The sequence below is a fragment of the Drosophila arizonae genome, chromosome 3 (assembly GCF_054131065.1).
Source record: "Drosophila arizonae isolate 15081-1271.41 chromosome 3, UAZ_ARI_1.0, whole genome shotgun sequence".
In the NCBI taxonomy this organism is placed as follows: domain Eukaryota; kingdom Metazoa; phylum Arthropoda; class Insecta; order Diptera; family Drosophilidae; genus Drosophila; species Drosophila arizonae.
In genome coordinates this window covers 11,651,337-11,908,010 of record NC_142923.1, presented here as the reverse complement: position 1 = coordinate 11,908,010, position 256,674 = coordinate 11,651,337, and the positions used below count along the sequence as shown (strand labels likewise).

General features: G+C 39.9%; 12 protein-coding genes and 3 long non-coding RNA genes across 26 annotated transcripts; 8 read left to right on the top strand and 7 right to left on the bottom strand.

Annotated features, from left to right (window-relative positions):
- Positions 1-30,900: 30,900 nt before the first annotated feature.
- Positions 30,901-32,155, bottom strand: LOC149269678 (uncharacterized). The gene is made up of 2 exons (XR_016269120.1): positions 31,544-32,155; positions 30,901-31,460 (listed from the first exon to the last, which is right to left on the bottom strand). It is a non-coding gene; the product is annotated as an uncharacterized LOC149269678 (long non-coding RNA).
- A 14,505-nt stretch (positions 32,156-46,660) lies between these two features.
- On the top strand, positions 46,661-97,086 carry LOC108609665 (uncharacterized). 8 transcript variants are annotated; one of them, XM_089464981.1, is made up of 7 exons: positions 46,661-48,573; positions 62,368-62,413; positions 86,926-88,734; positions 89,149-89,914; positions 90,051-90,811; positions 90,892-92,209; positions 93,918-97,086. In XM_089464981.1, exons 3-7 carry the CDS (start codon positions 87,044-87,046, stop codon positions 96,015-96,017), a joined length of 6,636 nt encoding a protein of 2,211 aa, XP_089321107.1. In that variant the 5' UTR covers positions 46,661-48,573; positions 62,368-62,413; positions 86,926-87,043; the 3' UTR covers positions 96,018-97,086. The 8 variants fall into 8 exon arrangements, with proteins under 8 accessions (XP_089321107.1, XP_089321108.1, XP_089321110.1 ...); XM_089464984.1 differs by having other exon boundaries at positions 46,665-47,884; positions 90,063-90,811; XM_089464980.1 differs by having other exon boundaries at positions 46,666-47,884.
- A 792-nt stretch (positions 97,087-97,878) lies between these two features.
- LOC108609793 (uncharacterized) lies at positions 97,879-98,565 on the top strand. The gene is made up of 2 exons (XM_018001542.2): positions 97,879-98,038; positions 98,101-98,565. The coding sequence occupies exon 2, from the start codon at positions 98,224-98,226 to the stop codon at positions 98,395-98,397; it is 174 nt and encodes a 57-aa protein (XP_017857031.1). The 5' UTR covers positions 97,879-98,038; positions 98,101-98,223; the 3' UTR covers positions 98,398-98,565.
- Positions 98,566-98,613: 48 nt separating this feature from the next.
- On the top strand, positions 98,614-100,289 carry LOC108612041 (uncharacterized). The gene is made up of 4 exons (XM_018004925.2): positions 98,614-98,756; positions 98,989-99,879; positions 99,940-100,068; positions 100,135-100,289. The coding sequence occupies exons 2-4, from the start codon at positions 99,010-99,012 to the stop codon at positions 100,186-100,188; spliced, it is 1,053 nt and encodes a 350-aa protein (XP_017860414.1). The 5' UTR covers positions 98,614-98,756; positions 98,989-99,009; the 3' UTR covers positions 100,189-100,289.
- A 257-nt stretch (positions 100,290-100,546) lies between these two features.
- Positions 100,547-106,906, top strand: Ube4B (Ubiquitination factor E4B). 4 transcript variants are annotated; one of them, XM_089464989.1, is made up of 9 exons: positions 100,547-100,769; positions 102,063-102,291; positions 102,360-103,835; positions 103,910-104,481; positions 104,562-104,958; positions 105,014-105,126; positions 105,189-105,513; positions 105,572-105,914; positions 105,988-106,906. In XM_089464989.1, the coding sequence occupies exons 2-9, from the start codon at positions 102,136-102,138 to the stop codon at positions 106,254-106,256; spliced, it is 3,651 nt and encodes a 1,216-aa protein (XP_089321115.1). In that variant the 5' UTR covers positions 100,547-100,769; positions 102,063-102,135; the 3' UTR covers positions 106,257-106,906. The 4 variants fall into 4 exon arrangements, with proteins under 4 accessions (XP_089321115.1, XP_089321114.1, XP_017859365.1 ...); XM_089464988.1 differs by having other exon boundaries at positions 100,547-100,872; XM_018003876.2 differs by having other exon boundaries at positions 100,547-100,974; positions 102,066-102,291.
- On the bottom strand, positions 106,539-115,131 carry mTor (serine/threonine-protein kinase Tor). The gene is made up of 5 exons (XM_018003874.2): positions 114,575-115,131; positions 114,282-114,499; positions 113,641-114,207; positions 112,749-113,485; positions 106,539-112,691 (listed from the first exon to the last, which is right to left on the bottom strand). The coding sequence occupies exons 1-5, from the start codon at positions 114,798-114,800 to the stop codon at positions 107,036-107,038; spliced, it is 7,404 nt and encodes a 2,467-aa protein (XP_017859363.1). The 5' UTR covers positions 114,801-115,131; the 3' UTR covers positions 106,539-107,035.
- Positions 115,132-115,532: 401 nt separating this feature from the next.
- Positions 115,533-118,935, top strand: LOC108611845 (V-type proton ATPase catalytic subunit A). Its single transcript, XM_018004660.2, has 5 exons — positions 115,533-115,653; positions 116,047-116,167; positions 116,256-116,953; positions 117,014-117,991; positions 118,061-118,935. The coding sequence occupies exons 2-5, from the start codon at positions 116,092-116,094 to the stop codon at positions 118,151-118,153; spliced, it is 1,845 nt and encodes a 614-aa protein (XP_017860149.1). The 5' UTR covers positions 115,533-115,653; positions 116,047-116,091; the 3' UTR covers positions 118,154-118,935.
- A 153-nt stretch (positions 118,936-119,088) lies between these two features.
- Yip1d1 (Yip1 domain-containing 1) lies at positions 119,089-127,583 on the top strand. Its single transcript, XM_018004786.2, has 6 exons — positions 119,089-119,277; positions 119,356-119,570; positions 119,627-119,661; positions 121,524-121,634; positions 121,712-121,896; positions 127,061-127,583. The coding sequence occupies exons 1-6, from the start codon at positions 119,183-119,185 to the stop codon at positions 127,221-127,223; spliced, it is 804 nt and encodes a 267-aa protein (XP_017860275.1). The 5' UTR covers positions 119,089-119,182; the 3' UTR covers positions 127,224-127,583.
- LOC149269677 (uncharacterized) lies at positions 121,548-125,444 on the bottom strand. Its single transcript, XR_016268943.1, has 2 exons — positions 125,305-125,444; positions 121,548-122,363 (listed from the first exon to the last, which is right to left on the bottom strand). It is a non-coding gene; the product is annotated as an uncharacterized LOC149269677 (long non-coding RNA).
- A 13,975-nt stretch (positions 127,584-141,558) lies between the features above and the next one.
- LOC108611578 (V-type proton ATPase catalytic subunit A-like) lies at positions 141,559-144,834 on the bottom strand. Its single transcript, XM_018004297.2, has 2 exons — positions 142,869-144,834; positions 141,559-142,808 (listed from the first exon to the last, which is right to left on the bottom strand). Exons 1-2 carry the CDS (start codon positions 143,811-143,813, stop codon positions 141,723-141,725), a joined length of 2,031 nt encoding a protein of 676 aa, XP_017859786.1. The 5' UTR covers positions 143,814-144,834; the 3' UTR covers positions 141,559-141,722.
- Positions 144,835-144,975: 141 nt separating this feature from the next.
- Positions 144,976-149,029, bottom strand: Vha68-2 (Vacuolar H[+] ATPase 68 kDa subunit 2). The gene is made up of 5 exons (XM_018004298.2): positions 148,870-149,029; positions 147,528-147,627; positions 146,749-147,446; positions 145,709-146,686; positions 144,976-145,640 (listed from the first exon to the last, which is right to left on the bottom strand). Exons 2-5 carry the CDS (start codon positions 147,601-147,603, stop codon positions 145,548-145,550), a joined length of 1,845 nt encoding a protein of 614 aa, XP_017859787.1. The 5' UTR covers positions 147,604-147,627; positions 148,870-149,029; the 3' UTR covers positions 144,976-145,547.
- A 7,313-nt stretch (positions 149,030-156,342) lies between these two features.
- LOC108609664 (uncharacterized) lies at positions 156,343-157,283 on the top strand. Its single transcript, XM_018001388.2, has one exon. The coding sequence runs from the start codon at positions 156,429-156,431 to the stop codon at positions 157,281-157,283; it is 855 nt and encodes a 284-aa protein (XP_017856877.1). The 5' UTR covers positions 156,343-156,428.
- Positions 157,284-171,979: 14,696 nt separating this feature from the next.
- Positions 171,980-173,570, top strand: LOC108609895 (granzyme F-like). Its single transcript, XM_018001671.2, has 4 exons — positions 171,980-172,166; positions 172,247-172,427; positions 172,482-172,743; positions 173,142-173,570. Exons 1-4 carry the CDS (start codon positions 172,103-172,105, stop codon positions 173,490-173,492), a joined length of 858 nt encoding a protein of 285 aa, XP_017857160.1. The 5' UTR covers positions 171,980-172,102; the 3' UTR covers positions 173,493-173,570.
- Positions 173,571-243,421: 69,851 nt separating this feature from the next.
- Positions 243,422-245,087, bottom strand: LOC108614768 (azurocidin-like). Of its 2 annotated transcripts, XM_089465069.1 has the most exons (5): positions 244,845-245,087; positions 244,428-244,587; positions 244,109-244,370; positions 243,658-244,023; positions 243,422-243,576 (listed from the first exon to the last, which is right to left on the bottom strand). In XM_089465069.1, exons 1-5 carry the CDS (start codon positions 244,909-244,911, stop codon positions 243,508-243,510), a joined length of 924 nt encoding a protein of 307 aa, XP_089321195.1. In that variant the 5' UTR covers positions 244,912-245,087; the 3' UTR covers positions 243,422-243,507. The 2 variants fall into 2 exon arrangements, with proteins under 2 accessions (XP_089321195.1, XP_017864505.2); XM_018009016.2 differs by lacking the exon at positions 243,422-243,576 and having other exon boundaries at positions 243,586-244,023; positions 244,845-245,085.
- Positions 245,088-247,679: 2,592 nt separating this feature from the next.
- On the bottom strand, positions 247,680-249,476 carry LOC149269676 (uncharacterized). Its single transcript, XR_016269054.1, has 2 exons — positions 248,170-249,476; positions 247,680-248,111 (listed from the first exon to the last, which is right to left on the bottom strand). It is a non-coding gene; the product is annotated as an uncharacterized LOC149269676 (long non-coding RNA).
- Positions 249,477-256,674: the final 7,198 nt, after the last annotated feature.

Below are 256,674 nucleotides of genomic sequence, written 5' to 3'. Positions count from 1 at the left end.
GTTCACAGAGTAAAGCCAAGCGATGGCATTATATTTCATTGGGCTTCCGTCGATTGTCCCTTGCCTCGTCCACTCAATGGTCAATAACTTTCTTTGTGTCGCCAGCTGGCACAGATGGCCAAATGAGGGCTTATCTCTTGCAGCTTTGGCTTAATAACAATTCAGAGAGCGAACGACGAATCACAAGAAAATTGGTAAGCCCACTGCTGTGTCATTTGTTTTGTTGCTAATGCCAACTTCTCGTATTTCATAAATTTCATTGATTACCATATCTCTACGCCTTCGCCTGCTCCTTGGCTTGTTAACAACATGGCAACTGTTGCGGCTTCTTCCTACACAGAAGATTGAAATATATACATATATATTTCAATAAGTGCCTTTGAATGTTTGTGTTCATTCAGCTGTAAGACCAAAGCACACTGTCTCTCTCTCCTTCTCTCTCTCTCACCCCCAATCTTTCTCTCTCTCTCACGCTGTCTATTGAGATTTTGGCTATAGCAATTTGTGCAATGATTTGATAATTATTAGAGCTCTAGTTGAAATTCGATTGGTTGGATGAATTTGATCAAATAAAGCAAATTACAGATAATTATGTTAAATAGATTTAGATTCGTCTTAAAGCAGAGCTTCTGCAAATAATTGGGTTTGAATTGCATAGAAAATGAAGAAAAGAAGCAAAAAAGAATATTTTGGATAAATATATATTAAATAAAACTTGTCAATATATAATTAGTTTAATTTTTTATTTTAAAAACTTAAAAAATATATAGTTCTTATTCATTTAAGAATACTATGAATAATACTATAAATTATTAAAATATGTATAAAATATTAAGAAATAAATATTAAATATTTATTTATTAAATTTAGTAGGTATTACTTCTCAGATATTTTTATTTTACATAAAAGATATAACAATTTTTAAAATATTTCAAAATGATCATAAAATATGTCAAATATTGATATGTTGTAAGATCCATATTATTAAGTCAATAAATAAATGTAAATTTAGAAATAAAATTCAAATTGCCATTGAACGGAGCCCCAACCCAAGATCTTCCATATAATAGGCAACAATTTCTTGAGTAATTAACAAATATTACCTTAAGAAAATCAGATTCTATGTGAATTGCATTCACTCTTTAGCCGCAAACAGATAAGCGAATGCAAAAGAAAAAGAAAACAAGTAAGAAAGCTCTAGTCGAGACTGCTCGACTACGAGATCCCCTGAACCCTTGGAGTGCTAGCTATTTCAATAATTTTTCGCGTCTTTCAGCTTACACAAGAAACACACACACATACACAAACACATACACACACAAGCACCCACGCATAAACACGCATGGGCTGCAGTGTGCGCTTACTATGAGAACTTAATTGTTTAATAACTTTTTTTGTGGACGTACGATCTTCATGAAACTTTCAGATTATGATTATAACATGAATATGCATGTAATTGCCAAAGCACAAGTCTCTAGTATTTGAAATACGCGTTTTACAAAAGTGAGGGTGAGGGGGTGAATTTAGAGGTGGGGGATAAATTTTAACAAAAACCGAAATTGTATAAATTGCATATAAGCATATATAAAAAATTTGGAGACTCTAGCAATAAAGGTGTAGAAGATATAATTTTATAACTGGTTTTCGATAAGGTTTTTCATCGATAAAAAAAGATCGGGATGAGTTATCGAATTTTAATGATAAACTCGATATCCGCGCTGTAATTACGAACATTTTACAAAAAATTTGAAGTCTCTAGCTCTTATATCTTCGGAAATCGACGCGTTCAAACATACGGACAGACGGACAGACGGACAGACGGACAGACAGACAGACGGACAGGGCCAAATCAACTCAGCTCGTCACCCTGATCAAGAATATATATACTTTGTGGGGTCTGCCACGCCTCCTTCTGCCTGTTACATACATTTCAACAAAACCATTATACCCTGATTTCCCATTTTCAATGGGTTCAGGGTATAAAAAAAAGAAAAAATTAGAAGTAATCATTCAATCGCTCAATTCACTTCCTAAGCCCCACGAAATCTCTCGTCTAATTGTAATTTTAGCTTAGACAATGGCTATGGAAAAATCCCCTTTCCCGCTCATTTGGCGAAAACAATTTCGCAACTGCGACTCAACGGACGGAGTCGGACAGCATCAGCGAAATGCATTGTTGGCGAACTTTGCTTAAATAACCAAATTTCGCATAACTCAAAACTGAAATCCACTTAGAAGTCCCAACGAAAAAAAAAAAAACAGAATTACAAAAAAGAAAAAAAAACTAAGGCTTAGTCTGTAGCGCGGCTTTAGAGTGAGATGATTGTGCTATGGTTGTGGAAGGGGAAGGGCGGTGCGACGCGGCTGTACGGTGACGGTTGGCGGAGACCACTAAAAAAGTCACATGATTTAGCTGCGGTCAAATGGGCAAAAGTGCGACGATGGGGGCAGCAAAAGTTTCCGCACAGCAAGAACAACAACAACAACAACAGCTACAGCAGCAATAGGCAATGGCAATAGCAACAGCAACAAAAAGTTATTGCAAAACAGAAACGAAACGAAACGAAACAGAAACTGAAATAAATGCTCGTACATTAGAAGCTGTTGTACATTAATAGACGACGAGCGGGCGACTATGGAAAATAAATCTTAACTGCGCCATAAGACGTCGACGACGCGACGGAGACGCGCCGCTGTAATGGAGAAGCAGCCGTCTTCGCTGCTGCTGCTGCTGCCGCCGCCGCCATCGCCAAAGCCATCATCGTCGTCGTCGTTGCTGCGTTAGCCTCGGCTTATCTGAACGACGCGGCGCTGTTCTGCCTTTGCTCTCCTCTCTCTTGGTCTCCCACTCTCTCTCTCTCTCTCTTCGCACCTTCATATGTATGCGTGCGTGTGTGTGTGTGTTCTGTTCTAATGAAGAGGATGATAATGAAATGTGCTTGTTGCTGGTGAATTGCTGCTGACCCTGCACCAAGTCCAGCCCACTGTGAAACGATGCCAACCAGCAAAATGTTCCAACAGTTCCACAGTCCGCAGTTCACAATTCTCAGTTCGCGTTCCCCGCAACCCTCTCCCATTTGCAAATTGTTCCGCTGCACTTGCAGAGCATCTTGTAGGCCAATGGCGCTGCTGCTGATACCCTACTTAGTGGGATCATAAATGCAATAAACATATTTTATTTTGAATTTTACAAATCAAAACATGTTGAGCAGATTAGAATTTATATCAATATATTTTGGCTTAAATTTTGAATTTAAATATTTATTTTGAATTTTCCTATAAATTATTTAATAATTATGCCCTTTTCACTGCAGTCCATAGATAAGTTAGTTAAGTTAAGAAAGTTGGGCAATTTATTCTGGGAAATTTTATTTAGAGGGAAATGTTCACATTACACTCAATGATGTCCTTGATATCGATATTCGTCTTTTCAGCTTGTATTGATTTCCTATTTTATTGTGACATAATCTGACATAATTTTATTTATTACTATATATTTATTATTTAACAGTATGCTGTTGTTGCTATAAGTAATAATTATTGTTGCTAGACGATCGTTTGCTGCTGTCAATTTCTTCTCTCTTTTTTTTTTTTTTCTCTTGTTACGTTTCGTCAATTTCAATCCCAAGTTTGCGTGTTGTTGTTCCAGGGTGATTTTGCATTCGCTATTCTCGCTTGTTCTTGTTGTTATTGTTGTTGTTGGTTTTTTCCAACCCAGCAGCATTTCAAGGTCTTTGCATTATTTGCTATTGCCAAGTTTTGCACTCGCCAATGTGCAGGCAGCAACAGTTGTTGTTGCTGATGTTGTTACTTTGTAATTTTGTTTTTTGTTTTTGTTACACTCGTTCGTTTTCTGCATCATCTCTCACAGCAATGAGAAGTTTTTACGAAAATTTCTTCGTCCATCGCCAGTTGTTGCTGCAGTTTTTGCTCTTTTCCACTTGACTGACAATTTGATTGGCAGTTTGCATTTGTTGTTGCTGTTGTTATTGCTATTCCTATTCCTATTGCTGTTGCTGTTGCTGTTGCTGCTTTTACAGCCCCGCAATTATATTTAATTTTATTATTGAAGATTGCAGCGAGATTTTCGCCTCAAGGTCAGGCGTGTAAATCTTTACCAGACAGCGCTGAGAATAGTCCGGGCCTCGATCACGTAAGCAAAAACTTTTTTTTTTATGTTAGACGCCATTGTTGTTGTTGCTGTGGCTGTTGCTATTGTTGTTGTTGTTGTTGTTGTTGTTGTTGTTGTTGTTGTTGTTGTTGTTATTTCCAGCTAGCAGTTTCTCAGTGAAAATCGTCGGCGATCATTTGCCATCAGCGGCGCTGTCGCTGTCGCTGTCCCCAGCCGCTGCCCGCGCCGTTGCCAATGTTCTCGATGTTTTCGATGTTTCATTGTCGAGGCTTTTAATGGGCCTAACAGTTCTCGTTGTTGTTGTTGTTGTGGTCAAAATTGTTGCGGCACTGCTGTAGTTGCTATTGTAATTGTTGTTGTTGCTGCTATTGTTGCTACTGAAACAATTTCAAGTGCATTTAGTAAATTTTGTTGGTATTTGCTGGCATTTCGTCTAGCGCAGCTGCGCCAAGATTTTTATAGCATTTCCTATTGGAAATGTTTTGTCATTAAATTTGTTGCTATTATTGTTGTTTGAATTGCCATGGCAAAGGACATACAATCGCACAAACACAAGCACACACACATACACATATGCATGTGCCACCCGGAAAAGAGGATGCAGTTGAAGGTTTCCCTTCATCTCCTGGGTATTGCATTGTGTCTGCGTAATTGAACAAATACAATAAATACGCATACGCAATGTTGACTTCCAATTGGAATTGTAAAGCGGAGTAGCGTGTTATGATCTATGACATTTTGATTACGTATACGCAATAATGCTTATAAATAAGATTATGTATACGCGCTGTTGGTAAATAATATTTATAATATTCAGTAGCATCTGCGTTGGCCAAGTTTCCAAATAGATATTCTTAAAACTAGTTTTACTATTATTATAGATTGCATTTGTGAAGCCATAATTTAGTTATACAGTGTTTTCCCAACCTTTTTTCTAGTACCCTCATAAATATTAATAAGTAATATACAATAAGATTCTTCTTCTTCTTCTTGTGCTTGGACTTATGCAATGCCTATGCCCTTGCCACTGGTAAACAGCCTAAGCTTACGCTATATACATATAAATAAATAAATATGTATATGTATGTACATATGTGATATTGTGCATTTGTGTGAGTGCTGATTACAATGCTGTGCCAATCTTTAGAGTCAGAACACATGGCGAGCACGCTATACTCTTAACTATCCGTAATTGTTATATTTTTCGAGCAAATTACGCTCAGATGCGTGTCACGCCGCACCGCTTCTCTTGATGTGGGGGGGTTACAGCACTCTGCACTATTGCTCTCCAGTTAGCGGGCAATATAAGACAAGCAAATATATATATATACACGTAGACATGTATAAATGTGTGTATACATCTGTCAAGGTTACGCATACGCCACGTATGCAATGCGAGCGCAATGTCTAAACAAATAGACGAGGCGCAAGGCAACGCAATGCAAACAGAGACGGACATGGACACTTGTGCTATGGCCTCTCAGCTAGATGCACGCCACACATATGCATTTAGATATTTATTTATGTGTCTGTGTGTGTGTGTATGGAATACAAATTGTGACTTAGACAGAGCGCGAGCGCGAGGCGTGAGCGGAAGCAGCTGCGTTTAAGCAAGTGTCAAAAGTCTCATAAGCCTCGGCCACATTGATGATCGACAGCTTGTTTATTAAATTCTCGCAACGTCCGCAGCGCTTGCTCTCTCGCTCTCGCTGCCTGCCTCCTTCTCCCTCTCTCTGTGCCACCCTCTCTCCTAGCTGTCTTTCAGTTTCCACTGCTTGGCATATGTCGCACTAATTGGCGCACTCGAGAGCGAAAAAAAAGCAACATTTTCACAAGAACTAATAATTGCAACAGAGTAGACCTCGCCCGACTAGACCCAGCCACATCTGAGGCATCGCTCGGCACTGGCTGCCTCAGCTCGACCACCCAACCACCTCCTGCTTTTTATGGAGTCTTTGTTTGCTTCGTTGGTGGTTACAAGGGTTGCCATACAGACCATCATTACACTCTGAAATGCCAAGAGTTGCCACAACTTTGTCTTAATGATTGCAGGGTATACTGAAAGGAGTACCGGAAATAATGATACAATGATCATGACTATGATATCTATGATATATGATAGTATCTAAATGTATCTGTATCTGTATCTGTATCTGTATCTGTATCTGTATCTGTATCTGTATCTGTATCTGTATCTGTATCTGTATCTGTATCTGTATCTGTATCTGTATCTGTATCTGTATCTGTATCTGTATCTGTATCTGTATCTGTATCTGTATCCGTATCTCTATCACTATTATATCTCTATCTCTATCTTTATCTTTATCTTTATCTTTATCTTTATCTTTATCTTTATCTTTATCTTTATCTTTATCTTTATCTTTATCTTTATCTTTATCTTTATCTTTATCTTTATCTCTATCTCTATCTCTATCTCTATCTCTATCTCTATCTCTATCTCTATCTCTATCTCTATCTCTATCTCTATCTCTATCTCTATCTCTATCTCTATCTCTATCTCTATCTCTATCTCTATCTCTATCTCTATCTCTATCTCTATCTCTATCTCTATCTCTATCTCTATCTCTATCTCTATCTCTATCTCTATCTCTATCTCTATCTCTATCTCTATCTCTATCTCTATCTCTATCTCTATCTCTATCTCTATCTCTATCTCTATCTCTATCTCTATCTCTATCTCTATCTCTATCTCTATCTCTATCTCTATCTCTATCTCTATCTCTATCTCTATCTCTATCTCTATCTCTATCTCTATCTCTATCTCTATCTCTATCTCTATCTCTATCTCTATCTCTATCTCTATCTCTATCTCTATCTCTATCTCTATCTCTATCTCCATCTTAAGTTGCATCTTTGCCTGTTTAGGAATCCCTCTCATAAACTTTTCATGCAGAGTATTTCCGCTTTGCCTTGGCTGGGTTCATTTTTCATTTTGCCACTTTGAAACTTTGTGGCCAAGTTGCGCTATTTGTTGGTCTGTGGCTTGCCAAGTTTTTTACAGCTCGTCTGAGAGGAATGGCTCGTGCTTCCGCAAAAACTGTGTAAGCTTCTTGCAAAAAATATATATTAAAAACTTATGGCTGCAGAGCTTCACTCGCTGCACTCCAGATTGAGTGGGGCGCTGCGGCAGCTTGTTTCCGTGCAGATTCTCAGTTGCTGGACAAGGTGATAAATTGTTATGATCCTTGTGCGAGGCGTTCAACTGATTTTAATTGCAGGCACTTCTCTTGTTTTGGGCAGCGACAAAGGTGAATGTTAATTAACCCGTTGGCCAAACCAAGAATTTGTTAGCAATGAAAGCGCAGCGCGTGTGTGCAATCAATCAGTCAGGACGCAGGCAACGGAGGGTGGTGAAGGCTCCAGCTCTGTTGGCCAGCTAATGTTCAGCTGGCAATTGGCAAAGTCCCAGTCGGAGTCTGGTTCGTTACTGCACAAGAATTTTAAATTGTTATGCAAATTCCACCTGCACTGCCTGTCGCCAGCTTCTGTCCGCAGTAGCGAATGTAGCCTGTGGCTTCACTGTGTGCGCGGGTGCGCTGGCGGGGTGGGCTGGGAGCGGGATAAGCCAATCAGTCGCCTGCACACGTTGGCGAGAACAAAAGCGCCAGCAAACGCCATAATTCAAGTGGCCGCAGCGATTTCATGCCTGATTTCAATTATCAATACGCGCCATCGACATTCGATTGCAGACTCGTCCAGCCAATCGAACAATGGGCACAAATCATTTCATATGCCGAGCGTGTGGTCCCTCATCCCAAAGTGCTGCACTCCTCCGCCCGGCCGCCGGCCTCGCCATTGGGTTTGGCTTGTGGTCTGACAGCAGTAAACCTGCTGAAAGTCTGTAAATTCGGCTTCAGAAATGCAATATTTTATTTTAGAGCAGACGTTGATATCGATTTATATTGTATGCCTTTTTTTTTAATATTTTTTGTTTTATATATATATATATATATATATATATATATTTTTTTTTTTTTGGCCAACAATCCGTTTGTTTTGTCAACTGTCAGCGCTTCTGAATTTAATAATTTAAAGCGCCAAAAAGAGCAGACAAGCAAACATCATCGGAATTATCATCCACATCATCGCCATCGCCATCATCATCGCAATCATCATCGTCATCATCATCATCATCATCATCATCGGCATCGGCATCCGCTATCGATGTTGAACATGACACAAAGCTGCAGTTCGCCGATGGGCTTTGAATAAAAAATGCGAGTACTTATATATAGCAAACGATTTGCAAACGATTTGATTGATCCAGCAACAGCAACAACAAGAGCAAGAACAAAAAACAAAAAACAAAAAAACAAAATCGTAGCGCGCGATTGCCACTACAGGGCGTGGCACTTGCAGATGCACTGAATGTTAAGCGATTTAAACGATTCCAATCAAATGGTTTGTCAAATTCTCGCTGCCAGTAGCAACAGCCATTTGACAAGCGACAATTGTTTTCGATATGCTATCTAAATATGTAGATATCGATATGTGTACATATTATATAAATATGATATATGTGTGTGTATTAACTCTCAAATGTGGCACATATGTATTTGATTGTGCTATAAATTATGGTCAAATCAATCAAATGCGATTTTTTATTGGATCTCTCTTTTGTCAGAGCTATCTAAAACAAGAAAATTTATGTGAAACTAAAATATGCATATGTATATTAAAATACATAATAAATGGATATTTTATAATATTAGAATTGTATATACATATTATAAACTTAAAAAATATAAAATAAATAATAATAAATATATAAAAATATAAAAGTTGTTTTTATTACATTCTTTAATTGAAATTGGATTTAATTGCCTTGATAAAGCACTTCAAAATCACATTAACACGATATGATTTACATGTACCTTAAGGGTATTTGCTATACCATCTAGTCGAGCTGTCTCGTCTAGAGCACTCCTACGTGTTTTATCGTTAACTTTGATCAACTGACATAAAAATTAGGTATGATTCACCCACCAATATTGACATTTCTAGCGCGCTGAATGTAAATAGAAAACAAAATTAAAATTCTTTGCGATTGAGAAGCGATTAGTAAACCATTTATTGCCCCCATGAGGTCAACAGAGAGGCAGAAAGAGAAGTACAGTGTGAGAGGGAGAGGGAGCGGTGGCCAGCGAGTCTGTGCTGACAAAAAACAAACCGAAAACAGAAAACCCGAAAACAATAATAAGTAATGCCAAACACATAACCGGGAACTACACAAACATTCGATTTCATTGCTGCTTCCTAGAAACAAAAAGAAGGAAAAAGAAACATGCCCGAGCCATCGCATCATTGGGGGAAATCGTCACCGGTTCTTGGTCAGCGAGCCCATAACAAGAAACGTTTCTTAGAACTTGAGTCTACATTGAAACCTGCCATAAATAAATAAATAACAGCGAAGGCAAAAGCCAAGAACTAGCTGCAAGCTGGCCGCATGGTCGTGACAGCGGGGCAGCGACGAGGGGCGTAGATCGAAAGAAATATGTAAATTATCGAACGTATTAATTCAAAGTTCAAGTCGCACGTTTTATGTGTGAAACAGGCGAACGTAAACAACGCATAGAATAAGCAACAACAACAACAACAATAACAACACAAATGACAACAACAACAACGTAAACAAATTGTCAAAAATGCGGCGGGGCGAAACCGGAGAATGAAACGTCAACTTTTGATTTCATTTCAGCGACAGCGAAACTGATTTTGATTTCGAGCATGAAAAAAAGTGAAAAAAAAAAAAACAAGTGTGATTAGATTGAGACGTGATCGACTCGAAGATGCTCTGTAAACGCGAACTAGCAGCTGTTTGAAGCACCTGATATGCAACCTTCGACATATCAAAGCTACCCGACTGCAAAATGGCTAGAAGATTAATGAGGAGCTTATATCGTCTATATACTCTAGTATATCATAGATATTTTATATTCTTTTTATTTATAGGCAGATTTATATTATTATATTCTAATTTCTAGTATATAATAACCATTGTTTAGTGTTCCAGCCTTTTTGAAATTGTATATTTATAGCCCATATAAGCTCCCAAATATGCTGGTAAAGGCGCATCGATATTTATCGATTCGATTATTTCAAAGCAATTTTAATGCTGATGAGGTATATGCGCACATTTATAATATGATATGTATAGACATAGATTTAGATCTAAATTGGACACTTGGATTAACCCACAAATTGATTTGTATTGATAATATGTATTAAATTTATTTACTTATTTATCAATATTTATCGATATTAATCGAATATGCAAACAAAGCATTGGAAGCCACATTAAACATGATATGCTATAAGCTTCACATGAACTTTTTAGAGATACACGCAGACCCATACACACATAAACATACTCTCTCTCTGTCTCACTAACTACAGGGTATTCGAAAATAAAAAAACATTCACTTTCTATGCGGCTATGATAGACCTGTGCTACGCAAGCCGACAATTGTTGCTATTTTTATAGCTTCAGGGCATTGCTAATTGCGTAGGCGCTGCCCGGCATGACCAAATAGACAGAGAGCAGAGTGAGCGAAGGGGGCTGGAAGCAATGGGGAGCTTGTCCAACACCGTCGCCCCTTCGGCGGTCTGTGGGGCAACAGATCTGGCCGGTTGTAGGTGAAGGTCGCAGCAATGTTTTTGTTCTGTTTGCTTTGGAAATGTTATTTTTTCAGCTTTGGCATTTGGAGCACAAATTCAGGCGAAAAGAGTTGGAGAAAATACGAAATTGAAATAGCTTAGAAACAGATGAACTGGCCGCAGGTAATCTTCGGATATTTTGAATGAAGCTATGGAGAAAATGGATGATATTTGATTTGTTGTATTTCATTTTTAATACGACTAATCACATAGTAGCAGATATTGTTATTATTTAGAAACTTAAATACACTTGTGCTATAATATAAAATTTATTATGTTTTCATAAAATGTCTAAAAGTTTAGATATATATGATTTACATTGACATTTATTTTCTAAAATACATTTCTTTTCTACGTTTATGCAAATTCAAATGAACCAGAGAAGACCCATAAGATGTCATCCAGAGAATCTCCCTAAAAAATTACGGTGTATTCCCTTCTCTTCTTGGTAGTTCTTTTTAGCCTCAATTTTTTACATTCATAACTCTTATTTGTAAATATTGCAAATAGTAATCTTTTTTATATTAGACGGAGTTTTTTTCATCAAACTAAGACATTTCAAACATTATTAAATACAGTAATAGAAACAATATTCTATGTATTATATACATATATATATGTTTATCATAATAAACATAATTTTCATGGGTTTATCATGAACTGTCTCTAGTATTAGGCAATCTCTTGCTCCCCATAATATATTTTGTTTGTCTTTGATGTTGCTATGCGTGTCTTTTGTTATAAAGATTCATATAAAAAATTAAAATTATAAATGTATATGTGCGTCTATAAGAAATAAAAGAGACTAGAAAGAAAACGCAAACTGCAAATTGTATAGTATTAAAACGTTGCTGCCATACCTAAGTGCTTTTAATGTTTATTAATTATGCAATTAAATGTTGCTGGTCATTTAATTGTTTAATATATATATATGTACGAAAAAAAAGAAGAGCTTTTGTTGCCGCATTTCGTTGATGCCTCGAGTACGCTGGCTGTCTGTTGTCTTTCAAATGACGCCTAATGCGCATTTAATTTGACACTTTTGGCCTGACTTTTGGCCGCGTTGGGTTTGAGTGAGGGGAGTGACTCGTGTCGAATGGTCGGGCCGGGTTCCAAGTCGATTGCCGCTCTTAGCCAGCCAAATTATGTCAGCTAATTATTTAGTTAACATCATCAAACAGCGGCCACAAAACGACAACAACAATAACAAAATGCTCCAAACGCCAAACGCCAAACAATTGTGCGCAATTTTTCTATTCATTGAGTGGAAATTGTTTTTGTTGAACGCTTTTTCAGCTGTCTATCTGTCTCTGTGTGTGAGTTTTCTGTGTGTTTGTATGTGTTTTTTTTTCTTCTCTCTCTCTAGGTGCTAGCCACAAACACACACACACACACATATATATATATATAACACATATGTATATATAATTTTCAAGACCCTGAGGCGTGCGCTGTACCAAGGTCAAAGTATTTAGCATTAGTTAGATGGCTCTCCAACTGCTCCGTTGTGCATTCGAAAAGCACGAAGCGGCACGGAAGACGTCACCAGCAATAGAAACAGTAACAGCAGCAGCAACAACAACAACAACAACAACAACGAGAGTACCAACAACAGCAGCAGCAGCAACAGCACAAAGAAGTTTAGATTCTGGCTTTGTATTTGTATCTGTATCTTTGTTTGGTGCGTTCTGGTTCTGAAGCTCATTTGGTTTCGTTTTATGATACCCTGCGTTGGGCGAGAGGTACTATAAATTTGTGATGAAATCTAAATGGGTAAGATCTTTGTTCTTTAATCAATCCCTTGATCAGCAGCGAGAGCAGAGGCTATTAAATTATTTGTTTTTGGTGCTTTGTATAATTTTGATCTAGAAGTATATTTTTTTGGCATGTATTGTAACTTGATGTAACTTAGATCGTATTCTATATATCTTATATAGCTGAACTGGTATTGTTCAAATATTAGATTAGACCAAGTATTTAATACACAATAATATATTAACTATAATAATATATAATATATAAAAATCTATAAAAGTGCCTTTTAGATATATTCTTGCAGATATGTAATATCTATTATATCACCCAATATAGCAAGGAGAGCTTAAAGATAGTGTGCTAGCAGCATGTTCTTATATAGTAATTAGTGCAGCAATTAAATGATTCAACTTTATTATGAATATGTATAACTTCTTAATACAATCTTTAGACTTTTGTCAGTAAAATGCAGTAAAGAAATTCTAGCATTATCAAGCAAAATTCAGCTAAAGTCCACATCTACATCTTTTTCCTAAAGAGCTCAAGCTTTGGTATACTATACTAGAAATCTTTTGAGGTAAAGCTAAAATACTAGTTAATTAAGATGCTGAGCAAAATGCGCTGTAGAGTCATCAAGAATGAATACAGAGATAAGAGAAAAACGTAAAATTCTGAAGATTCTCAAGTTACTTCAGTTTCTTCTCCAGCGTATACTCCCACAACTACATCCACTTACCACTAGTGTATTACATATTCGGCACCACATGAGTTCATTTTCTTTTTGGGCTCAGCCCAGGCAAATACGAATTCCAAAGTTGCTGCTAAGCTGTCGTACCCCAAGGCCATATAAATTATGATAATCATAAGAATTACTTGCCGCTGTCGCATACAATTTTACGTCGTGGTATCGCAGTCGCAGTTCCATCCCCATTGTCCACCCCCGTGCACGCACACACACATACACACGAGCACACAGACACTCGCTCAGAGACACATGCTTCAGCTGACTTTGTTACATAACAAATATGGCAAAAGCTTAATAAAATAGTATGTGAGAATTTTCAATAAAACACAATACCATCGTTCGGTCATGAGCTTCGAATACTTAACGTTCCCTTTACGTGCCCCACTCGAAATTTACATTTACGAGCCGACGTTGCCGCGATTTAATTTCGTCTCGATACTGTACGGCTTGCTTATTTATGCCCAGACGGCGCTTTCTTTCCTTGGCTTTAAAATTGATGAATGTGCTCCGATGGGCGGGCGGGGACTGTTGGGGGCTGGCGGTCGGTGTCAGTGGAGTCTGGGGCGTGCCAGCACCACATGATATATGCTTTGGCAAATATATCCTGAGCAAGCCAGCGAAATGCATTTTGATGAGCATTAACCTTTCAAATCGCGCTCCCGATAAGCCACATCGATACAATACGCACATTATTTATGGACTGCAAAGAAAGCAAAGTCACAATATTGGATTTGAAATCAATATGCAAGGACAAACACACATATATTACAGCTGAGCGCGTGAATGTGCACACATTGGCTTAGAGTTCAGCTTCTCCTGCTGTGGAGAGTTGTTTGCATTCTGTTAATAAATATTTGATATAGAACTCAATTTGAATCGGTTTGCTTGGAGTAATACTCGAATCTACTATATTTTCATATATAAGAATTGCATTTAGATTAGAAGAAAGCCAGCTAACAGCTTTTATTTACTTAATTAGTCTTTTCCTTAAACATTCTATGAATATTTATTTATTTAGACTGCTTTAGTTAGTTTAACTAGAATCTACTTTTCGTCTGGCTCAGTGCTGATATTACCATCATTCCTCTCTTCTTTTCTACATACCTAACTAATAAAACATGCACACAAACAAATACACACACAGATCTGTAGACAGAAGCTCTGATTACAGTGCAGCACACGCTGCGGCTGTCTTTAACAGTGAAAGCTTGAGCAGAGCTTAGGCTGCGCTTGGACAGAGTTTCGGATGCGCTTAAGCAGAGCTGAAGCTGCGATTCGGCTATGGTTGGGCTGTGCTTTTGCAGAGCTGAGGCTGCGGTTGGGCAGAGAACGGGCAGCGCTTGGGCTTCGCTTTGGTAGCACTTGGGCTGCGCTTGGGCTGCGCTTGGGCTGCGCTTGGGCTGCGCTTGGGCTGCGCTTAAGCTAGAGCTTTTGCTAGTTCTTATGCTTTCGGCTGTGAGTTTTTGTTCGAAAAGTTTTGGTAGGTGATAAAAATAGCCAAAGCCCGCTATATTACAAATTTTATTTCTTAACAAAAAAATGCTTTAAATAAATTATATATGATTAAATTAACTATTCACTATTTGATGAACAAAGTATCATTGATTTACATACACTCCACTCGCATACTGAGCGCGAGTATATATATTCAATTCCTAATATTTTTGTATACGAATATCTATACTTCCATAAGCCTATCTTTACTTTATATAAGTTTCTAGTTGTACTGCTAGCGCACTTTGGCATTCTGCGAAATTGCAACTGATTTGCTGCCTCGCATGTTTTCCCCCATTGTGGGACTCATCATCAGTGGACTATGCAGCTTTGCCCCTCTCTTATCATCTATGTAACTGCGCAGCCCACAAACAAAACAGTGAGGCAAAGTCTTGGATATGCATGAATCACTTCCCGTTTCCACATAGCTCCCACACACACACATACATGAAGCTCTTCAATTTTTGCTTAGCTATCTAAATGTTTCATTTATATACATTTCACTCAACTCTTTGTTTTCTATATAGTAAAAAAAAAAAAATGCCGTACATGCTCTATGCCTTGTTTATGCGTTTTTTAATATATACAGAGACAGATAGAGAGAGAAAGAGAGAGTGAGAGAGGGAGGGTGGGAGGTAGGGAGTCAGATATAGAAATGCATAAACAGTTGCAGATACAAATACATCCACACAAGACATACGTACCTTTGTCTTCTTCATTAACAATGCTCTTGGCCGCAGTCTGGGTCTGTGGCTTTGTTTGCACATTGACACAGGTGAAACTAATTAGGCCACAAAACCCAGCTCATTTCTGTTTTATTTGTTAAACAACAAAGCAAAAAAGAAAAAAAAAAAAGGCAACAGTAGCAACGGCAACAACAACAATGTACAACAATTAAAAGAAGAACAGGCTGCTGAACTCATTTTCGCAAACAAGCTCAGGCCTAGGCGCAAAAAGAAACAGGTTGCCAAAAAAAAAAAAAAAAAAAAAAATTTTAAAAACATGTTACAACCAACCGGCCAACAGCTGCTTCTTCTTCTCTTGTTAAATAAAATTATATATATATATATATATTTTTTTTTTATTTTATATTGCAAGCTTCAAGCCGTTGAACCTTTCATATGTGCAGGAAAGTAAGATATGCATAAGCCAAGAGCTAAACACTTCAGATTTTCACCAAAGTGGCAAAAAAATGGAAAAGTGTTTGAAATGACGATGTTTGAATGCCCTATGGTAACTCTATTTGATTCTGATCCTGATAAATGTTATATTAGCTATATTGACTATAACATAAGTATGATGTATAATTTCTGTATGATTTGTATGATATATTTTACAATGGTTTACATTTATTATTATTTATGTGCATTTGTTCTTATATATTAATATGAAGTAAACAATAAATAATAAGAAATAAAAAAAAAATTTTTTTTTAAAACTATTTTTATTAGAATTGTTTTCATCAATTTTATATGAGGGAGATTGCAAATAAAAAAGAAATTAAAAAAAAAAAAAATATTTATTTTATATGAATGCATAGAAACAAAAACAAATCTTCCACTACGCCATTACAAACCCCATCCCAATACAATTTATATGCACTCCAAGAGAGTATAAAAACTTCTTAGTTTTTAGGGTATGAATATCATATTTCTTAATTTTATTAACTGTGTGAATGTGTTTCATGCATAATAAAAGCAAGACAAAGTATTCATAAATGTAAGAGATATGTATATATTAAATTTATTTTATTAATATATAAACCCATAAATAAATAAGGGAATATTATATTTTATGTATTTTAAGAACTTCATAATAAAAACTCCGTTGATTCCTTACGCATTTTCCATTAAGCAAGGACAAACCCCATCAGAAAATTCACATACTCTCCAGGGCATAAAATGCTGCCTGAATTGACCCAAATTTTTTAGGGCGGGCTAACTGGGCGTATGCGTAATAACATTTTAGTTTCGCTAGTTTTCGCTTTCAAGCGCGCAAATCAGCCTAACAGCAGCAGCAACAACAACAACAACAGCTGCAAATGGGGAGTCCGTGAATCAACGGAACGCGCGAGACGCTGGAAAAACGTGCCTATGCGAAATGAGTTTCATTTGCAAAGGCGCGCGTGAAAAATTCATTAAAAAGCCGCCGTTCGCGCAAGTGCGACCCCCTTTTAATGTTTTTTCTTTTTTTTTTTTTTGTGTGCCTTTTGTGTTTTTAATTTCATTGCATCTTTTATTTATTTTTTGTTCTTTTTTTTTTTTTTTTTTTTTTTGTTTGGGTGTGAAAATGTAAGGAAAATTGTGAAAAGCGCACTGTGTTTTTTGTTGCTAAATGTTGCTTATGAAAATTGAGCGGAATTTAATAAGCGTCGCTTTATGCAGCCGAGAGCTTTTCATTTCGTTCAGTGTATGCGCGACTAGTTGGCCATTTTCTAGCCACAAAATGGCCAAGAGACTTTTATTTTTATTTTATTTTATTTTTTTTTCGCTGCGAATTATGAAATCCAAATGAGGGGGAGCTCTTATACAAGAGTCGCTCTGCCCTGCGCTTAGCAAAAAAATGCAGCAAAAGTCACGTTTCACAGTTGCAGTTGCAAATACACGCACATGTGTGTGTGTGCGTGTGTGGGTGTTGGGAATGCGGGTATGTGTGTGTGTAGCCAAATGTTGGCTATAAAGCTGTTGCCATTTGTAAATATGAATACCTTTTTATTTAGCTTTTGTTTTTGTTTTTGTTTTTTTTTTTTTGCTGTGTTTTTGTTTCCTTCTTAGCTGTTTAGCATGCAGCGCACCAAATGGCACATTTAAGAGCATAATTAAGCCGTAGATTAGCTGAGATAATGGGCTGTAAGTGTGAGCTGTTCTAAATATATATGAACCTTGGCCAGTTGAAGTCAATGAGGTGCTCAGGGGAAGTTGCTGAAGGGAGTGGAAAGACGGGTTAAGAAAATAAATCTAATGTTATTAATTTGATCAGCTTTCCATATAACAACACATACATCGATATGAAAGTTTGATTCCTATTGGGATTTAAATATAATTAATAAAATGAAAATTTTTAAATATATTTAAAAATGTTAAATGTGTGTTAATGTATGTATAAATTATTTAAAACGTATAATAATCTATAGAAATAAAATTTGTACATTATGTAAGTCTTTTAAAACTCTTTAAAGCTAAAGTTAAAGCTGAAATAAATTCCATAGCAATTTTTAATTTCTTTCGGCTCTGGTATATATTATTTGAAACGTATAAAAATCTCTAGATTTTTTTTAAAATTATTATTAAACTCTTTAAAGTCAAAGTTAAAGCTGAAATAAATCAATGGCAATTTTTCATTACTTTGTGCTCTTTAGACTAGGCAAATGCAAAAACTTTTGTACTTTATCTTTGTCAAATCATAGCAACAATAAATTAACATTTATTTTTATAGAATTTCAAATGCGACTGTTTAGGAAAATAAACTGTCTGCCGGCTAGACGGAAATCTATACATAAAACAACAACGAATTATATTTGCAAGTCTTCAATTTGGTCTATCTAATTTCTCTTTGCTTACTTTGTCAGCCAGAAATGGTTAAATATTAATTTCAAGCTACGTCACCTTTTGTCTACATAAACCGTAACAAAATTTACATTTCAATTATGCTTACCAAAATATATACAACTTAGAGCCCAAGACAAACACAGACGACAAGCTGCGTGTGTGTGAATGTATGTGTGTGAGTTGGAAAATTTCAGCAGAAACAAAATAAGCGTAACGTCTAGCCAGCTGTGTCTTAACTGGCGCGAGGAGGCCCGAAGCAGAAGAAGAAGACGCAGCAACAGCAGCAAATACGAATAGGAAGGACTACAGTCCTGGGCCTGTTTTAGCATTTTCATAACCTTGTCAGCTTGATATGCGCATAAATTTAAAGCTCTGCACATGGTTTATTTAAATGCCACCCGCAGCACGTAAAACTTCCAAAAACTCTGCCTCAGCTGCCCTGGTACCGTAGCCAGAGAGACAGCACAGCCTCGTCTGTGCCAGGGGTCCTTGGTTTATAGTCCTTGAGGAAGTAGGCATAGTAAATTTATCATGAAGTTGGCCATAAATTCATGTAGGCCATTGGACCTACTGCAACGAGTGCAAATATTAAGCCAGCCCTAATGCTTCAATATCTTCACATGACAGCAACAGCAGGAGCAGCAGAAGCAGCAGGAGCAGACTAGTTGTTGAACACTTCTTGTGCCTTTAATTTATGTCTAAGTAAATATTTTATAGTTGTACTGTGCCAACAAGGAGCTAAATATATTTGAAATTGAAGTTATTTAAAACATTTTAAAGAAATATTTGCTTATCTTTGTAAATTCGAAAACTAGCTATAAATAGCACTGTCGCCTCGATTGAATTTGCAGTTGATTTGTAACCAAACAAATAATTTAGGTATATTTTTACATATATGTTAACAATTTAAACTAAAACTAAATATAAAGATAGGCATAAAATTTATAATATTCATCGAGACACAAGAGGCCTAAAATATACTACCATTATTTCTTACGGTCTACTCATATTATATATTATTATGTTATAAATCCAAGCTAAACAAAAAAAAAAAAAAAATAATAATAATAATAATAATAAAAAAAAAAAAAAAAATTGGGAAGAAAATTAAAAGGAAAATAAATTAAAATTTTAATTAAACTAAAAAATATTAACTCAACTGAAAAGTTCAACAATTTTAATAAAATTTGTTAAAAGAAAAAAAAAAAGAAAATAAAAAATAAATAATAATAGAAATTTAAGCAAATAATGAATGCAAATTAAACGGATTCAAACCAAAGCATACAATTTAAAAAAATTATAAGTAAAAAGAAATTATTTCAACGTTGATTCAGAATCATTCAGCTATTACGGGAATCATATCAACAATTTAACAAACTTTCAAGCAAGCAATCGCATAAGGGAGCCACAACCTATTGATTTTGATCTCTGGCATCTTTAGCGGGCCTAATGTATGGACATAAAGCTATTAGACTTGGCTTTATTCAGTTTGCCTCTGCTCACTTTGATCTTCCGCATTCACGAAATATTTGCTCTACTTCTGGTCGGCCGGTGGCGCATGCCAGAGAAGTCGCGGCGCGGCGCGACTTGCGGTTGCTCTTTAGCTCTGACTGAAAAGCTGTCTCAATTATTTCAACAGCAGCTTTGCCTGCTTTGGCATTCTTCGGCTCGGTGTTCGTTCTGGTTGAGTTTTGACCTCAGGAGAGCTGGCAGCATAAATTACAAAGAACTGAAAGTGAATGCCATCCACTGCGACGGCGACAACATCAGCGGTAACAGCAGCAACAACAGCAGCAAAAGCAGCAGCAGCTGAAATGGCTCTAAATTTATGCTAAGCAAATGCAATCGGCCCACAAGTTGTGCCGTCAAGGCGTCGCAAACGCAAACGTAAACGCTGATAGTTAGACGGACGGACGGTCGTACGCTGAGCGGCGCGGCGAGGCGTGGATACAATTTTCCAAGAACTTACCGGGGCGACCGACACTGAAGATAAAAGCAACGACAACAGCAACAAGCGTGATTTCAAGTGTGATGCAACGAAGGGGATACCCTATGAGTGGGCTGTGATTGTAATTAAATCTTGTATGAGCTGTATGAGCCTACTTATGTATGTATATATTGATGAAGCTATAGTAGCATCGATATGGTTAATAATAATAACTTAAAGCTATGAGATAAAGAGGAGAGAATGAGATACATAGACTTAGACAGAGAAAGAAGAGAAAATGAAAATATAAAATATAGCGAGTGAGAATGGGCAAATAGAGAGAGAGAGAGATGAGATGAGATGGAGAGAGACAGAGAGAGAGAGAGAGAGAGAGAGAGAGAGAGACGTGGACAGCAAGAAAGGGAGAGCAAGAGAGAGAGAGATGGAAAGAGACAGATTGATATAGAAATGAAAGCTTAAAATATAGAGTATAATTGAGAAAGAGGGAGAGAGAGACAGAAATATAGGGAGAATGTTATAGCAAAACGATTGATTGAGATTGAAGGAAAGATAGAGACGGATAGAGAGGGAAAACAGAAAGACAGAGGGCAAAGAGAGCGAGAGAGAGAGAGAGAGAGAAACATATACGTGGAAAAGGAAGATTGCAAATATATAATGATTAATGTACAATGAGAGGGACAGACTGAGCGTGACACAAGACAAATTAGAGAAATATTTATGCAGAAAATTTGTAAAATTAGTTCGATATATCATGTCCACTTCCAATGGGTAAAGGGTATGCGAAGAGGAATAAAAATGAAATTGAAAGCAAAAGCAGAAGCAGAAGCCGCAACAGCAACAGCAACAACAAAAGTCAAAAGTTTAAAGGCATGCCTTAACATAGCTACCCTATACACATGTACAACCATCCATATATGTACATACATATGTATATTTGTGTTTGTGTGTGTGTGTGTGGCATGCCGTTGCGTATCTATCAGATACAAGTATCTGTGCGATCTGTCGGCTCGTCTGGCTGCGTCTGGGCCGCAGCACGCGCCCAATGATTTTATCAATGTCAACTGCAGTCGTCATCGCCTCGGTCTTGGTCCATCTGAGGCGATGCTTGTAATTGTCGCGGCACGCAAATTAAGAGCTGCAACTGGCAACAGGCGACTGGGCGTGAACAGCACGTACATCCCATGAACGAGCGGTGCACATCCAATAGATACTTGCGATTTCACCCAGTTGTCCTCAAAAACGTACGCAGGATGCGCGCGCCACGGTCGATGACAATGATAATGACTGATAATATAATATGAGATGATGATGATGATGCAAGAAGCGTGACACTTGAGCAAATATTTAAGTGTATCTCGAGATTGGGCGAACTCTCGGATGCCTCGCAATCCGTTATGTCGTAGGGCCAAAGAGAATTTGCGCAACTTTCTACTTTTCACTTTTCATTTATGAGTTATTGTCCAAGTCTGTCTGAGTTCGTCTGTGTGTGTGTGTGTGTGTGTGTGTGTGACATCATCATCATCGTCATTGCGCCTGCCATTTGAGGTCCGGTAGCTGACTTCTGGACCCTGCCGGCAGCCAAGTCAAGTGTCAGAAAAGTGAAAACTGTGTGTTTATTGTGGCTGCTGGCGTCGCGTTGCGACGCGTCGCCTGCTTTTTGTTTATTTTTCTTTTTTTGGCGATCCAATTTCAAGTGGCCTGGCTCTGTTTATTTATTATTGTGGCCCGCTGCAACTGCAGCTGTTGGCATAACAAACGCCGCCACTCCGCTTCAGCCACCCCTCCTCGTCGACCATCAGACCAATTGTTAACAACTGGGCGCGTCTCAAGCCGAAACATCAACAACAACACCAACAACAGCAACAATATTGGCAGTAACTGTTACAGCAACTGCCACAGCAACAGCAACCGAAAGTTAGCCAAGTACTTGCAGAAGAGCCTAAAAGAAAAAAATAAAATACAAATATAAAAACAAAAATATACAAAATAAGTGAATGAAGTCATTTGCTGTGCACTGAGGCCACACTCCAAGTACCTGCCACAGATTCGCGGTAAACCCATAAAATGATTTGACTTTGCGTTTGCCTGAGCTTATTTGAGTATGTCATTAAAGTAATTACAAAAATATTCATAAATATTTTAGCTGATACGGAGAGGGAGTGCCCTTAAGGGGCGGTTCTAAGGCAATGCAGGTCCGAGTCACTGACTGCTGCAACTTTAGTCTAAGCTATCTGAACTAAGGAATTTAATTTATTACCAACAAAAAATAAATAAACAAAGCAAATTTAATTTAATGAAGTCTGTTAATTTTAATTAGTCTTAATTATATTTTAATTAATTTATTTGAAAGCTAAAATAAAAAATAAAAATTATTTTAGAAATTTCGAAATAAATAAAAATTTAAGCAAATTAATTAATTAATTGACATCAATCATGATTGAAAGGCGGCACAGCATTTCAGTTAAAGCCTTCAATATATTTCTGCAGTTATTTAATTAATTTTAATTGATCGAAATAATTGAAGAACAAAAGCAGAATATTTTTTAAAGGCTTTCAATCCTGATTGATGCCAAGTATGTTTCCACATCGAACCTCAAGCAAGTTTCCTAGAACAAAGCCAAGCACAAAATCACATTTAAATCAGATTCCATAAAAATTTCCTATAAATTCTTCAAAATACATTTTACATTAGTATTTCCAGGATTTTCTTTTATATATGTGCTAATATTTTTACTATAACAGCTGAAGTAATCCACGTGTCCACTCGTAATTCCCATGAAAATTATTTCCATCGCTTGGCTATTCCCCCAGCCCCAGGGCTGGTCACTATGATTTACTTAAAAGAAAACACACACACAAATAAATAAATATAAAACCACAAAAACTCACATCAAGAAATTAAACTGAAATAAAAAAGTAAAATAAAAAAAAAAAACGAGAAAGAAATGCCCCAAGGCTAACTTCTGCCGCTCCCTCCCAGTCACACCCCCTCCCTCACCCACATCACCCAATCGAAACCTTTTCGCAACAGAAAATGTCTCAATTTTGCGCTTGGGATAGCAGCAAAGCCAGCGTCAAATAATAAACACATAAAAGTAAATAAAAAAAATATATATAAAAAAAAAAAAAAAAAAAAAAATTACGAATAAGGAATACCCCCAATTGGCAATAGCAAATAAAAAAGACGCATTTCTTTAGATTTCTGCCAGAACAGCAATAAAGTCGAAAAGCAGTTTATCAAATTTCCACGCACATAGGCCGGGCCAATTGAGTGCGGGCGGAGTTGCCAAAAGTCATTCGGAAAACCCACAAAACAACGAAAACAACAACATCTAGCGAAGATTTGTTGAAACGTGTGTCGCGAGCGTCTGGACAAACAAAGCTATACTTGCCACAAGCCGTGTCTTGGCCACAGTTGTGCCAAAAATGTGGCGCGACGGTAGAAGAGGGAGAGAGATGTAGAGTCAGAGAGTGGGCGAGTGGCAGAGGGGGGCTCGCCCATTGACAATAGCGTAATGAAAAAAGCGTTAAGTGTCTTAATTTTTCTTGCTGCTCGGGGGCAAACTTCTTTGGCCGCTCGTCGTTTTGTGCTTAGTGAAAATAAAACGCATGACAGGCAATTTTCACCAAAGTTTTCCCTACTTTTAAGAACTGTTAACGAGCCGGGGCCATGGCCAGCGGCGGGCCAACAAAGCCGACTCCAATGAGCCGCACAAATGCACAAAAGTGGTCAACGCGTTTGTGGTCACTCTGACCCAATACCCTACCGCCCCACGACGAACACACCCCTCTCCCTCCCGCCACCCTTGCCAGTTTGCTCCACTGTTGTTGACATTTGTGTCAGCCAAAAGCCATTTGCCACTCGAATTTCTGTGGCGGCCACGTTGGCGGCATCCATTTTTGTGGTGTCTGCCCAAATATGCCGCATGCGAGTTATCCGTATTACATTCCATCTGTGGAATTCATGCTATGCTCCAAGTGGACACACATCGAGCTCTAGCATTAGCGGCAGGTGGAGGGCAACATTAAGCTGCAAATGGATTCACTTATTATGGATTTAAGTTGAAGGAGATGGAGATGGAGAGGGGAAGAAGTTGCTACGTTTGGCTTAAGTTCGTTTCATAAGCAGATTTACGAGTATGCTACATTGATTATATATTAGTATGCCGGTATTAAATCACTCGATTCCATTTCCATTTCAAATATGCACTCATTTTATGATAGTCTCTAAATCTCTCTGTTTCTCTATATTTGTCTTTGTTTCTCTCTTTACCTTTGCTCTGCTTCTCTGCTTCTCTTCTTCCTCCTCTTTCTCTCTCTCTCTCTCTATCTCTCTCTTCCATTCTCAACCTCCCCCATCCCTCTCTGTGGATATCGCTTTGTCTCTCTCTATCCATTTATCTCTCTGTTTCTGTCCCTGTCTTCCTTATTATGTATTCTCTTATATATTTCTCTCTCACTCTCTCTCTCTCTCTCTGTATTCCTTTAATCTCCTTCTTTCTCTCCCCTTGCGTGCCTCTCTCTCTCGCTTTGTCACATTCTGTACTTTTTTCCCTCTCTCTCTTTCTCTATCTCCCACTCTCCTTCTTTTCCTATCTCCCTCACTGACGTTTTAAAGCTCTCACACTCTTTATCTTTCACTCATTCTCCCCCATACTTTCCGCCTCGCCCTTTATACATTTCCTGCCTCTGGTCAATAGCTGCAAGCCAAATTCATGAATTTTTAATCTAGCCCGAATTAATCTCTGGTCAAATCACTTGCCCCACTTGGGTTAGGTATACGCAGCTATTTGCGGTGGAAATTGTATTTGATCTTGGTGTATTGTAATTTGGCTGAGAGAAGTGACATTCGTATTGGCTGTCATTTGAGAGGCCATACAAACTGGACGTATTTACAGATAAATTGAGAACCATCTAGTGGGGTGAATGATGTCTGTCTAATAAACTGTGAATTACTTGTGGGAGCCAGATGCAACTTGGCTCTGGGTATGAACAACTCAAGGAAATTTTAACTAAGTCTGATCAAATTGTTCTTAGTCTGGCTGATTTATTATGTATAATGTATATTATACAAATGTACAGTAGCATACGGCTATAACGATTATGTGGAATGTCGAATTAATATCCTGTCTCTGTAAACTCTTTAAAGACTCTCTATATAAAATCCAATAATCCCATAAGACAACGCCAATAAAATTCGTATCATAATGAGAAAAGTATGAAACAGAGTGATGCAGTTAACGCTTTTCATATGGAAAACAGTTTGGGAGCAAATTTCATGTCTGCTTCGTACGCACTTGCAATTACATAACAGAACTCGATGCAGCTGCTGTTGCGTCTCATGCTGCTGCTGCTGCTGCTGTTGCTGATGTTGTTGCTGCTGCTGCTGCTGCTGATGTTGCTGCTGCATCTAATTATGCGAATTCATTTAAGCGCACAGTTTTGTGCACGCAAATTAGGTCAGATTTAACATATACATACATATACGTGTATATATGCATGTGTGTGTGTCTAAACATTAAAAGTCGATGGCAGGGGGCGAGCCAAGAAGGGGCTGCCAAGGGTGGCAAATGTGAATACGGTGCCAAGGGGCAGCAGTGCAACTCAAAGGAAGCTGCAAGCAGCTGAACTCTGAAGCGTTTTTAATGGTGATTACAAGTGCCACACACACACACACACATATATATATATATACAAGCACACAGACAAGCACACACACACACATATACAATGGCAAAAAATTATTAGAAAATTGCATTCGACGACGACGACGACCTCGTTTCGGCTGCTTCGCAGTTGCCCTCGCCACGATAAGCACTGAAAAAATATATATATGCACATGTATATTTATATATATATGTGTGTGTGTGTGTAGGCTAGGCGGCGTATGGCAATCGCTGGGCAGGCAGCAAAGCGCAGCAGCAGCAGCAGCAGCAGGCGTAGCAATTTGAAAGAATTTCAAATACTCTGATAACAGCGGGCGAAGGCGTCAAATGTCTCAATAGACAAACTGACACTCGAGCACGCAAAGCAAGCGAGCGTATGCAAGTGTGTGTGTGCACATACATATGTGTGTGCTTAGTACTTATGTAGTACATTCAATGAAGCATGGAACGAGCAGTCCATCGAGTTGCTGTTGTGGCTGCTGTTGTTGTTGTTGTTGTTGCTGTTGCTGCTTTTCTATGATGAGTTCTTCAATTACACAAGCACGCAAGCGTCGGCGCTGCCATCATTTAATGGAATTAGTACAATGACAATTGGCCAAAGCCCAAAGACGAAGACCGTCCAGGCAATAGAAATAAATTGAATAAATGCGCGCTGCACAGCAGCAGCAGCAGCAGCAGCAGCAGCAGCAGCAGCAGCAGCAGCAAAGATGAGACTAGTTGAATACGCTGAAGAAGCTGTGAAAAACGAGGTCGTCGCCGTTGCCGCTGATAATTTTGGTCAGATAGCATGAAACACGCAGCTCAGACAACTGGAGATCAGAAGCAACAGCAGCAACAGCAACAACAACAGCAACAGCTGCCCGTTCGACTCACTCATAGATATAGTCAACAATTCCAAGTGCCATTCCCATATTCCAGTTAACAACAAAGGCCCGTGTCGATGACAATTAGCGATTGGGAGCTACGCCAACAGTTTGACCCAAACGTTCAACAGGGGGCACACCTTCGACGATTGACGACACACACACACACACACACACACACGTAGCCAGAGCTATGGCAAAATATGTAGAGCATGCAGCGTTGCCATAAATTAAATTTAACACCAGATCGGCTGGCAACGATAGCAGCAGAACAGAGCAGCGCAACGCAGAGCAGCGCAGCGCTTCCTCTCCATGGCGACACATTTCTAATGGCAAGTGAAGCTCACACAAAACAGCAATCAACAATGCGAAACTTAACGCTTCACTGCAACCAGCCAGTCAGCCAGCCAACCAATCTATCTATGTATCTATCTACCCATCTAGCTACCTACCTATCCAATCCGCATCCCAATCCCAAACCCAATCCAATGCTGGCAGCTTTAATTAAATGTTGCTCTGCTCTACAGATGCGCACATTAAAAGCTTATTTCGCAATCTCTGCTGCAGACAATGATTCATTTGTTCACCTCGCCAGGTGAAAAACAATGCGCAACGGTAAAAGTATTGAGAATAGAAGTAAAAGTGATATAAGTGATCTAAAGGGGTGTGCACGACTATAAGATACGCTGATAGTAAGTTTTGACTTCTTAGTCGATCTATTATTTATTATTATTATTTTGGTATATTCTATTAATTTATGTTAAGTATACAATTATGCATAAATTTATTCAATGCAAATATATTTTACTTATTTAAAAATAAATACATTCATATATATGTATGTATAAAAATTTATTTAGCAAAAATATTTTTCAAAATTGTAAATCTAAAACCTTAAATTGATTGTCAATTAATTTATTATTAGTAAATATTTTGAAGTATCTAAATGTGAATAAATTTGATATAATTATATATATCGCATAATATACATCACTCTACATTTTTCTCTACATTTCTTTAATTATTTCACAATTTATCTTCTGCTCAAAATCATTGTAAATTAACAATTAGCGGCTACTCAAAGCCAGTAGCCAGTCGGGGAAGTAGTTAGTCTTGCGCTGTCACTCAGTCATTCTGTCAGCCAATCATTCCGTCTGTCTGTCCTATTCTATTCGCCTCTCTGTCTCTCAGTCAGTCAGTCAGCTAGTCAGCTAGTCAGCTAGTCAGCCAGGCAGCGCATGGCGTTGTTCTACGCTCAAGGAAAGTCCATCAAAAGTGCCCCCCAATCGAAATATCGTTTTGCGCTAAACGCGTTAAAAATAACAAATATGTTAATATATATAGAGAAATCAGCAGAAGGAAAATAAATAAATGAAGACGAGTTGCAAATGCACTGACAAAGCTTGAAATATTTTATAAAATATATAAATACATATATATGTACATCAAATTGAATATAGATTTTTAAAACAATTTTAAAAGTCAGGATTTATCTAGATAAATATATATTGGCAATGAAAATTAAGAAGAGAAAAAGTTAATGTATTTTAACTAAATTATCTCAAGCATTGCCCAAACTATGTGATAAAGATCTTTGGCGTAGGCATAGAGTATTACAAAAGTACTTCAAATAGTATATACATATATACAATATGTATGTATACCCTGCCTTTGACTCCGTCATAGATAGCATCGCAATGTATCGCTTTGCGCTTTGAATGACGCGTATCATTGGCAATTAAATTAAACATACACAGCCACAAATACAAAAAAAAAAAAAACAAACAAACAAGCACACAGAAGCTCTCACACACATACAGACACACACAGACACACACACACATTTTACAATGTCAAGCGCTGTGCGCTACATAAGTATCTCCAACTACTATGCGTATCTTGAAGTGTGCAAGCAAATGTATCTGTGTGTGTCTCCCTCTCTATCTCTCTCTCTCTCTCTCTCCCACTCTCTCACTCTGAGTTTGTATGTGTGCCTGTCTAGTGATTTTTCGCCAGTGACATTTTAATTGCTGTTATGTTTTATTGATATTCAAAAACTACAATTGCTAATTGTTTTATTGTTCATTTTTCAAATGCTATTTATTTGCCATCTGAGTGGCAGCTTAATAACCAATTTTTTAATACCCTCGCACAATTAACGCCATTATAGCCACTTCATTAGCGTGGCCGGTTGTAAATGCGATGCGAATATACTAGATTTGTAAATCTATTATATTTATGCTTTTAATTAAATTGCTTATTAAAATGATGTTTGAATGCATTTGAATTTGTCGAACATTTTGATGGGTTTCAATTGTTGATTAGTGGGCGAATTATATTTAGTGTTGTGGACAGTGTTGCATAAGTATTAAGTGTTGGCTAATCAGCATTTAGATAGAGTATGGGGTTGTTTAGTGGCTTTTGTTTATCATATTAATAAAGTCTGAACTACATTCATTTGATAGCTGAGTTTGATATGCCGTTGATAGTTATTCAAATTAAGAGTAATAAATGGCTAAGTATTGAATATTGTTGTACTATATATATACATATATGCATACTTATCTATTGATTCATTTACTTTCCTATTTATTTATCCTATTACTATAGCTATTCTCTTTCTATTTCTATTAACTTTTTATTATTCTCGCCTTATAATGTTGGTAAGGGACAGCTTAAGCTTAGTTATAAAGACATTCGTATTTCTAAACTCGTATTCTCTAAGTATCCTTCACAGAATTATAGAAAAGAAACTTGAACCTAAGTAACAACGATTTTTAGGGAACTTATACATACAAGTTATTTACAGATATCATCTTATCATATATACACAATACATTTTAGCTTATTGATTAAATAGCTTATTGACAACTCTTGTCACAATCAAAATTAACTTCATTAACTAATTGCTGTTCTCAATGTACTTGGAATTAATAGAATTTAATCAAATTCACTATAATTCTATTCAAGTTTGATTGAAAATTCCATTTTAATTGAGCTCTTGCGCTTATGAGCTAGTCAAACATTTTAAATAACTAAAATCCCAATTACGTAGTTTATTATTGAATTAAAATTGACTCGCAGCTGCGGCTGCTGCTGCTATTGCTGCTGGTAAACACTTGAACTGTCAACGCCAACTACTAACTGACGGACGGCTGGACAGACAGATAGACAGATAGACGTACGGACTGCGACTATTTCTTCTTGGGCCGCTCCACTTTGGACAGTTGCCGCCGTTGTTATTCTCGCTGCCGGAACGTGCACAACAACTAAAAAATGGACGTCATCAGCTCAATGGTTATGGCATTTCCGCACCTGACGTCCCCCCAATGGCCGACGACAGCCAGCAGCAGCAGCAGCAGCAGAGCCCGAAGCAACAGCAAAAGCAACGGCGTCGGCAGCAACAACAAAATGGTTTGTCCATCTGTCTATCGGTCCGTCCCGACTCTTCTTCGTCTGAAGTGCGTGCTTGAGTTTGGTTTTTTGCCTTTGCGCTTTGGCGTGCTCATACTTCTGCTTCTGCTTCTTCTTCGTCTTCGTTTTGCGCTGCCAATGTCTTTGCCGTCTTCGTTGGCTTCTTTGGCTGCCGATTTGCTTTGGTCTCTTGCATTTTGCGTTCCGTTCTTTCAGTTTTGCTTGTGCAATGCTCACGCACACCCTCACATATATATATATGAAGACATACATACGTACACATACATATATAGATATACAAACACACAGCCAGATATACAAACGTAATTTCTATGGCACTTGTCCATGCTGCCACTTGTCTTCCACTTTATGTGGTTGACGTTGCTGCCGCTGCTGTTGCTGACGCTGACGCTGGCTCTGCCGCTGCTGCTGCCGCTGCCTCTGCCACGCCGCTGGCGCCGCCCTTATTGACTGGTAACTAACCAAACACCTCAGTCACTCTTTCCTTTATACTCCCTTCCTCAACAAACGAACAGCCCGAAAAAAAGGCAAAAAAAGTTTTATTTTTCATTAACACACCGAAGCCTTAACTCTCTCTCTCTATCTCTCTCTCTCTCTCTCTCTCTCTCTCCCACACTTAAATAATAAATAATGATATACAAATTTCTATAAATAATTTTTTTTATTACTTTTAGATTTTAGCACATTAAATTATATAACACTCCCAGCATATTTATCAGCTCTTCTCCTATTTAACTCTCCATCGACTGTTACGAACTGCACGCCTTTGCTATGCTACCCGCTTCAATTATTAGTGCATAGCGTATAGAGAGACAGACACTTCAATTGATTATTGTCCGCCGTTGGTTTTTGCTGTTGGTGCTTTTGTGCAAATGATTTACATTTCGTGCTTCACATAGCTGTTCTTGTTAGTCTGCTTCTTGTCTTCGCCTCTTCATGAACTTCTTGTTCTGCCTCTCTCCCTCTCTCTCTCTCTTCAGTTGGGCTTTGGTATTCGGCAAACCTGAGCGCAGCTTTGGCTTTTGTTGTCATTTGCACTTTTGATTTCATTTGAAGTTGTTCGTTTCGCTTTTGCTTTTATTGCTGTTCCTCTTGCGTTGTTGTTGTTGCTGTTGTTGTTGTGGCTCATTTGTTATTTTCTTCACTTTTGTTTGACTTGTCGCTGCGCATTCTGCGAGCCACTCATTCGATGCTGTCTGTCAAAAAAATAAATAAAAAAGAATAAAAGAAGAAGAATAAGAAGCAAATCTGTATAAGAGAAGGTAGCATCAGTTATTACTAATCATTTGTATAAGAGAGTAGGGGGGCAGGATTTGTGTGTTTGGCCTTTTGTGTCGGGGGCACACACAATTCTCAGCCCACACAAAGACATGGCTGCTGCTGCCGCTGATGATGATGATGATGATCATCCAGCCATTATTGTTGGCGGTTCGCTATATTCCTCTCTCCTTCTCTCTCACTCACTCAATGGTTCTGCTGCTGCTGCTGCTGGTTCTATGACTATTCAAAGCACGTCAAAACCGCACAGCGTACACAGATTAATTACGGCAACAGCTTTGGGAGCGACTTGAATCTGCCGGGGAGGTCGCCAGCCAAGTCGCCATGAAGTGCATTTCATTTATTTTATAAATTATCGCCACGAATTGTTCATGTGAAACGGCAGCAGCAGCAGCAGCAGCAATAGTAACAACATGGCGAGCTTTTCCAGCGAGCGTCTAGGGGTAGATCTGACAATAACAACTGTATGAGACAATATGGCTCTGCGCACCGCAACAACTAGCCCCCCGCCCACACTCCCTGGCTACAACTATTGCCCCGCCTCAATGGCTAGTCGGCACCAAGCCGCCCACATTTAAGTCCGCCATCTTTTTGCTTCCGCCGTTTGCCTCGTGCATCTTAATTACTTTTGTTTTTTCTGCTATTTCTTCTTCTTGCTCGTCTTTCCGCTGATGCTCTCACTACTGCTGCTCTCACGCGCTCTCCGCCCACTCTCTTTCCCGCTCTCCCTCTCTCGCAATCTTCCATGCTGTTTGTGTGTTTGCGACTGCTGAAAATTTCCACAAGCCAACGAAATTCAATGAAAAATACTTATTCAAATGGCAGCAGCGACTACTGAGGCAGCAAAGAAGGCTGTAAACGAGCCAACACAAGCAGCAGATACAACAGCAGCAACAACAACAACAATTACAAATAACAATTTCACAGATACATTTGTGTTGGTTTTTGTCGAACGCTTCGCTGGCTGCTTTGCACTTGAGATTCTTATCGTTGGCTGGCCCAAGTTGATTTTGATCTTTACAATGCATTATGCAAACAGAGAGTGCGATAGACGAAACAGTGAATGTGAATGGGATGGGAAACGGGAGAGAGCGAGAGCAAGCACATGTACGTGCATACATACATACATACATATATATGACACTTGCTCTTTCTCTCATATTAGTTGAGATAGCATTTAACTTTCAGAGTCTGTGTTGTTGTTGTTGTTGCTGCTGCTGCTGCCTCGATGATTGTTTTTCAAGAACAGTTCTATTTGTGCCGCGTGCCGCCAGGGGGCGCATTAGATTTGGCCACATTTATAAATCGTGCAAAAAAGAAACAAACGAAATGAAATGAAAAGAAGTTCAGCTACAGAGGGTAGAGTCTGAAGTGCACAGTGCTTAAGTCTCATTAGAGATACTTTAGTGTCAAGCCGGTTCGACTCCAGAGTCCGAGTCCGCGTCCGAGTCGCAATGATGGCCTGACCTCGCTTTGACTTGGGCTTTATAAAAGACGCAGATTAGTAATGCCCTCAAGAGTCCCCATCTAAGTGTGTGCATTAGTGTCTCTCTGTTGCTCTCTATCTCTCCCTCTCTCTCTGTGTATGTGTGTGTGTGTGTGTGTGTGTGGACTGTAATGTGTGTGTAAGTAGCAGCATAAAAGTGTCAGCTTTGAGATTTAAGAAAGCAGCTCAGCGCAAAGAGGCGCAAGAAAAAACCAGCGTTAAATTAGTGGCAATTGTGCGCGACATGAAGTAGCCGCCGACAGCCACTGTAGAGAGTGCTTACACACACACACACACGTGCACACATGCACATGTAAGCTCGCACACTCACACAGAGAACGTACTCGTTACTATTTATTTAGTTGGCATACATATGTAACTCTGCTGCTGCCTCTGCCACTGCCACTGCCACTGCTGGCTGAGGCAGGGCAAGCAGCGCGCACAGGAATTGTGTAACTGCAACCATCAAGTGGTGGACGCCATTGTAAATGGCCAGCGATTTGTGTGGCCAAAAGGAAGTTGCACCATCGCCTCGACGGAGCACGAGCATGCGGACGACGCAACATAAGCACTCAAGCGACATTAGGCAGCTAACTAACTGCTCCCAGCCACTGTTGCTGGGGGCGCCAACAGCTCCAGCAGCTGGAATCAATAGCAATGGCCATAAAGCCATTGTTATTATGTAGTCTAGTTGAGTGTGTCTGTCTGTCTGGGTGTCCGCGCACTGCAGTTCTTAAGGCAAGTAAGCTTCATTTGGCAAATGTTAATAATAATTGTAATTGTCTGCAATAATAGTTTGTAATGTTGATTCGATGAGTTGCTAAAGAGCGAGCCAATCATTGAGTGGGTAGTGGCTTGGAATAACAAGCAATTGTTGGAATGTAGGATTACGTTCTTGAAGAGATAGAAAGTAGATAACTAGAAAATAAAATGCCTTATGAAGTCGAAAAAATGAAAGTTAACCAAAAGCAAGACAAGAGATGAAGGCTTCAAGCAATTAACATAAATCCAGAATCTCTTATCATACACCTGTACATATAATATAAAATAAACTGTATGAGCTTTATATAGATACTGAAGAAAGCTATTCTCCGTTTGTGAACCCTGATTGACCTGCAAAATTTTTTTCATTTTCATACTTTACATTATTAGCAATAGTGTGTTTTCGGAACTTTATGGATATATTTTTAAATCTAAGCTGTAGGTCCAATGTATCAGTGCTTACTTCTTAAGTAAGTTTTAATTTTTTTTTTTTTTTTTTTGTCATGAATCTATAATAAATAAATAATTAATTATTCCTAGATATTAAGTATGTGCATATTTTTTATAGACTTTGATATACTTGTGTATTACTTACTTCATTTACTTCATTCATCTTTAGTATTTATTCTTTTTATACCCTGAACCCATTGAAAATGGGAAATCAGGGTATAATGGTTTTGTTGAAATGTATGTAACAGGCAGAAGGAGGCGTGGCAGACCCCACAAAGTATATATATTCTTGATCAGGGTGACGAGCTGAGGTGATTTGGCCCTGTCCGTCTGTCTGTCTGTCCGTCTGTCCGTCTGTCCGTATGTTTGAACGCGTCGATTTCCGAAGATATAAGAGCTAGAGACTTCAAATTTTTTGTAAAATGTTCGTAATTACAGCGCGGATATCGAGTTTATCATTAAAATTCGATAACTCATTCCGATTTTTTTTATCGATGAAAAACCTTATCGAAAACCAGTTATAAAATTATATCTTCTACACCTTTATTGCTAGAGTCTCCAAATTTTTTATATATGCTTATATGCAGTTTATACAATTTCGGTTTTTGTTAAAATTTACCCCCCACCTCTAAATTCACCCCCTCACCCTCACTTTTGTTAAACGCGTATTTCAAATACTAGAGACTTGTGCTTTGGCAATTACATGCATATTCATGTTATAATCATAATCTGAAAGTTTCATGAAGATCGTACGTCCACAAAAAAAGTTATTAAACAATTAAGTTCTCATAGTAAGCGCACACTGCAGCCCATGCGTGTTTATGCGTGGGTGCTTGTGTGTGTATGTGTTTGTGTATGTGTGTGTGTTTCTTGTGTAAGCTGAAAGACGCGAAAAATTATTGAAATAGCTAGCACTCCAAGGGTTCAGGGGATCTCGTAGTCGAGCAGTCTCGACTAGAGCTTTCTTACTTGTTATTAATAATATTAATATATTTTTCATTCTATACCATTCCTCTCTATTCGTATATCTTAAAAATTATCATCGTAACAATTATATATCTATATATGCAACCACTATGCCGACTAGCTGATTAGCTGCCGCGCCTGCCTGCCTGCTTATCTGCTCTCCAGGTGCTCGTGATAGACAAGGTTCTGGTCTGTGTTTGAGGCAAGGCCTCTTGACAGTATTTGGACCACAAAGCAAATTTATGGCTAATAGCCGACGGCCCTTTTGCCTATGGACCTGCGAGTGCTTCGTGCAAGAGTGCCAAACGGCTGCTGCTATCTACGTTTGTTTTCTCGTCTTCTTCGTCTTCTTCCTCTTTATCGTCATCGTCTGTTGTTGTCTTTTTCGGGCTTTAGATTTGCAGCCGGCACCAGGGGCTTTGATAAGCTGATGGTCTGCACTGCTCTGCTCTGGCCTGGCCTGGCCTGGTCTGGTCTGGTAGCGTTTCTTATCGCTGAACAGCCTCACAGATACAAAATGCAAATATTGTATCAAATTGTAGCGCCTCGGCCGTTTATGAAACTGTCTAGAAAATCTTGACTATATATACATATATATATCTACATATATATGTATGTGTACACAGTATGCAGAGTGTATGCTGAAGAATGCCTTTTTGCATGACCCAAAAAGAAAACGAGCCAAAGTAGACAAATTAAACAAACGTTGGGCAGACATTAAACAAAGCCAACAAGTCAGACAGCGCCTTGAAGTGCTTCAGTCCCTGCTGCCCACATCGCTGGCCATAGTCGCAACTTCTATTTCTGTGGCATCATCATCATCATCATCGTCAGCATCATCGTCAGCATCATCATCATTATCTGGTGTTCTTCTGTAGTTTCTTGAGAGGCATCTTCTGATTGCCCATTGCTGCTGCGCCCGCCTATTGCCTCCCATTCGTGCCACTCTCTGTGGCAGCCTCTGCCACCGCGCACAAAAAGCAGGCCAACTAATAAAGCTGGTGCACTCTCTCGTAATGAACACACAATTGAGTGTGGCCAGGCGACCTGCGATCAGCTTGCTAAGAACTGAAAGTCGTCTGATATGTGACAAAGATATATTCAGATTATATAGCATGCACATGTATGTCTAAAGTATTGCAAAACTCATCAAGAATTTATTGAGTTATTATCTAATTTATATTCAAGCTGTGAGTCATTCAACATGTGAGCTAGAACCATATATAAATATAAATATTGTATATAAATATTGTATATTATTGTAACTAAAGCCATTGAAAAGGGAAAATCAGTGTATTAAGGTTTTAGTTCAATGCATGTAACAGGCAGAAGGAGGCGTGGCAGAACCCATAACGTATATATATTCTTGATCAGTGCGACGAGTTGAGGCAATTTAGCTGTCTGTCTGACTGCCTGCGATCCCGGAAGATATAAGAGCTACAGACTTCAAATTTTGTTTTGAAGTCTGATCGATGAATAATCGATTGTAGACCTGATCGAAAATCATTTATGAAATTATATAATTCACATCTTTAGAGCTGGCGTCTCAAAATTTTGCATATATGTTCTGGTTGTTTAAGTTCTATTTAATTTAACAAATCAAATGATTAATTATATATACATTTTTTCATTTTCCATTTATTTTCAATACATATCAATTTTATATTTATATTTTCTACTTATTTATTTTTAATTATTTTCTCCAGTAAATTACTTTATACAGAGTCGGTCCACAGAATCCGAAGCCATTTATTATGTAAAAGCTTTTCAATCAGAGAAACTTTAATTTAATTAAATTCTTTGCCATTTTGTTGTTGGTGTTTTCAGTTTTCTTTTGCTTCGCTCTCTCTCTGTTTTCTTTTCTTTTTTTAACATCCCAGCAGCCTGAGCCTGCGTCAAGCCATAATTGGAGCAACAACATGTTGCACGGGCATGGCGAGGGGGAGTGCGAGGCGAGGGCGAGAGCCTTAACCACGTCGTCAGTTTCAGGCCTGCCACCCGCAAATAAAAGCATTAAATGCTTTGTTAGTGGCTTCATGGCCGCATGGCCCCATGCCGCACACACACACACACACACACACACCCACACACAGAGACACCTTGCCATGGGGAAGCGTGCAGCGTGCTGGCCATTCATTTATTCACTCATTAAGCGGCAGCCATCGCAGCTGACGCCGCATGAGCTCCACTCGCGTGGCAAGAAGTCAGAGCGGGTGGTGCCTCACAGAATGAAGTGCCAGCTGTCTGGACATTTTGTGTGGCAGCAACATAATTTTTATTACATTGCCAGCGCTTTTATGATTATTATTTTTCGGCTCTAGTATTAATTTCGTATTTATGCAACATGCAACTAAAATGGAGCAGCTGCTGCTGCTGCTGTTGAGCCTAAAGCTCAATGTCTGGCTCGCTGTGTGCTTCACCTTGTGGCCGGCTAAGGCTTAGATGTGGCATTAATGTTGCGGAACAAATGAACTTTGCAGCGCATAAAATTCGACATGTCCATGCCCCGCCCCCGCCCCCGCCCCTTGCTCACTTTTTCCATTGAGAAAACCTTGAGCAAGTTGGCACTTCTTCAAAGCGTCAAAGCGTCTGTCGAATTAACCTTGAAATGCGAATAACATTTTATCGAAGACTCGCGACGCATTTTAATTGAATTTAATTAACTTTTTACTACGCCCGATACTTTGAATATGGGAAAGCGACAACGACAACGACAACGACAACAACAACAGCAACAGCAACAGCAACAGCAACAACAACCACAGCGACGTCGACGACAAAGCTGAAGTTGACAATGAAGCCAGCGACGCATGCGCGCAGACTAATTGCTGAACGAGCGACCGCAACGACAGCAGAAGACGCCAAAACAACAACAAACATAGCAACAACAACAACAACAGCAAAAGCTATTCTAACAATGGGAACCTGGACAATTGGTGGGCGGACAGATCTGAAACAATGGGCTCTGTCCATGGCTATTCCAGCCAAATCGTGCCTAATTAAATAAGTACTTTGATGGCCACAGCTGGAGAGCGATAGAGAGAGAAAGAGAGAGAATTGTGGATAAATGCCAAATGATTATTGCTAAACAACACAACAAACAATCAGCAACAAGTTGTTGCATTTAAGAAAAATTTTAAAATTATACAATAATTTTTTAAAATTTATTATTATTATTTTTTTTTTTTTAAGAAAGCAAGCTCTAATTTGTACCATTTTATTTATTTATTTTTTATATCCCCATTCAATTTTTGTTTCGACATTTTAGTTATAATTAAATATTAATTATCATTATCAGTATTATTATAATTATTGTTTTTTTTATACCCTGAACCCATTGAAAATGGGAAATCAGGGTATAATGGTTTTGTTGAAATGTATGTAACAGGCAGAAGGAGGCGTGGCAGACCCCACAAAGTATATATATTCTTGATCAGGGCGACGAGCTGAGTCGATTTAGCCCTGTCCGTCTGTCTGTCTGTCCGTCTGTCCGTCTGTCCGTCCGTCCGTCTGTCCGTCTGTCCGTCTGTCCGTATGTTTGAACGCGTCGATTTCCGAAGATATAAGAGCTAGAGACTTGAATTTTTTTTTAAAATGACCGTATATACAGCGCGGACGTCGAGTTTGCTTTTAAAATTCGATAAATAATCCCGTTATGTTTTTATCGAGTAAAAACATTCAAGTTCAAATCAGGTGCCTCTATAGCTAATTGTGAATGATTTTTCTTTTTTCAAATTTCTCAAATATTCAATATAATATGTAGATCACATGCTGAAAGTTTCATTAAATTCCGTTCAGTCAAAAATTAATAAAAAATAATCAAATATTTGGCTAATTAACAAACGCACGTGCAGCAGCTACAACAAATACATCACATCAGCTGTTAGTTTCGTTTAGTTTTGGTAGATGGCGCTGCAGCAGTGAATCTATTTGAGTTTTGCCAGCGCCACCAGCAGGAGTGGGGTGGCCTAGTGTGTTAGGTGCATGACGCTCGATCAAGAAGTCGCGGTTCGAATCCCGATCGGTGCAACACTGATGTTTTTTTTTTTTTAATTGTTTCAAAATATTTTTATATTTTCATAAATACGTTTTCTATTTAATTTATATTTTTAAATACACCGAAATTGAAATTTTAACTATACTTTATGTGCGTTTTTAATAGTTTGGTTATTCTAGCAGATTCTTAGAATCACATCAGCAGTTAGTTTCATTTAGTTTTGGTAGATGGCGCTGCAGCAGTGAATCTATTTGAGTTTTGCCAGCGCCACTAGCAGGAGTGAGGTGGCCTAGTGTGTTAGCAGCATGACGCTCGACCGAGGAGTCGCGGTTCGAATCCCGGTCGATGCAACTGATGTTAATTTTTTTTTAATTATTTCAAAATATTTTTATATTTTATTAAATGAGTTTGGTATTTTATTTATATTTTTAAATACATCGAAATTGAAATTTCAGTCATACTAAATGAGCATTTTTATTTGTTGGGTTCAGGGTAGTATCTAGTCGAGCACTCTCGACTAGAGTTTTCTTACTTGTTTCTTTATTATTTTATTTGTTTTTATTTCCACAGTTCATTAAATACATTAATTTACCTTCTTGAGCTTTAAATTTTTTTTAGATTATTGTGTGTCCTAATATTTTTACAATTTTAGAGTTTAGGACTTGTTGTATGCTATTTCTACTATGATTTTCAGGATATGTTACATTTCGTAAAAGTATGTATTAGGCAAAAATTTCAAATTCAATTTATTTTTTATTTGCATATAAAGTAAATTTATAAACTTAGTTTCAAATTCTAATTTTCTAGCATTTATTATGCTATACACGTATAGCGTATATAAAGTGTCAACCGCCGTACTTTTAGCTACTTGCATGGTCACACATAAACACCTATGAATATATGTCTTCAAAGCACACACACACATATGTTGCTCTGTTCTTTTTCCATTTTTCTACAATCTTCAGTCTATTGCAAATTCATTCTTGCATAACTTCCGCGTTCATTGTGTTATTATTTGAAAAGGTTCCCATCAAAAGAATCATTTTTAAATGTATGCAAATAACAAATATCGGACTAAGAATACTTAGTTTTGATTCTAAATTTAAAATTTCAAACAACCAGCTATTAGAGTTGCTCAATGAGCAGAACAAGAATCATAAGGCGAACAGCAAGAAATATTTCATATATATGTGTATAATTACATACATATAGTGCAGTAGCTAGTAGTACCCGGAAAAAAACACCCGTTATGAGATTTAGTAGTAAGTAACTTAAATTGTCATATTTTATTTCTAGGAATAAATCTTACATACATTCGATGAGAATCATATAGAGGAGCTCTGTTAGAAAAAAGCTCAAGTAAAAATCACAATTCAATGCACTTAATGCTGCTCCTCTCTTTGACTTCAGCCATCAACATCAAACATGTTATACTTTAATATTCTAACATCTAAGTACACTTAATCATATCTGCAGAATTTCTCTCCACAGTTTATTCAAACTTTGAAAACATTCTGTCAATACTAAATGCATTTTAATTGTGCACAAATTAGTTCCGAATTTGCTTTATAATCCTTGGCTTTTGGCAAACGCACAATTAGCCTAAAATGTTATCAAATAGCTCGAGTCGAGAATTTTGATAGTGGGAACCGGCTGATGCCCTCCCCTTCAGATACAGAACCCAACCCAGGCGTGCTGACAATCAGTGTGATTTATGGTTCGCCCCAAAACTGCAGTCGAGTCAATATTTTAGTCCACTGCAGTGTGCTTATTCAATTTCAATATGCCTGGAGAGCAGCCAGCCAACGATACCTCTATCTGATATAGAAGGGGTGAAGGGGGCCGAGGCGAGGGAGCATACACAAACAGACACACACACATAGAGAGAGCGAGTTGACCTTTGTGGCCGATGCAAACTGCTTGGGTGCGATAGTGGGGCGATGAACGTTCAGCCATGTGAAAGACAAACCAAATCCAAATGAATTAAGTTATGGTTATTGACATTTAATGCACACATTGGCTCCAGCTTAGAATCATATGTGGAATCCGAGTCCGAATCGGACGCTTCAGACTCGAAATGGAACGTTGCCGCTGACAGATGAGCGTTGACCGAAGTGGCTGTGCTTTGGGGCTGGGTTGGGTTGGGTTTTCTAGGGTGGAGCAGAAAGCACACACACATACTCATACATACGACACCTTGCATGCGCATGTGTGTGTCTGAGTGTGTCTGCTATCTACAGGTAATTGTATTCGTTTACGTATTTGTAGACGACTGCTGCTGTAATCCAACTCTTTCTCCCTGCATTTCAGCACAGCTGCATTTGAGTGCTGTCGAATGACAGAGGAGACTCGAGCACGGGGCTTGTGTTTTTGCCAGCACTTGGCATAGGTATTCAATTAAGGCAACCGAAGACTGGACGAACTATCAATCCAACAAATTCTTCAAGCGTGTGCAATAAATGCTACAACTTTTATTTGCATAGAATGTCTCTTTCGTTTCGTAGTGTTGAACTTTGAACGGCAAGAATAGCTAATGACATTAAAACATTGTACAAGCTATTTAAATATTGATTCATGATGTTCATAGAAGAGTATAGTATAGCATAGTCAGTGTAGCTAATAAAGTGAACAATAGATAACACAATATAGTATGGTCTTTCTCTTAAAAGTTGCCATAGGAACATTTTGCATCTATTTTAATAGATAAGTCGGAGATTATCTCAAATGTCTATCATCAACCAAAGGCTACAGTGCAAAAGTATACAGTAAGTTTGAAGACAGTTCTATCATATTTTTAGTCCTTGAGCGAAATTCTTGTACTAAAACTGTTGTACAAAAACACTTGCTCTAATAAAAATATTTTGTATCCTACTTTGAAACTGTAGTACTCTTCCACTAAAATTGTACCTTGCTCTAAAACTTAGTTCAAGCTTTACACATAATAAGAAAACATGTTCATAAACATCTGACTGCTATATCATATGCCTTAGTAGATATATGATAGTAGATAGGTATAGCTATCAATAAGTGGAAACTGTCAAAAGGTGTGGCGAGGCCAGAGTATTCAGGTATATTGATATCTTTCTGTTTACCAGATTTAATCATATATCAAATCCCAACATATGGCAAGTAGAGACACAAATGTTTGTGAACAAAGCAGAATTAAATCTAGAAGTTATATAACAAGTTTACACATTAAACAACTACATCAGAAAAGAAATATATATATACATATATAATAATAATAATAATAATAATAATAATAATAATAATAATAATAATAATAATAATAATAATAATAATAATAATAATAATAATAATTACTATAAAATGATAATCCATATATTAAAATATATATATTAAAAAACTTCATTAAAGAAAAAAAAATTGGTAATTTAAAGAAAATATAAAATTTTTTGCTATATTTTTCTATCAAGAAATAAGTGTATCAATATTTGTAGATGTAAAAAATATTAAAAATAATAAAAAAGTATATCTAGAAATATTATTATATATATATACATGTCTCATCATTTTTTTTTTTTTTTTAATTTAATTTCTTTTTTTTTTTTAATTTATTTTTTCCTATTTTATATATATTTTTTCTCCATCATAAAAAAGTTTTAGTTTTGTAAAGTTTTATTGAAATACTTTTTAAGTAATTCAATAAAGCTAGAGACATTTGGAAGATAAACTCGAATATTCTTCAGCATTATTAAGTGTTAAGGTTATCCTAATCCATCCACTAGTTTTGATGTTGTTTTAATATGCTTTTCAATTTTGTTTAATATATCAATTTTTCATTTATGTAATGCACTTGTGCAGAGTATGTAAATGCCACAAGTGGCAGTTGCAACAGGCGTAAAGGCAAGCGCTCCAAAGCAGCTTTGCAGCTCCAACAGGCTGCCCAATTTGCAAAGGGTAGACGAACTGAAGCGTGTAATAACTTTTAACGGGCGCCACAATCCTTTGGGGAGCTGCAGCTCAAGTTCAAAAACTATGCAGCGTATTGAATGGGTAAAAACGAGGCCGCAGAGACCCAATCGAAGCAATAAAAACGAGACCGGGCGACCAAAAATGAAATACCGCAGGTGACTGACGCATGCCACACACACAAACACACATACATACAAAAACACATAGTTGTGTGTTTTTTTTTTTTTTTTTGCAGCCATAATTTACATATTTTTTGCCCAACGACCTGAAAAGTAGCCTGAACAACGAACGAAAAAAAAAAAGATAAAAAAATTGAACAACAAAAAAGCAAACAGAACTTTTTTTGGCTTTTGTTTTGGGATGCACCTTTTTTGTTGTTGTTGCTTGGAGGAGGTTTGTTGAAATTGAAAACGGCGTTGATTATAATGTCAATACTCATAAAAAAATATAAATAAAAAAAAAAAACAGTTCGCGACACTCACACACACACACACACACACACTGGTAGACAGAGCGTGGAAGACTGACAGGCAAAAATATCTGCCTTATAGAGCTGGATCTCTCTCGGCTCTTGGGTGCGGTCAAAATTGGGCTTATTTTGTTTTGCTTGCTTGCGTTTTTTTTTCTTTGTCCGTTTTTTCCGTTTTTTGGTTCGTTTGAGATACAGATACAAATGCAAAGCAAATGTATGTTCCATGTTATTCATTGGCACTTTCATGGACATTACTAATGTTTTCTTTGCTTCACATTATTATTGTTGTTACTGTTGCTGTTGTTGCTTGTCGCTATTTTGGCGTGCTTGTTGTTGCCCTAACAAAGGGTATATTGATTTGGGGCAAGCTGATAAGGCAGCCAAGTCGTGTATGAGGCATCGCATTGAATCTAACGATGCCTAAACGACTTTCAATTTGTAATACATTTCTTTGGCTCGCGAGAGCAATCTTCTCTCTTTGTCTTTATAATTGTTTTTCATTTGAGGGGATCTTCAATACTGCGAGGGGGCTTTCTTAAACGTTTACTTCTTTCCGATAAGCAGTTGTTGGTTAAAAGAAAAAACCAGATCATGTATTTAGTTTATATATTATATACAGAGTATATGTGTATATTATAATGATAAATATGTCATATTTTGCTAAGATGATGTTGTCTGGCACTTATTGTCCGATTCATTTGTTATTATTGTAAAGAAAATTAATCAAGTTTAATATTGGCCGAACATTAGATATCTGTTTTTCCATATTATTTTTCTCTTGCTTCCTCTGTTTTTCTCTCTCACTCTCTTTATTTCACTTTCGCTTTTAAGATATATATTTTTCACAATATGCCTCTCCCTCTCTATCTTTGTCTATCTCACTGTTTTTCTGTTTTTGTCCCTCTCTCTCTCTCTCTCATTTTATGACTCCATCTCTTTGTCTCTATATCTCTTCCTTCCTTTCGCTCCCTCTATATATATATATATAGATATAGATATATCCCCCTTTCGCTCCCTCTATATCTCTCTCAGTCACTCTCTCCCTTCACTTACTCTTCTCTCTTTCTCTCTACCTGTCTTTCTCGTTATTTCGCCTTTTCTCGCCTAATTAAATAGAACATATCCAATAGCTTGAATTTTCTTTAACAAAAACTGAATGAATCTACCTAAAGCTTATTCTTCCACTAATAATTTATCCCCAAACCTTTGCAAGGGTATCAAATGTTCGGTCGCGTCAAAATGAGCTAGCAACAACTACCTGTTGTTGTTGTAGGTATTGTTGTCGCTGTTGTCCTGCGGTTGTCTGTCTCTGTTTGTCCGTCCGTCCGTCCATCCTTCAGTTTGTCTGTTTACCTGCTCGGGCAAGAACGAAGAGTCAAAAACTTAATGCGCTTTGGCATGCTTTTAGGCAATAATTCATGGATTAACGCCATTTGGCTTAAGCTGATTTCTTGGCCGCTTTTAGCGCATTTGATTTCTGGATGGAACCTCACCTTTTGGGTGCTGAGCATCTTTTATTTTCGGCATTCCTTGGACGTGACTAATCAACTTGCTTACCGTCCTGCTTATTTTTTGGGCAAAACACTCGCCCATCTTTGTCACTCCCCCTGTCTCTCTCTCGCTCTCTCTTGCTCTCACTTTGTCTGTCACTGATTCTCTAATGATCTCTCATTCGCGATTTGTATGGCGATTTGTTGACCACAACAAATTGCATTCTGAGGCGCCCATAAATAACATTTGTAGCCGCTGTTGCCTTTGCCGTTGCCGTTGCCTTCTACGTTGCTGATGTCCTTGTACCTGACTTTGGACCCGGCCAGCACGTGCTAAGTGCCAAGCTATGTGCAGTTGCTCATGGCTCATTAATCAATATGCCAAGTGACACTGCATGAAAGGGACGGCAAGTGTTTCTGAAGTAGATGGACATGCAGAGCTTTTGATTTATGCACTCCAACTTTTCCAACATTAGCCGAGAAAAAATATAAAATATTTTATATGAAAATCAGCTTGAACAATTCATAACTTTTCTCTGTGGGGGTGCGGGCGAGTCAAACTTGCAGCCAGTTGAAGACTGGGGAGAAATAACCAATCAGCCCTGTCGTCCGCCCCTTTCCACTATGCCATCCTTGCCCCAAATTCTGCTCTATAGCGCAACATTATACGCTCGCTTTGTTTTGTGCCGCGCCAGGCGAAATCCTTTGAGTGGGGCAAGGACGGGACCCAGCTGCTTTTTGTGGCCGACTGACGGGCTCCCAAGTGACGCTGCTGTTGCTGCAGCTTTTGCTGTTATTGTTGTTTTTGGCTTCCGCAGCGCGAATTTCCGGCCATTGTTTCTCGATGCTCCCAGATGCTCGTCCTTATGGTCCTCAGTCGCCATTTTCTATTTAGCTTAAAAGTTTTATTTGCATTCAGCGCATTTAATAAGCGCTTACTGTACTTCATCTGCCATTGTTGCCTGTCACTGGCTTCGGCTGGATTTCTGCTGTACGCTTATGCCCCTGCTGCAATAGTTGCCGCTCTCTCATCTCTCATGCCTCGCGTCTGGCGTCTAGTGTCTGGCTTTAATGAGCAAATTCGCTTGCGGCCGTCAAAGCCAGTGATAAAGTTGTCACAAAGTGCAACTAATTATAACTGCCAGCCCATTAGCTGTGACAATTCCAGCTAATTAAATGAGACATTAAAATCGATGTAGCTAATCAAATGCATGAACGCTTCATATGGTCATAACATAAGGTTAGGGCAAAGCAACAGAGGAGCTGTTAACAGTGCAGCGCTATCTAACAGACGCACAGCAGCCGAATCAGCTAAACATACAGTGTAGTCAGTTGTTATATGAAACTGGGCTTTAGCGACGGCGACGGTGACTGCGACGCCGGTTTAGCCTCTGGCTTTGTTACGCCGCTTCGTTTGGCTCGTGCGCTTCGCACACTGTTAACGCTGGTTTAGTTAGTCACTGCTTAAGTAATCATCATTTCGCTCTTTGGCAGCGCACGAAGCTGTCTCGACGTCGCTGTCGCACACGAACCGTCATTTGACTTCGGCTTCGGCTGCTGTTGCTGTGGTTCGGCTGGTTCGACTGGTCGGCCAGCCAGTGCTTCAGTTCTTCAGTAGCCAACAGCGCAGCACACGGATGCTACGCTTCGTTTTTTTCTTGTGGCCTGCGTTTACAAAAGCACAAGCAGCAACAACAGCAGTGCGCTCTCTTTAGCTTTTGGCTCTTTAACTTTAAATTACACTCTCTGACGCTCTCACAGAACACTCGCACACACACACACACACACACAGCCACACGTAAGCACAGCGACGACGACTGCTGCTGCTGCTGTTGTGCTGTTGGCTGCTTCTGCTGCTGTTGTGTGTTCTTGAGTTGGCGCTGTTATTGTCGTTGTTGTTGTTGTTGTTGTTGTGCGGTGGTCTCGGTCTCGGTCTCTGTTTCGGTTTCGGTTTCGTTTGTCTGCCTGCTGCTGCTGGTTTGATTTTTGTGTGCTCCGCAGCGTCGTCGTTGTCGTCGCCGTCGTCGGCGTCATTGTTGCTCTGCAGCTGCGTTCGTGCGCTTTTTGAAAATAGTTACAAGATGTTCATCGAAGTGAGCAGAACGCCGGAGCGGTGAATTGGACAAGAAACCAGAAAAAACAAATACTAAAGTCAGCCGCCGTCAAAGATATCGCATGTGGTTGAACTGTAACTGAAAACTGAAATACAATTTCAGACTGAAACAAGAAACAAAAAAGTGAACGCTGATAAAAGAATACAAATAAAATTATGCGAATACCAAGCACATGCTAAATCAGAACCAAGTTCCAAGTTTCAAAATAAACCAGAAATCCAAATAATACGTTTCAAAATTTGTGGCGCGAGTTTTCAAGAATTATCAACAGCATCAGCATCAGCTTTAAAGTCCATGTCCAAGTAAAGTGCAATCCATGCGGAGCTGCTGTTGTTATATTTAAATCGCTGACCGCAGAAAATTTAACGCTAAAAATAAAACAGACCTAACAAAAAATAAAAATAAAAATAAAATTATAAAAATAACAAACACAAAATAAAAGCAAACAAAATACAAGAAAAAAAAAATAATAGAAATAATATTGCAACGCGTCGAGTTTTCCTTTGGCCACTCGCTCTATCTCTCTGCCTCTCTCGCTCGCCCTACAAAAATACCCACAAATGCAAAGGGTAAAAACTCGAAAGTGACAAACAACAACAACTGCAACACCAACAAAAACAACATATCGGAAAATAAAATGAAAAGTGCGTGCAGCGGCATTTTCCACATGTGAGTGAAAATTTTTTGTTAGTTTCATTGCCCGACGCTAAAAATAACACAGCAAACATTTTTGCTAGAATTTTTTAAGAGACTCGACCAAAAATAAAAAAAAAGAATGTAAATAAATCAAATATTTTACACCAAAATTGAAAATAATCAACAAGATAAATTGTTGAATGTGTCCAAGTGAAGTGCAAAATGCAAATTGATCAACAATACAAAATTTGGCATAAATAAAAGAAATATACAAATTTTACTAACACAAATAAAAGAAACATAAACAAAAGAAATGCAAATTTCAAATTGCAAATTGAGTTGAAAAAAAAAACCCAAAACCAAAAAATTGCAATTGAAAATTTGTCTGCTGCAAGGCGAAAACATTCTTATTATTTGCATCTTCTACTTTCGTGCAACCTTTCGTCTTACGGCAACTCTTGGATAACACACACACAAACACACACGCACACAGAGGTATACATATATATGTATATCCAATTGCTGACAGTTTTCTGCATTAGTTTCACATTAAACTGCAGCGTGTGACAACTTCTCGGATTCTTTTGCATAGACGAACGAACGAACATAAAAAAGAAAAACTTTTCTGTTTCTGTGTCTCTTCTTCTGCTTCTTCCTCCACTATTTCTTTTTGTTGTAATGCGGAATATTTTGGATACATTTGCCATGGCAGTTCAAGAAGGGTAAGAACCTTTTGTTAGAGCTGCTTAAGAACGCACGTAATTTATGGTTCGCAGTGCCATTTATTTAAATTTTAAGTTCTGCGTGGCAGCAAAGGAATAAATTACGTATACGCAATTTTATCAATGGACTGTTTTTTCGATTGTCATTTGCAATAAATAGAAAATATACACGTTTATCTACAAAGTGCTTTATTTAAATTCTATTGTATTATTTTTATTATGAGCTCAGATTTTTCAACTAATTATTTAAAAATACATTTTTCTTTGAAATTCTTTAATAGAATTCTTAACATTATTATAAGTATGTTCATATTCTTATTAGCATAAATATATTCAATATTTCTTCAAAGTATCCTAAAATTCCTAGTTAAACATTTCTCGATAGCTATTGTAGTAAAATGAGTAAAATTCTAAATTTATTTATTAGAAATTGGACGTATGTACATATATATTTTTTAATTTGCTTTCAATTTGAATTGAATTTCAGATTTTATTTTGGCTAAAATTTTTTGTTCCCTAATTTAATTTTATTGTTTGCATTTTTAGTTAGTTTAGTTTAGTTTACTTTTTTTTAGCAGTAAAAAAATTGTTACCACTTTATATAACTTTTCTTTTTTAAGCCAAAACTTTGTTCTAGGTAACTGATATTTTGGCAAAAACGTAATTAAACGTAGCTAAATATTCTTTGATAATTATTTAGAAAAAAAGTAAGCTTAGATTTGCCAAATTGTATAGGAAACTAACTCATTGTGCTTATGCAATAGAAATATTAAGTATACGCAACATTAAAAAGTGAAATTTATCAAATAATTAAACTAATTGTATATATGTATATATGAATGGCTGTATATATGTATGTATATATAGATATATACTGTTTACACCAATTTGATTGAGCGCTATAAAAAAGCATTCAAGCCTAATTAATATTATTAGAAGTATTTCTTACCTTTCCACCGAAGAACTTGGAACAACAAAAGCTTGTAAAGCTAAATAAAAGAAAAGAAAAGAAAGGAAAAGAAAAGAAAAGAAAAGAAAGACGAGGCAAAGGCAGACCTGTGCATTTAACAAAGAAAGCTGCAAGAAACACGTATATGCATGCATGTGCGTGCATGAGTGTGCGTGTGATTGTGTGTGTGCTTAAATATAATGCTGCTTAGGAAAGTGCTTTGGCCATATCTCATTACAAGCCCAAGGATCATTGTAATCATCATCAAGACTTTTGTCTCGAATGCAGCACAAAGCAAAAAGAAGAAGAACGAAAAATGAACGAAATGAGAAATATATAAAAAGAACTTTTTCTCATTATCAAGAAGCAAGTGTTTTAAACTTTGTTGCCTTGAGAATGGATAGACGGCGCAGCAGTGGGTGAGAGTGGATGAGCTCACTCTCCCCCTCCCTCTCGCTCTCGCTCTCGCTTTCCGGCCATCTGACTGGGCTGTCATTCAGGCAGTCAGTCAGGGCCATGGATATGGCCAGCTGGTGGTCAGTCAACGGGGCGGGCGGCTCTTCAGACTTCAGTCAAGCGTCAAAAACGTGGGCCATAAAAAGCGCTGACAATTTTTACATCTGTCATAAATTGCGCGACACTCGTAAATCTATTTTCTGCATTTTATTTGTTTATTTGAAAACAACAGCAACAACAACAACAACAACAACAACAGTGAAACAAGCACAATGGCAGTCGGCAAGTGGGCGCCTGATTGATGTGACAATTCCTTAATTAATTTCGGTAGGAAAGATGCGCTCCAAACGCATTTAATAAGCAGATCAACAGCTGTACGAAAATTTTCTCGCTCTTAAGGGTAATACATCAAAGTGAATTTTATGGCAGTTTATTCACATTCATTTGGGGCATTCCCCTGCATAGACATATACCTATCTATATATATAGACAAATATATATTTAACATATATAATTTAGGTATTTTCCCACGGCAAATTAGCTAAAATATTTTGGCAATTATCAGTTGAAGCTACCAAAATATGCTGATAAGCATGTAAACAGTAAATCTCTCTTTCTCTCTGTGTGTGTGTGTGCGTGTGTGCTTGTGTTTGTGGAGAGTTCACTGACTTTACCTTTATCATTGCGCTCTACTGAGTGTTCAAACATTTGGCTCAACATTCTTTCGCCTTTTCAGGCTGCGCTCTTCGCTGAGCTTTTGATAAGCGCAAGACGAGAATAAGAAAGAAAACCTCTTACAAATCTGAAACATTTGCAATCTTTATTATGGCAGCTAGGTTGAGCGACAGGAATGTGAATGTGAAGACTACCTCCCTCTCTGTCCCTCTTTGTCTCTCTCTTTCACTCTTTCTGTCACTCCCGTTCGGTTTTTATTTGTTTCCCTCTCCATTTTGTCTGCCGTCAATCGGGCTAAGTAAATATTCAGCTCAATCCAGTTGCAGGTGGTTGTCGGGCGCTGAAAATAAGAAATTATGCCAGTGCAGTTGCACTCACAGATCAGAGATGTTGTAAGAAATGGAATGCGACTGCAGTTGATGGGATGTGAGAATCAGATGGAAGAATCGTCAGAAGCTGCAAATTTCGTCAGTGTCTTAAATTCTATAAAGTTATTTATTTGCATGAGATTTGCAATGCAGAAAAATCTATGTGTTTCATAATAAGATGTTATTTTTGTGTTATCGTTCGCAATCGATATTTATCGCAATTGCTTACGATTTACCTATTGATGTTTACAGTCTAGATGAGGCAGTATAAATATTCACTGCTTCATTCATGTAAGTTATCGATAAAACATTATATATATATTGGTATTAATTTTTGAAGAAAATGAGAGAATCGATATGCAATATATCGATACATATGTGTGCTGTATTTCAATTTCAGTTAAGTTTTCATTCAAATTACATGGCTTTCGACTTTCGATATTTATCGATATATCATATGCATATAACAGAAGTTCAACAACAATGCAGAATGCCATAACATATGTTAAGTCACATACTTATATAACTGTACTTCAATATAATTTGGTCTTTAATGTGGCCCAAATTGATGCCACAAAAGAATGAGGAAACGAAAGAGAGAGCGTGTGTAGGAGTCAGAGAGAGGGAGAGTGAGAGAGTAAATATAGCTTGTTAGCATAAAGAAATATTTTTATCTTAAATATGCAAAAAAAATATTGCATCTTTTGGCTGCTTCGACTGAGGTTGTTGTTGTTGCTGTTGTTGTTGCTGCTGCCGGCACTTGTGCCGCCCACCCAATTAGCTTTTTGGCTGCTCTTTTTGTGGACTGCAGTAAATAAGCAAAAACCAAAAATTGTGCGCCATATTTCGCAGCCAACGCACATAAATAAGCTTTAGTCCAAAGCCAACTTGGCCGAGGCTGTTGTAGATGGATACAACGTGATGTTGTTATTCTTTTGCTGCCGCTGCCGTTGCCGCTGCCGTTGCCGCTGCCGTTGCCGTTGTCGTTGCCGTTGCTGCTGCGGCTGCTTGTTCTTCTAGTGCTGTTGGGTGGCAGCCACCAAAAGTAGCTGGCAAATGGCCAAAAAGGCATGGCCAAATGTGCCGCTGCCGCTGCTGCTGCTGCTGCTGCTGCTGCCGCCGCTGCTGCCATCTTTGAATTTGTTTTCAGTCTTGGCTACTGTTGAGGCCAATTGCGCTGCCGCTGTACTTGAAGATGGGATCCTCGAGCAGCAGCAGCAGCAGCAGCAGCAGCAGCCGCACTAATAAATAATTTTAATTGTATACACATTTGTTGCTGTTGTTGTTGCTGCTCCACTTTATTGCACAAAAGGCGGTCAAGAATATGCCAAAGATACCGCCAGCAACAACAATTTCAACAAATTCTCATTGTTTTACTTTAACACACAAACACACACACACACATACTTATTTTAGCTGCAAATTGAAAAACGTGTTCAACGACCAATTGGGCCCCAAGCAATAAGTGTGTGTGTGTGTGTGTGTTATCGGTGTCTGACGTGGCTCAAGCCCTCCAGTTGCCAATTGGCAATTGCCATTTGGGGTTTCAGTTTCAGTTTCTCTTGGCTTTTGCCATTGCCTCTGCAGTTATGGTCATGTTTACAGGGCAAACTTTTCGGTGCGCTGATAAGCCAGCTATGATGAGTCTTCAATCCTATGTCTGTCGCTTTGTCGGACAGGTTGTTTGAGTCATCGAACACGTCTTGCATATAAAGTCCGCGCCTCTGTCTGTCTCTGCTCGGGTACCTGTTATGCTGTCATAGAGAGATATGAACGCGGTTACTGACCAATTGCTAGCATATTGCGCATACGCCTCGTTAAACGTCGCCTTCATTTCTGGTTTCTGCTGTCTTGGTCACGTCTTTAGCATGCACTTTACGCCTGCATTTGCCCCCCCATTTGCTGTTGCCTCAGCTATTGCTACTGCTGCTGCCGCTGCCGCTGCACACTGCATTGGGACGTGCGAATCGGAGACTAAAATTAAGCGAAACTATTCACTAAGAGCGGCGCTCTGATTTCAAATGTGCATTTAACACTAGAACACCAGAAATATATATATATACTATATATCTTCTTTCCAAAGTACCTGGAAATTCTATATTAGTCAATACATTTTTCAACCTTAGCTCGAGCTCAAAGTTCAGCCAGGTTACATAATAAGTTTTAATGGATTGTGAAATATATAACATACCAATAGTAACAAATAAATAATACAAATTATTGAAATATTTCATTTCTTGCTGCAGAAATATAAATGTTAATAAATATCACAGATAGTTTAAATCTAATAAATTTACCAAATGTATTCTTATAATAATAATAAATATTTTATAAATATGATATACAGAAAATGTATAATAAAAAAAAAAAAAAAAAAAAATTAATATAATAAAAAAAAGAACAAGTTATAATATTAATACTATTGAAATATAAATAAAATCAATATAAAGACATAAATAATCAAAATAAATCAAATGAAAAATTAAGAATAAATATATAATGAAATACAAAAATAACATCATATAATAATACAAAAAAAAAAAAAAAAATTTTAATAATGATGAAAAAATAATAAGAATATAATAAATTCATTGGCAACAATTTATTATAATAACCATAATCAAGAAACAATATTAATAACTAATTAAAATAATACAAGCAAAACAAAAATAGCTCCACATAAGGTTTTTGATTAATGCATATTTGATACATATATAACTTTTTCTGTATCAACAGCAAATGGAATTCTTATTTTTAGTTTGTCAATAAAAAACGATGTATTTTTAGTTTAACAATAATTAAATTAACAAAGCACTTAAATCGTGATCACTAAATAAAAAAAATAAATAAAAATAAAAAAAAAAATAAAAACAAAACAAAACAAAACTCTTTAGCATTAAAATAAAGTCATAATAATGCAAATTTATATTTAGTAAATTATAATATGTATTCAAGTTATTAATATTTTTCAATTTACATGCGATTTTTATACATAAAAAAGAAAAACATGTGTTTGCAAAATGCATTTTTGTACCAGAGTCCCCTATGTGGGCACTTGAAGGCGCTTTTCTCTTGCCCTTGCAACGCACAACGTCTTCTCTCTCCCTCGCCCTTGCTCGCTCTACTCTATCTCTCTCACTCTCTCCTCTGCAGCGACAACGTCGTCGGCATTTATTGTTGCTTGTTATTGCGGCTCTCATTGCTGCTGCTGCTGTCGCTGTTGTTGTTGTTGTTGTTGTATTTGCAGTGAGCTCAATGCGCTCGATATCTGCTGCCAATACACACACACACACACATACAGACAGATGGACACACCCACACACACAGACAGACAATGTAGGTGCGTTGTATTTATGCGCCTCAATTCTGGGCCAAGGTAGTTTTTATCTTTCTACTCTTTTCGCTGCTCATTGTTGTTTTTGTTGTTGTTGTTGCTGTCTTGCTTGCTTATTTGTTATTGTTGTTGTAATTGCAATCCTTGAAATTGTGTTTTCACACACACACACACATACGCGCGCAATTACAAACGCAAATAAGGCAATGTTTGACCGCCATTTATGCTGTCACGTCTTCATCCGCCTGCAACACACACGCACTAAGAGAGAACGAGAGAGAGAGAGAGTGAAGGAGTGGGGGAGGAAGATGGAAAACCTTGTATCCCTGCCTCTCGTGCTCTCCTGCCTGTGTGCCTTGCCTTCATTCCCTCAAGCATTTACAACTTTTATTTTGTTGCTGCTGTTGCTCTTTTTCACATTTATTTATTTAATTTTCGTTTTCATTTTTATTTGTTATTTTTGCTTTTATCTGCACGTTTCTTCTCTATTAGTCACATTTTTTTCGGCGCTTTCTGTTTACGAAAAAAAAAAAAAAAATCAGAAATGGGATGTGTATACAAATTGTATATAGTATATGTGAAGCGCGCACACACACACAGATTGTATATGTATGCATGTGTGTCTGTGCAATCTTTTGTGGGCTCAATAATATCTACTTATAAGATGTGTACTTTACAGCACATATGATATCATGCTCAACTGTTTATAGTTACTTTTCACTGTTGTATGATATTAGATAAACATACATACACGTGTGTACATACAGATGTGGATAATTCTTTGAGTATTCTCCAACAAGCCCATGATATGAGTTACTAATAAACAGTGATACATATATGTTTCTATGAATGTTTCCATGAAGCGAGTCTAATTTGATTCGAATTTTGAGCTGAATGAATATAATCTAATATTTGATATAATATATTTTCATATATATTTAAAATAATAATAATTAAATATAATAATTATTAATCAAAATAAATTAATAAAATCATTATTCCAAATGTATTTATTACAAAATAAAAATAACATTAAAAATTACAATAATAAATAATATAAAACAAATAAATATATAAATGTAAATAATGAATTTTCATTGAAAAATATTTTTGCTAAAGTTAAGCTTATCTTATTAGAGTTGCAAGGCACAATTTAAAAACTTTAATAAATAATTTTAAAAGAAAATTAAATAAAAAAGAACTTAACATAAATAAATATTTAAATATTTAAAATATATAAAAAATATGCAAAAATAAATAACAGAGAGCCAAGACTCTTTGTTAGCTGTCTATTTTTTGCAATAAATATAAAATGAGTGTGGATTTTAGCCGCCGCTCCTGCCATACTATTAGTTAGTCTTTGATGTCCAGATATGCATTTAAAATATTTACACATCGAATTTCAATTGCGCTTCAAGCATGCCAGACAATTTTCCAATTGAAAATTGAAAATGTTGCCCATTTAAATTTTTGATGGCGCTTGCTCTGGTTTTATTTGAAGATGCCTGCTGCGAATTTCCATTACAACAATTGCCACTTGCAACAATTGGTTGCCAAGTCAAATGAATACAATTGCCATGCTAGCGATGTGGCAGGGGCAGGGGCCAGCTTCACCCACCCCCACCGTCACCCACTCTTCGTTTTGGCCTGTCCTCACACCGATTTATGCCATTTGTTCTGCCACGCCCACCACCCTCCCTGCCATTGTTCCGTACCCCGCATTATACTTTGCCAGTCGACTGTCAATGCCATTGATTTGAGTGTGCGACTTATGTTTGCCAGCTGAACGCCTTTCAGCTTCGATTCCTCCTGCCCCACCTCCTTGCCGCTCACCCCGATAACAGTCTTATTTGTGCTGTTGCCTTTGCTGCATATCCTCTAGTCCTCTTAGTCCTTTGGGTCTGCTTTACACTCGATTCTCTTACATTTGCTGGGAAATCAATGGCTTCTCCTTGCTCCTCGTCTGTTCAGCCACAACGTTGCCTTTGTCTCTGCCACAGACGTCACTCACACACACACGCACACATACATGTGCTGCCTGCATCCTGGCTAAAAGTGCAAAGAAAAATGTTCACTGTGCAAACTTTGTTTCCAGCTTGTTTTACTTAAATTTGTATTTGCCACGTACGTGTTGCACTCAATTCGCCTCCATCGAAACTCCCGCTAGCCCCCCTCCACCGGAGCCAGCCCATCGTTCTTTATTTTGTAGAATTTTATAAGCCCAACTTACTTATCCAGCCTGCCAGCCCGTTAAAAGTCTAGTTATTTCTTAGTTTCATTGTGTTGGCCTTAACAAGTTGCCCGAACTTGTTCAAGAGCTATTTTTCCACTTCTTCGGCTATATATACATACATTTTGTATAGCTGCGGCATCCAAAGCTGTGCTTATGCAACATCCATGTGAAACGAATCTTGATGCTGATGCTCATGCATATACGCATAATCTATAGCTTCATCTCGTTCTCTTTCTCTCAATCTCTCCATCCCGCTCGCTTGCTCATTTCTCTTTATGCATCTAGACGTCGCTCAGTCCCATGTTTGTTTGTAGATCTGGCTGGAGTCCCTTGGGGCCTTGTTTAGATTTATTGCTTTTTCGTTTCATTCTCGGGGCTCTTTTCACTTGATAATTGATGAATGTTGTGAGTGCTGCATGCGCATTCACACACACACAGACTCACACATATATATAGCACACATACATGCATATAACAAAGAGGACTCCACATTTCATAGCCGTGTTCGAGTTTCGCTTTGGACATTTGTTTATTTGCATGACAAATGCTCAGAGATCAGCCAAAAAAAAAAAAAAACAATAATAAACAATGACAAGTCAATCAGGGATTCAATTAAGTCAAGTGCAGCCTACACGTGCGCCACATTTAATGTCAGTTGAGAAATCATTTGCTGCCTCAGCTTCAATTGCGTTTGTTTTGCAGCACCTGTCCTGCGGCACAGACCAGAGCACGCAATGCCGCAAGGACACGGCAGGGCAATAAAAAGTCTGGCAAATAAAAGTCTGCCAAAGACGTGCCAAAATGCCAGCTAAGTAGGCAACGGCAACGGCAACGGAAAATCAAAATCTCTGACAAAATAAATATCAACAAACAAACAATGTAAAACAACAATTAAAAATGCTCAAGTTGCCGAAAGGCAACCCAGAGATATCCTAGAAAATATTATAACAGAAAATTTATATTTAAGAGAAACAATATTCGAGTTGGATGATAAAACATTAAATAAAATTAATGAAATATGAAACACACACAATATAGAAAATAATAAATGGAAATAAAAATATGAAATATGAATAATTAAATATGAAATGAAATAAACTACAAAAAAAAAAAAAAAAAAAAAAAATGAAAATAAAAAATGTATAAAAAATATACAATTATGTAATATAATATAAAATTGGAAATATTAATATATAAATATAAAAAATAAATAAATAAATAAAAACTTATTAGCCGATGAAACTTGAAATATATGTATAAAAAATTAAAAAAAAGTGAAATAAAATAAAGATATTAAAAAAGAATAAATAAATAAATTAAATTTGCGTATGATATTTGGAATATAAATATATAAATAAATTAAAAATAAAAACTTAAACATTAAAAAAGAAAATCAAATATAGAAAATAAAAAATATATAAATAATGAAACTATTAATTCTATAATATAAGATAAAAAATATATATCTAAGCCATAAGCAAGGCTTAACCCAAAATCCAGGCTTTAATTCTATGCCAAAGCAGGTTTAAGTAAAGCTTCAGTCACAATGCAATACCCACTTCATTTCACTGTCAAATACGCAGCAATTTGGCCAAGCATACGCTGCCCCCCCTTTCACTTGCTGATTACAGGGTATTTCAAGTTTACAACAACAACTGTGGTATAATTTAATAAAAGCGGCAAGCAAATATCTCACGGGGCGACACAGCAGAGTGCAAACTCGTAGACAGCTGTTTATTGTTGTGTGTGCGCGTGTGTATGTGTGTGTGAGTGTGAGTATGTGTTACTGCGTAAATGATTGTCGGAGCCTGCTGATGACAAGTGTTGCGTGTTTTGAATATAGGACTAGGGTACTTGAGCCCACTTACACACTCATATACTCACTCACACACACACATACACACACGTACACAACAAACGCACTCAGATTGTCAGACAAGGCTTGTATGGAGCACACCCTTCTAATGACAGTGCGGGTGATTATGATGTGGGGCTTGATTATGATGTGATATAATGTAATACTTGGCGGGGTTATTTGTCAGCGCGAAGTGCCATTTCAGCTAAATATAATAAAAGGGGAAGAAGAAGATATAATGATGAGTCTCATGCCTTGAAGCGAAAGCAACAATTGCCACTGAATTGCATACAACTTTCACTGCACTAAGATTAGCTGTTTAAATAGTTCAGGCATTGCTTTAAATCAAGCTTTAAGCTTAAAGTTTGCATTTCATTCGCCCGTTATCCATATTCTTATTGCTCTCAATGAATAGGCATTCAATGCTCCACGCTTGCTTTCCATAGTATTTTCTTATTTTTTTCTCCGAAAAAAGAAAAAACACGCCTCATTTGTTGCGTATTCAAAAAGCAGAGCGAGAGTTTTATCAGCTCTCGAACGCTATTCAGTTGCTGCCATCAATCATCTGGCCAACATGCTGCACACCCACCGCCCACCGCCACCCACTCGCTTCGATGTTCCAATCAAAACAGCAAATGTCTCGAACAACAACATATGCAACAAGGACAGTCCAGTCTAAGGCTATAGCCGCCATATGCACACCGTGCGCCTAAAAGGCTGCAGCAATTTCGTTGATTAGTCCGGTGTCTGCGGGAATTTCGCTTCGTTTCGTTTCGTTTCGTTTCTTGCCAAACTCCTCTGGCTGCTCACCTCTCGGCCGTCCTCCCCCTCTCTCTAACTGTGTTGCTGCTGGCTATTGCCACACATAAAAACTAAACGCCCTACACATACTCGCGCACGCTCATACATATAATTGATACACAGACACACACACACACACACATACTCATGTGGCAGTTACAGCAAACGACGCTTAGGAAGTTCTTCTCGCTTTGCAAATCCCTTTCTTTATACACTGGAAAAAATGCCAAAGCTATTAAGCTTGTTTCGAGCCAAGTCTTGTTCTTTTAAAATTGTTCTTTAATATTTGTTATATCCTACATACAAACATTTTCTCAATTTATCACATTTAATATATTTATTTATAATATTTTATAACAAGCCGAAACTCACTGTCAAAATTACTTTGAGTGCATCAATGAAAAATCTATTAAAAACAAATAAAGCTTGCCAAAAAATTAATTTGACATGCATATTGAAAAAACGATTCAAATGCGATTAAGTAAAAGGCCTCAACTCATTTTGTGTGCGGAATATGCTAACAATTTATTAAAATTCATGTTTGTTAGCCTGAAACTGAGCCTGGCTTGTTGAATATGCTAGAGACAGCTTGTTCTTTATCAATCAATCAAGCATTTTATTTCGATATGAAGAGTTTTTCAATGCATGAAAAGTGTTATAACAGTTAAAAGGGGCGTGAGATGTGGCAGGGGCTAGAATATTGCTTAAAATAAAGAGCTGTATTTTAAATATACGGACAAAATAAATTGTTTAGATATGATTGCTATATATATGAAGAAATAAATAAATAAAATTAACATTAAAATAAAAACATATATAAATGTGCACATATATAAAATATATTCAATTTTGTTTTTGCCAATGTTAAAAGTTAAATTAATATTTTGCATATGCAGCTTCAACTTTTGTACACTTTTTTCATTCCTCTTAAAATGAAAATTAGAATACTTTTATATCTTGATTTTGTATATAAAAATAAAGTTCATAACTTTTATGCGCAAGTCATCAAAGTTAAAGCGCATTCATATTTCGCATATTTTTGACTGTATTCTGAGCGTGTGTGTGTGTGTGAGTGTGTATGTGTGGCTGACTGCTGGGTTTTATGATTACTAAACAGACCCTAATGTACACATATATATATATATATATATATATATATATATATATATATATATATATATATATATATATATATATATATATATATATATATATTTATTTGTATACTGGCAGCATCGCAACCTTCGTTCTTGGCTGCCCTTAGCCGTTTGGGCACCTTTTTTGGCACAGGTGCACACTGATATATGGCACGGGCCAAAGTCGTTTCGAGCCGGGTTCCTCTGATATATGTTGGCCACGTGGCAGGCCGTGCTGGCGATACCATCGCAGAGCAGACCACACACTGCCAAACCGGCACCACAGCACCACAGCCAGCGCTGTTAGCCACCTTGTTATTTTGGCAGGCGCGCATTTGAGTTTCTAATCAAGGTTATTTTATGCCTGCCAAGCGCGTTCTTAATGCCCAAATTACATTTTTAGTTATCGTTCTGGGCTGAGGTTCTTTCTCTCGCCCTCACTCGCTCTCTCTCGCTCTCTCTCTTTACTGCTGCTTGTTTGTGTTTGAGGCTTGTTTCCGCCTTTATGTGGGTGTCTTGCGGCTGCCATTTGGCATGCTGCTGCTTAACATTTTGTTGGGCAATCTAAGCGGCTTTTTGGCAACGCGTCGTATGCGTGATAAATTCAAGTCGCTTTCGCTTTATCCCTAATGCGGCATGTTTAGACATTTGCACACACACACACACACACAGAGATAGAAAGAGAGAGAGAGAGAGAGAGGCAGTTTTGTGGCCGCCAGCTAATTGGAACCGAGCACAGCGCTGAGCGCCCTGCATCCGCTGCTCTGCCGTACAATAACAAAAGCCAATGACAATTGTCTGCCAAGACAGGATCCATTATCGTTACAGTCAGACAAAGGGCGTGGCACTGCTGTTTGCCTTGACTTGTTGGCTGCGAAAGCACTTTACTTTGCTGCTCTGGCTGCATGTGCTGCCGCATCTATTGCTAGCCAAAAGAAAAAACATGAACCGACTATTGCGATGTTTGTTGTTATTGTTGTGTCACATGCAAATCGCTTGCCCAACCAATTAGTTTTCACAGTCACATTTAAAGTGCCATAAAACACTAGGCTCACATGTGTATACATTTGTGTGTGTGTCTGTTTGTGTCCTGTTTAATGGACTCGACTGGATGATGCTGTTCATCATCAATCAATACAACGATTGCGCCGTCGCTGTATTCGGGTCAAAAGAATTTGTCAAGCGAGCGACGCTGCATTGACTGTCTATAGACGCTATCTATGTGTGTGAGTGTATATATATAAATGAATATGTTTCTCTCTGTGTGTTTCTCTTGTGTATCTGTGCAGAGCACTTAATGCGGCAATAAGCAAGGATTCGAATTCATGACAACATGCATATCTGGGCCATTGGCTTTAAGTGCTTGTCAATTTGCATTGATTTGACACTCATTTTTTTGATTATTCAAAAGATGCATATAAAAACGCTTGAATATGCAAAAGAGCATATCCTAGTGTTATGGACTGAAAGATATACGCCAGATATTATATACGTAGGGCTGGACACTCGAAATATAGTATAGTAGCGGGCGGTAATTTTCAATTCATATATAATCAATATCATATATTAATATTTTTATTTGAGAATTCAAATGAAAGCCAAGAGTATTTTACTTAATGTATATGAAAATATATTGCTTTGTATTACATTTCTTAGCGCAAGAATAAAATATCAAAGTAGATCAAAGCTAAAAAGATTTGACTTTATCATTCAATAAACATAAAAAAAATAAAATTAAAATTAAAATTGAAATTAGCATAAATCTTAAAAAAAAAAAGAAATCCATATAATATATGGTCTCTGCCAATTTTAACTGTCAATTCATAATAAACATTAATAAAAATCAATTTTAATCAATATTAATATGCAAAAATATAAATAAAAAATTTGCCATAAATTCGTATCCAAAATTTTCACAAAATGAATTTTGCCTTTTCGGTAAACATTTCACTAAGTAAAAATTTGTATCTGCTTACTATCTTTACAGCTGACATGTTCAAGGCCAGCGCAGACGCGAACATTTTATGTTTTCGGTAAGTGCAGATAGATATCGAATAAATAAATAAACAACGAAAGTCGTTATAAGTGGAATGTGCCCAGACAATTTAAACTTTTGCGGCAGCCAAAAGACGCGACTCCGCCAGGCGGGCACTCGTAAATGTTTGCGGCTCTTTTGCCACACACACACACACACACACACACACACACACACATATGTATATACTCACTTATAAACTCTTAAATAGCTAATCAAAAATACATACACACCGACCAAGGCAGGGAAATGAGGAAAACTCATATGCACACACATACATAAAAGAGCTCGAAAGGTTTTGCCGCTGTCAAAGCAAATACAATTTGGCAAACGCTTTAGCAGCTAAATACGCATATATGTATGTGTATGTGTAGATGTGTGTGTGCATTAATTTGATAAAGTTTATTAGACACGGAAACCGAGCGTAAGCCAAGCTCTCAAATTAATCATACATATATGTATGTATATATTAAAATATATATGTATAAAGTAAATTTCGGGCCACATGGAAATTTCATTAAATTTGCGACCTTTTGAAGAACTTTAAGCTAGCTGCTGTTGTTGATCTTGTTAAGAGCAGAGACATACGCCTAAACTGCCATTAGCTCAAATCACATGTCATTGACAGTTCCAAATGACCCCAAACCCAAACAGGGTCTGTAATACTATACACAAAGGGTATAGGGAAATATACGAGCGAGTGCATATGGGCATCTAACAGTATTCATAAACAGAGAGTATTAAATTAGAATTAAAAGTTGAAAATGAAATGAAATTAATTATATGATAAGGTAATTTAAAATAAATAAATAAATATAAAAAACTGAAGAAAAAATAAATAAATGGACAATACGTTCTATAAAAAAATATATATATATGTATATATATGAATTTAAATAAAACCATATTGAAATTCAAATACAAACTTAAGTTAAATAATTGTTTTCAAATAATTTTTTGTTATTATTATTATGACATTTAACTTAAATTTATATAAACATTCATTTTGTATTTAAAATTCATTTAATGTTTGTGTGTATTTTATTAATAATTTATACTTTAATTTAATTTAATACCCTGAGGCCGCACAAGTTTGCTTAAAAGTATTTTCATTAATATTGTCTATAAAATGTACTTAAAAGTTCAACAAATTCTGTCGCTTTCAACACTCAATTAACTTTCAACCATATTTCTATGTTCCATATCTAACGAGAGATTCCTTGACTGTATGTTGGTCTTCATATAAATGTTTACATACATATGCATGTGTACACATTAGTGTATGTGTGTACGTTTATGTGTATATATATGTCAAGCGCTTTGTTCCAAGTGTGAACTATTGTTGTTTGTGTGCTTGTTTGTTCGTTGGGCGCTAAAATGTTTGCCTACGTGTCAGGCTGCTGTCAGTGGCAGTTGCCTCTTGTTGTCCACACGCCCCAATGCCATATGGTGGCGCCTGTTTTATGACAGTTCATTGATATTCATTCGAATACTTGTGTGTGTGCGTGTGTGTGTGTGTGTGTGTTTAACCCTTTTGTGCCTCACTTGACTGCCGCTTAAATTGCCTTCAATGTGGCTGCTAGACAACAAAAGTGTGCCTGCCAGGAAATTCAATTAAAAATCGCAAATGATACTGAGAGGTCTACCAATGCATGTGTATGAGGCTCCATGTGTGTGTGCGGGTATGCGGGTGTATGTGTGTGCTTGCCCACAAATCGGCTTACGTTCACTGTGTCCTCCGTTCATTGCAATGGCTGGCAAATGTGCTCAAGTGCCAGCAGCTGGCAAAGTCAATCACAAGTTTGATTTCCTCTGCCGTGCTCGCAGTCTTTTGCATACTTTTTATTGCATACTTTGCTGCGCTTTGCAGCGCTTCCTTTGGCCCCACAATCAATATGGCCAACAGATTCGTTATATTTTCATGTCCGGCATCAATACTTTCTTTCTTTCTTTATCTCTTTCTTTTTTTTTTTTGTGTATACCCAGAATCCATTTTTGTCTTCTTTTCTATTTTTGCCTGGCATATGCACTGGCTGTGTGCACTTTTTATATGCGCCTCTTCATCTTCTTCTGCCCCTGCTTCTTCTTTACTGTAAGTTTTTGTTGCGCCAGCTGTTTGGTATTTTCTATTCATTTGGTGTTTTTTTCGTTTTCTCCTCTGGCAGTTGGCAAACTCTTGACGGAAATAATGCTTTATATCTGTCTGCCTTGGCTCACTCAACTCGTTTGGCTTTAAAGTTCAAGTATTTGGGGCGCAAAGTCCTATGAAAACAGAAAACCCAAGCTCACAAAATCTCATCAATTTTTCAATACTCACCTGAGAACGCTAGAGCCAAACAACAGCAGCAGCAGTCGCAGTAGCAGCAACAGCAACAAAATTAGCCAAGTTTTCTGGCCAATTTCCAAGCGAAGCGTAAATTTCATCCAGCCTCCAAAATACATTGATATACATCTCTCTCTCTCTCTCTCTCTCTCTCTCTCACCCCCTCTCTCACTTTGGTCAGACAGCAAGACACTTAATCCGCACGTTTACACCTCAACGCACACACACAAAGTCCACAACGCAAGGGCAACGAAGGAGGCAGCCGGGTGAGCGGGGCGTGGGGCGTGCCTGCGGCTGAAGTCGCAATAAATTCGTGTATCTACTTAATAATTAACTGGCAAAAGTTTTTGGCACCACAACAAAAGAGCCCATAGGCAACCATATAACAATATGAGCCCAGACAGCACCCAGTGACGGAGGCTAGCACGTTTAAGCACAAAAGGGGGTTCCTTGGCGTGATAAACATATTCACAATAGTTTAGTTATCATGCAGGCAGATTCTGAAATGAGCAATATCAGAGAACAACTTTAATATGCAACTGAGTTGGCTTGGGAGAGGGGCTACCCTGTATATTAAGATCTATTTGGGTAATCGATAACAGTTTGTTAAATTAATCGATAGCACCTGATTGATTACTTTTCGAAGTGGCATTTGCGACATGTAAGTTTTTTTTTCCTTTAATCAACGGAAAACTGTTTTCGATCATCGATAGCCCAAGCAAGTATTATAAGAAAATGACTTTAAAACTTGGATTAGTCAAATGAATAGCCTTATGACTAAAGCATATAGATATCATATAATATTGAAATTTTTAAAGTCAATTAAAAATATTGAATTGAATTGAAATAAATTTACTTACTTTTAATTATAAGCTATTGATAGTAGCTGAGTTATCGATATCTACTTGCATTTTATTGGAGTAAAGTAAAGAGCAATGGACTTATAACATAAGAGAACTATAAAATTCATAATATTAGACTATCTTTATCGATCCTATGCTATCGATAGTTCAAATCCGTCTGACTGAGGATGAAATTGAGACGACAGAAGATGAAGCAGAGGTGACAAAAGAAGAAAAGAGATGACATCTCAGAGCTTGAATTAAATATGAGAATAGTCACTGGGAGCATGGGAAGAGTTGGAAAAGTCGAAAGAGCCTATATGCTTAGACGACGACATACTTTCAATGTTATACTACTTAACATATTATATTATTCGTATATATTTCGCTTTCTGTAAAGTTAAGCTCGTTCATGTCGACACAATCCGAACTTAAAGACTTCATAAAGACATCAACAGTGTAAGGTCCTCATGACAGCTGGCCACAAAATAAAATTTCCTAAATGAATTGAGGTTGGGATACGCAATAGCGAGAGGATTACAAGCAAAATGTTGCGCTGTTTTAATTGCACTTGAACTCCACCCGGAGTTGGACAATCAGCCTGCCCCGGCCATAGACCGAGGGAGCCCACTGCTCGACCCTAAGCAGTTCAGGTTAATTTGCGCAGCGATGTTGTTCCAGTTGCTCATTAATTATAGCTAAGTCGGTGCCCTAATGATTTACCTGCAGATGTTGTTGTTGTTGTTGTTATTGTTGTTGTTGGTGTTGCAAGTTTTGCGTTTTATTATTTCTTGATTTCATTGCGCTGAGTGTGTTGGCTCGACGGCGACCAGCCTGTTATCCTTGCCACTGTCCGCTGTCCGCCGTCCGCCGTCCGCTATCCTCGCCGCTTATAAATGCTTTGTAATCAAATACGCGCTGCAAAAACTTTTCTTTTATTTTAATTTTTCTTCGCTTCGTTCTGTTTTTTCGTCTTCTGCTTAGCGCACGCTATTTGACCGTTGAATTTTCTTCCATTTTTTTTTTGTATTACCTACCATGCCACGCCCACTTATTGCGCATTTAATTAAGCAAATAGCAGCGGCTGAGCTCGGCATTTTCTTTCACTTTTCTTTTCTTTTCGCCTGCTTCACTTATTTTTCATTTCATTTACATTTTATTTTATTTAATTTTTTTTTTTTACTTTTTCTGTTTGACTTTTTTACGCGCTGGCTCTTTGATGCCTATTCTTTGGGGTTTCGCACTTGTTGCCCCATTTCGTTGCCCATTTTGTGGCATATTTTCGTGGCGAGATGGGTGCCCTTCTTATTTTGCTTTGATGAAATAATTTTGCTCGCGCGCCAAGCAAAAGAAAATTTAAATGAAAAACTATTCGAAGTCTATGGGAATTTTAATTTTAAATGTGAAAATATTTGGTCTAAGTATTTGAATTTTAATTTTAAATGTGAAAATATTTTGTCTAAGTATTTCAGTCTCAATCAGGCAAAGGTTTTATTGTTTTTATTTTTCAATTTTTAGATATATTTTGTCAGTCTTGCCTAGTTAGTTCCCTTTGTATTAGCATAATTGAGCTATGATTAAGACAAAACCTCATTAATTTCACTCTATATTTATATTTCACGCTTTTCAGTGAAAATGAAGTGCCTAAAGCTTCTTCAAAGATCGAAGCCAACTTCAATTTGGTCAACAAACAAAAGTTGTCTATAAGCTTCGATATACTTTGCTCAGTTAAGCACCGACTTTTTTCTTTTTCTTGTTCTTGTTGTTGTTCTTGTAATCAATATGTTTTCTAAACAGCTTAACCTTGTTCAAGCCGCTTGGGTCCTTACGTATTTGGCCCAAGAGAGTTTTGATATTGTTTGCCTGACAATTTTCCAGTTTCATTTCAAAGCAACACACACAGCCACAAAGTCTGCAAGCTTCCACTTAGTTGCATGCCCCACTCACACACACACACACACACACAGAGACATTTATGCAGTTGACAACCCCTTATGCACACTCGCTGTTGCACATTGATTTCTTTTCTTTTGGCGCTACCTTCGGCAACTTGTCGCCTGTCGTCCGTCGCCTTTCCACATGGCACAGCACTCACTGCCAATTTGCAACTAAATTGCAAAGCTGTCATTCGTGCAACCAACAACAACAACAGCAACAACTGCTGCAAATAAACTGACTCACGTTGCCAGCAACAATTTAATACAGAATATGCTACGGTGCGACGTGACAACTGGGAATTGAGAATTGGCGAACTGAAGAGCTGCTGGAGAAGGACAAACCGCGCGAGCAATGGGAGCAGAGGCCGTAAGGAGTAACAGCGCCACACGGCAAGCGTTGCCACGTTCAGGCATTTCAGCTTAACCAAATGCCACGGTCGAGTGCAGGCTACATGGCTACAGTTACGTATAGCCTATGCACACCCCTGCACCTCCCTTGTTTGCACAGCCGAGAGCCGCAGTGTAATTGAATTTTAATAAAATTGTAAACCAATTAACTTGTGAGTGCGAGCGCTTGTCTTGCCGGCTGCAGCAGAGCTTGCATTCATTTGCAACAATTAATAAAGCATTAAGGCGGAGAGAGAGCGAGTGTGTGTGTGTGTGTGTGTGACAGGAGCGACTTGAGCCAAAATGTCAAGATTGCAGCAGCAGCAGCAGCAGCAGCGATTGCAGCGACTGCAGCGCAAAGCAAACGAGACAAGGCAACAAGGTCGCCATGCACGGCCAAAGACAACTTAATTAACCTCGACCTTCGCGGCCAGGCGGCCAGGCGGCCAGGCAGCCACTGCGCGCTGACGTCAGACCCCGTCACCGTCACCGTCAGCGTCAGCTTTTTGCCAAACAAGCCACGTTCAATGCCGTGAGCCGTGGCTGCCCGTCCGGGCCTGGTCAGCACTGGATGACCATCATTGCCGCACAGCCACATTAAGACATCAATAATAATAATAAAAAGCAACAACAACAACAAAAACAACAACAAATAGTTAATAATGCGTGTGCGTGCAATGTAAATATGAGCATAAAAAATGAATGCGCGCTGCGCTGCGCTAATTGCCAATTCACTAAAGCGACCAATTGGCCATGCAAGTGCAGCGGGGCAGGAGGGCGGTCGGGTGTGCGGTCATGAATCGTCACAGCGAATTGTAGATTTTGCGCATGCGCAGCGACGAGTCGCGTCGCATCGTGTCGAACGATCTGTCGCGCTCTCTGCCGGTCCTCACGCTCTTCGCCGGCTACGCTAAACCCGTTTGGCAGCCTCTCTCCCTCTCTCTCTCTCTCTCGCTCTCAATGTTGCACAAGTGACGGCAGCTGTTGTTGCTGCTGCTGCTGTTGCCATTGCAGTTTCAAGAACCGGGTCAAGGTTGCTGCAGCGATCACAGCTAGCGGCAAAGTCGAAGTCAGCTTCGACGTCGACGTCGCTTTCGCCTTGTTCGCTTTACATTGAAAGTCAAGTTCGTGCACATGTTTGATTGGCATTGGACATGATGCAGATTGAGGCTGGCACAGCTCTTGGCGGCAGTCTGGACAACTGTTGACTGCCAACATGTTCGATAGCCAGGCAACATGTTTGACCAGAAGACAATTTGGATCATTTGAAGAGCTGTACCCATAACCCATGGACCTGCACTCGTGTCTCTGCTGGCAGATCTGCTCGGCTCAGTCATTAATCAGGAAAATGAAATTAAAAGTTTAACTCGATTATCACTGATGGCTGCAATGTGCATATATATGTATCTATATATATCAACTGTATATAAACAATGCAATTTATATGCATTTATTATGATTTTCCATTAACTTGCATGTGCAACATACAAAAGCACTAACAGCTGCATCAAAAAACAATTTTCATTTAATTGAAATTCTTTATTTTTATTTTTTTTTTTTTTCTGACATTCAGCGGTGCAATTTATCATTCGATTGAGTCCGCCAGGTTCATAAAATATTATAAAATTACATTTATTATTCAAGCATAAAATTGTACAGCTAAATCAAAGTAGAGAGTGTAATAATGTTAAAGCAAAAAAATAAAGGAGTTTTTTTTTTTTAAATTTAAAAACAGCTCAAATTGAAAAGTGCTAAAAAAAATATTTTCCGAGAAATTCTTCAAAAAAAAACTTCAATAAATGAAAACTTTATTTAATAGGCTTTTTTTGTTTCATTTCTTTTGTCATATTAAATCAATAGGTTTAATTAACTTTTGAGTGAATAGCCTTTGGTTATTTCCATGCCAATATATTTTACCAATATTTATATATATTTTTTTACATATACATTTTTTATATATTTCAAGCTAAAGCTCTTACTTTAGGCAGTTAAAAATGTTATTATTCATATATTTATAGCAGGCAAACAAAGCGGCTGTCACTCAAAGCGTTTTTCAAAGTCAGCAGAGCACCCCATTTGGCCATGTGCACGGCATACTATACGCTATACTCTGTAAGCTATGTGTATGTGTGTATACCCTATACGCACAGCAGTCTGGTTTTTCTAGTATAGAACAAGCTGTCTAGCACACATCTGTTGATTTAGATGCAACACTCAGCGATTTGCCGCTGTGACGACCCTGAAAATGCAATGAATGAAAGAGCTGGCTATAAACATCGAGTAAATGAGAGAGTGAGAGAGAGAGTGAGATAGAGAGGGTGGGTGGGTGAGAGAGCGCAGCTTGACAGCCTCGCTGCGCATCGACAGCTCACTATTGTTGTTGTTGTCTTGTCCACGGGCCGTGGCTCTGACTGTGACTGCGCGGCACATTAACAGCCAAGTGCAACCACATTTCCAAAAACAATGCCAAGCAGCGACTCGAATGACTTAGATGCGGGGCAGTGGCAACAGTCGCGGATTACGCAGCCCTGATAAGCCGAACGGCTTGCAAGAACAGCGTATGACTAAGACGCACAGCAATTCACACACACTACACACACACACACACATACACACAATGTTACTTGCTGCGCTCGCCGAGCAGCAAAAATCAATTGTCGCAAGGTTAGCAATGGACAGAGAGAAATATCGCAGGCAAACCGTAAAGCCAAAAGCCAAAACGTTGCGTCGCTGATCTTGAACCAATTGCAATTTGTTAAATGTTGCCAGGGTCACTGCAGCAGCCAGCCAAAGATATAAATATATGTATATACATATATATAGATACATAGTTTATATAGATAGGCTGTATCCATGCCATGCCATGACATTGATCTGATCAACATTTGCCCTCAATTAATGTTGAGTATGTGTGCGTCTGTGTGTGTGCGTGTGCGTATGCGTAATGCACTTGAACTTGTGCCTCGCAGCTGCATTTGTCACTTGCAGTCGCAGTCGCAGTCTCTGTCGCTGGCCATGCGGCGTATGCGCAATTTTGCGCTCACACTTTACCTTATTTGCACATTGCGCATACGCAACGTTGCGCGCTGACCTTACAAGCGCGCCTAATTAGACCTGGCCAGTCTGTTCGTCCGTCCGTCTATCCGTCTGCTCGCTCAAGTACAGTCGACTTCTCGGCTTACTGTTTGATTATCAATTAGCTAACTGCCCGCTGACAAAACATCGCGAATGATGCGCGTTCTCAGCTGCCGCACGCTGCTGCCCCTCGTTGCTATCACACACACACACTGTGCGCCCGGATTGCGACAAATCAAGTCAATGTCAAACAAACACTAGCACACACACACACACACACACACGCTTGCTTTATGTCATGCGACATTCGTGACTTTTGCATCTGTTGAGCAACCAGCAAATTCTCTTGTTCTCTTTTTGTATACTCTTTCGCTCTCTCTCTCTCTCTCTCGCTTTGTTGTTCTCTTTCTGTGGATTTGTGGATTTTTATCGCTCTGCTTGCAGCGGCAAGTAGCGTGCCGAACGATCGCACATACACACACACATACACATACATACTATATATGCTTTATATGTAGCATATAGTATATATAATACTATATTTACTCTATATATAGTTGCTTTATGGGCAGCGCTTAGTCTTATAATATATATATAAATATTTCTGCACAGCTGGCACATTTTTGATCGTTATAAATTAATCGATGAATTAATCTCATTTAGTTGTTTATTAAATTTGTGTGTATATTTAATTATAGTTAAATGATAACATATTTATTAAAGTATTTGCTTGTTTCAAAACGACCTTAAAATAAATATATATAAATTTGATGTACATATACTTATGTTTTATGAGAACTAATCATACATACATATATTCCAAACATTTATATTTAAGTTCAAGATCAATCAATCAATCTATTGTGATCTCATTATCTCATAATGATCTAATAATATATTTATTTATTATTATAGGTATATATATACCTTCCTATAAGCCTTACTTCTTTTGTTATATTAAGCCCTTTTTATACCCTGAACCCATTTTCAATGGGAAATCAGGGTATAATGGTTTTGTTGAAATGTATGTAACAGGCAGAAGGAGGCGTGGCAGACCCCACAAAGTATATATATTCTTGATCAGGGCGACGAGCTGAGTTGATTTGGCCCTGTCCGTCTGTCTGTCCGTCTGTCCGTCTGTCCGTCTGTCCGTCCGTCCGTCTGTCCGTCTGTCCGTCTGTCCGTATGTATGAACGCGTCGATTTCAGAAGATATAAGAGCTAGAGGCTTCAAATTTTTTTTAGAATGTCCGTAATTACAGCGCGCATATCAAGTTTATCATTAAAAATCGATAACTCATCCCGATCTTTTTTTACCGATAAAAAACCTTATCGAAAACCAGTTATAAAATTATATCTTCTACACCTTTATTGCTAGAGTCTCCAAATTTTTAATGTATGCTTACATGCAATTTATACAATTTCGGTTTTTGTTAAAATTTACCCCCCACCCTTAAATTCACCCCCTCACCCTCACTTTTGTTAAAAGCGTATTTCAAATACTAGAGACTTGTGCTTTGGCACTTACATGCATATTCATGTTATAATCATAATCTGAAAGTTTCATGAAGATCGTACGTCCATAAAAAAGTTATTAAACTATTAAGTTCTCATAGTAAGCGCACACTGCAGCCCATGCGTGTTTATGCGTGGGTGCTTGTGTGGGTATGTGTTTGTGTATGTGTGTGTGTATGTGTGTGTGTATGCGTTTGTGTGTATGCGTGTGTGTGTGTGTATGTGTGTCTGTATGCGTGTGTGTGTATGTGTGCCTGTGTGTGCGTACGTGCCTGTGTGTGTGTGTGTGTGCGTGTTTCTTGTGTAAGCTGAAAGACGCGAAAAATTATTGAAATATCTATTGCTCCAAGGGTTCAGGGGATCTCGTAGTCGAGCAGTCTCGACTAGAGCTTTCTTACTTGTTCTGTCATATAAATTATCTTATTACACAAACTTGTATATTTTAAATTCCAATTATTCCCCCTTGATGATTCATTAGCTGACTGTGAATTTTCTCAGATGCAGCCAAGCGATGACGTATTCAAATATTTCAGAGTAAGAGTTTCCTATAATAATAACAAATGTAAATCTGTATTTCATCAGAGCTATGATGATGGTATGAAGAATATCACTTCTATAGAACTGAATGCTGCTGAAAAATACCAGAAATTCAATTTCTTCACTGATGAAAGGCAACTGCAGTGTTTGTATGTATATACGTATATATATATGTGTAAATATATATCTCAAAACCTGGTTCAAAGTGCAGCTTCCTTCTTTTCATATTGCCCTGGCTGTGCAACATGGAAAATAAATATTCAAAGGAGTCACTGCTCAAAGGACACACAATCAGTGGCAGGCACGTGCCACCCTATACATTTTTTAGCATATATATATATATATATATATATATATATATATATGTATTTATTTCTATTATATTTTTTCTGGTAGCTTCTTAGAAGAATGTCGTCTGACAGATTTTTGCTAACAGCCGTTTGCAGTTGTTGCATTTTCGCCATAAATTGGAGTCTGGCCAAAGGCGTTGGCCATAAAAAAAATTGGTTGAATATTTGGTTTATTGCGTTGCTGAAATAATTGCAATTTATGACGTTGAAGTTTGCCAGCTATAGCTATCGACGCGTGGCATCAGCACTCGTAAATAACAACAACAAGAACAACAACAGTCAGATTCAACCGCTGGAATATTTAATAAACAAAACTTGCGCTAATCATTAAATTATGATTAATGTGCCGACAATTTTGGCAGCCAGCCGACAAAAGCAAAAAAAAAAAAAAGAAACGAGCGTCGAACGTGCCCCGGACAAATGTCGGCATCGAGTTTTTGTTGCTGTTCTTGCTTTAGCTGCAGACAACAGCTGAGGCTGTGCTTGAGGCTGATTGGGCCTGAGCAGTCCTTGCAAAATGCTCACATCTTGTTCGAGTTCAGGCATTGGGCATCTTCTGACAATGAATCTTGCCAAATAGTTCAAGATGAATTGCACAAAACAAAAAGTGCTGAGCATATATGAATATATATTTGATATATGCATCTATCTATACATGTGTATATATATGTATGTGTACAGTGATGAATTTGTTGATAAGGAAAATATTTGTGCGCTCTTCAAGCTAGACCTTTTTGTCTGCATTCGAGCATTGCTTAAAGTGTTGAATTGTTTTGAGACGCCCATTTCTGCCCTTAAATGCTGTAAAGCACTTGAGCTAATATCGAAGACAAACATATTTGTAAAAGTTTAACTACGCCTGTTCAGAAAATATATAATGAAAAATTTTTTTTAATTATTTAAGAAGTTTCTCTTCCTAAAAAATCGTTTTTTAATTCACTTCAATCTGAATTTACGGTGGAATTATAAATACAAAATAAGCAGACTTATGCAGTATAAATTTTACTCTAGTGTTCTATGTATTATTGATGTATGTGAGCCAAGGTAGAGCGTTTAAATTTACTATTACTACTACATAATTTAAAAAAATAAAATAAATAAATTAGCTTCAATATAAGAAACTTGAGATATTTTAAAATTGAATAATTTTATCAATATATCTTATTTTTTTAAAATATAAAATAATGTTTTCTTAAAATACCACTACTCCCTAAATTTAAAAGCAGGTATCTGTTTATGTATATATATATATATATATATATATATATATATATATATACATATGTACATATATTCTCACACAGTTTAACCTCTAAATATTTCTTTAAATTCTAATTGTAAGACAACTGAAATTAGAATCTTTGTATACTCCCAGACATAGGAAGTGTGTAATTCTTGCTACCTAATACATTCCGACTTTGCACATATTTTTACACTTGTATCCCCATCTCAAAAACTATCTGAGCCTAGAGCTTATGTTAGATGCAGTAATTTTGTGTGTTAGTGTTGTTATAATTTGCTTCAGAGCTTTGGTAGTATTCATCATAATTGAGCACTTCAAAGAGCACAGTTTTTAGGTCAAAGCTGAGAAGTCCCGGCGCTTCAGTAAGTCTTTTGATAGAAAACCACACGGAATGGCCTCAGTATCCGTCTTAGTCGCCGTCTCAGTATCCATCCTAGTCTCCGTCCTAGTCGCCGTCCTAGTCTCCGTCTCAGTTTCCGTTTCACCATTTGCTGCCACATCTTCACTGAAAATCCTCAAGAAAGAGCCACAAACAGCACAGATTTGATAGACAAAAAGCATTTCTCTCCGTGATTAAGAGCTGTTCCTTTCGGTAGACCATGATTTTTGTTTCTTTTCTTGCTAATTGGATAAATTTGCAGTTTATAAGAAGCATAAATAAAATATAAGTTGGCTCTTTGCTATGCACAAGCTGATGCGGCTGCTGTCGTTGCCTCAGCAGGACTCGGCTGATAGACACATACAGCACACGACCATTCGTGTTTATGTATATGTACACATACATATATAGAATGCCGCTTCTAGCCAAGTTGAATGTCGCTGACGGTAGCCAGAGTCAGCTTATTAAATATTAAAGCACTATATGACTGGGGAGCGTTAAATCCTGTGGCTGTCAAGGCACGCAGCAAACTCAATTCAATAGACTGTCACACATCCTGTCAGCCCAGCTCGGCTCCTCAAGGTGCGGCTGCTGTTGCCGTTGCTGCTGCCACCTGCAGCTGAATTCAATTTTTGTGCTGCTTGCAACTTACTTACCAACTTTGCTTTAGCTTTGTGCGCGTCGCAAATGGAATCAAGCCAGCCGAAGGACGACAGGCAGCAAGCAGCAGAGCGAAAGTGCAAGATAGACAAGGCAGCTGAGAGAGCAAATGACAGAGAGAGAGAGAGTGCTAGAGAGGGAGCAAACACTACCAGAGGCATTATTGTTGTTGCTTGCACCTGCAGCTGGTTTACTTTACTTTGTCACGGATATGTTTTCTTTAGACTTTCCATGTCAGCGGCCGCACATGACATGGGCTTTCTAAGTGTGTGTTAGGCGCTTCCCCTCTCTCTCTCTCTCTCTCTCTCTCTCTCTCTCTCTCTCTCGTTCACTCTACATATGTGCGAGAAGGAGTGTGGGTGTCTGTGTCTGTGTGAAACATGCCGGAAGTTAAATAGGAAATTTTATATGCTTTTATAACTGTGAACGTGTTTACAAGGCCGCCACCGACGTCCCCTTTGAAATGTTCGAAGCAACCAAAGCTGAAACCAATATATATATTTACCTGTAGCTACACTCGTGTGGGTGTGCACCTGTGTAGCTGTGCAGGTCTACAGTTAGGGGTTACCTAGCAGCAGCAACTTGTTCACTCGCTTGCCTGATGAAGTGTCTTTTAGGGCTTTTGTGGCTTTGCCTGCGACGTATTTCAAACGTTGATTACCTGACAGCTTGCATGCCGAAATAAAGTAGAAGAAGAAGAAGAAGAAATAACAGCCAAAAAATTAATCAAATTTATCTAGTCAAGCCTGTTTTGCTCCTGCTGCCAGCAAAAGACAAAAGAGCATTTATTAAATTTGATTTATTTTTGCAAATCCATTCAATTTATGCGCATAATTTTTATGGAATTATTGTAGGGCTTTTAAAGTATTAAAAATAAAAGACAAGAAAGAGTTGTGTGAATTTCATGAGAAAATTGAGGCCTTAGCAGCTGAGCTTTCATTTAAAGTATTTGAAAAGATTTAGCTGGTTTAAGCTTAAAGCAAATGTTTACTTTTAGGTTTATTAGGATCAGTCAGTGATTTAGTCAAATTAGGTAGATTTGAGTTGAAAAAAAGACATTAGAATATTAATGTAAGACACTGTATAATATAAGATCTAAGTAGCTCTTTTAATGTATTTTAGTCATATCAATAGAGGTATTCGAGCAGCTTCGCCAGATCTTATATTCTAAACTATTTCCACTCTCTAGACCTACCTTATACAGCCTTGCTTTAAAATAAATCTTATACCACTTTAAAATTTCTCTGCTGTTATGTTCTACCTCTCTAACTAGCACAGTTCTAAGAATGAATGACGGAATTACTGTTCCCTAAAAGTTAGCAGGACACCAAACTGTAAATAATTCATCAGAAAACAAAAATAATATAAATATAAACATAAGCAAAGCAGAATTAGTTGTTTATATGTAATACATACTTCGGTCACTGAAGTCACGCCGCCCACGCTGCCATCTCAATTAAGCTCGCATAACTTAATTTAATTTTCATATCTGCCTCCCTCTTTGGCCCCTGCTCTCGCAGTCTGCCCAGAACTTAATGTGAACAGCATATATCAAACATTTCCGAGTTGTTTATGTTTGCGTAGCATATTTTGCGGGGCGAAAAGGCGGAGGCAGCGCAGCATATGTTGATTTGAAATTGTTTTAGCATAAATAAAGTGCGACGCACACACACTCAGGCGCTGAACAGATCAATAAAGTAGGTCACACACACCCATACCCACACATATATGCATATCTGTAATCATAAATGTATGCATCTCTGCAGGCACGCTGCGCTCTATACCCAATTAATTGCTTTTAAATTAATAATAATCTTATGCATCGCGCAATGAAGCGATTGCCACTTGGCACTTGACTATGAAACCAATACGGCTGTCTATATGGCCACTGGCCAGCCCAGTCCGGGTTGTGGCAATCACATCCGGTGCTAGTGCATCAAGTTTTACTGTGCATTTGTGCAGCTTCATTACGCTGCAATCATTTACATGTGCCGGCTAACAGCATTTCCCACACAGCATTGGCCAGCTCCTGTTGCTGTGTGAGTGTGAGTGGCCCGGCTCAGTTGCCTCACATGTTGCACTCGAGCAACTTTGCTGTGGCCAAATCGAGCGGCTTTATTTACCCCAGAGAGGGAAAGAGTGCAAGTGCAAGTGAAAGAGAAAGAGATAGAGAGAGAGAGAGAAGGCAGCTGCGACTGCTGCACAAACGACGCAACAAGCAAACAAACAAGTTGAGCTTTGGCAGTTGCTGGACATGCACACCGCACTCACACAAAACCACACACACACACATACAAGCACACACACACATATACACACTCACAGCTACCACACTTGAGTGTAGCATAGTTTTCAGCGCCATCAACTGGGCAAGTGTTTGATTAGAAAAGTTTTTGGTGCTCGGATTTACGCCAAAAGTTCCAGCCAAGATTTGGCTAAAAACTTGTCTTGCTTTTATAGCTAAATATTTGTACAAGCTACGTGTCTGGCCGACTCTCACGTGTGCCACCTAATTGCTATTAAAATCCAACTAGACTAACTACTGTAAATATATATGTATATGTATATCTATATCAATGACACGTTTTCGCACCCATTTAAATTGTCTGTATTTATTTGCGTGTTGATTTTCGATTTGTATATACATATAGATCTGCGAGGCAAGTAAATATATCAAATAGCTAAACACACACACACACACACATAGACACACAGTCTAAGCTTTCTCACCATCTCCGTGTGACAATTTTGTGAAAATTCTCGAGTCGAAGCATGTCAAGCGTCTGTATGGGAGGCCAACGTCGGCTTCTGTCTGCCACTCGCTGTGCTGCTTCTGCCTGCTTCCTGTGGCATGTCCGTGGTCCTGGGCCATGGCCCGACCCTGTGGCCCCGGCATCCATGCCCGCACATGTTTAGCTCCATGCTCCAGACTAAAACGTATAAAAATGCATGACCGCAACACATTTTTCAGCTGGCCATTCAGTAAACCCTTCCATCAGAGCACACTGATACACATGCGCGCGTATATATGTATATACACGCACACTCACACACACTTGCTTATTTCACAGCTCTGCCTCTAAAGTGTTAAAATGTTGATTGTCCTTTTTTTTTTTTGCCTCTATATGAATGTGCCTCTATGACAGTGCCCCATGTGTGCGTGTGTGTGCGTGTTTAGGCTGGCTAAGTGTTTGTGCTTTGTAACGCCTCAGTCTCGAATATACTCGGATATACGGGTATCTCTGACACTCTGAAGACCTACACCGCCCACACCGTACGCTGTGCTGGTCTCGTGCGTGTCGCAAATAAATTTTTAAGTAGCATTTGTGTTGATTGCGTTGAAAGAGGACACGAATTTAACTTTATACCCGCTTTCTTGCCGCGCTCTTCGATGCGGCTTTTTTTAAGGGTTCTTGAATTTAACATTTATCAAGTGGGTTTTCTTTTTTTGCTGCTTGGTTAAAAAATTAAGTACTATAAACGACTGCGGGATTTTCAACACTGAAACGCAATCGGATGAGTAAAGCATTATTGAAAATATATTAAAGTAGCAGAAAACCCATTTAGACCTAAATGACATTATATGAAATATGTATATTCAATTAAATACAAGCTGTTGGCTTAGCGAAAGGATTAAGCAAAATATTTGTCTAGTTGAAAAATTATGCCAAGAAACTGTAAGCAAAATCAGTTAAATTGCTTATATTTTTATTTCAATTTTAATATATTTTTGTTATATTTTTTTATTTTTATTTGTATTTTTTTAATTATACATTTTTCTAAATTTCTCATAGTTAAGAGTCCATAAATTTGCTTATTAACAACCTTAACAGCTGTTCTGAGCATCCAATGTTAATGAACAGTGCTGGTTAACAGCAGCACCAATCGCAGCAGCCGCAGCAACAGACTGTTGCATGGCGGCCGGTCGGTCACTCTCTTAAGAGAGCCTGCAGTGTTAACATAACAGGCGCCATCTGCAATTGAACACAACAGCAACGGCTGGCAAAGAGGTCCAACTAACAGCAGCACGATAAACAAACAGCAGAATCACCATGGCGGCCACTTCTTTGCGTCAGCTACGCTCAGTTGTTGTTGGACCGCAAGAGTGTTTCGTTGTGTGACGGCAGTAAGCACTCGTCGGCGAAAGCTATCAGCGATATAACAGAAAACCGAAAACCGAAACAGAACGGAAAGCGAGAGCAAAGAGAGCGTGCGTTAAAGAGAGACAGTGCGCAGTGCATAGCAGCGGCTAGAGCAGGCAAGCGTTAGCATGAGTTCATTTTTCTTTTAATTTAAACAAAGCAAATCTTGTGGATGTTAAAAGCGACGACAGTCAGCGCGAGTGCGCGCATGTGTGTGTATGTGTGTGAGTGAACTGCCGCAAGCTTTGTTAGCTGCCATATGCACTTACGTGTGTGAGTGCAGACAATGCATGAGCGGTGCATCAGTAGCTCTGCCCATGGGCAGTCTGTTAATATGCATGCGGGCGCAGAATGCTGCTGTTGCTACTGTTGTTGTTGTTATCGTTGTTGACTGCACCTTGTGGCCGTCAGCAACAACAATTGCTGCTGCCGCCGGACATGTGCAGACATTGTTGTTGCCGAGCTGTTGCTGGCGGTTGTATGTTGGTTTTCTACTTCTGCTGCTTCTTCTCCCCTTTTTTTTATTATGATTTAACCGTTAGTCAAAACGTTTTTTAACAGCTTCTAGACTGTCGAACTGCCCAGACAACAGACAACGTATGCTGACATGCTCGCAGCATGTTCGCATGTATGTGAGAGTGTGCGTGTGTGTATGTGTGGTAATTAAGTATGTGTGTGTGTGTGTAAGCTTGTCTCGTTTTTTTTTTTTTTTTTGTAGCTTCTGCCAACACGGCGTATGAGTAATGGCCACGACAACATTGGCAGCCATACACACACACATACACAGGCATACAAATACATTTGTGGGCTGGCAGGCTTTGAATTGTTATTCATGGACATGGCACAGCAGGTGGATGGAGCTGCGTTGGCAGCTCCTGGCCAAACATATGCCAACATATGTTAATGCTGACAGCCCGCCCTGCGTGTGCGAGACAGAAGGGAGCCAAAACGTTTGTAACGGAGATTTCGCAACTGTAGTCTCCTAATTGCAATGTGCGGGTACAAAGTCTGCCGTTATTTTTAGTAATTTTTTGGTTTTTTTGTTTTTTCGGCCAAGCAAAATTCAGAAGCGGAAGTTGCGTTCACAACTTCCGGCCAACTTTTAAGACATGCCAACAGCAACAAGAACAACTCGAGAAATTCTATTTAGCACAGACGTGATGCCATTCAGTTTGAGGGTGCGAGGCATAGATTAGAAACCAAATGCCAAAATGTTTTTCAGCTCAACGCAAAAATGTCAATTTCCCTGGTATGTTGCGAATGGGGAGAGAAGCGTCAACGAAAAAGAATGAAAATCAAAGTAGGCCAAAACCATTCCTGAATTTCTTAAAAATAGGTTGGTGTCAAGGGTGTTACCGTTCAAGAAAATACAGTTATCATATGGCTGAAAGGAAATAAGAGAAAAGCAACAGAGAACAAAAAAAACACACACTTTAAGTTTTTCGTTTGCCTCTTCGATGGGTACGTGACAAATCTTTATTTAATATCCAAAAAATGGGAAATAAACTTTGACATTTGTTGCGATTTATGTGCAGGCAATAGTCGAGCGCAGTGCCGCCTTACGCCTCCTGCTGCCCGCCTCCTCCGGACTTTTGCCTTCCACATAATTTGATAAACTCTGCCAGCGCCCAAGTTTTGCCCAAGTGTCGAAAAGTTGAAAAAGTGAAAAAGAGGGCAACTAAAATTTCATGAATTTGTATTGTTTTACGACTATGGCAAAACGAAAAGTTTCGACTGCCAAGCGATTTAGTTTTGTAAATCTTTGACTAATTTATGCCACAGCCTGAACATAAAATTTTCCTAAATTAGGCATCCCTCTGAAATGCTAAAGTCACAAAAATTTATGCCACTGGGCCACAGCAACTACAACGTCTATGGCATATTGTGCCAGCAGGCACTTGAATGTAATATGCACTGAAGCATATTAAGTAAACGCATGCGAGGGCGTATCTCTCTATGAGTTTTATTTTCATCTCATTTATTTAACTGTGGTTAATACTGCACAGAGTTTCACAGCTAAATTCATGGCCTAAACTGACTGGCCATATGGCCGTCTATTAAAGTTGCTCTTAAATTTTGCTCCAAAACGGCGTATATAAGATACAAAACTCCGCCTAAAGCCTAGCAAAATATATAATGTTTATAAATATGTAATTAAATTTATATATGAGCTTTCAATTTAAGCAAGATTACTAAGTGATCCTGTAACTTCAATTTATTGCTTTTGCTTAAACGAACTTATTATTGAAATCAAATATGCTGAAAATGTATGCAGAAATATATGAAATATTTATGAAATTTCAATAAAATATACGCCGCAGTCGGGCATTGTTGGTGGGTGGGCCAAGTTACTGGCGTATTACCTTCGGGCAACCCTTGATTTAAACCTTTCCCCACTCAAAGCATAACAAAGCAAAAGCTGCTCCTATGAAGCCAAAGTAAATTGTTTTTAAGCTTTTGTTTATTTTCACACATTCCTTGCCATGAAATAAAAAATAAATAAATAACAAAGAATTCATGAGTCTGGTGATAATATTTTTATATGAAAAAATATATAGTTAATATATAAATAAGTAAAATAACTTGTATATTAAAAAAAAAAACGTTGTTAAAAAAATAAATTAAATTTAAAAAAAAAAATACATATACAATATATAACGTAAAATTTAAACTTTTACCAAAATCCTTCTTCACCAAGTTTCATCTAATATAAAAGCGGACCAGCAGTAACTTAATGTAATGTATTTTTAGTATATTTATAAAAAACTAATTATTTATTTAAATATATAAGTATATATTTTTAAATAATATTCTATGCTGCCTCTCGTAACGTACTCAACTTGCTTATTCGTAAAAAGCATTTCTATAAAATAAATATGCTTTTAAAATATTTCAAATAAAACAAACCTAATCAAGTTTCAAATGCTATCCAGCTCCGCGAGTTAAGTATAAAATGCAATTTGCTTTGTTGCAGCGCATTAAATTTTCCAATTAACAACTGCTGCTGCTGCTGTTGCTGCTGTTGCTGTTGCTGTTGGTGCTGTTGCTGTTGGTGCTGACTGCTGCCGTTGGCTGTTTGGCAAAGTTATTTAACAACTTTTGCACACTAACTACTTACGGCACAAAGAGCAACAAACAAATTGATGATGAATAAAAACATTTTGTAGTAGCAGCATTGGCGCTGCTCAAACATTTCATTTCGCCGAGGGTCGACAACTGAATCGAAAAGAGTTTTCCAATTGCAGTTGCCACTGCCACTGCCATTGCCATTGCCATTTGCCATTTGCTGTAGCCATTGCTGTTAATTTGTAGCCAAAACATTTTTAATTTGGTGCCAACGGGCAAACGGGCCAACGGGCCAGCCGGATGCAAAGCCACAGAGCCACGCAGAGCAAACAAAAAACAATTGAGGATGCACGGAAATGGCGCACAGGACACACGACAGCAGTTTGTCCGTGTGCATCCTGCTTGCCCAATTTGGCTTAAAGGCCAAGAGTTTTCTTCTTTTTTTTTTAGTCAAGATAAATTAGCATAAATTTCATATTTATATATTTTGCACTTGGGCAGAAATTGAATTTTAATCAAATGCAAAAGTCACAAAGCGAAAGGCTGTTACGCCCATCAATCAAACGGGCGTTTTGCTAACACTAACAGCGACACGAAACGTTTTCTCACTCATTAAAAGCCAGGAGGCAACAGTCAACACGGCATCACGGCGAAAGAAAAATAAAAATCTAAAAAAAAAGGGAAAAGGGATAAATGGAACGTTAAAAAAGACGAAATTTAGCAAAAGATGAAGAAAAAGATGTGAAAGTAACACGAAACGGAACAGGACAACCAGGACGACGTGCTAAGCCCACGGCAAGATTAATTAAGTCTGCGCAGGCAGGAAAAAAGTCGTCAGAAGCAACAGCAAGACAACAATGCGAATTGACTGACTGACTATGAAATACCCTGTGCATGTAGAAAGCTAAGCAAATGATGTATTGAGACACTGCTAAATATTTTCTTGCTTTCTCTACTCTAGACTTTCTACTACATATCCCAGCAATTTACAAATTTACATTTCTTATAGTTATGTATTCTTACCAAGTATAAAGTCTATCCACTCTCTGAGTTATTTGAATCTCATTGAATCATACTCAAGAAACTTGAGCTGTAAATTAATTATTGATTTATTGACAGATTATATATGAAGCATACCCTACTTATACTTATATAAACATGCATATACCCTATCTATATTATACATTCTTCCATTGACACAGCGATTAAATCGTTTATGCAGACAAATGAGCCGAACAACGCATTTCTAATAGACTCAACGACTGTTGCCATCCACACACAGTATACCCTCTCGCATTTAATGCATTTCAAATATGTAAGGGGTACACGGAACAAACAAACAAACAAACAGTCACTGTGGCAGCGGATGCTGCGACGCGTTGCGACGTCCGCGTCCAAGTGCGTGTTAATGCTTCGTACTCTTTTCCTTCCATGCTTTTAGGCGTCGCGTGAAAAAATTAAAATTTCAAAGCGCCACAGAAACTGCGGCGACTACACCAACACGTGTACGTGCACATGAGTGTCGGTGTGTGTGTGTGTGTGTGTTAAGTATTTACTCGGGCAAGAAATACAAAAAGCAGCAACAACAAACAAAACATAAACAACGGCAAATAAGCAGGAAGCCTTGTCGTTGCCTACTCATAATAAGCATATTTTAAATGAGCCTAACGCAAGGCGTTAACAATGCTAAGGGATACGACACCCCTGCAGCACCCACCATCCCCATTCTCCAGCCGCCTCAAGCTCAGCAATTTTCACGCAATGCCGTAATGCTAAAGTGTGACTTGTGTGAACTTTAATTGTTTTTCAAATATATTTACTATTTAATTATCTGATATTATTTATTGAATCAACAATCAAATAGATTGTGTATAGTATTTTATAATATATTTTTGCTATCTCTTATTGAAAATTATTATTTGAAATTTGTTGGCTTAAATGAAACCTGAAAATTCTGAATCTCTTTCATTCATTTTTCATTCAATTTTATAATTATTTATTTTTATTTCTATTTCTATTTTTATTATTTTTCTTTTATTCCGTTTTTATTTTTATTTATTAATTAATTTTTTAAATTTATATATTCAAAATGTTTTTCATTGATTTTTTTATTGTATTTTTTAATATTATTTATTTAATAATTTCGTAAATTCATATTTTTAATAATTTATAATTATTTAAAAATAGTATTTAAAAAAAAAGAAAAAATATAAAAGAAAAAGAAAAAATAAAAACAATAAAAAAATAAGATTTACTCGTGAATTTTTTGACATCCCTGATGCTACCAGTCTGCCCCCACTAATGAGCTTCTCATCTTGACCATGAGCATAATCAGAGCCAACAGAAATACTAATCAAGTTTCGAGTCTTCGCTGTACAATTGATTCAATAAAAAGCACTTAAGCGTCTAGGTAAACGTCACGTTTAATATGCATATGAATATGGAAAATAAAAACAGAAAATAATATAAATATTATTTGAAAGGATGTTCAAAAAGGATAATGCGCACTTGACATGCGAGTGGCTTGTGGCTTGTGGCTTGCTGCCCGGCTGACTGTCAGCACATTTTGCCTAGCTGTGCGCTCATGCAGAATGAACCGGTGCGCTGACCTTCTTCAGCATAAACTTTAAAAGGCCACAACATCAATGGCCCAATCCGAATTTTATTCTGTTTTGTTGCCGTCTTTTTTCTGTATGTAGACATCGGCATTTCCGGCTGGCAGCCAAGCAGCTCCAATTAGCCCTTAAATGGATTTGTGTAACACATTTGGGACCCCGAACCCAACTACAATACATTTGCCCTGGAGATTTGTGGCTGTAACAGGACCTTCTTACGGCGCCCGCTTCGCTGGCTCTCAAATTTACATCGCTTGCTGAATTTATTGTGCCCACATTCCATTCAGTTACAGCTTCAGCAGCAGTAGATTCAGCTTTAGCTTCGGGTTTTCGGCCCATTGTCGCGTTGCCGCCGGCCTCACAGGCCGCCAGCGACACAAACATTTCATTTTAATATCCTTTATTCGCTGGAAACGAATGCGACATACACAGAGACAGAGAAATATTGAGAGAGAGAGAGAGAGAGGGAGAAACAGCAGAACCCACTGCTGCTGCTTCACTGCGTCGCCAAACGCTGATCATTCGGGCGGGTCGCTGTTTCTGTTGTTGCTTCTGTTATTCCAATGTGCCGGAACATTAAGCGTTGAAATATTTATGAGCTGTGCACACACACACACACACACTTACGCACACACAAGTCTCTATGTGTGTGTGCGTGTCCTTAATGAGTGTTTGCAGTGTACCGAAAATCTGCATTTAAGACGGCTTTAAGTCTTAATGGCACATTTCAAATGCACTCGGCACAGACGCCATTTTGTATGGAATACTTTCTCACATTTTTATAGCATACTTTTCAGGTGCGTGCTCAAAATATTTAACGATAAGTAAGCTCTTTGTGCTTGAGCTGTGTGGGCATTATTCACAGCTGTTAATGCCGAATAGTATAAATACCATAATTACTTAATAGGAGAGTTAATCAGGCATCAGAAATAGTATAGTATATGAATTTTATTTATAGTATTTTAATCATAAACATTATTTAAAAAATAAAATAAAATTCAAATATGTTTGATAGTTTTCGAGTTGAGTATCCTAACTGAAATTTGGTAATTAATGAGTATTCATTGTATAATTATATTTAATTATTAATTAATTATTAAAATTTGGTTATTAATCAATATTATTATAATTAACAATTAAATTAAATCTTTCTAATTATTAAATTATTTTATACATATAATTAATATTAGCTATACAATTATTAAATTGATTTAATTTAATTATACAGTTAGGTATAATTAATTTTTAAATTAAAATAAATTAAATATAAAATCTATTATTTCATAACTATAAAATTAAATTCTAAAAATATTATTTGTAATTTATATATTTTTTCTTGGCTGTTTTCTTTTAACAGAAAGAAACTTAACTTAATTTAACATCTGCCCCAATAATCGCAGTAAAAACTAATAAACATTTTCACTTGTTCTTTTCTTGCAGTTAAACATTAGTTAATTGACCAAGTTAAGGGACCTCAAAACAAACACCATAACACACACACGTATATAATACACACACGCACAAACAGTACACACCCGCTCAGACAGAGTGCAGCAGCATGGATCTGCCGTCGATGGTGCAGCGCTCTGGCGATACGCTAATCGTGCGCAGCGTCGTCAGCGGCAATCAGTTGTACATGGAGCAGGGCCACAAGGGCAGCGGCAACAGCGCCAATTCGCACAGCAGCAGCAATGCAACGCCGCCGCTGGACACAGTGACGAACACAGCGCCCGCAGAGGCGACTGCGCTGGAGCAGCAGCTGGACAGATATCGCTTGCAGCAACTATTGCAGCAGCAGCAACAGCAACAGCAGCAGCAGCAGCAGCAGCAGCAACAGCAGCAGCAGCAACAGGCAGCAGCTGCAGCGGCAGCGGCAGCGGCAGCTGTTGTTAACAGCGTGCAGCAACAGCAGCAACAACAGCAACAGCAGCAGCACGTCGTGCTCTCCATGGATGCCAAGGAGGAGGGTCTGCCCCAGTGCAAGATCAAGCGCAACTACAGCTGCAACCACTGCGCCTACTTCACGCAGAATCCGCGCTACCATCTGACGCATCTGCGCGACGTGCACGGCGAGAAGATTGTGATAAACAAGTGCAAGCTCTGCCTGTATGCCTCCCGCCACTTCCAGAAGCTGGTGCGCCACATGAAGATGGTGCACGGCTGCACCGACGGCATACCCAGCGGCCATGGGCAGGCGCGCGGCAAGCGCGGCATGAGCCGGGAGGCGCGCAAGCGCCGGCTGGAGGAGAGCGTCGGCGTGATGGGCGGCCAGTCGATGGCCATGTCGGTGCCGGACATGCCCACGCTGGAGCAGGTGAAGCGCGAGCTGCAGCTGCAGGAGCAGAAGCTGCAGCGCGACATCGAGGCATACAAGCAGCGACAGCGCGAGGAGCAGCAGCAGCGTGAGCAGCAGCTGGAGCTGGTGTCCAACTATGGGCGGCAGCTGCAGGCGACGCTGCGCGACCTGGACTTGCGCGAATCCTACGATCGTCAGTCATCGCCGGCGGAGCCGCCGACGCCCTCGCCCAGCGGCTCGGCCACGCCGCCGCCGGCGCTGTCCTCCGGCGGCGAGGAGCCACAGAATCGTCTGCTCAAGTGCAGCGCCTGCGAATTCACCACGCTCTATCGCACCCAGCTGCGCGCCCACGAGCTGGCCGAGCATGGCAAGACCAAGTTCTTCCGCTGCGACAAGTGCAGCTATGTGACGCACATCAAGGCGCGCTTCAGCAAGCACGTCAAATACCACTCGATGCCGATGATCAAGTGCGTCACGTGCGACTTCCGCACGCCGTACAAGTGGAACCTGGACAGGCACATGAAGAACCATGGCGGCGCTGGCGCCTTCAAGTGCGCCGCCTGCGATTTCACGGCCGACATCAAGCAGTCGCTGACCGTCCACGAGATGAATCACCATGTGCCGCCCGTGGGCAATGCGGGCTCCATTTGGCCACGACGCCAGAACAAGGTGGGCGCCAGCGAGATGTGCGACTATTTTCTCAGCGACTCCACCGAGCTGGAGGATCAATACAATAACAACAATCTGGACGATGATCTGGAGGATGTCGATGGCGGCGCCCTGAGCGGCGAGGAGCACTACGGCAAGCGCAGCAAATACGATGACGACGAAGAGCCCACCGATCTCTCCCAGAAGGGTGGCTGCTCCTCGGACACGTCCAGCGTCGGCACAGCCACGCCGCGTGCCCTGCGGCCGGTGCCCAATCTAATACCCATCACAAAGAGTCCCAAGGAGTAAGTCATATGCTTATAAAACCCATTTGATCTCAGAGTTGGATTGAGTTAGTTCCACAAATGATTCTGATTTATATACAGCTAGACGAAAGACTATCTGTGTAGATGCCTAGACCCTAGATCTTAGCCTCGTTAAGGATTTTCAATTATAGAGTCTGAGTAAAGAGCTTAACTGATGACCTTAGATCTTGCTTCACGCATTCTATAAATTATATTTGATAGATCTTAAGGGATCTTAAGAGCCTTGCATTCCACAACTTATTATATTTAATATATAGCAAGAAGATCTTAGATATATGCCGACTCTCGACTTACGATTTTGATTTAATCAATCATTTGTCTTCTACAAAAACTTCACCTGATAACCTTAGACTTGAAATCACCCATTAATAGCCCTACTCTCCCACTTTATAGCGTGCTTAACCTTTCCAAGGATACGAATGCCTCGCGCAGTTCGCTCACCGAGATCGCCTCAAAGTTCTTCAACGAGAAGGAAATCTCCGAGATGCTGGACAAGTCGGATGTGCCACAGCTGTCGCCCGCCACGACCATCGGCTCGATGGGCTCGTCGCGCAGTCTGCTGGCCAAGAAGGGCGGCGGCTCCTTCTTCGACAAGCTGAAGACGGGTGCTCAGCACGATAATCTGATCTGTCAGTGTGGCCATGTGGCCAAGTGCCTGTCCGAGTCGATCATACACGGCAAGAGCTGCCAGTCCTCGGCTGTGGTCATAGACGAGGACGATGTGGCGCTGCATGAGGACGATGCCGATGATCGCTTGGAGATCGACGAAGATGACGATGATCGTCAGTCGCATTCGGCGCTCAACTTGAGCGTCTCGGGCTCGACACGCTGCCAGCACTGTCGCCACCGCTGCAAGTCCTCCACCGATCTGCTGCACCACATGACCCAATGCGCCGAGGTCATACGCTGTGCGAACGAGATGTACGACTCGAATTCCGGCGAGAGCTGCGAGCGTCGCAACGATCCGCATGCCCTGCAGCAGCAGGCGGCGGTGCAGCAGCAGCGCGTCTGCATTTGGAACAAGGCGGCCAAGGAAATTGCCGCTGCGGTGGTGCAGCAGGACAAGGCCAATCTGTTGACCAAGTCGCCGGGCAGCCAGGCGGCCAGCAACGAGGAGAACAGCTATTATGGTGTGGAAACAGCGCCCGGTTATGGCGAGGTAAGTACTCTCCCATTCTCAACACACTCACACACACACAGCCAAACACCCACACACACACACAGAGAGAGAGACTTTGCAAACCCACGCACGACAAATGCGTCAAAATGAAATTTGACTCTCTCATGCACTGCAGGTAACCAAAAAGATGACGCCCGAGGAGGAGGCAGCCAACTCGTCACTGAAGAAGGTCTACAAGTGTCCGCACTGCAGCTTCTGGGCATCGACGGCGTCTCGTTTCCATGTCCACATCGTTGGGCACTTGAATAAGAAGCCGTTCGAGTGCTCGCTCTGCTCGTATCGCTCCAACTGGCGCTGGGACATCACCAAGCACATTCGGCTGAAGACGATCCGCGATCCCTCGCACAAGACGGCCAAGGTGCTGATGAACGATGAGACGGGCCGGCGCAACTACACCAAGTACAACAAGTACATCACCTTGATGAAGGTCACCGAGGAGGATGGCGATCCCAAGCTGATGAAGTCGGGCGAAATGACGCCCAACCAGGTGGCCTCGCTGGCCTTCCTCAAGGACTACCAGAAGGTGGGCGTGGGCACTGGCCATGACATCACACTGGAGCCGGTGACGGCCAATAAATCGAATGCCCTGGACGATGCAGCCCTGGCGGACAATCTAATACGCCTGCCCCTGCTGGCGACCATGATGAATGCGGCGATGGCCACGCAGCAGCACCATCAGCACCAGCAGCTCGAGCAGCAGCAGCAGCAGGAACAGCAACATCACTCGGCCATGATAACGCCCTCGGTGACCATATCGCCAGTGAAGCGCACACATCAAACGCCGCCCGGCAAGCCCACCGATGATCTCATCACCGAGGTGCATCAAGAGGGCAGCGAGAAGAAGACCTTCTACAGGTGTCGCAAGTGCAACTTTAGGTGAGACCCTCAAATTGTTTCGAATGGAGCCGAAGCTAATGCAAATTCCTTCCTGCTGTCCCTCCTTCCCTCCATTGCAGACATCACAATCGGGACGCTGTGCTGGCCCATGTCAAGATCCACTATCAGGAGTCCAGCTACCCCAAGTCCAATGCCGCTGTGAGCAGCACCTCGCCCCTGCAGGTGTCCGTCAGCTCCAATCAGCAGCTGTACATGAACAAAGTATTTGCTGCCATGTGCCTATCGCAGACGTCGCCCACGACGGGCAACGGCTCAGCCGGCAGTGGTTCGCAGCCGCAGTCGCAGTCGCAGCAGCAGCAGCAGCAGCAACATTCCCTCATTTCGGCTGGACTGCTGCAGCGTGCCATACAGAAGGCACAGCATTCGCCCACGCCCAGTGCGAATGCGCTCAGTGGTCTGGCCCTGGCGCTAGCCAGTGGCAAGACGAGCACACCCAAAGCCAATGCCGCCTCCATATTAGAGCACGGTGAGCAGAAAGCGAGTCAAAATGAGGCAAGTGCCGACAGTCTGACGTCGCCCACAATCACCAGTAGCAGTAGCACAGCGAGATCGCTGCAGGATCTGCTCACATCACCACGCACCCGACACGGTCTACACTATGGTGCGGGTGCTTCGCCAGCTGCTACGGCCACTAATCCTAATTCAGCTAACAGTAACTCAATTCTGGTTATGGGTAATGGCAGCATCGGATTCCGATTGGATGCGGCTGGCCACAAGAAATCATCGAGCGACGTTGCATCATCCAATACACCCACCACCACCACAACCAACTCAACCACCACGAACAATGCATCGCCTATGCCAGTAACTACCACTCCTACTCCTACTATGTCTTCTTCTTCTACTTCTACTTCAACTTCAACTTCAACTGCATTTCCAACTGGTGCCAAGTCCCTGGTTCATATGCTGAATAATACTAACCACAATAATAGCACCACATCCAATCTCATTGACCAACCTCATGCCCATAACCAAGCACTCATCGCTGGTGACGGTTACTACACAACACAGGCAACGGGTCTAACCCATGGCCAACATGGCCACCACATACACGCTACTAATCCCAAGTCCAACCCAGCCATGTCAATGTCGTCGTCGTCCTCGTCGTCGCTATCGGCATCGGCATCGGCATCGGCATCAGCATCGTCCTCATCAGCATCGCCGGCGTCTGTTGCGTCATCGCCGCACTCGTCGCCGCCGCCATCCTCAGCATCGGCGTACTTGCCACAGAGCATGCCCGGCCAGGGGACACGTTTCCATAGCCATAGTCCAGGTAGTCCCAGTCTGTTAACGATGAACGATACGGATCGACGCGATCCGTCGCCATATCGTTGTGGCCACTGCCATCAGGTGTCGAATTGGAAGCATGTGATCCAGGTATTTGTTTAAATGCATTTTACAGTTTGTGTTTTGTCCCAATCAAAACGAAACGAGTTCCCAACCGAACCGAACAAAAACCCAATAAACAAACGCTATTCGCCAACAAGAGAAAGAGAGGGAGTGTGAGAGAGATATAGAGAGAGGTAGAGGTTGTCCGCCAAATAATCGTATGTCTTCTGAAGCTTTTCAACACTAGACAGTAGCCCATTTATATAAAAACCAGTATTTGGTACTTTATCGTTGAAAGAAATGGGCAGCACTGGTCTGACGCATTAAAGTAAAAGAAAAAATATATAGATTTAACAGTCGAAAATATGGCAGGAAAAAGTATTACAGCTTAAATTAGATGTATATTTTTGTTTTTATTATTATTTATATATATATATATATATATATATTTTTTAAATCTTATGCAAATAGAATTAGAAATTCTAGAAAAATAGTTAAAACTTGTCCGTCACTTAAGCAGCCGCATTTAAAATTTAGCTAGCGACATCTGTACATCTGTTCCCCGCCCCCTGCTCAGCAGATCATCTTTGTCTGTAGTCCCTAAGTAACGCTGGTAAATATGCAAACAAAATTTCATTTTGTCTTTATTTTCCTGTATACAAAATTAAAAAAAAAAATCTTTAATGCTAAATGTTAAATGTGTGGTGTCTGGGTTTTGCTTCTACTATATTTTTCCATAATGTTTGTTTGGTTAACTTTTTGTATGTTTTTCTATACGATTTAGCTATACATTTACGTTTATTTATAAGAACTCATTGGTGATAGTTTTGCTTGCTCTCGAAACTAATGTAAATTACATTTACCAATTCAATTCAAACCATCTCCTAAAAAAATAAAATACAAATATCATACAACAAGCTAACCCCCCCAAAATGCAGGGGGCCTAGTTAAGAAATCATACGGTGCGCGTGTTTCGTTTGGGTTTCCCCATCCAAAGTACACATACATACATTACACACACACACACATATATATATATTTATATATATAAAATACATATTTAAAGGCATATTTGAATAGAGGGTATTTGGAAGTAAAGCAACTTTTATTTTAATTTTATTTGCTACCCTTAGAACTGGAAACTTGACAAAATTGTCTGAATATTCCCAATAATTTGCGACAGAAAGTCCCCAATCAAATTATTATATCTTTTTGTAATATTAAACATATATTTGAGAACTTTAAATACTTTGTAAAAGATCCCAGTATTTTTAAATATTCTGCTCCACGAAAAAGTTTTCAAAATAATTTCTCCAGTTGAATTATCAACTTCCGCAACTGTGCAACATTACACATAAAGTTGGTTATTTATTAGAGACCAAATTAATATTCCGATTATTTTCTGTTCAGCAGAAAGACTTTCAAATTAATTTCCTCAATGGAGTCTAATTAATTTCGTCAATTGAACGGTCTAAGCAGCCTTAAGAATGCACAAGGGAAATTTGAAAATTCCTATAAATATTCCCAGTATTATTGAATGCTAACTGGAAGGCGCTGTCAACTTAAAGAAAAGTTCCACAGTTTCACGGAGCTGTGGCACCTGTTGCTTCAACTGCTAAATACCCTCGCAAACACACACACACACACATACTCGCACACACATACATAGAAATACGCTGGCAACATCTTATTTGAATAGATCAACAATTTGCTAATTTATGCAATTTTTTCGCATTCTGCTTCTTCTCACTTACAGCGGCACTGTCGCTTAAAGCATTCCGGGGATATTCGGATCGAGACCCTTGAGCGCAGCAGCAACGGCGGCAGCGCTGCGCCCATTTACCGTCCGCAGGGCGCCGGCGCCAGCAACGAGTCTCAAGCACTCAACTACAACAGCAACAACAACAACAACAACAACAAGCCTAGCCAGAACAACAACAACAACAACAGCATCAGCGGCCTACTGAGCAGCAAGCAGCTGGAGCAGCTGCTCCACTCGCCCCTCTCCGCCAGCACCGCAGCCGTGGTGAATGCAGCCAACACGCAGCAGGATCTGGAGGTGGCGGCCGCCTGCTGGGCCGCTGCCTATAAGGCGGCCAATGCCATGGCCAGCGCTGGCAGCGCCGAGGAGCTCGTCCAGTTGCAGCAGAACGATCAAATCGAGATCACTCGGCTGCCCTCAGCAGCTGCCATCAACAGCGCCCAAGATATGTTGCCCAACAACAACAACAACACGAAGAGCAAGCAACAAAAGTGCCCCGTCTGTCCATACATCTCGGAGAGCAAGTCCCAGATGAACTACCACGTCTCGCTGCACAAGCCCACGCAGTACGAGTGCCAGCTGTGCACCTTTGTCTGCGCCAAGAAGCAGCATCTCAGCAGCCACATGCGCAGCGTGCACCAGCAGCAGCTGGGCGCCGCCGCCGTTGCCGCCGCTGCCGCCACCGGAGCTGGCCTGGACTTCAGTGTGGCGCTGCAGCTGGCGGCCGCCAAGCAGGTGCAGCAGCTGCCCGCCACAGCGCCGCTGGCCATCGATCTGAGCCAAATGCAGCTGGAGGAGAGCTCTGCCGGGGAGATGCAGACGCAGCAGCTGCCGCCGGAATATCAATATAAGCTCATCAGCTACTGTCCACGCTGTCCAGCTCGCTTCGCCCAGAAGCACAACGATGAGCACAACGCCAAGCTGGAGCTGGAGCAGCACTTGGCGGCGCATGCGCCCAGCGAGCAGGAGGCGGATGAGTTGTACGTCTGCACGTACTGTGAGTATCGTGCTGGCGCCGAGACCCTGCTGCAGCTGCATCGGGCGGTGCACATGTCGCACTACCAGGAGAAGTGTCAGCAACTCTATAGGAACTGCAAGGAGGATGTTGCCTATCCGGCTCCCAAGCTGCTGCAAATCAGCGGACCAGAGACCATTTGGGTGGTGGACAATGACCTGGGCGCCCAGCTGTTGCGTCAGAGTGCCTTCGGTGCGTCCAGCCCCATCGGCAGCAGCTACGACGGCCAAAACTCGCTGCTAAAGAAGCAACTGGAGTCGGGCGGTGGCGGCGGTGCGGTGGTGCGTGAGCTGACGCCGCCACCCAAGGTCAAGGAGGCCGAAGAGGATGCCGATGAGGAGCGGCACAGCAGCTCGACGCCCTCGACGAGCGCTTCGGTGGCCACCAGTGACCTGGCCGCTGATGCCAGCAGCGATGCTGGCTCCCTGGACATGCCGCAGTCGGCGCCAACGCCGCTGCGCTGCCAGCACTGTCCCTTCGAGACGCTGCAGCACGCGGAACTGCAGCAGCATCTGCAGAAGCATGCCTGCATCAATGAGCCCAGCGCGGAGGCGACGCAGTGCGCTCACTGTGACTACAATGCCGTGGAGGAGGCCGAGCTGGACGAGCACACGGCAGTGCATTTTAATGCCAGCGAGAAGCTGAAATCCGTGGACTTTTTCACTTGCTACGATAAGCTGGAGATCAGTGTGGAGCAGGACGCCCAACACTCCCAGGAGGCGGACAAAGAGCAGACGGAGCACAACAACAACCAGGACAATGTACTCAATGCCAATGTGCAGCAACAGCAGCAGGAGTCAGATGCCGAGCAGCCTGAGCAGCAGCAGCACGAGCCTGAAACAAAGCCCAGCACTAAGCTCATTCTCTACAAGAATGATGGCGAGCTGAGCGTGAAGCCACCCACCATGGAGGAGGATAAGCAGCGCGTGGAGAATATCAGTGATCGCCTGAGGCGACGCAGCTTACGTGGCAATGCAGCGACTGCCACGCCCACAACGGCGTCAGAGCCGTGCGCGGAGGGAGCGGATAAGATGATACTGGTCAATGCCAAGACGGGCAAAGTCCTGTACCGCAAGTAGGCGTGGCCGGGACCAAACTATAATTATTGTATTTGACGTATTGCATAAATGTTTATGTTATTATTATTATTATCATTATTATTATTATTATTATTATCATTATTATTATTATTATGATTATTATTATTATTATTACTATTTTTATGGTTATTATTATTATTTTGATTATTTGAATTCATTTTTTTGGGGCTTGTTAATGTTTTTTGTTTGTTTTTAATTGGTTTTTTAATTAGTTGTCGAATTTTGTTTTAAGCACCAATTATTGTTTAATTGTTACTAACAAAATCACACACACACACACACAGATGGACATGTTCCTGCACTTTTAAATGTAACTGTAAGTTGTTTCATAAAAAGTAAATTAAACAATTAATTTCAAAAGAAAAATTAATTTAACCAGTGGCTAAATATATTAGCTATTTATTGTATTTTTCCCAAAATTTAATTAAAATTTCCATTTCATATATGATCAAAAATTATATATAAATAAACCTAGCTCTAAGGCAAGATCCAAAAGCGTTTCAAAGAAATCCAAACTGGTTCATGACAAAATCAAAAATTAAGAAAACAAAAATCTAGAACTAAAACAACAACTAAAAACAAATTCAAAATTCGTCTTGCAAACAATTTGTTTTTGAATGGGAACTGTGATTATTAAATATTGTAAATTAAAAACAACAATAAAAAGGAGAAATTTAATTTAAATACAAAAATACTAAATATCATTCAATGAATATAGTACTATATAAAAATTATATATAGATAAATATATAAATATTTACAACAGCTGATAAAAGAAATGAGAAACAAAAATTAAAATTGATAAACTTTAAATAATTGCAATATTTGCAATTTACAATTTATTTTTGGCAGCAAACACACACACATACATATATATTCATATTCGATAAGTACTATAGCTATTAATTTATAGTTAAAATTAAAAGTTTCAAATGGTTTTGCTTAACTATATACAAACATTGTTCAAAAAAAGCAACAACAAAAAAAAAACAAAATAAAAAGTAAAAACTACACTTAAAAAAATAAAAAAAAAATTAAAAAAAAAAAACAGCAGCAGTTATCATAAAATCTAAGGAAATGAACACATGTGGAATAGCGGGGCCATATTTAAATAGTTTAAAAAAATGAAACACTTAGACAAAACAAAACAAAGAAAATATGAAAATATAAGAAAAACAAAACAGAATATGCAGATTATACAGAAACTTAATTGAATTAATAAATGCAACCGCCTTTGATATACATGCATATATACGTATGTATGTGTATATACATATATCTATATCTTTATGGAAATAGTCTTTAACATAAAATATTTCTAATTAGTTTAGTGTATATAACTTAGTTTTTGTTTACTATGCACAGACACACACACACACATTTATAAATTTAAACAAAGAAAATGTACAAAAAAAAAATTGTTAATAAATAAAAAAAATGAAATAATAAAAAAATTACACAAGTTGCATTTACAACGAATTCTACAGCTTTTATTTAGTTTTATTTACAAGAAATTCTTTGAACTGTTACCGATTTCCATACAAAATGTTGTCATAGAAACTTATGAACTGTATTCAAAGTAACTGTACATACGCATTGATCAAATATATTTTCAATTAAATACAATTATTAAATTAATATAAACGCATTTTAATAATAATCGTATTTGTTTTCGACTACATCAAAAAAATTTTACCAAGTGCTTTTGCCGTTTTGCAGTACTGGAAAGGCGCTTGCGTTAGCCAAAGAAATGGGCAGCACTGGCTATACCATCAATAGAAACAGCATGTCTAAATTATTTTAAATATAGAGTATTATTATTACATCTGCATAAATCATCTCAATCCCAGTTGGCTCTGAATAGTTAAAAATTTTAAAAACATTCTGGCTGCCTGCACAAATGTGAAATTTCTTCATTCCAGTTTTGTACTCCGTTGTGTGCACAGCAAAAATATTTTTACATCTTTTTGGATCTCGTTCAATGTTGGGTTGAGATTCAAGTAAATTTAACGCATTTAACTATTAATGTATAATATAATTGGCTTTTTTCATTTTAAAACAGATATCAATAACAAATTTTGGTTACCGACTCTGACGCTGGTACAACACTTCGGGCCACAAAGTTGGAAACATCAATAAGAAATTCTTTGGCAAATTTTCACACCTATTTCCGTAAGCTTTTAACATGTGCTGGCATCCGGGCGGCTGTTGCGGCATACCCGCTGGCATTCAGTGCACAAACTTTTGTTTTAACTATTGGACAGGTTGCCCCACGACGCCCTGCTGTCGCACCAGCTGCGTGCCTCCCTGTCCACCGTATCGTGGTTGCTGCGGTGGTCCGCGTTGCGGCTCTTGTTAGCAACAGGCTTAGAAAGAAATCAGGTCTGAAGCGCCATGGAAAAACAACAACAACAACAACAAAGAACATTTCTTCAAAATCAAGTCGTCTGTTACTCTAGTAAAAATATCCACAATTTGATGTTTATAACTTTATTTTGAGAATATATAATACAAAGAAAAAATTTTAGTTGATGTCATTTTTACTTGGTAAATGTATGTAGTTTGAAGGCCTTTTCTGAGTCAAAGATGACTTTATAAATTAAAATTATAAATTTTCCGCATCAAAACTAAGAGCTGTCGAAATCTAAAGAAAGTTACATATGCAAGTATTGCTGTAAAAATATATTGCAAATTGCAAATTTTTTAGAAACTCGGAAGGTATGCCATTATTTAAAATAAACCTATATACTCTGTTACATTATTTAAACACACTTATTAAGTTTATCAACTGATTTTTTTTGAATAATATCCCAACAAAATTTGAGCAAGTTGGCAGCGCCATATATTTATTTGCTTTCTAAAACAATTAATCGATATATATATATATATCGGAATGGCAATGCCAGATTTGCTCCACAACAGATTTGTTTGCAATAAAAAATTTTGTTAGGACGCGTTACACCTGCCACACATGGATACGAAGTCCAACGATGACTCTGGTGGCAGCGACTCCCTGGACAAATCAATGCAAAGGAAGTGTGTAATGGTCGAGACAAGCCCCACAACAACGGAGCCCGCAGCGGAGACAGACAACTGCAGCAGGGATTCCGCTGCACTAAGAGAGTCGCCACCTGGCGAACCAAAGACTGATGTGTCCAGCGCTGAATCGACCATTGGTGAAAATTCGACGGCGTTTAAAAGCAGCAGCAGCAGCAATAACAATACAACGGCAGCCAGTGCTGCATTTGAAACGAAAGTAAAACTCATTTCTCAGAACCTCAAAGAGACAACGCTGGCGGAATCAGAGGCCTCTGCCCCAACAACGAATACGTCGAACGACGTCGCTGATGGTCCACTGATAGATGATGTGGTGGACCAACATAGTAATACAGACAGCTGCGAGCAGCGCGTCAAAAAGGTCCGATTCCATCCAGACGTCAAAGCAAACGATGGCGGCAATCGTGTCAAAAAGAAAAGACGCTCGGCGCAAAACAGCGCCAATAAGGCGAATCTAAGCTGTGATGGCATGGATGTGGAGGACGATGACAATGAGTGCGGCGACGATGCGGATCACGATGAGGAGGAAGAGGAGGAATTTAACTTGGCCAAGACAATTGCCGAAGCGGATGACTACTTAAAGCAGCATCCGCTGACGTTTGTGCGGCGCGTCGATCAAAATGGTGAGCGACTCCGCGACGGCCTACTGAACATTGAGGATATGCCACAGCTTGTGGAACGCGAAGTGAGAGCTGAAAAGAACAACGAAGATGATTTCTATAAAAAATGCAAGCCGGAGAACGGCATAGAGCGAGTATTAGGCAAGGAGACAAAGGCGGGCAAGGCAAGTTCCCTTAGTAAGCAATATACTTTTACGGTTTTTAATTGTTAAATACATTTTTAGGTTGAGTATCTGTTGCGATATGAGAATCAAGGAGGTCTGTTTTGGGAATCAGAGGACTTTATACGACGCATGTGTCCAAATCTGTTAAAGGCCTATGAGAAGAACCGTGAAAGAAGGCAACAACGTCTAGTAAGTGCTTTAGACTAATTGAATGTTATTTACCAAAGTAAATTAATAATAAATTTAATATTTCAGATGCATAATGTTGCCAAGCGTCAGAGCCTGCGTCAGCGATATACGGATTTCTAGTAGCATAAAAACATATAGCTTTTAGGATTCGAATTAGGTTCCGCAAGTAACTGTAACATTTTTGTAATATGGAGTAAATGATTTTCTTTTGTTGAACAAAACTGTCGAATTAATTGTCATCGTGAATGTGCGAATATCGATATAAGATGTCATGCGCTATCGATTTCGTTTAAGGACAGCTATTTCTAAGCTTTTTATTCCTTTGGTTGATGACACATTGAATATTAAAATTAGCTATTCATTGTTGTGTCATGTGTTATATGGCTTTGACTTGTGTGAAAATAATTTCTCGTCTTGGGCCGTTGCCATTCGGCTGTTAACGTAAGCATATCGTATTAACTATCGATAGCTACTGTGTGTCATTAATAATTAAGTCTGGCGATACAATATCAACAATCCTAGTTCTAGTTTGACGGACGCAGTGTCTAAAAATTAAAAGTAGAATTGATCAAAGAAAAATCGTGTGCAAACGTGTGCAAATCTCAGCACGCGAGTTTCTAATAAAGCATTGTGATTGTTAAGCCATAAATAGGATAAATTCGACGGAAACGTGTAAATATTGGCATCGCGGGGCCAAAAAGGTATTGTCCGAGAACAAAAGAGAAATTTTTGTGCGTGTCACCGTCCATCATCCTCCACCTCTCAAAGGCGAAGCAGCGTTGCGATCAGCAACGGGCACAAACGGTAAACGTTGCCAGTGGCCCAACGAAATGCAATAGACTTTGCCCGCATTTTGCAATTTTCATGAATATCTCATTGTGACGGCAGGTGAAAGTGCCATTAGAGGTAAGCAGAAGCTAGTGCGTATATTCGGTATATTCTTTTGTGTTGTTCAGCGAGCTGGCCACAAAATGCGCAGATAGCATTTACTGCCAAAAATAAAATAATCGCACCAGGAATTAAAAACAAACAATCTGCAAGAAATCTGTTGGCTACGTGGGATATGTGTACATATATACAAATTAACAGAGTTATATATAACGTTACAGCACATCTGCTGAAACTTGTAACTGTTTTGACACCAAAAACTATTAGTCATCCTGTTTACGGAGTTCTGATAAACATTCGATGAGATTTATAAACAGTATGTTAGGTTATGGTATGCGTTAGGCGTTTATAAATCTTTTACTCTTATTTATTATTTGTTTTCAAATTGACACCTGAAGCTTACAGCAATAAAAACTAAAGATTTTGTATTAGCGTATTTTGTAATTAGGCATTTAAATAATTGCATATACTATAGACTTTTGTCTTGTCATTTTGTCAACAAAGCCCTTGTCAAAAAATCTACATACATACATATATATTCAGCTGCTTGGCCTTTTTAAAGAATAATTGCGCAACATGCCTGATATTAAACCAATTTCAATTACGTTCGGATATTATTAGCAATTAGTAAAAATCTATATGTTGCTGCATCCATCAATGTGTTATCGATATTCGCCTGTCACTTGTTTTGATATCGTGCACTGCACCTGCAGTAGCAGCACTCGCAGTTGTTGCTGCCGCTGCGCTGCCCGACAATCAGATAACGTTCGACTTAGCTCGGTGATTCTATAAATAGTCGCTGCATATTCAATATAGTTGTCTTCCTTTGGGGCTTTTGCCATAGGTCAGAAATGGACTAGTGCGTAGTTAATCTTAATATCACAAAGAACTCTTCTCTTTGGCAGTTGGATGCTGCGCAGACGAACGACAACGAATCATTGTCTTATCGTGAACTTGACGTTGACCGCTGGACTGTTGTTTATTTGTTAAATGCGCGTGGCAGTTCACTCAATCGCCAGTCACTCTCTCACGATCATTCTCTCTCTCTCACACATTCACTCTGTCTCTCTTTCTGGTTCGTTTCATTGTTTGGTTCGTTAACCCAGAAGAACTACGCAACAAGCAAACAGACGGGAACTGCCAGGTCACACAGCCAAAGTGCTCAACTGAACAAGCAACATGCCGGAAGAGGAGCCACCACAGAAACCAATGGATGAGCAGCAGGAGCCACCACAGTCCCCCAGCGCCAGCGATGGAAATGTTGACGAGCAGATGCCGGTGACGCAAAACGAATCGTCTACAGATTACGTTGTAACGGAGCTATCCGCCGAAGAGGCAAGTCGATCAAATCTCTTATAATCTCGTGTGTTTTGCTTAATGTTTGCCCTATTTTCCATTTGCAGATGCGTGCTCGACGGCTGCGCACTTTGGCGGCGCGTAGTAGCATCCTGAGTGCTGCTAATGTTGTCGCGCCGTTGGCAGCCGAGAAGCCATCACGGATTCAAGCAAACGTTCCGAGTGAATCACGTTTGGTGCGCGAGGTATCTGCCGGCTCGAGCAGCATGGATACAACAAATCCATTGGGTGACAAAGATTCCATAACCTGGTCCGACCTGGCCAACAAGCCGGACACGGATGTGGAAATGAAATCGGTAGCATCGACACCCATACATGACGTTGAGATGACCAGTGCACATTCCATCTGCGTGCCCAACGCTGTGCAACATAACTCGGAGCCCAAGCCGCAGAAAAAAGTGCCCAAAAATGATTCGTCATTACTTAAGAACGCTGATGAGCGCAACGAACAGATGCTATCGAGGCTATTGAATGCCACATGGAATGAATATGGCAGTGGCTCCATCATTTGTGTGCAAACTGCCAGCTTTCTGGAGCTATATCCTGAGCTACGTTTCGAATTTGAGCCGATTATAACCAGTGTGCTGCTAGAGACTGCATTTAAGTTCTACAACGATGAGGTGGATGATAGCATGAAGATGGATAGCGACACGCCGCTTGCCACTGGTGTGACAGACGCCAATGGCGACGATAAGGAGTTCTCCTCGGCCAAAAAGATCAAAAGCGACGACACCGAAGTCCAGGAAATACTGGCCAATGCCGTGGCCTCCAGCAGCGCCGCCGAAGAGGATCAAGGCGCCAGTTCCAGTGCGACGCCCAGCCAGACTGAGATAACGTCCAGCGATGCTGGAGTCACTTGTGTGGTGCCTCCTCCCCTTAATATAGTGACTACCTCCAAGCACAATGCCATGCTACATCTGTTGCGTTGCTATCAGAACTATCAAACCGAGCTAACTCGGTCCCGGGCCAACGATGTAGGCCAACCAATGGACGATAGCACGCACAAGGCCTTGACAATGGCATTTACAAATATTATGCGAGTATCGGTGCTAGTTTTAACGGATCGCATCCAGCAGAACCTCAACTATCAGCTGGACCAATCAACCTTGCTGGAGCTCATGTACATGGACCGTGTAAGCGAATCCTTCCTCATTGACCTGGTGGCCGAAACGTACCAGCAACGCGAGATTTTCGACGAAATATTCGGTCAACTGCTGCGCGGTCTATTCAGTGGCATGCAACGCAACATTTGCAGCTCGAAGATCAATACACAACAGATCGAATGGCTTTCCAAGTTGGTGGTCATCAAGGTGGGCAATGTCCGACCCATTGCCGATTTGGTAGCTCGCCAACCAAACTATATACCGCCCATATGCACAAAGATACCGGGACGTGAAATTGTGAAGTGCAGCTTCCTGGGCCCTTTCCTGTCCGTCTCCCTCTTTGCCGAGGAGAACGTCAAATTTGCTGAATACACGACCAAAAACAAACTTGAGGAAACCTCGATATCGCGCCTACGCTGGGTACGTCTTCTGTATTTATATTTATTTGTTCTCTCTTATAATATTCATCCCTGTCTGAATTTCTCTCCATGCAGGAACTGCACTCAATGCGCACTCACATGCATACAGTTTTCCACTCGCTGTGCGTCAATGCCAGCAGCCGCCCCAAGACTCTGGAGTACATTTCTCAAATTCTACGTCACAACGATCGTCGCGTGCAATTCGCCAGTGACGAAAAGTTGCTCGCCCGCGATGGTTTCGTCATCAATCTGATGAGCGTGCTGCAGCAGTTGTCGGTCAAGATTAAATTGGATCGCATTGATCCGAATTTCCACTACTACAGCAATTCGCTGGTCAACATCGAGCAGGATACGAAAATCCGTTACAGCGAGGAGGAGTATAAGAACTTTTTGGCAAAGAATTTCTCAACGCCAGCGGAGAATGTGAATTTCCAGACGCAATGCTGGTTCCTTACGCTGCAATCTCATCATCTTGGCTATCTGCCAGCGATTCAACGCTATCGCCAAAAGGTGCGCGCCATCAAAGAACTACAAAAACTAATTGACGAGCTGGATCGTACCAAGCCCCACTGGGTAAACTCACGTTATGCCAATCGCAACAATCAGTTCAAGGAGCGTTGGGAAAAGCAACTGCGCAAACTTAACCGGTATGGAATGCAAATATTATAATATGTAAAACACATTTCATGTTCATCTAATGAATGTTGAAACTCATTTTCTTGTACAGCTCCAAGACATGCAGTGAGATAACGCTCCTCGATCCTGCGCTCCTGCAGCGCTGCACTGAGTTCTATTCGACTGTGTGCGAGTTTATGCTTTATCAATTCGAGGGACGTCCCATCGAGGGTCCGTTCATCTCGAAGCTGCCGGTGCAGCAACTAAAACCGACTGACGCATTTTCCGCACTGCCCGAGTGGTACATCGATGACATTGCCGAGTTCATATTGTTTGCCATGCAGCATGCCAATGTGGACATCAGACAGGGCATCGATCATTCGATCATCACATGGCTGCTGACCTGCGTCTGCGCCTCACATCTCATCAAGAATCCCTATGTAACTGCCAAACTGGTTGAGGTGATGTTTGTGTTCTCCCTAAAGCCAGCCAATTCAGTTAATACAGCGGTAAGTAAATGAAAGATATATTTAAAGCAAATTCATAATCCTCATTTACTTATAGATGTGGAACCATGAACTGGCACAGAATGCGCTGGTCAGCGCGCTAATGCGATTTTATGTGGATGTGGAGACCACTGGCCAAAGCACTGAGTTTTACGATAAGTTTACTATAAGGTAAGCTGGAATAGATCTATAAAGAACTTTACTGGAAATGTGTCGTTCTTCCATTCTTTCAGATACCACATTAGCCATCTATTTAAATCCATGTGGGAGAATCCCATACATCGGCAGGCTGTCATCTGTGAGTCGCGTCAGGGCAATCAGTTTGTGAAGTTTGTAAACATGCTGATGAACGATACGACCTTCTTGCTGGACGAATGCCTCGAGAATCTTAAGCGCATACATCTAACACAGCAGCTAATGTCTGACGTAAAGAGCTGGAGCGGAATGAGTGCCGAGCAGCAGCAGAGTCGCCTCACCCAGCTGGCAACGGATGAGCGTCAATGCCGTTCCTATTTAACGTTAGCTCGCGAGACTGTTGATCTATTTCATTATTTGACCGTGAGTTGTTTGGGATGCTGCTATTGTAATTTTGTATTCATTTTGACTATTATTGTAGAGCGATATCAAGGAGCCGTTTATGCGCGCCGAGCTTGTTGATCGCCTGAGCTCCATGCTAAACTTTAACTTGAAACAACTGGCTGGGCCCAAGTGCAACGATCTGAAAGTGAAGAACCCAACCAAATATGGCTGGGAGCCGCGCAGTTTGTTGGCCCAAATCTTTGATATATATCTTCACTTGGACTGTGATAGATTCGCGCAGGCATTGGCTGCCGACGAACGCTCATTCGATCTGCAAATTTGCAATGAGGCAGCGTCACGCATCAAACGCCTTGGGATACGTTCCGTCGTGGAGGTAGAACGATTCAAAGCGCTCACCCAGCGGGCTCACGAAATATATGGTATGTGCTTTAAAATACGCTTTCCTTATCTAAGTTTATTATTTGGATTATCTTCGTCCATGTCTATTTACAGTTTCCAACCAACAGACTGAAGATGAGTGCGCCGATGCGCCCGATGAGTTTAAGGACCCACTGATGGACACATTAATGTCGGATCCAGTTGTGCTGCCCTCTGGCACTGTGATGGATCGTGCAATTATCACACGTCATCTGCTCAACAGTTGCACGGATCCGTTCAATAGGCAGTATCTCACTGAGGATATGCTGGTTCCGAATATTGAACTGAAGCAGCGCATCGATGCCTGGCGCAAGGAGCAGCGGGGCAAGCGAAACAATAGCTAAGGCAACCAGATCTTAATCGATAATCTACAATCATACATAGCTTAATGTTCAGTTTTAGTGTCTACCTATAACTCTATACAAATTTATATTATCTTATAATTATTATTATATGTATATGCGATTTATCAGCAGCTAGAATTCCCACTTATTTCAGTTTCCATTTGGGGTAGTCGCAGTCGTTTCTAAAGATTCTCAAAGTCCACCATATTAGAAAAAACGGTGTATTATTTTGTTGATTTCCAGATTTCTCAAAACTAATGTAAATGTTGAAAAATGCAATAATTTTAATTATTTAAGTACATACTGTATATTGCTTAATTGATTGTTTTTGTATAATTTCATTTAGAAAAGAATATTGTTTCTGTACAAATTCACGTTCACAAATACTTCAGTTATTATAATAAATATATATATATTTTTTTGTAATTTCAATTCAAACGTGGCGGATGTTTCATCATCGAACACCGAATTGGCTTGTTTTTTTTTTTTTTTTTTCTTTCTTATTTCTTCTTGTTACGGTACGAGCTGCGACTACCCCAAATGTTGATTAGGTGCCACAGCTTGGCTCGTGCTTAACAGAATTTGGAATTTAATTGCAACTGGAATTTACAATAAAGTTTTAATGAAGCGTATTTCTAATATAAATTATACATATACATAGTTTTATGTTCAATTGTGTGTTTGTGTTCGTATTATCGTAACTGCATATATTTGTTTTATTCGCTCAGTCTCAGATGGGTGCATGGCCTGGAGATTGATTGGATAGGACACATGGTCAATTACCAGAAGGGACACCAGCCAATATAGCACTGACAGAGGTTCTCATTGTTCGTCGCCTGCTGTATGAGCAGCTCCACCTGTTGCTGCTCGGTCATTTCGGACATTTGGAAATCTGTGCCGGTCAGCTTGCGATGGACCCGCTGTATGACCATGCTGGCCTTGCTGTTGGTCACATCGGCCACGTTAGTGTATCCACCGTGGAGTTGCTGTGCCTCGTACGTCTTGGATTTGGCCACTGGGTTGCCCTGCAGCAGCGACTCCTGCTCTATGGAGTTACTGGCACTACCGCCGCTGGCACCGCCGGCGGTTGTTGTGTCGTTGCCCTTCTTGTCCACATCGAGCAGACGCCAGTTGAGCAGCGGATCGTAGACGAACGCTTCCAGCACAGCCATCAGCGAGTCTTTGTTGCGACGCAGCACCAGCATGACACTCTCGCAGGTGCGTCGATAGGTGCCCTCAATGCCCGTCACTTCCATCGCCTTTATGAGCATCCGTGTCAGTCGGAAGGGTATCTTCTCGGGGAACTTCTCACGGGTCATGGCCACCTCGAAACAATCACCAAAATCTATATGCAATATTTTACCACTCATGCGATCCAACATCAAATTGGAGGGATGACGATCACCCAGACCGAGTATATAGCCCACCATGGACATGACGGCTAATGAGCGTGTGTAATTGTTGCGCCGCTCGAACCACAGCTCCGACGACGGCGACTTCAGCCACAGCAGCTTGGCGAGATCATCGCCCTGGGTCTGACTCAGGGCATACTCGAACACCTCGACCTTTTGCATCAGCGTCAGATGATCGTAATCGGGCGCGTAGTTCAGCATAGTGCGATGCTCCTGGTTGAGCGGAACCTTCTTCTTGTCGCGATAGTCGCGGATCAGCGTATGTAGCGTATCACAGTGCGGCACCCAGCCGATCAATCCAGAGTTTGTGCTTAGCGGGATGACGGCGTAGCGCTGGATGGCCAGGTTACGACGGAACGTGTCGGGATCGTCGAGTAGCAGCGTATTGACCAGCGAAAAGAGCTGCATTACACGCTCGTCCTGCCTCAGATCCTCGTGACCCTTCAGCAAATACATGTAGTCCTTGCCGTTGGACCCACGTATGCAGAGTTTGCGCGGCCGCTGCTTGGACGTGATCACCTGCAGATTGGTCTTGATGTGATTGATGCGTATCAGCTCCTGGCCGGGATTATAGGACCCAGGCACAGCCAGCTCCAGGTTCTTGCAGGTCATCAGCTTGGGCGACACATAAGGCAGTTCGAGCGATGTCAGCTGCGGCAGCTGACGTGAAATCTTCTGGAACACATGATAATAGATATCCCAGGCACGATCCAAGTCCATGAGTACGGCCGAGGTCTTATAGCGTTGTGTCCACTCATACGCCTCGGTCAGCTCACGGCCATAGGCCTGCGAGAAGGAGGTCTCCTTGAGTGTCTGTGGTCCGCGATCCAGCATCGCATGCAATGGCTCCAGAATCTCAAACATGCCCTTCACATTGCGGTCCCCAAAGTAGAGGCGACTGGCTTCCTCCAATCCTTCGTGCCACTGCTCGTGCCAGAGGATGGCCACCCGTATAAGCTCCTCGCTGCACATGACCGCCTGCTCGACGAGCGTCGGCGAATGCTTCCGCATCGAGTCGAGGATCTTGAAGGCGGCCGTCTTGCGCGCCAGCGAAGCGGACTTGGAGGCCACGGTCAGGGGATAGACAAGCGCCTGCGGGTGATTCTTGCCAATGTCCATGAGCAGCTGATGGATAAGCTGACCCACCAGCTTGCGATGCGTGTCGATGCGTGCAATTAGCTGTGGAATCACTTGCAGCCAGGTATTGATTTCAATCTGTTTCATGCCGGAGAAGAGAGCTTCATAGACCTCGGCATGATTGCCATAATCAAACCACAGCGTCAGCAGACGCAGCGTGTCCTGCAGCGAATTCCCGCGGATGAGGCTGATGGAGCGGAAGAATCCATGCACCGCCGGCACCGCATACTGCTGAATGATCAGACTTTCGCTGTCCAGGCCCAGGCCCATGGTCGCCGGCGATTGCTGGCGTGGATTTTCCAGCGCCTGCTTCTGGGACTGCACCACCTTGAAGTTCATGTAGGCCCACAGATGCCAGGCCTTGTACCAATTGGGATCGTAGTCTGTCGCCTTCTCGAAGCACTCCAAAGCACCTTGCACTGCCTCTTGATTGGGTCGGTTCTCGTGCAGTTTGTTCTGCCAGGTGGCGAGGCGCAGATAGCAGCGCGCCATTAGACGCTGGTCCTGCGGCTTCTGTGCCTCCGGCGGCACACAGTTCAACTGGGCGCTGTACGTGTTGACAAAATCGAGCAGCTTCTTGTACGCCAACTCTTTGGAGGAGGCAGCCAGATATTTGGTATAGGCATAGGTAACCTGCGGCTGATTGCACGGCAGTGGGTCATTGGGCGAGAGTGCCGGATCAGTGCCCAGCAGCATCACTAGCGTCTTGTGCGACAAATTCAAGGAGCCGCTCTTGCGACACAGGCTGGCATACTTGAGCCAGGTGTGTATATCCTCGTGGGGCTTCACAACCAGAGAGTGAACCTGGATGATGCGACGCCAGTCCTCAACCAAACGCTGTCCGCCCTGCAGACGCTTCCACCACATGGCCTTTAGCGGTTCCCGTCGTTCGGGTATCAGTTTGTATTGTATCACCTCCTCCAGCTCGGCCAGCATTTGCACACAGACCATTGCACCGTAGGCCCGCTCATAGGACTCCCCAGCCATGGAGGTTAGTTCGGTGTCCAGCAGATCGCGCGTCTCATCAATCAGACGCTGTGCCGTCTCGAAGTCATCGTGATGCACCGCAAGCACAGCACGATAGAAGCTACCGTCTTGAGTGTCCACGGGTATGCAGCGCACATATTCCTGCATGCCCTCCCAATCCTTCAGGCCCCAGGCGGCAACAGCGGCCAAGGGACTCGCACGTGCCTTGGCCTCCGCACTGAAGTTGGGCCATTCCTCTTTACAGCGATTGCTCAACTGTGACCAGTCGCCCAGGGCCTCCAGGCAGCGCATGTGACCAAGACGTGCCTCCAGATCGTTGGTATCCGCTCGCAGATTGAGCTGGTAATGATGTAATGCCTGCTCCCAGTTGTGCAGCTTCTCATACCAGCGACCATGAACGCTGGCCTCGTTGCCCGAGTTGCGATAGGTGGTCAGGAGGCCTTCGGCTGCTTCGCGCTGCTGCAGCTTGTTGTTGATATGGATCAGCGACTCGAACACATGCGGCTCCTGACGCGGCACAAACTCCTCCTCCTTGTAGCGCAAGGCCTTTGCGTACGCCCGACAGGCCATGGCATGGGTACCCAGCAATTGTGTCTCTATGGGAATGGGAGCACGATCACAGTGCTCCATAAACTCTGCCAGGTTGAGTATGGTCTGTGTAATCTCCGGCATGTCCGTGACCTGCAGCGCCTGTATGAGCGACTGGGTTAGCTCGTACCGATGCTCGGGCGACAGCTCTGTCCAGCAGGATATGAAAGCCGCATTAAACAAATCCCGCAGCAGTGTATCATAATCCTGGGCCAGCACACAGCAGGCGCGCAATGCATGCGAGGGCGACTCCTTGAGCAGACCTATGGACAATCGCTTGAGCCACTCCATCCAGTCGTCTTTGGAGACCCGACGCGTCACCTGCCAAGCGGTGCGTAACGCATTCGTCGAGACCTTTAGATTCTTGCTGCTGCTGTTGCTGTCCAGCACAAAGGGCTCATTGTATTTGGGCTTTGCCTGTCGCTGGCCAAAGTCGCCGCCGATGCCAGAGCCGATGCCCGAGGCGTCCGCCAAGGTGCTATTGGATTTAATGCGGCTGAGCAGATTGTTGTATTCGGTATCTTCAATGCGATGCTTAGTTATGGTGCGCTGCACCATAGGCACAAACACCAGATACTTCTTGCCCAGCTGCTTGACCAGGGAGCGCAGCGTTGTCATTGCCTGATCGCGCAGCTCCGGCTCTGTGTCCAGCACACGCACCAATGGATGTATGATGCGCGAGGAGAAGTCCGTGAAGTCCAGCTGGCTGGCCAAACTGTTGATCGTTTCCATCGCCACCAGAGACACCTGCTGAGGCACATACGGCGAGTCAAAGAACTTGACAATCGGCGGCACAATCAGCGGCAAGTAGTAGCCCAGCGTGCTGCCGAATTTCTGCAGCGCCTGCAGCAGTCGCCGCGTCACCATTCGATCCTTGGAGTTGTCATGCTGCAGCACACGCAAAATTTGCGGTATGAGCTGCGCCAAGTAGTCACGGAACTCGCAGCCCAGCGCTACGGCAATCTGTTCGATTAGGTTGATCAGCGTGGAGTGCAGCGGCGTATTGATTGTCCAGAATTCCTTGATCAGCTTAAAGATGTCGTCCATGTAGCTAATGATGTGCAGCTTGACAAAGGCAACCAGAATCGCCAGTTGCTGGAAGAGGAACTCGCGCAGATTGTTGTCCGCGGTGCGCACATTGTCCAGCAGATTGGGCAGCACCTGTGCCAAATACGGCACACACTTGATGCCCAGCGTGTGGAAGATGAAGGTGACGGCCTGGACGACGCTGGTGTGGCGTGTGCTCAGCGTGGGATCGCGCAGAATGCGCATTAGTGCGGCAATGGCCACCGCCGGATAATATTCATCAAGAGCATTGCCCATGTTCACAAGCAGCTCGGCCGTGGAAATGTCCTGGCTCTCGTCTGTCTTGCCGTCCGAGTAAGCAATCAGCACGTTATCCTTCTGGCTATCGATCAGGCCCTTGTTCATCTTGTGCTTGTACGGATCCATGGCACCAAGCAAGCCCAGCACACGTATTGTTTCGCGGCGTATGGAGCGACGCTGTTCGGTCTTCAGGAAGTTGATCAGGATATCAATCAACACCGGATATTTGTGATAGGGGGTGACCACACGGCCCGTGGCGCTTATCAGCTGCCCCAGCGTCCAGAGCGCAACGCCGCGCTTGTCCGGACTACCAGCATCGCCCAGCATCTCGAGCAGTATGGAAAGCAGATCATCCGCCCACAGCTCCATTTCATTGGAGCCGCCATTGACCTCGGCCAGATCTCCGATTGTGCGCAGTACATTCAGCACAACACCAGGATTCGATTCCGGTTCATGCAGCTTGGGCACTAGCGCCTTCAGAATCGGATTCATGTAGGATGATATAAGACGCGGCGTGCTAATGACTAGATGATCCAGCATACGTGCGCTTTGCTCCTTATTGCGACTCATGCCCGAGTACTTCAAGTCCGTGAGCAGCTCAATCATGGTGGTGCGCAGTTTGGGCATCACATAAGCCGGATTCATGGAGGACAGCCGCCCAATGGTGACCATGGCAAGTTCACGAATCTCAAAGATTTCATCGTGCAGTGTTATGAACAGAGCATTCAACGATTCCGGCTGGGCCAGCTTAGCATCGAAAGTCTCATCCAGCGAGCGAAGAATGCGTATGCGTACATTGTAATCCATGTCAGTGATGGCCACAGACAGCAGCCGTTCAATCACATGGGAAACCGTGTCACTTAACGTCTTCGAGTTCTCCATACTCTCCGATGACTGTACGGCGAGCTTGAGCAGGCGCGTGCACGTTTGCACCGCTTCGAGGCGAATTTCCTGCTGCTCATGCACTATGAAGTAATCCGCGCAGCTAAAACAGAGCGATATGAATTAATATATGCCATTAAGGATTCAATGATGCACTCACCGTTGCACAAAGTCCAGCATATTCTGCTCCTCGAAATTAAAGGTGCCCAGTGTACGGAGCGCCAGCACAATTGTGGCGGTATCGACGGTCTGCAGCATCAGCGAGGCGTCAATTGTAATCGGCGGCATTGTGGCATATGGTATGGTCGCCGACTTGTTCATCAGCACCTGGAAGAGCACAACGATCAGACCATTCGTGATGGCCGCCTTCAGCTGCGGCACATTTTCGGCCAATTCGCGCAGACAAACAGTCAGCGCTGGCGAGAGACCCGTGTGAAACATTTGCTCGAGGATTTCGCGTACATCGTCTGCGATCTGCGATTTCACCGCATGGGCCAGCAGCGTGATGCAAGCGAACACCGCCGCATCCACAGGCGATTTGCGTTTGCTGGCCAAATCCTTTGCGGGCAGCGCCTGTTTAATGCTAGCCATAATGTTCTTCAGATGCTTCTCTATATCGTTCTCGACAGCGACGGCGATGTAGCCAATCGTAATGTAGGCCACATTGCGATCCTTTTCCTTGCCACGCAATATGGCCATCAAGTGAGCTACGCAGGTCTCCAGGTACTGGGCCACGAACACTTCGCGATTGAAAGCAGCCAAACGTGGCAGGATCTGAAGCAGTCCCTGTTGCACATACAGCGACTTTGATGAACGCTGCTCCAACACATTGTCGCAGATGGTTTTGAAGTGCTTCTTAAGAATCTCGCTGGCGTAGGCTGAGTCCAGTACGTTGTGCTGCAAGCGAAAAAGGAATTAGTAACTAACTATGACAGAAATTAATTTTAGATAAAATAGATTCAGAACGACTGCATCAATGACTGGGACGAAAAAACACCTCTTCAATCGATTTCTTGCAACTTGATTAATATGAAATGGATTCTTCTTCTTACACTGGTCAATTTGTTGCCAATGCCATTGTGCTGCTCGCTATCCATTTGCATCTGGGTGCTGCCCAGCTTGTCGACGAAAGGCACCTTGAGGCGTGGCACAATGGTGGTCAGTTGGCTGCCAACTGATGAGGAGCTGCTGGTGTCCAGGAACTTATTGTGATGCGGCTTGGGAAACAGCTTCTTGAGCGTTGTATATCGACGTTCCCAGTTCGCATTAGCACAGCGAAATAACTCATTGAAGACAATGAGACCGCCGTGTATGCGATCGTCGCGAGTCATGCCCTTTTGCTCCTTGCCCGGCAGGACATCGGTGTTGAAGCTGCTGCTGGCCTCATCGTAGCAGATCTTATACCATTGCGGCTCACTCGATTGCTTTGTGCTCTCACGTTGCACAGTTACGATGAGTGCGGCGCGCAATGCCTCGCCTGCAGATTCACGTATCGCTGGCTTCGGGTCAAAGATGGCATTGAAAATGTGATCGAAAAACGTTAGAATTTGCTGATAAAAATACGTGGGCAACGCAATCGCCAGCTCACGTAAAATGAAGACGGCAGCGTGACGACGATACTGTCAGAATAAAACCAAAGGAACATTCCATTAAATCATTATTGCAATATCTATATATATGTATAGTTACGCACCTCCTGCCGATCGCCGCTAAGCATTTCAAATGCCTTCTTTATATCAAAATCGAATGATTCTGCGCCCTTTGACCCTGGCATATTGGCCAGCTTCACCAGTGAGCGAGCCGCAATTTCCATCACTGAGACATCGTTGATAAGCAACAGATCGCGTAAACGATTGAGGTATGGTGAGATGCCTTTGCGTGTTATCAAAGCGTCACCACTTATGAGGCACTCTGAAAAAAAAAAAAGAGAAAAGAGCATTAGCTGCGGCCATAGCTCATAATACTCCACAGGAATTATTTACTCACTCATGGCCAGGGCACCACCCTTCTTTTCATTGATATCCGCTGCATTGACCATGTTGAAGATGTGATGGTCGAAGTCATCAAAGAACTGAACCAACTCCTCCTGCGACATTTCGCGCAGCTCGGTTTTGACATACAGGAATAGATCCTGCGCCGCCTTGTTTTGGACATTGCGGTTGCGGGACTTTAGTCCGTTGACGAACTGCTGCACAATCGAAGATGTTGACATGTTTACGTTCAATAGTTTCTAGGGTCTGGGGAATTCCCCAAGCGCCTGCAATACTAAGCAGGTGCACCCACGTCCAGTCGAGACTTTGAGGTTATAATTTGTTTGCCCGGAGTCTGAATCTGTCTGGGCACGTCACGCAATATTGTATAGTTTGCGTTCGACACTTTCACATGTTTGTGTTATGCGTTGCAGTGCGACAATCTTAATGGATGTACTTTTAGAGATATATCTCGTTCTGAAATTCACTTGACCCCCTGTTTTCGCGAGAAGTTTGTTTTGCAGCCGAGAAGGTAGTAGAGATGTGAATGACTGTTCAACTAGCTCCAAATGCCCGATAATCCATATATCGATAGTTCGCAGCTTCGATAGCAGTTCATATTTAGGGTACTTCTGCACGTAATGAAAATGCGTAAGGCGCGCGATTCATTTGTAAAAATATTTAACTGAAAAAATATAAATATAGTTAATGTATCATATTTTAAAATACGTAATGAGCTTGATTTTACATATAATACCGCTTTAGTTTAATTGAGTTTACCTTCAAATTGTTATTTTACTCAATACTGTTAGATATTTAAATTAGTTAAATATGTATAGTTTTGCTCTTCAAATACTGAAGTTGATTATGCACAAAATAAGGTATTATAAATATATTTTAAATGCATACATTTTAATTTTAAGTGCTTCTAGCATTCTTTGCTAGTGCTGACCATGACATTCGACTATCGATTAAAATTTTTATGATATAATCGATCAGAACTTTCCTAATGTATTGGAAAACTTGAGGCGCTGCCAATCTAGATTAAAATAGAAACTCAGTCTGCTGAGAATTTTCATAAGAGCTAAAACAAATGTGAGTAAAAGCGATTTTCCAACTAGCAAAACTTATGAACTTCCGTTAAAAAAGGGAGTAAGGAATAGTTTAAAGTGCCTAGAAATATGCAAGGCTTTATGAAGTGATGATAGTTACAGTTAAATTATAAAATAAAAACTGTTCATGTTAACTGTGGGTGGCAAATGTGAAATTTTGTGTGGAAAAATCGATCGTTGGCTGCTGCTGCTGCTGCGGGGGTTTGAAGCTTTCACTGGGGGCTGCTTGGCAACTGCCCACAGCAGCGCCATCTAGTTTTTTTCCCTCATCATTTCTGTCACAAAAACAAGCGTGCAAAATGTGTGTTTGTTTATAATGAAAAAAGAAAATAAAGTAAAAATACATTTACTGTTGTTCTTTTGCATGCATGATTAGCAAACGAATTTCGACCGTTGCAGTTGAATCGAACTCACCTCAAACATGTCTAACCTGAGGAAATTCAAAGACGAGGACCGCGAGTCCGAATACGGTCGCGTGTACGCTGTCTCTGGTCCGGGTAAGACGTCACCTTTGTCCTTCACCTGCTGACCCGCCCATCTACATCTACATCTATATTATTTTCTCCTCCCCAACCACCCCTTTAGTCGTTACGGCAGAGTGCATGTCGGGCTCTGCTATGTACGAGCTGGTACGTGTGGGCTACTATGAGCTGGTAGGCGAAATCATTCGCCTGGAGGGCGACATGGCCACCATCCAGGTATACGAGGAAACCTCAGGTGTCACAGTCGGTGATCCGGTGCTGCGAACGGGTAAGCCCTTGTCCGTGGAGCTGGGCCCTGGCATTATGGGCAGTATCTTTGATGGTATTCAACGTCCACTGCGGGACATTGGTATCATGACTAGCTCTATATATATACCCAAGGGTGTGAACACGCCCGCCTTGTCGCGCAGCGAAATGTGGGAGTTCAATCCCTTGAATGTGCGCGTTGGCTCCCACATCACGGGCGGCGACTTGTACGGCGTTGTGCATGAGAACACATTGGTCAAGCAGCGCATGCTTGTGGCGCCGCGTGCCAAGGGCACAGTACGCTATATTGCACCAGCGGGTAACTACAATCTGGAGGACGTTGTGCTGGAGACGGAATTCGATGGCGAGATCACAAAACATACAATGCTGCAGGTGTGGCCTGTGCGCCAGCCGCGCCCCTGCACCGAGAAGCTGCCGGCCAATCATCCTCTCTTCACTGGTCAACGTGTACTTGATTCGCTGTTCCCTTGCGTCCAGGGTGGCACCACAGCCATTCCTGGTGCCTTCGGCTGTGGCAAGACTGTCATCTCGCAGGTATGTTAAAATTGATTGACTAGCTTTTAGAATCCCTGATCACTCTTATGCAATTCATAGGCCTTGTCCAAGTACTCCAACTCTGATGTCATCATTTACGTCGGCTGCGGCGAGCGAGGCAATGAGATGTCTGAGGTATTGCGTGACTTCCCGGAACTGACTTGCGAAATTGACGGCGTCACAGAGTCCATCATGAAGCGCACAGCTCTGGTGGCCAACACCTCCAACATGCCCGTGGCTGCTCGTGAGGCTTCCATCTACACAGGCATCACACTTTCCGAATATTTCCGTGATATGGGCTACAATGTGGCCATGATGGCAGACTCCACCTCCCGTTGGGCCGAGGCCTTGCGAGAAATATCTGGCCGTCTGGCTGAAATGCCTGCCGATTCGGGTTATCCGGCGTATTTGGGCGCTCGTTTGGCCACATTCTATGAACGCGCTGGACGCGTCAAGTGCTTGGGTAATCCCGAGCGTGAGGGCTCCGTGTCCATTGTCGGCGCTGTCTCGCCCCCTGGTGGTGATTTCTCCGATCCCGTGACCTCGGCTACCTTGGGTATTGTACAGGTGTTCTGGGGTCTCGACAAGAAGCTGGCCCAACGCAAACATTTCCCTTCCATCAACTGGCTCATTTCCTATTCCAAATATATGCGTGCTCTGGACGAATACTATGACAAAAACTTCCCCGAATTCGTGCCGTTGCGTACCAAAGTCAAGGAGATTTTGCAGGAGGAGGAAGATCTGTCCGAAATCGTGCAGTTGGTGGGCAAAGCATCGCTGGCCGAGACCGATAAGGTTACTCTGGAGGTGGCCAAGCTGCTGAAGGACGATTTCTTGCAACAGAACTCCTACTCGCCATATGACCGAGTGTGTCCCTTCTATAAAACTGTCGGCATGTTGAGAAATATTCTAGCTTTTTACGAGACGGCGCGTCACGCAGTTGAGTCCACCGCCCAGTCGGACAATAAGATTACATGGAACACGATCAGGGAGTCAATGGGCGGCATTATGTATCAGTTGTCTTCAATGAAATTCAAGGTGAGTATTTGAAATTGATTGAGACAGACGGGTCGAATCTAATGAATTTCTCTTTTTCGCTCTCATAAGGATCCTGTGAAGGATGGTGAGCAAAAGATTAAGGCAGACTACGATCAGCTGTATGAGGATCTGCAGCAGGCCTTCAGAAATTTGGAGGACTAAGGCGACTGTGTACTTGCAACAGAAACAAGGCAAAGAAAACAAAAGAAGAAAAGCAAAATACCAAAATGGAAAAATACCGAAAGAAAAACCAAACGAAATAAGCAACCAAAGTTTAGGTTTATTATTCGAATTCCCCCATCAAGCTAGTCATATATACATAATGCGTAATAAGATATTTGAATTCAATTTAATTATTAAGTTAAACAGTTTAGAAGAAAATGCGTCAGGTAGAGTAGAGTTTCACTTGATTCGCACACCCAAGAAACAATGAACAATGTACACGACGACGAAGATGACAAGAAAGAAGGAGTTAGGAAAGACGAACAATAATTAGCCGATAGCGCAAAAATAAAATATATAACTAAAAAAGGAAAACGGAAAGCATGTTGTCCACTTAAACCAGCCATATAAATAACATACACATACATATACATATATGTATATTTAAATAAATAATATATATATTTATTAAATTATCTATGTTGATATATGTATACCTACATAATTATAATTCATTGCTATTTATTGTTAGTAAAAACAAATTCGTAAAGTTATCTAACTGTGTTCTCTACGTAACTGTAACTACACACTACTAACAATTTATTTAATGTTTTTGCCATTGCGTGTTACAACAAGTTAAATACAAATACGAAATTATAATACTATCTAAATTATAGACCTTTACAAATGCAATAATTACCTAGCCGCAATTGAGGAATAACTTGTGTGCATGTTACAAATGGAACTATGCAAATAAAAATGTATTATGAATGTTAAAATTATTTAAAGTCTTTTTTATGAAAAGTTTTCTTTACATAAAATATTTACAATTCTTACACTTAAATCTTAACATTTACGCGCCACTCGATCGCTTTGCAGCACTGCCCGACATTTAACAGTAACAGTATTGGCGTTCCGTTAACAGAGATGTTAACGTTACCGGTGAATGGCAATCAGCCGTTCCCAGTGACGTGTTGCACTGTATTTCTAAATTAACTATAACTTTAAATATTGTTTAGTGTTTATAATATGGCACAGTTTGGTGGACCGAATGATTTTTACGCCTCCGGGCCATCAGCAGATGCCAGTTACAATTTTGATATGCCAGAATTTGGCCAAGAACTGTAAGTTTCATGTGACACGCCACCGCATTTAAAATTGCTTAAGAACTGTTTCTGATGATATTTTTCGGGTTATCACAGCAATTTCCAGACTTTCGACAACACACAGCCGACGGTGCCGCCAAACTATGATGCCGCCTACAACAATGCACCTACTCAAGGTCTTGGCGGCTTTTACGATCCAACCGCCTACACGGACTCCAGCTTTGCGCAGGATAAATCCTTCAAGCAGACCAGCGCAGCCGGCGGAGCGGCTTCTGGCAACGCATTCGAGGATGAGCCGCCACTCCTAGAGGGTAAGCTCTGTCAATATATAGTATTCCAAGTGATCTAAAGTTATTCTATATTTCAGAATTGGGCATCAATCCGAATCATATATTTCAAAAGGTAAGTTTAGTCGTTTACAATTATGAGCAATTCGAGGACAACTTCAAATCTTGGTAAATTGCATATTTAATGAGCGTCGTTCCTTTGGTGGTGCTGCTGCAGATTGCCTCATTTTATTTGCATGCGCAATTACTTCACCTACTGCTTTATTCTTCCTTTTGCTTTTACGCACTCCGCTTTTGTTTTCAGTTTTCTAATTTGTGCAGTTGAAATTGTGTGTGCCAGACAGAGCGAGAGTGAGAGCGCCCAGAGGAATGGCGCTTGAGATAGTTGAAGAGAGTGAGTGGTAGGATGGACGAGAGTGAGAGAGAGTGTGTGTCCACTTTAGGCCCAGCTTTTCTGCCGCCACCAACTTCGCGCTCTCCCGCGCTCAGTTTTAATTGAAATTTAAATGTTTTTGCATTTCGCTTTTGTATTTATTTATTGCACGCTGCTTTTTCATGATGCCGTTTTTTTTGCGCTTTGGTCGTTTGCATTGTTGTTGCCTTGCACTTGTTGGCTATTTTTTTTTTTTTTTTTTTTTTTTTTTTTTGTAATTTTATTTTTGTTTTGTCGTTAATGAAGACATATTTTTTCATTGCTCTGTTGCCGTTTTGTTGTGTGTTTTAAATAAATAAAACAACTTTTGTGTTTTTAATTAAACTTTTTCCTTCGTTTTGCTCTATGTAACTTTTCTCCACAATTTTGCCTTTTGTGGAAATTCGCGTCGTAGTTTTTTTCTTTTTTTTTTTTTGTAATTTTCTTTGGAATTTATTACGTTTGTGTTAATTGAAAAATGAAAATGTTAATGAGTGCGTTGCCATCATAAAAATTAAGTGAAATACTAATTAAATTGCATGAAAAAACAGCATTAAATAGCGACAACAAATCAGCACAGAACGAAGCCAAACAACAAATTAAAATAGAATTTAAAGCAATCTGTTGGATATTAAAGTAGATTTATTTCTAATGCTTGAAGCGGCTTTTAAATTTCAATGTAATTAAATGCGTGAGTTGTTTTTATGAATGTCTCCATTACTTATTTTTATTTACAAAACTTTTTGATTACTAATCTAAGAGTGAACCGATATAATTTGTGACCTGGTATATCTCAATGTGAAGCTACAATCAAATTTCGTCATATTTTTGGCTAATAAAACTGGTTGGTCTTTTCACACGGTCCAATAAACTAGGCAACATATTTTGAACAACGAATATCAGATTATATAAAACAACAAACTTTTGGTTTGCATAAAAATATATACATATGGATGTACCTGTATGTATATAAATTGTAAATTTCAAATTGTCGCCTATAAATTAGCTTTTAGCTAATAAAGGATATGAAAGAGGATTTGTTAAAGGATTTCATGTTAAAGTCAACTGACCTACCACAGGGTCACATGTGTCTCTCTCTCTCGCCCTGTGTGTGTGTGTGTTGTTTTTTGTCTCTAGTAGAAAACGATTGTTTTTGGTTTGCTGTTGTTTCATTTATTTCTGGGCTCGTGGTCTAAATTCTCGTGCGTCAAACATGTTGACAGGGTCGTTCGGTGCTCTGGTTCGCTGACTGGTCAGCAATATCATTTATCATCAATTTCCATTTTTCAAATTTCACTGTGCGAGTGCACACACCCAGATACAAATACAGACATACAAACATACATACGTGTACACAGAGCAACTGTTCAAAAAGCGGAACTTAGGCTCCATTTTATGGCTGTTGTGAGTGAGTGTGTGTGTGCGAACAAATGAATTGTGTCGTGTCCTGCCGTAGCTGATGAATGATGACGGCGCTGTTCAGTTGCGAAATCCTTCACTTGCTTTAATTTCAATAGTATTGCTTTGGAATCACACAATAACTCGCTCTCCTTATTTCATTTTAGACGCTCGCCGTTTTGAATCCGCTGCGCGGCACAGATCAACAAATTCTCCAGGACACGGACATGGCCGGGCCATTGGTATTCTGTTTGACACTCGGAGGCATTCTGCTGCTGGTGTGTAAATCCCAAAAGTTCTCTAATTGCATAGTTCGAATGATTCCTTTTCCATTTGCATTTCCATTTCGTTTCAGAGCGGAAAAGTCACCTTCTCCTATATATATGGCATCGGCGTCATGGGCTGCATATTCTTCTACTGCCTGCTCTCGCTGATGGTCACACGGTCGCAAGTGACCTTCGGGGCGGTTGCCTCCGTGCTGGGCTATTGTCTGCTGCCCATGGTCGTGCTGTCGGGCATCAACATTTTAATCACCATTCAGTAAGTAATTGTTGACACAACTGGCTGGCTTTCAGCCATACGGCCATCCATACCCATAGAATCCCAAACAATCACCCAACCACCCATCGGGCCATTCAGGCATATTGAGAAACCCGCCCCCATTTGGTCCTTCTCGATTTGTATTTATGTTTTTAATTGAAAAGTTGCCAATGCATTGTGTGCCCGGCCGTAATTACAAACTTTGGCTAAGTCAGCCCAGCTGCGACTGCAGCACGTTCAACTACTTAGCCTTGTTTGATTATTGAAACTTGAAATATTCCTAGTTTGATTGCGATTACTTTAACGATTGTTTGCCCACTGAATCCAACAGGGGTTCATCATGCCATTTAATATTGAGGATTAGAGACGAGCTTTTCCTTTTAGCATCTATTGGTGCAGCAAGAGTCACATATATGAAAGCCGAGGGGAAAAAAAGCTGTGGAACAAGTTAAAGCAACTGCAGTGGACTAAAAATGAGAGAGACAGAAAACAAAAAAAAGTTAATTAGTGTAATAGTTTTTAGCAGAGATAAAGTTAATTTAATTGCCACACAACTTTTGAATAAGTAAAGTAGTTCTAGTTAAAGCATTAACATCCTGTTGACCTTACTTGGAATGCATGAGAATCGCAGAGTAGGGCATTTAAACTGGCGTCCGTTTGTCTTGCCTTTAAGGTCAGAGGGACCATAGATAATTACATATATATGTACACAATTACATATATAACTGCATGCGTACGTAGTACGTAACGACTTAAATACATGCATGCCATGCGTACATGCTTATATGTATGCATTCTTGTTTTCATGCCTATATATATGTATATACTTTCATACATATTTATACATACATGTGTACATACATGGTTACCTATATACATACATGCATACGTATTGTATATGTTGAGACATGTATGTATGCATACGCACAAAGTATGTACATTTAGACTTATCTACATACATGAATACATGTTATGCATGCATATGCCTATGCTACATGCATATGCTACATACATACATTTACTTAAATTGATACACAAATACATGCATACACTGATTCAAAGACAGACACTCACATATATATACTCATGTATACACATGCATATGCATGTAGATAGTTAACTGAAGTTGCATGCATACACGCACATCCCTCCAGACACACGCATGCACACACACACACCATGCATACACCTGCAAATATGTACATGCACAACATGCATACTCACACTTAGGTACATACTATATATACATGTAATTACATCATAGTTTTTTATGCATTCACCTACCGGCTATTGCCCGCCCTCCACCGTCCCCTCTATTTTAGCTATCAAATGGATAATTTTGCATTACACATGTTAATAAACTTCAACATTTTATGGCCTTCAGTTACATGCATTGTTACATTCCTTGACTTTTCTTAATTATCCGCATGTCGTGGCGTATGTAGAACACAGGTTTTTAATTCTGTAGCTGCATGAAAAAAAAAAAAATTAAAAAAACTAGGCAACTTAATTTGCGCTTTTAGTGCACTTTGGGGGCCGAAAAAAAAAAAGAAATGAATGGAAAAATTGCTACCAAGCGCCCAGCTATGCGCCGTTTAATTTTCGCGCCACTTTTGCAACTGGAGAAGGCCACAAAAAACGTAGGAGAGAACCAAAGAGAGCTGACTGAGTGTGCATGCGTATGTGTGTGTGTGCGTGAAAGACACAGTAAGCGGGTGATATGCCGTGTCCGGATATCCAGAGCTGGCCACGTATTTTCCTTTTCAAATATGTGTTCAGCACTTGGTGTATGTGTAGTCGCTAGTTTGCCTTTTGATACCCTGTACTTAATGAAGAAGATGGGTAGTATTCTGTGTATGAAAAAGCTAGCGAAGAGATTTAGTTGTAGAATAGAGATTATTATGGTTTTTATGAACGGATTTCACAAAAGAGTTGGACTGGAAATTTTGTAGACTAAGATAAAACAAAAAATTAGTTTAATTAAATTTGATTTTATGATTTAATATTAGTTATCTTCAAGGGCAATGCGAAGATTATATAAAAATTTTATAATTTTGTTATACAATTTATATACAATTGTTATACAATTTATAAACTAATCTAAAATTCGATTTGTGTAGAACTCAGTGTTTAAGTCTCTAAGGACTTCAGATCTGAAGAATATTTTAAGACTTAGAAATCAGAGACTGTAATTCTTATACATAGAGTACAGTCATCTCTATATATTGAATTTGTAATTGAAATAAGACATTAGTTAGTAAAAAGTCTAGTTCGTGTAATTCTCGTTTCATTTCCTTACAGGGTATTTGCTAGTTAGCCACTTTTAAGACAAACACTGGTAGTCTGCTTTCTTTTTTCTCTCTTTTTTTTAAATTTTTTTTTGCCCCTGTGAAGAGCATCACGCAAATGTTGCGTGTGCTGTGCCAAAGCCCGTATGCAGCAGCGAAACCCTCGGCGCACCAACCTATCTGTACTCCTGCCCCGCCCCCCCAACCAACAGCCAACAATCCTATCGAGCCTTTGGCCAGAACTCTGGCACGTCATAATTTCAATTGGCGCTCGCACGAAAAACAACTATTGCCCAAGCTTACTCGACACCAGCAGCGTTTTGTCTGCCAGCTCCAGTCCCAGCTGCCCCTCCCGTCCCCTTCCACTTACGAAGTGGGCTTTAATTTTTTCTCTTTTGGCTTTTTTTTTTTTTTTTTTTTTTTGAGTCCTTTGCTGTAGCTGCCCAATTGCCATTTGGCTGGCCGTTTGCTTGCATTTTTTATTTGTTGGTTTTAAACGCCTGCACTTTGTGTGCATGTGTGTCTGCGTGTGGGGTGTGGGTGTGTGCGTGGTTGTTGATGTTCATATACTTCTACTCGCGCGCAACGTCCGGCAAGTTTACAGTAAATATTTTTGCGATTTTTTTAGACAGACTTTTTAATTGAGTTTGTTTGGTGATGCAAAAGTGCACAAAAATTACACAGACAGCAGTTGGACGTGTTTGCCAAGGGTGTGTGTATGTGTGTGCGTGTGTGTGGCTGCGCTTACAGCGCATTGGTTTGATTGGTTTTAGTTGCCAGGCCCTGCGTGCTATCCACTTAAGCTGAGCCAAAAATCACTTGGCACAATCGACAACAAGAGAGAGGACTACAAGAGTGAGAGAGTGAAGGGGGGAGGGAGAGGTGTAGAGGGAGGAGCTTAAAGAGAACAATATATAGGTCGAGGTTTAAGGTGACTAAGGTTATGTATATACACATGGTCAGATGAAAGCGAATTGCGACAGTTTTTTGGGACCAGCTGACCCCAGGCGACAAAGCGACCGCAAAAAAAAAGTATATAAAAAAAAAACTGAAAATAAAGCGAAAAAAAGGCAATCCATTAAATGGAACATTCAGACCTTTCCCACACACACACACTCACCCTTTTGACGCATGACAATTATTTATAGATTGTTATACGGATTGTACAGTTTGTTGGCCAGATTATGCTAAAAAATGAAATACAAAAATAAAAAAAAAGTTGTTTGCTGTTGAAAGCTAAATCAATTTTAACTTAGTTAAATGTCAAGCCAAAAGAAAAGTATTCAAAGTGATTAATTAATTCTGTTTATTCTTAGAAATTGCATTTAGCTCTAAATACATATATGCATATATAAATAAACTTTCTTAATGAAAAGCAGTCGATTGAAAGCTTTTTGAAGCGCTTTTCATGGAATGGAATTGTATTTACTGCTGATTTTTACAAGTATTGCTTGCTGCTTGACGTTTCAGCAAACTTCTCTTGCCGCAATCTCTGCTGAGACTCGGCTAACGAATATGAACTTTTTGTTGTTCAGCTTGGGCCGTGGGTTGCTTTCCTGCCTCAATATGCTTCTATTACCGCCATTTAAATCCATAGACTCGAAGACGAACTTTTATCAGAAACTGACGTCATTAGATCTGCTAACAAGAGTTGCTGACAAATTTAGAAATTTGTGCCTCTCAGTTAATATTTCTCAACTGTTTTGCCTGAATGAGCAAAAAATCATTATAAAATACTTGTTGAACAGACCTCGTATATCATATATGATTGATCTGTCTGTGATGATGCTTAAAAATCTCGAAAACATTATTAGTTATGTTAATCTCTAGATTCAGTAATTACTATTTCTGAAACGTAATACTACGAAGACCTGTATCAAATTGATAAGAATTTATACTCTTATGATTAGGAATTAGCTATCAATAGCGAAGTGTACTACAGGAGGTCAATACTTTTTATTTAATGATTAGAAATAATAAACAAACACATATATGTATTAATTTATAAATGAACTTAAACGTATTATTCTAAAATTATCAAAAGATCAGCTAGCTATAATAAGTTTTAAGCTGAGCTCATTGGAGATGGGAAATTAGCAAGTGGATTTGTTATTATTTTGTTTTTATGGTATGATTCTGCATGCATATATTTTATTCAAATTTGTGTTGTATATCTTAAGGTGACAATCACAGAGCAAAACTTTCAAGTAGTGCCATTATATAAGTATTAGTTAAAAGTATCCAGAACTTTAATCAACAATGATATGGAAGTTATCATAGCTAACTTTACAATAATCACTCCTTAATCATTTATTTAGCATCCTCAGAGTATTCAATTTAAAGATATAATTCACGTAATATGTTTACTAATGCCTCAATCTGATCTCCTTTAACTGTGATTAGGCTAGATGAACGCTCTAAGTCGCCTGCTCGAAGCTCTTGCGGGCTTAACTCGGATGTGAAGTGTATATAAATTTGCATTCTCTCTTTCTTCACGTAGGACTTTGTAGTTGGACTGTGTTTGCACATCCTTTGCACAGCGCCTGCTGTCTTTGTTTGCCCTGCTCATTCATTCACAAAATACACACACACACACACACACACACAGTTGCACACTCGCACACACACGCTCGTAGGCAGTGAATAATTTTTTCTTTTTCCTTTTTTGTATGGCAAACACTCAGTCAGCCGTACACTCTATCCCGCTGCTCATGCATATGCATTGTTTATTGATTTTACCGCCAATGTTTCTCTTTGCATTTCTCTCAATTTTCCAGCTCCTCTTGCCTTGCCCTGTTTTATACACCCTACCACTCACCCACTTACACTCACTGACTCACTCACTCACTCTATCTAAATCTCTTTGCGCTTTGCAGGGGCACACTCGGCCTAATTGTGAGCGGCATCGCCATATTCTGGTGCGCCATATCGGCCTCGAAACTATTCGCCACGGCATTCTCCATGGACCATCAACAGCTGCTGATTGCCTATCCGTGTGCGATGCTCTATGGAGGATTTGCGTTGATTACCATTTACTAGGCCGCCCCAAGGCAACCGTGTATAGCTGTGTGTGTGTGAGCGTCTGTCTGTGTGCCAGCTCTTGTCTGTGTGTGTGTATTGCAATATTGTGGCATGGTTTTAATTGTCCCACACAGACACAGACACACACACACACACATACTCACACTCGCATTCAGCCTATAGACATGATAATATTTTAAGAATATAAGCACCGATTGCAGATTTGTTTTTCCATATGCTTTTCATCTCGTTTCAATTTTTTACAATGTGCACGGAATCTCGTAATAAATTTGATTGAGAGAGAAAGAGCCAGAAGAGAGAAAGCGAGACAGAGAGAGAGAGAGATGGTGAAAAAGAAAAATTGTTAACAAATTGTAATTGGTTTTTTCCTTTTATTATTGACGGGGCTATCGGATCGGCTGGGCATCTTTTATACATATTAAAATTTTAATTTGCTGACATCCTGGCAAAAGGACACACGGACTGCTCAATGAAGTTTTACAAGTGTGCAGCAAAAATACGATAAAATAAAAAATATAAATAAAATAATTAAAAATGAAATAAAACAAAAGGTTTTGATAAATCCACATTAAATGTGAACCAATGAAAAATATATATATATCACAAATCGAGTTCCACAATTCGGGTATGAATATTATATGTGCATATATACATAATAACCATACATACATATATATTTATATATACACAGTATATGGCAATTGTGTATTTATTTTAAATAAAGTCTTACCATAAATATGCGAAATGCATTAATGGATTTTAATAATTCGCCTATCATTTTTCCGAATTCTTTTAAAAACTTTTCATTTATTTTAATCAACGTTAAGCTGTGCTTCAATTGATTCAATTTTTGCTGAAATAATTTAAAAAGAGATGCCATGCTTATTATAAGGTTAATTCAATTATACATATTTTATTGATCTTAAATATTTTTTACTTCTATAAGGGATTTATTTGTTTAAAATAAAATTTATTAAATTGCAGTTAAAGAAAATATTTAACGGAGTGTATTATAAAAGATTGATAGATATATATCAATGCAGATAAGAAGCTGAAGGGAATATTAAAGCTTTTCACTATATTTGTAATTATCGAAAGTCCTCCATATATTTATCGAATTGGTCTAAACTGAAGATTCTTCTTTAATATCTGCTATATTATAATTAGAAGTGAATGATGATCCTAAGATTCTAATTATCTGTTGCTACTTACAGGACTTATAAGACTTCTGGCAAAGTATTTTATACTGATGGATTCTAATAGTTCTATTTGCTAGAATAAATAAATATATATTGAATAATTTTCGTATACTCACTTACTTTCTTAAGCACTCACAGAGTTCCTATGAACATCACTTTTTTATATCAAACAAATATTAACTTCTCAGGGTAGGTATTTGCATAGAAGAAAACTTCATATTGCCCTAATTAAGATACGAGCATTTTGTTCCTTTCTATTTTTTTTGCTTTGTTGGATTTTCCGATTATAATCGGTATAATTTTGGACAGATGTGAATGCGCTTGAATAATGCAAAGTGTTAATTGAATTTGTTAATGGGCGAAGCAAGTAACAAGCGATGAAAAAGAATTAGGTAAGCATGCGCGACTACTTGATACCCTGCTGGAAGACAATAATGGGTATCTAAGAGTTAAGTATATATGTAAGCGATGTATATGGGCAAAAGTAAGTTATATATTTTAACTCATGCACCCAATTGGCTCCAATGGTAAGTCTGACTAAATTACAAACATCTTTATATATATATATTTATATTTTTTATACAATAATATACAGCCATAATCCTCCTTAGCTCTTTAGCTGTGTGGGCACAGGGTGTATTTCTGAAAAAAGGGTCCGACTTAGCTATGCGCCCGCTTTGCCTGTTTACCATATGCAAATAAATCGGCCTTATTCGCTTTCCCGGATTCATGTCCTTTTACTTGCTGCTGCCGTTGTTGTTGTTGCTGCTATTGTTGTTGCTGGCATTGTTGTTGCTGTTGTCGTCACATTTTCATATTACATAATTAGCGGCATTTGGGTTGGCTTCGCTTTTGCTTCTGCTTCTGCGTCTGCTTCTGCGTCTGCTTCTGCTTCATCTTCGGCTGCGGCACTTGCTTTGCTCCTTATGGCAGTCGCCTTGGCCGCCTCTGCATGAATAAATTGCAAAATGCGTAGCACACTTTGTGCTTTGCGCTTTTTGATTTCCGTTCGTTCCGTTCCGTTCCCATGCCATGCCACGGCACGGCACGCCCCGTCTGTCCCTGCCCAGCCCACTTGCCGCCTATGCAAATTGTTGTAATTACTACAATTCGGTTGAGCATTTTTATGGTCGCTTGGCAAAAAAATGGAAATGTGGGCGAGTGTATATATACGTAAATATAAGTGTGTGTCTGTGTCTGTGTACATGCGGAAATATTTGTGCGCTAATTGCGTGGCGCGCATTTTGAAAGCGACGCCGGGTCGGGCCAGTGTAAAGGACATGACCAGAATCGGAGTGTGCTTAAGCGGCGTTCATCAAAGGCGCAGCTCGCCATTAGCGCCATTAATAAACACTCGTTAGCATCCGTTGCAGCAGCAGCAGAGGCAGCAGCAGCAGCAGCGTCCAGAGCTCACCTCTCGAATGTGTTGCTGATAATTAGAATTAGCGCACAATTAGCACATCCATCAGGTGGGGGATTGGGTTTTTGGGCGCTGTATAAGTGGGACGGCTTGCTTTGCTTTAAGCTTATTAGCTGCGCTCAATTTTGAATTAATAAGCAGCTCGGACTTGCTCGCTCGCTGAAAATCCTTAGCTACGAAAAAACCAGCGCCACAATAGCGCGCGCCGGAACGTTCATCCTGAAGCGTTAAGCCAACAATAGCAACACCTGCGTTCAAAAGCAGCTTAACAAATGCGCAGCCAGCAAAGCCAGAGAGGAGACGAGCAGATGAGATGAGGCGAAGAGGCGAAGGCGGAAGCAGCACAAAGCGTAGCATCAACGGATTGGGCGTGGCCACAACAAGAGTTATTACATTTTAGCTCTTGACGCAGCAGCTTCTCCTAAAGCTGCATTTTAATAAATATGCAATATAAGAAAGAAAATGCAAAAAAAGATAAGAAGCAGAGGCAAGTATAAGTCTAAATATAAGTAAAGCGTAAAAGAAAAACGAATAACAACAAAAAAAAAAAAAGAAAAAGGAAAAAGTAAAAAGAAAAAAGCTCAACAACTCAAGCACAGTCAGCGACAAAGCCACCAAGCGTAAGTAACAGAGTGTGCGAGACAGAGAGAGTGTGAGCGTGGGCGTGAGCGTTAGAGTGAGCGGCGAGAAGTGGAATCCGTTAAGGCCTTGCCAGCTGCGTCTAAGTTGCAGCCAATGCCAAAAGTGATGGCGTTAATTACGCTGCCTCAACGCAGCGCAATAGAAAACGTGATGGCAACGCTATTATGTATAAATGACATGCAATGAGTGGGAGGAGAGATGAGAGAGTAACAGAGAGTGAGAGTGTGAAAGAGAGAGCGAGAGTCGGTGTGAGAGGACGTGTTGGTTAGTCTGGCAGCGTTCTTTCATCTGCAAGGCGAACCAAAGGCACATCGTGTGCAGTTGCCACATTTTTAATTAGCGTGCTTAAAAGCGCATTGACTATGCCAAAGGCTGTCAGCATGCCACACTCTGTATGTGTGTGTGTGTGTGCGGGTGTGTGTGTATGTGTCAAGGTGTATTTTAACTGCAAACTAACCAAACCACAACAGTTACAAAGGCGAAAGTACAGACTCATTCAGTTGGCTGTTAATTGAAATCAAATATAGGCGTCTTTAAGACTGCGTAAACTTGATTTTAACAAGTGTTTGAGTAAGGATTTATGTAAAAGTAAAATAACCAATATAGAGGTTTAAACTAAATATTGGTTTAAAGTAATATATGTTTAGCAAATTATCTATAATAATTTGATAATAATTATTAGATCTTTTATATCTTAGCAAATTTAAAGCTTGACAGTGATTTAACAATTCGTATAGCTTTTCTTAATATAAGTACGTCTCCTTAATATAATACGTTGAGTTTGATTAATTTCAGTTATATTATTAAGCAGAAATTTTACAGCGAGTTGACTACCTGTTAGCTAAAAATATGTTGGATTTAATTTATAATTTAAACATAAGTGCTAGAGCTCATTAGCACTGTAAACTTGATATTTATTGAACTTGTGGTTAAAATATATACCCGAATTCAGCATAGATAAAAAATGTTAAACAAAAACCCGTCAATTTTTAAAGTATTTATTGAAAGCTTTTATTATGCCATCCACAACAGCCTGATACCATAGCCCAACAATGCTTTGGCCTTTGGCATTTTCACAGCTTTTCCATACTTTTCCTAATGATTATTATTTTTGGTTACAGGGTATAGAAGAACACACTGGCACTTGCTCGCCCACGTATGTGTACACACACACGCGCTTGTGTGCGAATGTGGTTGGCGAGGTGGGCGAGGCACACTGCTTGCCATAAGTCGGCTGCGTAATCCCCACGGCGTTGACTTTTAGAAAAGCCAAACCAAATTGTTCGGTTCGCCTCATCCAAGGCAACCCAAAAACAGGTAACACAACCAGCCACCCAACCAGCACCCAACCAGCTAACCACCCAACCACCCAGCTATCCACATGCATCCGACGTTCGCTAAAAGCCAAATGTAACATTTATGGCTATGCTTCAAAATGGGCAGCCCACGAGGGGCAAAGTGTAGAGCAAGAGGGTGGGAGGGTGGTAGGGTAGGGTGTGTGCGAGGGGGCGTGGACAGCACGTTGATTGCTGCGGACACCGCTTATTGCATGCTTCCGGGCGCCGAGCCAAAGCCACAACCATAAGCGTATGGGAGAGGAAGGCGAGAAGCTAGGCGGGTGAGTGGGAGCAGCATTTGGTAGCAGGTAGCACTTGGGGGCCGGGCCAGGTGAATTGGCTGTAACGTTACTTGGGCCATGCAAAAACCAATTAGCCGGCTGCTCAAGAGACGCAGTCGACGCAGCCGACGCAGCGACAAGCAACTGGCTTGGGATAGCAAAAGCAAAGCTCTTGAATCGAAAGCCCAGCAGGAGGAAAAATGTGTGCTAAGCATGTTTATTGTTTTTCACTTTTCATGCACTTCATTGAACTTGGACTTTCGGCTCCCGCCGACGTCGGATAGCTCTGATTGCCCGACCAGCAGATGCTGTGAGGGAAGCAAGTCGATTTCAACTGAACTGTAGATAATCCCCTGACAACAGCAGTTAACAGGCAACGATTACTTGGCAACAAGTCAATTACGGACTCGCCGAGTCGACTCGAGTCCTGTGCCTGGCTGCAGCGATAAGCGTCTAACACTAACACAACTCGGCCGGCTAACACAATAAATTCCTTGGCCCGCTGCAGAGATCCCCAGTTTAATGCGCTAACTAATTGGGCAAGGGGCATGTTGCTCTAGCTGGAGCTGGAGCTGTTGCTCTTGCTGTTGCTTGTGCTTCTATTGAAGCTGAAGCTGAATGCGGGTTACGGATTCCTTGCTCAGCGCACCAACCTGCTCTGGCGACCTGACTTCAGCCCTCTGCCCTCTTATCGTCAGCTGGCAATCGCTTGTAATCTGCTGCTGCTCACTCACGAACTACTACTTGCCCACTCTCTCTCTCTCTCTCTCTCTCTTTCTCTGTCTATAGAGCATGATAACTTTGTCATGCGGCTTGCAACACACAACACACAACGGACAATGGACAGTGGATTGTAGGCTATGCACGCATCTAGCCTAATCCGCTTAAGGCTCCTTCTATACGATGGCTTTTGATTCATGTGCGATTCTGTTTGCCAGAGTTTGCAATTTTTAATTGAATATTCATATACGTTGAGCTTAATGAGTTTTATCCATAAATATGTATATGTAATTACCCCTACAGGCGGAACATGGCTGGAAAATATCTAGATGTATATAAATATTTAAGTTAGGCCAATCATTTCTTATCAAATTTAAGAGGGTTAAGAGGGAGTATTTTCAGTACTTTTTATTCAATATTTACTAATTTCCTTTTTGAGTTTTTATGAAGCCAGCTCACGATAGATTACTTATTATTTCCTAAGCTAGTTATAGGAAAACAAATTCATATATTGTTTCATAAATGCATTTAAAAAATATTTTTGTTAAATATATATTTCTGGAAATGTGGTCATATATATTTATAAATAAATATATAAACTATTATATATCTAGCGAGTTATTAGCTGCTTATATAAAATGTTATATAAATATACCTATATAGATATATATAGAAAAGAGTGTTCTACTAGATCTAACTAATGGAAGAAATTCAATGAATTTAAGCTCTAGGAAATACTTATCTTACTTACAGATCTTACTAATGGAAAAGTCTTAACCTTCGTCTCATCTTAACCTACAAAATTATAGAGTATCTAAGTTTCCGCTAGCCAGCAAACAATTTTTAGTAACTCGTTCAAATTACATTTCGACGATTTTTACAACATTTTTATTGGCTGTCGAATGGCAAATGGCAAATGGCGATTGTCTGCGGTCTGGATCTGAGTTTTGGTCAAGATTTGGCTGGCTTTGCGATTTCAGTTATGCGGTCTCCAGAATTCAATTAAAAGACAACATAACATTTCTCTTGTTAGTTGAGTGGAATGGGTGCAAAAACTTGGCACACACTTGGACAGTCAGTATGATGCTGAAAGTTAGTTGCCCGGACTGAGCCAGGCGAGATAAGGATGAAGCCAAGGATAAGGGTAAAATGAGTTTAGTTCAAAAAACCAGAGAGAGAGAGAGAGAGAGAGAGAGAGAGAGAGAGAGAGAGAAGGAAAAAAAAACAACTTTTAAGCACGTGCGGCAAATTTGGCTGGCAAATGCTCAGCTACGAATCATTCAGGCGGCAACAACAAACAGACAGAAAAACAATGCGGCAAATGGAAAGAGAGCTGACACACGCTCTCTGTATGTGTGTGTGAGACAGAGAGAGAGAGAGAGCCAGATAGATGAAGAGAAAGAGAGAGCAGAGTTTGGGGCTATAGCTCATACGCTTGGCTGCATTTGCATATTTTGTTGCGAATTGTTGCTCGACTGGCTGCTAATAGGAAAATGCGACACAGACAACGAGCAGACATTGCCAGAGCGAGACAGAGGCAGGGAAAGAGAGAGCGAGCTGGTGTTGGCACGAGTTGCTTTTGCATGTCTAATACGCTTTGAACTCTCAGGCGCTGTTAGGAAATATGTATGTCAAATGCTTAATCAGCCGCACACACTCAAACACACACACATACTCACAATGCATACACTCGCAACTGTGTGAGGCAAACAAAGCAAACGAGTGAACGAGCGATGCATAAATATTTCAATAGCATACTTTTCGGCTACGTGCACAGAGCTTGCTCTTGCTCTACCAGCCCCCGCCCCTCTCCAGCTCCTTCCTGTTTTTGTTGCTGCTGTGCATCGAAATACTCTGCTGCATTTTTATTTAATGTAAATAATTGAAACAATTTTGCAGGACACATAGGCCGTATTATTGGACTTGAAATGCAAAATCTGTCGCACAGTTGAGTTGGCTCCATAACACGGCAGCTGAGTGCAAAGGCAACCATCGAGCAGTGCTTAGCCTAAGATATATCTATTAACTGGGTGTCTGCTAGAAATTTAAGATATGTGCAAGCATATATCTATATACACATTGCTGTATGTATGTATACATATGTGAGCTTAGCTGACCAAGCGAATGTGATTTGAATAGCTTAAGTCTTAAGCTGAAACATTTTCCATAACATTTTATTTCTTATGTGTCTTCACTTTTAACTTTTCTTCTTCTATTTAAATTTTATATGGAATTTAATATTTCAATATTTCATCTCTTTTACTACCCAACTCTTCTTTCCTATTCAAACTTTGCGCGTTGGCGTCTTTAGAGTGTGCAAATGAGCTGCAAGATAGACGATTAGCTCGCAGTTCGATTTTGGTGCCATTCTTAATCTAGATAAAAGTTTTACAGCAATTCAGTCATTAAAATTGAAACTAATTGAGTTTTTAAGTGGGAAGAAATTTGAGAAAAAAATACATAAAATAGACAGAAAATGTATATTATAAATTTCTTATTCTTAGCCTAACTAAGTAATATATGGACACGGATTTAGTTTTTTTTATAATTTGAGCTAGTCAATTAGGAGTTTATTTCTTTAACAAGTTTATGATAAATTTTGCCCTTATCTGATTTTCTTATCTTTATCAGAAGTTTCTTGCTGATATAATTTGCTAATGCTTATCATAAAATTCCCTCTTAAGTAATATAAAAATGCCATTCAGTTTTTCTTTTCTCTTTTTTGTGCCTCATTATCATAAGTTTCTCTGTGCAGTAACTAGTTCAACATAAGTTTCTTCCGTCTTTGATTTGCTTATGTTTCTCACAAGTTCCTCTCTGATATAATTTGCTCATGCTTCTCTTAAGATTGTTTCTTTCGTAATATAAACATGTCATATGTATATATATATTTTTTTTCTTTATGCTCCTTTCCCTGTATACAACTAAATTTAATTTAAAGTCCTACGAAATGTCTCCACATGTATATTTTATTATTATTATTATTTATTTATTTTTTTGCTAATTGCTATCTTAACGAATTGTATCTGCTTCTCACAAGTTTCTCTCCTGAGCTCTTAGCAATTAAGTCGCCTGTGGGCGTATTTTAAAGTAGGTTGCTTATACATTAAAAATAGCTAGCATGAATTGAAATTTTTGTTTGCGCATTTGCATATGTTTATATACACCAAGTACATATATATATTCTCTGTGTGTATATATGTATATTTATGTATGTATTCGCTCTTATATATTGTGTTGATGTGCGTTCTCGAAACAACTTTGGCTTGTCTCAAAGTATTTCAAACTCATTTAGCTGGCAAGTCGCGTGGGCCGCTATTGTTGTTGTTGTTGTTGTTGTTGTTGCTGCTGCTGCTAATGCTGGTTGGCGTGGCGTGGCGTGGCTTTTGCTGTAATTTCGTTGTCATTAAGTTGGCATTATAACAAAATGCCTTTTCAATCACTTTTGACTAAATGCAATGGCTGTTGCTGCTGCTGCTGCTGCTGCCGCTTCGAGTTGCCTCTGCCACCCAGCAAAATCCGAGCCTCAAGTTTTCGGCAATTTTTCGACAGGGATAAGTAAACACAACAATGTCGGAGGGGGGGGGGGGGGGGGGCTGGGCGTCTGGGCGACACTGTAGTCGAGCAAGCAGCAAAGCCACAAAGTAAAAATACTACAACAAGCGACACAATGAAGCTCCAATACACTAGGGAATCCCTAAAAATAGAACTTCAAAGCGATTTGTGAGATATATGCACTTTAGAGGGATTCTGAGTGGAGGAGACGAAGAGCTTAAAGGAAAATCAAATTTATAATATATAAGAGTAAATAGTAACTACATAATAGAGTAGCTCATATATAAGTGAGCATATAAGAGTCATGTGATATTGGGAAACAGAATATGTGATCATAATAGTAGTTGTTATAGTAAGTAGTATAGTAGTATAAGATATAGCAACAAATGGTAATATAATAGTAACAGGTATGGTAAAATCTAATTACCGTAATATAGGAGTATTAGGGATAAGCATCGCTGATATAAGGTATGATATTGCAACCATATGATAGATGAATAGTAGTTGTAGTATAAGGGATCATGTGAGACTTATATGAGAGGAGAGAAGTATACAATAAATTAAGGAATAGAAAAGGATATTGTAACTACATGATAAGGTCGTCGTATGATATGTGAACTATTTCCGAATATTATAGAACCTTACAAAGTATTTGTATGATATAATGGCCAGACATATGATAAAGTAGCCTTAATAGTCATATATTATAGGGAAAAACAAAAAAAGGAAAAATATTTGTAAATAGATTGGGAGAAGGAAGAAACTTTAAATGAGAAAATGTTTGATGATTTTCCTAAAAACAAGCAATTGATGATTTGTCTAAAGGCTATACATAACCATAATAGATCAATGTTAATATACATTTATTTATGTAGTTGCAATACCCAGTCTGAAATAGTCATTTGGAGATAGTTTAAAAGTAAAATACTGAAAGCTCGTCATATCATAAACAAACCACATAATTGTTCTTATAAATATCTATAAATATAATAATCGATGATTTATACAACAGCTCTACTGTACAATGCAACTTCTTGCTTTCTGCGAATATTTCAGCTAATATCGATAAGGACTTTTTATATTCAATGTAATATCACACAATATAACTATATATTTTCAGTGTAAATCTTTTAAGTACACTTAAATTGATCAAAGATTAAAATTACTTCCGTCACACCGCCGCATACTTCATAAAAAAGTCATTATACTCTCCTTAAGGATGTTAAAAATTTAAGAAAAATCGTGAAGCATGGGCCAGGAGTCTCGCTTTGTCCTGGGTAAAGCGAAAATGGAACGCAGTAAATTTCAAGCGTTTCGTCAATGTCACTGCGGCTGGCGTAGACCAAGGATCGAGCGAGCCGTGGCAACGCTGGATGGAGGATATGCCGTCTGCCCACGCATATCCTTTTGTATTTAAAATGTTTGCCTTGCCTGATGAACAGAGCGAAACTTTTCGCTCTTCCGCTACGTGGCTGTTGTTGTTGCGGCTTTACTTTTTTTTTTTTTTTTTTGGTTTTTTATTCGCTTCGCACAACAATTTCATTATCTACGTGGCAAGGACTTTGTCAGCGAGAACTTGAGTGAATGAAGGAGCGATAGGCCAATTGTCTACGGCTGCTGCGAGCTGCCAGTTGGCAAATTTTTTATGGTTAAACTTTTGCATGACATATATGGAGAGGGCGTGGCAAGTTTTTGGGCACTCCAACAGCAGTAGGGAAGAAGAAGAGGGGGGGCGAGTGGAGCAAAGGAGGTGTGTGTGTGTGGCAAGTACTCGAAATAGGGTACACGCGCTGCAACAACAATACCAAAGGACAGCAGCTGAAAAACCGCCAGCGGCGCATTTGCATAGGCTTAATTTAAATTCCCTTAATCAGAAGCATATCAAACAACAACAACAGCCAAAAAGGACAATGAGCGACAGGACCCTTTTGGCACGCAGAGCTAAGCGGCAAAAGCAAAGCCCAAAACAAAACGAGAAAGAACACTGAAAAGAAAAAGAAACACAAAAAAAAAACAAAACAAAAAGGTTCGCTTAACTTTGGCAAATAACTGCAGGCGTTGTAAATCTGCGCAAAAGGACATATCGTCATCAAGCATAACAAAAGCAAAGGCAGCAGGCACAACAGCAACAGCAACAACAACAAACAACACATGGGACTCTCGCCAGTTTCAAAAAATAACAGAATCAAAAGGATTTTGCGTATAAGTTGCAAATTAAGTTGCCGTCACCAAAAACCCAGTCGCTAAAGACGCTAACACCCCGGTTAAAGGACTTGGCATCTGCTTATGATATTCTCCTTTTTGGCCATTTGACGACAACAACAACAACAATGGCAAGCTGAGGCCAAAGAGCGAATCGTTCGGCCAGGCAGTATAAAACATTTCATTTATATCATGCGTAAACTATGAATAACGGTAATAGTTATTATCGTTCTTTTTATCTAGATTATATCTTTTATATGTATGTATATGGGTATATAAAAGCCCAAGTTTACATAGGAAAAGGGTGAAGTACTTTGCTCATGTATTTATGAAAGAGTTTTGATGGTATTTGATTCGCAGTTTATTTTACATACTTAGTAGAACAGAAATTGAGCAAAGTTGCATTATAATATCTTATATTTTTAAATTTGACTTTTGACTTTTTTTTTTTTAAAGACAATTACAGAGTCTTGTAAACCGATATGCTTAGTTAGTGAAATACATATATAGCAGTTAACATAATTATGGCAACTTACATTACCTTAACAGTACTATGTTAGCTCACTGCTATCAGGCATTTGCTGTTCACTTTTTACTCTACTCTCTTAGATATCTTCCCTCTACGCTTCCCTCCTGGCGCAGTTCTCCGCTCTAATTGCTTAGTCAATACATTTAAAATTAAAATCACATATCATGTGGATCCACTCAGCAGACATCAGCTAGACTAAAGCATACAACTTGTTTTTGATTTGGTCCGTTTACTTTTTCATATTATGATGAAATTTCTTTACTCCCCCCCCCCCCTATTTTTTGCTTTGCTATTCGCTGATGTTTGCACATGTGCGTGTGTGTGTGTGTGTGTAAGGAAATCGTCGGGGGTTTGCACAGCTTTAGGTTTATCTAATAGCTAGCATCAACGGCCGTTAGCCTGCGCCCGAAAAATCCCTTAATTGAGTGCACACACACACAGACACATACATAGCCATTAACACACACATACAAACACAAATGCAAGCAGCACTAGGGTGCGCATCGGGTCCTTGGGACGACGATGTCTGAAGCTGGCTCGGCGCCTTTTTATGCGCTTTTAGCGCCATTATCCTTTTACGATTATCGACGCTAAAGCGAATTGACTGTTTGACGTTCAATTGAAATTTTGCATTAAAGCTCAATGGCTTAACCCCTTCAAATTATGCAATAACGTTCCGACAGCCGAGTGACGCAGCTTCCCAGCTGGAGTGGAGCGCGTGTTGAATTTGTTTGGGATCAATCCTAAAAATGTCTTTGTTTACTAAAATATTTATCTAAGATATGTTCTTCTTTTACAAGTAATTTTTCTTGCATTTAATAAAATACATATATTGAAAGTAAAATGGATAATATTTAATAATTAACATTAATCAATTTTTAAAAACAACAAAAATAAAAAATAAGTTAAAAATTACTTGTAATAATACAGTTTCGCCTTTAATATAATAAGATTAATTGAAAATAAAAATACTAATTTTAATTACTTTTCTTTATGAAATTTGGTCAAAAAACAAACTGGACGTTTCTCATTTTCAAATATATCGTTTAAGGTCGTGCGTGATTCGTGTCGGGAGTTCAAATAGTACACGCGTCCAGCTCTATGCTGCAGCTGCGTCCATTAGGGCTCAACTCAAGCGTACAGCTTAAACTCGAAATGGCAACGACGACGCCGACGACGTAAAAGAAGAAGATGGAGCAGGCGAAGAGGAGCAGCGGACTCACTAGTAGGTTGGCAGGAGGCGGACTAGTGTGCCACAGACTGTGGCAACGAACGGCGGCCAATTAGTGAGCATTGCTCATACGCCACGTTTGTCATGGCAGCCGAGCGGCTCGTCTCACACACAAATACACATACACATGCATGCTAGCATGCTCTCTCTCTCTCTCACTCTGTCCTTCGCCCGCTCTCAGTGCTCGCCTAGCGGAAACGGAAGTTGTAAGGGGATTTTCAATTTGCAATTGAACTGATTTTTGGCTTGCTTCGACTTTTTTTCTCTCTCTCTCTCTTCATCTTCTTCAGCTCTCTGCTGCGCTCATTTTATGGCTGAGTTGGTTACTTGGCTGTGGTGCCGAGCGTCGAATGCGGAAATGTAATCATCGCAATGCCTGCCACGCCTAACCGCCCAGCGCCCAATACCCACGCCTCCCCCCAGCACCAGAGGGGGTTTATCGGCAAAGTCAAACGTGCAAGCACACACACACACACACATGCATTCGCATATGTGTGGGTGCACACATATATACATATACATATATACTTACATTTAATTTCCACTAATTGAATCGAAATCGATCTCTCTTTGCAATTTTTGTGTGCTGACTTTTGGGTGACTGACAGAGGCAAGCGTTGGGCGGTAGGCGTGGCGTGGCGCGCATAGCCGCCATCGTTCGTTCTTGCAGCGCATTAATAAACTTTTCGTATAAATCAACGAATTTTGTCGACATTTGGATGCCGTTGCGCAAATTATCGAGCATTGCCAGCAAAAACGCCAAACAGGAACATGGCAAACGGGTAAAAGGATTAACGCTGATTCCGATTCTGAAGCTGACTTCTATGCGCCAAAAAGAAGAAGAAGGTGGCAGAAAAGCGAACAATAAAACTAAGAGCAATAACAGGATGCAAAAAGCTAAAGTGTGGCTTAAGCTGAAATTAGCTAAAGTGGGGTTTGGCGAATGTTTTGCGGGGCGCCAAGTGAAAATTATATAAAGCGTGAGCTCTCTAGGTGCTAAGTGTACTTTAAAAATATTATTAAATGCTTTTTAAATACAAATTTAATTTCGAAGAAATATGAAAAAAAAAAAAAAAAACGTGGACTATAGTATAAGCCTGTTGGTGAAGGTGAAGTTTTGTGAAAAATATGTAAAGTTTATATCTATGTAAGCATATTTAATAAATTGTATTACAATATTTTGAATATATACTTGTTTGTGTAGATAAATAAATAATTAAAATTAAAAAAAATTTTTTTTTATAGTAAATCATATACGGAAATGTTTTGAAACTTTCTAGAAAACAATAATTCATAAAATAAATATACATCATAAATTTCATAACCTTATAAAATTTTCAATTATTTCCTATAATTTTAATTCAGTTTTGGGAATTAATACTAGCCGAGTGACGCTACATTGATTTCCAAATCTTGCAAAGCCTTGATAGTATTCTCATAGATCTTCTCCAACTGCTCCTCGACGGCTTGCTGGCCTTCCTTGGGATCTATGAACTTCATGGTGCCCAATTCGTAGAGCAAGTCGCTGCACTGCTCCCGTATGTGACCCCAGGTGACATGCATCTCCTGTGCAGCCGTATTCTTCACCGCCTGGATGGCCTGATTGTAGAAGGTGATCATATTCTTGAGCATGCCCACCGTCTTGTAGAAGGGGCAGTAGCAGTCGTACGGGCTGTACGAGTTCTGCTGCAGGAAGTCATCCTTCAGCATCTTGGCCACCTCCAGCGTAATCTTGTCGGACTCGTTCAGCGACGTTTTGCCCACCAGCTGCACTATTTCGGACAGGTCATCCTCCTCCTGCAGTATTTGCTTGGCCGTATCACGCAACTCCACAAACTCGGGACTCTGCTCCTCATAGTACTGGTCGAGCGCTCGCGTGTATTTCGAGTACGACTGCAGCCAGTTGACGGAGGGGAAATGTTTGCGCTGGGCCAGCTTCTTGTCGAGACCCCAGAACACCTGCACAATGCTCAATGTTGCCGAGGTAACGGGATCGGAGAAGTCACCACCAGGTGGCGAAACAGCGCCGACAATCGACACGGAACCCTCACGCTCCGGACTGCCCAGGCACGTAGCGCGGCCCGCTCGCTCGTAGAAGGAGGCCAGACGTGCTCCCAGATACGCTGGGTAGCCCGCATCGGCAGGCATCTCAGCCAGACGACCTGAGATCTCACGCAGAGCCTCGGCCCAACGGGAGGTGGAGTCGGCCATCATGGCCACATTGTAGCCCATATCACGGAAGTACTCGGATATAGTGATGCCAGTGTAAATGGACGCTTCCCGGGCAGCCACGGGCATGTTGGAGGTGTTGGCCACCAGGGCAGTGCGCTTCATTATGGATTCGTTGACACCATTCACCTCGATCTTGAGCTCGGGAAAGTCTCGCAACACCTCGGACATTTCATTGCCACGTTCGCCGCAGCCGACGTAGATGATGACATCGGAGTTGGAGTACTTGGACAGTGCCTGTCGTTTAATATACTATGAGAGCAATGAGTCCATTAGCTGGATAATCTCTTCACCTACCTGAGAGATGACAGTCTTGCCGCAGCCGAAGGCGCCCGGAATGGCTGTGGTGCCGCCTTGGACGCAGGGAAAGAACGCGTCGAGGACACGCTGGCCGGTTAGGAGGGGATGGTTGCCCGGCAGCTTCTCGATAACCGGCCGACTGTTTCGCACTGGCCACACTTGGAGCATCGAGTGCTGGGTTTTCTGGCCATCGAACTCCGTTTCGATGACCGTCTCCTCGATATTATAGTTGCCAGCGGGAGCGATGTAGGTGACGTTGCCCAGTCTGCGTGGCGAGATCATTAGGCGATGCTCCACCATGCTGTTCTCCTGGACGGTGCCGTAGATGTCGCCGCTAACGATCGGCTCGCCTATGCGTATATTTTTCGACGGAATGAACTCGAATTCAGCGGAGCGCGAGAGGCAGTTGACATCGACACCTTTTGGCACGTAAATGGATTTCATCAATTCGCTAATGTCGCGCAACGGTCGCTGAATGCCATCGAAAATAGCGCCCATTATGCCGGGGCCCAGCTCGACAGAGAGCGGCTTGCCGGTCTGATAGACGGGATCGCCGACGCTGACGCCCGAGGTGTCCTCGTACACCTGTATGGTGGCCATGTCGCCCTCCAGTCGGATGATCTCGCCCACCAGGCGATAGTGGCCCACGCGGACCAGCTCGTACATGGCCGAGCCGGACATCTGTTCCGCGTTGACCACCGGACCGGAGACCCCAAATACGCATCCTTTTCGCGACACATGCTCATCATGCCTAGTCGCGGGTGTTGCGTCGTCATCAGAGTCTGCCGTGCGATAGGACTTCAATCCTTGTTCCGATGCGTCCTCATGGAGCGCAACAATCGGCGAAGAAGTCCGTTCGCTGATGAACGAGGTGTTTGTCGCCTCCTCTAGTGTCCTAACAATGGGGAATATCTTTTTACACTGACATTTACGAAGACTCATTTTGGTAGAGTATTCAGAAATAGACTAAACCAAACGAAATCGAACTGAGAATTTTATGCGAAAGACTGAAATTACAAGAATTTATACTATTTCTGCATGCAATCGATCAACGAAAGAGGAAGTGCTGAACAATTTTTGAATTGAATTGAAAACAACAAAACTATTTGACTGCTTGGTTAAATTCAACAACAACACAAAATAATAATAATTGATTGCAACTTTTTGCTTAACACGAACTGTAAATTTTAGTTCTATTCTCTAGTGAATGCATTTTAAAATCTTTTCTCTATGCTAATCTCATGAATTAAATTAGCATTTCAGGCAAATTTTTCGTTCATTTGTATTTAAATGTGATTATCTTTACAAAGAAACATAGATCAGGACACAATTCATATGAATTCATATGCCTTTCTAATACATTTGTTAATTAATTAATTATTTTTTATTTTTATTTTTTTAATTACTGAATTAATTTAATAATAATAAATATGAATCAAACTGTACGGATTGTAAACATATATTAAATTAAAATGCTTTACAAAATTCCTAAATTGGAATTTCTTGCTGGGTTTCTTAGATCTCAGTAAATATAATATAGAAAATTTAATATTTTCCCAAATTAGACTCATTAAATACCCAGTAATTTGCATATTAATAGGGACTTCATTGAAAATCGTATACAAAACTTAGAACATGTTCAATGAACCTAATCGAGGTCTACAAATATAAAAGTCGAAGATAAGTCTCCCAAATCATAAAGTAGTTTGAATGTTTTAGATATTTGTTCGTGTATCTACAACTATTATAGTTTATTATTTTGCTCAGAGACCTAGTTTAAATGGCATGAGTTGAACATTAATAACAATTAAGAAACAAGTTGCATAAGGTCAATGTTTAGACTATGGCTAGAAGCAAAGGCAAACCTTCGCCTATGACCTATATACCCCACATAGATATGTACAGGGTATAATATGCTACTTAACTTAAGCTGTGCCTTATTTAGCTAATACTAAATATTAACTATTCACTGAGTGCCACACCCACAGCTGCTTTGGTCGACATCGTTACGCAATCTGCGAGTCGGGCGAAAGTGAGAGAAAGCAACATTGAAACAGAGAGCCAGATTAAGAGTGAGAGAGAGAGAGAGAGAGAGAGATAGGTCTGCTTTCAATTACATTAAATGTATTTGTTGTTTGCACTTTATTCGTACATTTAATTTTTCATACTTTTAATATTTACATAAGTTTAACAAACAAAGAGAAAACATGACTTTTTCACAAATAAACAAAAGAATTTCCATTCATTAAACAATAATACTATGCATGCATTTGTATCTGCGTGTGTACGTGTGTGCGCGTGTGTGTGTGTATGGACTTGTGTGTATGCGTGTTTACATGTATTGGTAATGGAAGTACATAGAAGGACGTTAGTTAGTTGTTGTTGCTGTTGTTAAGGGCCGAGAGGCGGGGTAAGAAGAAGCAACCGCGGGCCGGAATGTTTTCATCTCGCTGGCTATATTTGTTTTTTTTGTTGTTCTTGGGGGTTTTTTTTGGAACAAAAAGGAATGTTAACAATAGTTGTTTTTTTTTTTTTGGACGTTTGGAATCTTTTGTTGTTGCACGGAATAGTTGTTTTTTGACGGTACTTCGGTACGGACTGTACGCAAATTGTTTTTTTAAAAGTTAACTACATAACAATATTAGATTAGATTTGTAAAAGCACGGACAACGCGCTTTAATCCTCCAGATTCCTGAAGGCCTGCTGCAAGTCCTCATGCAGCTGATCGAAGTCAGCCTTGATCTTGGCCTCACCATCCTTGACGGGATCCTGCAAAGCAATGATTTGATTGGCATATTAGTTTAGAGTCGAACATATCGAACTCATATTGTACGTACCTTGAATTTCATCGATGACAATTGGTACATAATGTTGCCCATAGCCTCGCGAATAACGTTCCAGGTGATCTTGTTCTCAGACTGGGCTGTCGACTCCACAGAGTGACGAGCCATATCGTAGAAGTCGATGATGTTCTTCAGCATGCCAACGGTCTTGTAGAAGGGACAGAAGCGATCGTATGACGAGTAGGAGTTCTGTTGCAAGAAATCGTCCTTCAGCAGCTTGGCCACTTCCAGGGTGATCTTGTCGGTCTCGGCCAGCGACGCTTTGCCGACCAGCTGCACGATTTCAGAGAGATCCTCCTCCTCTTGCAGAATCTCCTTGACCTTGGTACGCAGTGGCACGAATTCGGGGAAGTTTTTGTCATAGAAGTCATCCAGAGCGCGCATATATTTGGAATAGGAAATGAGCCAGTTGATGGAGGGGAAATGTTTGCGCTGGGCCAGCTTCTTGTCGAGACCCCAGAACACCTGTACGATACCCAGAGTGGCGGAGGTAACGGGATCGGAGAAATCACCACCAGGGGGTGAGACAGCGCCGACAATGGACACGGAGCCCTCACGCTCGGGATTACCCAAGCACTTAACACGACCGGCACGCTCGTAGAAGGAGGCGAGACGGGCACCCAAATAGGCGGGGTAGCCGGAATCGGCAGGCATTTCAGCCAGACGACCAGAGATCTCACGCAGAGCCTCAGCCCAACGAGAGGTGGAGTCAGCCATCATGGACACGTTGTAACCCATATCACGGAAGTATTCGGATAGAGTGATACCAGTATAGATAGAAGCTTCACGAGCAGCGACAGGCATGTTGGAGGTGTTGGCCACAAGAGCGGTACGCTTCATGATGGACTCGGTGACACCGTCGATTTCAACAGACAGCTCGGGGAAATCACGCAATACCTCAGACATCTCGTTACCACGCTCACCGCAACCGACGTAGATGATGACATCGGAGTTGGAGTACTTTGACAGAGCCTGTAAAGTGTATAAGAGTGAGTGAGCAATGATTACAACGCTTTGGCAATCTTTTCATTTACCTGTGAGATCACAGTCTTGCCGCAACCGAAAGCACCGGGAATGGCTGTGGTGCCGCCTTGGACGCAGGGGAAGAGCGAGTCGAGCACACGCTGGCCGGTCAACAGGGGATGGTTGGCGGGCAGCTTCTCGGTGACGGGACGGGGCTGACGCACGGGCCACACTTGCAACATAGTGTGCTTGGTGATCTCACCATCGAATTCGGTTTCCAGAACAACATCATCAACTTTGTAGTTGCCGGATGGGGCAATGTAGCGCACGGTACCCTTGGCGCGTGGGTTGACAATCATCTTGTGCTTGACCAGTGTGTTCTCGTGAACCAGACCATAGAGATCACCTCCGGTGATGTGGGAGCCGACCTTCACGTTCAAGGGGTTGAATTCCCAGCTAGCCACGCGGGACAAGCTAGGCACGTTCACACCCTTGGGTATATAGATGGATTCGGTGAGCTCGTTGATGTCCTTCAAAGGACGCTGGATACCGTCAAAAATGCTGCCCATAATACCGGGACCCAATTCAACGGAAAGAGGTTTGCCAGTGCGGAGCACGGGATCACCGACCGTGACACCGGATGTTTCTTCGTACACCTGAATGGTGGCCATGTCACCCTCCAGACGAATGATCTCACCCACCAGCTCATAGTAACCTACACGCACCAGCTCGTACATAGCAGAGCCAGACATGCACTCCGCCGTGACGACTGAAGTTCAGAGTAGAAAATAGATTTTAAATGATTTAATTTAATTTTTTTTTTTTTAAGAATTTTATTTGCAATACTTACCAGGTCCAGAGACAGCGAAGACGCGTCCATATTTGGACTCTTGCTCCTCGTCATCGAAACGCTTCAAGTTGGACATTTTGGTTTATTTTCGACTCTACAACTGAAACGAAGAGGAAAATTGAAATTTAAAAAAAAAGATATAAGATAAGGGGAATTGAAAATTTTCTTATCGCTGTCAGCTGACACATAGAGCGCATGTGAGGCGCACAACCAATAACATGCTTAAGGCCAACTCAAAATAAATTATTAAGATACTCTAAATGTATATAAATATCTCACTGTTATATTTTTAAGGGATTTTTCGAGTAAAAAATGGTTATATTTTTTTAAAGGTCTTTTAAGCACAACTTTTAGTAATGAAAAAATGCCTAATGAATAAAAGTTTGCAGAGCTTTCGTTTCACGTGACAAAGCTTTGCAGCAGTTCGAAAAACGACTTCCACGATATTGATAACTTAGTAACTTTCGAACAGCGCGAGTAACTGCTGAGACGACAAACCAATTAAAAGTTAATTCGAAAAATTAACAACACAGCTGTGGCTGATTTCTCAGCTGCTATTACGATATACGAGAACAGAAAAAAAACTGTATGCGGGTCAGATGTGTTATCTACCAGTTAGAGTTAGAGTTAGAGTTACACTGAGAGAGGGAGAGAGAGTGGAAGAGAGCGAGCGCCCGCGCTCACAACGTCGACTCTCGCATTCGAGTTCGAATTTTTGACAATTGTCTTTTGACGTTGATCACAAGACTACTGTCATGCTGTCAGCTGACAGCACAACTGGAAAAATGCAGACCGAGCTCTACAAGTGCGCTACAGTCGAGCCACCATATTGAATTTTGCCGTCTGCTTTTATTCGTTTTCTTTTTATGGGAGTTGCCTGCGTTCTTTGCGAAGAAGTGAAGCAACGCCGCGGCTGCAGCACAACTCCAATCGGAAGCCGCTTAGATCACAAGACCCCCGGGGCCGTTCTAGCACGGGCGTAAGGTCAGCTGACTTGACAAATATTTTTCCACTCCGCAAATAGAAATATTTTGCATTCAATTATTTTGTGCGCACTTTGGATGTTGCATTGTTTTTATGCAGTTTTGTTTCCAGTGTTTTCTGATATGGGTGGTATGGCCGCATTTATTATCTAATATGCATGCTAATTGCATGTTGGTATCTCTCAATTTTTTGTCACTTTTTTTGCCGCCTTCAATAATTAGTTGAGTTAAATATTATTGTACAGCCTTATTTGAATGATTTAATAATTGTTCAGAAGTACTGAGCTGAATTTAAATTAGATTTTTCTGTTTTCTTTTTTCTCTCATTTTTTTTCTCTACTTGTTTGCTTTGTGCTTACTTTTCTGTATCGACGTTCAACTTGCGAACGTTGCTGCTTTACTCCAACAGAACTAAAACCGACTGAGCAGCTGCGACAGCAAAGTTGTCGCTCGAAGTTCGAAAAGTTCCAATGTGTCGTTTGGAAGTCGATCCAATGATCAAGCACACGCGCTTGAGCTTTCGCCGAAAGCTTTCAAGCGTTGGCAGCTTCGCGAGTGAGTTGTGAGCTGCTGCTATCGATATTGTATGGGGAGAGCTTTCACAATGATCTTCAGCGCTGGTTTGGCAGAGTAAGAGTTGCCAGACAATGAGGCGGCGTTGCCATGCTGTTTGAGATAAGTTACTGATAGAGGGAGAGAGTGAGAGAGAAATGATCGAAATGCGGAGATAACGAATGAAGTATTTAATGGTCAAATTATGTATACACATAATAAAAAATGTTAATTAATAAATATGGAAAGAAATGAAATAAACTGAGATAACATATACAAAATTAATAATAATAAAAAAAAGAAAACTAAAATGAAATCAATGATAATAATATACATATTTAAACATCAACATTTGATTATTATTTAATTTTTAGAAAATTTATTATTTTACATTAATTTATGTAGTATTGCTTATAATTAAAATAAGTTTATTTAACTAAGTAATAACTAAGTAATAAATAAATATGATGTAAGAAAATTAAAGTATTAAAATCATAAAAATTAAACAAATACAAATATAAAACAGCCATAATAATAATTAGAAGAAATGTGCAAATTAATTTTAAAATTGTAGTAAAATAATTTAAGATCTATTTTCTGATTTCTTTTATTATTTATATCAATTTTATATTATTAGAGTTAATTAAATATAAAATAATTATTTATAAAATTTGTCATTTGGTTTTATTTTATCAAACATTCAGAAGTGTGGGATAATTTAACAAATTATTATCAAGAAATGCAAAATTAAATTAAGATATTAAATTACATTTTTTTTAAAGATATATAGTAAATAAACTCCAGATATTTATTAACTTAACATCTATGGTACAGAGTATCTCGAAGTCAAATACGCTTCTATTGTTAATTTCTATTTGTTTTCTTTTGAATTTGTTGTTAGTTTTTTATCTAACTGCGGCTGACGCGATAGCAAAAATTTTGATTAAAAATCGCATTGCAAAAAGATATGTACATATATATGTATCTATATGTACGGCTATTGTACAACAATGTTGTTATTCTTTTTGCCGTTTTATTATTGTTTTTGTTATATGCTTTTCGTTTGTTATAGTTTTGGCTCTTTTTGTTTGCGTGCAACCAATCAGCAGCAGCTGCAAGGGGCAACAAAAACAACAATGCAACACAGCACAAACCTGCATTCTAATTGGAAGCTGAGCGAGCCGGGGCCAAGAGATTGATTTTTGCTGGAAAAGAAAAAAAAACTAAAAACGAGGAAGAAGAAATATAAAAAAATTGCTGATTGCGGTGGGCGATGAGCTAGGGCGGTAGGTGTGGCAAGGGGATCCCTGTAACCCACAACAGCAGCTACAACAGTAAACCATTGCTTACAAAGTAGTCAACGGACAGATTCTTAGAGCGTGATTGTGGGTTCGGGTTCGGCGCTTGCATAACTTATAAATCGATGACGTTCGCATGCAGCTATATATATATATATAAATATATGTGTGTGTGTATATAGCATTGATATATATAGATAGATAGTGCATAGATAGATAGATAGAGCTGGCTGCTCAGTCGAGGCATTTGCATAATAAGGCAAGCTGAAAAGTTGGCTGCACTTGGCTGCCTCAGCACTGAGTTCCGCTCTCCCTCTCTCTGTCACTAACTCTCTGTGCAGCTGCCTCACTCACTCTGTATGAGTGCGCTGCGCCAATGAACACCAAGCACTTGTCCACATCCTTGTCCGCGCTCTGCTCATCCTGACTTGAGTGTCGGATTCTGTGTCAAAACGGCGCAGAGAAATTTTCTAGAGTGGCAACTGTTGGTAAAAGTTTCGAGTGTTCGAGTGCTGCAACTGACAGATAGACAAACAGACATTGCCCAGATATACATATATATGTATATATGGGGCTGACATATCAGGTATCTATGCATCTGCTCTGTCAAGTCCTCACTGTCCTTGGACGTTAAGTGTGACTTCAACTTCAACTTAAGCTTCTGCTTCTGCTTCTTCGTCTTCTTCTATTTTCTGCTCTATTTTAAGTAGAGATTATAAACAGCAAAGCAAGTTTTTTATTCATGAAGTATAAAACTCTCATATGTATTTAATATGCTTAGTTTTCGGGTAGTAGAACATTTTCAAACTGCTCTTATGATCTAAAATTTTGCTAAATGTTATGAGTTCTAAACTCTACTTCATGAACTGTAATTTATATATTTTCCCACAAACTGTTCTTTGGCTTGCGGCGCTGGATGGAATTGCCAATTGGAATTTAAAATAATATTAAAAATATTAAAAACTTATATTCTGTTGGTAATTCAACTGTATACATTATAATACTTTTACTTTTCTTTGTTAACATTTTTTTAACAGCTAAAATAAATATTATATTCTATATATACAAGAAGTTTTTCTTCAGTCTAATATTCTTAATTTAAATTTTTAAATTTGCACATAAATTTAAGTTCATTTGAAATTCAATTAATTCACTCATATTTTATCAAGCTCTTGCATATGTTTATGAGGCAGTGTGCTTATGTGCGCTCATCTAGTTAAGAACTTTTGTGTATGCACATGCATATGTATGTTCATATGTCACTCGTAGCACCCCGCTCGTACCCAGAGTTATGTGTGTGCCATATCTTGTGCTGTCCATAACTGAATACATTAAGTCATAACTTTGGGTGTGTGGGGTGCGGTCACTCGTTCATTCAGTTTACGCAGCGAGTGCTTCGCGAGGGCAAGCGTCAATAAATTCATTTTGGATATGTGTGCACAGATGCTGGGAATTTTGGCAGGATGGGGATTTGTACTCTGTCTGGGCTAATCTTGTTGCGCATTGCCATAATTTTCAATTTACATGCGCCGAGAGGAGCCCCGAGGAGCAGCGGCAGCAGCAGCAGCAGCAGCATCATTGTCTCTGTGCTCCTTGCACGGATACTGGGGCGTTATATTGGTCACAATAAATTAACTGCAATGGGCCAGCTCTCTCTCTCACTCTCTCTCTCTCTCTCTCTATCTCTGTGTGTGTGCGTCCATTGGCAGCCATTCGCCTGATTATAGCACAACAGGACTTCGGCTTAACCTCCGCCCCATTGTTGGCCACACATTGCAGTTGCATTAGCCTGTTATTGCTGGTCCATTGGGGGGCCGATGCAGCAGCAGCGGCAGCAGCAGGTCGTCTGCCTAAGTGCAATATTTACATTTGCGCTATCATTGGTCATTGTATATGTGCGCCCTGTGTGTGCGTCCACTATGCTAATCATTGACACATTCATTGATTCATTGAGGCGAGCGTATTGGCATATTTACGACCCCTCGACAATTTCCTATCAAATTTCCTGGCAAATGGCAGGCACAAGTTTTAAGCATTCATTATGCCAGCTAATTGCAAAAAGTGCTTCACATATTCAAAATTCAACTTTTATGCATAGAAGTGGGTGTGCCTTTTATCTTGGCAATCTACTAAAATGCACACACATAAATGGGCTTAAGCCTGGCCAAATGCTCTCAAGCCACAGCAAACAACAAACAACAGCAACAGACAACAGCAACAAACAACAGGGTAATGAAGTTAAGCTCCCTGGACTAACAGCTCCATGGGCAGACACCTGCCAAAATGAACTATTTTCTGTTTTCTATTCTCTATTTTCTCTGCTGTCTCTTTGTTGGAACTAGCTTTGAGACTAGTTCATTTATTTATTTTTCTTTTTTTTTAGAGAAAAACTAAATAAAATTAAAGTTAGGTTAGCAACGAAATATACGAAAATAAATTAAATTAGTTCATTTTTTTTTTTTTTAACAATTAACACAAATTTGTACTAATGTGTATAAAGCTAATAGCATCAACTATTAATTTAAACATACCAAAACTATCATACAAACTTAATTTGATTCTATTTTGTATGTTTATTTTATTTTTTATTAAATTTCAGTATTCCAAAATGTTGTGTTTTACATTTGTGTTATATACTGTTTTAAAATATATCATATTTTGTAACATTATGACATTTTGATAAGAAAATAAATATTATTATTATTATTATTATTTTAATAATTTTGTTTATCAATTGTCTTACAATTTATACAATGGAATTAACAATTTTAAAATATATTTAGTAATAAATTAGCTTTTTAAAAATTAAAGTTATAGTAAGCTTTAGATTCCATTTAAATTATAATATTATATAAGTTCTTATTCGAGGTCTTTCTTACCTTAAAGCCAATTTTATTTAAGTACATATTATCATTTTATATATCATTTTTAAGATTTTTTTTTTATTTAAATAAAAAATATAGCTTCATTATGAAATTATTTATATATTTATTCTTTATTAATTATAGTAAGCTTTCGAGGTCTTTCTTACCTTTTTTATAAATAATTTTTTTTTTTTTTTTTTTTTTTTTTTGAATAAAGCTTTATTATTAAATTATTTATATATTTATTCTTTATTAACTTCTTATATATTAATTTTCTTATGCTCCTAATGCTATTGACTAATTTGATTGGTTTCAGCAATTTGCCACTAGTTCCAGCTGGTTCCACAATGTAGTCTCAGCACAATAGCATTTAAGGGGTGGGTAATCAAATTATATGACCGTGTGTGTTAGAGTGTGTGTGTGTGAATGTATGAATATGTGTGTGCAGGAGCTGCTGCTGCGTCTGTATTGCGCATTTCAACTTAACTGAATTATTAGCCGAGCTATATGAATTATGATCTCTTAATGCTGATACCAGGCCACCAGGCAAACTCCATGCCACACGGAAGGCCAGGGCAGGACTCCTGCTGCTGCTGCTGCTGTTGCTGCTGCTGCACTTAGCCATCACCTTTGCCTCTGCGTCGTCTTTGCTTCCCCGGTTGCCCCTCAAGCACTTTCGTTAATGCATTTGCCCACTGGCCATGTGGGATTGTTGCTGGTTCTTGTTGTTGTTGTTGTCGAGGCAATTCCAAAACAATAACAAAAACAACCACAGCCAGATAGAAGTTGTGAAGGGCTTGAGCTGTTGACTGCTCACCTGGGCTGGCACACACACACACACACACACACACACACTCATATACACAAATACATACAGACATATGCCGTTGCCAGTTGCATGTTGAACAAAAACACTTTTCAATGCCTGACTGCAAGTTTTGGGTCTGAAGCTGAAGTTGAATCTGTTAGCTGGCTGCTGCTGCTACTGCTGCTGCTGCTAGGTGATGGCCGTTGTCTGCTTCTGTATGCTTTTGTTATATTCATGTCCTTGTTATTGCTTTGTTTTGGGGCAGAGGCGGCAGCATCAGCAGCCACCGCAAATCCCGGCAGATTGCAGCGCTGCTCAGCCGGCAATAATACAAAAGAGAAGCTTTTAGGCTGGGCAGAGCTCGTCGCCTTGATTCCTGATTGAGAAACTGTCTGCTCGTCCGTGTGTCTCTGTGTCGCATGGACAAGGATGATTTATGACGCAGCTCGAAGGATTAGCATATGAAACCAAACAAAGATGTTTGTCCTTTCAACCTGCTGTTCGGCTGGCCGACTGTCCGGCTGTCCGCTGTTTGCCTGCCCAAGCTAGCGAACGAGCGTTGAGCAATGGGTAAAATCGAACCGGAAATGGCTTAAGCAAACACCCACGCACACACACTCACACGCACGCATATGAGTGTGCGTTAAGCGATTTACGGACCAAGCCCAAGGACGATGCGAAGCGAGCAACAAAGGGCGAGTCGAGGCAAGGTAAGCGAGCGAGCTGCAACATGCGTAATTAACCTTTGACACGGCCCACTATGAGTGTGTATGGCTCTGTGTGTGCGTGTGTGTGTGTGTGTGTGTGTGTGTGTGTGTGTGTGAGCCTTAGCACACATTCATATTTCATTTGTCTGCCTAGCCCCTTTGGCAATTAGGACAATGCAGGTGGCAATGGCGGCTAGGCGACTGGGCGAATAGGCGGCTAGGAGCGGGCCTTTCAGCGGCAAAGGCCGCCAATTGAGCTCTGAACTTTTGAATATGGCTTAGCTTCCGTTTGCGCACAGCTTAGCTTGGAGGTTGCTGAGGCACAGAGAATATATAAGAAGAGATGGATACCCAGATTGAGCGGGGAAATTAAGGTAAGTTTTGGGATTTAACTAAGTCATAAATAGAGATATTCGCGTAAAATAGTTAAACACCTTTCTGTTCATGAATCAAATTATTTATTTACTTAAATTAATTTATTTATTTATGCAATTTTAATAATTCATGAATCAAATTATTTATTTATTTAAATTAATTAATTAATTAATGTAATTTTAATAAATCATGAATCAAATCATTTATATTCTTTAATTAATTAATTAATGTATGTACTATTAATAATTCATGAATCAAATTATTTATTTACTTAAATTAATTTATTCTTTTTATTTATTTATTTTTTTTTAGACTGATTTATTTATTTAACTATTTTTAAATGAAATTATGTTTTTATTTTATTTTTATTTATTTATTTATTTATACATATATATTCTTTACAATTGTTTTTTTTTTTAAATTATTTTAATTGATTTATTTATTTACTTATTTGATTTATTGATTCACCTATTTTAAAATTAAATTCATTTTTTTTAATATTTATATATTTATTTATGTATTTATTTACTCCTATATTTGTACAAGATTTAAGGTTTTATATTATTTTTATTTTCATTTAAGCTCTCAAGTACCGTCAACAAGTTTCACAAATACAATTATATACAATTTTAAAAAATATTCGAAAAGAATCCAATGACCTAGGCCTGATAATATAATATACATATAATTACAAAATATTTATTTACTTAGCAGACTCTCTTCAAATGAGCCAAAAGTAAGGCATTTGGTGCCTTAAATGTGTCCCTTGCATAATATTTTATATATATTCCATATTATATACACACTAAATTTACATAAGTATATTTGACTCAACTTCTACTGTTAGCTCTGTCCATCTCCGACCAGTCGATCTTTTGGTCATTTGTTGAAATGCCTTTGCAATGAGCGAACGTAACGAAAGTCGCTTGTTTTCTGGCCAAAACAAAAAGTGGCAAGAGTAAACCGCAAGAAGTTGGCCATTTGTTGTGCAAGGGTGTTTTTTGTGCTGCTGTTGCTGTTGCTGCTGCTTTGGGAACAGCGTTATGCACTTAGGCACGACGACTAAACTCGACTCGAGTGCGTTTCAAAGAAAATGTTGCCAAATCAGCCGCAGAGCCAGGCAGCCGGGTAGCCGGGCAGCTGGGCAAATGAGGCGTGGCCGTTGGCTGGGTGTCCGGTCACATAAAAAGCGAGCGTTGCTGGAGAGCTGCTCACCAGACAACGACAACAAGGCGTGGCAACAACAGCAGCAGCAGCAGCAGCAAGAGCAGCAGCAGCTCAAAGCCTTTAAGGACAACGAAAACGAGGCAAGAGATGGCGACAAAGCCAAGTCGAATATCCTGGCAACTGGCATGTCTGGCAACGCTTGCGGCTTTCGCGGCGACGACAAGCCTGCCCTATCCCTACAGGCAGGACAATGCCATGGTGATAGGCGAGCCGTTGACTGGCAGCGACTTGCTCGATTTTCACGCCCACTTCGATGACCTGCAGCCGGCCGAGTCGAAGAAGCACGAGGAGTATGGCGAGGAGGGTGAATCGGAGTCGGGCGAGAAAAAGCACAGTGAGCATTACAAGGAGCATGGCGAGAAGAGCAAAAAGGGTCACAAGCATGCCGAGCACCATGAGAAGGGCGAGAAGGGCCACCACGACAAGGAGGGCAAGAAGGGCGAGCACGGCGAGGAGGAGGGCCACGAAAAGAAGCACAAGCACTCGGAGAGCCACCACAAGAAGAAGAAGAAGGGCGAGAAGGGCGAAAAGGGCAGCGAGTTCGAGGATCACGGCAGCTACAAGAAGGGACACTCCATCAAGGGCAAGCACAACGTGCACAAATTGAACGAGGACAAAAAGGAAAAGAAATACTACGACGAGGATCATGTGGAGGGCGGCGAGGAGAAGCACGGCGGCTTCGAGGAGGGCAAAAAGCACAAAAAGGGCAGCAGCTATAAAAAGGGCGAGCACAAAAAGGGCGGCCACAACGAGCACTATGGCAAAAAGGGTCACAGCAAAAAGGGCCACAAGAAAAAGGGCCACCAGGGCCACAAGAAGAAGCACGAGGAGGCCAAGAAGTGGGGCCACAAAAAGGAGCACGGCAAAAAGGGCGGCGAGGAGCACAAAAAGAAGTGGCACAAGTCGCAAAAGAAGAGCAGCGAACACGATCACGGACACTAACGGAACGATGCTGCAACTTCCGAGTCTTCTCTAATTCTATTTCTTTCCCATTAGTCGCAATAAAACATACAAACACATCCAGTTAACAGTGCTTGAAAAGTTCTTAATTATCAACTGAAATTGGGTTTTTGTCAAGTGCGAACGGGATTCGAAGTGGACAGCAATGAGCGGAAAAACTTCAAAGTTTATATCGAATTGAACTTCATAATGAAGTTTAATTCATATTGAGTGGGTAATTGCGTGTATCAATCAGCAAAGCAGTCAATCAATCAAATAGCTGAACAGAAACGGGGTCAGAGTGTCAGTCAGTCAACTAAACAGTTCATAATCAGCACCTATGAGTCAGTCAAATAAATTTAGTGTTTCAGTCTTAGTCAATCACTTGGCAACGCATAAGTAAACCGGCTAGTCAATAAATCATGTCAATCAATCATGTAGGTGATTAGTTAGCCAATGAGTCAGTATATCAATCAGATTGTTAAAGCAGACAGCTAATACTCAAGCAGCAGGTCAGCCAGTGAATAATCATATAGTTCTTTAGTGAGGGACTTCAGAATCTAGTAAAGCAGTCAGTTAGTCAACTTGGTAAATGGTCAAGTAATTCTTCAAGTAATTCTGTCAATCGGCAGGCAATGGACCCATCAATCAGATAGAGTAGAGCCAATCAAACAGACATCATCAATCAGTTAGCACTACAATAGTCTCAATCAATCAATCATTTATAAGTTTGCAGTAAATATGGTTATCAAGCAAAATTTTAATCAATTGGCCAATCACAATCAAGCAGATAGTCATTGGGTCAGTGATTCACTCAGCCAGTCAGTCAGTCAATCAACCACTTTATCACTGTCGTAAGTAGTACGTTAGTCAGTCGTTCAATCAATCTATCAGTGTGCTAAGTAATAAATTATTGAGTTGATTAATTTGTCGATCAATCATTTACTAACTAGTTCATTTGCTTGAGAGTCAAAACTGCAGTTTCTCAGGCTTTCACTAAGTCATCTAGTCACTTTGGCTGGCAAGTTAGTTAATCAATCAGTGAGTTTATCAGTGACTCAGTGAAGCAGCCAGCGAAGAAGTCAGCAATTCAATTAATTATTCAATCAATCCATCAGTCAGTTAATGTATGTCGTATGTAGTCTAAAGATTTCGCAATCAGTCAAACATTCCGCCGCTTTGTCAGTCATTTAGCTAATTAGTATGTAATTCACTCAGCTAATCAGAACTTACATGCTCGTCAGCAGGCCGGCTAGCCGCTGTCAGGTTTTCAGTCAATCGATTGATTGATTCAGTCCGGTCTTTCAGCTCAGCGTGTACAAAGACATTTCTTGCTTTGTGATAGACTTTTTATGCTCGAACCGTATTTTCTCATAGTTTTTCCCAGCTAACGGATTAGAGGGACTAGGTGGTTTGTCCTTCTGTCAACATGTTTAGCTCTTGCATAAGCCAGGAATAGAAATCGTTGTCAAGTAGTCGTAGCTGCAGTCGCAAATGCCGTAGCAGGCTTTGACCATAACGAGATAGATAGCGGCTCAATAGGGCCAAAAGGTAAAAGCCGTGGCATGGCCTTGGTATTAGTCTAATTGCTGGCCAAGAGCAGCTGAAAAGATGTTGAATATGTAGATGGGGTCTGGAGTGGTCTCTGAACTGCCCTCCACTCAGTTGGCTGTCAGTGGCAAAGCCAAGTTTAATCAACGTTGGCCAATTCTTTTCTTCCTGTTTTCTACTCTCTGGTCTATTTCTTATTTTGATTTTTTATCTTTTCTTTTCTGTGTGTGTGTGTGTGTTTTTTTTTTTTGTCATCTGATGATGCTGCAGTCAAATTAATTCAGCAAATTCAATAAAAACAAGCATCAAAACATGGCAAACAACTTGGCAGGATGAAGCTGCGGCTCCTGCTGCCGCTGCTACTGCTGCCGCTGCTGCTGCTGCCGCTGCTGCTCTCGATGGCTCCGGCCATGCAATCAAAGAGCGCACAAATAAATCACCAAGCTAAAAACTAAAACCAAAAAGTGGGTGCTAAAGGGGGCGTCGCACAAGGCAAATGGCGTATGGCGAATGGCTTAGGGGGCGATGCTGCACGGACAAAATGTCAATGCAAATTTAATGGCTGACAATTTATATGCATGCCAAGTGACTTTTGGCCAACTACTGAACTTTTCGTGTTTGCGTTTCTGTGTGTGTGTGTGTGTGTGTGTGTGTAAGCCTTTTTATACAGCATACCCATTGAAATTCGCTATAGGACGATGTTATTCGTTTCGTACATTTCTATGTGACAGGAGGCAGTAAAATTACAATTTAATTAGTTTTTAAATTAGGCAACCGATTTGTTCGATTCAGAACAAGGATCTTCTTATGAGTGATCTGTTAATAAATATACAGTTATGTGTACTTTTACACTACTTAATAAGTGGGATTTTGTCCTTGAAATCAATCATATCGGGAAATATTGTGTGTACACCTATAGTTCGTCGAATAAAAAAATATGTTATCATAACATGATTAATGATAATATATACAGCGGAAATCTGAAATAATGATTTTTTGTAAAATTGAGAATGATATGTGAATAAGTCAGGTTACTTTTACCTCTCACTAGAATTACAAACAATGCATAATAGAGATCTCTAAGAAATATAGCCAGAAAATATCCAACTATATAATTTATATAATTGGATTTAGTTTTGATTGCAATCAAATATTTAAATTGAAGTCAACTTAAGCAGTTTGAGAACAAAAATACTAAATTTAGGCATTTTATTTTGAAGGTAAATACAAGTTGAATACTTGACTTATTCCTACATAAGTGTGCAATATTATTTCTTATAGCAAAACTCAGAGACTAGAGGTCAAGAGCTAAGTTCATAAATCTAGTATATAAATCGACTTTATGAAATATTGCTTTTCCCATTAGACATCGTTGGATAACATGAGGTATGTGAATTGAGATAGATATTTTAACTGATCTAAAATTCTAATATGTTCCACCAGTTAGGCACAAGCCCCGTGCACATGTCATCTAGTAGTCAGTCAGAATTCACTGAGCTCCACATCAACTGGTTGTATATGCAAAGGATATGCCAGGCTAGCAGTGGCTGGCTGTGGGTGGGGCCGCGGCATGGCAAAAAAGTTCCAAGGTGCCAAGTGGCTGTCAAACTTTTGCCAGTGCGCACTGAAAATCGAATCGAGTCGAATGAAATGAAATAGTTTTGGCCGTCGAAGCGTCCTTGTGTTGTCGCCATTGCCGTGACACATAAATTAAGGCAACGCATTGCCATGCCGCGACCCGAGCCCCGACCCAGACCCAGAACCAGACCCAGGCCAGGACCCGTTGTCGGAGCCGTTGCTGCAATTGCAGTTGGAGCTTTGGAGTTGGTGCCGTAGCCGTAGCCATTGCCGTGTGCATGTTAACATTAACGGGTTATTTACGCCGTGCTCGACATTTAAAATGCATTTCCTGCACTCCTGGCCTCGTCAAGGGTTGCTCCTGGTTAGGCCCGAGCGCAAGCTAAATTGCTTTAAAGCGTGTATTTATAACGGCCCGCAAGAGCTTTATGGCGCTACCAGAGGGTCGCATAAATACGAGAAACCGCTGACGACAGTCAAGAGAAGTGTAATGCTATATACACTATATATACATATATATATAGAGTATATCTATATGGAGGAAAAGTTACTTGCTTTTTGGTGTTGAAAAGTTGCGCCGCAAATCTTTGGCACGCGATGATCCATCAAGTTCGAAAAATTCTTTCAGGACATATATATAAATATATATATAAATACGTATAGATATATACTACTTATAAATAATAATACCAGTCAAATATATAATATATACAGTTAAGAACTTAATTAAAAGTTACTTAGTTCAGCCTTTAAGCTGTGGTCTGAATGCCACTCCATCTCTGTCTAGTTGAGGAATAGCAGCAGGCAGAATCAAAAGTGAGAGTTGAAACATGAAATTGATCATTCGTGCAATACTTATTGAACATGATCTATTTTCAATAATAATCCAAGAAAAGAACCTTTCTTTAATTAGTATTTATATTCCTCAATTGATCAGCTGCAGATTGAGATTGATCACAAGGAGAGTGACCTACCCACTCCTATAAAACTAGCTCTAAGTAAACCAACCCAAAATAAATGAAAACTAAACTACATATAAAACTGATTTAAAAACTAACTCAAAAATCGAATTAAAGTGAAACTATGCAAATGATTTAATAATTAATCATTAGCTGCAATGTTCAAATTTCTATTTATCTGTCCATCAATATATAGGTCTATTTATATGCTTATTTATCTATCTAGCTCTGCCTATGTAATTATATGGAGTCGAACAGTCAATCAATCTATGTATTTAACTATATGGCTATCTGTTTATCTTTCTATATATACCTACCGCAGATAGTGTTAACCATCTTCTATAGTATCTCATAGACCCATCTTTATGCATACATATATTTATCTACTATATCTGACTTTTGTATCTATTACTATCTATCGATTTATCTATGTATCCATCCATCCATTTATTTATCCATATATCTATAAATATTTCCATGTATATACATATTCATCCATCTGCCTATTTCTTTGACTATCTATCCATCTATACATTTATTTTTCGTCCTTTCCATTTCCAAAAAATATTTAAATTTGTTTACCTCTTTGATTTGTTTATTTATTTGTTTATATTTTTCTAAAAGACCATTTCAATTACAGCAGTAACTGAATTTGATATATATATGAATCTACATATACATAGCTAACATTTAGTAAAAGTTAATTTTGTAATTTTTATGTAGGGCAAATGTGTTAAATGTAACTAATATTTACACGCTTCGAGCTCTGCTTGAGGCTGAACAAACAGAGTCCGGCGCTCACATTTGTTAACGTTAACTGAAATGCTCTCCGACTAAATACATAAATGAAAATTGCATTTAAAATGTGTGCGAAAATGTGCTGGTGAAAATGTGCTAAGCTGCTTTAAAGGACATTCAAGGTGTTGCCGACTGGCAGCTCTCATGGCCCGTTATGACAGTTGAAAGACGTTTTATGGTGAATGGAACTCAAGTTGGGTAGCTGTCATTACTGTTAAGTGTTATTTACCAGCACTAGCTATAGCTGTTGTTGTTGTTGTTGCTGCTGCTGCTGTAAGTGTCAGCCATTCAGCTTGAGTCGTCATCGTCGCTGTCGTCGTGGTCGACGTCATCGTTCCACATAAAGCCGGCAGGGAATCCTGTCCCCAATAGTCATTGCCTCGTTTATTTATGGCCACGTTTGACAAGCTTTAAAATGTACGCGCCAAAATCCGCTAAACTTTGATCGCACTTGCGATGTGTCTGCAGCGCCAAATCCCCCACGCAGCACAGCCACAGACAAAGCATAAGCTGCACGTGCAGCAGCTGCCTGCGCACCTGGCTAAAGGTCTCTGCACCTACACTCCCTCTACCACTCTCACCCTTTGTCGCCCTTTGTCTCTCTCCTGTTTGTTTGGCAGCAAATGCAGCGTGACAGTCTTGGCTTTTCACTCAGCACACAACATGCGGCTAAAATGTGGGCGCATAGCGCAGGTGGGCGTGCCCGGCTGCTGTCTTGCCAGCAAACTTAATGCAACGCTTCAGAATTCAATAAAAAATCTTTTGTTTTCGCATTGAAAAACTTGTGAGCTCAGGCTGCTTCGTCTCTATCTCTCTCTCTCTCTCTCTCTCACTCTCGCACTGTTGTGGGCTAACAGGCCATATGAGTTACCGGCAGCACCTTATCGACTATGCCACGCCCACCATTCACTGCGGCGGCCGCCCGTACATGTCAGACTACTTGTGGTAAATTTACACGTACGCTGCACTTTTACGCTCTGCGTTTTTAGCAACATTTTCTTACGGTCTTTTCCACTTTTCAACCCACTTACATGTGTGTGTGTGTGTGTGTGGCACGTATGCATTGTCTATACAATTTTAAATGATTTTATGTGTGTGCGTGTGTGTGTGTGCGTGTGCGCACGGCTTTTGATTAAGCTGATATTCGCTTGGCGTCTGCTCGCCGATTTCGAGAGAGCTTTAATAAATTGCAGGAGCTATGGCAGCATTCAAAATTATGCGATGAAATTTGTAAAATGAAAGCTGAGCGACACAGAGCAAAGAACAACATGAAATAAATAAAAAAATTAGCAGCTTTTGCTCTTAAAGCTAATTAATTCGCAATGCGTTAAAGTCACATCGACGTGGCTTTTGGATTAAAATAAAAAAGCAATCGACTCCCATTACATTAAAGGGAATTATATTCATACATATATACATGAATATATGTCTGCACATACATATGTATCTGTAAATCAATACACATAATTAAATGTAAAACAATATAATAGCGAATCAGATTGAATACCAGAATGGAGCCGTACAATTAAGTAATACGATATGCAAAGAATTCTAGATAGATAATAATGCAATTCTGCTCTCTGCTAGTTTATATACAATTCATATGTTAATATATATACAAATGATTTAATTTGTAAATTTCTTCATTATAAAAGTTTAAATTAAATAAATAAATTTTCGTATTTATAGGTTAAATAAATCTACTGCCATTTAATGATTGAAGCGCATATGATTTAATACAGGTAATCAAAAAAATTTTAAATCGACAAGCAGACAATTTTGAATAATTAAATTATTTGAAATTAATATAGAATAAATACAAATAAATAAATACAAATACAAATAAAATAAAATTGAGCAAATAATGAAGTATATTTTGGTAATATGAAAAGCTCTGTTTAGAAAACTAGAAGTAATGATTAAAAAATAATTATAACTAGGGCAAAACTCTTTTGATTTCTCTCATAGTCTCTGCTCTTAACAGAGTATTACGCAGTATTTACTATTCAGCTATGCAAACTGCTCAAGTTAGCTGTTATTTGCTAGTCTCAGCCACAGTCAACAGCTGTCGTCCGTCAGCCTCTGAGCTATTGCATAATATTTAACGAGATGAAGCGATCGACTGGGCTTAGCTCTAACAAATGCAATTGGCCCAGTTGCAGCATTGACGAGCGGCGCGAAATTGTTTTGCGCGGATACACACACACACACACACACACACACCTGCAAACAATCGCACAGTTTTGTAGCTTTATTCTTTATGTGTATTGATTTGAAATAAATCTCCTTGTAAGCTGTCCAAGCGCAGCTCTCTAGCTCCTCCCACTCGAGCTCCACTCGCCCCCACCAATCTTTGCTCTTCATTTCAGATTTCCCATATTTTTACCTTGTTCCACTACAAATTGCAATGTTTGTTTGTCTGGTTTTGCTTTTTTTCGATTTTTTTATTTTTGGTTTCTCGTTGTTCGCTTTTCCTTTTCCATTTCTTTGTTTGGGGGGCTTAGCATATAACTTACTGTCATATTTTCATCTAGCGTGGCTTTGCTTTTCGTAGAGCCTCCCTCGCCTCCTTCCACTCCACGCCCACCTATGCTGGCTGCTATCTGCTCCACGCTTCGGCTTTTGTTATTATTGTGCATGCTTTCTATTCAATGAAGATTTTTCTCTCGTTTTTCCCCATATTTTCATTTTGTTTTGCTAAAGTTTTTTTGGTTGTTGTAATTCTTTTTTTTTTTTTTTTTTTGTTCTTGTTCGCTGAATGTCGGGTTCTTTGGGTACTTTTGCTTCTGGATTTTGTTAACTTTGTTATTTTTGCTTTACAGTTCTCTATCGCGCTCTCGCTCTAGCTCTCTCCCGCTCCCGCTCCCTATCCCCCTCTTTCTTTTATTGTGTAGCATTGTAATGCTGGCTTCTTCTGTTGCTATTCAATTTTCAATAAAATATGTAAATTTATACCGCAGTTCGTTCTGCTGTCTGCTTTGGCTTTCGACTGACTCTGGCTCGGCCTCTGCGGCTGCCTTTTATCTCGCTCTGCCGCCGCTCATCGACAACATTTGATAGCTACAAGTTATGGGCCACCCACTCGCGGTTCGCTTATGCTCTCCTTTCGCCTTTCGCCTCTCTCCCCTCGCCGTCTCTCAAGCTGCGTCTTCCTACTAAGCAGCAAAGTATGTTATTAATTTCTAATTTGTTTATGGTTATTTGTGCACAAATCAAAGGGCAAAAGATTGAAACTTTGACTACGTTCGACTTCCTTGCAGTGCACAACATTTCATGCTACTTTTTGCTATTCTTTTACTGTTTTCTTTTTTTTAAGGTCAGGATTTTGCTGGCTTACTCGAATGTCATCCTTTGCAATTTTCAACAATTTTCCCTTGTAATTTGAGCAACATTAGAGACTTCTCTTGTTGCTGTATCAAATGACTCTGTTTTAATTAAAAACTGTTTACATTTTGGGCTCAAAGCGTATACTGAGAGTTTATATTGAAAATGGAGCTGCTGCATGCTGCCATGTTTAGCTTTCGAAGTGCCCTATAAAAGACACTTTTGCAGTTGAATTCTGGGAATTCATCATCTTAGTTTGTATATTTCCGGGAAATTGAATTTCTAGTTGTGCCATTCTAATTAATTCTAATTAATAAAAATTAACTTCCTTTCAATGAGCAAATAACAAAATTCAATTAAATTTTCAGGCTTCGGTGCTTGAAGTATTACCAACTTCAGGCGAATCCAATGGATTATTCCGTCCTACTGAAAAAGGTTCGAGATAAAAATAATTTCCCAAGACAAATGAGCAGCTTAATGCACAAGCTAAACTTCGAGTGCCGAGGCCTGTATAAATAATCTTACCAAAGTACTTAGAACTGATTCACATAATTATTATTTGTTGTATGTATATAATTTCTCTTTTCAGAAAACCCCAAACTTACATATCTAGCCGTAAAACCAATAGATAAAAGTCTCTATTCAATGGAATTATGGTCTATTACTTTCCTTTCCATTTCCATGAACTTCTTGAAATTCTCTGGGCTGCACAGCCTGGGCGTGATAATAAGTTAAGGTGAGAGAAATGTAATTGAGTTTGGCCCAAGTGTGTTGGTATAGGCACGATTAATGGCATAGCGGAATGGGAAAATCAATCTGAAGTTTAACCTCAGGAGAGAAATTGTGAGTGTCAAGGCCAAGGAAATGCCAACAAGTGAAGGTCGTAAGACAGTTGTAGAAAAGGAATAAAGTCCTTAATGATACAGCCGATTCGTTGACATATAATAATAGCAATAATAATAATATTAAATATTTAGTGTATGGATTTGATTATTTTTTTTTTTATACTTATTAGATGATAACATGAATGATAAATTAAATATTTAATAAGTAACTATTGATGTATATTTACATAAATTTTCTTGTGATATATATTATTCAATGAATATCTTCAAATAAATTCCGATCTAAACTATTTTCTACTGTAGTAATAAAAAATAATTGTCGTCTTTGAAGTGTTCTAACTATTGTAGCTGCTTTTGCAGCTAGTCAAGTGAGAATCAAAATAATTAATGATTTAACTTCAATAGTCACAAGGCACAAGTCAAACAATCAAATCAAATCAAATCGAATGGAAATAGCAATGGAGATGGAGCTGGAGCTGGAGCTGCAGACGGAGGCGGAAGTTGGCAACGGGAATGTCATGACCATTTGTACGTCGGTCTGTACGTCCGTTTGTCGGCTAGTCCGCTTTGTGTTTGGCTTGTGTACTTGTATTTGACTTTTGCATTTGCCAAACAACGCATTCAACATTCACTCATTCATTCATTGTCATTCGCTTGCTGCGTATTTATTCATGCATTTGTTTGCCTTCTGACGCATGTTTCCGAAAAATTATGTGCAAACAAAGTTGAATTAAAACAAAAAAAAAAAAAAAAAACAAAAAAAAAATATATATATAAGTATTTATGTACATATATACATCTAAAAATATATACATATGTATGTCTGTATGTGTGTATGAATATGAATAAGAAAATAAAATAAAAATGTCAAATAAGCGCAAACTCAAACAAAAGCGAGAGCATCGAGGGAGTCAAAAAACCAAAACAACAAAAATCAAGTTAGCATGTGGCTATGGAGTGTTACAGACTGTGTAATACGCGCTCGGTACAGTATATAGTGAATATGATCTTTAAGCTGAGAGATAAATAATATGCGGTTAAGATAGAGAAAATGAAAATATGAAAAGAGAAAACAATATATTTATAATATTTTATTATAATTAATATATTTATTTGACTAATATAATATATTTATTTGACTTTTTTTGTTTACTTCACTATTTTTAATGGAATATAATTAACTATATATATTGTAGATAAATTTACAATAGTGAAAAGAGAATAATGTTTTTCCAACCACAACATGTTATTTCATAAAACTTAAATATATATTGCCACAGCTGCCATTTGAAGTACTCTATACTTTAATATGCACAAAACGTGGATGTTGTAAACAGAACTTTATTTCCCACAAAGAAGCCAAAAAATGTAGTTGAGAAACAAACGAACAATTTGCGCAGAGCAAAGTTTATAGCGAACTTTGCACAAGACCTTTAATGAAATAAAATATTCCAAATGCTCTACCTCAAATTTTAGTAGTCTAGTCTATAGATATGTACCTTAAATCCTGAACTTCAAATAAATATTTTGAAGATGTTCTATATAAGTCTTCATGTGCCTAGGCTTATAAGACTTTAGAGAGGCTCAACTCACATAATTAACAGGTCATAAAACAAATCCAATATACTTTATTCACCTTATGAACGGGTATGAATACTCATAAACACACACACACACCCATGCAAAGGCAATTTAATTGCGCGACCAACAACAAAGGGACTTCTTTTTGTTTAGCCTGCTAATATTGTTGTTGTTGTTCCTTTTGTTGTTGTTGTTGTTGTTGTCAATGTTAATTTTGCTGGCACAAGGCACAAGTTCATAAATAAGTATATGCATATAATTTTTCTTTTATTCTCTGCTAGACCCATTCAACAATAAATGCTGGGCGTGGCAGGCAAAAAAGGAGCAGCAACACCAGCCGTAACAGCAGCAAGAACAAAAATATACAAAAAAAAAAAAAAAAAAAAAAAAAGACTGCTCAAGTTGCTTTCCACTTACTAAAACAAAAGTTAATTAAAATGCCTCATCATAATGCGAGGCCAACGGGAACATACAGAACAGACAAAAGTTGCAGGCAGTAAATTAGATTAGCAACAACAACAACAACAGGGAAAACAACAGCAACAAAGACAATCGCAACAACAATAAAGGCAACAAAAACAACGTTGACAAACAATAACAAACGCAACAAGCAATTAAAAATGTAAAATTATTTCTTTCCTCTGTCCGGTGCTTAAAATCTCTTCATATTGGGCTACTGAAATAAAGCGTTGCATACTTTTGAGCGACTGCAAAGCAGTGCATTGCCAAGCAGTGCGGAAGCTTAGAAGATCAGCGTATGAGCGTCAGTGTATAAGAGAGAAAAAGAAAAGTGTTGCCTACCTTTCAGAGTTATCAAATTGCATTTTAGTTTATCTAATATTATGCTGCAAGACAATTTTAAATTGAAAGAAACATTTTCAATTGAATTTTTGATTATCTAATTTATTTATTTATTTTTATAAATGAAAGACAACAAAATTGTTCTGTTCTAGCAGTTGGACTTAGAGCGTACCGAAATCAGTATGATAACAGAAATTTAAGTGTTTTTAACTGTTGAAACATATATATTACTGAGCTGGTTCTAGCCAAAAGCAACAGTAGCCAGTGCTTAATTTTAAGTTCTTTTTTTTTTTTTTTTGTTTTTCAATATTAACCCGAACATTTAATAATCTAGTAAATAATAACAGCCGATGGAGCTGATCCTAGGTTATTTCTTCTTAATTCCAATGAGCTTAAACTTGTGGCACTAAAGCTTAGCACATTTAATTGTACAATTAAGGAAATGTCTATAATATAATTATTAAGTTTCTATTTTATTTATGTATTTTTTTGCCAAACGAACACATTTACTTTCTTATTAAGTTTGCAACTTTTTTAATAATTATTACATTTTATTCGTTTAAATATTTAGAATTTAAATGAAAATTATTTTTGTATAATATTTATATATATATATATTTTTTTAGTGTGAATGGGCCTAAGAATGTATATTAATTAAATATTATATGTTATCGCATATGCCATATGTCATGTATGTAAATAAATAAAATCCTGTAGTTATAACAAAGATGGAAATAAATTGAAATTGAAAAATTAAATATTATTAATGCCTTGTGTTCAATGTAAACTGATACGGATTGATTGTCTGTAAATTTTTGTGACAAATTATAAATTTGTATATTGATAAAGAATGAAGAAGAATAAATGAAGAATGCTGTATGCAACAAATATATGATCTATGATCTGTTCTATGTTCATCAAGCTTTCTGTGTGCTATTTCAGTTGTTCTTTCTAGAATATCTTGGCGGTCATTTTTTTTTTTTTTTTTTTTTTTTTTTTTTTTTTAAGATGTTTTATCAACTTTTAACTAACCATAATTTATGAGACTACGACCAGTTTGTAGGACTTTTGTGGTTTTGGCCAAGCCAAGAGACAGTTGTGGCTGCTGCTGTTGCTATGGTTGTTGTTGTTGTGGTTGTTGTTGCTGTTGTTGTTCCGGCAGCGTGACCATGTCTTAAGCTATTTTTAAATGTGCTTGAGCGCAAAGTTTGTGACAAATTTTTGGCTAACATCATTTGCCTGTTAACTGTAAAACTGTGAAATAGTAAAATTGCCAAATTGTAAAAGTGTAAACTGTAAGCTGAATGCGACAGTTGACAAGGCGGGCTTGTAATGATAGCCAGAAAGTTGTAAGTGCCAATGGCTTTTTAATGAAGCAGCAGCAGCAGCAACAGCAGCAGCTTCTTCTTCTTCTTCTTCTATTTTTCTAGTGGTGCAAACAAATTTGTTGGCTGTGTTTGACTTTAAGTGGAGACGCAGCTTTAAACTAGACTCGTTTTGGTCATATTTTCAACACGGTTGCAAACATAAATAACAGGACAAACTTTTCAATAAATAAAATTAAAAACTTTTCGCTTTTTTTTTCGTCTTGTTTTGGTCAAAAGTTGGTCGCCAGGCGGTGCCAGTTGTGCAAGCAAACAAAGCGAGTGACAGAGACAGAGATAGATAGAGAGGAGAAGAGAGACTCGAGCACAGACGGACAGAGCTAGATGATTGGGTTGGGGTTAAGGGGAGCGGCAAACAAACGTCAATTGACCGTAAAAATGTATATGTATAAAGCAGTTAAGACCGTCGAGAAGCCGATGAGACTGAGACTGAGGCAGAAGACGAGGCTGAGGCTCAGGCAGAGACAGAGGCTGTAACTGAAGCGCTTGAGGTTGGCAAAACAATCACCTGTGCAGCAGCCGGCCGAAGTTGGTCAGTTTTTGGTACCAGGAATTTCATTTGCCGCAAATAGAAAGAAGCAGAAACAGAAGGAGAAGAACGAAAAAAAAAAAACAAACAAACTTTGCAGCCAATCAGTTGAGCAACTGCGTCAACTGAGCGCGGATCGATGGCCACTGGGACGATGTGAGGCGCGTCGCGGGGCGACTAAATCAACTGAAAGTTGGTGCGAAGAAAAACAAAATCAGATTGCTAAGTGAGCGCAGAGCTGGGGGCAGAGAGCAAAGCGAGCAGGAGGGGAACGCAGACGGAAGCGGTGAGGCGGCGGGCTATAGCTGTGTGAAGTGCGCAAAATGAATTGGTCAAGTGGAAAAAATTGGCAACGCGTGAGACGAAAAGACAGAAGGAGAAAAGGGAGAGAGAGAGAGAGAGAGACAAACAGAGAATCAGAGAGACAGAGAGAGAGAGAGCGAGGAAACTAGGATGGGGTGGGTTGGGGGGTGTCGAAAAGTATTGAAATACATTTAATGAAAAAGTTAGACGAGGTCGCGTCGATAGCAAGTATGTTGCAGGAGGAGGAGCGGACCGAGGAGCAGGAGAAGCAGAAGAAAACGTGGACGAAGCAATTGAGCAAACACAGCAAAGTTGATGTGATTTTGCTGTAAGCAACAACAACAACAACAACATCAACAACAACAAGTGAGCACTGCTAAACACTGATTGCGTTTTAATGCCAGTTATGGATGAATAGATGAGCACAAAGAACAGAAAATTGTATCAGTGTAAGTGCGTATGTCTGTGCCTGTGTGTGTGTGTGTGTGTGAGTGAACAACTTTTTTCCCTAAGCTTAAAAAGGAAACGAAATTTTATGAACGTACATCAAGTAGAAAAGTTGCATTTATTAAGAAAAATATATTCGGATCGAGTCTATAGATATATAAAAAATTGCAATATCATAAAAAATACGAAAAAATATTAACAAAATAAATTACCAAATCAAATGAGTGCTGAATCGACTGTGTTTGAGGAAGCTTTTGTAATGAAAGTCGTTATTGCGATCCGTAAGTCTCATAAAAAATGTATTTAAGAGTATACAAATATTCGTACAGCGACATGAAATGTATAACTATCCTTATGATCATTAAATCTCGATGGCTGAAGCACTTTTTTTTTTTTTTTATTCCAGCCCACATCTTTCTAGTCTCAATCTATGCCTTTTTAGATCTCAGTTGCTGATATTGATATTTTTGTCGTAAATGTCTATATAAAATGCGCTGATCGCATAATCGATTACTATTACAGTTCTAATGTTATCGATTAAATCACATCTCACATCTTTGGAGCTACAAACTTTGCATTTAGAGTCAAACAAATTTGATTGTGTCATAATCTGAAATCCGTAAGTAACTTTCGTTAGTGGGTTTTTACATTTTCAAATTATTATTATTTTTTTTTTAATTTTTCAAAATTTCTGTTTCCTTGTCTCTATAAAACAAATATCATGGCCGCGCTTGTGATTTTGTTAATTCGTGTCAGCTTATGCATATTTTTATTGCTGAATGGAGGTAAGCCATAAATGTGTGTATGTTAGGGCGTATTGTATCTATGTTTCTGTATTTACATTTTGATCTTTTATTTTTCAAAGTCGAAGCCGGCAGACAAGCTAGAATTTCTGGAGGGGAAGAAGTCAGCATTAAGGATGTTCCCTATATGGGCACGCTGCGTAAACTCCAAAATGAATCAATGTCAGCTGGCAGCGGATTTATTTGTGTTGCAACTGCTATTCAGAATCGTGTGCTCATCACAACAGCTTTTTGTATATATAGGTGGGTATAGCTGAGTGAATCTGTTTGCCGTTATTCTGAAACTATTTTCTGCAGGCAAACGCGAGAAAATATAGTGGCTGTAATAGGGAATACGTACATAAGAGGCTTAAGTCCAACGATGAAAGTGCTGAAAATCGCAGATTGGCGATGGCATGGCTTGTATAAATATAACGAATGGGCTTACGATATTGCATTGGTCTTTACTTCTCAAGATATAGTACCCGTTAAAGGAGTCATTGAATATCTACCTATTACCCAAGGAGTATTTCGACCGAATACCAGATGCATATTTTGCAGTTGGGGTGCAGATACTACTGTAAGTCAATCGATAATTGTATTCTATAGACATATGTATATTTGTATAGATAACTAACTATATATTAATTATTTTTGTATTAATAATTAATGATATATTAGTTGGGTATAAATAACTGACTATAAATCAGTTACTTAAGTATCGATAACAAACTTTATACCAATTTATTTCTGTACCGATAACTATTTATAAGTTACTCGTATATCGATAACGAACTATATATATGAGTTTTTACGTGTATCAATCAATATTAGTTAATGGTGTATCGATAACGTACTGAATATTAGTTACTTCAATATCGATTACTAACTATATAATAGTTACTTGAGTATCGATAACTAACTATATGTGAGTAACGTGTGTATCGATCATTAATCGATTGCCTTTTCCGACTTTAGGCTGCCGTCTTGCATAATGCTCCTTATATTGCACTAAGACGGACTACCAGCAAAATGGAGTGTTATAAGCGCTCTCTTGCAGCGGGTGTGATGTGCACCTACGACTTGGCGCGAGTCGTTGATATAAACAGATTTGACCTAGGTGGCCCATTGAAATGCAACAATACACTTGCGGGTGTCCTCCTCGGAAACACTAGCGACGAATATATGCTGTTCACCGATATATATATGTTTAGAAAATGGATAAACGCGGGCATTTACATGCATTTCAACGGAATTGTGGCACTACGAGCGAGTTGCTTTCAGTGGCACGTGGCTGTGGCCATTGCCGTTTACTTGATCATCAGCTGACAGTCTGGATGACATATACACGACTTTGATTTTAAATTTGTATTAAAATTTACCTGCTGTACTTCACTGTACCTGTAACTAAGCCCCTGAAAGTCCTTGCAGGGCAGCACTGAGAAGTGTTTCTCAGAAGTATTTAGGGAGCTGCACATAAATTTCATGCATTCAAGCCGATGTTGTTGGTGCAGCGTAATCTTCTCCTGCTTCAGCTGCTCCTCAGCTGGTTTTGTGGTTGCAATAGTTTTTGAGTTTTCAGATTTTCTTTTGGGGCACAATGCAAATGTTCGGGCGATTTATCGGCGGCGTTCAGAGCTCAGTTCGCAATCAGAAAGCGCAGCGCGAAAAAAAAAACATCAAGGGAAAACAAAAAAGTATAAAAAACAAAGTAAAAGTAAAAAAAAAAAATTACAATTGAAAAGTTTTGCAATACGCGACGCGGGCTGCGTTGCAGTTTCATATCAAACTTTGGCTATTGTATTTTCATGTGTCTTCGGGCCGACTCCCTCTTTGTCTTTTCGCTTTGCCGCTGATAACGCGGCCAGTGGCTCACAGCGAGAGGGGGCGGGATGCGCGGGGGCGTGGCTGGCAAAGAGGCGTCGACGCAGCGTCAGCCAAATGCACTTTTCGGAGTTATCAAAGAGTTTAAATTGCATTGCCAAGCACAATGTGAAGCTCAAATGGGGGCAGAGCGACAGAGAGAGACAGAGGGGGAGTGTGAGTGAGAGAGCACAATTTGAAGCGCATTATCCTATGGCTCAGACACCGGCGCGTTGCATACAAAAGACAAAAGTCAAAACTTGGGCTGCTCAGACGAGAAAAAACAAAAAGAGAAGCTAAATGCAGCGCAGCAACTGCGACGCGGCAGCGCTGCTGCTGGCAGCGTCTGTTTATCTTGTAAGGTAAATCATTCGAGACTGAAAGTCAAACAGCAGCCAAAGCAATAGCAGCCAGATTTAGGCAGCTGGGGAGGAGCAGCTCCAGATGGGAGTAAGGAGCAGCAGAGCCAGCAGAGCCAGCAGAGGCAGCAGGCACCAGGAGGCAGGAGTCACCTGGTTGCTCCTGCATGCCGGTGAAAGTTTTCAAAGTAGTTGAGACGACAAAGGCGGGAATTGAATTTAAACAATAGCCGTTGTCACGGGACTCAAAACTCGGAGCTGAAATGCCGCAGCGAAAGCTTTCGCAGTTGCATGCTCCGGCTTCGGCTGCGGCAGCGGCTGCGTCCTTGCCGCAATGCGTCGAATGTCCTGTCAGGCATCTAGCAGAGGCCTGCAAATTAGTCGCATATTAAAAATGTTTGGCCAAACAAAGATGAGCCAGGGTGAATCCCATGTGCTCTGGCCAGCATCTTATCTTTGGCCACACAATCGAGAGGGCGTCTGGGATGGGGCGTGGCGTGGTATAAAGTTTTGCTGCTGCTGCTGCGCTGCCAGCAAATGAGAAAAGTTTAAATGACGCGCTGCAGTTGGCAAATGGCAAGCAGTTAAAAATGAGAGTATCTACATGCCAAGAGCGCAAGGAGCTGCCACTCCAGCCACTCCTGCCACTCCTGCCACTCCCGCTGCAGCTGCCCCATTTATTATCAACAGAGAGCAGAGCAGAGAGCTTAACCAAAAGTCTGGTTCGGGCGAGCGGGTCAGCCAAGCGGTTACAAGCTGATAAGTAATGATACCCTATCACATGATACTCTATCAAAGATGGAGCTGGGGAGGGGAAATGCAAATGCAAATGAAAATGGAAATGCGAATGCGAATGAGAATGGAAATGGAAATAGAAATGGAGATTCATATGCTAACAGCTTCTTTAGCTGCATTTGTTGAACTCTGTCGAAGGGTGAAAACAATTATTAGCAAATTATCTTAAGGCCTGAGGGTTAACAGAATATTTCGGATGAGTTGGTTAGGGAGTCTGTCTGTGGTACTGCTTTTATATATTTATGAAATATTTGAGTGTATAATGAAGTTTACTTCGAATGAAATAAGAAGTTCCTTATGAGCAGTGGATTTACTAAAGATTTCTTGAATTTTCCACTTAGAGAGAGTTTTTTAATGTCTTATCAAATGTTACATAAGTACTTGAAATATAAAACTGTCTTTGTCTCTGACCTTATTTCTGTCCCTACTGCTCTTTTAATTTTCTTTCTCCGGCTTTCCTTTTCTATTTCTCTTTATCACTCAATTATTATATCGTTCTTTCTCTCTCTTTCTATATCTGTCACCCTCTGTCTCTCTTTGTTTCTGTCCCTTTCACACTCCTTCTCACCCTTTACCTGTTTCTTTTCCTCTTCTGTGTCTTTCTTTCTGCCTTTCTTACTTTTGGTCTCTCTGTCGCTCTTTGTCTGCCTATCTCTGACTTTTTGAATCTTTCTTCCCCTCTCTTTCTCCCCCTTTCCCACTCTCTCTCTCTCTCTCTCTCTTTCTACCCATCTTCCTCTACCTGCATCTCTGCCTCTGCGCTTTCGTTTTCTATATTTCTATCTGTCTCTTCCGTTATCTCTATTCCTCGCAGCCCTCTCTCTCTCTCTACCTTCCTTTCCTTGCTTAGCATATTTCTCCAATATTGCTTGCATACTATTCATAAACTATGAATCGAAGATGCTTATAAAGTGGGTTTCAAACAGTTGTTCTTCCTCGTCTCCATTCCCGTCCCCGACTCCGTTCAATATATGATCTATGTATTATTTAGTTTTGGACACTTTTCTACCGACCCTGTCAAATGTGAGCCACATGGCTGTCAACACAAACTCCAGACTTTACTCCGCTCTCTCCTGCGTCTTGTCAAGCTCTTCTGGCTCGAGTTCTGTTTACTTAAAGCCAAAAACCGTAGAAGGAAAATGGTCGCAGTTTTAAAATATGTCACGTGCTGTGCAATGTCCGTCGCCAAGTTGCCAATAAGTGAAGGGACACATGTTCCACAATTCGTATAGCCCGGGGATGTATTCTCCTCTGTCACTCTCTCTCTCTCTATCTGTCTCGTTCCTTCTCTGTCTCCTTTTCGTCGCCCACAAAACTTGTCACTTTTTACGCGCAGCTGCAGTTTATTTTAAGATTGGCCGCGCACTTTGTCGCCTTGTTTTGGCATCATTGACGCTTGGCTTACTTTGCAACCTCGCCCTGGCACGCCCCCGCACCTGCCTGTGTCCTTTTTCTGGGCAGAAAGTTTTTTGCACCGCGGCGGCGGGTCGCCCTATGCTTTCTCCCTTGACGTTCTTAACACTTGTCGCTACTTTTTAGCTATTTTGATTTTTGAGAAACAAAAACTGAAAACTTTTGTTGCTGATTTCTTTTGCAATTTGTCGCGCGTGTGAGCGAGACAGCCGGAGATAGAGTGAGACCGAGAGACAGAGAGGGAGAGCGAGAAGGAGAACAGTAGTTGGCATGGTTCCATCATGTGCGAAATAAGTTTCACACTTAACGACATAACAAGTTTTGAAGCAGGACGCTGACATCCTTGTCCTGGGCTGTCAACGCGTTTAGTTTCTGTGTCTTTTCTTTTTTCTTTTTTTTTTTTTTTAGGTCATTTCATCAAGTGTTATTAGCCAGGGCTGGCAAACTATTTGAACGAGTTTACAAATGTTGTTTAAAAATGTTTGCCAACAAACTCGTATTAATTTCACAGGAATTCGAGTATTTACTTCTTATTAAAAAGAACTAGTTCAATAGATCATGTCTTTGTTCAGTTGCCAGCCCTGGCCATCATAACTGTAAGTGTTTTTGGTCACATTGTGGGCGCGCATTCTGTCTAATGAATATGGCCGCCATTTCGTGCATTCAACAAGGGGTTGGGCCAAGGGTCGCTCGTTCGGTCATCAACGAGCGCGCGCAATATATAATTTAATTTCATGCATTGCCTGGCTAATGCGCTTTCGCGCTTAAAAGTACGCCATAAGTAAGGAAAGTGCGCAAATGTGCTTAAAAAAAAAGAATATATATACATATATATGTATATGTATTTTTATATAAAAGTTTGGCTGACACTGAGAGTGAGCTGGCTCTGCTGCTAGTGTCGCAAGGCAGCGGCCTGGAAACAATGCGCGACATTCAGGCGACATTGTTGCCAAAGCTTTTTACAACTCACATGAGTCCCTCTCCCTCTTGCTCCTATACAAAATCCACACTACGCGCCCCACTTCCCTTCTTCCCATCACTCATTTACAAAGTCTACACTACCCAGCCCACTGCGCTCCCGCACTCTTATACAAAATCTACGCTCTGCCCATTCCACTGCTCTCTTATTGTCATTTGTTTGCGCCGCAGCAGTTGTAGCATATTATCTAAATGTGTTGCATGCGTGTTGGTGTGCCAGGGTGTATGTGTGTGTGTGCGTTTGGTTCAGCTTTCTATGATTTGTTGTTGTAATGTGCTTTAATGTGAAAAGTTTTTAATGCTTAAGCAGCGCGTCGCTGTCTCTCTCCAGCTTAAGCCAAAAAAGCTAAAGAGCGGGCGGGGAGAGGTGACACAGATGAAGACGGCACTCATATAGCCACTCACACACACACACACACACACACACATACACACACACATACATACACTCGCAGTTATTTTCTTTGCTCAGTTCGCTTCTTGCTGCGTTAGTTGGCAACTTTTATTTGTGGTTTTTTTTATGTAAATGCGCCCAAGTGATAAGGCAACTTTTCGGCTACTGCAGCGAGCATTGCGGTGGGCGGGACTGGGGCAGGGGCAAGGGCACGGCTGACAACGGGCAGCGGGAGCAAAGGGAAAGAGAGCGACTGTTGCTGTCATGTATCTAAGAGCAGCAACATGAACATGTTGCCAAATGCCATTCCTGTTGCCGTTGTTGTCGCCCGCTGTCGTTGCTGCTGTTGCTGTTGTTGTTGTTATTGTTGCTTGGAAATTAAATTTCAGTGACTTTGTTGTTTATTTGCAGCATGGGAGTTGGCATAGAACCAGTGCACTCAAAGGGTATTCCGACTTTCCTATTGACTAGGCAACAAAATTGAACAAATTGCCAAAAATGCTTTGTATAAGACTTTGGACATCAATTCGCCTGTTTGTACTCTTATAAAAACTCTTAGAAATAGTCATGTTGGCTTGCTTTATTACTGCATTTTTATAATGACTATTATAATTCTAGCTTCACAGGAAAAAGTTTAATGAAGCGTAAGAGGATATAAAAAATGAAAATAATTATTAATGATGTATAGTAAAAAAGTTATTAAACTTAAAACTTTAAGCCGCCATTTAATAATTAAAATTTATAGGGCATTAAAACTTCGTTTTTCTCGACTCTCTGTCTCTTTCTTGCTTCTCCTTTTAGTTTTTTTTTTTTTTTTTTTTTTTTTTTTTTTTAATATTTTTGGTTTTTTATTTTTTTGCACTCTTGCGCTCGGTCAGGCATTTAGTGTGCCAGAGAGCACTCTCTGGGTCCGCATGTGTAAATTAGAGAAAATTTACGTTTATTATTATTTTTAGTGGCAGTCGCTCGTCATAGTCGCCACACCCCCCACGCCTCCTCTCACACAGTCGCTCTGTGTCTATCTCTCGCTCAGCTGGAGTCCATTGTGTCGAGCACTCATACCAGCTCATCCGCCTGGGCATCTGTGTTATATTTATGTATGTTTTCCAGCACTCACATCTCCTCTCCTCCTTCTCTCTTACTCTTTTAGTTCTCAGTTCGCCTTTTGTGTATGCGCCTCATGTGTAGAAGCAGATAACATGACTATGATGCGTTGGGGATGTCCCCAGGGAGTGGGGACAGTGGGACAGGAGGCGGGCATCCAGAGCGAGCGAGAGTGAGAGAGAGAGGGAGCGGGGCAGAGACAGCTTTGAATATGAAATGCGAGTGCAAGTTAGAACTGTGCATGATAATTATGGGCGCTGCAGGCGATAATTGCCCACTAAACGCGCTATAATCTCGTGTGTGTCTGTGTGTGTTTGTGCGTGTGTCCGAGAGAACAGCCGCAAAACCTAAAGCACAACCGAAGCGAAAAACCGCAGTCGAAAAGTTTGGTCAGGCCTATGAAATGGCAGGATAAAAACTCTTTTTGCAGCCTTTTGCGACTCTCGGACTCGGAAATTATTCATGAGTGATTTTACCGCCCAGGCACTTGAGGCGAACTTTTGCTCCATGTTTAATTGCCAAGCTCCACATTAACAAAAGCAACAACAGCACTCACACCGGGAACGGGAACGGGAACTGGAACAGATTCGGCAATAAGCAGCCAAAACCATATAAAAGATATTCCAAAAACGAACTTGGGCAACAGTTGAGTAACAAGAGTTTTTCATGTGAGTTGTAAAAGAGAAGGAGACAGGTGAAGGTAGTCGAAAATTTAATATTCTCATGGAGGAAAATATAAGAATGTGAGTATAAGAGTGAGAGCTAATCTCTGTGTTGCTGGGTTTGGCATAAGCTCGACTGTTGGATTATAAAAAAAGAGCTACTGAGCTTACGTATATTCATAGAGCATTAGAATCGCTGGCTATATCTATATCAATGTATCTGGCTAACGGTTTCCATATCAGACATTCAATTATTCCGTCTTCAATAGATTTAAAGTTAAAGCACTCGTTAAGGAGGTCTGTATCAGCTTAAAAACTTTGGTTACCCGATAAGTCTGCCTCTATCAGCTTAGTCACTGATCAGGACTATATAGTCGTATATATGCTTGTGTAAACTTTATTGCACACGAAATCCGTCCGCTTCAGGCTCACACAATTCGTGACGCAAACGAATTTAAATACCCCTACCGTAAAGGCATAAAAAGTTTTACTCACTTTTTTATTTTAATTCGTAAGTTTGTCCGGTGGGCGGGCTCTTTTATGCTTCCTTATAGCTGTCATTGTTGTGGCGGCCGCTTTGTCATTTTAAAGGCAACATTATTGGCTCCGGTGGATAAGTCCGGACCGTAAACTATTTTTCTTGCATTTACGTGACGAGTGGAGCTCGAAGGACGAGGGGTGAGTGCAGCACGCAGCCGTCGGCACAAATGCGAAAAATATTATGCCTTATCCTTTTTAATAGTCAATCGTTTTGCCATTTGCCTCGACTGCCGCAAAACAGAACGGTGGGAAAAAATAAAAATAAAAAAAAAAGGAAAGAAAATATCGTTACGAAAAGGGAATTAATTTTATTTTAATGCTCGTTGCGTTTTGTTGGGGATTTGCGAAGGGTTGCCAGAGATTGGATATCCGCTCGTCACTTTGCGCCCGGGCTCGAGCCTTATCAGCGATGCAGTAGCCTTCATGGGAGTACGGGGTAGGGGGACGTAGGTGTTGTCAGGTGTGTCGCCTGCGCATCTATCTTTTACCTTTTTTGTGCGTTATTTATTGCAGTTTAAGTGAGTTGTCAGCCAGTGGGCAGCTCGGCAGAAAGATGGAGAGAGAGAGAGAGAGAGTGTGGGAGGGAGAGAAAGGAAGGATGGTAGTGAAGAGCTGGAGGTAGAGTGAAGAGAGCTAAAACAAACACTTGACATGCGGGCAGGCTTAGTGTATACAGCACACACACACACACACACCAATACGCACACATATATATTTATATATGTTAGATAATGTATTTTTAATTGAAAGTTAAGGCAGTTGGATAAGCTTTGGTGGGGTAGGTTACTTTAGCTTAGATGTTAAAGTTGCACTTTAAAGATAATTGCTGCGCTGCTTCATTAACTAATTAAATTATTTGTATGAACCGCGTATAATTTGTTATTTATAATATTATAAGTAGCTAAAAAGTTCATATGCATTAAAATAGTAGAGCACGAAGGCAATGCCATGTACTCTTATATGCTGCATGCTCTCTCTTTCTGTCATTTGGTTTTGATCGGCGAACGCAAATGAGTGAAGCGACAGTTGTTGCAAATCAGTTCAGTTAGTTTGAGTGTATTCGCACACTTATACTCCTGTGCTCTAATGCTCTTATACAAGCATATTAAACTCAAAGTCAGCTCAGCGCTGAAGCTTTTTTGTTTTAGCGCGGTCGGCTTCATTGTGAATGAGTCTGCACTCATATATTTAGCAAGGAATGCAATGTGCGACATAAAGAATACGAAAAAAGAAGCTCAAAACGAAATAGTTAACAAATAGTTAAGCTTGTCTAAAAATGCTGCCACTTAATGAACTACTTTAAATAATTTTCCAACTGAAAATTATTTTCATTTACTAAACTTTGCCGTCGACCGAGTAGCAGTGTGCCTCGTCCTTGTCCCCTGGCCCCGCCACTCGCCGCTCGCTGCTCGCCGCCCTCCTCCATCTGCTTCTATCCCATTTCAGTGGCAACTTTCGCATCGTTAACAATTTGGCAAGATTTAAAAATGTCTGCTGCAGGACGGGCAGTGGAGGCTGGCAGGGCAACTGCAAGGGGAGAGGGTAAGGCTCCGAATAAAAATATCACTTTACTGTGTCGCCCAACGTCTCTGCCAAGGACGGGGTAATTTATCAAGACAAAAACCAGAGGCAGCAGTCGACAAAGAGCGGCTAGATGTCGGAATGAGTAGATGGAGTGCACATGGATACTGAGCAGAGAGATGGCAGCAGCAGATAAAGCAAAGCATTTCAGCAAGCTTTCGCGTATAGGTGCGTGCGAGGGGCACAGCAGCAGCTCTCTGCCACCCTCGCACTCGCACTCGCACTCGCACTCGCTCTCGCTCTCACTCTCTCTCACGCTCAGTCGTTCTTCTACGGTTACTTTCTTAATTTCATTTGCGGAGCAACAACGACGCCGACGCCGACGTCGACGCAGGCAGTCGACAACTTTGCTGTGCTGTTGCTGCCTTTGCTGCTTTGTTTTTCAATTTCGCCCGGCGAAACTTTACCAAATACATCTCAAAGGCAGCGACAACAACAACAAGAACAACGGTAAAAACTCAAGCAGCGGCAGCAACAAAGACGTGCAAAGTTTCTATTAAAACGGATTTAATTATGTAATGGAATCATGATAAATTTCGCGCAACGTGAAAAGTGTTGGCCAAGGCTAGCAGCCAAGTACCTGACACAAAGACCGACGCAACCAGAACCAAAACAAGGCCCACAAACACAACAACAACGCCAGCTCAAGTGGAAGCTCAAAGCACCCGAAAAAAGAACTTGAAGCAAGATGAGTAGATAGCTGAATAGGCAGACAGCAGGTAGACAAAAAACAACATAATAGATAGAGAAAGACGATTAAATACCCTGGAAGAGAAATTATAAGTAATTTATAATTACATATTAAGTGTTTCTATAAGGTAAAATTTAATTTATATTGATAATTATTAGTAGTATTTATATCAATATATTATATATAATATATTATAAAGTTTATTCTTCAATTTTGCCTCTAAATCAATGTACCCTATGGCGGGTGCCTAAAAAAGGGGCGTGCCAAAAATTTCTTGGAGTTTTAAGCGTTTTAATTTAGAGAGCTTATTATTAGCATAAGTGTACGCGCCCATGCGTGTGTGTGGGTATGAGCAGGTGTGTATTCTTTCTAGTGTGTGTGGGCTTCTGTTGTGAAAAGGTTTTTGTGTTTGAGGTCTTATTAGCGTTGCTGTTTAACTGCTTAGAGCAAATATTGTAATTCGTTTGTAAATAATGTTTGTTTTTTGTATATTGTACATATATGTATGTGTGTATTTATGTTAAGAAAACTGAGATATTGGACTTTAGGGCTCATTCAATCGTTTACAAATCAGCTTATTCTTAGCCAAGGTAGTGGTATATATTAGAAGTAGAGCTAAACATAACCTAAAAAAAAAATTAATAAAAAAAATTATAATAATAATAATAATATTCGTAATACTCGTATATAGAAACAATTAGTGAACTTTTATTATTTTATATTAGAGTTTTAATTAGCAAAGACTATCCAAGTGATTTCCTCATCTGGTATAATATATATGCATAGCTTATATTAAAAACTTTTTTTTTATACATTTTTGCTGAGCACAGCAAATTTTGAGTTAAAAAAAACTCTCTGTGTATTTTTGTATATTTACCGTAATTTATATAATATTTATTCCTTCTCTTTGTTTTGGCTTTTGTTATTTCTTTGTGGCAACTAAATGAGTCTAATTTGTGTGTCCAAGAAAAACAGAAATATTTCGCTATCTCACTCCCTCTCTCGTACTATCTCTTTTACGTTCTTTGTTAGCCCATTGTATGTTTTAATAGATGTTTTGTGTGTGTGTATTTTTTCTGGCATTATTAATCCATGCAGCACTTGTGTGTATTTATGCATATGCTTAGTTATTTGCTCTCAGCTCTCGTTCTCTCTCCCTTTGCGGGTTTTCCGTTTCCGCTGATCTTTTTGGCTGGCTGTACCGGATCTAACGTTAGTTTTTTAGCCATTGTCATTACGGGCTGGCTTTTATTGCATCCACGTATATACAACATTTGTCTGGTCCCTGGACGAGCGACTCATCCTGGCCGAAAGAGATGCTAGCTGGCATTTCTTTTTTTCTGTTTTTTGTTTTTAGCCAGCTCAGCAGCTTTCGCACATTGCATAATTTTGGCCGCTTAATAACATTTTAATTGTTGTTGTGGGCTTTGATGGGGTTAACGAGGAATGGGAATTGGAGCCAGTGTGTCGAGTGCTTAACAAAAAGAACAACAAAAATTGTCTGGAAAAAAGAAGAATTTCGTGCAGCTCTGCCCCCGCATTATTATTATCATAATGAGCGTGCGGTCGGGTTGGCTAGGCACGAATAGAAGGGTTGGGGGGTGTGGCTAGTGGATAGGGCTAAGGGGGCTTCAAACTTTGGGTGTGTGGGTGTGTGTGTGTGCTGAAAGGAATGTTGCATAATGTGGCTCTGCCGGCTGTCCGCAAAGCATTCGAAATTATGCATGCTGCGGTATTTCGTCGTTCCACCATTGTTTTCTGCGCTCCGTTTTTTTTTCTATATAATTTTTTTTTTTTACATTTTTATTTCAATTTTTAAACATTTTCAGTTTTGTTTTCATTGCGAATATAAAAATTCAACTTGGCTCAGCTCGAGTCTATTTAGATTTAAAATAGCAGCACGGCTCGCTGAGTTTATTACCGTAAGCAAGTTTAAAGCTATTTCAGGAGCCTCCGCTCTTTCCCACGCTGACTGTAGCGAGCTCTTCGGCTTATCAACTTCCTATTAAATCTTGTTTTATTTTTTGCCTTATTTTCAACTCTGCCTATGTCTATGTCCCGCCACGCCTCGCTGATAAGCAGCAACATTTTCAGCGCAAATTTATTTGATGTGTTTTATTGTGGTGCTAAATTTCGCGTTGCCCACCAAAAATGCCACAAAAAGTGGCAGCAACAGCAGCAGCAGCAGCAGCAGCGTGGCCTATGCGAATAACTCCTCTGAGACTACCTCCCTTGTCAGAGTATTCGGCTCGCTTAGCCCTATCAGCCAGGCCGTTTGTCATTTGCCAAGCTCTTGGCTTCCATTTTTCTTAGTTCTTAGATGGCTTTTGTAATTTACCTTGTTCACCTGCCCGACAACTGTCGCCAAAGTTCATTAATGCAAAATACCTAAACAAAGAACGACTCTTAGAATCTGCTCGATTAATATCTTGTCTAAGCAACAGCATTTCAGCGTATGCAACATCATTTTATAGGTTATATTGAAATGTGAATTTAAGGAATTTGGAATTTTTTCATGTGAATACATCTCAATTATGATCAAATACATTATACCCAAAATTGATCTAATATATTTTTAAAAAACGTACGCAAATTAGTTTTAAGTCTTTAGCAAATCTTTAGAAATATAGACCATTTTTTACTATTTATTTAGGACATTATAACAGATTGCAAATAAAACATAATTTAAAAATATATATGTTTTTTATATATTTAGGTTTTTATATGTCTAGTATCAAGCTATTAAAAGTCACCATACTAGAGATACTATTTAGGTTGAGATGTAACTTCTCAACGCACAATATTATTAATAGATGTCGCCGTTTTGACTTTAGGAATTTTTTACAAAAGAAAAAAAAAAAAAAAAAAAACAATAATTGATTTTATATAATTTATTTCGGTATTTTTTAAATCTCTTTGTTTTCCTTCCTAAATTAATAAACTATTTTTTCTTATTTTCTTTTGATTTTTGTTTTTATTTTATTTTATTAATTTTTTTTTATATTATTGTGCAATACAATACATATTAATCTTTTTCTTTTAGATGAGCTATTATTTAGTGCACAGTTTTGACATGAAAGTTTCGTAATTTAAGTGCAGAATAATATTTTTCTTCTTTCTTTACAACTAGAAATGAGAATGAAACTGCATTAAAGGATATCTGGGTAATCTTATAAAATTCTACCATTGAGCATCACAGCTAATAATAGCAACCGCATTGCCTGTCATTTCTAAAATATCATAGAATTTAAGCAAATATTGAATCATATCGGAAACTAATTCAATTATTCATATGTTAATAATGACACTGCCAGTGTATATATCAAAAAGCAGATGAGCATCTGCTCTTTGATATATACACTGGCAGTGTCTAAATAATTGAATAAGAGCTAGCATACATAATTCTTTATAAGTGGACTTCAGGCTCGAGTCGACTGTAAAGTGCTCTGTGCTTTGTTGTCTAATTCGATTCTTCACTTAATTTGCTTTTAAGTGATTATCAGCTTCATTTTTGCGACGAGCCTATTCTGCATGCCGCTGTGACAGCTAGTCTGCATCCCTCTCTCGCCTCTCTCCCTCGTGTGTCTCTCTTGCGTTCAAGCCTCTCTCTGCTGAGTGACATGCATTTCGGCCTCGAAATATAATTAATGATTTGCCACGCCTACCAATTATAAGTGTCAAAAGCAGCAGCAGCAGCAGCAGCAGCAGCAGTAGCTTCATCCCTAAATACAGAAGCAAACGTCCTGCGGACTGAGGACAGGATACGAAAACAGGATAATATGAAGCTTGCCTCTAAAATGCTTTTCACCCATTTTCCGACACAGATTTCGGCTCTTACCTTTTGGCTGTGGAGCAGGTTAATTGAATTAATCTTGGCTGCGTTTAAATTTCAACAGTTGAGCGAGGCAAATTGTCAGAAGGTGCGGCGCTGCCGGAGGTTGGTGGCGGGAGATGGGCGTGGTTAGAGTGCTGCCACATTTGATGCGAACCCTTTTTTACACGTGCAATTAAAAGCCATTTTTACGAGCAACTTGCGAAATATGATGACGACGATGACAGACAAGCTAAATGATGATAATGATGAACACAAATACAATGTATACAATTTATGATGATGATGATGATGATGTTGTTGGTAATGAATATGCGTGGCATTGTTGCTTTAATTGTTAAAAGCTTGCCCTCGCGCTGACAATTGAAACATCCAAAAACAAGCGTTAAATATACACACACATATACAAATGTATATATATGTATATATATAGCTGTAAAGTGTTCAGGTAGCAGACAAATAGCCAGACAGCGGTTAGGGCTGGCGGGAGCTGCAGGATGCGCTGGTTGGACGCGTAGCTGGCTGCGAAAATTCCTTTGACATGTAAAACGCCGCATGGAATACATATCGAAAAAAATGCAAAAAAAATTAAAACCAAATGGAAGAAAAGTGAGGGTATGCCAGTGGAAAAAGTGAAACGGAAACACGAAAAATACTCAACACGTTGTCAAAAATAAAATATAAAAAAAAGACCAGAAAAAAAAAAACAGTAAAAATGGGAAAACAAATTGAAATGCATGTAAAATTCAAATGAGAATTAAAATACGAAACTTATTTGCACTGAAAACAGGTGCGAAAATTAAATAAAAATCATTTTTCTCTACGAGGTTTTACCTTTCCTACCCCCTTCTCCAGCACCACTTCTTTCCTTTTTTTTTTTACATTCTATCTCAATTTTTCGGGAAAATGAGCGACAAAGCGAAAGCCCAGCACAGCGTAAAGTTGTTCATTTGTTGCTGCTGTTGGCATTTGTAAATTTATGTTGTTGTTATTCAGCTAATTGAATATTTGCACATGTGTCCATTCTCTGGGAAAGCTATGTACGTTGGCTCTCAGCTCTCATGTTGCGCAGTGTTAAGTGCTCCACGCTGAACGCTGTCAGATCGAGTCACTTATGTACATGATATTCCAATTTCCATTTCCATATAGAGCAGTCCAACAATAGAGCAGGGCGACAGTTAGAGCAGGGGATGTGTGTTCTAATAACTTGAGTGTTATTGTAAAATATAAATCAAGAATTTATTATATGTGACATGTGAAAATAAAGTAAAAGTAAAAATAGAGTAACGTATTTAAAATTAGCCTTAAGTCATCAAAACCTTTTTGTTTTTTTTTTTTTTTTTGTTTCATATAAAAATGATAAAAATTGTTTTTCAGCTATTCAAAGAATTTTTGCTTGATTTCTTAAGAGTTCTCACACGAAATCATAACTAATCATTTAAATAATAGTTTTACATTAGCATTGTGATAAATATTTCTTCATTAATATCATGACAGTTCCTTTTACATATTATATTATTACTATTATATTTAATTATATTATTATATTAAAAAATAGTAGAAAACCATTTCACCTCATATCACTAACATAAATCATGAACTCTTTGTTCAACTCAATCTCTAAGCAACATTGATAATAATACCTTCAATTGAGTACAAACAACTCTTTTGTTATTCAATGTATCCCTAAAAAAACTTCACTCTAACAAATTCTTAAAGAAAACAAAGCCTTACAATCTTTAGCCCATGCGTATAAATATTTCACATACAAATATTTTTCTTAAAAATTTAATTCAACTTCAAATAGCTCCACAATGAAGAATCTCAACAGAAATCTAACACAAAGTTTTATGTGAAGTTCCTGGTAAACTTAATCAGCTCTGAAGATAGATTACATATCGTTTTTTGTTTCCTAGAAAGCACTTGCCTAAGCCGCTTTAAATATACGCAGTGCCTTAAAGCTGGTTATAACAACACGCATAAAGAAAATGCATGTAAGGATAAAAAAAAAAAAAAACCAACAACAAAAATAGAAATCGAAATCGAATTTCAACCGAATGTCCTTTGGACAACTTTGAGTGACTTGGGCCCAAGCTGAAACTAACTAATCCTTTTTTGCGCATTTCGCTCTTTTTGTGTGAGTGTGCGTGTGTGTGTATTTTTTTTTTTCTGTCCAATGCCAATTCATGCGGCCAGAAACGAAAATGTCATCATCAGCAGCCAGAAGCAACTACACCATTCCACGATATTTCCTTACCACTAACTATTCGATCCATTGCAGCTCCTTGAATCTGTTCACAAACACAAAAACACATACACACATATAAATATAGAAAGAGAGAGCAAGAGATAGAGAGAGCGAGAGCGAGAGAGAGTCGCATAGTGCCACTCAACGTAACTTTTTATGTGCAACATAGCAGAATGATTGTGTTCCGTTCCAGAAATATCAGCACAACAAGCACAACGGCAACAATAACAACAGCAGCAGCCAGAACTATAACAACAGCAGCAGTAGCAGCAGCAACAACAACAACTATAACAACTACAACAACTGCAACAACATCTTAAGCCATTTCGCATAAAATTTCACACACCATTTTAGCCAAGTGCCATATTACCTGCACACAAGACGGGACTCAACTCAACAGGACTCAAAGCGGTTTGGTTCAGCAGCGGCAGCCCTTCGTAACCTCCAGCCACTACCGCTGCTCCCTCCCTCTCCCACATTGCCAAACCTAACTCTGCGGAAAACCATGCGAGCAAGCAAAGAAAGGAAAATAAAATGCTGAGAAAATGTTGAAAAACACGAAACTGAACATAAAAATACCTTTTGACACATGCAAGCAGCGGCAGCGGGGGCATTCTGGCAGCAGCGGGCGTGGTCAAGGGAATTCGCAGTGAAGGAACGAAGGAAGCAGAGAGTGAGAGAGAGAGAGAGAGAGAGGGGGGGGGAGAGGGAGCAAGTGGGCGCCAGTGAGTGCGAGCTAGCGGCAGCTTAAAATCAGCGTCAAAAGCAGCTACAACATCGAAGGCTGAAATTGCGCTGGGCAGAACGAGCCAACACAAACACGAACTAAAAAAGAAAATATCTTGAAAATTGCATTTTAAGAAGAAGTTCGTGTGGCTATAACGGAAAATCTATAAACACACACACACACACACACACACACAACATACAAATATATAGATGGCAATGGAATGGATACATGGAATTGAAGCTGAAGCGGTAGCCGGGTCACACAATGGCCCAAACAGTCAGCAAAGCATGTTGGCCCAATCCAATACAATTTTAACGATAATGCGAGCCAAGAGCGAGCCAACCAAAATTGATACGGCCATCAGAAGGGGCTATAATACAACTACCAGCAATATACGAGCACATGCATACACACACACACACACACACACACAAAGGCGATGGCCAAATGTCATTTTACTATTTGCAAACGGAATATCACGTATACGCAGTGCATTGTTGCTGCCGAAACAGAGTTGACTCTTACATGCGTTAATAGCATCTGATCTAAAGTGGAGAATGCTGGACTCGCTGAGTAGCCTGAAAGTAGCATAAATATATTTACAATTTACATGGTATTCACAGAGTCAAATCAATGAAATTATTTGTGCCCTTTGGCCGGTCAAGCCAAGTGAATAATTCCCGCACAAAAATGGCCGAGTACAATGGCTGAGCCCAACAATGTTGCCATAACGATTTGTAGTGCAAGTCCAATGCTGACACCCAAAAGCGAGACAACAGCAACAGCTGCAACAGCAACAACAGCAACGACAGTAACAACAGCAATGGCAGCAACAAATTATGACAACAAATTGCAAACAAACAAGCAACAAACAAGTGAATCACCTTTAATGCTTCCGGTTGGGCTCTGGCTCTGTCTCTACCTCTCTCTCTCCCTCTTCTACTCTCTCTCTCTCTCTCTCTAGACAAGAAAGTGCAGCGTCAGCAAGTGGCAAATGACGCCTCGCCGTTAGGCGTTACGCCTGCGGGCGTGGCAGTATGCTTCACGCTCCACTGTCATAACTTCAGCGAGGCGAGCGGCATTGACAAAAACTGCAGCTGGCGGCTAGGCAGACAGCTGAGAGACAGCTGAGTCTTTGGCTAAGCGGGCGGAAGAACTAGAGAGCGAGACATGCATGTCAAAGGACAGTGAGCTAGTGTGTGTGTTGCTTAACACTTAAAAGCGGAAGTGAGCGTCGTGTTGTTGCGGTTGAAAATGGAGAATCAGCTAAAGGAAAAACTAAGCAAAGACGGCAACAAAAGTTTGTTTTCCTGCGGCGCATGACTGGCGTTTGTGAGTGTGTGTGTGTGTGTGTGTGTGTGTGTATTGCTGCTGATGTTGTTACAGCAAAAACCAAGACAACAACAACAGCAACAATAGCAACAGCAACAGCAGCTCGACAGGTGCGCAGCACTAACCGACACAAAAATATCACTTTAAAGTTTTGTGCTCTGGCTGTCGCTATGTTAGTTTTTGACATGAAATTGCATTACATTTTGCACAGCCAGCGGCAAAAGACAGCAGCGGGCAACAACAACAACGACAGCAGCAATGGTGGGTGGGCAGGGTGGCATGTCAGCAGCAATGAGTTGCCAGTGCATTTGCAAGCATTGTCTTATTTTGGCAACTGTCGTTTGGTTTTTGGCCCTGCCCAAGATGAAGTGTACAAATTAGTTGGCCTTGTCACAAACAGCAACAGCAACAACAGTAGCAGCAGCAGCAGCAGCAGCAGCAGTAGCAATACTAACAGCAACATCATCAGCAGCAACCACTTTTAGAGTTGGAGCCATTCTCGACGGCATCTCAACATGGCTGAGAGACCTTTAAGCTACTTTTCATCGATCCGCTTGGCAATTACGTGCAACGCTCTGCGGAAACAATTTATCAGGCTGGCCAACATGACTAAACTAAGTATCTGCCCGACACTGCAGAAGCCCCAACGATTCAACTATCATACAACAACAACAACAACAACAAAAACTGCAAAACTCCACCCAGCCGCCCACGCCGCATTGAATCGTATGCCCAAAGTGCATGCCAAGCAAATTTTGCTTAACAGCAGCAACAAACAAGCAAAATACCAAACAGCCAAATGGTAAAGAACGAATTCTGAATGCACTTACCCCAGAGATTTGCAGCTTGAGTGTGTTACTTCCCCATTTAACTTAAATTAGGTGTAAAGCTATCTCTTTCACGACCTTAGGGCTAAGGTCTCCGAATATTAAATACAGATTCAAATGTATTTTAAACAGTTTCGTCTATACTTGAGGGTATCTCGTAGTCGAGCAATGTCAACTAGTGTTCTCTAACTTGTTTATATATTAATTTTTGTGGGCATATAATATATATATAAGTATTATAAATTGCACTCAACAAAAAATGTCTTTGTGACATTTACAAAAATTCTTTTTTAAATTAAAATTTTGTTTATGATTATTTTAGAAGTGGAAAATTTTCAACATATTTAATTAAATTAGTTTATATAATATTTATCATATATAAACACAACATTTGTTATTTATTTTTTTTATGATTATTTTAGAAGTGGAGAATTTGTGCATACAATCTTCTACTTTACAACATATTTAATTTAATTAATTTATTTAAGATTTATCATACATAAACACAACATTTGTTATATGCGTATTTTTTATTTTAGTAGACACATAATGTGTCATCAAGCATGCCATAGGCAATAGACTCTTCAGACTCCGAACTACTTTAAAAACAAACAAAAGAAGCCTTGAACTATGCAATACAATCTGACACTCGGTTAGTGCAATGAACTCAGTCCACTTGCACAAGTACAGCTATATATAGCTATATGCATGTACATATACAGATATGTATTTAGATAGGCAACGAGAACTGTGATGGTGCAGCTTGTCATGGTTTGAGTTGGGTTTTTGGAGCTTTTGGGCTGGTTGGCCACGCTATGAATGTTTCGGCATAGTGTTTAGTAGCCAGTTTAGCTTGTCGCTGGCTCGTTGGCTGCCAAATCGTCACATCATTACTTATACGCTGCAAAATATAGTGTTTTGGCGCTTTTTTGGGGCTGTAGCCTAAAAACAGAGACGGGCCAAATTGAAAACGACTCTGTAAAATGCACTTAATGGATCGTCGGGGCAAGCTAACCAGAAATACCGCCAGCCGCTGGCCTGACAGCCGCTAAATTTATAGACTGCGCCGCTGAAGAAGCTAACGGGCAATTTAACCAACAGCCAGAGGGGTGTGGGTGAGGGTGGGGCTGTGGCGTTGTGCAGCAGGGGTAGTACCACTAACTGTAGTGAACTCTCTCGTCTCTCTCCGTCTCGCTATCTCTCTCTGAAGCCAGTTGGCCGACTGACTGTCAGGGGCCTGTCTAATCGTTGAGCTAAATTAACACGTATACGCCATGTGGCGGGCAAGATTTGCAGCCAGTTTGAGGAATGGCCAGGCGCGGTGGTGGCGGCAGCTTTGTTGTTCCACTTGCTGCATACTTTGTGGCGCCTCCTGCTTTTGTAATGCGCACGTTTTATGGCCACAATTTTACAGTTAGCCTGGCAGCAAACACTCAGCCAGCCAACTAAGGTGCCAATATTGTTGTTAACTGCTGATAGTTGCTGCCGATTGCTGCTGCCGATTGCTGCTGCAGCTACTGTGACTCCTGCTGCTGCTGCTGTTGCTTGGCGGCAAATGCGATTGCCATTCGCTCTTTCAGCTCGTTGCATCGCCCTAGCCAAGCTACAAGCTACAGTTAGTTCGTGTAGCTGCCATTTTTATTGCAATTCGGTTTGTTCAGCAAACGGCAACAAAATGGAAAATGCGAAAAGCGAACAAAAAAGGAGAAACGAAATTCGAAATACGAAATGCGAAATGCATTATTTTTAGTCTCTAATCGACGCGCGTTCATCGCATAAAAATAATACAATAAGCGATAATACTCAAAGGCAGCTGCATTTTTGGCTTGTTTATGCTGTTTGTGTGAGTGTGTTAGCAATAGCTGTATGTGTGTGTGTGGGTGTGCGCAATTTAATTTTAACTGCTTGAATAGTGGAGTGGAATTTAAAGATTAAAGTGCAAGTATTTGCTTCTCCCAAAGTTATATGCACAGTTTAAATGGGATTACTATGAAAGTTAAAATATCTAGATAAATAATTTATAGTAATAAAGGTATGAAAATATAAAAAAAAAAAAATGATTATGTAATAAATTCATTTTTTATTTATTTATTTTTATAGGAGCCCTTAAGTGCCCACGACTGGCGTATGTAATCTATAAAATATTAACTCTTGTATGATACACGAGAAAGTGACATTTCTTCGAGACGATTTGAATCAGAGCAAGGGAATCCACAGTATTAATTTTAAAGTTGACATATATTCAAATGCTAGTATGCACTCTATTAATTGAGACAATGAAATTCATATATAGATACAGCTCAGCAAATCTTGACAAGAAAATAAAATCCTTTATGGCAAAGTTGCCATCAAATAATTAAATAAATTTGTTAGCTGTGACATACATATATCTAAATATACTCGATATATGTATATGACATGTATCTATATATGCATTTTGTATATAGTTCCTGTGCTGTTCTAAAAATGTCACCACATTTTGTACATTTTATTTGGCAACCACTTTAGCTCTGGCTCTAGCTTGAACTTTTCAATATGTCGAATAACCAAATATTGATTTGGCATATGTGTGTCGAGCACAATATACCACTAGTTCATCGTTCAACGTTCACTCCCCCGCAGCCAACTTTTACTCACTTCATTAACAAACCTCATGGCAGACAAATTTTGCAAAAAGCATTCGCAGCAGTTGACCAAAATAGAGCGAGCGAGCGAAATAGAGCGAGAGAGCGAGAGAGAGAGATAGAGAAAAAACGAGACACATTCAGTTTCAGAAATAACCGAAAGCCAAGTCAAAGATTCACTTGACCCTGGGTCCGCCGCTTGATGCTCTAAACCGCACGTAGCTCGTGGCTGCTATTGGCATTTGAGCTGGAACTGAAGCTGGAGCTGGAGCTGGAGCTGGAGCTGGAGCTGTCACAGTCACTGCGGCTCTGACTGGGCGTGTGTGGGAACAAAAGTGCTGCTGGCTATGCTTTTTGTCTTCTCTAGTGCTCCGTCCAGCTCATGCCACGAGCTGTTGCTGTTGCTGTTGCTGCTCGTCGCTGCCATTTGCTGTGTTGTGTTTTGCGGTTTTATTGGTTTGCATTTGCACATTCCATTTGCAAAATGATTGGAATTTATGCTTACAGATTAGATTCCCCAGCCCCTCACTGGCTGACTGGCTAGCCTGCTTGAGTGTCTGCCCCGTGGCAGTTGCCCACTTTCACTGCCATTTGGCTTGGCACTCTCGGCCCTTGCGGCTATCGCTCCCTCTACTCCGATGTAGAGCACGCGTTGTTATGCTGCCGGTTGCTACAGCTATTCCATGCCCCTGGTCACTTTGCTTTGTATGTGTGTGTGTGTGTGTGTGTGCTGATGCTTGGGCTTGTGCTTCTGTGTCTCCTGTTTGACCATTCGTGTCCACCTTTCTTTGCCCTCGGTTGGCTTTTTTGGCATTTCAGCAGCCGGACATTGTGCGCTGTGGCCTACGCTGGCAACGAAATGTTGCATTTTTGATTCGACATTTGGTCAGTTTTTGCGTGCCGCTCAACCGCTTTAAGCTGCCGGGCACTGCCATATGCTGAGCTGCATCGGCATCGGCATCGGAGCTGGCATCGGCTTTGGCCTGGGGAATCACAGTCAGAATCTGTATCGGCCACAGCCTTCCGTCACAGCGATTGCATGAGAGCCTTGGTCACACACAGCCCAAATGAAAGCCTTCGTGTTGCCATGTCAAAGTCGCGCCCTACGCCCAGATGCACAAATTAAATAATGGCAGCTGCCAGCGAGTGGCACAAAAAATACAAACAAAATCAAAAAGAGTGCGGATATCAACTTTATTTCACTCAAAGCCCCCCAAAAGCAATGCCAACACCAATACTAACACCAACTGGGCCACAATGAAACTGTAGCCAATTGCACTGCATTCTAGTGGTTGCCATACACACACACACACACACACACATACACACAGGCAAACACACATGCACATACATATTCACCTACGCTCACGTATGTGCACACATAGCCTATATGATGTTGTGCCTGGCAATTTTTTACGTTTATGCGGGCTCAATCTTGGTGAAATTAACGTAGCGTTTGCATACTATACTAGATTTATTATATGAAGATTTTAATTCACTTAATAAAGATAATTAAGTTTTCTTTAGTATGCAAAAAATATGAATTATATATTCTATATATATATTTTTTTTTTGTCTGAGTCTTTTTAGGTGAAATTAAGTATACGCAGCGCTAGCATTGATATAAAACTATTAAATAGGAATTTAGGTGAATATATCTTGATTATTTACGCTAGCTACAGAAAAATATTTGTAGATAAATTCGAATTCTAGATTTATAATTTTTCATCTTAGGAAATTTGTGATATTAATTTCCAGTTTCATGTTCTAAAATATCTTATTATAGTAATATTTCATTCATTATACATTAATAATTTTACTAACTGAGATATTATATTATAATAAAAATAAATTTAATATTTTATTTATTTTATATAATTTATCATATATGTAATTTGATAAATAAATTAGTTTTATAAATGTACTATGTAAATTATTAATTGTTTTATAATTAATATTATATTTTAAGCTCTACAATTAAATAGAAATTTATGTATACTTTATATGAAATTATAGCTCATTTATATTTATTCTGCTTTCATAATTATAATTTATTCATGATTATTTATGTATAATTTTGCTGTTTCTGTAGATCATAATTACTATTTATTTAATCTTTTCAATAGCATACAAATTGAAAGCTCTTAAATTGGAAAGCCCTATAAATGTGTCAGCCAAAAAGCATTTAAAATTTATTCATTACAATTCCTTATCAAATCCACAAAGTTGGCTTAAAAAGCTGAAAGTCCTTTTCATATAATTTATAAGCTATTTAAGTAATCACAAAGAAATTCGCGCATGAACCGCGCACCAAGAAACAAAAAAAAAGTAAAAAAAAAAGTAGCAGGAGAGAGAGAGAGAAAGTGAGAGAGTTGGGCAATAGCTGGTTTTCTCGCATAAGGTTACATATTTTTTAAGCCAATTTTACAGGCCACTGCCTAACAAGGACATTAATTGGTAGCTGCACCAGCTTCTGCCTCAGCTCCTGCGTCTGCTCCTGCTGCTGCTCACGAAAGCCTGGCTACAGCTCTGCTGGCGACCATGGCTGTGACGCCCCGGCACGCCCAGCTCCAACGTTTCAACGGCCAGTCGCCCATTTCACGCGACACGGCCAAAAGAGTAGTTAACTATATGTGTGTGCGTGCGTGTGTGTGTGTGTGTGTCTGTGTGAGTGCGCGTGTGTGCTCTGTTTTTTATGCATGCTCGCCAATGAATGAGAGTATATTTGTGAGGAATAATTCCTCATATATGTGAATGTATATGAATATTCTTTATGTATCGAGGTATCGACATTACATCCATATATCATATCTATTTGGATATCTTCTCTTTAAGTACGATCCACTAAATATTTTGCCCCTGCAGACAGAGATGGCCTCAAGCTCGATTTCCTATAGAGCCCAAGTGTTAATGTGAACATATTTTTGTATTATAACTGTTAGAGTGACCATATATTCAAAAAAATTGGAAATTATGAAAAGTTCGTCTCTCCCATTCAAAGTATTCAAAGTTGGGCGGGCAGCATGCAGTCCTCTACGCCCGTTTGTAGTCTCTACACTTGTATTTTTTTGCCATTTGGCTTCTTTTTCATGGTTTTTATTCACTTCAATATTTACTTAACCCTTTTTTTTGTGTGCGCCGTCGCTGTGAGTTTTAGTAGCAGAAGTTGCCGTTGGCCAAAGGAAGCAGCAACATCCACAGCAGCAGCAGCAACAACAATTTTAGTTGTTGTTTTTGCTCTTATGATTAAACATGCCTTTCGCTTTTGTTTAAGCCCTGGCCAACCTGGCTTAAATATTGTATGAATGTGTATTGTGGGGGACGGTGGCGAGCAGAGGCACTTTGTACCTGCGGCCTGTTAATTAGTTGGGGCTGCTGACTTTTGACGCTCGGTCGACATATTTCGTTTTAGGGTTCAAGTGTTTCGTTTTAGCCAACTACAAACTGGAGTCTGAGCTGAGTGCTCGACGGCGGCGGCGCCGGCTGCTGTTGTTGCCACTGCTGCTGCTGCTGTTGCTGGCATGTAAAAGTGCGATTATAGTCGCATAATTATCACGCTGACATGCCTGTACACACTAACACACACACATACTCGCACACTTTATAAAAGAGGCAACGAGACGTAGGTGGAGCTGGCTTTGGTTTGGTTAGAGAAAATGCCAAAATGTAATTACCCAGCAAACAAACCGCAATTTCTCGACACACACACACATACACACACGGGCCCAATCTGGAAGTGAAAGTGGACACGCAACAAGCTAAACTGGGAACGTAGCCAAATGCCTGCCACCTGGCCATCTGGCTCACCTGGTTCACCTGCTTCAGCTGCCCCTGTTTGTGTCAATGCACAGGGTTTGCGTGTTTGACATGCGGCTTGGCTTGGTTAAAGTTTCGGAGGGGGGAGCCGACAGGAGTCGGCTTTTGGTTTGGGTCGGGGTCTGGGGTCTGGGTCCCGGGTTTGGCCATTTCGAAGGCGATATCGTTAATGTAAGCCAACATTCGCCGCACTGCTGGCAATTGTCACCCCGACCCACTCCAAGTCCGGCTTTAGTTTTGAGGCTGTAAACTTCGTAATGTATTTGGCAATTGGCAGTCGTTTGGCGCCTCGGCAGGTGGTAACTGGCAGGTCCTTTAGACAACACAACACAACACAGCACACAAACAACAACAACAGCAACAACAACAACAACAGCAAACCAATGCAATTTTCTCGCTCACGCCTGCTAAGCGTTTATTGGGATTTTAAACATCAACATGGCTAACAACATAATTCCAGCAACAACCAAAAGCAAACAACAACAAACAACAGACACCAGCAGCTGTCGCTATTGCTGCTGCTGCTGCTGCTGCTGCTGCTGCTGCTGCTACGGCTCCTGCTGCTGTTGACCAACAGTGACAACAGCAGCTGCAGCCAAGGAGCAAACGACACCAGCTTCATGCTAATTCGGGCGTAATAATTATGTGATGCGGCTTGCCGTGCATATAGAATGGGTTCATAATGAATGGAAGCCCCACATTATAATCAGGCCCCCTCTGGCTAGACAGCTCTGTCGTCGCGTATGTTTCTCTTTCTCTCAGTGTGTGTGTGTGTGTGTGTGTGTGTGTGTGTGTATTATATGCTGCTGTTTGCGGTTGCCAAATGGTGATTATCGTTTATTGCCAGCACTAAATACACTAAGTACATCTATATAAAATTCAAATTTATTGGATTGTTTTATCAGTTAGATGCTTAGGAGTGGCCTATGCCTGACGGTTTGTGGCAGACAAGTGAGAGTACGACATACATACATATTTCAATATATATTACATATTATTTAATAAAAATAATTTACATATATTATTATATGCTAATGTATAGAAAGTATAAATTATGCATATTTAAAGTTGATTTAAGCCAGCAAACTATATATGTATTAAATGTAATAAATAAAAATTTACCAAATATATATATTCTTTAAATCATTTTTGTTTTGACAAAATTTAAAAATAAAGTTTTTTTTTATTTTATTATATATATTTGTATTTATATTTTTTATATTTTTATTTGATATAATTTTGTTTTTTATTTTTTAATTTTATATACAATTTATTTAAGGAGTTTTCTGCTACCATTACTGGCTGCTTAATTTAGTTTTCCATATAAGGAAAACAAAATATTTATGATGATTTGTACATACATTTAGTGCAGCTTATATATTATTATAATTTGTATAATTCTGATTATTGTTATTCTTATAAATATAAGTAATATTGTTATTACGAATATTATTATTTGTATTACTATTATTATTTTTATTATTAAAATTGTCTTCAAGGCATTACCTTTAATTGAACATATTGCAGCACTATTTAATAAATTTTGTTGTGTATTCAAACTATTCACTGTATATATTTTGAATATGTTAGAAATATTTTGAATAAATTTGGAAATACATTTCGGTATTTGAGCACACATTGAAGACAATTTAAACATCTGGCTTTGCGCTCAATGCCTATTATTTCTAGGGTATTAACAGCTGCTGTTTTTGTGCCTCGTCCATATTCCGATCCAGCTGCTTGTTATGCGAAATTTTTGCGCCTGTCGCGCAGCATTCGCTGCAGTTATTTTCGTGCTGGCCCGTTGGCTTTTATTGGCTGCATGTAGCAACTGACGCCTGCCTCTACCTCTCTCCCCTCTCTCTCTCTCTCTGTCTCGCTGTCTCTCTTGTCCTGCTCGCTTGGCAATTTTGCAGGCGCGGCTGTCACGGCTGCTATTTATGTAGTCGCCGTCACCGTGACTGAGTCGAGAGTCCATAACCGGCGCCAGGATCTGGCCCGAAGCGATGTCATTACCAGTCGCATTGGCGGCCCATTGCACGGCCTATGCCCGCCCGGACTCTGACCGGACTGTGCCCGGCTTCTGCCCGGCCTGTGAGCTGGCCGCGTAGTCAACGACAGCTTTTGGCTTCATTTCGATTGTTAACAATTTTGCGGTGCATGGCCGTTGTCCTTTATGATGTGTGGCTGTAAAAAGGATGGAGCGGGGGGTGCAAGGGCTATCACGATGGTCTTGCTGATGCTTCTCAGTGTGTGCCTGTGTGTGTCTGTGTGTGTGTTGCGTGTGCTATCATTAAGTGTCGAAAATTTCATCAAACACTTCAAAGCAGCGGTGCTACCACGTGCTGCTGCCCCCAGCCACGCCCCGTTTCAGTTTATGATTCTATTATTTTCACAGCAAATAAAAGAGAAACTGCGTATCATGGCCAAGTGCTAAATGGGCGCCAGGGAAAATTGCAAAAATTTTCCTTCTTGTTTTTGTTTTGCTTTCGTTTATTTTATTTATTTTTTTTTGCAAGAGCAGCCAAATTTAAAGGTGGTTGGGGTGAGGTGGGCGTGGCAGCTGAGCACGTAAAAAGCGTTGAGCCGGAACGTTGTGGGCAACAGCTGCAGGGAACTGCGTATGTGTGTGTGTGTGTGTATTGGTGTGTGTGTGTGGGTGCTTATATGTTGTTGGTGTGCGTAAGGCCAAGGAAAACGAATTTTCAAGCGCACGGAAACTTTGCGCCATGAATCAAAGTTTAGTGTAGCATACTTTTTAGGTGCGATTTATATATTTCAAAATAAAATAAATGAAGGGCGTTCTCGTTTGGTACTTTTGCTGCTGCTGCTGCTGCTGTTGGAGCTGTTGCTGGAGCTGGAGCTGCTTCCAGCCAGCAAGCCCAAAAGACAAAGCAGCTATGTGGTGATTGGGTTGGGCCAAATTGCTACATTAGAGCAGGAGCTGGAGCTGAAGCTGGAGCTGGAGCTGTGGGAGGTGGGAGGTGGACGGCAGGGCGAGTGGGGAGGGAACATGCCTGTTTGATTTAACTTTGGGTCTTTGGTGCAAATTCAAATTCTCTGTTTTATTTCAGCGCGCGCAAGGAAATGCAAAAATTTACACTTGGTTAGCTGATTGATGAATGCATAAATGAAGCGTACACATGCGTTTTAAACGGAGGGAGGACGCGAGAGAGAGTGAGAGAGAGGAGGAAGAGGGTTAGAGACTGCGAGATACAGTGCGGGCTTCGATATTGGATTGGTGACTGCAAGTTGAGCAATTTGGCAAAATGCCGAAGCAGCCATAAGCAGGTAGCCAAGAGCTCATATGTGATTTTCGCAGCAGCCAGAGCCAGAGCAGTTGGGGCTACCTTCGTGCCGATAACGTCACAATCCATTGGGTTTCTTATTGTTATGCAGGAAATATGCAAATGTGATTTTTAACTTGGTTTCGTTTTGGGTTTGCCATTTGGGGTTTTTCTGTTATTTAACGCCCGCTTTGGCCGATTTAACAAATTAACATTATTTATTTGACAATGATTTGGGGAGCGACTAACGCGTCGTATGAGTAATGCGAGAGTTTTGCCCTTTTTACCAGCAGCTCTAAGGGCGGCGAGCTTAATTAGATGAAGAGGGAAAAACGGGCAGGGCGAAGACTGGGTCGGAGTCTTATGATTTGCTAACACAATTTGGTTAGCCAGCCATGAACATAAAGTCAAATTTATTGCGACTGAGATTTCCAGTTGAATATGCGCCAGAAAAATGGCCAACAATAATAACGGCAACAGCAACAGCAACAGCAACAATAACAGCAACAACATCTACATTGAATTGCTGCATATTCTGCACGGGTTATGTCCTGCCGGAGCAGACAACGAAATATGCCAAAAATGAGGCGAAATTACTTTTAATATGCGAGAAGGGCCCCAAGGCCAACGGCCCGCCCCGTCACTGGCGCTCACAGATAAATGCGATCTATGGCCGAGCGCTGGCAGGGAGTAAACATCTATGGGGACGAGCGAGCCATGGCAAGCTGGGCCACATGCGTGCTCTTTACTTGGTTAGGCACCAGACGACAACATAATTTCGTAATTAATTTGCCAAAACACGAATGTAATTTAATAAAATTGCGCATACGCCGCGTAACTTGGCATGGCCGGGCAGCTCAACCAACTGGCTGGCTGGTTGGCTGACTGGTTCCATGGCGCAGCTCACAGCGTCTTCATTTCCTAAGAAAACATTTAAGTAATTTATGCAGGGCCTGAGACAATTTGCGGTGCTGCCGACGTTGTTCGACGACTCACTACATCTCCTCTTTCGCTTTCGTCTTTCGCTTTGCCTCCCTCACTCTTCTCTCCCTCTCCGTCGGTATGAAGGCGACGATTATTTATGGTCTATTTTTAAGCATGCCACTAATTATGCTGGCATTTGAGCCAGCGTCCCTGACAACGCTTCCAATTACTTGACGGAAATAAATCAGAGGCGCCAAATGGCGTTGCCCACAAATCCATTGCCCAAATCAGTTCGTGAAACCTGACCACCAATCGTTGCTGCCACAATATCGATTTCCCTCAAGGCTTACCAACAAAAAGAAAAAGAAAAGACAAAAAAAAAAAAAAAAAGCAAGAACTATTTTTGAATAATGCCCTGCAGGGGAAATTATTATATTGAGCCGAGTGGCCTTTAAGTGTGATTGAACTTTCCAAATGATTTGAATACAAATTATGTTCGATTAACTTTAAGTTCTATTTCTGTGTGGGCGTGGCTTAGGGAAACTTGTTCTTAAAGGATATCTGTCACTTCCAGAGTGATTAAATTTTATTAATTGCCATGACAAAGTCCATTGGGAGAGCTAGGAGCAAAACATTCGAATGAACTATTGAACCTGTCCCGTGATTGCTGTTCAATTTGGTGTTCTTACTCATGAGCTGATTTACTGTAATCGTAGCTTAATAATGAGCGTGACATAAGCTCACATAGGCGACATATTTCCCCAATGATCTATTTCCGTGCCTAGTGAACAATTTGTTGCTGTTATCAATGAACTAGTTCCTTTGAGGAAACTTTTAAAATGATTTACAAAACGTTATCTGTGCTTAGTGAACCAGTCAAGAACTAGTCTCAAGAACTAATTCATCATAGTCTGTACTCAGTGATTAGCACAGCAAAAGCGCAAAGTAAAAGGCAATTTGGTAAGTTTTTATATAAGAGAAAAGTTCGGCTCATTTTTGCACAGCTTATAAAAAATTACATATGGATAGTTTACCAAATGAACTAGTGAATTAAATGAACTACTCATAAACGAACTTCTAGTTCTACCTAGTTAAATCTCGTTCGATTAACAGCTCTACTACATGATTGCAGTTTAAGCTCAGACAAAGGCCAAAGTAGCTATAACTTTTTGAATAGTCATCGTGGATACTTATCTAAAACTTATCTATATACTCAAAGTTTTCATTTAGATATGTATATATGTATATTTGTATGCTTTGCTGCTTTCTTCTCTTCTAAACTGCTTTTATCATTTCAATCCATTCGCTCTTATCATCGCGCTGGAATTTTCGAAAAACAAACTTTACGCTAAGCCCCAATAGCTGCCACGCCCTGTTGGCATTACGCTGTCCGCTGTCCGCTGTCCGCTGCCCGCTGGCGGTTAAATCAATTGCCGCAATTTGATAATATTTCAGCTGGGAATTATTATGACTGGGTCGCAATCCCAACTGGGCACCCCTATTCTCCGTTGGCCATCATCCCCCTCCCTGGCCCGCTGGCCGTTTTGTTGACATTTCCGTTGCCGCTTCCGCAAAAAGTTTGTTTTTGCTGGCTATCCTCCATCATTCCTCAATCAGCGCCAGCAGCAACAAATGCCGCCCCTTTGCCCTATTCGCATCTATGGCCACTTCACGGCCCATATGGCGCTTGGTGCTTGGCGCTTCTCCTTGTGTCCTTGGCAGCCACGTAGAAAGGATTTGGGGCAACGCATTTCGCATGCCTAAATGCCAAAAGACGTCGCATAAACATGCCCAGCCACGCCCCCCGCTGCGCCCAATAGCGTCTTTGAATTACATTCCAGCTACACAACTTTATATATATATATATATATATATATATATATATATATATATATATATATATATATATATATACTTATATATATGTATATATAAAAACCGCGCAGGACAGCAAAAAAAAAAAAAAAATTATTTTTTTTTTTTTGGTTGTTTGCCGCTTTGCCGGTTTTCTCTGCGGTTTTCTTTTTCGCTTCGGGTTGTGTGCGCATTTGGCGGTTTTTATGAAAAATTACCATGTTTTCTTCGCACTCATTCGCAGCCCCTCCTCCCCCACCAGCAGCCTCGTGCCTTCACTCGGCATGGCATTTCTTCTGCCTTTTTTGCTTGCTTTTGCTGCCTGGCAATTTCGGCATTTGACTTTTTTACGTCAAGCACTTGAGACGAGCTGGGGGCGGGGCAGCCAGGCTGTGGGTGGGGTGGGCTGTAAGGGGGTGTCTGTGTAGGCTTGGCTGGCAGTCAAGCAGTGCGCCACACACTGCCTCTAATGATGCCACTTATGTCGTGACGAAATTATTTATATATATATGTGGAAATATGTGTGTATATATGGGACATACATATATGAATACCTTGGAAGTTAGGAGAGTGAAGTATGATATTTCTATGAGCATATGAAACAGTATCTTAGTAGTATCTTAATGTAGAGTCAGCTATGTTAAAAATCTTGGATAATACAAATGCGGGGTATCTCCTAGTCGCGCATGCTATCTTGATTTTTCTATGCGCTGTTGGTCTATTTTTTTTTTTTTTTGTCGACTGCCACGCCTGCTCGCTGCTCTCTTATAATTGGGCACATTTTCACATTTCTTTCCTCTCCCCCTCTCATTCACTCACTCTCTCTCTCTTTTTCTCGATTGCGTGCAGAAATTGGCAACTGCTAATTGGCAGCACATAATTTACGTGCTTATGTCAATTTTCATTTCCTCTTTTCAGTATTTTCTTCTTTTTTTTTCAGTTTTTTTTTTTTTTTTTTTTTTTTTTTTTTTTTTTTTTTTTTTTTTTTTTGAGTCTGCAGCCAGCAGCTCGAACTCTAAACGTAACGCAGCTCGAAGCTGTGAGCTGCCATGTGTGATGCAGTAAATGCAATTACGTGTATGGAGACTGCAGGGCCACTCGATTGGCCAGCGGGCACTTACAGATTTGATTAACTGCTTCCGTGCGTCATCGAGTTAAGGGGGAGGCGGAGATAGAGGCGCAGTCGGTGGTTTTTGCCAGCTAGAGGTGTACCAAGGGCCAAGCAGCGCCAAGGCAAAAGGCATATGGCGTCGCGCCCTGGGCGGGTGTCAAACTGCAGCAACTACTCAATAAAACTCATTAGTGGCGTTTTGTCCACAGTATGGGTGCAAGTGCGGCTACGGGTCCGTATCCTGGCCATGGCTGCTGCTGCTGCTGCTGGTGCTCCTGCTGCTGCTGCTGCTGCTGGTGCTCTCTATGGCCTGGCTGGCTGGCAATTATCACCGGCATGGTCCCCATTGACTTTGGCAATTGATTGCAGCCGTTGTCGCCGCGGGTCGAGTGCTGCCAGCGACAGCATCAAAAGTGCCGATAAAAATTTATAGCAAACTGATTTGAAAGTCAATTATCCTGTGCCAAGACCAAGCGGCAGCAGCTAGTCACCCAAGAGCCAGCCAAGAGCCAGCCAAGAGCCAACAGCCAACTATTTGGCGCAGACAACGCTCAACGGCGTACAAATGGGTTTTCCATGCAAACCAGGCCAGGCCAAGCCGGGGCAACTCCTACCTTTTTTATGTTTTAGGTATTTACGTTTAGTTTTTGCCCGAGTCTGAAGTAACACGAGTTGCTGCCACGCCAAAACTCTAGTCGGCTGCCTACGGCATGCTGGCAGGACTTCTCCTCCTGCTCCTGCGCCTGTTCCGCTTCCTCTTCAGCAGTTAATGAAGACAGTTCTTCATTTGGCGATCGTTGGCTGCAGTCATTACAGGTGAATGCCGCTCACCTGGCTTCTCTGCTATTTAGTGCGTCTCACCCACTCTACGGCAGTCTTAATGCTTATGTAGTTGTATTTTCCGTTTTTTTTTTTTTTTTTTTAGGAGTCTGGCCATGTCGATTGCTGTTATCTAGCAGCATCTCTAATGCCTCTGCATTTGTGTGCAGTTAATGAGTTTAATGGCGGACATCAAATTTGAATTGCTAATGCAGCGCAGCTCATGAAAACGGAAATGGAAATACGATTGGCAAAAGCAATAGACATACGAGCCAGTTGAACATTGGCTGCCAGACTTCTACTACTCTTACTACTACTGCTACTACCTTTTCGAGTACTTATGGCTTTTGTCATGTTACGTTGTTGTTGCTGTTGTTGTTGTTGTTGTTTTTTTGCGCCCATTTAAAGAGGAAATTAACAGCACATGAAAATGCTGCACACTAATTGCTGCTGAAGTGCAGCAGTGTGGGAGGGGCACGTATTTAAGAGCTTCAGTCTGGGTGAGTGTGTGTCTATCAGAGCTTTAATGCTAACAGGAAACAATGGAATGGAAATTTAATGCACATCAAGAAATAAATGCACTTCGAAAAGTATAGCTCGATGTTGGCCTGAGTGTTATGCATTTTTATGATTAGGGGATTCTAATCTAAATTCCTTGAAAATGTTATGCAGTTCTCTTAACTAAGATGCATCATTGAGCAGATTGAGTTAAACAATGAGAAGTCATTATCTTGGAAATTTTATTTTATTTGTACTTTATTTATTTATTTACTTTGTTTATTAACTTATTTATTTATATAGTTATTTACTTATTTAGCTATTTATTTATTTATTGACTTATTAATATATATTAATAAATGAATTAATTATTTTATTTATTTATCTAATTTTATTATTATTATTTTATTATCTTTGCAGTAGAAAATTGTTTAACATTTTTTTGGCTTAAAAATATTAATGTACACGAATCTTATTTTTCATGGTACTTCTGTACCGATTGTTAAATTAAATTAATAACAAATTATTTTTTTATTTTTTATTTTTATTATTATTATTTTTTTTTTTAAATATATAAAACACAGTAAATATTGTACAAACTCAACATAAAATATGAAGGTTGAGAATGTATATTGGAGTCTTGGCTCTCTGCGTTCGTCGGGAGATAATCATTTGCTTAGGCGTAACATATTTAAGCAGCTTTTATTTTTAACTGATTTTTGCAGGCTTCGCTTAATAATGCAAGTGCTAGATTTCTGTCTCACTTGCACTAATTATGATGGCACAGCACAGAGGGCTTTGTCTGGCTCCTAGAAGTGAAAGCGTGGCCCAAAATTCTACAGAAAAACGAAACGAAAAACTTATACTCATATACATATACACTTACATATATATTTAAGCTAATTAATTATAATTTTAGCATTTTTAAATGCCTTTTTGTGATAGGCTCTATTTTAATTGTACTTTAATTAATTACGAATTGAACTGGTAACTCTGCAAATCGTATTGGCTTATCACATTATGTTCTTATAATGATAAATAAATATTTACTAAGAAATCAGACCAAAATGCTAAGCGTAATGACGATGAACTGGCATTTTTCTCATAAGCCAACTAAAGCCCTCCAAAATATATTCGGTCACATAAATAGAAATAATTTAGCTATAAATAGCAACCTAAAAGCATTTGTACTTTTAATTATAATCCGAAGTTCAATGATTGTGACCGAAAATTCAATTGGAATTAAGGCTTCGACTTATTTAAAAGCAAAAAGTTAGCATTAAATAACTTTTCAAAGGACGAAAAACATGTATCAATAAATATATACATATGTCGGAGAATGACTGTAGATATCGATTGGTAATATCGATAGCTATATGCTGTGAGTGGCAATCAGGATTACTAAACTGTCCGATTGCTGAGTGTAGTCCGTGTCACGTAGTGTTATGAGGTGGCAACATATAGTATGGCCAGATTGTTAAGAGATGTCTCGGGGAGATGACTTGTATTTTGAAGATATGAACACACGTACACGGAATTCACGTAGCTCCAGCGTTAATAAGAAATAGTTCACTACGAACATGATAACGAAGACCCGACATCAGAAGTGGGATCGGCACCACCTCCTACGTTCTCGGAGGAGCAGTGGCGTACGAATTTTGGACCTACAAAACCGAAATTTGATGGAATTTCTCAAGGCTTCCAATACGTGAAGTGAGCAGCAGAAACGTGACGTCATTCTACGAAAATTTAACGCTGACGTGGCAGACGTTGATGCTGAAAATTGATGTCCGACTGTAGCTGAAATGTGTGTGGTAGATGAATCGAAGATAAGTATACTGATCCGAGGTGAGAGCTTTCCAATTATCTTTGATTCTGGTGTTTTAGATAGCTTTGCACAAAAGGCTATATGAAACAAGTGAGAGTGCTCGGTCGAGACTGCTCGACTGGTTGATGTCCTTGGGCTGTTGTTCTGGTTATTCTGCGCATTTTTGTGTACACATACGGTGGCGCATGCACCCGCTCTGCTGGCTGCGCTGCGTTGAGACCGGTGTTGTGGGAGTTTGTTTGTTGGATGGTTTCTCTTGTGGTGGGACTGTCTTTGTGGGACTTTCGGAGCGTGATCGTGGTGCTCAGATGTGTGTGTTCCGAGGTACGGATCTCTAGTACATTTTGTTGGTTTCAAAGTATGATGAAATATGTAAGGAAATGTGTATGGCATAGTATAACATGCAAATTTTCTAAGCCTTCGTCCGGAAAATACAAATGGAATGTATCACATTCCTAAAATTGAAATACCTTGGCATTATACATTAGGAGCAAGTTGAGTGGCAAAGGTGAGGTGAAGGAATAAGTCACTGTTCATCACACGTTGCGTTGAAGAAAAATCTGCTATAGCACTTTTTGGAGGACCCAATCGTACTATTGCAGATCAGGGCAGAAGCTTTGCAAGTAATGGCTTTAAAGATTTTTGCTCAAGTAATCAAATAGATTTTCATTTGGTAGCGACCGGTGCCAGTCAAGCTAATGGACAAGTTGAGCGCATCATGAGTGTACTAAAGAACATGCTTACAGCAGTGGAAACTAGTCAGCGTTCCTAGCAAGACGCTTTAGGAGAGATACAATTAGCTATAAATGGCACAAACAGTCGTGTCACTAAGTATAGCCCGTTAGAATTTTTGATTGGAAAGGTATCTCGACCGCTTGGTCTCTTGCCTATTGGCGATGAGGAGCATCGCGTAGATTTAGAGCCAGTCAGGGTACAAGCTAAAAATAATATGAGACGCAATGCTCAATATGATAAAACTAAATATGATAAAGATAAAGCTAAAATCGTAAAGTTTAAGATAGGAGATCATGTCCTACTTAAGGCCCAAGAAAAAAATAACTAAACTAAAACTAACTTGGACCCCAAGTACAAAGGTCCGTTTTTGATTGTTGATGTATTAGATGGAGACAGATATACACTTAAGTCACTAAGATGCAATAGGACTTATAAGTATTCGCATGATAGTTTGTTAGCCATGCCAACACAACAAGATCCTGCAGAATTAGACGATAATGAAAGCATCGAAAGAGATGTTATGAAAGTTGTTGCTGAGGCATCAGAGATGAGACTGCCATAAAAATGTGTTGCTGAGGCATCAGAGATGAGACTGCCATAGATATGTGTTGCTGAGGCATCAGAGATGAGACTGCCATAAAAATGTGTTGCTGAGGCATCAGAGATGAGACTGCCATAGATATGTGTTGCTGAGGCATCAGAGATGCGACTGCCAAAAAATTGTGTTGCTGTGGCATCAGAGAGGTGAATGCCAAAAAGTTGGATCTCTAGACTGTTGTGATATGTTGTGTTGGATGGCATGGGACCTGAATGTCTTCAGTAGTAGAATATTGTGAAATAAATTTGTTCTGAGTTAAGATATTTGAAAAGAAAATAACACGAGGACGTGTTGTTGTCAGTATGGCCGTGTCGGAGAATTATTTGAATGTTGATATCGATTGGTAATATCGATAGTTATATGCTGTGAGTGACAATCATGGTTACTGAGTGTAATATTGAAGGGAAAATAACACGAGGACGTGTTGTTGTCAGTATGGCCGTGTCGGAGAATGACTGTAGATATCGATTGGTAATATCGATAGCTATATGCTGTGAGTGGCAATCAGGATTACTAAACTGTCCGATTGCTGAGTGTAGTCCGTGTCACGTAGTGTTATGAGGTGGCAACATATAGTATGGCCAGATTGTTAAGAGATGTCTCGGGGAGATGACTTGTATTTTGAAGATATGAACACACGTACACGGAATTCACGTAGCTCCAGCGTTAATAAGAAATAGTTAACTACGAACATGATAACGAAGACCCGACACATACATATACGATTTGCTAAAATTTACTGTATATAAATTGAATACTAATATATAATATATATAATATATTTTTAAATAAGTATCGCTGGATTCTGGTCTGTAATTTTCTTCTTCTCACAAATCCTGTAAATTAATTCATTTATGCAATTATGCATTTCATTTTTTTTTTTGGTATTTCAGAGTCTATTTCATTTTCTTTAAGCATCAGAGTCAAATTCATTCCCAATATATATGTGCATATGTATATATGTACCCATTAAAATATATATTTCCACATCAATTCGACCTCAGTCAATTATCAGGCAATAGATAAAAGCTCCAACTAGTTTTACAGCAGTTTCCAACCAGTTATTTACATACCTTAACTGTCTGTCATTAGCTGAAAATTTTGTTGACCCAATACGAGAAACACGGCAATTGCATTTAACCTTGATGAGATTTGATTTTTATCTAAAGCGCAAACAGCCCATTTGCCGATGCCAGAGCCTGAGCTGCCCCGTCCCGCCCAAGCGCCGACTGCCCTGTGGCTAATGCTTTGACCACACTCACACACACATATGTTGCTGATGTTGTTATTGTTGTTACGCCTAATGGAGGACATTGGCCAAACATCGTAGGTAATTTTTGTTGTTTTTTTTTACTCTCTTGCGATACGCATCTTACAATTGTTGTCAACTGTGGAGGGTGGTCAGGGATGGTTGGGTTCTCGGACAAAATAATTTAAATTAAATTTGAAGTAATGTTATTGTTGGCATTACTGTTAATGGTATTGTTATTGTTATCTTTACTTTTTTTTGTATTATTTCCTTTTTTTTTTTGCCTCTTCCCTTTTGGTATTTGCTTTGTGCGAAAAGAAGCAGCAGAAGAAGAACGACCTCGACAAGTTTGGTTTATTGTTTTTCCATTTGCTGTCATTGGCCAGCCTGAGAATCTTAAGGCTCTTTTTGGCCTAGGGCTACCATCTCTCTATCTCGCTCTTTATCTCTATCTCTGTCTCTGTCGCCATCATTACTTGTAATTTATGCGCTTGATTTATGATCTGTTGCATAGTTTTAGGCGCATTCATCAAGCGAATGAAGCGTATTTTAAACGTTCGCCGCGAATGTTTTCATTGTTGTTGCCGTCTTTGGGGCATCATAAAATTAAATTAAACACACAAATTATTTTCATTTTAATTTTCATTAAATTTTTATGGTCTACACGCATTGTTGTTGTTGTTGTTGTTGCCGGCGCCGTTGTTGTCTCTGTGGGCTCTCCTTGTTGTTGTTGCCTCTCGTTCTTCCTCTCCCTCCCCTCATTTGTGCTGACGCAATTACGACATACAAATAAAAAGCAACAACAGCAATAATAATGTCACAGGTAAAATGGCTGGCTAAATTTATGGGTCCATTGCTTGCGACTTGGCAAAAAGTAAAAAAACAGCAGAAAAACAGAGAACAAAAAATTGTGAAACCTGCGCAAATATTTAACGATTTGTGTAATTTTCTTGTTGCTACAAATAGCTGGACATATGTTTTAAATACCGGCAACAGCAACACCAACACCAGCAGCAACACCAACAGCAACACCAATAGCAACAGCACACATAACAATTACAATTTTATGGGCTTAAACGAGTTAATCCAATGGGCCGCACTGCCAGCAGCCAGCCGAGCAAATGATATGCTGGCCAAATCTCGAGCTGCATTCCGAATGTTTTATATTTATATGCAATTGTTTCTGCTTAATTAAGCCCACTATCAAGCGCCCGGGTCATGTTCATGTCCGTGTCCATGTCCATGTCCGTGTCCATTTCCATTTGCCCAGTGAACATGTGTTGGCCATAATCGGCTCACACATACATAGCCGCACGCACACAGTTGTAGGCTTTGGATCGGTTCCGTGTGCCATGTTAAGTATTATTGCATTTTGTTTATGTTGCTGTTGCTGTTGCTGCTGCTGCTGCTGTTGCTGCTGCCACTTGTCATTGTGGTGCTGGTTGTTGCTGCACTTAACTGGCCGGGCTAATTGAGCGCCCAGCGGCGAATGGTAATAACCTGTGCCGCCATCAAGCCCGGCTAGTTGACCCACACACACACACACACACGCTCACTCTATATGAGAGTGCCGTAATATTTGCAATATCATTTGCCAAAAGACAATTAAGTCTTAATTATAATATATACATATGTACATATACTTTCTATTTTTTCGCCAAGAAAAGGGAGAGAGAGAGCGAGTGAGGAAGAAGCTTTGTCTAGCATATATCTACATCTTTTGGCATTCCGAAAGCAATGCCAAATTGCAAATGCCTTTTCATATAGACTGCTGGCAACACAAACTAACACACATACACATAAACACATATTATGTGTATGCATGTATGTGTTTGTGTGTGGCATTAGGTATAGGATTGCATTGCCAGTGCATGTGCTTGTGGCAGCCATGAAGTGGCAGAAAATTTGCACTGGCACTTAAGTTATACAACATTCAAAGATGTTCTTTGTCCGCGACAGACAACGGCCATAAATTCTGCGACCTACTGCCAACTGCTATATAGAAATGCCATAGGCTTTGTGGTGGGGGGTGCGGCTGGTGGTGCGAGTGGGGGACTTTAGATGTGGCTGAGTGCGCTGCTTCAGTTTGCTTGGCGGACGGCAACGTCTTCAGCAATATTTTTGGCACATGCTCAACTAATAATTTGCCGTGTGCCAGCTAGCTGTGTAGTGGGAGCACACGGAGAGGACAAAAACAGAACTGGGAGGAGCAGCAGGAGTAGCAGCAGCAATGGGAGCAATGGAAGCTGCTGCAGTAGCACTAGAGCAATTCAACTATAACAAGCGCTTTTTTATGCCCTCTTTGGCCATGTGAAATGGGTGAAATGAGCATATTAACTTGCTATAAATCTGAGATTTTTACAGGCAGTCAGAGGGAGTGGCAGAGAGGGAGAGGGAAAGAGAGAATGGACTGCCAACTCAGGAATTATAAAGTGAATATTAAGCATGCCATTGAGATGAAGATTAAACAATCACATAATATCAGGTCAGGTCATTGATATGTAAGAAGAATTTTTCGAGCGCGAGATTGCATTGAGAGCAATTTATTTAGATGGGACAATAAACTTGAGGGCAGAGAGACTTGAGGCTCATCTGATGGGGCATGTAAATCATTGCTGGCAATTCCGGTTAAAGTCTTGATGAACTGAAGAACAATTATATATTTATTTGAGTATGTCTAGCTCTTTTGAATGAAAGCAGCTATTTGCCTATGATTACCCAAGCTTGTGGGCATATACAGAATATGTATACCAAAATATACCGATGCATGTATACCCATGCATGTACTGTGTTCCCATAGTGGATAAACAACCTGAGTTGCTTAGTATTTGACTTCCATAATAATCTATTATAATAGTATATAAGATTATAATATTTTAATAGTATAGGTTAAAGTAAGCTATTATAAGAGACATCATTTAATACTAAGTTTATTTGCTTACAGTAAAGTAAAGTAAAGCAGTACATATAGAGAGTATATATATAAGGATGCTCTGATATTTTATGAAATGAATTTAAGCATAAAGACTACCTGAATCCTTATCCAGGCAACTATTGGTGCTTGCTTTGACCGGCATGCAACATGTTCGAAATTATTTTTATCTAGGACTCTTCACTCTTGACTGCAGCTGGCAGTTTTGTCCTGCTGACTGAGGCGCCAAAATTGTGGCTCCGAGCTCCTCATATCGCATACAGCTGAACAACTGATCCTGAGCTCCAGAGCAGGCATAAATATTATTCAAATGACAAATCATACAATTGTGAATTACTGTAAAGGAAGCCAACATATATGTTATATATAGCAAACGGAAATAATATCACTCTTGTTTGCTCAGCCTTCATAATCAATATAAGATAATATATAAATCTAAATAATGTAATCTTAAATAATGTAAGAGATTAGACAATGTGAAGTCAAATCACAGCAGCCTGCTCTACTTTTCAGTATTTTATGCTTAAGATACCCTTATGTGCTCATGTCAGTCCAATTACTGTAGGCCAGAGTAGAGGATATCTTCGACTCTGGTACACGCGCCAAGAGTTATTGTTAATTTTTTTTCCAATTTTATTGTTGTTTTTTTTTTTTTTTTCGTCTAGTTTCTGTACCCGGTATTTGGCGCTACATGTGGCCTCTGCGTGGCATTGCGAGCTAGCAAAACAACAATTGCATATTGGTTAGCGGCGACAGCTGCTGCCTTCAATGGGCATTTGGCTGACAGGCCGCAAAACATTTCACTTGCAAATGTAAAACGGCGTAGCTGGCAACAATGCCAGCCGCCCTCTGTTGCAAGTGTTGCTGTTGTTCAGTTGCGAATCAAATTCAATGAAAATGCCTGCAAAAAAGGGCATGTGGCAGAGGCAACCAAGGCGCAGCCACAACAACAACAACAGCAGCAGAAGAAAAAATTGAAGGAAAAACAACGCGAACGCAGTGGCCGTCAAGATTTATGGCCAGTTTTGCACGTTCCTCATGTGTGAAAATCATTCGGCGGCTGAGCAAGCGGCAGCAGCAGCCCCTCCTGGGCGGCGGGAGTAGGTGTGTTAGCTGAGGCAGAGAATTGGGCCAGCTGCCTTAGGCAGCAGCAGCAGCAGCAGCAGTAGCAGCAGCAACAGAGAGCGTCGAGTTTATTTGAAAATAATACTGCATTATTTATGGCTGAGGCGGTACGGCTCGACTCCAGGGCCAACAAAAGGAATCTCTCTCTCTCAGTGTGTGTGTGTGTGTGTGTGAAGAAGCTGCGAAATGGCCAGACAAAGATGCAGGCAAAATCCTGCTGCTGCTGCTGGTCCTGGGCCCGCTGCTGCCACATTGTGGTGGCAATGGTGGCAACGGCGGCTGGATATTCAATTTTTGTTTCGTGCATTTTCACATTTTCACAGTTTTGCGGTGCGGCAGCCGCACGAAAACAATCAACTGCAACAAACTGAGCCCGACACGGCGCGAGACAGACCGGAGTGCGCCATGGAGCCCCTCCATGAGACGTTGGATGCAATAAATGCAGGCCAGCCCAGAGCAGGCCAGACCAGACCAGGCCAGGGCACCGCATCGCATCGCCTCGCATCACAGCGTAGCGAAGGCAATGTTTGCTCTGCCAATGCATTGCGCCACGCCTACGACCACCCCATACGCCCACCATTATTGCATGCAAATGCGGCATGTGGCGCACTTGACGCCAACAACATTGTGGCAACAAGTCAACGAGACCAGCGAAGCTTTATATGCATCGGCATTGCCCAGTCCGATGCACTGAAAGAAATCGGTTGATTTTTGGGTGACGGAGAGCTTATTGGGAATTTAGTTATTCGAATAAGTTATTATAATGGATTAGTGTTAGTTACTATATAAATTTATTAGTTACTATAATACTTTTGTGAAAAATTATCTAAATAACAGAAGCTAAATTTATTCACAATATTATCGTCAAATATATTGTGCACTTATGTTTGCCTACATTTTGAGAATTCAACTTCTAGCAAAGTCTTTTCGCTGAGTGCATAGAATTTGCATTGCAATTGAATGCGAAGTCATCTAATGAGCAAAGAGTGGGCCGAGCAAATTGTACAGTTAAATCGAAACACAAAGCGGAGGCACACGCGGCGTATGAGTAACAACAGGAGCAGCCAAAGGCCAACAGCTGACGCGTCTGGCCTCCAGCTCAGTGCTACGCGTCGGGCTTATTAATGCGTGCCAGCAAAGCAACAACAACAACAGCAACAACAACAACAGCCAGATAAAGGACACAAGCAGCTGGCACTGACTCTGGCTTGGTAAACGGAAGTCGGAACCAGTAGCTGGAGTTATATTCGTAGCCAATGCGATTTCATTTCCGCCTATTGTTTAATTCGCATGCGTATATGTGTGTGCGTGAGAGAGTATAGCTGGGGCTTAGCAGAACAGCAGGTGTTTATGTTTGTGCTTTTAATTAAAAGCAATTTACAATTTTCTTTCATTTGCCTCATGCCACAGAAATCACAGCAACAACAAACAGAGCTCCAGCAACAGACAGTGCAAGAGAGAGAGAGAGAGAGAGAGAGAGGGAGAGAGAGAGAGGGAGAGGGAGAGGGAGAGTGTTAGAGCAAGTGAGAAGATCTGGGCTCTACACACATTTGCCAAGGAGCTGCCCGAGGCCAGCTGTCGTGGTCTATCGTTTTGTCTGCCTGGGTGCGTATCTGATGAATGCGCTGCAATTAGTGGGCCTCAGATTGCACATTTAGCATGCGAAATTGCTAGACTGTGTGTATATAAGTGTGTGGGTGTCTGTGTACGTGTGTGTGTGTGTGTGTGTGTGTGTATGTTTGCGCTTGTGCTTGGGGAGCTGTTACTGCCTGTAACTATTTCCAAGATATTGGCAAATGCGGTGGGCAGATGAGCTACCATTTGCTGTAATGACTAACGATAAAAAGATGGTGCTAGTAAGTGTCGGACTCCGATTGGCTAGCTGGCTAGCTGTCTGCCCTACCAATATAGAATCCCGCACACCGCAGCAATATGAACTCAATAAATGGCCTCGATAATGCGCAGTGAGCCATCCAAACAGCAGACCCTCGGTATAGCAATTAAATGCACTTTAATAATTAACTACGAATAAATGATGCAAATTTATGAAACAATAATTGAAGTATTTCCCTGATCTATCATTGTAGGAGCATATGCATGTGGGCCATAGTTATTGTAATTGTTACTTGGAAATCGTGAAAGTGGAAAGTATTAATAGCACAAATTTTAGTAGTAGTAGTAGTAATGATAGTAGCAAACTGAAGTAAATGGTCTAAGAATATAGTTGAGCAAGCGTCAGGAATTAATGGAAGAGAAACAAGTGAATGTAGTAGAATATGGGAAAAGTAGTTGAAGGTAGTAAGTTAAAGATAGGCATTAGTAAATGGACTAAATAGTGCTTAAATTAGATTAATAAAAAGTAGTAATAGTAGTAGAAGCTAGTAAAAATGTTAAAAGTATTAATAGCAATGAAGGTAATAAATTTAAAACGTTTTAATAGTACAATAGAGTTTTAATAGTAGTAGATAATAAAAGTAGTACACGAAGGTAGTTATTACTATATAACTGAATATACAACCGAAAGTATTTAAAGAGGGACGTAGCAATAGTAGTAAAAAGATTAAATAGTACTAGACTGCAGTAAAGTTATACAAAATTGTCATCTATTAGTACTAGTAGATATAGTAGTGGAAGTATTAATAATAGTTAAAAATATTTAAAAGCAGTAGCTGAAAATACAAAATGCTATCAATAGTAGATGAACATAATAAAAGTATTATAAATCATTAATAGTACTTGCTTGCAGTAATATCAGCAAAAGTAGTAAGCATTGGGTGTGGTAGTAGTAGTAAATATTCTGTTGGCTGTTGCCGCCCATTAGGGAATCTCTTTTAATTAATCATTTAATTTTTCTACTCACTTTTTGGCTGTATTATAAGTAATTTTGTGGTATATTCAGAATGCTAACTTCGGCTTTGAAGCTCTCTTGTTAGATCTCCAGCGGTAGCTCTGTTTATATCTGCTCCAAGAATTTGTATTCATCTATCACTTATGATTCTCTGATTTTGTATACTGTAGGTTGTTTTACTGTACTTTCGCAACCTTTAACGGACTATCAAGTATAATATTTTCTTATTTTAATTATTTATTTCCTTGCCCTCAAGCATGCAAGCTTCCAAAGGCATTTAAAAATATTTTCCAAAAATGTTTGTTAACATCTTTCTATATAACAGATTTATTATTTTTCTTTCTTCTTTTTTTTGTATTTTTGAATTTATAATAATCAACATAGCATGCAGATTTGGCAAATTTGATGGTTTCCGTTTATGCTTTGCATGCAGAACTTGCCTCGTGTGCCACAGAATTGGCTCTCATAAATCAAAATATATTGTTCGGCTTGCATATGAAAATGGTTTCTTTAAAGTAAAATTGCTTCAAGCTATTATATAAAATGTATAAAAACAATCAAACAAAATCAATAGCTGTCTTCAGTGTTTGGTATTTATGCGGCATTGTAAGCTCAGTTTTTGCTTGAGTAAAAATTTAGAATTCATGGGATTTTTACTCAGTTAATGGAAATGAAAGTGATGAAAAACAAAAAAATAAAGAAAGAAAATACTTTTTTCTCTCTTCTCTCTGTGTTTTTTTTTTTTTTTTTTTTTTTTTTTTTTTTTTTTTTTTTTTGCTTTATTGGCGAAATACAAATTTCACAATTGCTCGTTCCCCATTCTGAAATGAAAACAGAATGGAATATGAACATCGGAGCCCTATTATAAATGAGCACGTATGCAATTATTGGCTGTCAATAGGGTTTCGGTTCAGTTTTCAGTTTTCAGCCATGATTAAATGTTGAAATTTTTCACACTTTCTGCTGCAGCAGCAACAGCAGGAGCAGGAGCGGTAGCAGGAGCAGTAGCAGGAGGAGTAGTACCATCAAGTTATTCTATCTGTTCTGCACTAAAGTCTATGCAATTTTTTCCATCTGGCATATGGCAGGAGGATGGCAGCAGAGCCTGTGATATGGCTCTGTGCTGTGTTTGCTGTGCTTTGTTTTACGCTCCACATCTATGGGTATTCCGATCCCAATACCTTGGCAAATCTCTAGCTGTGATTTTATGTGCTGTTTTCGGTTTTGGTATCCGCAAATTTATTTGCCTGCAGTGCGGAGCGTAGCAAAAACTTTTTCTATGTGGCCATTGAGGCTAGAGGTGTGCGAATGTGTGTGTGTGTGTCTGTGTGTGTGTATATTTGCCAATCTGCCAGACTCGAGTCGAGTCGAATCGACCCCACACCCTGACCTCGCCAGCTGTCCTTGTGCCACCCTTTAGCTGCTCGTTTGGCGCGTTCGTTTGCCTTTGCGACACACACAAACACACACATAGAGAGAGTGGGGCACGCACACACACTCGCAGCATTTATGCGACGTGCAACAAATTTTAATGCGTTTCTCGCCAAAATGTTAAAAAATGTGCGGCACAAGTTGGAATGCCAGCGGCAACAACAACCCAACTGACTGTCATTTGCAGTGCTATCCAAGTGTGTGTGTGTGTGTGTGTGTGCGTGCTTGAGTTTTGGCCCTAACTTGTGCGCTGCTTATGATGCCCTGGCATTGGCAACTGTTGCCCGAAACTCGCAGCCAACAAAAGCGTCACGTAGTTGCTAAATCGCACATTTTACGTGTGTGTTAGTGTACGTGTGTGTGTGTAAGAGTAACTCTGTATGTGCGTGTGTGCAAAAGTATTACTCACAGCCTGCCAGCAGATTCGATTTGCTGCCTCAAATCGCAATCGCAAAAATGTTGATAAGACATGTCAACAGCGTTGCACATTAGCACCCAATTGCCAATTGGCTGCTGCTGCTGCTGCTGCTTCTACTGCTGCATCTTCTTCTTCAACTTCTTTCCACGCTGTTGGTCAGCAATTGAGCTTTGTGGGGGCGCCCAGTGGCTCTTGATTGCAGTTTCGACTCGTTGCGCAAGACGCGCACACAGTTAGTTTATGTAATATGAATAAGCTGCCGCTGCAAACATGCATAAAACAAATACAAACAATGCGACGCAGCAGCCGACTTACACACACTCACACACACACACACACAGAGTCGTAGCAGCATTTACCAACACACACACTTGCACAGAAAGAGAGAGAGAAAGAGAGTGAGCAGTGGCAACTACCCGACTGCAATTGCATAACAAACAGTTGGCTGTTGTAACGACAAATATGCGACGCATGCAAATGACTGACTTACGGCCGAAAAGAGACAGCAACTGTTGCTAGAGCAAGACGCAAGATGCTGCTGTCTGCATCAGAAGCAGCTCTGCACAGTGGGTGCCATTTTTGCTTTTTAATAAATAGTTAAGCTGCTTCTAATTGGAATTTGAGAGGGAACTAGAAAGCTAGCTAACTTTTGAGAAATGGTTTCGCTTTCAATTTATTGAAAGTCTGTAAAGAAATAGACACTTACCTTGAATTTACAAAAAAAGAAAAAAACAAAAATCAAAATAAAATAAAAAATTATATATGGTCTGATTAGGTATAAACTCCGTTTTCAATATACTGAGTCTGTAAAAATATTAAAAATAAAATTTATATACATGTATTCATATAAATAATTTCAAAGCCAAATTGTAAAATTTATATAGCATTTTTAAAATTGCTATACAATTAACTAAGGGAAACGAGAAAAATTTCTCAAATTGAAAAAAAAAATACGCCTATAAATTAACTAAATAAAATATCAGAATACTTATAATTATCTTTTTGGTAGCTATTAAAGGAAATAAATTGAAAAATCCTTAAAGTTACAAATACAAAATAATATACAAACATCATATACGTGGAGGATTAAGGATAGCGCCTCAATTCTTGAAGGAAATTACGTTTTATAGTTCTTTCCAGCTTAATTTTTTTTTTTTAACAATCATTCGCCTCTAGCATTCTTCATTCCAGCAACAACTTTTTAAATTGAATAATAAATAATAAATAATGTTGCTGGAACCACTGTGCCGCTTGGGCTGCAGCTTTCAGTCAGAAGCGCGGCCAAACGACGTCGCCACATTCCGATAAAATGCAAATCCGGGATTACTTTGTCGTTTTGCTTCGAGAGCTGCCCCCAGTTGCAGTACCAGTTGCCACACGCTGCCCCCCCCCCCCCCCCCCTTCACAGTGCTGCCCCCTGGAGTCCTCAGCTCATGCACGGCAGCGCATTCGTATGCAATTCGTTTTGCCACAATTGATCCTTTTCATGTCGCTAGGATATAAGTACATATGCGAAATTGCATATCTTTGTCGCTGCTGCTGCTGCTGCTGCTGCTCGTTGCTGCCTCCTCGTTGCTCCTTTGGTCGGTTAGGGCGCCCCTGGTCCCAGGGGCGTGCCCGAGGGGGAGGGAGCTGGGAGCTGGGAGCTGGGCCGAATCGCGTGCATTGTAGAGCAAAGCAGCGACAACAACAAGGACAATGCAGTTGCTTTTTCTTCCTCTTCTTCTGCCTCTTCTTGTTTGTAGTTTTTGTTGGTAGCTTCGTTTGCATTGTTTGGCCCAAATATTAAAATGCTTGACTTACAAATTTAATGGTGCAATAATGGTGCGCACGCCGCATATCCGCTGCCGTTGCCACGCCCCTTGCCGCCCAAAAGCTCCCCAGAGGACACGTATGTATGACATGCAAAACATGAACACGAAACGCTCGAGACGTCGCACAGTTGATTTGAGAATTTAATAAAGTACTTGGCAGCCAGGCACACGACCTTCAATCTCTCGAACTGGAAGTTTATATTTCACTCGATCTCCCTCTGGCTCTATATCTATCTCTCTCTTAGTAAATTCTCATTTGAGGCCTTTGCTTTATGGCTCAATAATTTAACATATTTTTCATAAAGGCGCTCAATGACGCACGACTCATTTATAAATCGAATGTCCTGCTGTGTGTGTGTGTGTGCGTGTGTGTGTGTGCTTGCCCCGCAGCCAGACTTAACCGGCTGCCCTCTGTCGTAGCCTACGCCTTCGTTGAGTCTGCTATTGCCCTTGGCCATAAATTTACCAAATGCTTAGGCGCCCTTACACACTCTCTCTCTATGTGTATGTGTGTGTGGGTGTGTTGGTGTGTTGGTGTGTCGCCTGGCAAAAAGCGAGGCGATTATTGTCATTAGTCTGCCATTATGTGCCGGCCATCAACTTCAGATGCTGTCAATGAGAACGACAACGACAACGACAACGACGATGTGGATTGTGGACTGCCGTGGAGCACAGTGCTGGATGAATAGAGCGCACCCAGATTGTATAGACATTGATTGTGCTCGAGAGTTCGGTCCAAATTATTGTTAGATTTTCGGCCCCCTCACACCCACACACACACACACACATACACATGCAGATACATATATATACCCCCATACAATGCACTAAGAGCATCAACATCATTGCCGTCAATGGCAAGTGGCTGGAGCGCAGTTGAAAGCCACAGACTGTGCCTGTAAGTGAGCTGCATCATCTGCAATCGGGCCACAGTAATTGTAAGTGGGCTTAAATCAGGCTACAACACGCCCCACAAAAGCGACAAATTCCCGAATGGTTGCAATGCCTGCTTACGGCTTAGATCGGACTGTACTCCATATAGCCAGCTCTAACTACGAGCTGAGCTCGTTATGCGGGCATGATATGTGAACTGCTGCTGCTGCTTGGAATTTTCCACTCTTTGAGCCTTAAAACAAGCCGGAAAATTAGAGTGGATTTGATTAGACGTTCTCGCCACATGAGTGCTTTAAATGACATCTTTCAAAACTGGAAATATGTATGTATAAATGCTTAAAGTTTTGTAAAGTGTAAAATGAAGAAAGCTAATCTATAATTATTTCAAAAGAAAACTAGAAATGCTTCATAAAAGAAAGTAGGCATCTCGCTAGAGAGGAAATTAATCTATAAATAATTCTTTAAAAAAAAGTACCCATCTCAAATTTTTATGAAATGTTTAGGCATACATTGGTTTCACATTTCCACATTTTAAAGAATTTATTATAATATTTAATCTAAACAAATAAAAAAAAAAACAATTAGAATAAATATTTTTAATATTTTTATTTTCAATATATATTTTATTGTTATTAATAAAACATGTTAATGCTGCAAGGAATATTAATAAAATAAAAGACCTGGAATATATACTAAGATTAGGGATTGATAATGTTCTACAGTGTAGCACTAAGAGTTTCAGTTCAAGGAAATATAATGTCTCATTTATTTATTATATGGGCTCCTCCATCAAACATGTCAGAGCTGCATAGATTTGGCACATAATAGAGCTAAATAAATTAATATATAATATGTAACCAGAATCCAGGAAGACTCATAAAATAACAAAAGTGAGAGTCGATATTGAAGAGTTATTAATATAAGCATTTATTTATCATATTATTAACTAAAACATAGATATATCTTTTTAATTAATTGTTGCTCTAAAATAATTTATTATATGGACTGCAATTTAGTAACACCCTTGATGATATTACATTAAACAAGGCCTATATATATCATAGTATTAACTGAAACTGAACCACAATTTTTCTCTTATTTTATTAATTTCTTTTTGTTGCCCTTGTTATTTATTACATTAAACAAAGAAATTTGCTCCCATCGATGCTGTTGAAACAGCTGGAGCTCACATTTCGTCCGATGCCGATTTGTTGGTTAATTGAAATCGTATATTTTCGTTAATATTTCTGTTAATAATGGATCGATTATTTATACATTTCGGTTCGATTTATGATTAAACAAAAGCCCATTGACAAGCAACTATTGTGGGGCCAGTCGTAATGAGAAATTTGATTAATGTGCGAAACACGCACACACACACATACATGCGAGTGTGTGTGTGTGTGTGTGTGTGTGTGTGTGAAGTTAACCGACACTAAATCCTGGTTAAGTGCTATGCTAACTGACATCGCTTAATGCCAGCCAGCTGCAAATAATTGCGCTTTAATTCAGCTCATTGCCATTTTTACAATCAATTATGCGTGGCAGGAGGCAGCGAGTCTTAGACGATGTCGGGGCTTGGCAAACATTTATATGAATTAGCATATGTCAATATTTGTTAAATTGAATTAACGCCAACGCACGACTGTATTTGTGTGCGTGTGTGCATGTGCGTGTATACGTGTGTGTGTGTCTGTGTGTCTATTTGTTTGTAACTGAAACGACATATAGAGTAGCTGCTGCTGCTGCTGCCTCTGCTGCCGGTGTTTGGGTTGGGCTCTCGTTGCCAACTCCACCCCATTTGTTATCATTAATTAAACGACAAGGCATTGAAATTTATTACACGCGTAGTTGACTACGAGGCCACGCCTACCTACCCATGTGTGTGCCAGTGTGTGCGGAACAATGCCTGGCAGAAGAAGTTGTGCCAGAAAACTTTGAGACATAAATTGAGGCAATTGTTAAAACTAAAACCCACAACGAATGAAAATTTGCGTCCTTCTGCCACTTGGCACGAGTTGAGTTTCCAGAATTTGTTGTGGAAAAACTATGAAAGTGCGTGCATGTGTGCTGCTCTCTGTCTCTCTCTCTCTCTCTCTCTCTCTTTCTCTGTGTATGCTGGTGTGCGTACTCATGCGTGATTCCCACAATCAAAAACTTAACTGTCTTACCATAATTGCGTGCACTTGTCTGTGAGTATGTTGGTGTATTTAATGAAATTTTATTCGAGCATTTCAACTATGCGCTGCCCCAGCTCCAGCACCAGCTCCCTGTCCCGCCTCTCTGCACCGACGCTTTGATGCCTCTGGCCTTTGCCTATGCTATGGCTACAATCCCAGCCAGCCGCTGCTTTCATTTGCTGCGGTTACGCCCAGCCACCCGCAACGTTGCTTTTCAGGAGCAACTTTTGTGTACACGCAACACACCTACACACTCACACGCACAGACACACATATGCGCACCCACATTTCCATACTTTGTTTCTGGTGTCGACCTGCGGCCTGAGACTGCTGCGCCTCTTCTACTCAAGTCTAGGTGTGCGAGTGTTTGTGTGTGTGTGTGTGGGTCGAGTAGTGCATGTATGTGTGTGTGTGTGTGTGTGTGTGCCTAGGTTAGGGTTACGTTTATGGTAGCGCGTTCGGGCGCAACTTTTGCAGCTCAATTAATAAAGCAAGTCGAGAGGAAGCTGCTAATTGTGTGTGCCAGGGCCAAGTTTCAGAAAAACTTGCCGGCCAAAATCTCGGCGCTGTCAACAGGCGACAACTCTGCAGATTTGCCATTGTTCGTTGTTTTTGTCGTTGATGTTGTTGTTGTTGTTGTTTGGGGGAGGCGTGACTAGTAGCCCAGAAAGCTAGAGAGCATGGGTCACAGCTGTTTATATAGCGTCGTCTATTACATGGGTCACGTTGTCTCCATTTGGTGGATTTCGGCACAGTTTATCGCGTTTACTGTCAAATAATGAAATTGTCTGCTGATTTATTTGTTGACAGCGCAGATGTTGCTTTTTATTTTCAATTTTGATGGCTCACGCCATGACCAGAACGCCCACTCGACACGGCCATGCTTCAAGTTCCAATTTGCCATTCAACCAACCAAGCCATCCAAGCCAACCAAGCCACCCGAGCCATCCGAGCCGTCCATCCATCCATCTATCCATCCATCTATCCAACTGGCCGCAACAATGCGATAACAACAAATCAATTCAACGCAAGCTGCCTCAACTAATAAAAAGCCAGACACTGCCCAAAATAGTAGCCATCTAGTGTGCACATGTATTTGTGTGTACATCTGTGTGTGTGTGCCCCAGCACAAAAACAGAGCTCGCTGCAAAAATATTGCCATTGAAAACAAATAAAGCTGTTGACGATTTCATAAAAACATTTCACAGCAGCACGAAAACAAAAAAAAAAAAAAACAAAAAAAAAACAAAAAAAAGTTTTGCAAACATTTTATAGACCATATTGCCCAGGAATTTGATTAGATTTTCAGCTACATAAATGTACATACGTATATAGATAAATATCTTATATTTTATTTATTTATATATGTATATGTATTGCCACACTTTACAAATAAACTCGCACATTTTACCTTCTCAGGCATTGCTTTAACTATGCCGACTTAATCAATTTTATGAACTTCCTTTCAGCCTTCCTCTTGCAGCTGGGCTATGTTAAAAATTTCATGCTTGGATCGGGCGTGGGATCAATTTGTATTTTTGCCACCGTCTGATAAGGTAATCAGATTTTATATTATTTTCACATTTTCTTTAAGTAAATATTTGCGCCGACTGCGCAATTAAAGCGTGTGTCGCGGCAATGCACTGCGAGCGATATTAAATAATAATAATTATATTTATTCTGTACTTTGCAATGTCATTCACCTGTGCGCCCTGTGCGAGAGTGTATTGGGGCAGCTTATGTGCGAGAGAGTAATATATCAAATATATAGTAGGTATATATTTTATAAATATTATTCAAATTTTCATAGTCCAGTTAATCTTAAGAATTTCGATTGTAAATTGCGGAAACTATGGTATTTTATATTTATGGCATTCAACTAAAATTGAATTACTGCTATCGATAAAGGATTTGTATGAGTTGAATTCCGTAAATAGCTAAGTTTGAGTCTAGTTGTAGATGATTTGTCAGAGTTCAAACATTCACAGTTAAATATATGTAGTAATATATGTTAGTAAGATATGTATATGCATACCTACAACTTATTCTTGATTCCCACATGCTATAAATGGGTATTTCGCTAGAAAACTCTACTTCATATAGCGTGTGAACCATTTGGTTTTTTGCATGTTGAATGCCCAAAGCCATTTTGAAATATATATACTTAAATATATGTATACAATTGGAGATCATTAGAGAGAATTTATCACCTGATTGATGAAACAAAAGGAATACCCTGTAATATGCATAGAAGAAATCGCTTGAAAGTCTTGCAATTAGGTTTTTCAATTTAGCACTCATTTGTTAAGTGAAATGAGTATATTAGTATTAGAGTATAAGATGAAAAATTTTGGTCTGATTTGAAATGAAATATTATTTCACATTTGAAATAACAAGGAAATGAAGCGAGTCAGTAAGAGTTCACTCGAGTATTTAAGCTCTTCTCCTGGCAAATGCAAGCTAAGGTAGTTTTTTTTTTATTTTTTACTTAATATCTCTGACAAAGAGAACACTGCGCTTGTTATGTGTTTCCCGTATCAATTTGGAGGCGATTGCCTCCACTTCTATTGCATAGCTCATATTTCTATACTTTCGCATGGAAATATGAACCTAGTTCTGGCATAAATTACCCAGCTAAATAGCTACTCATTGTTTTCGTTAGTCCAGCTTATTTGTGATAACACCTGCTTGTTGACTTCAGCTTCAGCAGAAGCTGAAAACTTGAAGAGTTGAGCTCTCCAATTACTGAACAATATTTTCAAACGCAACTTTAATGGAGCTTTGGGAAGTTGTGCTGTTTGCAGGCTCACAAAAGAACTGAAAAATGAAAATAAATAAATAATAAAAATAAATAAATATATGTGTGCAGGCTTACATAAACAAATTGAGGCACACGCATGATGTAATTGTATGTATATATGTATGTATATAGCCACGTTTGTTGTGAGTAAATGTTTTTAAAAGCTGAAGATTTCTTCACGTAGATAATTTCGTATACAAATTTACATTTAAATGGGTATTAAATCGCACAGAAAATGCAATAAGAGATGCATACGCATACAGAGAGAGAGATAGATAGAGCGAGAGAGGGGCAGAGGCAGAGCAACGGATGCTGCTCTGCCATATGCATGAGTCTCTGAGTGTGTGCGTGTGTAGTAAGTATGTGCGGCTGGGGCAAAAGATTAAACGCATGCTTTGCTGTGCATAATTGTTGCATAATGAAGTGAAGGATATGAAGGATATGCTGCCATGCACACACGCCTCACTGGATATTTATATGCTTTTTGAGTCTGACCTGGGTCCGACTGCGGGCAGCTGCTGAAAACTGGACTGCGGCGCTCAGCTGCTCAGCTGCTCGGCTGCTGGGGGTAATCCCCCAGCGACGTTAATTAAATTGCATTGCATATGCAAGTTGGTTGCATTTTAATTGAATCGGATTTAAGAATAATGCTCAAAGTCAGCAGCAGCAGCAACAGCAGCAGCTGAATGCTGCTCAGATCCCTGTTGTTGTCGTTGTTGTTGCTCATGTGGCTGCGTGTTTGTCCCTGGGGCAGGAAGCAACTTCGGTTGGCCCGAGCTACAGCTACAACAACCTTACGCATAATGCAGCTGAGGCAAGCAGTAGTCCGCCCGGCATTAAGTTCATGAGGAAAGTTTTATGGATCGACTCCTGCCCGGAGACAATGGGCCAAGGCTTTTGCTGCGTCTGCCTCTACTTGCCGTCTGCTACCGCAGCTCCCTCTCCTCTCATGCTCGCTCTCCTTACTGCTATATGAGTCCGGCAAAGTTTTTGGCTTGGTTCATCATTGCGCCGCTGAGAGTTTACCGCTGGGATCTTCGGACTAGCTGCTCCAAAAACCAATAATAATTTCCGCATTTCAGTTATATATATACTTTTTTTCGTTTTTATTTTTGTTGGCGGTGCTGCAAGTGCAGCTGGGGAATAGCCAAAGATTTAGTTAACCCAACACCGAGCTATCGAGCGGATGTGCGGGCTCTCCCTGATAGTGAGACAAACAAATTGAATTGGCCACGCTGCTTTGACTCTCGAGCTGGGCCCCCGGGCTATTCGGGTCCTGTTGACTATTGGATTTGGGCCAGGCACTTGGCTAATGTGGTTATGTAAGCAGCCACTGGGCAGTCGCTCGAGACTTGATTGCAAATGTAAATACAGTTTTAGCCAAAGGATTTCACTGCTTTGGCCGGAGCTTTATAACTCACAGAGCGGGTGATACTGCTAGTCCTGCTGCTGCTTCCGGTTGCTGCTGCTGCTGCTGCTGCTGCAGAAGCTGCTTTAATGCAATTGCAGTGCGCGCGTTTAAAGCATCCAATCGCATTATTTATTTACCATCGATGCAGCTTTTAATATTATTATCGGCGCACACACAACACATACACAAACAATGCACACACACACGCTCACATATTTGCCCGGGCGAATTAACAGTGGGTTGGTTTTAAATCGCAGTCAATTGACTGCCCCGCGGCCTAGGCACAATTTGCATTTTCAGCTTGTAAACAAATCGAAAAGCAATTAAATTATTTAAATAAAAACAACAGTCAGGTAGCCAGCCGACATAATGAGAGCTCTGAATTATTAATTGTGAATCGCCATACACACACACACACGCAAGTCAATGCTCACACAAATTAGAGATGGACTCACGATGGGCTTAAATATCATAAAAACTAATGTAAATTTACATCAAATGTAAATTTCTGAGTAAAGCTCAAATAATTTGTTGAGTTAAGGAATATTTTTAAATATTTACGTAGTAAATTAAAAAAAAATTATTTAAATTCAAATGTATGAAATATTTGTAAATATGCAAATTATTAATTGTAATTTTTTTTTTATTTGTTATTATTTGAAATTTAACTAATTGAAATCAGAGAATACTTTAAGGAATATTAGTAGTTGGAGTATTTAAAAGACAAATAACAGATATATATATATATATATATATATATATATATATATATATATATATATATATATATATATATATATATAAATAAATTTTTAAAACTAGAGTTTATTGTTTGTTATATACATATTTATTTCTTTTATTTCATTTCTTTTATTTTATTTTTTTTATTTTTTATTTATTTTTTTAATAAAAAGATCCTATTCATCCAGAATAAAGGGCATATTCCTTTTTAAAATGATTTTCTTGAATACCATTCAGTGTACACGGAGAGCGAGCCAAGGGAGTGTGATTATGGAGAATGCTATACTATAATATAAAGCATAGTATACAATCCATAATGTCACGAGGGGAGAGAGTAAGGTGTGATATAACACAATAACTTTTATTAATTTATTTGTAAGTCGGTAATTTAATAAGAATCGCAATTTCTATGTCCATTCCTCAATACATTGTTTAATCTTAACGAGTAATATTTTAACCAATGCTACCTCAATCATTTCAAATAAGTAATATGAATAAAGACTTTATAACTTGATTTTCTGAAGCTATGCAATATCCGTTCCGGTTCTCGAATAATGAATATTGCAACTCTTAAGCCAACGTGAATGCATAAATATTCATGTGCGTAATTAGCGTATAATTAGTCCATATCCAAATGCAGCTAAAGCGGGTGGGCGTGTTGCTAGGGAGTTCTTGAGCAAGCGAGAGAGAGAGAGAGAGAGAGAGAGAGAGAGAGAGAGAGTGTGAGAGGTACTGCCCGCTGGCGTTTGCATTATATATTCTAATGCGTATCGTATATATGTGCGTGTGTGTGCGGCGGTGTGTGTTATGTGTTGTGTGGCATGTGGCGTGCTCATTGCCCACTCTGCAATTATCCAACGCCTTGAGCTGCTGTCCATATCACTCATACGCCCAGTTGGGCAATCAATGTCGTTGCTTTGCTCAGTAAGCACTGCACGAACGCACACGCACACACGCGCAGAGTTAGAGAGAGAGAGAGAGAAGGAGAAGTAGATGTATATAATCCTTATCAATTGTATTACTTCCGGTCAATACTAAACACTGACATATCCTATTAATTTCATAAGCAATTGAGTGCAAAACTGTAAAGCGTAGAATGGAGCACGCAGCAGGACATCGGGCACAGGACGCAGGACGCAGGAGGCAGGACGAGCTTGTGGCAGCTGAGCTCGCTGGAGCTGCCTGGGCTGCCTGGGCTGCTTGGACAGCCTTGCCGTGTACGTGACTCTTTTAGCCACGTTTGAGCGCACTTGCCAGGACATTGGCTGCCGAAGAACTCTCGATGAAAAGGAAAGCTAAACACTGAACGGCAAATACTTGCAAACCCAATCCAGCAAAATCGAAAATGGCACATTGTTCACGTGCCTGGCAATTTGGACGCCCGACACACACAGTTCAACCTCCTGCCCCGCCCCGCCCCGCCCCTCATTCTGCCGTATTGGTCTACTGATTGTACATTTCGCGAGATTACTGCAAACTCTCATTATTACAAACGGAAGCCCGGAAATGAAGTGGCTCACAGGATGGCAAGGATTTTGCAGCTATGTCCAACTGCCCCCCCCCCCTCCCATCCCCTTTCGCAGCGTCGCGCCGTCCCTCTCATATCAATAACTAAGCAAATTGTTTGGCCAACGCGCGTACAGACACATACTTTAAATTCCGCTGCTCGTTTCGCCTGCCCGCCGCTCCGCTCTGCTAATGTTGTTTTAGGAGAACTTTTTTAATCTGCCGCAGCCGCCGTTGCTGCTGCTGCTGTTGCTGCTGTTGCTGCTGCTGCCGCTGACAGAACCAATTAAGCGCAACCAAATACACCCAGAAACAAGGTTGAAATTCCAACAATTTCGTTGCGCATCGCTTGGCCAAGCGTTTCATTTTGCTTTTGCACGCTGGCATTGGCCCTGGCCCCCGTTTTTGGCTGTATCTCTCGCCAGTTATCCAGCTTCCCAGTTGCCCACTTTTTTTTCGTATACGTTTTTTTTTTTTTTTCGGGTTGCTCCTCAGCTGTCCGCAATCAGCGATGGCATGCCCCCACTGTATTGTGTGTGTGTGTGTGTGTGTGTGTGTGTGTTTGTCCTGGTCAGGCCATGTTGTAAAACGTCAAAAGCGTTAAACGTAATTGAGCTGCGCGCTCAAATACAAATAAATAAATACCGTCGTCGTTCTACTGCCACTTCTTCTGCTGCTGTTGCTGCTGCTGCTGCTGCTGCTACTCCTGCTGCGACTGCTACTCCTGCTGCTGTTGCTGCTGCTGCTGCCACATTGTCTGCTCGCTAGCTTGGCTGCTGTGTAAAGTTGAAATGTTATTTGAATTGTTGCAACAGCAGCAGCAGCAGCACTGGCAGCACTGGCAGCACTGGCAGCACTGGCAGCAACTACAGCGCCAGCTGTGTAGCAAACAACAATAACACAGCAGACGCGGCAGCTGGCCAAAAATTGGTATTTAATTTTCCAAGCCAAGCTGCAGTCCATGGGGAAACGAATCAGGCAAACGCAACGCAATGCCAAACAGCTCAACATTTGCCCAGCAATTTTGCCACATTCCACAAAATTTCACACACACACACACAGACATATAAATATATATGTATATATATGTATATATATGTATTCGTACATTTTTTTTGCTGCTTGCTCTCATCAGCTTAGTCATGGCAAAGCGTTGGCCAATTTTTCCCACACGCACTCACATTCTCAGTGTCTGCATCTGTGTGTCTGTGGCTGGTTTAACGTGCTCTTCATTTAATTTGCCCAATTGCAACACTTTATACATACATATATATTGGGTATATGTTTATTTTATTTTTATGTTTTTGTTGCTGGCTTGTTGCCTGGCCTAATCAGTTATGCAAATAACTCATGCATTTTCGATTAGACAGCACTTAATCAAGCTGCAGAACCAAACCTCTAACGCAACATTTTGGGTGTGGCAATGCAATTTTCTGGCTTTGCTCGAATTTTGTGGCTGCCAAATAACAATAAAGCAGGCCGCAGCAGCAGCGGCAGCTGGAATCAACAGCAACAACAACAACAAGAGTTGTCTCTGCTGGGCGTATTTAAGTGGAAAATAATGCATAAATTACGCCTCAAGGCACTTGCACGTCTGCAGTCTCTTCCAGTTTAGCATAACTTATCGCATATCCTATTTAGATGACAACACATTTAAGCACACTCTCTCAAACACACACACACACTCACACGCACATATCTGCTTATTTAATTAAATATAAATCGCTGAGCTGGTACACATAAATTTAAACTTAACTAAACGGAAGGAAAACTCTTAGCTGCAGACAAGTCAAATATTAAATACACTTAGGCACATCAAGTGAATTGAAGAAAACGTGGTAATTGGACAATTATATAAGTGTATTTAGAAATTAAAAAAAGTTTGCAATATAAATAGAAAGGGCATGCCTGAAAAAATAAGTATTAAATATACATAAATATGTCAAAACAAACACTAAAGAGCTTAAAAAATCTAATTAAAGTCATATAAAAAATAAATAAATAAATACATATACTAATATAATATTGAATTTAAAAAATCAATAAATAAGTAGAATAAGTAATTTTATATAATTGTATTTTAACTACAAATTAATAATAATTATTATTTATTAAAATCAAAATAAATAAATATATTTTAAAGATTGAATTTTTTATCAAGTATTTGATTAAATTTAATATTCAAATAATAAAATATATAAATGAAAATATTCGTATTTAAATTGCAGAAATATTTGTCTTGTCTTTTATATAAAAAACAATCATAAAACAGGACCAATAATAATAATAATGACCAAAACATACTATATATAATAATTATGTCCATTACAATAATTTTTTTTTTATATTGCAGCAAATTTGTCTTTCAGTGAAACATATTAAATATAAAAATATATTTATATATTGTATAACACTTATATGCGTCTCAAGCGTAACTATATTGTTTAAGCTACAATCAATATAAATTTCTGTCGCATGCTGGATATCAAAGTCAATAGAGCTTGTTGAAAGATCAAACAAAGGAGCAGGCGCTGCCCTTTGTTGCGAGGCATGTGAATTCATTGCGTTGCAAATAAATAAAAGAGACGCCATGCCACATGCCACGCCATGCCTATCCCCAATTGCACACACACACACACACACACACACGCAAGCACACATTCACACTCTCTATCGCATACGCACACACACACACACAATATATATGGCAATTAATCATTGCGTTAAGGCAGCTGGAAATCAGATTGTTTACTTGCATTACGTTCACGTGGCGTATGCGCAATGTCAAATAAATTACAATTCGAGGCTGCCAAGTGGCACCTAATGAGCAGCAGGTCGAAGTCCTGCCGATGCCGAGGCACCTGTAGCTAAGCTGCAGCCAAAAGCTAATCCTTTGTCAAATGCCTCACATATTTTGCAGCGATTGCTCAAATCTTAAGCTGTCGATGCTGCCATGCTACAATGTATATATATATAGCTGTATATATATATATATATATATATAGCTGTGTATATGCTTTGTAGATATAAATTCATTATTTATGCTGCATAATCAATCAATATGCTGCTTGATTTTATTATTTCTTTATTTTCATTTGTTCACCATGATTGCTGACGTCTCGTTCGCATTTCGCCATTCGGTCTCTGAATGGCGCGTTGCTGTCGCAGGTCCTTTTGGTCCTTTCGCTCGTGCCTCTGCCCCCGCCTCCGCCTGCGTCTCCCATTGGCTCCTGCCGCATTCTTGGCCTTCGCTACTCGCGCTCTGTAATTCGCGTTAGTCGCTCCAGCAATTTATATCAATACAGATCCAATCGCGTGTCCTTCGCACACCCCACGACTATTCCGGCGTATTCGCTAAGTGTACGTGAGTGTGTGCGAGTGTATCTGTGTGTGTGAGTGTGCTGATTTGATGTTATTTTTTTTTTTTTTTCTTTTCGTTTTGTCTTTGATTGAGCTTGTTATGTACAGCCCCCACCAACAATTTACCATCCCATTGTATTTGTCTATCTAACTGCAGCGATGCCTTCGCTGTCGCCATCAGCCATGGTCGCGCCACGCCCTCCGTCCACCTCACTCTGTCTCTCCGTTTGCCCATCATCTCCATTGAAGTCACTCAAATTGTATATATATACCATTTATATATATATATATGCATAGTATATATGTATATATATAAATTGGATGGAATTGGGATTTTAGCGTCTGATTCGCTGCGTACTTGAGACACATGCCTAACTGGCGGGTTGCTATATTTAAATGTCACACGTTTTCTGCCCCTAGGTGGCGCTTTAAAGAGCTCACCCAGCCAACCTCACCCGACCAACTGCACTCGACTTTGACTGTAAATATTTGTTATTGATTTAGTCATAATAACATTCCCAGTGCGTCGATAAATTTGAAATAACGCATTTACCTTCCGGCCAGTCAGCCACTGGGGTGGGCGATGGGCCTATGGAACTGTGAGTGTGAGTGGGTGCGGTCGCTATTAAATCTCCTCAAAAAGTTACAGCCTGTGGGCGTGGCAGTCAGCACATTGATAGAGCACAAGTCAACAATAGTAAGTGCACATTAGTGATATAATTATTACAGCCATTCTAATGGCACTTGTCAACTTGAAAGGCCTGAGAGGTTTCTCGGTGAGGAGGCCATTCAAGAAGAAGAACATATACCTATATGCGTGTTTGCTTGCATGTGTGTGTGTGTGCACATGTGTCATGACAAGCCAACTTTTAATAGGCAACTGGCTGGCAACTGTTTGCCAAGTGAACTAGCTTAGGCACAAATCCTTTCAAAATGCTTTGGCATACTTTTCGTTTAACTCTCAGAACTCCCCAAGGATATCTATAGAAAGTCCTCAAAGAATTGTGAAAGTCAGTTGCTTTATTCGGCAGAGCTCCGAAAACGACTTACTTTTCTACTAAAAGGCACTTGCTTCAATACAAAACTTCAGAGTGCCAGCCTTAGAATTCGGATACTTTATTGTGAAGAGCTCAGAGCTAGATGAATAGTCAAATATTTTAAAGCTTAGTTTAAGGATCAGAATCCAGGACCGTGATATGAATGGCTTAAAATGTGATTTGGAAAGGGGAAGAGAAGGTAGGTTATTAGCGACTTTTAAACTTTGGCTTTAAAGGTATGACCTAAGGTGTGGCTGCTATATCATATCGTATTATCATCATCATATTATTATAGAGTTCGATCTAATTATACCCTGAACCCATTGAAAATGGGAAATCAGGGTATAATGGTTTTGTGAAAAAGTATGTAACGGGCAGAAGGAGGCGTGGCAGACCCCACAAAGTATATATATTCTTGATCAGCGCGACGAGCTGAGTCGATATAGCCCTGTCCGTCTGTCCGTCCGTCCGTCCGTCCGTCCGTCCGTCCGTCCGTCCGTCCGTCCGTCCGTCCGTCCGTCCGTCCGTCCGTCCGTCCGTATGAGTGCGTCGATCTCAGAAGTTATAAGAGCTAGAAAGCTGAAATTTGGCATGCATATTCGTGTGTACCATACGCAGTACGAGTTTGCTTTATTTTTTCGATAAATCATCCGATAACTTTTTTATCGAGAATAATCGAAAATTTGATTTTGTTTTTTTAGCTTAATTTGAACACTTTTAAACCTGGAGTCTTCAAATTTGCGTTGTATATAAAGTTAATGAATACAAAGATTTTGTAATTTACAGATTTTGGATACCACGCCCCCTTCGCCCCCAATTTGTAAAAAACGCATTTCAAGTACTAGAGACTTGTGCTTTGGAATGTACATACATTTGAACATTATGATTACGTTCTGAAAGTTTCATTAAGATTGTAGGTCTACAAAAGAAATTATTCAACAAATAAATTCTCATAATATTGCCCACATTGCAGCGCAGCCCAAGCGCAGTCGCTGCTTACTGCGCAGTAAGCAGAGCGCAGGCTTATGCGTGCGTGTGGATGCATGTGTATGTATGTGTGCATAAAAGAAGTGCGGAATGATTAGAATATCAGCTTAGAGGGTTCAGGGTATCTCCTAGTCGAGCAGTCTCGACTGGAGCCTTCTTACTTGTTTTTATTATATTACCAAGAAATTAAAAAAGATCAATCATTTCGTACTAGCAGTACTAGCTTCTTTAGTATACCCTGTCGTAATGGCCAATCTTCCCCAAATCGACCAAAAGGCTTAGTTGAATGTATTTTACCGGAACCGTTCTTGTCTGCTATGTGCCTGAGCTGATGCGATGTGATGCGTTGTGATGTAACGATGTCGCGGTAACTTTTAATCGGCTCTGCGTCGCACAGTCGCTCATCAGAGACAGCGTCAGCAACAGCTTCAGGTTCAGCTGCCAATTCCGGGCTGTAGGTGGCGTTACAAACACGCACAGAGAGAGAAAGAGAGAGAGAGGGAGAAATAGAGAGTGTGTGCTCATGTGTTAGAGGCAAGCCGCTGCCAAATCCTCAACACAGCCTTCGTTTGGCTGTCATCAGACTGCGTCAAAGTGAACTTAACATTTGCATACGCTCATCAGTCAGCAGAGGAGAGCGTCGTGCACATGTTTCTGCACTTGCACATACACACACGTTACTATGACAGGCGTTACTCTGTGCCGGCTCCTGCTATGGCTGCCACTACTCCTGCCACTTCTGCTGCTGTTGGTTCCTGCGCTCATTCGTCTTGTAAACATGAAGTTAAGAGCCATTAATTTACCCACCCAACGCCCGCTGCTCACATTCCACCAGGTACATTTGCATTGCGTTAAAATCACTTTGGTCCTCGTATTAGTGACTCGCACGTAAAACAGCCTCGCTGCCTGCCCTGCCCTCAATCCCTCACCCTCTCACTCTTTCGATCTGCTCTCCATTTCGCCAGCTCGCCATCTCACCGTCTTTCGATTTTCAGTTTTACCAACACGTTCGTTGCAAATTTTTTAGCTGCCTCAACATTTACGAAAAGTTTTCTTCCCTTTGATTTCAGCCTCTTACGCAGCTCACAGCTCGAAAAATGCTTAAGTGAATTTCAACATGTGCCGCTTACGCATAAACCAACCACCCAACCAGCCAACCAACCACCCAACCACGCAACCACCCAGCCACCAGTAGGGCATTCTGTAAATGGAAGTGATTTACGCAATGCTGCGCAACTTTTAATTTAATTTAACTTTGATGCGATTATTTCTCGCTTACTCAATAATTGCTGTACTACGTGGCGTATACGCAATATCTGCAATATAATATCAATGCTTATTAGTGCTGGGCCCCAACAGGCGAGCCTGTTGTTTACAAAAAACCTAAGGACACACCTGGGCGATTGCTCTGCCAGTTGCCAGTTGCCTGTCATTTTATGTTGCTGCTTCTGCTGCTGCTGCTGGTGATGGGTCCTTGGCTCTGTCTCAAGAGGCAGCCCAATGTTGATCCCTATTAGTAGCACAAACAAGTTGAGCGGCTAGCCGGCCCAATCCTTAGCGCAATCCATTGATATGTACAGATGTTATCTGCTGGCCTGTAAGTCCTGTGGCTCAACCGGGACAAACACACACACACACACGCACACGGGCTGGTTGTGTCGAATGCAACCAGTGCGAGACAGTGTCCGTCCAATTGTCCATTCGGCTTAACCGCAAATCCTTTTTAACATATAAAAAGTAACGTTTTGTGGCCATCCCAGCGTCCCGCCCCTTGAGAGTGTGTGTGTGCGTGTGCCGTTGCCTGTGCCTGTGCGAATGTGTGTGTATTCCCATTGTTGTTGTCAACACCATTTTATACTTGCCATTGCGTAGGATGTCGACGACGCTGGCCACATTGCCTTGGCTTAACTGCAATGTCCTGTGTCCTCTGTGTGTGTGTGTGTGTGTGTGTCCTGTGCGTTGTGTTCAATTGAATTTGCGATATGTGAATATTTAAGCACTGTGCTGGGACAGTAGCCCAGTAGACCCAGCAGCAGCCCCAGCAGCAGTCCCAGCACCAACCCACGCCTGTTTATCCTTGTTACGGCTCCTACGGCTGCTTGTAGTTTGTTGTATCCACATAACTATCATTGCTATTGTATCCCAGCCGCAACGAGGGGCCGGGCCGGTGTGGTAACGTGTGCGATTGAATTTTTATTGCAATGATAAAAGCAAACGCCAGAAGTCGAACAGGTGAGCTAAGCGGCAAGACGAATAGACCAGCTGAGGCGTGCCACCTGCAAACATTGTAAACATTGCAAAATATTTGCCATGAAGATTTTTACTAACCACTGGAAAGTTTATTGATTCCTCAACTCGCTTTACATGTGGCGCAGTCCCAGGGACGTCTCCACTGATGGCATTTGCCATGGACACACGTAACGAGACAGCCACGATTGAGACAGAGATAGTAAGCTGTAGACAGAGATAGATGAACTGCGACAGAGACGAGCGACTAGCACAACAGCCAGAGATTTACACAGCAGCTGCGGTTAAAGCTGACAAAATAAATATTCGTTTATATACTATATACATATATACATTGAAGGTGACACGCAGGTATTTACCCATCTTCTCAGCTTGAGAAAAATATTTTGTATATATGTATATATATTTTAAAATTTTTGGTAATCTCTAAAAAAACATTGGAAAAAAAAAATACGTGAAGTGTGGCAAATGCAGAGGTCGAGAGTTAACATGTTAAAGTTTATTATATTTATTTTTATTTATAATTTTTGTACGTATAATGTAATATTAATATTATATATATTTAAAAATAATTCTGAATTAATATTATATCATAATGTAGCTTAAAAATATAATAAAAATGCATATGACAAGAGCTAGCCGACCGGCCGTCATAACCCACTGACATTACGGCTGGCCAAGATACTGCTTAACTAATTGACAGAGTGGCCGACTGATTGACAGAATGAGCTTATATCTGGCTAATTAATTGACTTACTGTAAGAATAACTGACTGACCAGCTAACTACTCACAGACTCTCTGATTTTTCAATTGATTGTACAATAATTACATTATACGCTGTGAGTGCTGAAAGTTTGAAAAAAAAAAACAAAAAAATTAATGTACAGAAATTTATAGGAAAAATTACGAGATTTTATATCGTATATAATAATATAATGAATAAACAAATTTTCTTACTGCTTGTTGAGAGAAATTCTCTTCCAATGTATTTAAGAGTTTTGCTCAGAAACTACTAGGCAAATTTGAGTCATATAAATAATTTAAACATAAATAAAGAAAAATTTTAACGAATTTTTGAATTATTTAATAAATAATAAAACGTAAGTAATAAATAATGGTAATAAAAAATAATAAAATAATAAAAGAAATAATAAAAATAAAACACAAAGTCTGGAGCACGTGCGACCCTTGTCAAAGGGTTTCAAGAGATTTAAAAAAGGTTTAAGTATATATATATGTATATATATAAAAATTAATGCATGTATACATTTGTATTTACGAAAATAATAGTGCGCTTGCGCGCTGAATTTTCATTCATTTAATTTAAGGAAAATTATATTTTAAACATAATATTAAGAAAATATTAAATTTTAGATTATTTAATTTAATGGTACAAATAATTTTAAAATATTATAAGCAAATATATATATATAAATGTATCCAATTTTGTAAATTTTTATTTTAGATTAATGAAATAAATATTAAAATAAATATATATATTTTTTTCTTAAGTGAGAATTTTCAAATGATTTTAATTTTTTGATGGCAATTGACAATTGGGTCGAACGCAAAAAGAAAATAATAAAATCAGTATTATGTTCTTCATAAAAACAGTCTGACTACAAAAAAAAAAAATATATATATATATATATACATACACATATATTCTCTACTATATGCTCCTCAATTAATTTTTTAATATAGCCAATTAATTTTACAGTCAAATATATTATATATTCAATGTGCAAAATCCCAGAGGCTTCTCTCTTACAATCTACATCACAAATAATATCGGATTTCTTATTTATGATATTTTGTGTATCGGTTCTTTTTGGTTGCTCAAAAATTGAGGCAGCGAAAGACGCGGCACAGGCAAGCCAAGACGCGCCAAGTCCATGCGAAGGAAAACTTTTTACAAAATTGAACAGAATTTACAGCACATCCGCTAAAATTGAGGAATGAGGCTGAGTGGAAAGAATGGGCGAAAGCCCGTATGACCAAAAAGGACATTTGGCAAGAGCCAGGCGCAGCGCCTGTTTATGTTTACGTTTATGTTTATGCGTGTATGTCTGCGTGCGTGCGCGTGTATGTGTGTGTGTGTGCATGTGTATTTGGGGTTTTAGTGTCTGTGATTTGATGTTTACAAAAAGCAAAGGATGCGGCAAGGACATCAACACAAGGCACGGGCTCTTAAAGTGCAGCAGCGCGCAAGTGAGAGCAAAGGATGAAGGACGACGCGCCAAGCCAGCAGCAGCAGCAGCAGCAGCAGCAAGTGATTTCAATAAATTTGATGGCTTTCCATTTGCAACCCAAACTCAATCGTCTATTCGCAGTAAAAAATTTCGAATTACGCACAGAGCGATAGAGAGCGGCAGATAGAGAGGAAGGAAGAGAGTGTGAGAGAGAGAGAGAGAGATATTGCTGCCTTGCTCAAATGACTAATACAAGCAAAGTTATTGACATGGCAGTGGGTTCAGCTTTTTGCCTCAACGAGGGTAACACTGCGCTCTTGTAGTTGCGGCCCATATACACACACACACACATATACACACACGCAAACGTATAAGAAGTATGTCCCATTTCGGGCTGCGTATAACTTCAAAATGACTGCTTTATGTAAATCCCACGGATAACGTTTTGCAAATTGAATTTTTAGCATTCTATTTTATTTATTTTTCACTTCGCTTTTTTTGCCGGCGTTTGGCTGGTTTGGCTGTCAACCAGCCAGAAAAGAAAGAGCAAGGCGCCACACTAATATGGCCCGAGTCCTATCGGACGATGGCATCCGCATCCGCATTCGCTATTCGCCGTTCGCCATTCGCATTTACTTCTATCGCGCTAGAGCTCTCACTCACCATTTAACAGCCAGCTCAAAGATAGACTCTGGACCCCCTACCGATTCTAGTTGCATGACAGTTAAGCCGGTCCCGGATAAGCAGCGACTGTGGCAGCAGCAGCGACAGCGCAGCGATAGCGCAACTTGAACTGAAAGCCAACTGTCAGACATTGATATTAGCATTTAGGCATAGATATGCTGGGTTATATGGACAGCGTCTCGACCGGCTTTTGCTACAAGCTGTCTAGAACTAAGTTGTTGAGACAGATACCTAATTGTTTTAACCCACCAGCCCTGCCCACCCCGCCAACCGACAGGCGAGCTGTCAGTCGCACAGGTTTTCTATATATCGAAAGTAAATTGATGAGCCGCTGATATGTGTCAAGATTTCGGCTAAAAATTCGTGGAATTTTCGTGCATGGCTCAGACGTTTGAGCTGAAATGAACTCAATTAGCAAACGGTTTAAATATGCAAATAATTTCTCTTCTTTTGTTATACCCTGAACCCATTGAAAAAGGGAAATCAGGGTATAATGGTTTTGTGGGAGGTATGTAACAGGCAGAAGGAATCATCGCAGACCCCATAATGTATATATATTCTCGATCAGCACGACGAGCTGAGTCGATGTATTCCTGTCCATCTGTCCGTCCGTCCGTCGATCCGTATGAGCAAGCCGATCTCAGATATAAGAGCTAGAGAAATGAAATTTGGCGTGCATACTCGTGTATACCATAGGCAGTACAAGTTTATCTTATTTTTTCGATAACTCATCTGATAACTTTTTTATCGAGAATAATCGAAAAATGGACATTGTTTTTTCAGCCTAATTTGAACACTTTTAGACCTGGAGACTTTGTATATAAAGTTAATGGAAACAAAGATTTTGCAATTTACAGATTTTGGATACCACGCCCCCTTCGCCGCCAATTTGTAAATCGTCGAATTTTCGTCGACATAACCGGTTGGACGCTATAAGCGGAGTCGGTATAACCGGATTCTACTTTATGTATTAAATATTTTTAAAATTAAAATTTTTATACTTTTTTTTATTTATTATTAAATAGGTTTATAAAAGAGCGAGATTTACAAAACTGATAGAATCTGATATGTAGTCAAGGCGGGTCGGCGCATTTTTTTTTTTTATACCCTGAACCCATTGAAAATGGGAAATCAGGGTATAATGGTTTTGTTGAAATGTATGTAACAGGCAGAAGGAGGCGTGGCAGACCCCACAAAGTATATATATTCTTGATCAGGGTGACGAGCTGAGTTGATTTGGCCCTGTCCGTCTGTCTGTCTGTCCGTCTGTCCGTCTGTCCGTCTGTCCGTATGTTTGAACGCGTCGATTTCCGAAGATATAAGAGCTAGAGACTTCAAATTTTTTGTAAAATGTTCGTAATTACAGCGCGGATATCGAGTTTATCATTAAAATTCGATAACTCATCCCGATCTTTTTTTATCGATAAAAAACCTTATCGAAAACCAGTTATAAAATTATATCTTCTACACCTTTATTGCTAGAGTCCAAATTTTTTATATATGCTTATATGCAATTTATACAATCACCTCACCCTCACTTTTGTAAAACGCGTATTTCAAATACTAGAGACTTGTGCTTTGGCAATTACATGCATATTCATGTTATAATCATAATCTGAAAGTTTCATGAAGATCGTACGTCCACAAAAAATGTTATTAAACAATTAAGTTCTCATAGTAAGCGCACACTGCAGCCCATGCGTGTTTATGCGTGGGTGCTTGTGTGTGTATGTGTTTGTGTATGTGTGTGTGTTTCTTGTGTAAGCTGAAAGACACGAAAAATTATTGAAATAGCTAGCACTCCAAGGGTTCAGGGGATCTCGTAGTCGAGCAGTCTCGACTAGAGCTTTCTTACTTGTTTTCTTAGATTTTATTGTAATATATTTAAAAATGAATTTATAAATAGTATAAATATTTTACGCATTCTATAAAATTTTATTTATTCAATAATTATTAAATTTTATCTTATATTATTTATTTTGAAAATACTTCAGCTTATTACTATTTGTATTTTAAAAGAATTATATTTTTGAAAACAAACCCATTAAAAATTCTTCCGCAACTCCTTTATGTTAACGACAGATGAACACACACTGCAAGGACTTGCAGGACACTTTATTTATTTTTTAATGTAGAAATAAAATTAAAATCATATATAGGAATTTACGCATTAATGTTTTTAGGGTCAGCTCACCAAATAAATGCTAATGGCCAAAACAAGTAGCCACTGGAAGCAAATCGAGCCATCCATCGATGCCATCGATAGCATCGATTCCATCACTGGCGGATCTTTTTTGAAGTGGAGGTAAATGGCTCCGTTTATCCATTTTCTAAATACATACGTAGATGTAAACACATGTAGATCAGTGCTACCATGAATGAATAATCCCTCGATTCTACCGTTGCATATTATCGGGGTACCAGAGTCGCTATGGTCAATGTCAGCTTTTCTTTGTTTTCTTTTGTAGCTGCAAAACTGACCAAGTCTACGTGTGTATTTAAAACAATTTTTTGCGGAGACACTATAGTTTGGTATTGCAATTGGCCAATTGCTCAATAGCTAAAGTTGAAAAAACAAAACACAAATAGTTTAAATCAATTTACACGTTCCATATTATAGTGAATATAATTATTTGTTTGCTTACACTAGTATCTACTCCCCAGCCGATTACAAAACATTTTATGAATGGTTTTATTCTCGTCATGGCTATCGGTGCATATCCAAGTTTTCCTTTAATGGGTAGTGTATCTTCATTAGTAAAGACCAGTCCAATATTGTAGTCAAATTTGCCAAGTCTAAACAAGCCATGCCATCTTAAAGCAGCGATTCCCAGTACTAGGGATGTTGTAGTTATACCTTTCGCGTACGTAGCCCCTACTACACCCAGTAAATCCTCTGCTTTTTTTCTGCAAAGTATCATTCCGAATATCAGAAAACAGATTCTTCCAGATACACACACATACCCTTTTATACATTCGGCAGTTGTGATAAGCACACGATTGTGAATAAGAGTCGCCGCACATATGTATCCACTGCCAGCCAATTCAGACTCCTTTTTGAGGTAACGTAGTGAGCCCAAATATGGATATTCCTCAATGGTGACCTTACCTCGTTGAGCTTCGACTTTAAAGAATAATCGACGGTAAGTCGAAGACAGCTCCAGTTAAGACTACTCGATTAGGAGATCCCTTAAGCCTGGCAATCAACTGATACTCCAATCAAAATAACATTCAAAGCACAATGGCAATGACTTATATAGGGTATATATAGATATAATCCATAGAGCATGTTTTCATACCGTTCAACAGGGCTCAGATTCTCTCCTAATCGAGCAATCTCGACATATTTATTCAAGTGCACTTGGATTTGTTAGGGCTTACCTCCGTTCATCAATAAAAAGAGGTATAATAGGCCGATATTAATTATTAAAATGGCTAAACAGACCATGATAATTGATTTGGGGAAACACAGAGATACAAAAATTTTGAAAAAAATCAACAAATAAAAAAAAAAAAATAAAAAAAAGAGGCCAACTGACTTAAGTCACATAGTAAACGGTTTTCAAACACAACATCGTAACAAATTTCAAATTTCGATGACTCTAAAAGCAAAGTATGTAGACTCAAGGTACCATTTAAATGGGATTTTATTGAAATAAACTCGATCTGCGAGTGTAGATATTTTGTAAATGAATTTTTATTAAATATATAATTTGATTAATCTTTTTTTTTATTATTGAAAATCCTTTTTTTAATGTATAGTATTTTTTTAATTTATTTATTATTACAATATTTTTTATATTTTTATACCCTGAACCCATTGAAAATGGGAAATCAGGGTATTATGGTTTTGTGTGAGGTATGTAACAGACAGAAGGAATCATCGCAGACGCCATAAAGTATATATATTCTTGATCAGCACGACGAGCTGAGCCGATGTATCCCTGTCCGTCTGTCCATCCGTCCGTATGAGCAGTCAGCAGAGCGAATATACTTGTGTGCAGAATGAGTAGAATATAAAGGGTTAAGCGTATCTCCCAGTCGAGCAGTCTCGACTGGAGGCTTCTTACTCGTTTTTATTTGAGTCAATTACAATTGCAATTTTTGACATTGTATTTTAATAGAATTCAATCTATTGCTTAAATATTTATTCATCATTTACAAATACAGAAATTGATTTTTTTTGTTCACTCTGATTGCGGACTGCGCAGTCTGTGCTGTATTTCTCAGTTAATTGCTGAACTTTCACATTCCGTTTGCATACTTTTCATACCAAGTGTAACCATCATTTGCCACTGCTTAAATTTGCTCTCTCTTTCTCTCACTCACTGCATTATCTGACAGAAAAGCTTGAACTCTTCTAACCTTTACCTGTGCATAGTTAATCAATCAATCAGTTGCGCAGTCAATCAGCTCATCCGTCACACTAAACTCTTTTCTCTATTAAGATTGATTATTTCCATAGAATATTTACAGCATTTTAATTATTGACCTATACAGAAACCAGCGCTGCAGCACTTATCCATTTTTTTCCTCCTTTTTGCTGTATAGCTCGCTGGCTTCCTTATCTTGCACCTGCTTAATATCCATGCACAAATTCGATTAAGTAATTTATTTCGACGGCTTACTCGTTCAATTACTCAAATAATTGCTTCCGGCCATTGTCTTTGCTATTTAACAACGAGCAGCAATTAATATTATTATATTATCTCATTTTCCGTCACGCGAAATATTTATTCGCATTTAACATTCTCTCAGTGTGTTGGAGTCGAACAGCAAAAATGAGGTAGTCGCTGATGGAACTGAAGATACCCTGTAGTCGTCTATAATTAACATTCAATTTTTTAACTAACATTTTGAGTGGGTTTTTTTATATTTCGAGAATAATTGTTTATTTAGTTAGCTAATTAAGTTTCTTCAATTTTCTTCTATTAGTCAATCATTTCCCTCTCTCTTCTATTACGCAGCTGGGTATTTAACATTATTGATGGATGTTCGCTGCAATGCGCAACAATTGATTTTCTTTTTTTCTACCTTCTTCTTCTTTTGATTGAAAAAATCATCTCAATAAATGCCATAGTTAATTATATAAAAACATAATTGTTATCAATTAAATTGTGTGCAAACTAATTATATTTTAATCACTGTCGCAATGAAATGAAATAAAATTCATGTATTCTTTTATGCATTCACTCATAGAACACCACACCAACACATCAACTTTTTGTTGTAGCCGTCATGGCAAGAAAAATATTAATATTGAAATGAAGTTGCATGCATTGTGCCTGATGCTCTGTTGAAGTGGAGCAACTATGATTTTTAAATAAAGTGACTCCTAGGTGTAAGCTCAATATATAAATGCCTGTTATTTAGCTGCATGTTTGCATCTTTATATACTTTTGTTAATATTTGTGTAACAAACACTTTGCTCCATTTTAAATATGGCAAAGAATCCCTTTTTAATATTCATAGCATTATTTTCAATGATGAAAATATTTTAGATATATTTTATTTAGTCGATGTAAGGACAGTGGATCGTATACGTAATATTTGATTCAAAGTGTTAATAACAAAGAATGTATAATTTGATTAATATACATATATTTATATGGGTATATCAAATTACTTATACAATAATTTTGCTTTATATGAATAATGATAAATGAATGGAGGCCGATCATCAATTCCATAGGCCTTGAATTCAATATAGAAAATAATTTCGTATATATATTTCAGAGCTTTCAAAAAGTTAAAAATTAATTATAATTATTATAGTTATGAACATATATATTTTAAATTTCTTAAGCAAGACAAATGACGTTTTTAAATCCTTATTGTCAAAAAAAGAAATTGTAATTCTTAAATTTAAATTTTCATATTCAATTCAATTTCAATATTTAACATATTTTCAATTACATTAGGGTATTCAAATTTCACCTTTTTTGATTACAGTTTCGATTTTTCGTTCATTCACTGACAATGCATTAGCTCACGAATATCCGTGTTAAGCCCTAAATGATATCAATTAGTTGGCATAAAAATTAATTAAATATTTTAACTAGACACAACATATTAGAAGATTGCACAACACAAATCGAGTTAACTGATTACATTTAATGTCCCAACCGAAAAAAAAATATATATATATATATATATATATTTATATATATATATATATATTTATATTTAACTATGAGTGACTTTAAAATTGGGAAATTTCTTTGGCATTCGCCTTTCGCTGTGCTGGCAAATTTATTATTAGTTGGCTAATTAAATATTTTTTACTCTCTACCTCACAATTAAGTGACCTTTTGTGCTCTTGTTGGAGGTATTTTGTTATCGTTGTTGTTGTTGTTGTTGTTGTTGTTGAAAGTAGTATCATTATCTTTGTTATTCTCATTGCGGGTCATTTGATTTCGTTGCTCATTATGATTGCCATTATCATTATCATTGTTGTTGTTGGTGTTTTTTTATTGGCGTCTTGTCATTTGGCATTCGACTAATGAGTTTTGTGATTTCTCATTTATTCATTGAATTTTTTAATTAGTCTCGCATTGCTTTTTATGTGCACCAAATTGATGTAGAGCCATTGTTGTTGCTTGTTATTTGTTGTTGATGCTGTAGCTGTAGCTGTAGCTGTTGCTGTTGCTGCTGACGGGATAAATGTTGTAATTGAAAAATAAATGAGGCAATCAACTTTCCTGACCTGTCATGTAGCGAATATTTTAGCTATTGACCTCGCACAGCGCCAGCGCCAGCACTGCAGCCGGGTTGGAGTTAGCTCCATTTTTGCTCCGCCGCCCCCTACCGCATCACCTCTGTGGCCAACACATCAAAATTACAATGTTGTGGCAGCCGCTGTCGTTGCCGTTGCCGTTGCCGTTGATGTTGCCCTTGCTGTTGCTCTCGCTTCTCCCCTCTATTGTCCAGGCCGTAGGACGCCCTGCACCCTGCCCGAAAGGTAATTATGGTCCTGGGCCGAGTGGTTGACTGGTTGGACGTTCTGCTTCTGGCCGAGTCCTGGGTCGATGCCTTCATTTTGCATGTTGCTGAGCTTTTTTGATTGTAATTGTTGTCGATTGTCATTACAGTTGCCGCCGCCTGCGCGCTTTGCTGCCTGATTGTTGTGGTGGATTTTTGTTGCCTGATTTTCGCTTTGGCCACTTGCACTGAGCCCGCCCCCGTCCGGCTCCTGTCCCCACCTAAGTCCCCTCAGTTGGCATTGTTGTGCGCTCGCCTGTTTTGTTGCGGCCTTGTTACGCGGTTTGTTTGTTGGCTGCATCGCATTGCCGCGGCTGTCAACACAATTGTTGAGCCTGGCCCTTGTCACTCTCTATCTCTCTCACTCACGCTTTTACCGCCGCCAACCGCAGCAGCTGCAGCCTGTGTCTAGCATTAAAAATTGCTGCCAGATTTGCCAAAATTAACGCGAATTGAGTTGTAAGCTTTAGTTCCGGCTCAAATACATTTCATTTATATGTATGGATGGCAGCAATAGGCGACGTGCTCGCCGGATTTGCTCGGCACATGTGAGCTATGTTGATGTTGAAGCTCAATGAATATGTTTAGGTAAGAAGTATGTATATAAGGAATTTTTTGATAAAATATCTCTCCAAGTCGAAGTGTGGATATGGCTCAAATTCTTAATATATATAAATTAAATAACAATTTGAACTATCCTTGGCAAAGCTTAGCCAGGTTTTTACTTCCATAACTAGTATATCTAAGATAAACTGCTATTCAGGTCTAAGTTCTTTTATAGAAAAAGAAGAAATATCGAAAACTCAAGTCCAGCCTACTCGTCAAAAGAAACACTTATCAGGCACTATCGGCTAAAATATATCGTATATTCTATATATATGAAATATCTGTTCAAATATGAACCTAATAGATTCTCAATTATATTTCGTTTTCGATACAAATACAATATATACAAATCTCATCTAAACTAAGTAAGAGAGAGCTTATAAAAGTATACTTCATCGACGAAAGCATATACGATATGCCAATTAAAACTGCTTCAGCATTTAACCAACACTTGTAACCATATCTCTTCTAATATCTCTTCCAATATCTCTTCCAATACCTCTTCCAATACCCTCTTCTATAAGTGTCAAACTTTACTTTTTTCCTCACTCACCCAAGTTAGGGTATATCCCAGTCGACTACTTTGCATACCTATCCCAAATACATCCCTAATACATAATTTCAGCATGAAATTCAGCTTTAGGATATTGGAAAACCGTCCACCTCTTTCAATATTTATTGGCAGGCAGTTGGGTAAACGTTTACGTTTGTCAATTTGTTTTTAACAGATTTTCCGATAGATTTGTAGGCGTGTTACCCAACACCCACGCCAGCGCCAGCACCAGCTCGGCGCTCACCGCTCGCCTATGTCGCCCGTGCCTGCTTGGTTTTTCGGGAAGTGAAAGCCCAGCTATCAGCAGCAAAGTTCGCACTTGGGCGGGCGCAAAGATTTTGAGAATTTTGAGCACGTTTGCGACGTTCAAAAGAGATTAAAAGCGTATAATTGTCGCCTTAGCAGCGGAGGCCAGCAACGGGGCGAAAGCATTGTGAAGTTGTGCGAAGTTTTACGGGCGTTGTTTTTGGCCATGCCCGTCCTTCCCTATACTTCTTCTTCTTATTATTTTATTTTCTTTTTTTTTTTGGTTAGCTGTCGGGCATGATTTAGGCAAAGAGCGTTCATGGAGGCCTTCACTTGGGCCCGGAGCGAGCAAATTTAATTTCCGTGACAGAAATAAGTTTTGCGCTCAAATGCACAGCAGCTCGTGCCACGCCCCCGCCATAGCCATCGCCAACGCCACCACCACTACCACTCAGCCCCTTATGCGTGCGCGTGTGATCAGGACATGGCACAAGTTGCAGCTTGACTTTTATTAAAAGCTCATTAAGCCAGCGCCAAAGTTTGGGCCGCGCTTAGTACACAGATTGCAAATACTTGGCATCGGGCAACAGCTCCATTGCCATCGACTCTGTGCAGCTGCGTTTGTCAATCGCCGAACGTCAGATACTTAAGTAAATCCAGGCCATTACAATTTCTCGACCGGCAGCCCAGTTCGTCATCATTACGCGCTGTAACTCTGCTCTGTGGTGACATCATCATTATGCTGTGACCCCCTCTCTCCCTCTCTCTGTCACTCTCTCTATGACAGAGAAAAGAAAAAGTTTTGGCTAAGAGCTCACCTTGACGCCCCGACGTGACGTGACATGATGGCAACCCGAAAAGTAGCAGCCAATTTTTCAAAACGCTTTCAGTCCGAGCAAAAGTAAGAAAAATTGTGCGGTCCAAGCAAAAAATATTTCACTTGCCCGTGTTCTGGGCCATGTCCTTGGGAGAGAGCGAGACAGAGAGAGAGAGAGTGAGCAGGAGGGGACTGTGGGACGGATGCTGCCTTTGTTAGTTACCTTTTGAGTCTTTGGCTAAATCAAAATGGCAGCGCGGCGACTGCTGCTGCGGCTCCTCCTGCTGCTGGTGCTGCTCAAGTGATTTACTTGCCGACGACTCTGTTAGCCAGCCGTCTTACTTGGCATTCAGAACCAGGCCGTGTTAGCTGCCCTGCACTTGGCACCACCTCGACACCACTTTGGCTTTGGCCCACTTTGTGGTCAGCGCTCGTGCGCAAAAATTTGCAACGCAGCGCCGCGGCACATGTGGGGCAGCCCAGCGGCTCCCCAGTGGCCCGAGTGGCGTGCGCCCACAAATTAACTTGAGAAAAAACTCATAATAAAGACATGGTCAGCACAAAAGTGTAAAGAAAGAGAGACAGAAAGGGACACTGAGAGATGGGAGTGGGGGTTGGGAGAGTGAGTGAGCAGTTAGCCAAAAACCCTTGGGGCTCTCGCATTATCATTATGACCGAGTTATTTGTAACCTTTTTTTCTTCTTCTGTTAATTCCATTTAAAGTTTGCCAAACCCAAACATCAATCTGTGGCAGGTGGATGGCCAAGTGGGCCGTGGGCGTGGCTGCTCGTCACTAAGCCCTGTAGGAAGTGTCAGGCAGTTTGGAGAACAAGATTGTGACTCATTAAATTACATTGCAAATGTCATTGTAAAGTAAGTCAAATGAAGCTGGGTGGAAGCAGGAGGTCGGCAGCAGCAGAAGGGGCGCCGGCAGGAGTTGAGCAGTTTTGCCAGAACTCACAGGAAGTCAGACAAGCTCTGCTCTGTTGCGTATAAGCAACGTTCATTTATTTATATATTACTTTGAATGTCAGCCAGGCCCCACTGCTCCCACCTCCCCCTCTGCCTCTGCCTCTGCCAAGGCTGTTTTCTGGCAGCAATTTAAAATGATAATTTACACAAATGCGTTTAAATAAATAAAACGCACCGAAAGCGGCAAACGGACGAGGTGGGCGTGTATGTGTGTGTGTGTGTGTGGGCGTGTCAAGCGGCTTGTGACGCGCATTTTGTCAGCGGCAAACTTCCGGCAAGGCCGCCCGCTCCCTCCTCCTCCTGCCCGCCAACACCTACAACTCGGCGCAATTCTGGCCAAAAAGTTGCCTCTGTTAGGTGTCGGCTACAATTGTCCTTAAATCACGCGTAATGAAGTTGTTGCTGCTGTTGCGCCTTCCTTCTTCCTCCTTACTCTGCTTGCTCCTTGCTCCTTGCTCCTTTCGCCATGTCCTTGCTCGCCGCCAGACTGTCTGAGTGTCTGTTTGTCTTGCTGTTTCTTATTGTTTTTGCATTTTATCGCTGCGCATTTACTTTTGCATTTCAATGTTCTGGTAGAGGCAATAAGCGAGCCCATTAGACAACCAGCCCAGGCACATGGCCAGGCATAAAGGCCAGCCACCAGTCACAGAATAACAGCCAGATACCACCCAACCCCACCCACTCGGTGCCCGGCCAGCTTGACAGCGGTGCAGCATAAACGATTCTGCGAAATTGAAGCTTGGCCGGAAAGCAATTGTAAGGTGTTTCAACTTTATGGCTTGTAGCCAATTGCATTGAATCACATTATGTGGATGATATCGTAGATAATGGAATTCTTGTTAGGTTAAGGATTTCATATATACATATATATATATCTGTGGATCTGTGGCATAGATCCAAACCAACTTATAGATTCTTGTCTGTATTTATCTAAGATGAAAGAAGCTTTAATTATATTTTGTTCGCAATATATTTTAGCTTTCAATTCAGCATATTTCAATTAAATGATGACTTGTTCAAACATATGTTCAACTTGATTTAAATAAAAAAAAATTAACAGCAAGGTCTTTGACATTTGATTAGTGAAAATCATTGTACGTCTAAATTCTTTTAGTATACAGTAGAGTCCTGCTATCATGAGGCCCCCGGGACCGACGATAAGAATACTTTATACTTGATTTTATTGCATTTAATTTCAAATATTTCATAAGAAAAAAACCCTCTCAGCTCTTTGAACTCCCTGGGAATTTTTCTAATTTCAATATTTGATCGCACTTTTTCTGTCAGCTTTGTGGCGGCTTACCTGCCCAGACATTCTGTCCAGCTAAATGCTTGCAAGTCATCATCCGCCCACCTGGATACCGGTGCTGCAGATTGTGGCTGCTGCCACAACAGGCCACAATGACCGAAGCGCTGCAGCTAAGCGTCTGGCAAACAAATGTCCAACGGTGTCTGTGTAGGTGCGCTTCTTCAGCTCTGTGGTGTCAATACCTGCCCACACTCGCAGCCAGCCGAAGTGGCTTTGTTAACGCTCCACGCACACGCAAGCTGAGCGGGAGAGGAGCGTGCGTGCGTGTTTGGTGCCATGCACGCCAGCAGCAGGAGTCGCAGCACCACCACAAGCGTCATACTCTCTGCCAAATGTCCATACATGAAGCAAATTCTCTGCCCATTTAGACCCTAACCTCAGCCCCATCTACATCTATTGCACCACTCTCGCTCCCACTCACTTTCTCCCTCTGTCCCTCTCTCTCTCGCTCAGTCCTTTGTGCAGCTGTGGAAAATTACATGTTTACAGCGCGCAAAGCCAAATGTAAACGTAAACACACATTAACTTTTGCTCGCGCCAGCGAGCAGCGAAAGTGCAAGGCAACAGTTGCTTGCATATCTGAGAGAAAGAGACAGAGAGAGAGAGAGAGAGAGAGAGATTGTGAGCCACAGATGGAGGCTAACACGTGTTTTGCCGTGCAAAACTAAACAATAAGACAACTACCGTTAGTTTTTGGCTGACACTGCAACAAATTCCCATTTTCAGCTTTTTCTTAACTTCACGTTCAATTAGTTAAGTGGGGTATATTGGTTTTGGGCAAGAGCCTTAGAGAAGATACATGTTTGGATAATCATAGAGGAGAGATGTTTGGATAATAATAATAGTAGAGCCACGCCCACAAGATTCTGGTTACAGGCTTCCTATATAACATATATATTTCTGCTACTACTAAAACTTTGCTAATCGATATGTTTAAATAATATATATATATAAAAAAAAATTTTAATACTATTTAAAATATCAATGTATGCATTTATGTATATATCGATAAATTCAAATGAGCGATGAATTTGTAAAAAAAAAAAAAAATGGGCTATTAATCATAAATAAAATTTTAAATATTTGATAGACATTTATTATTATAAAACAAACTCTATAAAAAAAAAAAAAAAAAAAAAAAAAAAAAAAAAAAAAAAATACTAAATTTTTTAAATATCTATAGCCAAAAGTCATAAATAATGGATAAACTCATATATCCCAAAAATATTAGCCAACTGTAAGCGAGCACTGTTAAGTCAGTCGGACGCTTCTCTAAAATTGTTTCCTATGTATTATTTTTCCACTTTTATTGCAGCAACTAGATAAGTTTGGCGGTAAAGCAAGATTAGAAGAAGACGAGCAAAAAGCAGCCACATCTTGGCAAAATATGAAACATGCTGTTGCCAGCGCTTCCTTATGGCTGTTGCTGCTGCACAAGTTGCTGCGGGTTATTGCAACAAAATGTCAACTGGGGCCATAAATTGCTGCAGTCTGGCGAGCATTTTTTTTTTTTTTTTTCATTTTTTCTTTCTCCCAGCTAGTTGCCAACGCTGTCGCTCATTGTTGACATATTTGAGCAGCTCGCTATATGCGAAGGTGCGAGACAAACTTTGATTTCGCTTTCAAAGCAACTGCAAAAGCAACAACAACAACAACATCAACACCAGAAACGACTGGAGTGTAGCACGTGTAGATGGTTTAAGTGTCCGGGCTGTCAGTTTATCCGGCGCTTTCAGTGCGCATCCCTGCCACGCCTGGCACGCCCCCTGCCGCAGCGTCGATTGCTTTTTCTACGCCTGTCGCATATTTTAAATCCCCAGTTGAGTGGCAATCAAACAAGCGCTCTCGCTCGCACACGCCCACCCTTTTGGCCAGCCCCTTGGGCCTTGAGCTGCCCCACGGACAGGACCAGAGCCAGAGCAGACCGAGAGGCGAAGCAGTCCAGGCAACTGACTGGCTTAATTAAACAAGCGGGCGATGAGGCACCTTAACGACCAGCAAGGAGCCAAAGAGTCCTGCCAGCCTTGAACTCTGGTCAACTTATTTCTTTATATATATTTCTTTTTTCTCTTCTCCTTTTTTTAATGATAATAATTTCGCTTATAGCCTGCGTTCGGCTATCCGATTTGCCATGTCCTTGCCTTTTGCGTCTGGCACTTGGTCTGCGGCTGCTCTGGGTTGGCAGCTTAGCGGCAAGTCCATTGTGCGGCCGGGGCAACGACGTCTCCATTTTGTTATGGCTATAATTATATTTGACTGCGCCGCGTCTTGGGCATTGTTCTGCATAGGCTGATCCAGGTGGCGTCCAGGCGTGCCAGGGCCTGGTCTTTGTCACTGTTTTATTTAATTTCTATTTTCATTTCAATTGCCTAAGCGCGCTGACAGGATATAGCCAGGGCAATTAAGTGTGTGTGTGTGTGTGTGTGAGGGGGTTGCCCTGGTTGTCCTTTGATGGTTACAGCCTACAATTGCCATTGAATGTCGCCAGGACTCCAGCTCAAGTGTCAAATTATTGCCATTGTTGTTGTGCCTTTTGATTGTTGTTATCCCCTTTGATTGTTGCTGCTGCTGCTGTTGCTGCTGCTGTTGATGTTGCTGTTGTTGTCGTTGCATGGCCAATTGCGTTCTCAAGCAACGACTCAACCTGCATTGAGATGCGTGGAATGCCCTTACAATTTACCAGCAATAGCATTTTCTGGCTGCAAATCTGCCAATGCTGCATTTCATCACGTCAATACAGTTGTGTGAGCAGCCAGAGTCCCAGCAGCAACAGCAGCAGCAACTGTAGCTGCAGCAGCTACGATTAGACATGCCTGTCTAACCCGGATCAAAAGGATATTGACACGTTCGTCTTTTGTAATGCGTTTAGCTTCATTGATTCGCATTTCTTAAAAGAGCATTTCAATGTTTTCCACTAAATCATGCATAAATGCCTGCTACGCATATATGTGTATATGTATGTGTGTAAAAGAGCTGTAAATTCTGTGAATGTTTTTTAAGTGTTAAACTGCAATCTTTTGCGTTCACTCATTCCATGACTTTGAAACTTAGGTGAATATATTTATAAGTCTATTAGAATGTATATGGTGTTGCATGTAGTTGAAGACATGGTTTTTGATTTGTTGGATTTGAAAATTGGTCCTGAAGATCTCGAGTTATGTTCGAGTTAGTGTTGTAACACATAGCACGACTTTGTTTTATAAATATAGATATATATTTTTAAGTTAAAAGCTCGAGACTTTCAAACCTTTAACAATTTGTATATCCCATATTAATTCAGTATTATTAATACGAAATTATATTATAATTCGAGGCCCAACCATAAATTTGTACAGATATTAAATTTGGAACGTAAGAGCCAGTGAAAAATACCCAGATTATAATTATTTAAACTTTTGTTATATATAGCGAATATACATATGTATATAGCGAATAATAAGTTTTGTGAACTGTCAACCCTACTGTTTATATAATCTATAATTTTTCGTTAGTTTTTTGGTTTGACTAGTTTACCTCGAATTATAATTATAGTTCCTGTAATTTTTCGAGAATTGATAAATATCAAAACTTTAATTTAATTCTCCAACTTAACGAGGCTTAACTTCTCCTCTTCTAAATCACCCATACCTAATTTTCGCCCTTTAATGACCCTTAATTGCCCATTGATTAATATTATTGTTTACTTAAGCCCTTTTAATTATGCGTTTACATCATATCAATAAATTAA

What these genes read in the sequence shown, in the direction of transcription:
- LOC108609665 (XM_089464981.1), top strand. Translation starts at nt 87,044, where the DNA reads ATGGATCTGCCGTCGATGGTGCAGCGCTCTGGCGATACGCTAATCGTG. An exon ending in TGTCGCAAGTGCAACTTTAG is followed by an intron (nt 90,812 to 90,891) that starts GTGAGACCCTCA and finishes CCTCCATTGCAG; the next exon opens with ACATCACAATCGGGACGCTG. An exon ending in ATTGGAAGCATGTGATCCAG is followed by an intron (nt 92,210 to 93,917) that starts GTATTTGTTTAA and finishes TCTCACTTACAG; the next exon opens with CGGCACTGTCGCTTAAAGCA.
- LOC108609793 (XM_018001542.2), top strand. Translation starts at nt 98,224, where the DNA reads ATGTGCTGGCATCCGGGCGGCTGTTGCGGCATACCCGCTGGCATTCAG.
- LOC108612041 (XM_018004925.2), top strand. Translation starts at nt 99,010, where the DNA reads ATGGATACGAAGTCCAACGATGACTCTGGTGGCAGCGACTCCCTGGAC. An exon ending in AGGAGACAAAGGCGGGCAAG is followed by an intron (nt 99,880 to 99,939) that starts GCAAGTTCCCTT and finishes ATACATTTTTAG; the next exon opens with GTTGAGTATCTGTTGCGATA. An exon ending in AAAGAAGGCAACAACGTCTA is followed by an intron (nt 100,069 to 100,134) that starts GTAAGTGCTTTA and finishes TTAATATTTCAG; the next exon opens with ATGCATAATGTTGCCAAGCG.
- Ube4B (XM_089464989.1), top strand. Translation starts at nt 102,136, where the DNA reads ATGCCGGAAGAGGAGCCACCACAGAAACCAATGGATGAGCAGCAGGAG. An exon ending in CGGAGCTATCCGCCGAAGAG is followed by an intron (nt 102,292 to 102,359) that starts GCAAGTCGATCA and finishes TTCCATTTGCAG; the next exon opens with ATGCGTGCTCGACGGCTGCG. An exon ending in ATCTATTTCATTATTTGACC is followed by an intron (nt 105,514 to 105,571) that starts GTGAGTTGTTTG and finishes CTATTATTGTAG; the next exon opens with AGCGATATCAAGGAGCCGTT.
- mTor (XM_018003874.2), bottom strand. Translation starts at nt 114,800, where the DNA reads ATGTCAACATCTTCGATTGTGCAGCAGTTCGTCAACGGACTAAAGTCC. An exon ending in TTGGCAACAAATTGACCAGT is followed by an intron (nt 113,486 to 113,640) that starts GTAAGAAGAAGA and finishes TTTCGCTTGCAG; the next exon opens with CACAACGTACTGGACTCAGC. An exon ending in ATGCTGGACTTTGTGCAACG is followed by an intron (nt 112,692 to 112,748) that starts GTGAGTGCATCA and finishes GCTCTGTTTTAG; the next exon opens with CTGCGCGGATTACTTCATAG.
- LOC108611845 (XM_018004660.2), top strand. Translation starts at nt 116,092, where the DNA reads ATGTCTAACCTGAGGAAATTCAAAGACGAGGACCGCGAGTCCGAATAC. An exon ending in GCAAGACTGTCATCTCGCAG is followed by an intron (nt 116,954 to 117,013) that starts GTATGTTAAAAT and finishes TGCAATTCATAG; the next exon opens with GCCTTGTCCAAGTACTCCAA. An exon ending in TGTCTTCAATGAAATTCAAG is followed by an intron (nt 117,992 to 118,060) that starts GTGAGTATTTGA and finishes CGCTCTCATAAG; the next exon opens with GATCCTGTGAAGGATGGTGA.
- Yip1d1 (XM_018004786.2), top strand. Translation starts at nt 119,183, where the DNA reads ATGGCACAGTTTGGTGGACCGAATGATTTTTACGCCTCCGGGCCATCA. An exon ending in TCGGAGGCATTCTGCTGCTG is followed by an intron (nt 121,635 to 121,711) that starts GTGTGTAAATCC and finishes ATTTCGTTTCAG; the next exon opens with AGCGGAAAAGTCACCTTCTC. An exon ending in AACATTTTAATCACCATTCA is followed by an intron (nt 121,897 to 127,060) that starts GTAAGTAATTGT and finishes TGCGCTTTGCAG; the next exon opens with GGGCACACTCGGCCTAATTG.
- LOC108611578 (XM_018004297.2), bottom strand. Translation starts at nt 143,813, where the DNA reads ATGAGTCTTCGTAAATGTCAGTGTAAAAAGATATTCCCCATTGTTAGG. An exon ending in GCAAGACTGTCATCTCTCAG is followed by an intron (nt 142,809 to 142,868) that starts GTAGGTGAAGAG and finishes ATTAAACGACAG; the next exon opens with GCACTGTCCAAGTACTCCAA.
- Vha68-2 (XM_018004298.2), bottom strand. Translation starts at nt 147,603, where the DNA reads ATGTCCAACTTGAAGCGTTTCGATGACGAGGAGCAAGAGTCCAAATAT. An exon ending in GCAAGACTGTGATCTCACAG is followed by an intron (nt 146,687 to 146,748) that starts GTAAATGAAAAG and finishes TACACTTTACAG; the next exon opens with GCTCTGTCAAAGTACTCCAA. An exon ending in TGTCATCGATGAAATTCAAG is followed by an intron (nt 145,641 to 145,708) that starts GTACGTACAATA and finishes ATTGCTTTGCAG; the next exon opens with GATCCCGTCAAGGATGGTGA.
- LOC108609664 (XM_018001388.2), top strand. Translation starts at nt 156,429, where the DNA reads ATGGCGACAAAGCCAAGTCGAATATCCTGGCAACTGGCATGTCTGGCA.
- LOC108609895 (XM_018001671.2), top strand. Translation starts at nt 172,103, where the DNA reads ATGGCCGCGCTTGTGATTTTGTTAATTCGTGTCAGCTTATGCATATTT. An exon ending in ATTTTTATTGCTGAATGGAG is followed by an intron (nt 172,167 to 172,246) that starts GTAAGCCATAAA and finishes TATTTTTCAAAG; the next exon opens with TCGAAGCCGGCAGACAAGCT. An exon ending in GTTGGGGTGCAGATACTACT is followed by an intron (nt 172,744 to 173,141) that starts GTAAGTCAATCG and finishes TTCCGACTTTAG; the next exon opens with GCTGCCGTCTTGCATAATGC.
- LOC108614768 (XM_089465069.1), bottom strand. Translation starts at nt 244,911, where the DNA reads ATGGTCTGTTTAGCCATTTTAATAATTAATATCGGCCTATTATACCTC. An exon ending in CTTTTTATTGATGAACGGAG is followed by an intron (nt 244,588 to 244,844) that starts GTAAGCCCTAAC and finishes TATTCTTTAAAG; the next exon opens with TCGAAGCTCAACGAGGTAAG. An exon ending in GCTGGGGAGTAGATACTAGT is followed by an intron (nt 244,024 to 244,108) that starts GTAAGCAAACAA and finishes TTTCAACTTTAG; the next exon opens with CTATTGAGCAATTGGCCAAT.